Source organism: Pelobates fuscus, chromosome 9, assembly GCF_036172605.1.
Source record: "Pelobates fuscus isolate aPelFus1 chromosome 9, aPelFus1.pri, whole genome shotgun sequence".
In the NCBI taxonomy this organism is placed as follows: domain Eukaryota; kingdom Metazoa; phylum Chordata; class Amphibia; order Anura; family Pelobatidae; genus Pelobates; species Pelobates fuscus.
This window is the reverse complement of record NC_086325.1, coordinates 109,870,145-110,158,502: the sequence shown is the minus strand read 5'-3', so window position 1 is coordinate 110,158,502 and position 288,358 is coordinate 109,870,145. Positions and strand designations below refer to the sequence as shown.

The window sequence follows — 288,358 nt, the reverse complement described above, 5'->3', positions numbered from 1 at the left end:
ATATGCTTGTACATCTGGGAATCCTAGCCCACCTTCGGCTATGTCTCGTTGTATAATCTTTGTGGCAATTTGTATCTTTTTGTTTTGCCATACAAATCTAAGGAACATGTTGTGGATCTCTGATAAAAAGCTTCTAGGTATTGGGATCTGTAGGGTTCTGTACAGATACTGCAGTTTTGTTAGCAGTGACATTTTTAAGGCTGCTATTCGCCCCACCCATGATATGTACTTTCCTTCCCAAGCTTTCAATGTATCTTTATTATTATTATTATTATTATTATTGCCATTTATATAGCGCCAACAGATTCCGTAGCGCTTTACAATATTTTGAGAGGGGGGGATGTAACAATAAATAAGACAATTACAAGAAAACTTACAGGAATAATAGGTTGAAGAGGACCCTGCTCAAATGAGCTTACAGTCTATAGGAGGTGGGGTATTAGAAACATTAGGATAGGAAATATCAAGTAGGAGTGAAGCAGAGCTGGAGGAGAGAGCAAAGCACTATCCCATAGGGACAGGTATGTAAGGGAGAGATTACTCTGGGAGGCCATACGCTTTCCTGAAGAGATGGGATTTAAGGCCCTTCTTAAATGATTGAAGACTAGGGGAGAGTCTGATGGCAGTAGGCAAGTTATTCCATAGGAGAGGAGCCGCCCGTGAGAAGTCCTGCAAGCGTGAGTTGGCCGTACGGGTGCGAGCAGCGGTCAGGAGGTGGTCGCGGGCAGAGCGGAGGGTACGAGGAGGGGCATACCTCTGGATCAGTGAAGAGATATAAGAGGGGCTGGAATTGTTCAGTGCTTTAAATGTATGGGTTAGCACTTTGAATTGACTCCTATAGGATACAGGGAGCCAATGTAAGGACTGGCAGAGGGGCGAGGTGTGAGAGGAACGACTGGATAGGAAAATCAGTCTAGCTGCAGCATTCATTACAGACTGTAGCGGGGCTTTTGGGGAGACCAATCAGGAGAGGGTTACAGTAATCCATGCGGGAAATTACTAGAGCATGGACAAGCTCCTTGGTAGCATCTTGCGTAAGAAAGGGGCGGATGCGGGCTATGTTTTTGAGTTGGAACCTACAGGACTTGGCAACAAACTGGATGTGAGACTCAAAGGTGAGACCAGAGTCAAGTATGACGCCAAGACAGCGCGCTTGTAGGGATGGACTTATGTGGATATCACTGACTTGAAGGGAGAGTGAGAGAGGAGGATCAGTATTAGGAGGAGGAAAGACAAGGAGTTCAGTTTTAGAGAGGTTAAGTTTGAGAAAGCGTGACGACATCCAGTCAGAGATGGAAGAGAGGCAAGCAGTGACACGTTGCAGGACGGCCGGGGAGAGGTCCGGTGAGGAGAGGTATATCTGAGTGTCATCAGCGTACAGGTGGTAGTTGAATCCAAAAGAGGCAATACGTTTTCCAAGAGAGGCAGTATAAAGAGAAAATAGAAGGGGACCAAGGACAGAGCCTTGGGGAACTCCAACCGAGACAGGGCGAGGGGAGGAGGTATCCTTGGAAAAGGAGACACTAAATGAGCGTTGGGAGAGATAGGAGGAAAACCAAGAGAGGACAGAGTCACAGAGACCGAGTGATTGAAGAGTTTGAAGGAGGAGAGAATGATCAACTGTGTCAAAGGCAGCAGAGAGGTCAAGGAGAATTAATATGGAGTAGTGACCTTTAAAGTTCACTAGCATGGTTTTATAGTTGTTTTTAAACAGGTTGGATGGGTTCTTTGTAATTCTGAGGCCTAAGAAGGTTAGGAAGTCAGTGTGCCAGTCCATTGGAAATTTCTCTTGCATGGTCTCCATTTGTTGTCTGGGTATGTTTATTCCCATGGCTCGTGTTTTTGATATATTCAATTTGTAGTATGAATGTTTTCCGTACTGGGCTATGTGTGCCATGAGATTAGGCAGGGAAATGTACGGTTCGGTCATTGTTATGAAGATGTCGTCTGTAAATAGACTCAATTTGTATTCTTCCGTATCCAATGTGACCCCTTTTATAAAAAGTTCTCCTCTAATTTTGGCTGCTAACGGTTCAAGTGCTAAGACATATAAGACAGGCGAAAGTGGGCAGCCTTGTCTCGTCCTGTTAGTTATTCAGAATGTGTCTGAGCAGAATCCAGCTGTTACTACTCTGGCGGTAGGATGGCTGTATAAGGCTTGGACGACGTTGTTAAATTGCGTTGGAAACTTAAATTTTTTTGAGCACCTCCCGTAAGAATGGCCAACCAAGTCGGTCAAAGGCCTTCTCTGCATCTAGTGACACAAGGAGGCCTCCTATTCCCATTCCCCTTATGCTGTGCACCAGGTTTAGGACTTTGCGCGTATTATCTGATCCTTGCCTCCCTGCGACGAATCCCACCTGATCATTGGGGTAGTATTCGGCTTAGTCTCTGTGCATGTATTTTGGCGTATAGTTTTGCGTCTGTATTGAGCAAAAATTGGGGCAGTGCATCGGTTGTTCGCCTGGTTTGGGAAGTGTGATTACATGTGCCATCAGTAGTTCACTAGGCAGTGTACCTGATTGCGTGGCTTGGTTGAATAATTGTGTGAGGTGAGGTGATAGGATGTATAGGAATAAAACAGAGTATATAGGCGCTCGCTATAACGTGGTGAATCAGTGAGGGCTGCTGTATACAATACAAGTATTCCCAAAAACCTTGTATATTAGTGAAACAAAAAATATATAAAATATGGCGTATACTGCGCCCAAGGGTAATACGTACATACACCTCTGAGGGGAGAGTTGGTAAAATACCTCGAAAATCTAAAACAGAGGAAAATAATAGTGTAATACAGTTTATAACAGTGCAAATATTTGTGCTGGGTAACTATAGGAAAATCACTCACATAGGGTAGAGCTATAAAAGAGCTCTACTTTGTTCAGCGTGGACGGTATAATCCCCGTCTAAGGATACAAGCTGGTACAGATGATTTTGATCCTCCAGATGAGAATATAAAAAATAAAAGAGAGAGACACTCTGATAGTGTAGTAAGTACTGTAAATCCAGGATAGTTAAATAAAGGTATTGTACTTACAATTTGTAGAGCAAGACCTGCTCTAGTGATCACAGCATGGGTGGTACTATCCCCACCTAAGGATATGATGGAACCAGGTAGTCTATTTTACCTGCATTTCGATGTCCTGCTGACTACCTGGTTCCATCATATCCTTAGGTGGGGATAGTACCACCCATGCTGTGATCACTAGAGCAGGTCTTGCTCTACAAATTGTAAGTACAATACCTTTATTTAACTATCCTGGATTTACAGTACTTACTACACTATCAGAGTGTCTCTCTCTTTTATTTTTTATATTCTCATCTGGAGGATCAAAATCATCTGTACCAGCTTGTATCCTTAGACGGGGATTATACCGTCCACGCTGAACAAAGTTGAGCTCTTTTATAGCTCTACCCTATGTGAGTGATTTTCCTATAGTTACCCAGCACAAATATTTGCACTGTTATAAACTGTATTACACTATTATTTTCCTCTGTTTTATTATTTCAAGGTATTTTACCAACTCTCCCCTCAGAGGTGTATGTACGTATTACCCTTGGGCGCAGTATACGCCATATTTTATATATTTAGGTGATAGGATGTGGTGGAACTTTTGATAGTAGAGGTTGGAGAATCCGTCTGGACCTGGTGCCTTATTTTGTGGCAGGGTTTTAAATGTTTCTTCTATTTCCTGTGTTGTTATGGGGGCTGACAGTGTTTCGATCTGGGTGTTTGATAAAGTCGGTAGGTGGATGTCTTCTAGGTATTTTTGTATGTCCTCGCTACTCGGTTGGGCTATTTGGGTGGACTGTTCAAGATTATATAGCTCTCTATAGTATGACGCGAATGCGTTGCTTATGTCCACAGGTGATATAACTTTTTTGTTTTCTTGGTCTACTATGTACTGTATCCTACTATTTACAGCTCTGTGTTTAAGCCTGGATGCCAGCAATTTACTTGCTTTATTGCCTTGTGTGTACTGTTGCTGGTTAAGTTTGCGTAAATTTTAGCTTACCCTCTGTAGTGTGTGTTCTTTGATTTTGTCTTGTAGGTCCTTAATTTGTGCTTGCAGTGTGTCACTTTGGAGTGTTTTGTTTTGGTTAGTAATGTCGGTCAGTTGTTTGTTCCAGTCTAACCATTGTGTTTGGGTGCTGTGTTTGATTTGGGCCGCCTTTTGTATCAGTAGGCCTCTTATGACCGCTTTATGTGCTTGCCATATTGTGTGCATCGCTAATTGTTCAGAATTATTCTCGTCAAAACATTGAGTGAGTTCTTCTGTTATGAACTCCACAAATTGCGGGTTGTGTAGTATGGATTCATTTAGCCTCCATGGGCTTTTGTGCTTATAGTCATATTGGTCTTTTATCGTGAGTGTGATGGCGGCATGGTCCGACCAGTGCTTATGGCGCTGTCGGCTAGTTGATCTAAAAATTTTCTATGTATGTGAAATCTGTCAATTCTAGTGTATGTTTTGTGTGGGGCTGAGTAGTAAGTGTAATCTCTTTGATTTGGGTTGAGTAGTCTCCACGTATCATAAAGTTGGTGTTCATCTAGCAGTTTCTTGTAGTTGTTACATGCCTTGCTTTGTTTTGCTTTGTATGTGGAGGTCAATTGTGCTGTGGTGTCTTGTTGGGGATCTATGATATGGTTAAAGTCACCACACAAAATCATCATTCCTTTTTGTATTGACGTCACTTTTGTTAGAAGTTTGTGCAGAAAGTTCCTTTGGTTGTTGTTGGGAGCATAGGCCGTGACTATGGTATACAGTATGTTATTGATAGTGCACACCAGAATTACGTATCTGCCCAGAGGGTCTAAATGAGAGTCATGGTGTGTAAATGCCACTTTGTTACTAATTAGTAGTGATACTCCTTTAGATTTGTGTCCCGTGACTGCATGGTTTTGGTGTGGAAAAAGATCAGGCCTAAGAGTCGGTCCCTTCCTGAAATGTGTTTCTTGGAGGCATATTATCTCTGCTTGGTATCGTTTAAGGTCTGTAAAGAGGCAATGGCGTTTGTATGGGTTGTTCAACCCTTTAACGTTATGGAAGTATATTTTCATGGTGTTCTAATTTTTTTTTTTTGTGCTCTTTGTTTTTTGTCGATTTCCTTTTGCTCTGGCTAGTCCCTGAGTGGTTTGGTAGGGAAGTTTCGGCTGCTCTCTTTGTTGGTACAGGATTTTGTAGGTATCCAGGACATGTGCTTCTATGGTTGGGTTTACCCTGACACTGTGGGGTGTGGGTGAGGGGTAAGGTAGGGGGTGAGTAACTGGGGGATAACTGGCATTTAACATAACTGCAGTTGTCACTACTAATACCCAAAATTGGGCTTGGTCACTGCACGCCGTGACCTTGTGGGGGCGTGTCGTTTGTTTTGCAATTTTACAGGTGTGTTGGTCGGCCCGTGTATGTGTTTGATCTATGGTGCTGTAGCTCTACCCGAGCATTGTGTAGCATTAGGGTGTGATCTAACTGTCAGGTTCTGAGAGTTAGACATTACAGTTCTTCCTTCCAATTGTTGTGTTACTGGTAACATTGGATTCGCGGGGTGTTGTGGTAGATTTTCCGTAGCGGAAAATTCCCCTTGTGGGTGGTGATGCATATATTCGTGTGTTGTGTTTTTATTCATTTTTTTTTTATACATCGTAGTCTTAACTGCTTTCTTCGATAGTCTATGGCTCCCTTGTATTCATTTCTTATTAACCACATTTAAAATTTACATTTGAAGGCCTTGGAGACCATTGAAAACTCTCAAGTCTCTCTCGTATATAACAGGTAGCATGAGCCTTAGTCGCTGATACAAAGCATGAGAGTAAACATTGTAACTTTTGTTTCTTTAAAAAACCTATTAGCTACTGTTTCATCTTCAAGTTTGATCCTAAACTTTGCTCGGCAGGATATTCACCACTGGGGTGTTAAGTGCACTTCCGCACGTTTTCAATCCCTTACTACCTTCTGTGGTAGATCTATATCTCCTACTTAAAGGGACACTATAGTCACCTGAACAACTTTAGCTTAATGAAGCAGTTTTGGTGTATAGAACATGTCCCTGCAGCCTCACTGCTCAATCCTCTGCCATTTAGGAGTTAAACCCCTTTGTTTATGAACCCTAGTCACACCTCCCTGCATGTGACTTGCACAGCCTTCCATAAACACTTCCTGCAAAGAGAGCCCTATTTAGGCTTTCTTTAGTGCAAGTTCTGTTTAATCAAGATTTTCTTATCTCCTGCTATGTTAATAGCTTGCTAGACCCTGCAAGAGCCTCTTGTATGGGATTAAAGTTCAATTTAGAGATTGAGATACAATTATTTAAGGTAAATTACATCTGTTTGAAAGTGAAACCAGTTTTTTTTTTCATGCAGGCTCTGTCAATCATAGCCAGGGGAGGTGTGGCTAGTGCTGCATAAACAGAAACAAAGTGATTTAACTCCTAAATGGCAGTGAATTGAGCAGTGAAATTGCAGGGGAATGATTTATACACTAAAACTGCTTTATTTAACTAAAGTAATTTAGGTGACTATAGTGTTCCTTTAACAGTTATTTAGTTGAACAGTTAAAGGGAAACTCCAGTGCCAGGAAAGCAATCAATTTTCCTGGCACTGGAGGGTCCCTCTCCCTCCCACCCCCCAATCCCCAGTTACTGAAGGGGTGAAAACCCCTTCAGTCACTTACCTAAGGCAGCGGCGATGTCCCTCGTCGCTGTCTCCTCCTCCGCGCCGTTTCTCCCTGTGATTCCGGTGGGCGAGACTGATCCCGCCCACCGGCCGAGGAGACCTAATGCGCATGCGCGGCAATGCCGCGCATGTGCATTAGCGCTCCCCATAGGAAAGCATTGAAAAAAGATTTTCAATGCTTTCCTATGGGGAAATGAGCGACGCTGGAGGTCCTCACACAGCGTGAGGACGTCCAGCGACGCTCTAGCAAGGAAAATCCTTGCTTCAAATCAGGAAGTGACCTCTAGTGGCTGTCTAGTAGACAGCCACTAGAGGTGGAGTTAACCCTGCAATGTAATTATTGCAGTTTATAAAAAACTGCAATAATTATACTTGCAGGGTTAGGAGTAGTGGGAGTTGGCACCCAGACCACTCCAATGAGCAGAAGTGGTCTGGGTGCCTGGAGTGTCCCTTTAAACATTTAGACGATAAACATATATATGCTCTTGCTTTCGCTAAGATTAACGTAAAACCAAGGTGGTTTGTGCATTGGTTATGAGTATAGAAATATAGATATACAATTATAAAATATAAAATTATGTGCTAAACATAGTCTTTATAGCTCTTGTACTTATGTGCTTATCTGTGCAGTCAAACCCTTAGTTGTTCCGTCCTCGATTTCTTGTAGTCTGCGGGTTATCGGATCATTTGCGCTGCTTTTTCCAGTCAGGCGATAGCCTTTGCGCCGTCTGATCTTTCTCCGACCGCTGTGGTAACGATATTCCCCAGTTTCTTTGGGCCTTCCTGCCATCTTCTGGGGAGGTGATGGTCGTTATTATTCTGTTCCTGTGGACTAGCAGGCGCACCAAGTGTCCCCATCTGTATTCTTTGCTCTCTCAGGCAGTCTTTGCTCTCTCAGGGCTTCTGTGACATCCTTATATTCCCTGCGTTTCTGTAGCGTTAAGGCCGACAGGTCTGAGTAAATTTGTACAGACCTGTATTTTTCTGGTAAGTCTCTGCTTGACTTTGAGGCTTGCATAATGGCCTCCTTGATGTGGAAATAGTGGAGCTTTGCCAGTACATCTCTTGGCGTTCCTGCCGGCAGGAATCTTGGTTTGGCCACTCTGTGAGTTCTGTCAATTAGTAACATATCTGCAGGAAAGTCCGGTACCATGGCGTGAAAGAGGCCTGCTAGGTATTCTGGTAATTCGGGCTGTTTCACGTCTTCTGAGATGCCTCTGAGTCGTATGTTTTGACGCCTCGATCGATCTTCTAGGTCCATTATTTTAATTTGGATCTGGTTTTGTTGCTGTTCCAATCTTTGCAGTGGCGTCTCTAGGATTCATTTTTAGGGGGGGCACATGGTGGGCCAGGGACAAAAGTAGGGGGGCACATTTAACCCCGCCCTCGCCACAGTTTGACCCCGCCCCTGCCGCTTTTTAAGCCCCACCCCGACACCATGTTTTTTTTTTTTTTTATAATCCCTGGTGGTGGATTCATTATTTTCCACCAGGGATTATTAAAAAAAAAAAACATGTCCCTTGATATAGTGCCATAGTTGCCAACATTTGAGAAATTGGGACATTCAGCGCTCCCTGTACAGTGCTGCTCTCTGTATAATACATGGCTGTGTGTATAATATCCTGGGACAGTCAGTGCTCCCTGTATAGTGTTGCTCTCTGTATAATACATGGCTGTGTGTATAATATCCTGGGACAGTCAGTGCTCCCTGTATAGTGTTGCTCTCTGTATAATACATGGCTGTGTGTATAATATCCTTGGACAGTCAGTGCTCTCTGTATAGTGCTGCTCTCTGTAAATACAGATCTGTTTGTGTATAATATCCCAAGACAGAGAGCAGCACTATACAGGGAACAATGATTGTCCCAGGATATTATACAGACACAGACCTGTATTATACAGAGAACAGCACTATAGTATTATACAGATAGCTGAGCATATACCCCATGTCCCAATCTCTAGACTACAAGTACCTGTCAACAGCAGCTCCCAGATGCGTGTAACAGGGCTAAAGTGTGCGGCAGCTCACACAGATGATTCAGCGGTAAAGCGCACTTGCTGGCAGAGCCAAACTGGAAAGCAGCCCTGGAAAAAAAATGTATGCCATTCCTACAGGTCAATATATATATATATATTGTGACAGAGTCTATGGGAGGGTAATAGAAGGAAGGTATCTAGGACCCAGAATCCTCCATAGTCTATACTCATTCACCTGCCCAATTAGCAACTGCTGAAGCTTTAATTAGCAGGTCTCGGAGCAGAAAGAGTCAGATACAATCTGACCTGCAGAGAGAGAGTTGGTCTGTGCAGAGCAGCATCTAAACAATGTGCTAAAGGTTGGTGAAACCAATGCTTATTTTTGATTTGTGTAGTTTATTACCCTGGTTAGTAAGGGACATTTCTTTATGTTTAGTTAGTGCTCAAATTTGAGCTAGGATTTATTTTGTAGATTTTCCTTTCTGTTGTGCTGCAGTTTTTGAACAAACTGATTGCTGTATGGATTTTTGTGCACGCTATAAATAAACCACACCATTTTTGCACCAGAGACTGTTGTTCTATGCCTGTTAACCTAGAGGACTGTGTTGCTTTGCCCATAAAGGTCACAAGATGGTGGAGAATGCGGGCATTTAAAGGACATTTATACAGTCTGTGGGTATAGAGGCCTAAGGTACTGTGACTCTGCAAACTGAGACTGGTTGTTTGAAACAGAGGCCTGCAGGTGTGGTGTGTGTGGTATTTACCAGGTGGCTGAAAAAAAAAAAACAACAAGCAAGATGGAAGAGTTAGTAAAAGCCTTGGTACAGGCTACTACTACCCAGCAAGACACAAACCGTGTAACAGCGGCGCAGATCAGTAGCCTTATGGAGACACAGCGACAGGCTGTTGTGGTCCAACAGGAGACAAACCGCTTATTGGCCACACAAATAGACTGCATTATGGAAACTCAGCGGGAAGACAGAGACAGACTAACAAGTGCTTTGCAACAAACCATGCTGTCAAGTGTAACTACCTCTACTACGGATAGGGGGCGCCGGATTAGAGTTACTGACTTTTTACATAAAGTGAGTGAGGTTGATGACATGGAGGCTTACCTGACAACCTTTGAAAGGATTGCTACCCGAGAAGGATGGCCTCCAGGTCAGTGGGCAGGATTATTAGCCCCTTGCCTCAGTGGAGAATCACAAAAAGCGTATGATGATTTGCCTCTCAGCCAAGCACAAGACTATGACCGATTGAAAGCGGAAATACTAACACGGCTTGGAGTTACGCCTGCAGTGCGAGCCCAAAGATATAATGTTTGGGTTTATGATACCGAGAAACCTACTAGGTCACAAATGTATGACCTCTTGAGACTTGCCCAGAAGTGGCTACAGCCAGAAATCAACTCTGCTGCAGTAATCATTGAAAAGGTGGTTATGGATCGCTTCCTCAGGAGTCTGCTGATAGCGCTACGGAAATGGGTCAGTCAAGCGGATCCAAAGGACCCTGAAGAAATGATGAACTTGACAGAGAGATACCGGTTTGCTAATGAAACTCAGAGTAAAGAACCTTACCTCAACTCCAAATTGCAAGGTAACAGGATACCTTCAAAGAAGTCTAGTGGGTTTAAAGAAACCGATGGGAAAAAAGATTCTGTACAGACCCATAGACAGACTGACTACCTGGAAAATTGGGTACCCAGGTTCCAAACCCGGCCACAAGAGATTGGACATATTGCACGTAACTGTCCACAGACTGATGAACCTATGGAATGTAATTTGGGGAGGGGGGAGAAACATGGTGCAATGTTGGTATACCCAAAAATGTCTGCTTTAACAAGTACTGGTGGTATTAATCATGTCAAATCTGTAAATATGGAGGGGAGGAGTGTGGTAAAGAGATCTTTACTTCAGAGTGAGCAAGTTGATAAAATTCACGTGTTGGATATAATATGCATACATGGTGACACCCACACATATCCCACGGCCGTGGTGGAATTTGCTACCACGGTAGGGGCGATAAAACATAGAGTTGGGGTGGTACCATCATTGCCTTATGATGCTGTATTGGGGCGTGATTTTCCCCTCTTTCGGAAAATTTGGGAAGATACTGTAATAAAACAGGATAAACGTACAGAGGTAGAGGCCGAAACAGTGGGGTTAGAGAATGGGTTCCCTTTTTTCTACGATTGATTTGGAGCAATATAGTGAAAATGAACCCACTGTCGTATGTTTGGGTGAGGAAGGGGAACACAATGAAAGTGATTCCTCCCAAGTAGACAATCTAAGGGAATAGGTGGAGTTCCATCATCTAGGTATTAGCTCAGGAATATTTAGGGCTGCCCAATGGGAGGATCAAACATTGGTAGCTGCCCGTAACAATGTTCAGGTAGTGGAAGGTACTCCTGTTAACCCGGAAACCCAATTGTCCCTTCCCTATTTTGCAGAAAAAAAATAATTTACTTTACCGAGTAGAGAGGAGGGGGGTTGAAGAGGTTGAGCAATTACTGGTACCTCAATCCCACAGAAACCTAGTCTTAAAACTAGCTCACAGCCATGTATTGGGGGGTCATCTTGGGATTGAAAAAAACAGGGAGAGAGTACTAAGAAGATTTTACTGGCCAGGAATTTACTCTGCTATAGAGCGATTTTGCAAGTCATGCCCAGAATGCCAAAGAAAGGCTCCATTCCAAACTTTCCGTAATCCCCTCATTCCTCTTCCCATTATAGAAGTCCCATTTGAAAGAATTGCTATGGACCTGTTTGGTTCTTTACTTAAATCCGCTAGGGGGTACCAATATATATTGGTAGTACTAGATTATGCTACCCGGTATCCCGAAGCTATACCTTTAAGAAATACCTCAGCTAAAACCATTTCCAGAGAGTTAATGTTTATGTTCAGCCGGGTTGGACTACCTAGAGAAGTACTTACAGACCAAGGTACTCCTTTCATGTCACGAGTGATGAAAGAGCTATGTAACTTATTGAAGATTAGACAATTGAAAACTTCAGTGTATCACCCACAAACTGATGGGTTAGTGGAAAGATTTAATAAGACATTAAAAGCAATGCTCCGTAAGGTAATTGATAAAGATGGTAAGAATTGGGATCGTTTGCTCCCATATCTAATGTTTGCTATCAGAGAAGTCCCCCAAGCTTCCACAGGGTTCTCACCTTTTGAATTATTATATGGCAGACATCCTAGAGGTCTCCTTGATGTTGCGAAGGAAACATGGGAACAGGAACACACGCCTCATAGGTTATTGAACATGTGGCACAAATGCAGGATCGCATTGAGGCCATAATGCCAATTGTCAGGGAAAATATGGAGAGAGCTCAGGAAGCCCAGAAAGCTAGTTATAACAGGAATGCTAGACTTAGGGTCTTTCAACCTGGAGACAGGGTTATGGTACTAATCCCCACAGTAGAAAGTAAATTCCTGGCAAACTGGCATGGCCCATACGAGATCATTGAACAAGTCAATGAGGTTAATTATAAGGTGAGACAACCTGGTAGAAGAAAGCCTGAACAAATATACCATATAAATTTACTTAAACCCTGGACAGACAGAGAGGCCTTGATGGCCATGACAGATAAAGTTCCTCTGACCAAAGTAGACAAAGTACCAGAGGTTAACATTGCTGACACTCTAGCACCTCATCAGAGAAATGAGGTCCGAGAGTTTGTTCTTAAAAATCGGGATGTGTTTGCTCCAGTACCCGGAAAAACTCATGTTATTAAACATTACATAATTACGGAACCTGGAAAAAGGGTTAACTTAAAACCCTACCGAATCCCAGAGGCCAGAAAAGAAGCCATCAAAGCAGAGGTCCAAAAGATGCTTGAGCTAGGGGTTATCGAGGAATCACAAAGTGAATGGAGTAATCCTATAGTGTTGGTACCCAAGCCAAATGGAGAAATCAGATTCTGTAATGAAAATTAAATGAGATGTCAAAATTTGACGCTTATCCCATGCCTAGGGTTGATGACCTAATAGAGAGATTAGGACGGCCCAGATATCTGACTACATTAGATCTGACTAAAGGTTACTGGCAAGTTCCCTTAACGGAGCGGGCCAAAGAAAAAACAGCTTTTTCCACACCAGATGGTTTATTTCCCTTCAGAGTCTTACCTTTTGGGTTGCATGGTGCACCTGCCACCTTCCAAAGAATGATGGATAGAATCCTTAGGCCCCATAGTGAGTACGCGGCTGCCTACCTTGACGATGTGGTTATACACAGTACAGATTGGGAAACACACCTTCCCCGAGTTCAGGCAGTAATAAAGTCTATACGAGATGCAGGTCTAACTGCCAATCCATCCAAATGTACGATAGGTTTGGAGGAGGCTAAGTATTTGGGCTACACTATTGGGAGGGGTCTCCTGAAACCACAGAAAAGTAAGGTAGATGCTATTGTGGATTGGCCACGTCCTGTGACAAAGAAACAAGTTCGGGCATTTCTGGGCTTAGTGGGCTACTACCGTAGATTCATACCTAACTTTGCTACGATCGCAAACCCGTTGACAGAACTAACTAAGGCAAAAGGCCCAGTTATGATCAAGTGGACTCCCGAGGTAGAGAAGGCATTTAATACCCTGAAGGAGGTTTTGTGTGCTGACCCAATTTTGGTTGCCCCTGACTTTACAAAAGAATTTGTGGTACAGACAGATGCGTCTGATGTGGGCTTAGGAGCAGTTCTTTCTCAGGTACACAGGGGAGAAGAACATCCCATTATGTACCTGAGCAAGAAGCTGAATCCCCATGAACAGAGATACTCAGTGGTTGAGAAAGAATGCTTGGCCATAAAATGGGCACTGGAAACACTTAAGTTTTATCTGTTGGGGAGAAGGTTCAAACTTGTCACAGATCATGCGCCATTGACGTGGATGAGACATAACAAGGAAACAAATGCCAGAGTAACTAGGTGGTTCCTTAGTCTTCAGCCATATAACTTCTCTATGGAGCATAGAGCTGGTAAAGACCAGGGGAATGCAGATGGTTTATCCAGAGTCCATTGTTCGTTGTCAAAGGGCGCTACGACCGATGGGTCTAAGCTGGCGGGGGGGGGGGGCGGATATGTGACAGTCCATACACACATACACAGACACAGACTGCTGAGTCCAAACACACACAGAAACACAGACTGCTGAGTCCATACACACACAGACTGAGGGTATTGGGGAGGGTGGGGAGGCTAAGGTTATTGGGGAGGGTGGGGAGGCTAAGGTTATTGGGGAGGGTGGGGAGGCTAAGGGTGGTGTGGGGTGCTGAGGCTGAGGGTTGTGGGGTGCTGAGGGTGGTGGGGGTGGTGGGGAGGGTGGTGAGGCTGAAGTTGGTAGGGAGGCTGAGGGTGGTGGGGCTGAGGGTGGTAGGGAGGGTGAGGAGGCTGAGGGTGGTAGGGAGGGTGGTGAGGCTGGCTGAGGGCGGTAGGGAGGGTGATGAGGCTGAGGGTGGTAGGGAGGCTGAGTCCATACATACAGACACACAAACGTCCTCACTAGCAGGCAGACACACACCCACCCACCCACCCTACCTGTCACTGGAGCCTGTTGCTGGGGGTCAGGCAGCCATCTTCCATGCTTTCCAGCAGCAGCATGGGCTGCTGCTTAACGGCGGGGGCGGGGCTTGTGTGCGGGAGGTGGGGCTTCATTTGGGGGAGGGCCTGTGCCGGGGAGCCTGTCAGTGCTCCCTCCGGCCCCAGACAGCCCCCAGCACCGTTCCAGCTGCTCTGCCCTGCATTCCCTCGGGCTGTAACAGACTGTTACAGCCCGAGGGAATATAATTTAAACACATAGCCAGTAGGTAGCTGGCATTTGGGGGGGCCCAAGGGGGTGCACAGCATGATGTTTGGGGGGCCATGGCCCCGTCTGCCCCCCCCCCCCCCCAGCGACGCCACTGAATCTTTGTACATGGTCCGCCATGTCGTTGTGGGCCTCAGCATACTCGCCCATTCGGTTTTCTATCCTTGCTGTGCGATCTCCCAGATCATGTACTTCTCTTTTGATCTCTGCTATAGATTTGTTAATGTTAGCCAAGATTTTATTTGACATGTCGTCTAGGTATTTCTGCAATATCTCCTGCGTGACTGGTAGGTTCCCTGTCGGGTCTTTCTGTAGCGGGAGTGTGTCGTCTCCGTCGCCATCTTGATCGCTTTCATGGGAGGCGGCATGCTTTGTTTGAGGCTGCCTGGTTCCGAAGAACGTGTTTTTCTTTCCTTTATCCTGGAGTTTGGGTTTGTTCTTTGCTTGTGACATCTCTTGTGGTGATAATTAGGATGGTTATTCTTCTAGTTTGCTGTTAAAAAACACTTTTACGGGCCGTGGAGGTCGGAGCACTAGCACCTTGCGACCGTCCTCGCAATGCGTCAGGCCACGCCCCGTATTTTTTATTTTAATTCTTTATTTTTGCGTGACAGCAGTTCAGTTGGTAAAACATTCATAGCAAGATGACAGTTACATAAGACATAAAGTAACAAAGTAATAACATAATGCCATCATTGCTGGTTACAGAGCGAGCATGGATACAATAATACATTTTATTAAGCTATCACATATTATGTGGTATTAAATAAGAGGAAATATTAGAAAGTAATAAAAAACATATCCCCCCCCCCCCCCCCCACATTCAGCTCCAATGGGCAGATCCTTTATTTAGAAAAGGAACCATAGTGTCCTAAGCAATGGTCCTTTATGGACTACATGGTGCTAATGGACTGTATTAGCTTTATTATGCTGCTTGGAATTTTATGTCACTGTTTCCAAGCCAGTTTTGGGAATGAGGAGTCACCGACTGGCTGAGAACACTGCCCGGCGGCACCCTGCGCTTCCTGAAACTGAAATTTAAGAAGCCAGATGCCATCAGATCAGCTCTGGAGGTAACTTTGGGTTTAAACCATTCAAAAATGATTTAACCCCTAAAGGTGACGTGGCGCCCCAGGTATCCTGGCACCATAACAAGTTCATTTAGGTTAATTTAGGCTGCCACTCCACATGCGTAGACCGCATTCTCGCCTAGAAATTATGTAGCTGATGCTGACATTACATATTACAACCAATATGTGAGTGAGTAAACTGTAATTAATCTGTATCTCTTGTATAGCTTGGAGGAAAGATGAGACATGGGGGATATGATAGAAACATTTAAATACATAAAGGGAATCAACACAGTAAAGGAGGAGACTATATTTAAAAGAAGAAAAACTACCACAACAAGAGGACATAGTCTTAAATTAGAGGGACAAAGGTTTAAAAATAATATCAGGAGTATTACTTTACTGAGAGGGTAGTGGATGCATGTAATAGCCTTCCAGCTGAAGTGGTAGAGGTTAACACAGTAAAAGAGTTTAAGCATGCGTAGGATAGGCATAAGGCTATCCTAACTATAAGATAAGGCCAGAGACTAATGGAAGTATTTAGAAAATTGGGCAGACTAGATGGGCCGAATGGTTCTTATCTGCCGTCACATTCTATGTTTCTATGTTTCTTCAAATTAATTTGAAACCTCATAACAAAAGAAAGGACTACACTTTTTTTTTTTTTTTTTTGATGGGTCCAATATGCCTCTGGAGTGATGCCCACAAAAGTGTAATTATGTGAGTCCATTGGTCACCAGGGAAACTTTGGGTTGTAGCTTTACATAAATGGCACACAGTAAATGGATAAAGTGCCTATCTGGGACATTTACTTTTTTTAAAACAACTAGTATTTATTCCACTAGTATTTTGCCTGCTACTACTTAAATAGCATTCGTCTGTGTGTTTCACAATGCTTATTACAACTAGATAAATGCCATCAAATACAGATAATTCCCTCTAATTATAAACAGGAGATAGTAAACATATTCTTTCCATGTCCCTTGACCTTTCTGCTAGCCCTAATGAGTCCCTTATTCTTTCTTCTCACTGGAATTTGCACTCAACTAAGAGGGTTTCTACTTATGTGACTAGTAGGGAAACCTAGTATGACAAATCTAGATTCAAATGTAAATTAAAATGTAGATTAAATCCTAGGATATTTTTTTTATTTTTTTATTTTTGTCTTTTTAAGATTCATAAACCATAGCAATGCACATGAAGGTGGAACAGTGTCACGATTCCGGGAACCAAACACGCTAACACACACACAGAAAAGGTGCAGTACCGGACCTTAGAGTGGCCGGGCTAAGCACACAAAGAATAGTCTGGAGACAAGCCGAGTAAGGGGAACCAGAAGACAGAATAACGAGAAACAAGCCGAGGTCAAAGGGTAGGAGAAAGTCACAAAGTCAGATAAACAAGCCAGAGAGTACGTAACCAGAAACACAAGTTCAGTAGCAGTACTAGCAAGCAAAGATCACAACAGGGCAGGGAGGAACAGAAAAGGTAAGTATTTAAATCATAAGGTTAATTCTGATTGGATAATTTCCAATCAGAATTAACAATCACACGTGGGAGATATCTAGACCTCCCACTGTGATTGAGGCACTGTGCCTTTAACGCCGGGTCAGGTGGCTGACCCTGGCGTTTAATAAATTGGGCGGTCTCCCAGTGTGCAGCATCATGCATGCTGCCGCTGGGGGACATAGAGGAAGACACGGGCGGCATCCAAGGCTGGGAGAATGCCGCTCGCCGAGCGCACGAGGAGAAGGGGACCGTGGACGGCTGGAGGGTGAGTGCCGCGAGCGGACTGCAGCCTCCCCTTGCAGCCGCCCGCGGGATCCTGACAAAAAGCACATATAGTATATTTGGTATAGGCTGTAGAACAAGTGTTAACACTAACTCAAGGAAAAATGATTTATTGTTTAATACATTCAGTTTCAAGTAAATGAAATTAGGTTAAGTCAGATCCAGTAGCGTCCTAATAACCAAGATTCTCTGGCCGCCCATGGGGTCACACTTACCTTCGGGCGGTCTGGAACTCTGGACGCTGCGCGCTTAGAATATTTAAAGTGACAGTGGGTCCCAATTGGGAAAATGATGCGTGCATGCATCATCATGTTTACGTCATGCACGCACGTTCCAACGTCAGATGACCCGAACCTGCCTATCACAGCCATCATTAAGGTATTTAAACTTCTTTCACTACTTCTTCAGTGCCCTATCGTGGTTTCCACTTCTGGTCATCAGAGAGTGTGTTCATTTATGTCTTATGTGTTATTTTGACTTTGGCTTGCTCTTGACTATTCCGTATTCTGGTATCCTTGACCTTTTGGCTTGTATTCTTGTTAGTCTCTTTCTGTGTCCCTGATTTTGGGTTGTTCCTGACCATTCTCTTTTACATTAAATCTGGCCATACTACGGCCAGTAATTTTATTTTACTTTATTCTGCGTGTTGGGTCATAACTCATCCTGACATAAATTTGAGTTGGAAAAGTACAAGTTATAAGTAACTACTGAACCATTGTTCTTGTTGATTGGAAGGAGTGAAATGCTGAATATCTTCCATGCAACATTTACAAAAGTAAGTGTAGTAGAATTGATTAGGGGGATGGGAGGGTCTTACATTGCACCATTTTTACTTTTCCTTTGCCTTTATTGCATAAGATCACAAAATGTAGTAGGAGAGATTACAGGAGCAGAAACAGACAGGTTTTTACCAAGGTAAGGAGGTGTCCCCCTCAATCCAGAGGTCCCAAATCTTTTTTTTTTTTTTTTTTTAATTCTTTATTTTGAAAAAAGTTTGTCATGGGGGAGGGATACAGAAAGAAGAATTTGGGGTACAAATTGATAACACATTCTTTGCTTAATGTACTCAATGAAGTTACACTAAGTCGTTTCGGTAAAAAACATCGACATTTGCGTGAAGCATTACATAGTGTAGTTACAATCAGGGCCGGCCTTAGGAGTGTGCGAGCTGTGCGGCCGCACAGGGCGCCATGGAGCAGGGGCGCCCTGCGGCCGACACAGCTCACACATGGCCGGCGGAATTAAAAATAAATAAATTGCGGCGTAGGACGGAGCTAAAAGCACCGGAAACTGCTGCAGGGGAAGCAGGAAGGAGTCCCTGCTTCCCCCAACAACCAGAATCCAGGAGCTGCACTGCCTGTCTGCCTCCTTAATTAACAGAGGTAACTATGTGACTGTCTGATTGTGTGTGTGTTTGTGTGTTTGACTGTCTGCCTGTGTGTGTGTGTGTGAGTGTGTGACTGTCTGTGTGTGTGTGTGTGTGTGACTGTCTCTCTGTGTGTGTGTGTGTGTGTGTGACTGTCTGCCTGTGTGTGTGACTGTCTGTGTGACTGTCTGCCTGTGTGTGTGGCTGTTTGCCTGTGTGTGTGTGTGTGACTGTGTGTTTGACTCTCTGTGTGTTTGACTCTCTGTGTGTGTGACTGTCTGCGTGTGTGTGTGTGTGTGTGTGACTGTCTGTGTGTGTGACTGTCTGCCTGTGTGTGTGTGACTGTGTGTGTGTGTGTATGTCTGCCTCTGTGTGTTTGGCTGTCTGCCTGTGTGTTTGTGTGTGGCTGTTTGCCTCTGTGTGTTTGGCTGTCTGCCTGTGTGTGTGTGTGTGTGTGTGGCTGTCTGCCTGTGTGTGTGTGTGTGTGTGTGTGACTGCCTATGTGTGACTGACTGGGCAGACTAGATGGGCCCAACGGTTCTTATCTGCCGTCACATTCTATGTCTGTGTGTGTTTGTGTGTGGCGGTCTGTGTGTTTGTGTGTGTGCATGTGTATGGCTGCCTGCCTGTGTGTGTGTGTGTGTGTGTGTGGCAGGGTGTGTGGGAAGGGGGATGGAGGGGGGGAAGGGGGGGCGCTGTGAAATTTTTTTGCACAGGGCGTCTAAAGGCCTAAGGCCGGCCCTGGTTACAATTAGCTGTTTGGTATGGCTTCTTGCAGTTGTATGTACCATGTCTCGTGGGGGTGACCCAAATCTCCCCTCCATGTTCTGTCTTACATTACGTGTAGTTCGTGAGGGTGAGGGGTTCAAGGCCTGATTGGCCGGTGTTGGGGAAGAAGGCGTCATGTTATGTGTTGTGCTGTTCATCCTCTGTTTTTGTGCGGTCTATGGGGCGATGTGAGGCAGGGGTCCCATATCTTATAGAATGTTTTTTGATTATCATGGATTTGAGCTGTTAACTTGTCTAAATCCAAGCTATTTTGGATTATTCTTTCTTATCGTTTGGGTGGAGGGAGTTTCTGGAGAAACCTATGGCTTCCTAGGATTGTTTTGAAGTTGATTGTCATTTCACGATAAGGAGGGGGTACAGAAATATTTTTTTTTTTTTTTTTTTAAAAGGGGTGGGGGAGGGTGGGTTAAAGGTACGATGCAAACCAGAGAAGAAAGATGCTACAGGGTCTCAGGCTAGAACAAGTGATGAGACCCCGTGCATCCCCTGGATATCAATATAGCCAACTAGAAAGTAAGGATATAACTGATGATTGGCTCAGTAACCCAATAAAGGGTGATGCTAAAGTAAATACTAAAACTAAACAAAGTATATACAAAAAAACAAATCCCTACTATGTTGAAAAACTGGAATAGGGAACAAATGCACTATAGGAAAAGTGCAGAGGTATATATAGGATACAAGAAATCCAAAAAATAAAAGAATCTTTCATGAAAAATACTAAATGAAAGTATCCATACCCCCAGTAGCCCTAAAACCATACAGTCCTCTACTGCATACAACGGACTGGGACCTAAACATATCCACCAACCTATAAATAGATGGTATAATATAGGTCCCTAACCCCCCTTGTAGTATACATGAGTCCTCTAGAAAGACTCAAAATGTATAAATATATACCAGGGGTCCTAATAGTGCAAGTAGAGATAAAGATAGATAGAGATAAAGATAGATAGAGGGAGATACCATGACATGACAGTCCTTTCTTGAACACAAAGAGTAAACAGAGTAAACTTAAATCAGCGTCTCTGCCTGCCTGAACCCTTTATGGAGGCAGAGGCCCTATGAAACAGGCCCTATTTTAAAACATATAATTGGTCCTTTACATCTCTTATGTAAAATAAAATCCACTCGTGGTTTTACCTGTATGTATACAAGCTTGGTAACGGATGAGCCCTTGCTTAATCACCCTTCTTTTTGTATGTCAGAGAGGGTACAGCGTGCAAATAGGAGTGGTGTTCAGGTTTCGGATTGTATAGGCGTTCCAATTCTGGACAAGTCGTGATGTGTGTAGCGGAGAGCTGATTTCTCACAGCTTAACTCCACCAATATATCCAGAGGATGCAGGAACAAGTAAAAAATCCAAGAGAATATCCAGCACAATCAGCAATAAAGTCCCATAGTATCCCATCACCTTTCCCAATCACTGGATGGGAGTAGAACTGAAGTTTAATGGCAACATCCCTGCTTTTATCAGATTCTCCCATGCAAGGGAGGGATTTACATTAATTACACATTGCCCCAATCATACAGACGTTACCTCCCACACATTTCCTCCCCTTGGCTTAACAGATAATACAATTATACTGCACATATTTCCCCCCCACTTTCTAGATGTAAATATGGTACCTGGTAGCCCTAATCTGGGTGAGAAACATATCCAAAAATCACCCAGATCAGACCAGGGGTTCGGGAGTTAAAGGAAGGTAAAGTTTTGACCGACCGCATGGGTAAAGATGCCCAAAATAGTTCCATGAAATCTGGCCCTGCGGTTGGTCTCTGTTCGTGCCCCAAAACTCCCAAAATGCTATACCACATATAATGGAGTCGGTAACCGGATGAATCCCCTAGTTCGTGGGATTCATCCTACCGAACGAAGGGCCGTTCGTGGGTTTCCTTCGGTAGTTTCCCCCGTCCTGGAGGTCTTAGCGGTGTTCGGCTAGTCGAGTGTCCGTTTTGAGTTCCAGACACTTGACGACCAAACACCGCTGTTCGTGAGTTTAATATGGCCGCCGCCACGTGTTCGTCTAACGAATGGCGGACACCCAGAGGACAAAGAATACACCACATGAAAGGCCAATTACCCATTCGCAACATTGTTGCAAACGGTAATTGGAGGCACACTTACTACTGGGGTGGTCTGACTGTTCGGTAGTTTCACTCTCTTAATAACTGGCGTGATTCTACCGAACAATCAGACGAATGCTGCATACAAGGTGAATACATAACACATGAAAATATATTAAAAGACACAAATCCTGGTACATAGCTTAATGTCCTTTGCTGCATAAAGTAAATGGTCCGAAGTCTCTGTAATAGTACACTATGTCCTTGGCTGGGTCTTAAAGGGCCAGTAGTGCCATTCAAAATCCCATTAATCCCAGCACTTGTACTTAAAGGGCCCCATCTTTCTGGGACCATAATCACTGGGCAGGAGGTGAGCCATCAGCCCCCTCCAGGAAACTGGGGCATACTCTGGTATAGGACCCAGTCCGCTACAATGTGCTTTGTGCTCCAATGTTTCTTGAGGAATTACCAGTACCTGGGGGTTTTGTGGTGAACTTGGAGAGGGAGAGAAATATATTTTTCTACCCATTTTCTTTCTTCTGTGTTGAGCTGCGAACTCCTCGATCGAGGTGTGAAGTGTAGTAAGGTAAAGGGGATGGGGGAGGGATGGTATTAATGTCCGCAGCAGGCACGACCGAAAGAGTCCCATATGGTAGTGAAAGCCTGAGGGCATTGACACTCGTCCCTAGAGTGTATAATATAGTACTATATCACAGTGTCAGAGTGGCCTGCTTGTACACCCTGTTCCTAATTATTATGCAACTTATATTTTTTTCATTTACCTAAATAATTGATGTAAATAACAGTCAGCATAATTCTCATGTTATCAACTATTAAGAGTACAATTCCAAATTTTATTGAACAAACCTCCTAATGATAACAGTTTTTTTTTAAACATAAAAAACTTACAATGCACTGTTGCAAATTATTACGCACAGTAAGTTTCAAAACACTTTATAGGTTGTAAGGAACTGGAAATTGTCATTTGTTGTGTTTGCAGCATATTTACTGAAATCAAAAGCTATTTCAATCAAACTTATAACAACATTTTAACTTTTTAAACATTTTAACAGGTCAGGTTACATTTTAACATAGGACCCCTTATTTGATAGCAGCTTCACAAGTCTTGCATCCATTGAACTTGTGAGTTTTTGGACAGTTTCTGCTTGAATTTGTTTGCAAGATGTCAGAATAGCCTCCCAGAGCTGCTGTTTGGATGTAAACTGCCTCCCACCCTCATAGATCTTTTGCTTGAGGATGCTCCAAAGGTTCTCAATAGGATTGAGGTCAGGGGAGGATGGAGGCCACACCATGACTCTCTCCCTTTATCCCCCTAGCAGCCATTGATGCAGAGGTATTCTTTGCAGCATGAGATGGTGCATTGTCATGCATGAAGATGATTTTATTACAGAAAGCATAGTTCTTCCTAGTCACTATTGTCTTTATTTTTTTAAATTTGAATTTTATTGAAATTTGTTTGCATTAAACATCTGTATTTCAACATGTGTAAAATAGGTAGAATAGGTAAACAATATGTCCAGCACCAATGCAGTTGGCTTGATTAACTTAGGAGTAATATAGTACAAGAGACATTGTAGGATACATTATGGGGTATATACAGAGTACATATAAGATACGATATATGTGGAGTATAGCGTCTTGGAACACGCGGGTGGGATATACATATGGTCTCTGGTGGCAGGAGTATAAGGGTTGCTGTCTCTAGTGTGTTCACGGTTTATCCGATAATCTGCGAATCTGTTTTACATACAGTCCCCTGCTAGGTTGTGTGTGCTCCACTGGATTCTGGTGCGCTGTCGTCGTTGACACTGTATTTTTTATGTTTTCCTGTTTATCCCCTGGCAGCTTCAAGGCTTGTAGCAATGTCTGCGGGTCGTCAGCTGAGGACAGGGTTAGAATGTCTCTCCCACAAGGTACCCCCAATGAGCCTCCCATGTCCCAGCGGTATTTAATGGTGTTGTCTCTCAGCCGTTTGGCCACTGGGCCTAATTTCCTCTTTTCCGCGAGGACCTGAAACGGGAGGTCGCTGTAGATTGAGATTGGGTGTCCCTCCAACTTTACCGTGCCAAATTCTCTGGAGCGTTTCATTATTGCACTACGTGCAGTTATGTCTCTGGTCACGGCAATGACATCCCTAGGTGCCGTTTCTGGGGCCGTCGCTGCCTTCCTGACTCGGAAGGTTGCTGATATAGATGGGGTATCTGGGCTATCTGTAATGCCCATAGAGGCTATAATCTTCCTCACAGTTGGGAATAAGGCTCCATCGCTTACCCCTTCTGGCACTCCTCTTAGACGAACATTTCGCCGGCGGTGTCTGGAGTCTAGGCTGATCACTGTTTTCTGCAGTGAGTGGACCTGCCTTGTGAGTTCTCCCAGTTGTTCTTTAGTCTGGCTGTGTTGCCTGTCTCGTAAGACCTCTCTCTCTTCCACCTCCTGCATTCTTTTGCGGATGCCGCCGACCTCGATCTGAGTCTGTTGTATGTCAGCCTTCCAGATCTTCCTCATGGCCGTGAGTAGCCGTTTGATATCTCCTTTTGTGGAGGGAGAGGAGTCATCCTCCGACTCTGTGGCTGATGATGTGCCGCCCGGGTCCAGTGAGGCAGGGGATTCCCTCTCTGCTTCGGAGTCGTCCGAGATCTCCGGGCTGTAGTGAGGTTCGGGCGCCATCTTAGGCTGGGACGGTGGCGCGGGCCTCTGGAAGGATTGCCTGATATCCGACTGACCTGCCGCCTCCGGATTCTGATTTTTTCTATTTTTTCGCCCCATGGTTGTCTCTTGTGGGGGGTTGTGAGTAGGGTCTCGTCAGACAGCTTTTTTTGGCTCAATTTCGTCTGTTTTGGTGGGGCCTTTACGGAGCTCCACCGATATGCGCCTTGTTAGCTGCTTGGTCGGCCACGCCCCCCCTTGTCTTTATTTTTTGATGCATGCTAGGGTGATGGACTTCCAATTTTTTGCTATTAAAGTGGAGGTTGAAGTGAGTACCAGATATATTCTCTTTTGAATAGGTCTGGGGATGTTCGTGGGAAGCAATTTTAGTTAGAAGATCTCTATAGTGCATTCTATTCTGAGACCAGTTGCTGCTTGTATCAATGTCGCAATGCTTTTCCAGAGGTTCGTTACCTCTTGGCATGTCCTCCACATGTGGAGCATCGTTCCTATTGCTGTGGGCGAGTAGCATCTCCAGCATTGATTGCTGACATGCCAGCACCATGTAACCACTAAAATTTTCGGGAGGCCTCCATGTGTGAAGCACATGTGATAAGGCTTTTCTGCGCTGCGAAGATTTGGTTCCATTCGTCTCGGGCTAACTCAGGAGCTAAGTCTATTTGCCAGTCTCTCATGAACCCCCAGGGCAGCTCTGTTTTGTGTGTAGTTATGTATTTATAGCATATTGACAGGGTCTTCCTAGGTGGGATCATATTCATGCACATTTTTTCAAAGGGGGTAAGTTCCACTTTTTGGTCTTAAGTGTTTTCTATGGTGCGTGTTAGGAGTGTTTTTTAATTGTAAGTATGGGAATGTTAGTGTTCCTGGTAGTGAGTGCGTCTCTTGTAGTTCCGCAAAATGTTTAAGTCCTCTTTCCGAATATAGCTGATGTATGTGAGTTATGCCATGTTGGTGCCATTTACAGTAATTGAAAGTGTCATTGTACATCTGTAGGTGTTGCCAGAGACCATGGTTGTGTGGTAGTGGCTACTACCAGGATTCAAATAGTAAGAGGGTGGTTGCTAGAGTTATATGGGGCAATTTAAAAAGATCTTTAGGTACCCATATTGTTGCTGCGAGATCTTGTTGTTTGCAATAATGTTCCTCTATTGTTACCCATTGGGGGATGTAAGTTTTGGAGTGCATTCCGATAATGTTTGTAAGGTGTGCTGCTTGTAGGTAAGCTTTTAGGTTCAGGAAGTTTAGCCTGTCCTTCTATTTTGATTTCATAAGCAGGGCCCTTGGAATGCGTGTCTGTTTACCTCCCCAACTAAATTTGATTAGTATAGATTGTAGTCTTTTAATGTAAGTGTGGGGTAGGTGTATATGTAGCGATCGGAATAGGTAGAGAATTTTATGCAATATAGTCATTTTTATAGCCGCAAACCTGCCGATCCAGGTTAGTAATGTATTTTGCCAATTATGTAATGTATTCTCTATATCTTTATGTAATTTGTCGTAGTTCTGGTGGTGGAGGTCTTTGTCTTTTTTGGTAATTTTATCCCTAAAAAGGTAAGGTAATCATCTCTCCAGTCATATCGGAATGCTTTTTTAAATCGGGCTTCTAAGTCTATCAATAAGCTTATTCCCATTGCTTTGGTTTTGGCTACATTCAATTGGTAGTACGATTGTTTGCTATATGCAAGTATTTCACGTTGGAGATTCAGGAGTAAAACCATGGCTTGTGTGAGCATCAGCAAGAAATCGTCGGCAGATAAATTCAGTTTGTAATCCCGCCCTTTATAGATACTGCATGGGTTTTTGGGTTTTGTCTGATTGCTTCAGCTAGTGGCTCCAAGGCCAGCACGTGCAGAAGAAGTGGGAACAGGGGGCAACCCTGGCGGGTTCCATTCATTGTAGGAAAGGGGCTGGAGCAAAATCTCAAATAAAGGACTGTGGCTGTTGGGGCACTTAGGAGGGAAGCCAAACTTGGTGTGAACTGTTCCCGAGAATTTCCAATTTAGTCTGTTGAACACTTTTTTCAGCGTCTAGGGAAAGTTATGGATTGGTTGAGAATATGATATATGTCTAGGACTTTGCGTGTGTTGTCAGGGCCTTGTCTACCCACCACGAACCCCACTTGGTCTGTGTTGATAAGTGCTGGGAGTATGGACTTCAGTCTGTCCGGGTATATCTTTGCATATAATTTTGCGTCTACGTTTAGTAGTGAGATAGGGCGGAAGTTTTGGCATATACAGTTGCAAGAAAAAGTATGTGAACCCTTTGGAATGATATGGATTTCTGCACAAATTGGTCATAAAATGTGATCTGATCATCATCTAAGTCACAACAATAGACAATCACAGTCTGCTTAAACTAATAACACACAAAGAATGAAATGTTGCCATGTTTTTATTGAACACACCATGTAAACATTCACAGTGCAGGTGGAAAAAGTATGGGAACCATTGGATGTAATAACTGGTTGAACCTCCTTTTGGCTTCAATAAAATGTTTCCTGTAGTTGCAGATCAGACGCGCACAACGGTCAGGAGTAATTCTTGACCATTCTTTCAGTACAGCAATATTCTTGGGATGTCTGGTGTGAATCGCTTTCTTGAGGTCATACCACAGCATCTCAATCGGGTTGAGGTCAGGACTCTAACTGGGCCACTTCAGAAGGCGTATTTACATCTGTTTAAGCCATTCTGTTGTTGATTTACTTCTATGCTTTGGGTCATTGTCCTGTTGCAACACCCATCTTTTGTTGAGCTTCAGCTGGTAGACAGATGGCCTTAAGTTCTCATGCAAAATGTCTTGATAAACTTGGGAATTCATTTTTCCTTCGATGATAGCAATCCGTCCAGGCCCTGATGCAGCAAAGCAGCCCCAAACCATGATGCCCTCACCACCATACTTCACAGTTGGGATGAGGTTTTGATGTTGGTGTGCTGTGCCTCTTTTTCGCCACACATAGTGTTGTGTGTTTCTTCCAAACAACTCAACTTTGGTTTCATCTGTCCACAGAATATTTTGCCAGTACTGCTGTGGAACATCCAGGTGCTCTTGTGCAAACTGTAAATGTGCAGCAATGTTTTGTTTGGACAGCAGTGGCTTCCTCTGTGGTATCCTCCCATGAAATTCCCAGATTTTACTAATAACATGACGTAAAGTCATGATTTTATTAATGACACGGAGGCGAGTATTATGCTATCTCTTTCTTACTTTATTCCTCAGCAGCAAAGAGAAAATATAACTGAAAGAGAAAAAATGTAAAATATGAACAATATATAACAGATACAACCATATCTGCCTAGTAACAGGGCAGCCAATCAGCTTCTAGGAAAAGTCCATAAATGTCTTGCTATGTACTTCCACTTCCTCTTCTTTGCCTTCTGAACCGAAGACCAAAACCGAAATATCCACTTCAGGAACTAACAATAGCCAGCATGGTAAACGTCCTCACAACGAAATCAAGCTGTAAAAACAGAGAAATAGGTGGTAAACTCCAAACTTAGGATCTGAGTGCAACATATCAAAATCATGCGGCCTGTATACAAAGTACATCATTGTCAGAATATCATAAATATCACCATACAAAGACCACACCGAATACCCAATAACAAGTAAATCATGAGTACTTACCGTGAGAGAAGAAGAAGACTATTTGCCTCCGTGTCATTAATAAAATCATGACTTTACATCATGTTATTAGTAAAATCTGGGAATTTTATTAATGACATGGAGGCTCCTATTATGCTAGTTTAAAGCTGAGCCACAACTAACGAGGAAACAACTAACGAGAAATCGGGCGGAAATAAAAATCGCGGAATGTAGATTCCTTAGACCAACCCGCCGCCTTCCAGATATCATCCAAACGACATCCTATCGTAGAAGCCTTCGATGCCATGGCACCTCTAACTGAATGAGCCGAAAAGATTGAAGTATCAATCCCTGCAGCGGAAAGGAGACTCTTAACCCAACGAGCCAACGTAGTCGAGGAGACCAGGAGAAACGGTGTCCTAAAGGAAATAAACAGTTGAGACAAGTCCGCTGACCTCAACTGTCGAGTGCGATCCAAATAAACTCTGAGACAAATCACAGGAAACCAGGCAGGTCTGACTGAACATCTAGGGTAGTCCACCGACTTAGAAGCCGGCTTAGTCCTCCTCGAGATGTTAAATGACACACCTTCGGGGGTGAATGAGATTGCGTTCCAGTCCAAAGCTCTGACGTCCAAGACTCTCTTGCATGAAAGGAGACATAGAAGCATAACCAATTTCCATGACAACTGTTTGAGCGTTAACTCCTCATTACGGGGCCATGACTCCAAGAAACCAAGAACAACGTTAACATCCCAAAACAATGAATACCTGGATCTCGTAGGTCTAGCGAAACGGATACCCTTCAACAAGCGACACACAAATGGATGTTGTCCAATCGGAGATCCATCGATCCCCAGATGTCCGGCTGATAGGGCCGATCTATAGACATAATTGGTGCGATTGGCAAAACCAGATTCAAAAAGTGTTGTCAAGAAACTGAGCACCTCATTCAGAGGGACAGAAAGTGGATCCAACAATCTTCACATGCGTCACGCAGATTTGTAAGCTGTTCTGGTACCTGGTGCCCAGGCATTCTCCAAGAGTCGAGCAGTAGCTTGCGGAACGTCCGCGACACACCAGGGTCCCCTGAGATCAACCAAGCCGTGAGTTGGAGCAGATTCTGATCCACCAATTCGTGCGAGTTCCCATTCGGATCCAGAAGCAAATCCAATCTCATTTCGATCATCCGTGGGAAATCCACCGCCATCTCCAGGAGATGGGGAAACCACGGTTGAGATTGCCAGAGGGGAGCTATCACCACCAACGTACAATCCTGTCTGGTTGAGTACGCCAGTGTCCGAGAGATCAGGTTGAATGGTGGAAACGCAAAGTGACGCCCCTGCGGCCACGTTTGTAGGAACGCATCCACGGCCGCGGCCGCTGGGTCTGGCCTCCAACTGAAGTATTGGGGCAGTTGGGAGTTCAGTCTGGACGTGAACAAATACAGGTGCAACGGACCCCATAGCCGATCTATCAGCCGAAAGGTCGAAGGTAGCAGATGCCAATCTCCTGAATCTTTCAGGTAACGCAAATTCCAATCCGCCCATTCGTTGTCCAATCCCGGGATGTTTTTGGACGTAACCGATACAGCGCTGTGGAGGCAAAACTGCCAGAAGTCCTTTGCCAAGTTCGCCAGCTGTTTTGATTTTGTTCCACCCAGGTGATTTATATACCTGACCGCGGACACATTGTCCATGCGTAGAAGAACTCAACAATTCCCCTGAGTCGGAGATAGATTCCGAATGGCAAATGATCCCGCTAACAGCTCCAGGCAATTTATGTGCAAACTTGCCTCGACTTCGGGCCATCTTCCATCTGTGGAGACACTGCCACAGCGAGCGCCCCAACCATGTAGGTTGGTGTCCGATTCTATTATCATGTCCAGAGCGGTAACGAAGAGGACCCGGCCGTTCCAAGCCTCCATATGGTCCAACCACCACCGCAGTTCCTATTTGGAATCCCTGTCCAGGTTCAATTCGCTCTCGTATGAACCGCCCGACCGAAGATGGGATCCCTTCAGATGCTGTAGGGCCCGATAATGTAGTGGACCTGGAAAAATCACCTGAATCGATGAGGCCAAAAGGCCGATCACCCTCGCCAGTTGTCGTACGGAGAGAGAGGTGGCTCGTAGCGCACACTGTATCTCCTTCATAGACTGTAGCTTGGCCTCTGGAAGGAATAAGAACTGGGCGACCGAATCGACCTCGAAACCTAGGAATTCTATCCTCTGTACCGGGTTCAAAATGGATTTCTCCCAATTTATGAGGAAACCTAATCCTTCCAGGAAAGCCACCGTCCATTCCAGGTGTCTGAGAAGTTGCTCGGGGGATGAAGACATAATCAGTATGTCGTCCAGGTAGATAATCATGCGGAACGCCACTTCGGGCTTCATCACCTTCGTGAAACACCATGGAGCCGAAGATAGACCAAACGGCAGACAGGTAAACCGCCACCGACGTCCTTGCCATGTAAAGTGCAATAAGTCTCAGTGCTCTTCCGCCATGGGTATGGTCAAATAGGCATCTTTGAGGTCCAGTTTCACCATCCAGTCCCCTTGACGGAGCAGGTCTCTGAGACAATGAACACCTTCCATCTTGAAGTGATGGTAACGGAGGAAACTGTTGAGGTTTATCACCGGTCGGACACCTCCGCCTTTCTTGGCAACGAGGAACAAATTGCTTAGGAACCCTGGGTGATCGTAGGGAATTTCCTGGATAGCTCGTTTGGCAGAAAGTTCCGCGATCTCCGTGGTAATTAACCCATATTTATATCGGCAGACATTTTGTGCTATGATAGAAATTAAAAGTGTATATTGCCAGAGTCACTCAGAACAGAGCAGACTCCATTTTGCTCTCTTCAAGCTAACAAAGACACAAAATGTCTATCCTTTCTGTAACACTAACCACATAGCCTGAGCTAAGGAATGCATTGTATAAACAAACCAAGTGATAAGAAATGAGACAGGGGGATGGATGCTCTGCCTAGATGCAGGGGCGTATTAGCCGCGAGGCAAACAAGGCATTTGCCTTGGGCGGCATTTTCCAGGGGGCGGCAAAAAACGCCGCCCCCAAATGCCCAGGGCAAATGCCTTGTTAGCCTTGCGGCTAACTGGGCTGCCGGGCTGGTTGCTGGGTGGGCGGCTGGCGAGGGAGCTCTTCCTCTCAGCTCTCTGCTCAGCTCCCTCGCGCCGCAGAGTGAGGCTGGGAGCCGGAAGATGACGTCATCTTCCGGCTCCCAGCCTCACTCTGCGGCGCGCGAGGGAGCTGAGCAGACAGCTCAGAGGAAGAGCTCCCTCGCCAGCCGCCCGCCCAGCAACCAGCCCAGCAGCCCGACCGGCAGCCCCACTAGACCCCAGGGAGGTAAAGAAACCCCCCCAGCATTCCCAAAGGTAAGGAGGCTGGGGGGGTAGGTTAAATTAATTATATATTATATATATATTATATATATATATATATATATATATATTATATATATATATATATATATATATATTATTATTATATATATTATATATATATTATTATTATATATATTATATATATATTATTATTATATATATTATATATATATTATTATTATATATATATATTATTATTATATATATTATATATATTATTATTATATATATATTATTATTATATATACATTATATATATTATTATTATATATATATTATATATATTATTATTATATATATATATTATATATATTATTATATATATATATTATATATATTATTATTATATATATATTATATATATTATTTTATATATATATTATTATATATTATATATATATATATATATATTATTATATATTATATATATATATATAATTATATATATTTATTATTATATATTTATATTATATATATTATTATATATATATTATATATATATTATTATATATATATTATATATATTATATTATATATATATATATATATATTATTTATATTATATATATTATTTATATATTATATTATATAATATATATATTATATATTATATTATATATTATATATTATATATCAGAGAGTGTGTGTGTATGCGTATCTGTCAGTGAATTTATGTGTGTGTGTATTTAGAAGGCTGGATGGGGGGGGGCGGCGAAGGGTTGGGTGGGGGTGTCGCGCGCGGGGGGGTGGGCGCCTTAGTTTTGTCCTGCCTAGGGCAGCACAAAACCAGGATACATCACTGCCTAGATGTTAATGGAATAGAAATAATTCTAAGCCCAGACATTAGTGACAGAGAAGATTAAATAATTTAATTTTACTTTCTAAATTTTACAAGGTCCCATTGTAAGTTAGGGGTCAAATTTAGTTTCTAACTGTCATTTTAGAAATTACAACAGAAATTGTCGACGCACTGTCTGGAGAAAACCCAAAGAAACACTTTGAACTGACAAGTAAATTTAAGTTATGGTAGCCATATAGATAAGCCAAATGACGTCAAAATAGCCATCAGGAAAAGTTAACGCTTTCCTGGATAGGAAAGTTTTGTGAGACGAGACTGCCCTCTATGGACCAAATATCTAAATTGCTATACGCAGGGTGACCACACCTTCAGTTTTCCTATTGGCCCTGTAAAAGTTAGGACAAAGGGAAGAGAGAAGGGAAGTCAGGATCACAGGCTAAGTGAGCTTGGCAAGTGAGTCAGAGAAGAGTCAGTCGGAGTTGAAAGAGAAAGTTGGGCTTCCAGATTCGGACATGCAGAAAGATCTATGACAGACAAATACTCCTGGAACTAACACTTAAGCAACACTTGCATATTTCCATGCAATCAATCATACATCCATTCAAGTTCCTGAGACTACCTACTCATCTGATGAGAATATCTACTTAACTGGTAAATATGCTGGTTTTATTTAATTAATCTAAATTAATGAAAAAATTTCTAATAGCATGATATATGACTGGATAAATCACGGTCAGATTTCGATATTTCGAAATCTTAGTTAACTAAAGAATATATAGTTATAAACATTCCATTCTGCAGGTGGAATTAAGGATAATTATATATTAATGTGATTTATCACATGTTGGCATACCGTTATTTTTATCCAGGGGTATTGATTTGCTCTAAAATAAGATAAGATATATTTTTAGGCAAATTAAAATTCGGCTTATAGAATCTGGTAGATTACTCTTATTGGATGGTTCCAGGAAATGATTAATGAGCTGGTTTAAATGTTATTTTAATTAAAATTACATGAGAATAGGTATTATATGCCTAGGACAGGGGTGGGGGACCTTCAGCTCTCCAGATGCTTTGGACTACACCTCCCATGATGCTTTGCCAGCATTATGTGTGTAAGAGCATTATGGGGGATGTAGTCCACAACATCTGGAGAGCCGAAGGTTGCCTATCCCTGGCCTAGGAGGATCTAACCAGCGTTGAAAGGGTTACTCAGTTGATCTAACTGTTAGCCAAAGTTTTATGGCCTTTCGCTGCACTGTGTGTGAAGTTTTCACTGTGTGTGTCTGAAGTCCCTCATAAATCTTGTCTTGACAATTGATGCTGTTAGCCATTGAACGTGTATAGCCATGCCATTGTATTGCATATTCATGTTATACTAAATATTCATTGATGATTATCACGCATGTTACATATTATTATTATTTAATTTGTCACAATAAATTGTATCTATTTTTATAACAAATTGTGATTTTGTGTGTATGGAATACATTTCACTTACATGATAACGATCTTTGGGATCTAGAGAATTGAACTAGAGGGCAATTCTCGACTGTTTACTATTATCATCCCATAAATATCCCCACAATATGCTAATCTGTTTATGGCAGATCCTAGAAATACAGCACACCAAACAATACAAATATTATCGCTATGTTGATGATAACTTCATAATTTGGACTTGTGGCAAACTCCCCTTTTTACCTGAGTTTGCCACGAGCTCCTGGAGGAGCCTGCTTGCCAGCCTCCTGCCCACAGACTATGTGCCCTGCAGGAAAACCTGTAAAAAACTACCGAACTTGACTGACTTTTTGCACTGATTTCCCTGGAACTGTTTTGGGCATGGGGCCATGCTTGCGGTCGGTCAAAACTTTGACTTCCAGGAAATTCCTGAACCGATCTGGGTGATTTATGGATATGTTGTCCACCCAGATCGGGGCTATAAAGGGATGTGACTGGGGTTATGGGGTTTTGTGTGTTTTTAAGGTACTTTGAGGGGTTTCATAAAATTGTATGTTTTTTCTGTGCTTGGAGATAATTAGGTTAGATTAGTACAGTTCCTGATTCAATTATCTCCCAAGCACAGAGGAGGGATTCTATTGTTTGTGTATGGGAGTGTCTCACTGTATGACTCACTATGTTTTTATTGGTTTGTTCACTTTGTATCCCTGTGCCCAACAAAGTCCACCTGGGTGTCGCCCTTGTTGGGGAAACTTGCATAAGAGGCCAGTGTGCCTCCATTAACCCCTTCAGGACCGAGGACGGTTCAGGACCGTCATCGGCATTTTTGCATTGCCCACCGGTGACAGTCCTGAACCGTTCTAACGGTCTTAGTTACTTACCCAATCGCCATCGTTCCCCCGGCGGTGATCGGCATTGCTCCCGGTGTGGGGAGACTGTCTGGGCTGCAGGCAGTCTCCTCATGGCGGATTAGGACCCCTGTGGCCATGTGATCACTCAACAGAGCAATCACATGGTCACAATAGGTGTCCTAGTGTCTGCCTGCAGGGGGACTGTCTGTGCTGACAGGCAGTCTCCCTGCTAGTGTAAAATCATAAAAAAAAAAAAGGTTAATGTTAATAAAAAAAATTATTATATATGTGTATATATGATATATAGACATATATTATACCTATATAATATATGTCTATATATCATATATATAATGTCATGCTAAGTGTATTTTTATATTAATATGTACATATATTAATATAAAAATACACTTATAATTAAATTACACACGTGTATATATATATAGTATATATATATTATTATAAAATACAAATAATAAGTAAATTAAATTAAATTAAAAAAATAATAATAAAAATTAAAAAAAATTACATATCTATATGAAATGTTATTCTAACTGTATTTTGATATTAAAATATATATATTTATATCAAAATACACTTAGAATGAAATTGTATATATATCTATGTATATATAAAAATAATACGAAATATACATATGTCCATATACAAAATTACATAAATAATTATATAAATATACACGTAGACTTCAAATATAAAAATATGCATATATATTTAAATTCTATGTGCGTATTTATGTAATATTTTTACATAATTAACTAATTTTATTAATTGCAATTTGAGGGACCTGCCTGCCAACCCAGGCCGAAATTCCAGATAATTTAATTTGCTAGCACTGTATTTTACCCTGTAACTTTCTATGACACCCTAAAACCTGTACATGGGGGGTACCGTTTTACTCGGGAGACTTCACTGAACACAAATATTAGTTATTCAAAACAGTAAAACCTATCACAGCGATGATATTGTCAGTGAAAGTGACTTTTTGTTGCATTTTTCACACAGCAAACAGCTTTTAATGAAGATATAATTGTTGTGATACGTTTTCCTGTTTTGAAACACTAATATTTGTGTTCAGCAAAGTCTCCCGAGTATAATAGTACCCCCCATGTACAAATTTTATAGCGTTTTTGAAAATGACAGGGTCAAATATATGGGTCAAATATTTTTACATTGAAAATTGCAAGGTTGGTTACGTTGTCTTTGAGAGCGTATGGTAGCCCAGGAATGAGAATTACCCCCATGATGGCATACCATTTGCAAAAGAAAACAACCCAAGGTATTGCAAATGGTGTATGTCCAGTCTTTTTAGTAGCCACTTAGTCACAAACACTGGCCAAAATTAGCATTCAATTTAGTTTTTTACTTTTTTCACACACAAATATGAACGCTAACTTTGGCCAGTGTTTGCAACTAGGTGGCTACTAAAAAATACTGGACATACACTATATTGAATACCATGGGTTGTCTACTTCAAAAAAAAATATGTACATGTGGGGTGTTATTCAGAGATTTTTGACAGATAATAGTGTTACAATTTCACTATTGATAAATTTGAAAAAATTTATGTTTTGAAACCGCAATATCCTACTTGTACCTATAGCCCTATAACTTGCAAAAAAAGCAAAAAAGCATGTAAACATTGGGTATTTTAAAACTCAGGACAACATTTTGAATCTATTTAGCAGTTTTTTTTATTTGCTTTTGTAGATGAGTAAAAGATTTTTCAAGTAAAAGTAAAAAAACATGTATTTTTTTTAATTTTTCATCATATTTTTATTTTTTTAAATTAAATGACATGAGATTATATAAATAATGGTATGTAAAGAAAGACTTTTTTGTCCTGTAAAAAACAATATATAATTTGTATAGGAACAGTAAATGAGAGAGCAGAAAATTACAGCTAAACACAAACACCACAAAAGTGTAAAAAGAGGCCTGGTTGCAAATGTACAACATCGCAAAAACAGTCCAGTCCTTAAGGGGTTAAAATACTATTCCAGCTTACACTCCAAAACTGTGTCGTCCTGTTATTGGAGGGAAAGAAGATTTACTCCTGTGTCTGCGATTCCAGCTTGCAGGGGATTCAACGGGAAAAGTCCTTGTAAGGACTAGAGCTAATTCCCCATTCGGCTCCAGGAAGGAGCGGTTCCAGGGCCCCAGTCAAGCCACGGTGACTGTGGGCAGAAGTGCTGCGGTTTGTCCCCTGTTCCAGCTAGGAAGCGGTCCTTGGCGGAGGTACCCAGTCGGGGTACAGGGATCTCCGTTACAGGACTGAAAGCAAAGAAAAACATTGATAGAGTTCCATGACTCTTTTAACACATTCCATCCATCAATCAAACTAAAAATGGAATATTCCACTAGATCTGTGAATTTTCTGGATACCACTGTGACATGTAACAATGGCACAATCCACACCTCAGTTTACAGAAAACCCACAGACCGGTGCAGTTACCTTCACATCTCCAGCTTCCACCCCTCCCATACTAAACAGGGCATAATCTACAACCAAGTCACTAGGTACCATCGCATATGCTCTGATCCTAATGACCATAATTCCCATCTAAATATACTCTCCCAATCTGAGACAGGCTACAAACCAAAGACTATTACCAAACAAATCAACTCTGCTGTAAAAACTGCACGCATGCGCCTGCTACAGTACAGAGAGAAAAAAATATCTACACGAGTGCCACTTGTGGTCACATACAACCCAGCTCTTGAGGAAATATGGAAAATCATCAAAGACCTACAACCAATGTTAACAGAAGATAAGACTCTGAAAAACATTTTCTCTGAAACACCCATTTTGGACTTCAGACAACCGCCAAACCTCCAACAAAAATGAATCATCAGGAAGCTGCCCACTGATGGGAAGGACCAGTCAATGCAAAAAAACCTCGCTGCAAACTGTGTCAGCACATATGCACAGACAACACAGCCACACACAACAAAAAAACTATTAAATGATCACCTAGAATGCTACATTGGGGAAACCACCCAGCAAATAAATGGCAGAATGAATATGCACAGACACTCCATTAAACACTACAAAGAAGGCTTGTACTGCACTCCTGTGTGAAACCACTTTAACCAGCCTGGTCACTCAATGAAGGACCTAAAAATCAAAGTGCTGAAAAGCAGTTTTAAAAATACCCAAGAAATAAAAACTTTTGGAACCAGAGTGATCAAATTGTTTAACATCAAGAATAGAGGACTAAATATGGATTTGGATTTCCCTTCCCACTACCAACACTTTACATGAACACTCCCCCACATTATCTTACTGTTCTGTCATATGTATCAACACTTTAAAACGCATTCCAATATGCAAAATACTATGTGTAGACCTATGCTTCCCCATACTCTTATGCATGTATGCTTATATATGTGACTGCATTTATATTTGAGTATATGACTTCATGTGCATGTATGTATATGTGTTTATACATAGAAACGCAAAAACACATAAAGTGCACTCTCTGCTTGTTTGTTTTTCTTCTCCCTCTCCCTCCTCACTGTGATCTTCAGAAATATATTTATGACCCTCTACTAGAATGTTGTCTATTTTCTATCAAACCTGTATCTTATCTGCACTCATGTCGCTTTAACCCTTTAAATGCTTCAGACTTGAGAAAGGGACGTTCTCCCGAAAGCTTGTCATTAAAAATTCTATTAGTCCAATAAAAAAGGTATTACAAGATACAAATGTTATGTTTTTTACATATATGTTAAGGCGGAGCCTGTAGTTGTGGGAGGGGTCCACGGGCCTATTTATACCCAGACCTACCTCTAATCAGGGCCGAGATTGACCCAGACTCCACTGCGTGCATTTCCGGTTCCGGTCCAGCAGCAACCTCAAATCTACAAGGAAACTCCTATTGTACGCAGCCAGCACCATCCCGACGAACGGAGTGTCCCCCTTCCCTACGGCATTCAGCCAGCCGCAGTCAGGTCCTGCACTAGGACCACGAGTAATTTTGGGCAGTTGCTGTGCTTCCGCCAGCTCGTTGCCACCAGGCCGCAATTACTACCTTTCACGTGAGTACCCAGCACACGCCTCCTTCCTGGGTCGCTCCGTAACTCTGGACACACAGTCAGGGGAGCGGAGGGGCTGGCAAGCACACACAAGTGCCAAGTGCCAGGCCCCCCCCACCCCACACCTTCCTTCCGGGTTGCTCCTTAAACTCCGGACACACATTCCACCTGTCAGGGGAGCGGAGGGGCTGGCAAGCACACACAAGTGCCAAGTGCCAGGCCCCCCCCACCCCACACCTTCCTTCCGGGTTGCTCCTTAAACACCGGACACACATTCCACCTGTCAGGGGAGCGGAGGGGCTGGCAAGCACACACAAGTGCCAAACCCCTTCCTCCCACCCCCCCCCACACAAGTTCTATACGCATCGGACACACAGTCCACCTGTCAGGGGAGAGGCGAGCGGAGGGGCTTGCAAGCACACCAAGTGCCAAATGCCAAACCTCCCACCCCCCCAACAAGGTCTATACGCATCGGACACACAGTCCACCTTCAGAGGAGCAGAGAGGCCGGCAAGCGCACACTCACAAGTACAAAACGCCGAGCCCCCCCCCCCAGGATTTCCTCCTGTTCTAATAAACCAGCCATCACTCCCATCAGCCACAGCCAATCTCAAAATTATATAATATAATTATATACAACCACAACTATATATTCAAAGTATGAGGGAGGAGAGGGAGGGAGGGAGGGAGGGAAAGAAGTTCGTTATTAAAGGGACCACAAAAAAAAAAAAGTTTAACTCAGTTCCCCATACGTGTATTTTATCTAGGCAATCCCTAACATAGGATACCAAATTATTGTGTACCGCCCTACCACAAATACATAGGTAAGTAAGAGAATCTTGTCAATGCAATATCAATATTACAGTCGCATACTCACTCTAATCATCAATTAGGCTTTCTGGGACAACGCATAGTCTGCAAACTTCAACCCGTATCCACCGGACAAGTTTCGTGCAGGTAATACATTCCCACACGGCCACACTTACGTACGTAAAAAATAAATAAAAAAATGTAACTGTTCCTCTTCATAGGTCTCTAAGCCATCTCGGGCAACCCACGTGCCATAACAGTCTGGAAAACATTAATTCCTTCCCGTAGTTCAAAGCAATTGCGCAAACTCGCTAACCACAAGTAAGTATCCTGTTTCTTTTCCCGTCTATTTCCCCCCATTAAGTAATCACCCTGTCAGACATGCACCTGACAGACCAACAGGTTAAAAGGCCAACACAACGGCCCCATTCAATCACGGTCCCTAACCACGTACACATTCAGTGGATAAATCCATCAAACTCGCCACCAAGGCACGACACCTCCACATCGTTCTATAGTTCACTCTACGTCGCACGTCATCACACTTATTCGGCCAGAGGCAGCTCTCTAATTAGGCGGTTTAGGCGGCCGCCTAAGGCCTCGCGGCCGCCTAAACCGCCCGTGGGCAGAGTGTGTCAGGTCCTCGGTCAGTGACCGAGGACCTGACACCAGGAGGGGGCCCGGCGGCTTGCCCGGTATGCCGCCGGGTGCGAGGCCCCTCCTGGCTGCCCGACCACCATCGCAGACACTGGTCTGCAGCTCCGCAGTGTGCAGAGCTGCAGACCATGTGACTCGCGAGAATTGGCCAATCAGAGCGTTGCCGCGGGTTACCACGGCAACGCTCTGAAATCTCGTGAGATTACACGGTCTGCAGCTCTGCGGAGCTGCAGACCGGGAGCAGTGGCCACCGGACCACCAGGGAGCCCACTGGACCACCAGGGAAATAAAGGTAGGCTCACCATCACCCCCCACAACACTCAGCCTCACCCCCCCCAGTCACCATCACCACACTCAGCCTTACCCCCAGCCTCACCATCCCCCCACCACCCTCAGCCTCACCACCCCTAGCCCCCACCACCCTCAGCATCACCCCCCTCAGTCTCACCCCCAGCCACCATCAGCCTCACCCCCCACCCCCCTCAGCCTCACCTCCCACCACCCTCAGCCTCACTACCCCTAGCCCCCCCACCCTCAGCCTCACCTCCCACCACCCTCAGCCTCACTACCCCTAGCCCCCCCCACCCTCAGCCTCACCCCCCACAACACTCACCTCCCACCACCCTCAGCCTCACTAACCCTAGCCCCCACCACCCTCAGCCTCATCCCCCCACCACCCTCACCACCACCCCCACCACCCCCTCACCCCTCAGCCTCACCCCCCACCACCCTCAGCCTCACCTCCACCACCCTCAGCCTCACCTCCCACCACCCTCAGCCTCACTACCCTTAGCCCCCACCACCCTCAGCCTCACCCCCCCACCACCCACCACCCTCAGCCTCACCACCCCCCTCACCATCACCCCCCACCCCCCTCAGCCTCACCACCCCTAGCCCCCACCACCCTCAGCATCACCCCCCTCAGTCTCACCCCCAGCCCCCTCAGCATCACCCCCCTCAGCCTCACCACCCCCCACCACCTCCACCACCTTCAGCATCACCCCCCTCAGCATCACCCCCCCCCACCACCCTCAGCATCACCCCCCCACCACCCTCAGCCTCACCCCCTCTCACTCTCACATTACCCCCCCTCTCACTCTCACATTACCCCCCCTCTCACTCTCACATTATCCCCCCCCTCTCACTCTCACATTATCCCCCCCTCTCACTCTCACATTATCCCCCCCTCTCACTCTCACATTATCCCCCCCTCTCACTCTCACATTATCCCCCCCTCTCACTCTCACATTATCCCCCCCTCTCACTCTCACATTATCCCCCCCTCTCACTCTCACATTATCCCCCCCTCTCACTCTCACATTATCCCCCCCCTCACTCTCACATTATCCCCCCCCTCTCACTCTCACATTATCCCCCCCTCTCACTCTCACATTATCCCCCCCCTCTCACGCTCACATTATCCCCCCCCTCACTCTCACTTTATCCCCCCCTCTCACTCTCACATTATCCCCCCCTCTCACTCTCACATTATCCCCCCCCTCTCACTCTCACATTATCCCCCCCCTCTCACTCTCACATTATCCCCCCCTCTCACTCTCACATTATCCCCCCCCTCTCACTCTCACATTATCCCCCCTCTCACTCTCACATTATCCCCCCCTCTCACATTATCCCCCCTCTCACATTATCCCCCCCTCTCACTCTCACATTATCCCCCCCCTCTCTCTCACATTATCCCCCCCTCTCTCTCACATTATCCCCCCCCTCTCACTCTCACATTATCCCCCCCTCTCACTCTCACATTATCCCCCCCTCTCACTCTCACATTATCCCCCCCTCTCACTCTCACATTATCCCCCCCTCTCACTCTCACATTATCCCCCCCCTCTCACTCTCACATTATCCCCCCCCCTCTCACTCTCACATTATCCCCCCCCCTCTCACTCTCACATTATCCCCCCCTCTCCCTCTCACATTACCATTACCCCCCCGCTCCCTCTCACCATCAACCCCCCGCTCCCTCTCACCATCAACCCCCCGCTCCCTCTCACCATCAACCCCCCGCTCCCTCTCACCATCAACCCCCCCGCTCCCTCTCACCATCAACCCCCCCGCTCCCTCTCACCATCAACCCCCCTGCTCCCTCTCACCATCAACCCCCCGCTCCCTCTCACCATCAACCCCCCGCTCCCTCTCACCATCAACCCCCCGCTCCCTCTCACCATCAACCCCCCGCTCCCTCTCACCATCAACCCCCGCTCCCTCTCACCATCAACCCCCCCGCTCCCTCTCACCATCAACCCCCCCGCTCCCTCTCACCATCAACCCCCCCGCTCCCTCTCACCATCAACCCCCCCGCTCCCTCTCACCATCAACCCCCCCGCTCCCTCTCACCATCAACCCCCCCGCTCCCTCTCACCATCAACCCCCCGCTCCCTCTCACCATCAACCCCCCGCTCCCTCTCACCATCAATCCCCCCTCTTACCATCACCCCCCCTCTCACCATCACCCCCACACCATCACCCCCCTCTCACCATCACCCGCCTCCCCCCCCCCCATACACACACCACACTTCAAGCAGCTACCCTATACACATAGGGTCTCAGACAAAACCGCAAACATGTTCAGAGACATACATTCACACACACAAGGATACTCTCTGTCAGACACACTCTCAGGCACATACACAGGTAGACAGTGCATCAATGTGTATATGTGACACTTTTTTTTGTTAGTGGGGCCTCATGTTTGCGTTTCGCCTAAGGCCTCATAAAGTCTAGAGCCGCCTCTGTATTCGGCCCTCATAAACAAAGATCGCTTCGCCCAACGGCATCACGGGCAAACTCACCATAGGCACGTACGAGCACCCCAATCACTCCTCCATTAAAAGGAAATTCACTCCCCCTACCCCCCCCAAAAAACGTAAAACAACTTTCATAATAATACTCTTCCCCCAATCGAATCAATGTCCCCTAACGCATGTACTTACTCGTGCTATAGAATGTCACACGCTTCGGACATAGCCGAGGATGTCTCCCTACCCAGCACCCCAGCCAGAATCTCCAGACCAAGTACCCCAGTGGATAATGTAGAGACGGCTGTTCCAGCATCCCTACGCTTCTGGACCATACCCAAGATCGCAGCTGAACTCAGGAGACGAGGCATGCCATACCCGGCCACTGCCCGCAAAGCGGAACTATACCGCCTCCTGAACGCTAACCCTGACACCCCGCGACCAGGCACCAGCACACAGGCAATCGACGGAAGCACGCCTGCACTTCAGTCCACAATGTCCGCTCTTCTTTCTTCAGTTAATCTCATCAAGAGAGACTGGAGAAATTTGAAAATCAAGTGGCCATAATCACCCCAGCAGCTATCCCCTCCATGCTACTACAGACTTTGCGTAACCCGGGTAACAGCACAATTTCCAACCCAGCACCTACACCTACACACATCATCACGCCTGCCCACTTAGTGCCCCAGGCTATTAAGAAAGACATTTTAGAAGGGAAAGATGTCAACCTGGTATCACTCCATATAGCATCCCAAGACTTGGTAGAAAACAAGGCTTACTGCTATGGGGAGGTATCTGGTGTACTCAAGACTAGGGACCCCAGGCTGAACAAGAAGCTGGCCATCCCTGATTTTGTGATAGCTTTTGGCTTATACAGGGACGTCATCTGTTCTGTCTTCCCTTAACGCAGAGAGGAGCTGGACCTTTACCTCCACAAATTGGTGGACCTAGGCAACAAGTACGGAGGCTACTCTTTCTATGATTATCATAGGTAATTCTCGGCAAAGGCGGCGGCAGCGCTGATTCAGTTTAACATACGCTCAGACTGGAGCCAACTAGACACTGAACTGTTCTGCCGCCACTTCGCCGGCCTCAAGCCTCCGTCTTGTGCCATTTGCACATCAACTGCACATTCCACCAATTTGTGCCCCTCTGAACTGAGCCAACCCTCCACTACCCACGCAGAGCCCACCCCCAAATCAGACAGGGTGATCAAGGACAAATTGGGGAGACCCATTGTCTTCCTCGGTAAAGCACAGATATGCAATAACTTCAATGCAGGAGGCTGTAGCTTCAGTGCTTGTCGTTTGTTGCTTGTCTTTTCCCTTTGCTTTAGGGCACACGCAAAGATCATGTGCCCTAATAGGCTTTTCCCTAGACAATGACTCACGGAAATTAATGTTAGCAACCTCAACTATTATCTCTCCAACCACCCCTCCCCTCACTTGGTCGAGTTCCTTATCACAGGGTTCACGGTAGGATTCCACACGGGGCTAGTGGCAACCCCGGGGGGCCCCCTAGAATGCAGGAACTTGCAATCAGCCATACTAGACCCTGTCACCACCGGCGCACTGCTCACAGCAGAGAACAACCATGGGTTCATGATAGGCCCATTTACATCCCCCCCCCCCCATACGCTAGTTTCAGAACTAACCCAATTGGCATTGCAACTGGGAAATTTAGCAATAAAAAACGTATGATCATTGACCTCATTCATCTGTGGTTCCTAGCATTAATTCATTATTAACATCCAGTGAATTTTCACTACAGTATGCCACAGTGGATAACGCAATGGGGGCAATCTTGAAAGCAGGTAAACGCGCCTGGTTAGGTAAAACCGATATCACTAACGCTTTCAAATTGCTACCCATACATCCGTCCCTGTGGCATTTACACAGAGTCAAATGGAAGGGCCAGTACTACTTCACCACGCGTTTGACGTTTGGGGCCCAAACTGTTTGACACATTCACCGAAACACTGTGCTGGCTACTTCTAAATGTGTGTGGTTGCCCAGTAGCAATACACTACCTGGATGACTTCCTCACGGTAGAGGAACCTAATTGTACTCCCCACAGCATAGATAAAACTGCTGCACTTTTCTCCACACTAGGAGTCCCTCTATCAAGGGAAAAGACGATAGGTCCCTCTACAGCCCTAACCTTTTTAGGGATCCATCTCGATTCCACATCTATGGTGGCGAGTCTACCAGACGAGAAGGTTAACCGCAATCACTAACGATATCACATGGTTCATGGTTCATGAGGAAAAACAATTGCTCCCGCAAAGAGCTACAGTCTCTCCTGGGCTCACTAAACTTTGCGATCCGCATTATACCACAGGGTCGGGCATTCATTTCACGCTTGCTACACCTCCTAACGGAGACCCCCCACGACCAGGGGCGTATTAGCCGCGAGGCAAACAAGGCATTTGCCTTGGGCGGCATTTTCCAGGGGGCGGCAAAAAAAGCCGCCCCCCAAATGCCCAAGGCAAATGTCTTGTTAGCCTTGCGGCTAACAGACATGCTGGGCTGCTTCTGGGCGGTCGGGCGGCGCTGCTGGGCGGGCGGCGAGGGAGCACTCCCCCTGAGCTGTCTGCTCAGCTCCCTCACGCGCCGCAGAGTGAGGCTGGGAGCCGGAATATGACGTCATATTCCGGCTCCGCCTCCCAGCCTCGCTGTGCGGCGCGCGAGGGAGCTGAGCAGACAGCTCAGGGGGAGTGCTCCCTCGCCGCCCGCCCAGCAGCGCCGCCCGACCGCCCAGCAGCCACTGGACCACCAGGGAGAAAGATGACCCCCCCCCCAGCATTCCCAAAGGTAAGGAGGCTGGGGGGGTTAAAGTAAAAAAAAAAAAAAGAAAAGTGTTAATGTGAGTGAGTGTGTGTGTGTCTGTTAGTGAGTGTGTGTGTGTCTGTTAGTGAGTGTGTGTGTGTCTGTTAGTGAGTGTGTGTGTGTCTGTTAGTGTGTGTGTGTCTGTTAGTGTGTGTGTGTCTGTTAGTGAGTGTGTGTCTGTTAGTGAGTGTGTGTCTTAGTGAGTGTGTGTCTTAGTGAGTGTGTGTCTTAGTGTGTGTGTGTCTTAGTGAGTGTGTGTGTCTTAGTGAGTGTGTGTGTCTTAGTGAGTGTGTCTGTCTTAGTGAGTGTGTCTGTCTTAGTGAGTGTGTCTGTCTTAGTGAGTGTGTATGTGTGTCTTAGAGTGTGTGTGTGTCTTAGAGTGTGTGTGTGTCTTAGTGTGTCTGTTAGTGTTTGTGTGTGTGTCTGTTAGTGTGTGTGTGTGTGTCTGTTAGTGTGTGTCTGTTAGTGTCTGTTAGTGTGTGTGTGTGTGTGTGTCTGTTAGTGTGTGTGTGTGTCTGTTAGTGTGTGTGTGTGTCTGTTAATGTGGGTGTCTGTGAGTGTGGGTGTCTGTGAGTGTGTTTGCCTGTGAGTGTGTGTGTGTGTTTGCCTGTGAGTGTGTGTGTGTCTGCTAGTTTGTGTCTGTTAGTGTGTCTGCTAGTTTGTGTCTGTTAGTGTGTCTGCTAGTTTGTGTCTGTTAGTGTGTCTGTTAGTGTGTCTGTTAGTGTGTCTGTTAGCGAGTCTGTTAGTGTGTTTCTGTTAGCGAGTGTGTGTTTCTGTTAGCGAGTGTATGCGTATGTGTCAGTGAGTGTGTGTGTGTGTATTTAGAATGTGGGGCGGGGTAAAGGTTGGGTGGGGGTGGCGCATGGGGGGGGGGGGCGCCTGAGTTTTGTGCTGCCTAGGGCAGCACAAAACCAGGATACACCACTGCCCACGACAATACTCACATTCACATCGATGATAACGCCAAAGCAGACTTACTGATGTGGGGCAGATTTATTTCCTCCTGGAATGGGAGGTCAATGTTCATACCCCCACTCGGCGTAGATTCCCTGGTCATATGGACTGATGCAGCAGCCTACACAGGGTTTGCGGCCATAACAACAACCAGTGGTTCCGTGACTCATGGCCATCTGAAACCTCAACATTACAGGCATTTAATACAACATCCTCGCTTTTTGAACTTTACCCAATAGTGGCAGCCGCACACACTTGGGGTTCGTTGTGGGAGGGCAAAGCAGTTAAATGCCTATCCAACAACTAAGCCACATGCGAGATCATAAACAAAGGCATGCCTATTCATCATGAGACTCATGAGGAGACTCACGTGGCTGGCAGCAACTCACAACTTCCACTTGGTTTGCATGCACATACCAGGTCGGGAAAATATTGCAGCTGACGCTCTCTCTCGCTCCAACTTTCAGGCCTTTTTCACCCCACGGCGGCCATCAAACCCGAGCCGACCCCCACATTTCAGGACCTGATAATGGACTGATACGGCTGAAACAACACGCACTAACGTTGCCAAAATCTGCTCTGTCAGACAACACCAAGAAGTCCTACGATAGAGCACTTACTATTTTCTCCAGGTTCACTTCTGAACACCACATCACCAACACCTTTTCCATCGACACGATAGTTGCTTCCACCGCTCACTGCCACCTACACCTTAAGCTGGCACATAACACCATCAAACTTTACCTCATGGGCCTACAGCACCACTTACTCACCTTATTTCCCTGCCAGAAACCTTTTTTGCCACCCCATCTCCTGAAAAACGTCCTGAAAGGTATACTTTGCACAGACGGCCCTCCAACAGCCAAAAGACAACCAATTGACGGGAATAAATTTAAGGATCTATCAGATCTGTTAGATTCCAGCCCATTTGAACCTAGTACTAACTGCGTACTCAAAACAGCAATGTACATAGCGTTCTACGGGTTCTTAAGGTCCAATGAATTCACGGTGCATAGTCTATCCGTCAACACAAGTTACATCAGAATAAGGGATCTACGAAAATTGGGGGACCACTACATACTGCTTCTAAGACAATCAAAAACAAAATCAGTTGGGACCTCCTACAGAGATCCAGTACTTCCCAACACATAATAAATGGTGTCCGGTGACAGTTCTAGATACTATCTGCTTTTCCCTCAAAGACAAACAAAGCTACTCACCCCTACTCACAATTGCCGACAAACCCCTGACCACAGCTAAATTCATATACTACGTAAGGGCCTTGGCGGTCAGACTAGGTCACGATCCCACTCGAAACCTGGAAGTGTCTGCCGGTCGTCACACGATTTCCGTAATGACGTAACCACGTTGGGCGTGCATGATGACGAAAGCGTGGTTACTAGGAAACCAATGTATACAATAAAACAACCGGTTTAATATGGTTCCATGTGAAGTGAATAGTAAAGTATGTGTGACTATCTATTGGGATATTAGTGAATATGATGTATACATCATGAGAATCATATTAGAACACATATTATGTGGTGCATTCCATAGATTCAATTAAGTGAAAAGAAAAACGTGCCATATCCACTATTCACTTCACACGGAACCATATCAAACCGGTTGTTTATTGTATACACTGGTTTCCTAGTAACCACGCTTTCGTCATCACGCATGCCCAGCGTGGTTACGTCATTACGCAAATCACGTGACGACCGGCAGACACTTCCGGGTTTCGAGTAAGGGGAGGAGGGTCATAATCACAATTGGTGAGTACACTTTATTTTTCCTATATGATGTTTTTTTTCTTTATGGTTATGTCGATCACTTTATTATATACCGTTTGATGGAATAAATACTTTTCTAACTTTGGAAGACTGGAGAGTGCATCCTTTCTATGTATATATTGTGTGTGTATATATAATTTTTTTCTGTGTTTTTTTGTTGTGTTTATGCCGTTTGAATGTGTTGGGTAGCAGGGGTTATCCACCAAGGGTCTATGATTGGTACGGGTTATTCCCGGTGCCGCTGCACCATGGGAAGTGATATTGTACTCTATGCCCTATCCAGGGCTGGTGAACTCGTAAGTTAGGGATAAAAGGAGTTAGGGCTATCATGAGCCACTATGTAAAGCTAGCATTTTGCCATATTCATATCTATGTGGATACCGTATAGTGTTATATAGTGAATGTAAGGTCTGCGAGAGTGATTGTGAATGCATTTTTGTGTCCCTCATCTCTCTGAGATGTTCTTCTTTCTTGGGGTCTTCCATTCAGTCCTCAGCCGGGGGCTTCGGTACAGGATGTCAGCAGCTGGTTTCAAAGCGAGGCCCTAAGCTCACAATAAGTCAGTCTCTTCATTGTTTGAGAGGACCAGGATCAATTTTCTTCCTTTCGTGATGAGCAGTTTTGCCGGGTAACCCCATCGTTCTTCAGTAGTTTCTTGGAACAGGCGTCTCCGGTGGAGTGTTTCAGCTGATAGGTCCATAAAGATTTATATCTCCTTGAACTTTGCAGGTATGTTTGCGTTATCTCTGTGTGACCGCAGTATTAGCTCCATCACATGGTAAAAATGTACCCTTGTCAGGACATCTCTTGGTGTGGTAGGTGTTTGGGTTTAGCTGTCCGGTGAATGCGGTCAGGGATGAACATGTCAGTATGTCAGGGACCAGGGAGTGGAAGAATTAAATGGCATAAGTTTGTAGCTCAGTAGGGGCTACCTCTTCCGGCACTCCGTGCAAGTGGAGATTATTGCGTCAGGAGCATTCCTCCATGACCATCAGTTTGGATTCACATGTTAGGAGTCTGTCTTCCAGCCCCTTCATTTTATCTGCCACGGTATTGTGAGTTGTGGTAAACACCTTAATCCTCTCCTCCAACCAGGAAGGGCGATTACCAGTTCTGTAAGGTCTTTTTTGAGGTCTGTGATTACAGAGTATATTGTTACTTGCATTTTGTTGACTAGTGTGTCCAGCATTTCTTGCAGCACCCCCGTGGTTACGAGTTGTGTGTTGGCGAGTTGCTGGCTGCCTGTGGGGTCTCCCTCCATGTCCGAGTCGGCGCCATCTTAGGCCTGTAGCTCTGCCGGCCTTGATTGGGCGGTGCGGGCTGTAAAGAAGGTCACCTGTTCTTTTTCCTCCACGTTTTTTGTGGCGTGGTGTTAAACCATCATGCTGCGTATTTTTGGACCGTGTCGTGCTTTCGAATTGCTGTTTATGCCGCTTTTTAAGAGCCCACCACAGCAGAGCTTTTTCAGACTGAGACCATGCTGTTTGGGTTCCGACCATGCTTCTGGCTTCCTAGGATTTTTAATATCATGATTAAGTATCTCTATATTTAGCAAATATGTATTTTGAAGTGTGAAAAATCTAATGTAGAAAGTCACAATTTCTATTCTGCAACTGGGCATATACATCTTAGCTCCCTGTGAATCATCAGAAGGAGAAAAATGAAACAATGTTCATATTGCTCCTTCTCAACTGCAATTTGTACCCTGGCAGGGTCCTAGAGCCCTGAGAGTAGCACAAGTATATGTAATGATGCTCTCGCACTACACTTTATAGGGACAGATCCCTGTTGTCTCCAAAAGCAGGAACAAAGTCAGGAAGGTGGGACAGGAAACACAAATTGTGACTGTCCTGATTGCAGTAGAATGGTTGGGAGTCATGAAAAAGTATACAATTCCAGAATATATTCCTAATATATTCCATTAATATATATAGGCTATAAGATCAGGTGGCTGTACGCCTGTTATGGAGTTCGAAGAACTAAGCCAACAGATATGCTAGCCATGCTAATACTTGGCCCTTGTTAGTTGAGCATCTTTCCTTATCCTCTCTAAGTTCCTCTAATAGTGTAGCCAAGCTTTCACTCTGTGCCCTGCTGAAATCCCCGTTAAGTCTCCACACTTTATGTGACTGTCCGATGTGTGGAGGGATGTGATGTAATGTTATCCTCACAACACCACCTGTTTCCTAACACAAACACCAGCTGTGTGTGTGTGTAAGTGTGCGGAGGGGTGCATTGTGTGTGGGGTCTCAGCTTGTTGGGGTTCAGTGTGTGTAGCGGTTCCGTGTGTGTGTGGTGCTTTGTGTGTTGAGGGGTTCAGTGTGCGGGGGTGCAGTGTGTGTAGGGGGCTGCAGTGTGTGTGTGTGTGTAGGGTTTCTGTGTGTGGGGGGGATACAGTGTGTGTGTGGGGGTGCAATTTGCTTGGAGGGGTGTAGTATGTGGAGGGGGCTGCAGTGTGTGGAGGGGTTCCATGTGTGTGTGGGGTGCTTTGTGTATGTGTGTGTGTATAGGAGCAGTGGCGTACATACCAGGGTCGCAGGGGTCGCGGCTGCGACCGGGCCCGGCCCACCAGGGGGCCCGGCCGCCCCTGCGACCCGGTATGTATGTCACTGGGCCAGCCTCTTCTCCTGGGGGGCCCAGGAGCCGGCCACCTCCGGGCCCCCCGAGGCTGGCCCTGCTTACACCCGGCTGGCTGTTCTTTCGGGCGCGCGAGGGAGCACTCTCCCCTGAGTGCTTCCTCTTCAGCTCCCTCGCGCACCGCAATGATACCGGAGCCGGAAGATGACGTCATCTTCCGGTGCCGGTATCATTACGCGGCGCGCGAGGGAGCTGAAGAGGAAGCACTCAGGGTAGAGTGCTCCCTCACGCGCCCGCAGGACCAGCCAGCCCGCCGGTGTGACCGGCCCCCCCAGGAGCCCAGCAGCACCACTAGACCCCAGGGAATCCCCTCAGCACTCCAAAAGGTAAGGAGGCGGGGGGGGCTTAAATTAAAAAAAAAATGTGTTAGTGTTACTGTGAGTGTTACTGTGTGTGTTAGTGTTACTGTGTGTGTTAGTGTGTGTGTGTGTGTGTGTGTGTGTCTGTGTGTGTTAGTGTTACTGTGAGTGTTAGTGTGTGTGTTAGTGTTAGTGTGTGTGTTAGTGTTAGTGTGTGTGTTAGTGTTAGTGTGTGTGTTAGTGTTACTGTGAGTGTTAGTGTGTGTGTTACTGTGAGTGTTAGTCTGTGTGTTAGTGTGTGTGTTACTGTGTGTGTTAGTGTTACTGTGAGTGTTAGTGTGTGTGTTACTGTGAGTGTTAGTGTGTGTGTTAGTGTTACTGTGAGTGTTACTGTGAGTGTTAGTGTGTGTGTTAGTGTGTGTGTTAGTGTTACTGTGTGTGTGTTAGTGTGTGTGTTACTGTGAGTGTTAGTGTGTGTGTTACTGTGTGTGTTAGTGTTACTGTGAGTGTTAGTGTGTGTGTTACTGTGAGTGTTAGTGTGTGTGTTAGTGTTACTGTGAGTGTTAGTGTGCGTGTTAGTGTTACTGGGAGTGTTAGTGTGTGTGTTAGTGTTACTGTAAGTGTTAGTGTTAGTGTTACTGTGAGTGTTAGTGTGTGTGTTACTGTGAGTGTTAGTGTTAATGTGTGTGTTAGTGTTACTGTGTGTGTTAGTGTTACTGTGAGTGTTAGTGTGTGTGTTACTGTGTGTGTTAGTGTTAATGTGTGTGTTAGTGTTACTGTGTGTGTTAGTGTTACTGTGTGTGTTAGTGTTACTGTGAGTGTTAGTGTTACTGTGAGTGTTAGTGTTACTGTGAGTGTTAGTGTTACTGTGAGTGTTAGTGAGTGTGTCTGTTGAGTGTGTGTCTGCTAGTGAGTAACAGTGAGTGTGTTACTGTGTGTGTCTGTTACTGAGTGTGTTTGTGTTAGTGAGTCTGTTTGATGTCTGTTAGTGAGTGTGTTTGTCAGTGAGAGTGTATGCTTTGTAAGTGAGTGTGTGTGTATGTATGTCTGTCTGTCGCTGAGTGTGTCTCTGTCAGTAAATGTGTGTGTCTGTTAGCTAGTGTGTATGCGTCTGTTCGTGAGAGTGTGTGTGTGTCTTCAGCACTTACCTTTCTCCAGCGCAGGACTCCCTTGGCGCTGGGGATCCCTCCGCCTCTCAGCTCCGAATGCGCATGCACAGCAAGAACCGTGCGCGCATTCAAACCGCCCATAGGAAAGCATTACTCAATGCTTTTCTATGGACGTTCAGTGTCTTAGAATCGCGGAAGCTCCTCTAGCGGCTGTCAGTGAGATAGCCACTAGAGGCTGGATTAACCCTCAGTGAAACATAGCAGTTTCTCTGAAACTGCTATGCTTTCAGCTGCAGGGTTAAAACTAGAGGGACCTGACACCCAGACCACTTCATTGAGCTGAAGTGATCTGGGTGTCTGTAGTTGTCCTTTAAGTGTGTGTGCATCTGCATGCACTGGTGTACATACCACGGTCGCAGGGGTCGCAGGTGCCCGCCGCCATGTGTTGCGGCCCCGGCCCGCCCAGAGTAACCGTGCGGGGGGGGGGGGCCCATAAGTCATATATAGGAGTTCACTGTATAGGAGTTCAGTGTGTGGAGGGTGGTGTAGGTGTGGAGGGGGTGCTGTGTGTGTGGAGGGTGGGGTGGGGTGGCGGGGAAAGGGATCCGATGTATATATTTAAAAAACACACAGTGCCAGTATATTAAAAAATAAATACAAATCTATATTTTGGTCACCTTGATTGCAGTACAATCAAAGGAATAGCATGATTATATACATACAGTGATCAGCCACAACATTAAAACCTCTTACTAATGCCATGTAGGTTTTTCTGGTGCTGCCATATCAGGTATGATGCGGTAAGGCATGGACTCCACAAGACCTCTGAAAGTGTCATGTGGTATTTGGCACCGATACATTAGCAGCACATCATTTAAGTCCTGAAAGTTGTAAGGTGGGTCCTCCCTGGATTGGATTTGCACATTTCACAAGTGCTCATTTGCACTGAGATCTGGGGAATTTGGAGGCCAGGGCAACACCTTGAACTCTTTGTAATATTCCTCAAACCATTCCTAAACACTTTTTTGTAGTGTGGCAGGGTGCATTATCCTACTGAAAGTGGCTATTGCCATCGGGGAACACTATTGCCATGAAGTGGTGTTCATGGTCTACATCAGGGATAGGCAACCTTCGGCACTCCAGATGTTGTGGACTACATCCCCCATAATGCTCTTATACCAATATTGCTGGCAAAGCATCGTGGGAGGTGTAGTCCAAAACATCTGGAGTGCCGAAGGTTGGCTATGCCTGGTCTACATCAATCTCTAGGTAGGTGGTACATGTCAAAGTAGCATCCACATAATAATTGTGAGGACCCAATTTTTCCCAGCAGAACATTACCCAGAGCATAACACTGCCTCTAGTAGCCTGCCTCCTTCCAAAAGTACATGCTGCTGCCATCTCTTCTCCAGGTAAATGACGCACACACACCCAGCTATCCACCTGATATAAAAGAAAACGTGATTTATCATTCTTCTTCCATTGCTCTATGGTCCACTTGTGTTGCTCACATACCCATTGAAGGCACTTTCATAGACAGTGTTTTCATAGGCACTCTGACTGGTGTGCGACAGCAAACTGCACTGCAATGTGTGTTCTTACACTTTTCTATCATTATATAGGTAGTGGAACTGCACTCTAACCCTCTCAGGAATCCTTGGGTGCTGACCGGACCAGTCCCAGTACCAAAAAGGACCAAAGGTACGGCAAGCTCCGGCAAGCTTGACAAAGACCTGAGGGTTGAAACGTTGTACTTTGGTGCTTGGGTCCAATACAATTGCCTATTTTTGGAAGACTTTTGGAGTGCCTGGATTACTTTCTACATTTAAACTTTTCTATCATTGACAGAATTACGTTTTTCAGCAACTTACAGTACGTCTCATGTGTGATCAGAACAGATGGGCTAGCCTTCACCCTCCATGTGCATCAATGAGCCTTGGGCACCCATGACCCAAATAACCAGTTCACTGGTTGTCCTTCCTTGCACTACTTTTGATAAGTACAAACCACTGCATACACCCACACAACTGAGGCTCTGACCCAGTTGTCTAGCCATCACTATTTGGTCCTTTTTAAAGTCACTCACTAGCCCCTTTTTCCTGCTTATAGACCATGAAATTCAAGAACCGAATGTTCACTTGCTGACTAATATAGCCCACCCCTAGACAGGTGCCCTTGTAATGATATAATCAATGTTTTTCACTTCACCTCAGTGGCGTACATACTGGGGTCGTGGCTGCGACCAGGCCCGGCCCACCAGGGGGCCCAGCCACCCTGCGACCCGGTATGTATGCCAGTGTGGCTAGTGTGGCCCCCGAGGCTGGCCCTGGTGTCAGTGGGCTGGCAGGCGCGCAATGTAGCACTCTCCCTTGAGCGCTCTCTGCCACGCTCCCTCGCGCGCACCACACTGATGCCGGAGCTGGAATATGACGTCATATTCCGGCTCTTGCATCAGTAAGCGGCACTCGAGGAAGCTGAACAGGCGGATCTCAGTGCTCCCTGGTGCAACCACAGGACCGGACGCCCAGCAGCACCACTGGACCCCAGGAAACCCCTCAGCACTCCCAAAGGTAGGGAGGCTGGGGGATCACATTTAGAAAAAAAAACATGTGTTTGTGTATGTGTGTTAGTGTTAGAGTGTGTGTGTGTTAGTGTCAGTGTGTGTGTTACTGTGTGTGCCTGCTAGTGAGTGTGTTAGTTTGTGTGTGTCTGTTATTGAGTGCCAGTGTGTGTGTTAGTTTGTGTGTCAGTGAGTGTGTGCGTGTCAATGAGTGTGTTACTGTGTGTGTGTCTGTTACTGAGTGTGTTAGCTTGTGTGTATCTGTTAGTGAGTCTGTTTGATGTTTGTTAGTGAGTTTGTGTCTGTCAGTGAGAGTGTATGTTTTGTATGTGTCTGTCTGTCAATGAGTGTGTGTGTGTATATATGTATGTCGCTGAGTGTGTCTCTGTCAGTAAATGTGTGTGTCTGTTAGCTAGTGTGTATGCGTCTGTTCGTGAGAGTGTGTGTGTTTAAAACCCCTTCAGCACTTACCTTTCTCCAGCACTGGACTCCCTTGGCGCTGGGGATCCCTCCGCCCCGATCCACTGTTTAAAACAGTGAGCACTATATCTCGTTTTATTCTTTTCATATGCCGTTTACATTGTGAACATCAAAAGAGGACAGTTCCAGATTTATCCTTAAACGGGGATTGTACTGCTCAGAGCCCTATCTAAGAGCTGAATAGAAGCTCTCTCCTTGTGAGTGTATTTTACCTTAATTTTACCTAAAACATTGTATTTACTGGATTACACTATTGGTGGTTTATTTTGTGTTTTATTTCATATGAGACACTGTGGCAAAAGTGACCTCGCCACTGGTTTTTGGAGACGCCTGATTGCCAGCCTCTTGCCCTGTGACTATGGGCCCTGCAAAAAGACATGCTAAAAAGTGACTTCCGTGGGAAAATGTGCCTCTTCCCCTCCACCCTTTTCCTGTCCTATTGTTTCTCCAGCAGGGCGTTGTCCCAGGGACACTGCCAAACCAGTTGAAATTGGCTGCTTTGTCCCTCCTCAATCTCCCATCAGCCCTTGCTATTGTCTGACCACACCCTTCCTTGTACTATAGGGCACTTTTAACCCCTTAAGGACCAAACTTCTGGAATAAAAGGGAATCATGACATGTCACACATGTCATGTGTCCTTAAGGGGTTAACATTGGACATATTGAGCACTCAGATCCAAGCTATCTGGGGATATGTTGGACATATAGGTTAAACATTGTATTATAAGAGTTATGTATTTTTATGTGGTTTTTGTAACAGTTTTTGACTTAGAGATATTTCCTGTACCTGGAGATAATCAAGTTACCACAGCCACTTAAGCCAATTATCTCCAGGATAGAGGAGAAGATAGACCGGCCGCACAGCCTAAATCTGTGGAACTATTTGGTCAGTCAAATGTGACTTCCATAAAACTTTTGAACCCCTGCTCTGATCTGGGTGATTTGGGGATATGTTGTTCACCCAGATCAGGGCTATCCAGGGATGCTTTGTTGCTTTGGGGGTGTTTCTGGACTTTAGGTTAAACTGGATATTTTTTGCCTGTGGTAAATTAGTTAGTCCATTGTCTTTGTTAATTGTATCACAGGCAGAGTGGAGGGTGTGTGTACATTAGCTGGGAGTGTCTAACTGTACAATACGGTTTTGATTGGCTGTTGTGACTTTGTGTCCTGTGCTCCACAAGGTCCACGTGGGTGGTAACCTTGTTGGGAAAACTGTATATAAGAAATGCCTTTGTGCTCATTAAACCAGTGCTACTTCACCTTCAATTTAGAGTCCTGTCTCTTATTGGGGGAATCTGCTACAAGGGATTGCTATGCTCTTGAATAATCACTAAGCTCTTGTAAGAGCTTATTTCTGTTCCTGTCCTGCTTCACTCTCTGGGGAAAGAGAGGTTCACCCACTGGAACTTGGAGCCTTGTCGTAGGTCCAGGGTGGGTAGGAGACGACGAGACCCCAACCAAGCTGCGGAGGTTCGTGGGGTCTGTGGTGGCTATGGTCTGTGGTGGAGTGCTTGGAGCCCTCAGGAAGCGCTAGGAGCATCCTTCAACAGAGGTACCCAGTCGAGGTGCCAGGTGATCCGTTACAGACACCAACAACAGAAGTCCTCATCTGCACTAAATTTTGCCTACTTGAACACTAAGGAGGATAACAAACTGACCTCCACTACCTTCAAAAGGTTCTTATCTCCAAAAAAAGACTTTTTCTGCTGGGACTCTTTATTATTGTGATATCTTATTATTTTTATATAAAACATTGTGTATACATATATCTGTATAAGAGTATCTAGTATTTCTTATTTGGCACAGTCTGTTCTTTTCTGTATTTTATATCTAAAATCAACTTGCAAACCCTGCAGTTCTCTTGTCTGCTACATTTGCAAGCTCTCCCCTTCTAACCCCGATCAGACTTTCTGCGACTGTCCAATCACACACTTCGCAATGCAGCTCAATGAGAAGTTATTGTAAGTCAGGTGCTCTGAGCAATTGCTTTGTCTTGAGGTCACCTGCATTAAGTTAACAAAACCAGGAAGTAACATAACCTGTTGTCTGCTTGAAAGCCAAGGGGGTGTAACCAGGCTAATTTATAAAAGAATCAATTTCTATTGAAATCTGCACTTTTTGCAAAAATAAAAAAATAGGACACTCTTCACACATTAAGCTTTTCAGCGAGCTAAAATTGTTTAGAGGTCTGGAGTAACCCTTTAAGGGTTCATTAAGGGCACCATATCCGTGCAAGCCTATATGGTTTTGTTGATGGTAAGCTGCTCACAAAGCTGAAACGTATATGGAGCCCATAGTGCTTTTCTGATCTATTGATACAGTATGTTGCCGGCAGCTTTGTTTACACAATATTACTATGGAACCATCACATGATCTCTGATCGAATCAGCAGTAGGGACGGGCTAGTTAAATGCCTGACCTTGCTATTGTGTTTTGGCCCTCCGGATTATCCCAGAGTAGTGTGAAACACGTGTCGAGTGCGCAGACTATTCTGTTTATTTTATTACCATTTAACCTTTCCCTTCCTTTGTGCTGTAATACTGGAAAATATGTAGGGATATTTAGATGTTCTCACTATTTATGTAGCAATAATTAGGGAACAGCCTTAAGAGCACATTTGTGTTACATGGTGTTGTGCTATTTGTTCATTCTGATAATGGAGACTTTGTTACTTTTGTAAATATACTTGAGAAATCTTTTTTTTTTCTTTTGTAGATTTGACCCTTTGTTTTTTGTCTTAAGTTCAGATCTTAATTTGAATACTATACGTGGATGATGTGGTGACCGGACCACCAGGCAGCTCACACTGGACCACCAGGGAATAAATAAAGGTATGTAGTCTCCCCCCTCTCCCCATCAGACCTCCCTCTCCCCATCAGACCTCCCTCTCCCCATCAGACCTCCCTCTCTCGCATAACCCCCCTGCCTCTCACCATCACCCCCTCCCTCTCACATCACCCCCTCCCTCTCACCATCCAGCCTCTCCCTCTCACCATCATCCCCCTTCCTCACACCATCACCCTCCTCCCTCACACCATCACCCCCCTACACCATCACCCCCCTACACCATCACCCCCCTACACCATCACCCCCTACACCATCACCCCCCTCTCCCTCTCACCATCACCCCCTCTCCCTCTCACCATCACCCCCTCCCTCCCATCATTACCTCCCTCCCTCCCATCATTACCTCCCTCCCTCCCTCCCATCATTACCCCCCTCCCTCCATTTCATCATCACCCCCTCCCTCCATTTAATCATCACCCCCTTCCCTCACACCATCACCCCCTCACACACAGTATCAGACCCTCACACACACAATATCACCCCCTCACACACACAGTATCACCTCCTCACACACTGTTAGCATCCCCTCACACTGTCACCTCCCCACACATTGTGAACACTCCCTACACTGTCATAACCCTCAACACTGTCAACCTCTTCATGCATACACACTCACATTAACCACTCCTAATCCTGTTAATCTCACTCCCTCCAAACTCACCTGCCCTCACTCTGCCACACTCACCCTGTCACATTAACCCCCCTTAATCCTGTCACACCTACCATGCCACAATTGCCCTGACACACTTACCTCCACTCACCCTGTCACACTCCCTCATCAATCCATGTCATACTCCCTGTCCCTCATTCTCTCACAACCCACCCTGTCCATTTACCCCGTTCGCCCTGTCACACTCTCCCTGCCACTGGTACCCCTTTACTCACCTTGTCACAGTCACCAGCTGAAGACATTCATCATACACACACAGTCAGGAAACATAGCTTTGCCATAAACACAATGCACAAAGGCTACAGTCAGACCCCCATACACACAACACACTTAAAGCAGCTACCCCATACACATAGGGTCCCAGACAAAAACGCAGACTTACTCACAGAGACATAAATTCACACACACAAGAAATGTGTCAGACACACTCTCAGGCACATACACAGGTAAACTGTGCATCAATGTGTATATGTGACAGTGTGCATGTATTACAACTCTATTTTTTCACTTTTTTGTTAGTGGGGCCTCATGTTTGAGTTTCACCTAAGGCCTCATAAAGTCTAGAACCGCCTCTAGTGGCAGGGACTGATTCAGTCTTTCAGCCACTTTCCATTTTTTGGGGGGTGTGCAGGCTGTTAAACAGAATCTACTGGGATTAGATATTAGTGAGACTCAGCGTGAGTTTACAGTTACTCTTGGAAAAGGTGTTGCATGAGAATTATTTTATGTATAAGGACACCTTTTATAAACAATTACAGGGCACGGCGATGGGGTCGAATGTGGCCCCATCGCACACAATCTATTTATGGCTTGTTCTGAGGAGGACTGAATCTTTACTCATCCTGAGTTTCAGTATGTCAAGTTGTGGTTACGCTTCATAGATGACATTTGTTTTCTATGGAGCAGCCCCTTAGAGACCATTTTGGAATTTTGGGGGAGCATCAATCAAATGCTACCCACCATAAAGTTCACCATTGAGTATAGCCCAACGGAGGTTCATTTCCTGGATGTCAATGTCCAGAAAACGCTGGATGGTTTTCATTTTTATATATTCTCCAAACCGACAGATAGGAACTCGTACCTACATTTCTCATCGTTCCATCTGCCTAAGCTGAAAGAGGGGTTACCCTATTCACAGTTATTACGTCTGAGGAGGATTAACTCTGTTGATCAGGTGTTTGAGCAAATGGCGGATAGAATGATGGAGATTTAGGGACAGAGGGTATTCCTTAGAAACATTAAGGACGGCTAAGGAAAGGGTTTTGGCGTCAGGAAAAACAGAGGACTGAAGTTGAGATGAAACCAAAACCGATTCCATTTGTACACACCTATTCCACTAAGTCCCACCATGTTACACAAATTATAAAAAAAAAAACACATTGTCATGTGTTAAGTGAGGATACGGACCTGAGAAATATTTTTTGGGGGGGACAGTCCCAATTATGGCTCTTAAGAACTCTATGAACCTCACGCAGGATTTAATACATGTCAGCAGGGCCGCCATCAGGGGGTGACAACCATGATGGTTGTCACGGGCCCAGCGGCCCGGGCTGCTCTGGCAGTCCTGGGCCCCACTTTCCCTCTCTGCACACATAGATAACGAATATCGCGATCTATGTGTGCAGCCGCGGGCCCCCCGCTCCCTGTTACCGCAGAGGGGGCCCAGGCAGCACACAGCTTCTTCTCTTCTCTGATCTCTTCTAATAACTCTTGCGAGACCCGGTTGCCATGCGAGAGTAATTGGAAGAGAGCGGAGAAGAGAAGAAGCTGTGTGCTGCCTGGGCCCCCTCTGCGGTAACAGGGAGCCAGGGGGCCCCACCATGCCACCGGACCACCAGGGATGGAATCTCCCCCCTCCCTAGACTAAGGTAAGAAGCAGGGAGGGGGGAGAAACATTTAATTGAATTAAAAAAATAAAAATAAAATAATATGTGAAAATGCCCCGCACTCCCCCTCCCCCCCAGATTGCACATTTACACACACACACTGCATACACTAACACAACACACACTGCATACACTAACACAACACACACTGCACACACTAACACAACATACACTGCACACACAGCATACACTAACACAACACACACTGCGCACACAGCATACACTAACACAACACACACTGCACACACAGCATACACTAACACAACACACACTGCACACACAGCATACACTAACACAACACACACTGCATACACTAACACAACACACACTGCATACACTAACACAACACACACTGCATACACTAACACAACACACACTGCATACACTAACACAACACACACTGCACACACAGCAATGCACCAACACAACACACACTAACACAACACACACTCTGCATACACTGACACAACACACACTGCATACACTAACACACACACACTGCATACACTAATACACTAATACAATACACACACTGCATTCACTAATACAACATGCATTTTGCATACACTACAGACTAACACACTCACTGCATCCACTATACTGACACACACTCTGCATTCGCTACACATTAACACACTCTGCATTCACTACACTAACACGCACTCTGCATCCGCTACACACTAACACACTCTCTGCATTCACTACACATTAACACTCTGCATTCACTACACTAACACACACTCTGCATCCGCTACACACTAACACACACTCTGTATTCACTACACTAACACACACTCTGCATTCACTACACTAACACACACTCTGCATCCGCTACACACTAACACACACTCTGCATCCGCTACACATTAACACACTCTCTGCATTCACTACACATTAACACACTCTCTGCATTCACTACACTAACACACACACTCTGCATCCGCTACACATTAACACACTCTCTGCATTCACTACACATTTACACACACTCCTAAATAAAAATAAAATATGTGAAAATGCCCCACACATCCTGTATTCACAGTACACACACTACATACACCACAAATTGAAACACTCTGCATTCACTATACACAGACACTGTGTATAATACACACACTACATCCACTACAGACACTGCATCCACTAAACACATTTCATCTAGTACATACAAACACTACATCCACTACACAAACACACACTACATCACTGTACACACACTACATCCACTACTCAAACACACTCTGCGTTCACTATACACACTGCATCCGCTACACAAAAACACACTCTGCATTCACTGCACAAACCGTATCTAATACACAACACTACATCCATTACACACATTCTAATTCACTTCCACTATACACACCACATTCAGTCCTGCATCATTGTCAGCGGACTAGGTAGGGCATGGGCGGGCCCAGGAGGGCTACAATATTGATACTTATATCAATTGTCAGTCGAATTTCATTGTCTGTTTGATTAAATGTCCCTGTGGCAAACGTTACGTTGGCCAAACTACTAGGCACCTAACTGTGAGAATTGGGGAACACAAAAGTACGATTAGAAATCGAGTGGTTACCTCATCAGTGGCCCGACATTTTAATGAAGCTGGACATCGGGTTTCACAATTAAAATTTGTGGGCATAGAGCATGTTAAAATCTCATCCAGAGGGGGTAACAGGTTCAAACTTTTAAGCCAAAGGGAGATGTATTGGATATATAAGTTGGATACACTGTTCCCAAATGGCATGAATGATGATAGGGATTTTGCCTGCTTTAGATAATAGATTTAGTCCTTTTTAAATTTTTTGCTGGAAATTGCCTATATTCTGATTGCCTATATTCCTGGGATAATCTGGTCTAGATTGCATAGATTTTATGTATAGTTTATATTTGCATATACACAATGCTCATATAATGTGCTGCAAGGGATATGGAATGTACCATCCGTTTGATAAGTTTACAAATAGCCGTAATGTATTAGAATTATTTTCTCCTTTGACCTATAACAAATTTGGCCACTTCATTTACCTGTAGTTGTTCTGCACCACTGGAACACGTGACCTCATACGCAATGATGTCATTTGACGCATGTGCATCATGACGTCATCGATACCTGGAAGTAACCTCCGGTATTCTGCAGAAGATTTCACACAACATTATATTAATAGCAAGTACCTCCCTTTATCCAGCTTATCGTTTTTAGGTTTATTAGTCTAAATCTACAGGGTATATAAGTGGAAATATAGATCAGTCCGTGAGAGGTCCCCCAGAAGAAGGCTTCATAGCCAAAACGTCAGGGTTTTCATTTCTCCTGCTCTTGGTCAGTATACCTTTTTAATGGGAGTCTGCATTTAGCACTTTATTATTATTGTGGAATTGGTACTATAAATTGGATATGCACTACTTTATGCACTTTCTTTCTGTCAAAATATGTTTATGTATTTTCAATGCACGAATAAGTGCTTTTTGATGTGCAAACTTTGGTGTGCCTTGGGAACATTATTATTCCTATTGCACACTCTCAGATACACTGACATACACACACTGATTTGACACAATCTGACCGACACACAATCACTGACTCACTCACAGACACACACAATCACTGACAGACACGAACACACAATGACGCAGACACACACACACACACACTCACAGGCATACACAATCACTCATTTAGACACACACACAGACTCACAGACAAACACATCACTCAGACACACACATTCACTGACAGAAACACACACTGACAGCCAGACACTCACACTGACAGCCAGACACTCTCTCTCTCACACACATTGACAACCACACACTCTCTCTCACACACACACACACACACACACACACTGACAGCCAGCCTTTGGGAGAGCTGGGTGGATTATTTTACCTGGGGTCAGTGGGGCTGCTGGTCGGGCTGTTCGGGCAGGGAGGGAGGCAGGCGTGCTGGCAGTCGGGCGGCCAGATGAGGTCCAGGCGGGTGGCGAGGGAGCGCTGATTTGTTGTATGACGTCATATTACGGCTCCCGGCATCACTCTGCGGCAAGCTGAGGGAGCTGAGCAGAAAGAGCTCACAAATCAGCGCTCTCTTGTCGCCTGCCTGGAGTTCAGCTAGCCGTTTGCCACCAGGCTAACAACGCATTTGCCTGGGCATTTGGGGGTGGCGTTTTTTGCTACCCCCTGGAAAGTGCCCCCCAAGGCAAATGCCTTGTTTGCCTTACGGCAAATACATAGCACTTTCCTGCACTTGATATGCGGCCAGCTGTGGATATATTTTGGCTATCTAGATTTCTCCACCTTTGCCTACATACTGTAGGAGGTTTTTTTCTTGTTTGTTTTTTGCATTTGTGCTTGAAGGTATCCATTATCAGTGCATATGCAAACTATAATACAGATGGAACTGAGAACCTGAATGACCACTTTAAGACAATAATAATATTAATAATAATAACAAAGTATTAGGACAATACGCTAAATAGTGAAGGATCTCAGTCCCTACATTCAATAACCTCTTAAGAGTACTCGACGTTATCACAGAAAGAAATTCAGGTTATTAATATATGGACTCAGTTGTTTGCTTATGTCTCATTGACATTGAGAAAAAAGGAAATTAGACATTTATTCAGACTGCATAACTAGTGGGTGATCTAACTATGTAACTATGAATATGTTCTTACATGAAGTGTTTTTGTTAACATACATTTATTCAAGATGAAATAAAATCTATTTAGTAACTATAGTTCCATGTTTCTTTTTTTCTTTTGTTGAGCTCTTGATATTTGACGCTTTCTGACTCACACTCTGACTCAGTATAGCTCTACTACCATCTAGTGGTTATTTTGTTTAATATTAATTACACTGTAAATCTCTGAAAGAAACTTTATATCCTAATATTATGCACATTAGAGAAGCATCACATTACAGTCGATTTGCTACACTCTTTGAAAACAATCCTGCTGAATATTATTGTTAATCTAACTACCCCCCTCTCCACAAGATTTTGTTTTCTTTAACCCCTTAAGGACCGGACTTTTTTTGCGATGTTGTACATTTGCGACCAGGCATCTTTTTGACACTTTTGTGGTGGTTGTGTTTAGCTGTAATTTTCCGCTCTCTCATTTACTGTTCCCATACAAATTATATATTGTTTTTTTCAGGACAAAAGGGGCTTTCTTTACATACCATTATTTATATAATCTCATGTAATTTAATTTTAAAAAAATGAAAAAATATGATGAAAAATTGAAAAAAATACATGTTTTTTGACTTTTATGTAAAAAATCTTTTACTCATCTACAAAAGCGAATGAAAAAAACTGCTATATAGATTCTAAATTTTGTCCTGAGTTTAAAAATACCCAGTGTTTACATGCTTTTTGCTATTTTTTTGCATGTTATAGGGCTATAGGTACAAGTAGGATATTGCGGTTTCAAAACCTATATTTTTAAAATGTATCAATAGTGACATTGTAACACTATTATCTGTCATAAATCGCTAAATAACACCCCACATGTACATATTTTTTTTAAAGTAGACAACCCAGGGTATTCAATATGGGGTATGTCCAGACTTTTTTAGTAGCCACTTAGTCGCAAACACTGGCCAAAGTTAGCGTTCATATTTGTTTGTGTGTGAAAAAAGTAAAAAACTAAATTGAACGCTAATTTTCGCCAGTGTTTGTGACTAAGTGGTTACTAAAAAAGACTGGACAATACCCCATTTGCAATACCTTGGGTTGTCTACTTTTGCAAATGGTATGCCATCATGGGGGTAATTCTCATTCCTGGGCTACCATACGCTCTCAAAGGCAACGTAACCAACCTGGCCATTTTCAATGTAAAAATATGACCCATATATTTGACCCTGTAACTTTCAAAAACGCTATAAAACCTGTACATGGGGGGGTACTGTTATACTCAGGAGACTTTGCTGAACACAAATATTAGTGTTTCAAAACTGGAAAATGTATCACAACAATTATATCATCAGTAAAAGTGCTGTTTGTGTGTGAAAAATGCAAAAAAAGTCACTTTCACTGACAATATCATCGCTGTGATAGGTTTTACTGTTTTGAATAACTAATATTAGTATGACATTATATATATGATATTTAGACGTATATTATATATATATAATATACGTCTATATATCATATATATATACACATATATAATTATTATTTTTATTTATTAACTTTAAACTTTATTTTTTTTTATGATTTTACACTAAGCAGGGAGACTGCCTGTCAGCACAGACAGTCCCCCTGCAGGCAGAGACTAGGACACCTATTGTGACCATGTGGTCGCCCTGTTGGGCGATCACATGGCCACAGGGGTCCTAATCCGCCATGGGGAGACTGTCTGGGCTGCAGGCAGTCTCCCCACAACGGGAGCACCGCCGATCGCCGCCGGGGGAATGACGGCGATCGGGTAAGTACATTGGACCGTTGGGACGGTTCAGGACCATCCTCGGTCGGCAATGCAAAAATGCCGATGACGGTCCTGAACCGTCCTCGGTCCTTAAGGGGTTAATAATCTCTTTCATGTCTGCATTTTCACTTTTTTTTTTGTGTTGGGGTTTTGAGAATTATTTGGGGATTCTTTAACTGAGCAATACTGAATAATTAATTATAATAAAGGGATATGTTTTTATTAAACCAATTCTCCCTAGTTCAGAACCATTCAGTAATTTGATTGATACTAATTATTTTTGTTTTTGTTCTGTTGATTGGTTTGTAAGCCAACAAATCAGAGTGCCAAGTCTCGAGAGACTTGCAGGGTTATTCACTAAAGTGAGAATTCAGCGAAATTTCTAAGTGAATTTTAAAAATTAAGGCCAAATTGGAGGCATTGCATAGCTTTTTTCAGTGTGTCTATTTTTACCTTTAATTTTAAATTCAATTTGATTTCTCACTTTATTGGATAACTCTGTTTATGTATCTTCTGAATCCTATACTTTGTATAGGAATTAGATGTGAAAACATCTGTAATTTGTAAATGTGCAATTGCTGCAGATTCACTCGTGCCAATCAGAATTTGGTCATTTTCACTGGATTTTGTCCATCTACACAAAATACTGTGTTTAGTGAAACATAGAAACATAGAAACATAGTGTGACGGCAGATAAGAACCATTCGGCCCATCTAGTCTGCCCAGTTTTCTAAATACTTTCATTAGTCTCTGGCCTTATCTTATAGTTAGGATAGCCTTATGCCTATCCCACGCATGCTTAAACTCCTTTACTGTGTTAACCTCTACCACCCTGTGTTAACCTCTACCACCCTGAATAACCCTGCATTTGTGTTAAAGACGATAAAGTACCAGTTTAGTATAGTAAAACCCAAATTTAGATATTGAACAGCAGATGGCAGCAAACTACCATCACATTATTTCCCTTGCATATAGGCAAAGCACATTAAGGCAACTTGCATGCAAGATTAAGATTTCAACAAATGACTACTGATTCTCTGTTATTGTGTATTTTGCAGGTAAATCCTAAATACACAATAACTCAGTGGATACCATTGGAATTTGCAATGACATTTCCATTATGCCTTTTTTTCTTTTTTATGACATTTCCCTGTTTCATTGAGGAGAATTAAAAATTCAATTATAAATTTTAGATCAAAATAGCTAAAACTGGAAAATATTTTCAACTCAAGCCACGCCACGTTCTGTTTTTTCCCATCAATCATGTGGGAAATTCAGAATCATGAATCAAAGCAAATATTTTTTACATTTTATTTTATCCCTGAGTTTATTATTATTCTATCAGTATTATACGTTTTCTATTGGTCACTATGACATTAACACTTTTTACTTAATAACTTCTGTTTCATTATCTCAGCCACTGTATTCTAGTTATGTATATACATTTGTTTGTGACCATTACCTCTTATATTACTAGATCATTACCATTTTGGTTTATTAATTAACATGATATTTTTCAAAATAAAAAAAACATTTGAAAGAAAAAAACCAAAACTGATATGTTTGGCCATTGAACTACATGCTATGTTAGTGATCGGCTCAGAAATGTGACCAATAACTCTATCTGACCAAATACACACATATTGCAATTTGGACTGAAACAAATCTTCAAGTCTACTCCCCACAGTGAGGCAGTACTGGATACTGTCCCAACACAAAAACACAAAAACTCACATGTGGTAAGGCATATCTCCCGGGTAGGTGTATGGATATCAACACATTTCATCCTAAACAGAACTTTTACAAGGAAAAACATTAATTTACAGAGGATATAATCAACATCCAACTCAAAATCCATAAAATATAGCTCCCAAAAGACCACACTAAAGAAAAATCTAAATATAGAATATATATATATTTGTGTTCAGGGCATAGGAATGCCCTGTCGTATGATTTTTTGGTATTATCAGACAGAGCCAACTGCGAGAGGAGCCTGCTATGAGTTAACAGATTCCCAAGTCCAGTGTCATGTCATGAGCTTTGTGGTAATCCTAAAATTGAAAGCGAGATAAATGATCAGCCGCTACGTTATGAATAGGAATATGGACACACACCAAGAAGAAATTATAGTTCGCAGCCATCCAAGTCAATTTCCTTTAGAAAGCTCATTATGGTCAGAGATTTTGAACGACCTTTGTTAATTATGTGGCAGGTGGCTAAGTTGTCCGAAAAACATCTCACTGCTTGACCTGACCATACTGCTCCCCAAGCCACTGCTGTTGCTAAAATGGGGTAAAGCTTGAATAAGGCCAAAGTGGTAGAGAAACCTTGATCATCTTTTACTTCAATAGGCCAACCCCCCCTCATAACCAATTATCGCTAAAAATTGCAACAAAGCCAGAGGTGGCAGCCGCCAGAGATGATATGTGAGAAAAAGTAGTAAGAACCTTGCCACTTAACACCGTGTAGATGCCACAAAGAGGGATGGTTTGGGAGGAACTTGAAGTCGTCAATGGTATCAGTCTTACTGAGCTATACCCCCGAAAATAGAGAGTTCAGGTTAGGAGTTGTGAAAGAGTTGGGAATAGAGAGGTTGATAATCAACCTTTGGTTGGCTGAATTTTTCCCAGAGGCCACCCCAATGTGATTAGTTCTCCATACTGAAAAAGGTGGGGAACTAAAAGGCCCTTGTAGGAAACCTCAATCCAATTCTATCTGCAACAGATCATTAACAGCTTCTGGATTGACTAGGGCGGATTGTAGGTGTTTGCATTTGACAATGCCAGATGGCATGTAAATAATGCCCATATGGAACCTTTCTGTGAACCCAGCAACCAAAAATTCCACCAAGTGGGATGAGGGGTGGCTATGCAATAATTTGGCGAAACAGATCACATTGATTGAAGCCATGTATGATTTGGGGAACAATTTATTGGGACACATCATCTTGGCATGTGCCCTAAAACAAAGTGAACACACGTGCAACAACCTGCAGGCACTAAAGCCACATGAACTTGCATTAAAGTTTTTGCAAATCAGGGATTTACCCAGGAAAAACAATGCTATGCCCCAGCTTGTCCTTGATCACTTTCTCAAGTTTAGCCGAGGAGGCCGGAATAGGGAAGTTAGTTCCAAGCTCAGGGGTATTAGGACATAGGTTTGTTGCATGTGAGGTCGAAGAGCAAATAGCACAAGCTGGAGATCTGAGGCCCTTAAGTGACTGCAAAATAGCTCCATGTCCAACTAACTCCAGTCTATCTGGACATTGAACTGAGCCAGAGCTGCAGATGCAGGTGTTGGACCGAGGGGATTTCGGAAGATAAAAAACATAATATAGCATGGGAGTGACAGGTGAGGCCCTCTCTATGCCACCATGCGAGGCGACTAACTATGAGTTGGCTGCTGGACGTGAGTACCTCAGAGTATTAGGACTGGTGTTGGCCTTGCGGGACCACAAAGTTAAGGCATGAAGGCCTGAAAATCTACATAAGTGGACTCTGAAACCTATGAGCCAGTAGACAAAATCTCACCCTATCATCAGTTGCAGGTCAGTTGCAGGTGAGGGAGGGGAGGGAGGTGTAACAACCTCTGGATTCACCTACATGTCGTATCCGATGGATATAGAGTAGGACAGAGTAGTAGAACCCGAGCAATATCTGTGAGAGTAATAGCAATGTTGTAGTACCCAAATCATGACTGATCAAAGCAGGAAAAGCAAAATAATGTAGGGTACCTACCAGGCTATGACTTGGCCTAAAACAAATAAGCGTAAGTGGTCGTTGCACTAGCACGACCTAGCACCTAATAACATAGTAATTAAGCATATTAGGTTATTTTGGCTGGGAGGGTCAGATCGTGGACCCCAAGACAAATCTAAAACCATTAACCAATGTGTAGAGAATCTAAAAATGAGGTGATGATTGTTCAAAAGCTGAGCGCCACTAATCTGTAATATAATACTGTCAGGGCTTACCTTAGTTGGGAGATTTGTGCTCACCCTTGCAGATATATGGTTAGAAACCACCAGGACTGTGAATCTGTGCATGAAAGGTGTTCCATTTCGAGGCAATGCTTATATACCCAGCTAATTCTTGATCTGCTTTAGGTGGGCTTAGATAGATAGGAGCAGCCACATGAAAAGTCCAGCCCCCAGTGCTGGAGACAAGGTGAGGATAAACATTAGGCAGAAACAAAAACTGAAGTGTGGCCCAGTGGCAAGACAGCAGGACTAAGGCAGAAAGAGTCCAGAATTCAGATCCCCTGTTGGGCACTTCCGGGGCGACCATGTCTGTCTGTCTGGATGTCACAGTGAGAACCTCTAATAAAGCCAAAATTGCTACCAAATATCAGAAGTAAAAAGACCCACCTAAGGTGAGTGGATCAATTGAACTGAGCCAAACTGAATCTATGAGACTTGGAAAATCCTCAAAGACAAAGCCAGATTAAAAAGTCAAACCCGACAACCTATAACAAATATCTAAAAAAATATTTACATATCTAAAAATGCAGAAAGTAAAACCAGCAAACAATGCGCTTACTTAACCTAAATTTAAACAGAATAAAGCATCTTAATCAAAAAATACATGTAACATGCAGTACTCTCAGATTATGACACACTAAGCCTACACATCAATCATCAATCATTTGTGTGTTTTCACCTAGACTCTGGAAAATGTCATATTTCTATAATAGGGCATTTGGTTGTAATTATATGAACGGCCCCATTGAGGAGCAAAGACTTGCATAACAACCGAACGTTCCCGTGTTTACCTAATAATAACATTAGACTTGCTGTACGAACAGTAATTACTGTTCGTGCGAATTTAGAAAGGGCTGAACGGGTGTGCGCATACTCCTGAAAGCCAATTCATACGAGCCAAAAATGCATTGAAATAATTAGACTGAACTGTACGTTCGTATGAATATGGACGTACTACATCACAAAATGCATACGAATTAGATGTAAGTATAAAATCGGTCCGTGATGTCGCTATGCGCCTGCGACAGGGTCGCAAAGGTCGACATAACTCACAGTTATAGAAGTTTCAGGATAGTTAGCAGTGGAGACCGGAGGAGTGGGGATGAGTATCCCGGAGTCCTGGGATGGCTGGAAGGTCTCGGAACAGGAACAGGCAGACTCTGTTGGAGCAGGTAAGAGTATCCACGCGGTAAGTTAAGCAAATCGTGATCTGCTGTGGCCAGAAGTCCAGGTATGCAAATCACCAGACCAATAACGGTAATGGGGAGAGGTCTGGAGATCCTTAAGTAGGGAAATCAAGCCCCTCCCACAACAACAGGCCCAGCCATTCCATATATAGTGTGTTTGTGTAAATACAAAAAGAGAAGTCCTGCGCTCACTACCATCACTGGGCTGGCAGCAATGACTACAGTACACATCAGTCCCAATATATAGTAAAACCAAAGAAAATAAAAAGTTACCTGCGCTCTCTCCTTAATCCCTATGTATATTTAGACAAATGGAGGTCATTTAGTTGCTCCAATGGCCATTGGAGGGAATGCCCGCCTGCCAACGTCAAGGCAGACCCCCCTAAGCGGGTCCTAACATTGACCCTTCAGCCTGCTTCCTTGAGGTTCTGGCAAATATATCTCTAATGAGACAGAGAGGGATATTTTTTATATACACCCCTATATACTTATTAACCCTTAATAGGGAACACATGGGATGGGCGGCAGCATTGTAACAAGGCTATGTGATACAAAGTAAATACAAATACAAAAAGAGAAGTCCTGCGCTCACTCCCATCACTACTGGGCCGGCAGCAATGACTACAGTACACATCAGCCCCAATATATAGTAAAAAACAAAGAAAAGAAAAAGTTACCTGCGCTCTCTCCTTAATCCCTATGTATATTTAGACAAATGGAGGTTACCTACTACTATGTCACTTGAATTTCAAGGCTACATCCCTGCTTACATGGTTGAAGACACTGTTTTTCTGTTTACATGGCTGACTACTATTGGTGCAGCTGCATCATGAAAAAGGAAGTGGGTGGGACTTCATTACCCTTTATTACTGATATCTGTACTGTGCTTGGTTCATTTTTTATCTACTCTGTTAACCAAGAATAATCCCTAACTATTGACATACTATTAGTATTTTCAATCCACTTGATTGGCTGTAACCTTCAACCTGCAGTGTACTCAAAAAGTCAGCAAAAGGGACATTTTGTTCCCTCAAGTTAATCTTGCAATATCAGCCAATATAAAGCTTTATATTGCCAAATTAACAAATAAATCATGAATAAGGCCTACAAGCGACAGTGGTGATTTAAATATATCTATTGAATTGTGTCACAATTGACCCCTTCCCGACCTCGGATGTAAAAAAATGTCCATTAACGACCGCAGACGTACCTGGTATGTCCTATAGTAAATCCTCACTTACCTGATCGCTGGCGATCCCCCACCGGTGATCGCGATTCTGGCGTCTGCCTGGGAGCTCAGAAAAAAAAACTAATCTGGCTAACTGAATTGGGCAAACCCTATATTGACCCTGTAACTTTCCAAAACATCATAAACCCATACATGGGGGGTATTGTTATACTCGGGAGACTTCTCTCAACACAAATATGAGTGTTTAAAACAGTAAAACTTATCACGACTGTGGCAAAAGCAGCCACTTTAAACTGTATATGTAAGTGTAAGTGTATGTATGTATAATGTAGTTCATGCGAACAATAGAGTTCTTATGCTGGCGGCATGAAAGCCGCCAGCATTCATACAATAGTTTCTCGAACAGTGAATTTCAACACTGTTCGTGAAACTAACAAACTACCGAAGGTAGACCACACACAGGAGGTCATGTGGCTCCCATTAAGGATTGCAACATTGTTGCAATCGGTAATTAGAAGGATTCAGGGTGGCCGCCGTTCGACTACTGACCAAGCGGCGGTCAGCCATTTTGGATCCTTTGTTAGCCCAGCGGTATTTGGTCGTCGAGCGCCTGGAACTAAAATCGGCTACTCGGTGGCACGAATACCGCTGGACTTCCAAGCCGTTCGGGAGCCCCGGTCCTTCGGTAATGTGATTCCCTAAAGTCAATCGGTAGTTTGAAGGTAACTTAAACGTAATCTGTGTTTCGTGCGGCGTTTGGTTATTTATGCTGGGATCTGAGCGGTACTTTCACGAAATGTGCGCTCAGACCCCAGCTTTCTACCGAACGTCCATTCGTTTAAATATAACGAATATTGTACAAGTTATGTGTTTTAATGTAAAATGTCAGTTCTGCTGCACAGAGGGATAATCCACTTAACTGCATATTCTAGTGGGAGTATCCCTCTCGTACAGCAGTGCATGATGGGAGAAATGTCCAGGTTGTTAAGTTCCCCATGTAGTCCCCTACTGTACAACCTCTGTAATGTCAGTAGGGAAACCCCTTGCATGGGGAATCCCATAAATACTGTGACCTGTGATTAAAAGCTCAGTTGACTCCCAGCCTATGTGTCGTCTAGTTCTTGGGAGGGAAGGATTCTTGCAACGCTACCAGGATTATTGTATGCTGTATTTGTTTGCCTGGATAATTTTATGCTGTTCCTGTTACCCAGCGGAGATAACGTGGGTTATACTACCTCTCCGCTACAACGACGATGAAATCACCAGTAAAAGTGCATTTTTTTTTAATTTTTTTTTTTTTTTTTTTTGCTGTGCATATCATCATTACATATACGCTTGTCATGCCCCAACGGCAATTGATGAGCTAGAGATCATGCCATGCATTGGAACACATTTAGGACATTCAGATAATACGTGCACATTTTTAGGTAGTTAATAAAACGTGAGTTAACAATTGCTAGAGTAAAGTTAAGTAGGTACTAGCTAGAGAGATAATACATATTAAGCATTGGTATGGCATTAGCTATTATCAGATTAGGCTCAAAATGTAGATTTAGGTTAGGCTCAAAATGTGTAACAGGCTATGCATCCTTAGTTAGTTGTGCTAGAGATTCCAGGCTACACAATATATACGGTATTCAACGTTGCACTCTCGTTTAAACAGTATAAAAGGGCCCCAGTGAACTAGCCATGGCTTGCAGTACTATATTATGTGGTAAGGTAGTCTAAAAAAAAAAAGCGTGTTGAGCGCCTATATTAAGCGTGAGGTGGCAGGCATAGATTGGAACTTACTTATTTGTAGGCAACATGATAAACTAATGCAATACTATAATGTCCTCTGGGGTCCCCCAGGTTTGAATCCTTCTCTGGACAGATCGGCAGGTTGTTGATCGTGGTTCCGGTGTCGTGTTGTGGTGTACGTCTCCCGGTCATGGGACCAGATGTGCCAAGCGCTTTTGGCGGTTCATCCGATGCCTCGTTGGGGCCTTACAGGGACCTGCCATGGATGCCCGTGCAGTCTCGTTTCAGTGCGGTGGGTATGCGTGCGTGGTAGGAGTCGTTGGGTAAGGTAGTTTGGCTGGAGTGGAGCTACCTCTAGGTTGGAGGGTGCCTCAGGCATATCAGAGCTTGGTGTCAGCGGTGTTCTCCGTTTCACCACTCTGTGCAGGTGAGGTGCCTGTCTGACTCTCCGCTGCCTCCCTGCGATTCTGGTCCTCACCGAGGTTGCTGTGGGTCGGGCAGCGAACGGCAAGGTGGGCAGCTTGAGGTGGGTGTCTGCCGGGCTCCCTGTCGCAACCTGTGCTCTAGTTTGAGCCAGAAGTCTGCGAATATATGTTCCAGGCTGGCAGTGGGCCTTGTTGTACATCGTGGCAGCCTGCAGGCAGCGTGGTCTCTGCCATCTTTGGTGGGTCTATCGGCCCTCCGCTCAGTTTCTCCTTTGTTTCTGCCTTGTCTGGGAGGACTCCCAGGGGTGGAACGGGATCACCCCCACCGGTCCTGGGGGGGTTGTGGGATACCCGCTTGTAGTCGCTATCGGGGCCGCTCCAACTGGGATCTCGGCCGCCGCTCCCATCCAGTGCGCCCCAGGCCGCATGCCCTCACGGGTATAGCCTGTTATCTGCTGTTCACTCACCGGCCACATCACAGGTTCACCGTGAGGACAGAGAGACAGTCAGTCGCTTCGGGTCACTTTTTCGTCATTTATTGTGGTTTGAGGGTGCCTTTTCAGCCGTTTTAGCATAAATCTGTAGGGAGCTTCAGTTAGGCCAGGGATAGGCAACCTTCAGCTCTCCAGATGTTGTGGACTACATCCCCCATAATGCTCTTACACACATAATGCTGGCAAAGCATCATGGGAGGTGTAGTCCAAAACATCTAAAGAGCCGAAGGTTCCCCACCCCTGAGTTAGGCACATCTACCCTCCATGACAGTCAGGCCCCGCCCCCCGTAAAAGTGCAGTTTTTGTGTAAAAAAATGCAAAAAACAAATCTGAACGCTAACTTTGGTCAGGGTTTGTGACTAAGGGCTACTACAAAAGACTGGACATACCCCATTTTGAATACCCTAGGTTTTCTCCTTTTTAAATGGTATGTCATGGTGGGGTTAATTTTCATTTCTAAGCTGCCATACCGTCTCAAAGGCAACATAGCCAATCTGGCAAACAGCAATTTACAAAAACAGAAATTGTCATATCTTATATTTGACCCTGTAACTTTTCAAATCACAATAAAACCTGTACTTGAGGGGTACTGATGTACTTGCAAGACATTACTCTACACAAATACGAGTTTTAGAGCAGCAACATTTTTATACTGATATTATCATTGGTGATATGTCAGTTTATGTGTAAAAAATGCAAAAAAACTAATATAAATGCTAATTTTGGCCAGTGTTTGTGACTAAGCGCTACTAAAAAAGACTGGACATGCCCCATTCTGAATACCATGGATTGTCTACTTTTACAAATGGTATGCCATGATGGGGTTAATTTTCCCTCCTGTGCTGCTATACGGTCTCAAAGACAACATAGACCCAGCAAACTAATCTGGCAAATTTCAATGTGCAAACATGGAAAAGGGGAAAGCCCTACATTTCACCCCTGTAAGTTTGCAAAACCCAATAAAACCTGTACATTGGGGGTACTGTTGTACTCAAGAGATGTTGCTGAACACATATTGGCATGTTCTTTGTCAGTAACACATAACAGGAACTGAGAATCCATGCCTAAAGTACAATGTGAGTGAAAAATAACACACAAAAAATGACTACCCAAAGGTTTGACAAAGACTGGTGGTAGAATTAGTGCATGGAAAGTGTTAAAATAGCACCATTTGAAATACCTTAGGGTGTCTACTTTTCAGAAATATATATTTTGATGAGGGTAAATTACACTGACTGGCTTCAAAAATGTCCCAAATAGGCATGATGACCAGCTGTGAAAATTCCAAGTTTGAAAACTGGAATGCACACCCTCCAAATAAGGTATTTTAGCCCCCAGAGAACCCGACACACCTATACATGGGTGGTATCACTGTACTCAGGAGATGTTACTGAACACATATTGGGGTGTTCTGTGGCAGTAACCCTTAAAGTTCTCAGTACATGTATTCTTAAATTGTGTAAAAAAAAAAATCACCAATTATTGTATTTTTTTTTTTTACATTTGGCACAGATTGGTGGTAAAATGGTTGCATGAAAAGAGCATGAAGAGAGTCAAAATACCCCAAGTTTAATACCTTAGGTTGTCTTCTTTTAAAAAATATATACATGTGAAGGGTTATACAGGGATTCCTGACAGATAGCAGTGTTACAATGTAACTTGCGTTAATTTTGAAAAAAAAATTGGTTTGAAAATAGCAAAATGCTATTGCCCTATGACTTGCAAAAAGGCTAAGAACATGTTAACATTGGGTATTTCTAAATTCAGGACAAAATTTAGAAAGTATTCATCATGGGTGTTGTTTGGCAGTTGTAGATGCGTAACAGATTTTGGGGGTCAAAGTTAGAAAAAGTGTGTTTTTTTTTTAAATTCTTTCATCATATTTAATATTTTTTTTATAATATTTTATAATTTATTTATAATAGTTTTTATAGTAAATTATGTGATATGATGAAAATAATGGTATCTTTAGGAAGACCATTTAATGGCAAGAAAAATGGTATATAATATTTGTGGATACAGTAAATGAGTAAGAGGAAAATTATAGCTTAAAGGACCACTATAGTGCCAGGAAAACATACCCGCTGGGCTCTGGAGAGAGGACGGGGTTAAACACATACCTTTCTCCAGCGCCGGACGGGGAGCTTTCCTCCTCCTCTCCTCCTTCCTCGCGACGTCATCGGCTGAATGCGCAGGAGCCACGCGCGCATTCAGCCTGTCGCATAGGAAAGCATTTACAATGCTTTCCTATGCATGCTGGCGTCTTCTCACTGTGATTTTCACAGTGAGAAGCACGCAAGCGCCTCTAGCGGCTGTCAATGAGACAGCCACTAGAGGTTTTGGAGGCTGGATTAACCATCAGTATAAACATAGTAGTTTCTCTGAAACTGCTATGTTTATATAAAAAAAAGGGTTAATCCTAGAGGGACCTGGCACCCAGACCATCTCATTAAGCTGAAGTGGTCTGGGTGCCTAGAGTGCTCCTTTAACACAAACACCACAGAAATGTAAAAACAGCCCTGGTCCTTAACAGTAAGAAAATTGAAAAGTGGTCTGGTCACTAAGGGGTTAAAATTTAAAAAATTTAAAATGTCAAAATTAAAAGAAATACATTTTCATGTACCATTACCATAAACCCAAGCTGTTAGCATCTGTCATTGGTTAATAACATTGGGTGGTACTGTGCACCTCTGCAGTGTGAGTATTTGTGTGGAGAAAGTTTATTTAGAGTTTTTTCCTTCTCTTTCTGCTCTCTTTCCAGAGTGAAACGATGCTCATGACTGAGTCAAATTAGAAATGTTTAAAAAAGAAGTTAACATTTTAAAAAACATGTCAGTAAAATCTAAAACCATATGTAAATACCATTCACACCGTGTAATGTGAAGGATCCTGAGAAAGATAAATATGATGAAAGAAAATAGCTGTTTGCACAGTCCTTTGCATACCTTATTATTTCCTTGGCAATATTTTCACAAGTGTTTCTTTGTATTAAGGAAAACTCCAATCACCATAACCACTACAGCTCACTGTGTATACAGAGATAGAGTGTTTGTGTGTGAATTTCGCAGTCACTATCAGTGTGTGTAAAATAAAAGATAAAAGAGGGTTCTAGCGCTTCAATGTGCAAATGTGAAAGGCAGCTGTTACCCCCAAACCAGAGTTGATCTTGTCTGGTGGTTGATATGTAGTAGAGGAGATGGAAAATTGGGAGAAGCGCCTTGGAGGGGTCCTTAAATTCCAAGTGACATGTAGTGGGAAAAGAGATGAGAATTATATGGTGCAGTATGTCAAATTTCCAAATTAAAAACAGAAGGAAATACACTTACAGTGTAGGGAGCTATCTCTTTGCTCTAGATGTAGCACCTGGGCAGTACAATCCCGGCCTATGGATATAATGATGAGACCTTGGTCCGACCAAATCAGGTATGCATATGTAACATAAACACAAGAGCAAAAAGTAGTGCAATATGTCAGAAAACCAAAACTTAATAAATCGTATAAAAATGCACACTCACATTTCTAAGAGCCCTCTAATGGCTCCTTGCATATGGCCTGGAGTGGGATAATCCCCACTCTTGGGATATAGGTGCAGACATGTTTCTTTCTATGGGTAGGTAAAACATTTTTTGAGAGCTCAATCCAAAACGCTTGGGTTGTATTTTCCCCACCAAGGAAAATTATGTATTATCGTCAGGAAATTCAGGAAGGACCAGGAGTATAATATAGATTTAACTTTATTTTCACTCACAGTGGTGTATTTTGGATTTGTGCTGCCCTGGGCACTACTAAATTCGGGCTTAATTCAGCATACCTTTGGTACTCAACAGACAAAACTTGCAGCCTGTGACGTTATCTAACAAAATATGCACACCTAGAGAAGTTCAAATATACATGTTGACATTAATTTGCCTATTTCTACTTTTATAGCGCTAATAAAGTTTATAGCAGACAGAAGGCTATATTTTGAATGGATTAGTCATTAAACTAAACAGTGAATTGTAGTTGGATGACAATCTATTGGTTACATTTAGGTCTAAATTTAAACTGGTTTATATTTTGCCCGTTGTCAAGTCACTGTTTAGTTCAGTTTGGGTATACCGCTTTTAAATTTGATATTCACTTTAAAATTTGTTAATTAACCCTGTATGTCTTTTAGACAAAACAATATATATTTTAGGAAAGAAACTAAAGTGTTATTAGAATGACAATTGATTTTGATCTCTTTACAAAATGTTTGGGAAGCATTACCTTTTTTATTTAATTTCACAGCAGAAGCATTTAAATATGTAGCATTCAGTATACAGTACACATGTAGGATACAGTATCACAATGCAGCTACAACACAGGCGTAAGTACACTTATCACAGGTACATGCAAAACAAAAAAAGGTGAACTAAGTGGTATAAAGCCACTACTGTAAACCCAGTGGAGCGCTGATTGGGTATACACTTACCCATTCTATAACAAAGGAAAATATACACTAGATGAAGTATACTAGGGATAAATAAAATAGATAAAATAGTTGTAGCAGAGCTCCAATACCCCGTCTAGGTATCTCTGCTGATTCTTCCTCAAAGCTGTAAGAAGCGCTGCTGTGATCATAACCCGCCCCAGTAACTAGACGACACATAGTACTGGGAGTCAACTGAGGTTTATTATGCTATACTCTGCTTTTTATGCACAGACCCTCCAGCATGGGGTCTCCATAGGAAAAAGTACAAATCCCTCCCAGGCGTCTCTGTGTCTGGGAGATAATTGAGTCAAAAGAAGGACAACTCAATTATCTCTCAGTTACAGGAAACAATACACAAATATACAAAATACCACATATACATATCCAAAATATACAAGAACCCCACAAATGTTATATCCCCGAATAGCCCGGATTTGAGCGCCAAAGTTGTCGAAATATCGCTCAGATCCCTTTGGTAGAACGGAATCGCCATTCAGGTTATGACCAGCCGGCTATGAGGTGATAGCCCAAAATAGTTCCACAGAAAACAAGGCAATGGCAGGTCTATTTTCGGGAGTTCTTGTGCAAACACAGACGAATGCTCTCCCTGGCTTTTAGAGAGCGAATGCTCACCCCAGTCGGTTCCTTTCTCCCAAATGCCGTTTTCCTAACATGTCTAAAAGCTGAACAAGCAGCGGTACAATTGTCCCACTGTTCGTGGGATCGCATAGCTGGAAAGAGTTCCATACATTCGACAACCATATATTCGGGACACAAAATGGCCACCCAGGGAAAGCACTTGAGCTAATTACTCCTTTGCATTTAACAGCCAGGGGTGGTCAGTACTCACGGATCGCCTTTCTAGTTCAGTTTGTCATGATAATACGTTGGCATTGCCATTCTTTTTCCTGGGGCGGTAATGAATGGTGAAATCGTAGGGTTGTAAACCAGCTCCAGTGCAACAACCAGGCATTATCCCCGCCACTCGGTTTAACCATACCAATGGGTTGTGATCGGTGAGTAAGGTGAACTGTTGTCTGCACAAATATGGCTGAAGTTTCTTCAAGGCTCTCCTTGTCGATGGCGGCGTAGCTCACCTTCTGGGCTAGAAGTTTCCTGCCTAAGTAAGCTACTGGGTGTTCTCCGCCATCCTCTCCGACCTGGCTCAGTACTGGTCCCAACCCAAACATTGAAGCGTCTGCGTGGACAAGAAATCATTTAGACGGATTGGGAGCAGCCAAGACAGGGGCATTTACAAGAGCCTGTTTGAGAATCACTGCTCACACTCCACGGCCCATATTACTTGTCGGGGCAAATTATTTCAGGTAAAATCAGTGAGGGGTTTGGCCATGGTGCTGTAATTCGGTAAAAACTTCAGATTGTAGTCTGCAGTCCCTTAGGAAAGCTAGAACCTGGGTTTTAGTTCATGTGGTTGGCCACTGAGCTATGGCTTCAACCTTTGCGGGTTCAGGCCTATCATGGAGCTCATCGATCTGGGGCAGGGGTTAGGCATCTGATACCATCTTGTTGTTGAGCCTCTGGTAGTCCACACAGAAGCGGGTTGTTCCATCCTGCTTTGTCACTAGCAACGCCGGGGAAGCCCAAGGACTGTTGGATGCTTCTATAACCCCGAGATGGAGCATCTCCTGTCTCAGATTTTCCCGAACAGCCTCAGGGATTCGGTGGCTTTTTGGGAGTTTCTACCCGGTGGGAGGCAAGATGAGTGTAACCAGGTACATTCTAAAATGTTGCTTCTTTCGTGGCTAGTAATTGTCGTACCTGCATACGTTCTTGAGCACCCAGCTTTTCTCCTAGCTGGACCTCTTCTAGGGACCCTGTCTTATTGTCTTCCTCCAGGAGTATGGGTAATGGAAGATTTTCACAGTCGTCGAAACCCGGTGCGCATATGGCTGCCACATCCTCCTCTCAAAATAGAACTTGACAGATAAATAACTGGTTTGTTAATTCAATTTCTTTGTTGCAGATACATATTATAACTGAGTCTTGGGAGATTCATCATGGGTAATATTACAAAGGAACAACAAGTAAAAATAGTGGAATTTTATTTTCAAAATCGTAGGTTCAATTTTTTGACTTAAAGAGAATATCGTCCCATACAGCCAGGGCCACAATGCATCTCCTGAGACAGCTGTTTGGATAATTTCAAGAAATTCCTAGAATAATTGGCCACAACGTTTGCCTGATTACTTCATGTGGGGATATCTGAAGGAGCCGGTGTACATGAACTAACCGCTGCTCCTTGAGCCTCAAACATTAACTAATGTTATGAACAATGTAATCAAAAGATTTATATCCTCAAATTTATAATGTGACAACATGTTATAGAGACAATAATAAGATGTAACAACATAGTTTAGCAGAGCTATTTACTAAAGTGATAATTAGTTGAGAATTCAAAGCAATTAAAAGAGAATTTCAAACTTAGGGCCAAAATAGTAAAACTGGACTATTTTGATCTTACAATAGCACTCCAATCACCATAACCACTACTGCACACTTTCAGATGTAGGTTTGTTTATATAATGTAAGCAGGCTCATTAAGTTGCTTACTAAGGTTAAACAGGGTTTGGTTAAACTGTTTCTTCATATTTAATTGAAATCTGTTATACTGGATGACCACATAATTATTTAGTAAAGAATTGGTTAAGGTAGTATAACGCATTGGTGATACACTCATACAAGTGGGAACATGTTTATATTTTCCTGGCTACATGCAAAAAAGTGCACTCACATTTAAAGTGCACAAACATGTGCACTCATATGGACACAAGAATGCATCTATGTGCTTTGATTTACACTGCACACAAATCCAGTCAAGGTCTTACATGATACAGACATGTATTAAAGACACTTAAATAGACACTATAGGCACCAAAACAACTTTTGTGTCATTAAGCGATTTGGTGTATATATCATATACATATATAGCTTAAAAAAGTAGTACCTTTTAGTACATAACAATGATTCCATAGTACTTTGAGCAGGTACCCCTCACGGTATTTAGCCTAAGATGGTTCAAGCGGATGGTTCAAGCGGAATCCAATCCTATGACCCCCTATTTTTAGACCATAACATTACTTTAGAGATCTTCTGGAGGAACTCATGCATGCTTATTTACTCCATTGTTCCAACTTCCAACTTCCAGTCCCTATATCCCCTTCTACCAAAAATAGCAGCTAAAGTAAATGGAAATGAATAATACAATACAGTCTTCTTCCCCCTCCTCTCTATTTTAAGAAATCGCAGTTTCACAAGATTTGTGACAGATAAATTATTACTGGCGAATGTGTTACTGCCGCACATGTCCACTCCTCCATCCCCTTTAGTACAATACAAGGGGATGTATGGGAGATAGACACCAGATATTATCATGAATGACAGTCTGCTAAAGAATCTGATGAGACAAAAGCTACAGTAAAAATTGCTCTGCCCCGCTAAACAAACACTGCCCTTCTATCTCTGGTGCTGGCTGTGGGTCGGCAACAGAGATCGAAGTTATCTATTTCCCAAGCCACCCTTCATTTACCCAGTTTGCTTGATGAGCAGTCTGGACCCGGGCATCCCCAGTGGCCTCTTCTGGTGGGTACTAACCTACAAATTTCCTGTAAAATCATCCACAATAATCGTGTTCTTGAAAAGTCTTCATGTCTAGGTGACTGCCATTTCATGTGATTGTAGGTTATCCAGAAAGATGCTATTGCAGTAACTCGTCTAGCTGCCATCACATAGGGAATTGTTCCATTTGTGTTCTGTGTATGTGTGTACCAGTAGAATTACATACAACATTTTGGAAGATAATAGTGTTGTACATTATTGATTATTACATTCCTCTTGAGCTGCATGGTGCAACAATTGTATTTTCATTTGGCACATGCTTTTTAAACTGTACAAAACGTCAATGCATAAACTAACTTTTTTTCATAATAATAAATGGCAGTCAGGTCTCTCTTTGGATCAAGAAGCTATTGCCCTACTAATTAAAAATCATATCCCTGAATATTATGTTTTTGCAAGTATTCATCCAATCGCTGTTTAAATATATGTATAGACTCTGATAACACTACCTCTTCAGGCAGTGAATTCCACATCCTTATTGTTCTTACTGTAAAAAAAACCTTTAATTTTACGTAGACTAAATTTCCTTTCTTCTAGTCTAAATGCATGACCTCATGTCCTTTATATAGTCCGGTTTATGAACAGATTTGTAGGCAATGTTTTTTTTTTCCAGAATATATTTGTATAATGCTATATTTGTATAATTATCCCTCTGAGGTGCCATTTTTTCCAAACTCAAGAGATTTAAATTTGCTAATCTTTCTTCATAACTAAAATGTTCCATTACGTTTATTAATTTTGTAGCCTGCCTCTGCACTTTATCTAATTTCAGAGCATATAAAAAGGCTCTTACCAGTGATTTATAAAAAAGGCAAAATTACATTTTCATCTAGATAATCAATGGCCTTTTTATACATGACAAGACCTTACTGGCCTTAGCAATTGCCGTTTGGCATTGCACATTGTTGCCTAGTTTATTGTCTATATAAATTCCTAAATCCTTCTTGTGTTGTTATCTCTAATTCACTACCATTTAGGGTGCAAGTTGCTCGAGCATTCTTTGCCCCAAAATGCATAACTTTGCATTCTACATAAAATTGAATCTGCCATTTGAGTCAGTCTCATAATTTATCTAAATATTTTCTGCAGCAGAGCAATCCATCCAGCTCACATTGTATTACTTTACAGAGTTTTGTGTCATCTGCAAACACTGAAACATGACTTTCAATGCTTATTTCAAGATCATTTCTAAAAATGTTACATAGAAATGGTCCCACAGCAGAACTTTTAGGGACACTACATACCACTTTTGTATAGCTTGAAAATTTACCATTAATCACAACTCTCTCTACTCTGTTTTAAGTCCTTCTTCTATCTAAGAGCAAGACTTTTAATCCAGGCCAATTTTAATCTAGATAACTAACCTATTGTGAGAACTGTATCAAACACCTTGGCAAAATTCAAGTAGATCACATCCACTGCAACACCTGATCTATACTTCTACTTATTTCTTCATAGAATGCAAATAGGGTAGTTTGATATGACCTGTTTCATTAAACTATGCTATTTTACTGCTAATAACAATATTCTTCCCAGTGAATTCCTGAATATTATCCCTTAGTAACCCTTCAAATACTTTCCCAGCCACAGAAGTTAAGCTCACATGTTTATAATTATGCAGCAAATATTTTGAACCCTTTTTGAATATAAGAACCAAATCCTCTGGTATAATTCTGGAAAGAAAAGAATCCTGAAAGATTAATGCAGAGGTTCATCTATTTCCACGCTTAGCTCCTTTAGTACTTGTAGGTGAATACCATCTGGCTCCAGAGCTTTGTTTACATTAACTTCCTTTAGTTGCTACAGCACCTTGTCTTGAGTCATCCAATTAAAATTTCTGCAAAAGTTTTTTGCATTAATCATTTGCATATTTCTTGCCATATGAACCTCCTTCATTTATACTGAGGAAAAAGTTATTTAAAATGTCTGTATTTTTCTGGTCTTCATTAACTAAGTTTTGTTTTCAGGATACCTACACTTTAAAATTTTTTTAAATTTATGTACTTAAAATTTTTTGGGGTCAGTTTTGCTCTCCTTGGCTATCACTTTCTCATTTTTATAGTTTAGCTACTCTAATTGCCTTTTTGTATGCATTATTGGTTTCCTTATAGTGTATATAGGATTTGGATTTGTCCAATTTAAATGGTTTAAATTTCATATCTTATTGAAATTGGCTTTTTAAAAATAATATGCTTTAGTATACCCCATGTGCTTTTGCTTTTTTGAGTTTATTTCAAAATATATTACATTCTGATCACTTGCTCCGCTACTTGAATGTTGGTCAAAAGATCAACATTGTTTGTTATAACGACATCCAGACAAGCATTCTTTCTAGTTTGGTGCTTGCACCAGTTGTGACATGAAGGTGTCATTTAACACATTCAAAAACCTGATTCCCCTTGATGAACTACTAGTCCCTCTATCTTAATTTATGTCCGGTAATTAAAATCTCTAAAAATGTACGTATTACCCAGATGTGCAGCTTTCTCAATTTGCTCAAACAGCTGTTCTTCCTTATCAATATTATCATGAGGTGGTTTATAACATATTTGCCCCAAACAGATATCTTAAAGCTTCCACATTTTCCTTGTCACATTCCGTGTGCTTGAGATTTGGCTTTAACTCATGGTTTATAGTAGTGTTTCTTCCAATGTAATTAATTATTGCAAAGCAAGCTAGTTAACAATATTAGTATGGCACATATATTGTATACAGTGCACCACAAGAGGACACTGTTGAGGAGATAGAGAATGCTCTGGGAAAATAATTATTCTCCCTTGTTACATCGCTGAAAAAAAGTGACACTTCACAGTGGGACTGCACTAGTTCAGTGAATATCAAAACAGAGGAGATATAAGAATAACTATATTCAAAGGGAACTTTAGATCAATGGGAGAGAGGAAGAAAGGTCTAAAATATAGCCTATGAACACATTTGGCACTTTGAAAACAAACTTGAATCTGGAAATGAGGTTAATGTCCCATGATATCTAAACTATAATATCATACCATTAGCTACTGAACATCTGACTCAGAGGATTTACACACCTATGTGCTAATGGCCGTTTCCTTACCTTGATCTCTATCCATTCTCTAACGTAAAAATTCAAAATAAATTTCAGCTGTGCTTCCAATTCAGCTAATTTGGTCTAAAATTGTAAATTCACTTTGAAGCCCAGACAAGTCTCACTTTAGTTAATAACCTTGTAAGATTATATTGTCACTATACAGGCCTTATCAACCCGGGTAATTTTCCTGTTCGTTAACATTCTTAAATCGTATTATTGTAAAACAGAAAATGCATCAAACATATCATTTATGTTACCTACATTTGTGGTGTATATATACATACATACATTAATCAGTCACAATTTGCCTCACTCCCCCCCCCCTCCCCTAAACAAATCTGCACCTTGTGACTTTTGAATGTCTTACCCCTTTTAGGATATCTCATCCCCCTTTTGTGTCTTACACCCCCTTTAGTATAAATTATCGCTAATTTTTCCCTTTGCTTACTTCCTCCCAATTTTGTGTGTCCTTCCCTCAAACCCTCTTATGTGTCTCTCCCCCCAGCCCCCTCTGTCTCTTTTTCTTCCCCCAGAACCTATGTTTGTTTCTTTCTCCCCTTCCCCTTTCCTTTTTGTGTGTCTCTTACACCCAATCCCTCTCATGTGTCTCTTTTCCCCCTCAAGTCCCTATTGTCTTTCCCCCAACTCCTTTTGTGTGTCTCTTTCTTCTCCTACACACCTTTGTGTTTCTATTCCTCCCCTTACAGACCCTTTGAGTGTATCTTTCTCCACACACTTATTTGTGTGTGTCCCTCCCCCACCACCCCGGTTTCTCTATGTTTCTCGTCCTCCCCTTTCCCCTCTGTGTTTCTCTTTCACTGCTCCCTTTGTGGTGTCTTCATCTCCCCCTGTCCCTTTTGGTCTCACCCCTCCTGTGCCTGATTATCTCCCTCCATGTAGCATCCCCCACAGACCCTTTGTGTCTCTTGACCCCCACAGTGCCTTTATGTGTCTCTTTTCCCTCCCACAGTCCCTTTGTATGCCTTTTTCTCCCCATCTCTTCTGTGCGTCTTTTTCTCCCCCCCACAGCCCCTATGTGTTTCTCTTTCCCCAGCCCCTCTTTGCATCTCTTACCCATAGCCCCTCTGTATGTCTCATTCTCCCTCAGCCCCTCTTTGTGTATCTATCTCCCCAGCCCCATCTCCCACAGCCCCTTTGTGTGTGTCCTCCCCCAGCCCCACTGTGTGCCTCTTCCTCTCACCCCCTTTGTGTTGTCTTCCACTTCCTCCCATCCCTTTGTGGTCTTTAGAAGCCAAAGCAACATCTTGAACTCTTTGTCACATTCCTTAAATCATTCATTAAAAATGTATGCAGCATGGCAGGGTTCATGGTATGTGTCAACGTAACATCCACCTAAATGCCAGGACTCCAGCAGAACATTGCCAAGAGCATAACACTGCCCCCATCGCCTGGCTTCTTCCCATCCTGCTGTAATCTCTTCCCCAGGTAAATGGCTCACATGCATGTTACCATCTGTCTGATCTCAAAGAAAATGTGACTCATCTGACCAGGCAACCTTCTTCCATTGTTTTATGCTCCAGTTCTGATGCTTAAGTACCTACTGTAGGTGCTTTATTTGGTGGATAGGGGTCATCATAGCCACTCTACGCAGCAAACTACCATGCACTGTGTGTTCTGACACTTTTCTATCATGGCCAGCATTACGTTTTTCAGCAATTTGAGCTACAGTAGCTCTTCTGTGTGACCGGGCTAGACCCTTATGGCAATTCACTGGTTGTCCTTCCTTGCATCACTTTTGTTAGGTACTATCCACTGCATACCGGGAACACCCCAGAAGACTTGCCAATGTAGAGATGCTCTGACCCTGCCATCTAACCATCACTATTTGGCCCTTGTCAATGTCACTCAGATCTTTTCACTTGCCCATTTTTCCTCCTTCCAACACATGAAATTCATGAACTAACTGTTCACTTGCTGCTTAAGATATCCCATCTCTTGACAGGTGCCATTGTAGCCATGTAATCAATGTTATTCACTTCACCTGTCAGTGGTTTTAAGGTTGTGACTGATCAGTGTGTGTGTATATATATATATATTTATATATATATATATATATATATATATACAGTGAAGCAAAAAAAAAAGTATTTGATCCCCTCCGTATTTTGAACGTTTGCCCATGACAAAGAAATGATCAGTCTATAATTTTAATGGTAGGTGTATTTTAGCAGTGAGAGACAGAATAACAAAAAACAAAAACAAAAATCCAGAAAAAAGCATGTCAAAAAAGTTATAAAGTGATTTGCATGTAATCTCTTAATACATGTATGTTTTTTTGTTGTTTTTTTAAATCTATTCCACTTGGTAATACAGTATCATCTTTGCATTCTGTAGTGCCTAAGGACATTGAATATGAAACAGAGTCTCTCAGCTTTGTTGATGGCTGTATACATGTGATTTATTCACTTAGCCGTGTGAAATCAATTTTAGCACAGCCCTGTCTAGCAACATAAGCTTATAAATGGTATAAAAGTGAAGGAATGCCTACAGCCCCACCCAGTTACTGTGTCATAAAATGAGAGAGATAGAGATAGAGAGAGAGAGAGAGAGAGAGAGTGAGAGAGTGTGTGTGTGTGTGTGTATATATATATATATATATATATATTATTATTATTATTATTATTATTGCCATTTATATAGCGCCAACAGATTCCGTAGCGCTTTACAATATTTTGAGAGGGGGGGATGTAACAATAAATAAGACAATTACAAGAAAACTTACAGGAATAATAGGTTGAAGAGGACCCTGCTCGAATGAGCTTACAGTCTATAGGAGGTGGGGTATTAGAAACATTAGGATAGGAAATATCAAGTAGGAGTGAAGCAGAGCTGGAGGAGAGAGCAAAACACTATCCCATAGGAGAGCAAGAGACAGGTATGTAAGGGAGAGATTACTCTGGGAGGCCATTCGCTTTCCTGAAGAGATGGGATTTAAGGCCCTTCTTAAATGATTGAAGACTAGGGGAGAGTCTGATGGCAGTAGGCAAGTTATATATATATATATATATGTGTTTTTTTATTTTTTTAATGGTCTTGGTAGGTGTCCACACCATGCACAATTTTCAGAAGAAGAAATGCCCTGAAGCAATAGGTTGTGCTATCAAGAATGACCTGTTGTCTGATAGTAAGAGTGACCTAATCCCTCACCCAAAAAAACTAATTTGAAGCACCTATTGTGTGAGGGATTCAGCGGAGGCTCTCCAGCATTTCAGGGTCAGATCTTGCCATCTTTCCATTAAGCTCCAGGTAGTCTCATACATGTGGGGTATCTGTTTATACTGTCCCATCCAAGCATTGTATATAGCAAATTAATTTGCACTGGCTGATCTACCACGAAAATTTGGCACATAAAACATAATAATTTATAATAATAATAATAATAATAATAATAAAAAAATAGCATGACTCACTAACATTTGCTCTCTTTGCAACCTATTATGATATCTCTAACTTTGTATGTAAATGAAAGAACATTTTAGAAGATACACTACCACATACATTCAGAGTAGTATTTCACAATAGTATCTGTCATACGTTTGTAAGCAGTTGTGTTTCTTGTGAGATAGGCTGCTACTGTCTGGTGCTACTTTAGAAAAAAAATGAATAAACAAATAAAAATATTGGCCATCACTCCCATAGCATAGCTTTCCAGCAAAACAAGTATCCATTAAATGTCCACACACACCTGTTGAGACACACCGGAACAGGTTGTAAATTTCAGCTTCTAACACTTTGGTAAATTGTAGATAAACTAATAGCAACAATAATTATTAATCTGTATTCGGATACTCGTTTGCTAGTAGGTGTTTCTCTATGCCCCTCCTATCCTGCTGTACTGACTGGGAGACAGAGGGTCTGAATCAGTTCACAAGCAGAGCCGAGAGGCAGAGCAGCAGGATTCTGTCCAAACCAAGCCCCCTATCTATATCTACAGAGCTTCTCCTGCTTCAGCACATGAGCCTATTTATCAACAGAGACTGAGAAACACCACCAGCAGCAGCCATGTGCGGATTTAAACTTGTTCTGTACTTCTCTCTGGTGTTCAGCACAGTTACAGCAAACAGCAAGGTAGGAGGTTTTCACATACTTCAATATTATCTGTAGGGTGCTGCCAGCCCAGGGTTGTGTCAAAAACTCTGGAAAGTGTTAGAGCTTAAAAAAAACCCTGTAGAAATGTTTCGATCAGACATCTTTCTGTGTCAGTTTTTATCAACATGTGTATACTAACTACCTTTTGTTATGATCAAACTTGTCTGCTGCCGGATATTAAACAGAAACTCTAGAACCAGTATCAGGTTTCTTTAAAGTAATTAATAATTCTTTGTGTATATGTATGTGAACACACCACATTCACAGCAAACAGCCTTCTGTTATTTACAGAGCAGGGTATGGTTGGCACTGCCAAGTGTGGATGGCATGTAAGAGACATGGGTGATAAACTCTTGTGTCCTTTGATGTTTCCAGCCATTTAGTGATTTAAAACTATCACTTAGCAGTAATATTATATAATAACTATTATTATAGTTGTTTTAGTTAAAGGATATAAAAAAAAATTCCAGAACAAGAACTGCAAATGGTTTAGTATATGTTATAATATAAATGACTGGAAGTGGTTTAATATATGTTATAATATAAATGACTGGAAATGGTTTAGTATATGTTATAATTCAAATATAATGCTATGTCTAAATATTTGTTCATAGGACATCTTCCCCATTACAGCAAAGGTTAGGCAAATGAGTGCTAATAGGGTTTAAGTCTTTGTATTGAATTTGTGGATGTGTTTTTGTAAGAGTAATGAAAGCTGTCCAGGGCACTTTTAAGGGACACATTTTGCACATTTTGCCAACTAGTTATGGGAAAAGAAGGAATTGTGTCTTATTCGAGGAAAACAGGCTACATACTCTTTAGGCAAGGTTAACAGTTCAAAAATTGAACCTGTAGATTTTTTTTAAGTGTGTTTTTTAAATGAGCCTTAGATCACAATAACCACTGTAGCATATTGCAGTTGTCAAGGTGCATGGGGTCTTTTACATTTTCAAGTGGTTTGTAAAACAAATCCCGGACTCTCAACTGCCAAAGTAATAGTAAAGATATTTTACTTTCCACTATCTTTACAAATCTATCCAAATGTATATGACAATGGGACATTAGGTTGCAAGTAATTATTAACTGTTAGCCCAACAGTTTGAAAACAGTGGTCTGTAAAACCTTTAGGTTAATCCATACATCAATGCCTGTCTTAAAAAAAAAGGTTAATTATGTTTAAGAAAACAATTAGAATTTTTTTTTTTTCTATTAAGTGTTAATTTCTTGGAATCCTTGTCTGGAAAAATGCATATAAAAAAAACCTATCAACAAGACATTATTCAATGACCATTTTTAGCAGGTTATTTGACAAAACCTCACGGCCATCCCCAATTGTCATTGAACCTGTTTGAAACATGACGGAATAGGTTCAGGAATGCTTGTTCTTGAAAATATCACCATTTTTGAGGGTGGAATAAAAACTTTTTACGGTCAAGCCCTGAGATTTACCAGGTATGGAAATGGATCAAAGAAGTCACCGGCCTTCTGCTAAATGTCTTTCTCTTTCTTCTTTGTCATTGTTCGTTTCTGGTTATTAAGATGTGGTGCTGGCTCTGTGCTGATTTATTTCACAATTTGCTGTGAAAGCGGTGTATCGGCCATGTGAGAGGAAATTCTGATCCTTTATTGTTTGCGTCTGCTTCACAATCCTGCTGGTAGCATAAGACGGTTATCTACATAGACTCCTGGTTCTCAACCTCCCCCACACACCCTCATCTTGAATCTAGATATAAGATTTCATATTTCCCATTACATCTTATACAATTTTACCATGAAGCCAACATTGCCTTTATGTTTTTGGGTTTTCAACTGGAAGAACAATATCTAACATAAAGAGAGAGCGAGAGAGAAAAAGACAGACAGATTGATAGATAGATGAATAGACAGACAGGGATATATGTTACTTCATTACGGTGTACATCACACATACATTACATATACATTCATGATGAATTTGATGTATTCCTGTTGTTCCTGATGAGTTTCCTATAGATTGTGGTGAGACGTATCTTAATAAAAAATCTTACATTCTGGTGCCACTTGCTCATGTATCCTCTACCCCAATGAATCTCTTCTGATAGTTAATCCCAACTCCTTCCAGCAATATATACATTTAATGTACCTCAATTTATTCATCATAATGTAGAAAACATAAACAAACTAACAAACCATGCCAAATTAAGCCTCAGCAAGTAGAACGGACACAAAAAGAGCCTTTCATAATAAAACTCTGTAATGCAATCTATGAATAACTAGTACAGGATTTCGTACCTCTTGCACAGTGCTGCGGAATATTTTGTCTTGTTCTACATAATAATAGTAAAACTATGCAAAATCCCCAATATGAAATCAAGAATATAAGTCTTCTTGCATTCTTCAAGCATTTGTAAGCTCAGAACATGGCATTAGAGTTTGCTCCCAGAGAAAATGACCATTCAAATTTTACTTTAAAAATACTATTTAAAAACAAACAGATGCAAACCACATTTTTCTAGTGATAGTAGTTAGACATGTGGAGATACTTGATGATACAAACTTTTTACTTCAAAAATAAAATAAACTAACCCAAACACAAAATTACCAATATAGACCTAAACAGGGGCTAATCTGCTAAACTTTATAAAAATAAAAGTGTATCCCAAATATATACTTAATAATATGCATTCACGAGGGAAGATTCAATGACACCAAGTAGCCCCAAGAAATAGAATTAAATAGCAACATTCTGGTTGCCTCCTATCCAATGAAGAAGGCACACAGAGCCTGGACATCTAAAGCCTGGTCTTAAAGGATGTGACTAGCTCTTTGTATGGTAATTGAGCGTGACAGATGTTAAGAACAGAATAAGAACTACTAACCAGACAACACATGACAAAGGCTACATTTCTTTTCTGAAATCTAGATGACTTTTGGTCTCGCTGAATCTTCTTTCCTAAAATAATTTGTACTGATTCACGGTAACTTGCTTTATGGTATGAAACCTTGTATTGAATTTACCATTCATGTTATATTATTTATTTATTTATATTTTATTTATTTATGAAATATTTTACCAGGAAAGGTACATTGAGATTTCTCTTGTTTTCAAGTATGTCCTGGGTCTACATGCAATGCTGTTTTTGCATTATACTCTGTATGATAACATTTCCTATTAAAGGGACCATGTACACAACATGATCATTTCAACAGATCAAAGTGATTATGGTCCCTGGAGCCTTTGGGCACTGGATCCTGCACTAAATGGCTTACTCACCTTTTAGCATAGATTCTCAGTACCCAGCAGTATGAAGCATCCAATGATGATATGATGGAGTCAGAGCTATGCTCCACTTCACCCCATACCAAAAGCAGAGGACAATGGTTGAATGAGAGTGTCAGCTGAGTGCTCTTAGCCAATTACCGCCCCTTATCTCTGGTATGGATTGGTATGGTGCAAGATGGAAACATAGCTCCGCCTCCACCATATTGTTATAAGGTTGCTGGGGACTGAGAATTTCTGCTAAATATTTCCAGGCGACATTTCAATCTGTTGAAGTTGTTTTTCTGCCTACATTGTCCCCTTAAATGTTTTTGTCTATATTTAATAAATAAAGACTCTGCACCAACTTCTTCATAAGATGAAGTCTTCACTTTAGTGAGTTTACATTTGCACATTGCCAAGGTCTGTTTTGCAATTTCATGCTGTTTTTGTTTATCTTTCTTTGGTTAAATTGACTAAACTGTATTCACTGGTGAAATGACACATGAGATGCAAAATGCAGGCCAAAATATTAGCAACATTTAGAAACCAGTTTTCTTGGCCATAATGTTGTTCCATTTTTAACAAATATCTTTTTAGCATTGGTGCAAAAAGAGAAACACTACCTAGTTTATCAGTTGTTTTGTATAGCAGGATATTTTATTGTTTTTCAGATTAATGTTTCTATACATGCCCATAACAATACAGTTTATTTGAATACTGTTAAACCCTGCTCCACTTTGATTAGAGTTCCCAGATCTCTGTCTGAAATAGTGAAGGTGGGGAAGGTTGCTGAAAGACCACAAGTACGAAGTCAGTCCGTTCTAAAATAGATTGACTAGTTATAATGGTGGGGAGGGCAATGGGGCACTCCTAGCACGATAGCCTCTACAGCACTCTGTAGTGGTTACGGTTCTTGAAAGAGTAATTTAATTTATTATTACACCATTAATAGTCACTGTTGTAATGGAGATCCTTTGGCACAGGTAATCCATTGAACATATACAGGGAGTGCAGAATTATTAGGCAAGTTGTATTTTTGAGGATTAATTTTATTATTGAACAACAACCATGTTCTCAATGAACCCAAAAAACTCATTAATATCAAAGCTGAATATTTTTGGAAGTAGTTTTTAGTTTGTTTTTAGTTTTAGCTATTTTAGGGGGATATCTGTGTGTGCAGGTGACTATTACTGTGCATAATTATTAGGCAACTTAACAAAAAACAAATATATACCCATTTCAATATTTATTTTTACCAGTAAAACCAATATAACATCTCAACATTCACAAATATACATTTCTGACATTCAAAAACATAACAAAAACAAATCAGTGACCAATATAGCCACCTTTCTTTGCAAGGACACTCAAAAGCCTGCCATCCATGGATTCTGTCAGTGTTTTGATCTGTTCACCATCAACATTGCGTGCAGCAGCAACCACAGCCTCCCAGACACTGTTCAGAGAGGTGTACTGTTTTCCCTCCTTGTAAATCTCACATTTGATGATGGACCACAGGTTCTCAATGGGGTTCAGATCAGGTGAACAAGGAGGCCATGTCATTAGATTTTCTTCTTTTATACCCTTTCTTGCCAGCCACGCTGTGGAGTACTTGGACGCGTGTGATGGAGCATTGTCCTGCATGGAAATCATGTTTCCTGAAGGATGCAGACTTCTTCCTGTACCACTGCTTGAAGAAGGTGTCTTCCAGAAAAGGGCAGTAGGACTGGGAGTTGAGCTTGACTCCATCCTCAACCCGAAAAGGCCCCACAAGCTCATCTTTGATGATACCAGCCCAAACCAGTACTCCACCTCCACCTTGCTGGCGTCTGAGTCGGACTGGAGCTCTCTGCCCTTTACCAATCCATCCATCTGGCCCATCAAGACTCACTCTCATTTCATCAGTCCATAAAACCTTAGAAAAATCAGTCTTGAGATATTTCTTGGCCCAGTCTTGACGTTTCAGCTTGTGTCTTGTTCAGTGGTGGTCGTCTTTCAGCCTTTCTTACCTTGGCCATGTCTCTGAGTATTGCACACCTTGTGCTTTTGGGCACTCCAGTGATGTTGCAGCTCTGAAATATGGCCAAACTGGTGGCAAGTGGCATCTTGGCAGCTGCACGCTTGACTTTTCTCAGTTCATGGGCAGTTATTTTGCGCCTTGGTTTCTCCACACACTTCTTGCGACCCTGTTGACTATTTTGAATGAAACATTTGATTGTTCGATGATCACGCTTCAGAAGCTTTGCAATTTTAAGAGTGCTGCATCCCTCTGCAAGATATCTCACTATTTTTGACTTTTCTGAGCCTGTAAAGTCCTTCTTTTGACCCATTTTGCCAAAGGAAAGGAAGTTGCCTAATAATTATGCACACCTGATATAGGGTGTTGATGTCATTAGACCACACCCTTTCTCATTACAGAGATGCACATCACCTAATATGCTTAATTGGTAGTAGGCTTTCGAGCCTATACAGCTTGGAGTAAGACAACATGCATAAAGAGGATGATGTGGTCAAAATACTCATTTGCCTAATAATTCTGCACTGCCTGTATTTCTGACAGGTGAAGCATGGGTCATTGATGACAATTTTACAATTTAAGAATGGGTCACCAAGCTGAAGCCACTGTCACTGCAAAAAAAAAAGTTAATTGTACTAATCTTTTCTTGAAATTGTCTTGAAGGGTTCTTCATGAATAGACTAGTGCTAGCGCCCACTTGGTTTCCTTTTTTCATTATATTTAGCTCTGTTAAATACTTGGAGAAGGGTCTTGTTACAAAGATGCAACTGCACTTGTGGATTCAGACAACAGGCATACATTCTTTGTGTGAACATTTGTTCATAATTTCTGACTTGATTTGTTTGTAAATGTTATTATCACTCATGTGTCTGTGTCCATGGTTGACAGACTGGTATACTAAAAAAAAAGAGATAAAATAAATGTTAATTGCTCCAACATACTGATAAAGTGGGATGTATTTTCCCATATAAGTATCATTTCTCAAACGATGTTAAAGTTAACCCTCATGCATTTTTGTCCCAATTAAATATCAATACGCAAATTTTATCTGTGATTGGTTCTGATCTAAAGCATGTCTTGTATTCCTGTCTTTAATTATATAAAAAAATAAAAAATAAAACAAGAAATCAGTATGTACACACACCTGGATATATTGCAATGTCCTTCAACAGTACCCATCTAGCGGTAGGTAGGCAACCTTTGACACTCCATATGTTATGGCCTACATCTTCCAGAATGTTCTTACATCCATAATGCTTGCAAAGAATTATGGAGTGCCGAATGTTGCTTACCCCTAGGCTGTAGGATTGGCATTTGCATACACCACTTTCCAACTACAATTTAAGATAATGCCTAGGGAGCAAGCATCATGCTGTCATAATCAGAAACAAGTCCAGTATGTACATACATTATGAAATTTGGATAAAATGTATTGAACATGATTTTTTTTTTTTGGTCAATCTTTCTTTTATTAAGGCATTTGCGATGAGGTACAGAATGAAGAAAGGGAAACATGTTGAACATGATTTTTATGCTTATTCTCTAGTTAACCTGTGTAGAGCAGTGGTTCCCAAACATTTTAGGTTCAAGGCGCCCTTAATATTTCAATATTTTTCCAAGGCGCCCCAAGTCAAAAATTTTTCTAGGTTTCTAGGTTGTGTATATATATATATATATATATATATATATATATATATATATACATCGCTGCAGCATATACTGGGCCCCTGTTCGGCAGAAATCCTTGCCATTGAGGCGCAGATCCAGAACCTTATCTTGGGAGGGGCAATGGTAGATTATTTAAAGATATAATCCAGGCTCAATAATCACTACAGCACTCTGGTGCCAGGAGTGCTGTGGTGGCCTCCCAGGGTAAGTAGTCAAACTGTTTAAGAACAGTTTGAAAACTTACCTGGAATCTGCCGGGATAGCTGGAGTAGGGGATAGGGGCAGTAGTGTATGTGTGTGTGTGAGTGGTGCAGCGTTCGTGTGTGAGGGGTGCAGTGTGCGTGTGTGTGTGAGAGTTGCAGTGCGTGAGGGTTGCAGTGTGTGCGTGTAAGGGATGCAATGTGTGTACGGGGGAGCATTGTGTTTGTGAATGATGTAGCATGTGTGTGTGTGCGTTAGGGTGCAGTGTGTGTGAAGGATGTAGTGTGTGTATGTGAGTGAGGGGTGCAGTTTGTGTGTGAGGGGTACAGTTTGTGCATTGGGTACAGTGTGTGGGGGTACAGTCGTGCGGGTACAGTGTGCGGGGGGGCAGTGTGTGTGTGTATGGGGGGATTGTGTGTGTGTATGGGAGAGCAGTGTGTATTGGGTCAGGGTGTGTGTATGGGGGGGCAGTGTGTGTGTATGGGGGTCAGTGTGTGTGTATGAGGAGAGTTATTGTGGGTCTGTGATAAATAAATATTTGAGGGGTTTTTTTATTTAAAAAACAAACAATTTTCATATCCTCTTTCCTTTCTTACCTTTGCCTTGGAGGGGGACAGTACTAATCCCTGGTTGTCGGTGGGGAAGCCCTGGCGGTCCTAGTGGTGACAGTAAACTCTAGCCTGCATCTCAGGCTAGAGTTCACTCTCACAAGATTTGGAGCGTTGCCGTGGTAACCGCAGCAACGCTCCGAGCTTGTGAGAGGAGAACCCGGAGAGCCAGCAGGGGAGAGGAAGGCACAGTTCCCGGTGCTATGATCATTTGATCATAGCACCTGTGAACTATGTTCGCGGCACACAGTTTGGGAACCACTTATGTAGAGCATTAAAATTAATTACCGTATATACTCGAGTATAAGCCGAGTTTTTCAGCACATTTTTTGTGCTAAAAAAACCCAACTCGGCTTATACTCGAGTCAATAGTCTGTATTATGGCAATTTGCATTGCCATAATACAGACAGGGGCTGTGGGGGCTGGCAGAGCTGTAACTTACCTGTCCTGCAGCTCCTGTCAGCTCTCTCCACCTCCGCGCCGTCCGTTCAGCACCTCGGTCAGCTCCCAGTGTAAGTCTCGCGAGAGCCGCGGCTCTCGCGAGACTTACACTGGGAGCTGACAGAGGGAGCTGCAAGGACGGCGTGGAGGTGGAGAGAGCTGACAGGAGCCCCCCTCCCTGCCATGTATCAAGCAGGGAGGGGGGACGAAAAAAAAAAATTAATAATAAAAAAATAATAAATAATAATACAAAAATAATAATAATTAAATTAAATAAAAAAATAATAATAAATAATAATAATAAAAAATTTAAATAATAAAAATAAAATTGCCCACCCCCCACCAAGGCTCTGCAACACACACACACACACACACTGCACTCATACACACACACTGCACTCATACACACACACTGCATTCATACACACACACTGCACTCATACACACACACTGCACTCATACACACACACTGCATTCATACACACACACATTGCATTCATACACACACACTGCATTCATACACTCACACTGCATTCATACACACACACTGCATTCATTATACACACACTGTAAATAAATATTCAATTAATATATATTTTTTAGGATCTCATTTTATTTAGAAATTTACCAGTAGCTGCTGCATTTCTTACCCTAGTCTTATACTCGAGTCAATAAGTTTTCCCAGTTTTTTTGGGTAAAATTAGGGGCCTCGGCTTATATTCGGGTCGGCTTATACTCGAGTATATACGGTAGGTGGAAAATGCTCAAGGTTTTACTGGACATGGACACCTCACTTACACTGTCTTGGACATCCATCCTATTATTTAATTGATCTATTTATCTATTGACTGTTTACTGATACTATCACAGCTTCCTGCTATCTTCTCTGTTTCATTGTATCTATTGCTTTTTCTTTTTTGATTCTTGTATTTTTAATTTCATCATTCACTTTTCTAATTTCCAATTCTCATTTGCATGTGCTGTTTCACAACTCTATGGAAAACTCTGAAAAACTGTGGGTAAAGTGGGTAAAAAAATGCTGAAAAGCCACATTGAAACTTGTATGGGAGAGCTGTACCTTCTCAGCTGGGATTTACCCAATGAAGAGCAAATCAAACTCACTTACACATGCATGTCATTGCATGCTTCACCATACCTTGCATGCATGATCAACTAAAGTACATCGCAATGACTGGCAGGATATTTAACAACAAAATATTTATTTTAACTCAATGGAATCTAACCACTACGCATCAAGTGTTGATTAGTTAAAGGAATACTCTAACAAAAAAAAATAAAATATAGTAATACTAAGATGCATTCCTTTATTTTTAGATTATTCAGCCCCCCCCTTCTTTTTAAAAAAAATTAAAAACATTAAAAAATCACTTTTATCCTGGGACAGTTTTCTCTTGGCATCCCTTCTTTCTCCACTGAGAATATCAGTTATGATAATTTCTGGTCCAAACTTATGTTTCTCATAGAAAAGTATTAGGGAACTAAGGCACACACTGAGCCGATCCAGTGAATTGTTGTTGTCAAATGTGAAGACATTCAGAAATTGAAAGTCCTAAAGAGGAAGTACATCAAGTAGCTGCCAGCCGGAAAGCATGTTGTCTCGCTCTCATGCTCTCAGCCTATCAATGCAGGCAAAGGCAAACTTTCCTGCTAGGGCACACAATTATTAAAAAGATAAAGATCAGAAATTGCAATGATTACTCATTACTATACATTCGCTCAGTGTGTTTCATTCACACACATAAAACTATCAACAGTCATGTGTGACACAACATTGTTGTCAGTTTTATAACATTGACATGCCTTGTTTTCTTTGCTTTGAAGGGACACTATAGTGTCAGGAACACAAGCCTGTAAAAACCCTTTCTTTCACATATCTGAATGAAGCGCAAAGGTCCTTCAGTACTAGATTGGTTTCCTCCTCCTGCAACATCCTGGTGATGGGGAACTTAAAGGATCACTATAGAGTCAGGAACACAAACATGTATAACTGACCCTGTAGTGTTAAAAATCTAGCCCCCCTGTGCCCCTCATGCCTCCATAAATATAGCAAAATCTTACTGTGTTCAAGTCAGAAGCTGTAGATCTGCATGCTGTTTGCCTAAAAAAACCAAGCAGTCTGCTGACACCAGAAGTGGTGGCCTGATCCAATCACAATGCTTCCCCATAGGATTGGCTGAGACTGACAAAGAGACAGATCAGGGGCAGAGCCAGCATGATTCAAACCCAGCCCTGGCCAATCAACATCTCCTCATATAGATGAATTGAATGAGGAAAGTTCAGTGTCTGCATGCAGAGGGAGGAGACACTGAATGTTTGGATGCATTTTAGGCATCCATGACCCAGGAAGGATCTATAATAGCTATATGAGGAGTGGGCAGTGAAGTTATCACTAGGCTGTAATGTAAACACTGCATTTTCTCTGAAAAGACAGTGTTTACAGCTAAAAGCCTGAAGGTAATGATTCTACTCACAAGAACAAATTCAATAAGCTGTAGTTGTTCTGGTGACTATGGTGTCCCTTTAATATGCAGTTGCATGCTTTAGGCCTTCCCCATAGGAAAGTATTAAATCAATGCTTTCCTATGGGGGTTTTGAAGATGCTGGGCAAAGTGTGAGGACGTCCAGTGTCGTTTAACAAAGTTCAACTCTATTAACCACTAGGAAGCACCTCTAGTGGCTGTCTAGGTATAGTTAACCCTGCAATGTGATAATGTTTTACATTGCAGGGTTATACAGACAGGTGCCCTGCAGCCAGGCCACTTCAATGAGAGTGTTCCATTAGTGTTCCTTAAAGCAGGTGTGCACAACCTGTGTTAAACTACAATGCCCATGATTCTTTAAATGAAACAGCCAACTCCCACGTTTCTTTGAATGAAACAGACAGCCAGGGAATCATGACTGATAGCAAGGGAATCACAGGATGTAGTTCAAACATCTGGGGGACGCAGGTTGTGCAGGCCTACTTTAAAGAGACGTAATAGGCGTCAGGTGAGTTTTTATGTATTAAAGCTGAAGGCTTTGATGTAACTTTTCTGCTTTTCATAAAGATACAATCTTTGTGGATACTCAAAAAGAATGCAGTGGCATTTAAGTGAAATTTCAATGTAGTCAGAAGATGTGATAAGATATCATTTTGTGTTATGCAAGTACCAAATGCTGGCAAAAAAATGGAAAACAGCTGGTTGTGCCATTGTGTACATTGTGCCATTTCCATAAGTTGTAACAATCAAAATGAAATATTAATTGATTAATTTCCATTTCCATATGTTAACCCTTTCAAGCCCCTTAAAGATATATTTCTTAAGTTGATCTATAGCGTATGTAGCACAATATGTTTAAAGAATGATCAGAATTCAGTTTTCTAACATCACATCATAATGAGTGCTTAGAATGATATATGCAGTATTGCTGGAAAACATATAATGGAAAGTATCTAAAGTACAAATAGCCATCAGGTTCGAATAGATTTTATTTAATTTTCTAACAAGCTTCTAGATTTTATTTAATTTTCTAACAAGCTTGCTTCCTCTAAATGACTGACTACACAATCAGAAGAAGAACAAAATTTACGGTTACACATTCATTTAAAGAATATTTCTATATGCTGGCAAACATTGCAATGTATCGTTTTTATTTGGGAACATTATTGTCTTTCTAAGGTTGATTATATTAGCATGCTTCCATGTCTCCAGAAACACATGAATCCATGAATTATAGCATTCCTTTCCTACCGCCATATTCTGCAATCTGTTTCTCTTGCTGTACTCTCTGCATGATCTTATCTGTCCAGTAGAAATCCATTAGCTTTGGACAGCTGCTTCGCACAATTCTTGCTTTCACCAAACTATTAACACTTTCTGAACTGGAGTACGATGAAATGTTTTCTTTAAGGGAGTGGTTAATATTGGTAAAACATCCTTCAGAATAATGTTAAAGTATTGTTAGACCATGGGCAGAGCATTTAATAGTTCTTCATCCTGTCCTTAGCTAAATCAATTATCAAAGCCTGATACAATGTAGTTATTCATTTAAAAACACCAGTTCAACATCATTGAATAAATAAACATTTCTAAGCTTTTTTCCCACATGTTTACCACCTCAGCCTATTAAATCTCTGCTCCTCTCTATGGGAATCGGACAGCAGGGATCCTTTTGATGTCGTACACTTGGAACCTAGCCAGATTCCTAAGGGATAAGGTGGCACTCAGTGATATAGTTTGTAGAATTCTGCATTAATAAAGTATGTAGTCTGAATCTGGTACCATAGCTATTAATAACTGCAAACGGATATTGGATGCAAGCACGGTTCATTTGTATTGCATATATTGTAGCAGTAAAGTAGCAACACAAGAGACACATGGTAGCTTCAGGATGTAGAAACACTACTGGTGTTTGGTGCAAGACTTGCCCAAACTCCTGCAGTCAAGGAGTAAAGGGTTGTTTTCCTCTGATCAATATGTTTAGGAGTATTTTGTAAAGAATTCTATTTAAAGAACACTCTGGGGGGTGGAGCCTGACTGTGGAGCTGTGCAGACACACTATCTGTGAGCACCAGAGCATGAGCCCGATGATCAGCTTTAATCACGGGCAACTTGCCTCATCTACAGCTGGCTTCGCAGTCATTGATGAATCGGGGGATACCTTGCACGTCCACTGGATTGCCCGAGCAGAGGCTTGCGGCCAACACCATGCAGAGCAGGGGAGAGACGGTCGCTCTCCCAGCCCTTCAACGCATGAAGCATCTAGCTATCCTCCCCCCCTCTGGACTGGCGGGGTTATTCCGTTCCCCATCGCCCCGTTTCACATACCTCTGTGGACTCCAAACACTGGCAACAGCCCCAATTATGCACCAACCCTGCCTGCCGCGAACCACTCCAAAATGGCGGACGTGCAGTCCGATGGTGTCTATGTGCCTCTGGAGTTCCACTACAGCGCAACAGAGCATCTACTTACCCGCTTGAATAATCTGTTTGACAGCTTCTGGGCATGGATTAAAGCTCGAAATGCTGCAGCACAGATTGGGGGAAGCCACAGAGGAGGTAGCCGGCATGGCAAGATTGCTTGTTACATGAACTCATGCATGGAAAAATAAAGATTGACAAAAAAAAAGAACACTCCCAGCAAAATAACCTTCAGAGTGCACATTAATGGTTATGGTGTCAATGGCTTACCCCCATTGTATGTAATCAAATAATTTTAGATTGGTTTGACGTCTTACTGGGAGTCTACTAGAAGCTGCTCTCCACCTTGTCTCAGGCTCCAGGATAGCCACAAACAGCTTGGCCCTTAGGGCCAAATCATTCACTGAGAGCATCAGCTGATTCTGCATTGCCAGGGTTACTGGAGAACTTTTGGCTGCAGTGGAAGTGGGCAGCAGCCTGTAACGAAAATATACCCCAACTCGCAGGATTCAACTCGACAAAAGACAACACAGAGGAGAGATACGTCTACGGGACCTTAGAATGGCTGGACTCAACGTATATGAGTGGAGATAGAGTCAGAAACGATCAGGTCAAGGGCACAGAGAGACAGCATAAACTAGGACTAGCCGGGGTCTGGTACACAGTAAACAGCAAGCCGGCAAACAGAACAGATAAGGATAAAGAGATAACGAGTCAGAAACAAAGCCAAGGTCAATACGAAGGAACACAACTGAACACAACAAGCGCGCGGCTCGAAGAGAGGACAGCAGGACCGCGCGCGTCTCGAAGAGAGGACCGCGGCCGGCCCCTGGATAAGGTAAGTAACGCTACACAGCCCCAGACAGACCCAGGTAAGAAATCAAACCATTCTAAAACAGTTCACTACTTACACTGGAGGGAGGCGCACCAAGGCACCCTCTGTCATTTCTCTCATTTTCAAGTATGTCCTGGACCGACTAACACTGCATCATAGTAGGGTACAATATAATTTTAAAAATATATAAAAAAAAAAAAATACACAACATATAGAAATTTAACACAGAACAGGTAAAACCTATAATTAACCATGATTATAGGTTCCAGGGGAGGGATGGCAGCCTTAGGCCTGGGGTATAAATCCAGTCAAGTGGCCCATTGCACCAAGAGGAGAGTAAAAACACCTTCCCATTTGAAAGGGGAGGGGGAGCAGTCACCTAAACAGACACACTCACTGACAGGCACACACACACACCTGTTGATTTGACACACTAACAAACACACACTCACTGACAGGCACACGCACACACTCCCTGACAGACAGACAGACAGACACACACACACACACACACACAGACAGACTGTTACAGGCATACTGACTCACACAGACATACATATTGACACACACACACAGGCATACTGGCTGACACACACACACACACATACACAAAAACTGGCACACATACAGAGAGTATACTTGCACACACATAGACAGACAAACTGATACACACACAGACAGTCATACATACTGGCACACACACAGACAGACATACTTGTACACACATAGACAGACATACTTGTACACACAAACACACACACACACAGACAGACATACTGGAATACACACACAGACATACTGACACACACACATACAGACACACAAACTTTACACTTTGAAAAAACCAGTAGTCGGGCTGAGTAAGGGGACAGGGCTGTAGTAGGGGATTATGGGCTGTAGTGGGGGGACGGGGCTGTAGTGGAAGGTATGAGCTGTAATTGGGCAGTTAGGAAATGTAGTGGGGGGACAGGGGCTGTAGTGGAGGGTATGAGCAGTCAGGGTTATTTTAGCAGTAAGAAATTACTCTGCTTACTGAATAGCAATTTTCACATAGACTTCAATTGGTCAATTGCCATTCAGGAAGCAGAGTGAACCTATCTAAGACAATAAGCCATATGATATTGGATAGCCCATTTTTGCTTCGGTATATCCCATCACTTTTGCTTAAAATGTCTGGAACTGAAATGTAAGTGTTGCTAAAAGTGTTGCTAAATTTTAACCTCACTTATTTTTATTCAACATAAAGGAGATACTCGGCCCATGTTTTGTTGTTTACCATCAGCCACGGATATTTACTTGAATTCTTGACTTAAACTGCCAAATACCTCATTTTGTTTCTTCACGTTGTCCATCCTAACTAGCATTTGAATACTTTTCCTTGTTATTTTCACATGCTGGTCTCGGTTTTATATATATAACGACTCAATTAAGATTCCTTTCATTTTCTAGTGAAAAAAAGATAATTAGCAGAGAGACCACAGTTTAAGACAGCAGTTGCCAGATTTTAGTCTCGTTCACTAAATAAAGATAGCCAGCGTCAACTTTTTTATGAGGGGAATTCACACCAAGAGAGACTTTGCTTTGCTGAAAGTGGGTCATTAAAACCATTTGCATTGCATTGCATTTGCATTGCATTGCAGGCGTCGACCCACGACAGGGCAGGTAACGAACCTCGCAGACCCGGGCATACACACCCACCTTGGGGGCTGGGTGCCCCCAAGGCCACGGCAACGTGCCAAAGCACAACACCACAGACCAGCAGGCTCCCACGCGGCTACCCAAGGCTGAAACCGAGCAGTGCACTGCGGCAAGGGTATCAGACGCAACACACAGAGACACTGCAGAAGCCGTACGGACACTTCAGACGCCAGGCACCTCCCTGCCCAGTATGGGTATCGGCTGACCACCGACTCACCAGACAATAAGGCCAGCGCACAGACGCCTCCGGCAGTGGGCCTCAACACTCACCTGGAACTCTGATCGGACTGCCCATGGAACTACCCACGAGTTAGACCGCAATTGATCATATTATTTTTCCTTTTGTTAATATTTCTTACTAGTGGTCTCACATTCTGTTAAATCTTGTTATAGCATAATCACCTAGATATGTCTAGATGTTACTGCGATGACACACTTTAGCAACAGGGTCTAGATATACTCCCTAAAGAAGCTAACTTCAATAGTTGCAGGATTAGCCAGTTATTACACTACTAGAAGCTGAATCCAGGGGCGGGCTGGGCCGGGGGGCAGGGTGGCAATTGCCCCCCAGGCCGCCCTAAATCGTTTGCAAAACGGCCGCTGCAGTGCTGTCCTGGGCGCCAGGAGGAGGGGGGTGCAGCGCGGAGCAAGCTGATGGCCTGTTACAGGGAGCCCAGCAGGTGGTCAGCTGGCCACCTAGGGCGCCCCCGGTAGCAAGGCAGAGTAGGCACCTGCTTGTCCCAGACAGCAGGTGCCTACTCTGCAGGAATATACCGGCCGCGTGAGGAAGGAGGCAGGCGGCGAGGGAGCACTGCCTCTGCTGATGATCTTCCTGCTCCCTCGCGCGCCCTCTCTGGTGATGCTGGGAGCCGGAATATGACGTCATTCTGGCCCTGCATCACTAAACTGCGCGAGGGAGCAGAGAAGAGCAGGAAGTCACTGGACCCCGGGGAAAGGACCCAGAAGACTCCTAAAGGTAAGAGCAACAAGGAATTTGTGTGTGTGTGTCTGGAAGTGTGTGTGTGTGTTTGTGTGTCTGGAAGTGTGAGTGTGTGTCTGGAAGTGTGTGTGTGTGTCTGGAAGTGTGTGTGTGTGTGTCTGGAAGTGTGAGTGTGTGTCTGGAAGTGTGTGTGTGTGTCTGGAAGTGAGTGTGTGTCTGGAAGTGTGAGTGTGTGTCTGGAAGTGTGTGTGTGTGTGTCTGGAAGTGTGTGTGTGTGTGTCTGGAAGTGTGAGTGTGTGTGTGGAAGTGTGTGTGTGTGTCTGGAAGTGTGAGTGTGTGTCTGGAAGTGTGTGTGTCTGGAAGTGTGAGTGTGTGTCTGGAAGTGTGTGTGTGTGTGTGTGTCTGGAAGTGAGTGTGTGTCTGTAAGTGAGTGTGTGTATGTCTGGAAATGAGTGTGTATGTGTATGGAAGTGAGTGTGTCTGCCTGTCAGTGAGTGTTTGTCTGTCAGGGTTTGTGTTTGTGTGTGTGTGTTATTCAGAGTGAGTGCCAGTGTGCCTGTCAGCAGGGCCAGCCTTTGAGGTGTGCAAGCTGAGTGTGTGTGTGTGTGGAAGCGTGAGTGTGTGTGTCTGGAAGTGTGAGTGTGTGTGTGTGTGTGTGTATCTGGAAGTGTGTGTGTGTGTGTGTCTGGAAGTGTGTGTGTATCTGGAAGTGTGAGTGTGTGTCTGGAAGTGTGAGTGTGTTTCTGGAAGTGTGTGTGTCTGGAAGTGTGAGTGTGTGTCTGGAAGTGTGTGTGTGTGTGTCTGGAAGTGTGAGTGTGTGTCTGGAAGTGTGTGTGTCTGGAAGTGTGAGTGTGTGTCTGGAAGTGTGTGTGTGTGTGTGTGTGTGTCTGGAAGTGAGTGTGTGTCTGGAAGTGAGTGTGTGTATGTCTGGAAGTGAGTGTGTATGTGTATGGAAGTGAGTGTGTCTGCCTGTCAGTGAGTGTTTGTATGTCAGGGTTTGTGTTTGTGTGTGTGTTATTGAGAGTAAGTGCCAGTGTGCCTGTCAGCAGGGCCAGCCTTTGAGGTGTGCAAGCTGAGTGTGTGTGTCTGGAAGTGTGAGTGTGTGTGTCTGGAAGTGTGAGTGTGTGTGTGTGTGTGTGTGTATCTGGAAGTGTGAGTGTGTGTCTGGAAGTCTGTGTGTCTGGAAGTGTGTGTGTGTGTGTGTCTGGAAGTGTGAGTGTGTGTCTGGAAGTGTGAGTGTGTGTCTGGAAGTGTGAGTGTGTGTCTGGAAGTGTGTGTTTGTGTCTGGAAGTGAGTGTGTGTCTGGAAGTGAGTGTGTGTATGTCTGGAAGTGAGTGTGTATGTGTATGGAAGTGAGTGTGTCTGCCTGTCAGTGAGTGTTTGTCTGTCAGGGTTTGTGTTTGTGTGTGTGTGTTATTGAGAGTGAGTGCCAGTGTGCCTGTCAGCAGGGTCAGCCTTTGAGGTGTGCAAGCTGAGTGTGTGTGTGTGGAAGTGTGAGTGTGTGTGTCTGGAAGTGTGAGTGTGTGTGTGTGTGTGTGTATCTGGAAGTGTGTGTGTGTGTGTCTGGAAGTGTGTGTGTGTATCTGGAAGTGTGAGTGTGTGTCTGGAAGTGTGAGTGTGTGTCTGGAAGTGTGTGTGTCTGGAAGTGTGAGTGTGTGTCTGGAAGTGTGTGTGTGTGTGTGTCTGGAAGTGTGTGTGTCTGGAAGTGTGATTGTGTGTCTGGAAGTGTGTGTGTGTGTCTGGAAGTGTGTGTGTGTGTCTGGAAGTGAGTGTGTGTCTGGAAGTGAGTGTGTGTATGTCTGGAAGTGAGTGTGTATGTGTATGGAAGTGAGTGTGTCTGCCTGTCAGTGAGTGTTTGTCTGTCAGGGTTTGTGTTTGTGTGTGTGTGTGTGTGTGTTATTGAGAGTGAGTGCCAGTGTGCCTGTCAGCAGGGCCAGCCTTTGAGGTGTGCAAGCTGAGTGTGTGTGTCTGGAAGTGTGAGTGGGTGTGTCTGGAAGTGTGAGTGTGTGTGTGTGTGTGTGTGTATCTGGAAGTGTGTGTGTGTGTGTGTGTCTGGAAGTGTGTGTGTGTGTGTGTGTCTGGAAGTGAGTGTGTGTGTCTGAAAGTAAGTGTGTCTGTCAGTAAGTGTGTGTTTATGTGTGTGTGTCTGGAAGTGAGTGTGTGTCTGCCTGTCAGTGTTTGTGTGTGTGTGTGTATGTGTCTGCCTGTCAGTGAGTGTTTGTCTTTCAGGGTTTGTGTGTGTGTTATTGAGAGTGAGTGTCAGTGTGTCTGTCAGCAGACCAGCCTTTGAGGTGTGCAAGCTGTGGGGTCACGTAGGGTGCCATGACAACAGAGGCGCCCGGTGGCCAACACAGCTCACAAGTTTAGGACACCAGCACATTGAAGGGACACTCCAGGCACCCAGACCCATTCTGCCCATTGGAGTGGTCTGGGTGCCAACTCCCACTACCCTTAACCCTGCAACTGTAAATATTGCAGTTTTCATAAACTGCAATAAGTACATTGCAGGGTTAACTCCTCCTCTAGTGGCTGTCTACTAGAGGAGGAGTTCTACGTCCTGGTTTATAGCACATGTTTTCTGTGCTATAGCGTCGCCGGACGTCATCACGCTATGTGAGGACCTCCAGCGTCGCTAAAATCCCCATAGGAAAGCAATGAAAGTATTGCGCAAAGCATGCGCAACCGGTCTCCCCTGCCGGATGACGTCACAGGGGGAGGAGCATGGGCGGACCCTAAACCAGCACAGAGGGACATCGGCGCTGGTCTCAGGTATGTCACTGAAGGGGTTCTAACCCCTTCAGCAACATGGGATGGGGGTGGGAGGGAGAGGGGACCTGCAGTGCCAGGAAGCCGATTTGTTTTCCTGGCACTGGAGTGTCCCTTTAATTTAAATGATTCCCTAGTGGTCCACTGGTGCACACCAGCAGTAGGTGCCTTAGATCATATCCTCTCCCTCGTGGTTCCGGTGCTCAGTTAGTGAGTCAGAGCACAGGCTCAGAGATTCTCAGCCTGCGCTCTAACAACATTGAAAGTCGGAGCCGCAAACGGTCACTAGAGGCGCTTCCAGCCCAATAGTCAGGTAAACTCTGTTACTAATTAAGATGAGACCATCATGAGTCCATAGTATGGAAAAGAGCTACTGATTAGCATAACATCAATATCCGTTATGAAACCAGGAAAAGGTGGGCATGGATGGTGAGCTGATTCGGGGGTGCAATGGGCCACTTGACTGGATTTGCCCCCCAGGCCTGAGGCTGCCAGCCCTCCCCTGGCTGAATCATATAAGCTTTTCGTGCAAATCTGTTTTTTTTCTCTAATAATGTAAACTGTGCACTGACTCTCATGTCACACTATTGTTACACAATTACCATGTACTTCATTGAACAGCCTTGTTTATATTATGACTGTACAGGTCAGGTTTTTCCTTCTTTGTCACTCCTCTGAAAACTCTTCCCTGACATATGCATCTTGCTAACTCACTTAAACTAAACGAGAACATAAACTGTTAAAATATTGATCTCATTAACTTAAAAATGTGCCTGAATAACGACTGCCACACCCTGTATTGCAAATGTTTACCAACTTACCCTGATGTCGCTGTTGTGGCGCACCAAGGCTAGTTGTTACTCTTGTGCACAACAAAAATTAAGAATTTTTTAAAAAATAAATAAATGCATACTTTCAGAGAACAGTGGGATATTCAGTTTATTTATTTTCTCCTCCCTGTTTGATAATAGGGTATGACTGTTTTCATTCAACATTGATAATAGGGTATGACTGTTTTCATTCAACAGTGTCTGCAATTTCATGGCTTGTTCCAGTCTGGTGTCTGCAAGTTATGGTTTTGACAAAGTTCTTATTTGAAGTGCTGTCCATTGAGTATTTTCTCTGTATTAGAGAAGGGAATTTACTTCTCTTGTTATTGCCCAATATGTTTGTAATTTCTAGACCATGTATTTATGTTTTAAGGAGGTTCTCCTCTAAACTATTTTATTATATCTAAATAGCAAGCCATAGTTACATAGGCTAAAAAAAAGACTTGCATCCTTCAAGTTTCAATCTTTCGCATATCTTTTTTTCTGTTGATTCAAAAGAAGGGAAAAATACAACAGTTTGAAGTGCTTACCATATTTTCAACAACCTAGGAAAAAAAAATCTTCTCCATCCCATTAATATGGTCTCTCCAGTAAAAAAGCTTAATTCAGACATGGAACGCGTGCTCACTGTGCCAAGAGGGCTATGGTACACCTTACTGATGAGGCCCAAAAATTGGCCAAAATTACCATCTGGGGTTGCTGTATAGATCGTCTGGGGTTGGTGTGTAGAGAACATGCATTTCGGTTCTGGATTGTCATTATGGGTGAGATCAGTCTGATATGCAAATGGTATAGCTTCAATCTTTAATGGCAAGAGTGAGCAAAACTATTTTGAGACCTGAGTTGAGATTTACCAAAATGCAAGCTGCTGAGTTTCTCTAAGCTTTTATCTGTTCTCATATTCTCTGTTTTTGTCGACCCCGAATAGCAGTCTAGGAATAAATGTCTTCTCAATCCCAGAATGGCAGCCAAATCTCTCCTTGGATCAAGAAGATGTAACCCCACATACTAAATATTATATCCCTAAATATTATATTTTGGAAGAATTCATCCAGTTTCTGTTTAAACATACAGTATGTACAGATTGATAAAACCACATCTTCAGGTAGAGAATTCCTCATCCTTATTGTTCTCACTGTATATAACCTTTGATTTAGACTAAATCTCCTTTCCTTTTATTAGTTTTGTAGCCACCCTCTGCACTTTTTCTAGTGCCATGATAGCTTTCTTTGGACAAGGTGCCGAAAATTGCACAGCATATTCAAAGTGTGGTCTTACCATTGATTTGTAAAGAGGCAAAATGATATTTTCATCCCGAGAATGAAAGGACCACTATAGCGTTAGGAATACAGATCTGAATTCCTAATGCCATAGTGTCCCTGTCTCTATTTCTGCTGGCCCCCTTATCCCTGGTAAGTAAAGGGTTAAAAACGTAATTTCACAGAGTTAAAGTAGCAGGAAGGGCTTCTAGTGGCTTGTGAGAACTCCTTTGATGAGATTCTGGATAAAGGCCCACAATATTAGTTAAATAAAGCAATCCTGATTTGGAGAAGGAAACTTTTTATTTTTAGAGAGATCACAAAACTATAATATTTTGGTTCATGAACTTTTATTTTTAATATTTATCTTATGGTTTGTTTCTAGCCATTCTGAGTGATTTTATTAAACAAACTCATGGAGTATGAGTAGTTGCAAATTGGACCAGAAGATAGAAGTTGATGAGTGAGAGAGAATGAAGATTTTAGAAATTAAGCACACATTCCTGGCTAAGTCGAAGCTCTGCTGAGAGAATACAGTGCTTGTAAACTCGATTACACTTGGCTTGTCAGCTGTGTTTTTTAGGAAATTATTGTAATGGGAAATAAACTGCTTTGCTGTTTTCACCCACCCTTAAAAGAAGCAGGACAGTGATTCAATGTTCCAGCTAAATTCTCCTGGGTGTAGGTGTTTCTCTGCTGCCTACGTAAGGGGGATTTCATTATTAAACTTAATTGTAAGGAGGGTTGCTGGTTTACATTAACGGTTATGTTTTTAGAAAGACATAATGCAGGGCTCTTTAGCTACAAATCGATTAGTAAGGAAAAACAAAACACACAGTAAGATGCTAATACAGAAAGCTAAAGTAACTTGCAGGACTCGCGCATAGACACAATGTGCCGCCCCAAAATCAGTCCTTGCTTGTTTAGGCCTGTGTGTCTCTTAACCCCTTTATGCCCATTTTGTGTATCTTACCCACCTTTAAGTCTTCTCTTCCCCTTTTGAGTATTGAATAAATTTTTGTCATTTTTATTTCCGATTTTGCATATTAATCCTGTTGTGGTCTTTTGTCACCTATTGGATGCTTTGGCCGTTTTTAGCGTATCTCATCCTCTTTAGTGTACAATACCACCATTTGTGTCCCTCTTGTTTCTTTTACCCTCCTTTTGTGGCTCTTATCCCCACTTGAGTCTCTTAAAGCGGCACTATTAGCATTAGCATTGAGTATTTCATCTTTATAAAATATTCATTTAGACTCTGATGGAAATTAACTGAAATTGATACATTGCTGTGTTTATTTCCTAAACTGAGAAATGTGGAGTGTTGACAAGAGATTGTAAATTGTAGAAAAAAATCTCAAATTTGCCTAGTTTGGTCTGAAAGGTGCCTTTCCCTTGTCAGTTCTCCACAATTCCCAGTTTAGTGAACAATCCTGTGAGTGCTCTGAGAATTAACGTTATTATATTTTTTAATTCACTATGTAAAATATGTGGAATTAGTTATGTTAAGTCAGCTTCAATTGAACCTTTACAGTAAGGATTTCTGGAATATAATTAGCAGACAGTCAAATTTTTTTTTATTTTTTTTATAGATACCCATCACTAACTGTTTACAATAAGGAAGTATCTATACAAAAAGTGTCCTGCAGGGTAGCAATGAAAAATGCATCCCTGACATTTAAAGTTATCATAACTGTGCCTTTAAACAGGGAGTCTGGTCATCCAAATGTAACACAGTCTGCATATTTGTTTAAGGGAAGGGCAGTGTAATTTATACCCCTAGGTTTGTGTGGTCCTGTTAGGACAACATGACCTATGCTGGCCTGTTTTGTTACACTGTGTTATTCCATTCAAGAATAAGAATTATTTACCAGACAAAGAAAAGATGATTATTGGCCATGAATTGCCAAATACATGGGATCCAATGTTCATAATACAACAATGAAATTGTGACATTTAAAAAATGAATAAAAATCTGTAATCTATCATTTGTGCTTGACAAAATCAAATGTATAAATTACAATGTTATTTAAAAAGCGTTATTAGGTTAATGTTTGCGGTATTTACTGTATTTTTTACTATATGTATAATAGACTGTACTCTACACTGCATGAGGATCTAATGAACAGCGGGACTCAATGCAAAGAATCTTTTTACTCCGTCAGGGTAGATAGATCTCCCTATCCTTGTGTCTCTTTTCATGCCCCCTATCACTGTTTCTTACTATATGATGCCCCTACTACTTCTTTGCCTATGACTTTATCTATGTATCTATGTATCTTCTCTGATCTATGTTTTCCAGTGGATTTCTCAAAAACTATTTTTTGTATATCTCTTCATATTCACTACCACTTTGTTCCCATGACCTCTAACACTTGGATCTCTCCCCATCCCTTGTGTTTTTCTCCAGGCCACCCTAAACATCTGCCTCTTCATTCTTTGCTTCCTAGCGTCTGTTACCATTCAGGGCCAGATTAAGAGCCCAGTGTGCCTGGTGCTGACAATTATGAGGGGCCTAAGTACATAATCTTATCGACCTAAAACAGTCATCCCTCTCAAGTGTTATGTATCTGGTGCAGATGTTGTCGGAGGGAAATTCATAATATGCAGCTATAAGAAAACTCAGATTCTCTTAAAATTTGCTAATCTCTCTCTAATTCATGCTTTCATCTTTCAAGTAAATCCATACCCCTTAACAACAGTGTCCAGTGAAGCAGGAAGTCAACGGGCAGTGTAAAAGGGTGGGCCACTGACGCGGATCATGTAACCAGAACTTCCGAAAGGCGTGTCTGCCCAAAGAACTGGAAGGCAAGCCTGGCATGAATGCATGTCAAGCTACCTGCCAATCATGCATGCTGGCCAACAGCATCCTGAGCTTGGCATAAATGCGTCTAATGGTGCGCTCGCTCCATGCTTTCTAAGGACTGTCCGCTAGCACTCACATGTCCACTTGTCTCCTTACCTTCTTACTACCAGGCAGAAGCTCCTGTTATACAGTCTAGGACAGAGAAAAGGTGGATGTAGTGAGTGTAGAAGAAAGAGAACATGCCACAGTGTTAGAAAGACCAAAGTCAGCATTACCTTTACTAATTTCATTTCAGCTGTTTCCATATATCCCTCTTAAGTTTCCATACTTAAGCAAGAGTATGTGAAGAGTAGTTAGGATTGCCACCTTTCTTGGAAAAAATACAGGCCTTACTAATTTGCATAACCAATTATGTATGTGTGACATCACATGATGTAAATCACAAAGAGTGACATAAGAGAAAATTCTGTGAAATCACCCAAAAACTACAGTTTGATTCTGCTGTATAGATGGATTGCTCCCAGTATCCCCATGTCGTTCAGTGTCCCCTAGTGTCTGTGTCCCCATGTCTCCCAGTGTCCCCATGTCTCCCAGTGTCCCCATCTCACATGGGGACACAGACACTTGGGGACACTGATCCTATGTATCACAGTGTCCCTATGTATCACAGTGTCTCAGTGCCTCATGTCTCTGTGTCCCCATGTTGCACGTTGTCCCCTAGTGTCTGTGTTCCCATGTCACTAGGGAACACTGGGATACTTGGGGACACTGGGAGACATGGGGACACAGATACTGGGAGACGTGGACACTGGGAGACATGGGGACACAGACACTAGAAGACATGGGCACACAGACTCATAAACACTGAGACACTAGGGACACTGAGAGACATGGGGATACTGAGACACCAGGGACACAAAAGGGGATATATATATATATTTTTCAATCAATGGTCCTATTCCATGGGCCTGGAGCTCCATCAGCCCCTATGTTAATCTGGCCCTGTTCCCATCCACACTATTTTGTGCTATTTGCTAGACACCTTGTAGGCTGAGGACATATTTTTTCCTGACATGAATGCTAAGTTAGCCCAACATTGGTAAAAATTATTATAATTACAGCTGCACACAGTGAAACATAGCTGCTGTTGGTGACCACACTGTCACCAAACCGCAAACATAATGCTGTAATTTAAATTTAAAAAAATACTTTAAAAAAAAAAAACCAGCATTTAACCTGAGAGTCTAAACATTGAAGTGGGTGCCCTCTGATCCCCAAGGGAAGTCTGACAAATGGTCCTCAACAAAGAGTGGAGGAAAAGGGCTGGATAACTGCTGAGCACCCCCTGGTGTATCCTAGGAACCCCCATTTGTTTGCTTTTTTTGTATGTTTGTATTTTGTTTCCTGCTAAAAAAAAGAGACATAAAATGAATAGCGGATCGCCCGGTCCCTACTTTTCTTTTAATTTTGATTTAATTGTGTCAAGATGGCACCTACTCTCAGCAAGCTGTAATTGTTTCAAACTACTTTTTCCTTTTTTGTTGCTGTGCCATGCCCTACACAGTTATTGGCAGAAACAAGCACAAATACCTTTCAGATTTTACTGCAAATATGTGTTAAAGTGATAGCGATATAAAATTAAATGTTCATTTTAGTGGTATCCATACAATCTCTAAGTTACAATGGGGAAATTAATTAAAATAGATTATGCATGCAAACTGTGCATGCATTTATATACACAAAATGCGCAGAGGACTTATAAATGTATTTCTTTAATTACCAAGCAACTTACTATTCTGTGATAAAGGAATACTGTGATTTTTGAAGTTCTGATATCCATTTAAGTATAAAAAAACAAAGCTGCAGCTCTTTAGAGAAATAAAAACAATAAAGTAGTACTGGAAGGGCTTTGCAGATAATTGTCGTATACCAGATTTCCTGTCTTTCGCACTTTGGTATTTGAAGAGTTTGGTAGGAAAATCTCAGAAGCGAAGAGAAGCCTTGTGTTTGTTGCAGGAGTTGCTCCTTCCCCACCCACCTGCGAAATATCAAACTGACAAAAAAAAAAAAAAATTCAAAGTGAGTTGGAGAAATGAAGGGATGAGTAATATTTGAAATCAAAGCCCACATAAAAAATACAGATAGTTATAATAAACATTTATTAAATATATGTTGCAATGGGACAATTTTAGAGACCTCTGATATTTTATTTGAAATTTGGCATGTACATAAGATACTGAGGACGTATAAATGGTAGCTTATTCCTATTATAAAGAATATACCAATATGGATTATTATAATCACATATTCAAAAAAGTGTCATAGAGATTGGCAGCGCCTGTGACCGGCACGTCTGTGTGTTGGTCTATTGATGAAAACCATCATGAGCTATCCTGCACTTTAATGGGAGCCACCAAATATAAGAGAATGCAAACTACTACACAAATAAGTTGACTTCAGTGGGATCTTTGACACATGTTCATTTATGCAGGAGTTGCCCAATTGTGCGGTATAATATTTATGCATAAGGCAAAGTAGTCCTTTCAGCAGGAGAGAAAGGTGAGCAGAGAGACATTCGTCCTAGTTGTACAAAATTGACACAGCGAAACAAGAACTAAGAATGGTTATGGTGCTTAGATTAACTCTTAAAATAAAAGATAGTAATAAAATGTAATTAACTTGTAAATACATTGGAAAACTTGCATTTTTACTATTAAACAGACTAAACCAAATAAAAAAAAAATCTATTTAGTTTGTGGCATAAAGCAAGTATTTTTATACATGTCTGCTTAAGCATTTTTACTTTATCACTGTTCCTGAAATTCTCTTGCTGCCGGAGTTAAAAAACTGAATACGTCAGACATTAATAGAAATTTAGACATTGAGAGGTTTGATGCTGTGCATAGTTTAACACAGGGTCACACCTAATTTAGAGTATACGTACGAAGAATGCTATGCCAATAATGTAATTCAACATTACTGGATGACCTTTGAATGTAAAATGCACTGCTTGAATGAAAGATGTCATGATGATTATGTCAGAGACATGGGTGTATGCAACACAGGGCAAGAGGAGGCAAGGGCCTCCCTTGGAATTTGCCTTTCCTTTGACTCAACTAATGCTTAAGAGGGACATTATCTCCCCAAACCGCAATAACTTTTTTCTACAAACACCTCTGGTCATCATACCACTCTGTCCTAGGAATGGCCGATTGTAATGTTATGGTTAGGTAATGTAATGTTAAGGTAGCAGGTAGCATAGTAACGTAGTAAACTAGGTTGAAAAAAAAAAATCCAACCATTTACAAATGTGCTATAAGATGGCAAACATGCCTTCTTGTGATTCCAAAAAGGCAATCAGATTTTTCCATGGATTAATTGCTAGTTAATTATGGCATTTTGTAATATTCTGTTTTTCCAAGAGACATCAGCTGGACTTTTTCTAAAACATTGAAGGTACCACTGAAGTCCACATGCATTTGGAATGTTGACTATATACAAAGTAACAATTGTTTTAGACAGGTTTCAGTAGTTTCATTGGAGTACCTGTAGGGCTTGTAGTTTTGTCCAGAAAGGAATCTTGTATGCAGTTGGCATGTGTTGCTGAATGGTATCTTTTAAATGAATAGGTAGGAAACTATGTGGGTATAGTATGTAATATGAAGACACCTTTCAGATCGTACTAATATATATATAGATATTACTACTTGCTATTACTTGCAATTTCTCTGATGTCTCCGATATCCCAGAAGAATAACCTGGGATGGCACAACATGGATCTCCAATCAGGTCTGCCCTTCACATCTGTGCAGGTGCAGTGAATGCTGTTTATTCTCTAGTACAAGCCAGTTGCATCTTGGCAGCCTGTGTTTCTACTACAGTGTATATGTAAGAGTAAACATGGATAGTTATGTACCCTGTTGTTATTCTAGGTTTCATGCAGTGTTCATCCAGAGCTCATTATGTATTACAACTACAAAGCAGACTTAAATGAACATTCTGGGCATCATCGTAATGTAAGTGCATTTGGCTTTGGCCCATTAATCATGCTGTGTTTTTCTCCTTGTTTATATCTTTTGTTTTGCACTCGCTGTACTTTAAGCCATGCTCCCTCTTTTCACAAAACAACTTCCTTGTTATGTGTATTCTGAGTACATACTCAGCTGAGCGAGTATGAACTGAGCTGCTGACTTAACCCCACCTTCATAGCCAATCAATGTCCTCTTATTATCTGGATAGTATGTCAAAGCCATGCTAAGGGGAAATGGTACAAATAATAAGAGGACAGTTATTAGATATGGGGCCTAGTGATGTTACCAGCTCAACTCATACTGATCTGTCCCTGGCTCAGCAGAGTATGTACTCAGAATACAAGTATAAGGAAGTTGCTTTGTGAACATAGGGAGTATAGCCAAAGTTATGGAGTTTAGAGGCATAAAGCTGCAAAACCTTTTTCTTTTTTAATAAAACAAACAGGATTTGGATTTCAAGAAAAACACAGCAGTAATATAAAGCCATAAGCGGGTCCTAACACTGACCCTTCAGCCTGCTTCCTTGAGCTTCTGGCAAAGATATCTCTAATGAGACAGAAAGGGGTATTTTTTATATACACCCCAATACTTATTAACCCTTAATAGGGAACACATGGGATGGGCAGCAGCATTGTAACCAGGCTGTGTGATACAAAGTAAATACAAATACAAAAAGAGAAGTCCTGCGCTTAGTCCCATTACTGCTGGACCAGCAGCAATGACTACAATACACATCAGCCCCAATATATAGTAAAAAACAAAGAAAAGAAAATGTTACTTGCGCTTTCTCCTTAATCCCTATGTATATTTAGACAAATGGAGGTCATTTAGTTGCTCCAATGGCCATTGGAGGGAATGCCCGCCTGCCAACGTCAAGGCAGACCCCCCTAAGCGGGTCCTAACACTGACCTTTCAGCCTGCTTCCTTGAGCTTCTGGCAAAGATATCTCTAATGAGACAGAAAGGGGTATTTTTTATATACACTGAGTGCAGTAAGTGACAATGTAAATAGGGTGTTGATAGTTTGAAGACTCCCCTGTTGGTCAAATACAGAAACAATTAAATGTAAATGCCAACTACACTCCTAAGGCTTTAAAAATATATATATATATCAGTTATAAGATATCGCATTTAAAAACATATATGATGTATATACACGCATTTTCCCCAAACAAATAAACTTCCAACACAACATAGAACCACTATCCAAATTAATGGTTACATAAGGTAAAGCGGCATGAGTGTAAATAAATAGTTCACACAATTCACAAAATAAAGAAAAATAACAAAGAAAAAAAATATATAGCAAAATATATCATTAAGCAATAGCAAAAGACACTTCGCAAAAAAAGAAGAGGTATAACACATTGTGCAGTGTTACTTACCAACCATGCATGAGCCTTCCTAATCTCTAATGTAGTGAGTGGCACAAGTAATATTTCTGAAAATACTACATTGGAGGCCCTTTTCTTCAGTTTATTTCCCAATTTCATAAACTCATTCTTTAGGACTCTGCATCTTCCTCTGACATTTGGACCGTGACAGCTGGCTCATCTCCAGCCCCTCCCATCCACTCAGTCAGCAACATGCCGAACCCAAGCACCCAGGAGATTGTTAGTGAGTTGTTATCATAATTACAGCCAAAATGTTATTATAAATACAGCTACAGACAAAATATAACATTTGCGCAGACAATGATTTTGTTTTGATTTTCTTGTTTTTACAATGAAAGGAAGCATTAGCTGGTTTAGTGTAGCATTCTGAAAGCTATTAAAGCTCTCTTGGCAAAAATAAACATTATCTAATTTGTTTCACTATAGTTCCCTGTGTCTGAATGCATTTCCATTATTTGCTTTTCATTATTATTAAGTGTTCTTGCATAGCAAGACCACTTACTGTTATCTCACATATATATTATTATTCTTATTATAGCCAAATTTACCACCCTAACTCCTCCCACAGTTTTTACACTACATAGACAGTATTATACCGAAACGTGCGGATTGTTCCTGATTGGTGTGCTATTACTTTGTGGAACGTTTCGCCGAATGGTTCTCGAAATATCGTCGTTCTTGTGGCGAAATTGGTCCCATAGGAATGAATGGCAAAATGTTCAAAGCAAGAGTGGGAGCTGGCAAAAGCTGAAAAATCAGGATTTCTAAACTGCCACCACTCCCTCATTTTCAGGCCCACCTATACAAATCTTATATCAAAACGTTCAGCTATCCCTGCTGCCACAGCTAAGCCATAGTCCTGATAGTTTTCACAATATGACCATTTGTTTGCAACTCACGTCGTCCATTGACATTCATTGAAACTGCACTCTACAAAGCTCACATTTGAAGGGCAATTTCTAAAATAAAAGTTTTTTATTCGTTTTCAAATAAGCATATACAAGTAGAATTCAGTGTACATCGAGATAACATTTCTTCAGAAATTACACAGTGTGGAAGCGGCAAGCAACTCAATACATTTATAGACTTTCATGGTTACATAGAAACTGATGGTAATTGCATATTACAGAAGGGCAATAATCAGTAGACTAATTTGTCCGTCAGTGGCATTACAGCGCCTATGTCTGGTTTATGGCCAAAGTACCGGTATGGTATCTAATAGTCGCGGTCGGGAAATAGACTAGACATATTCTGGATCGAGTCTGGGAGAGGGGTCTTAGAACATTGTCAAATATATATATAGATATATTTACGATTTTGTGAGTCTCTATCCTATCTTGGGGTACCTTCCTTGTTTAGAAAGTCATTCCACGGAAGCCATATGAGGCGGAACGTCTGGTATTTCTTGGATATAGCATATGTGAGTTCTTCCATTTGTTTTATTCCTTTCACCTTATGTATCCATTCCCTAAGGGATTGAGGGTGCGGGTTTTTCCACTTGGCCGGGATCAATAGATTTGCCGCTGTGAGAAGGTGTATTATGAGGGATAGTCCCTTTTTCGTAATGCCAGGGGGTGGAAGGAGGAGGATCAGGTATTCCGGGGAGGGCGGTATCGAGGTTCCTGTGATTATTTTAATTAGCTTAAATATACGAAGCCAAAAGGCTCGTATGTAAGAGCATTCCCACCAAATATGTGTGGTGTTGGCATTCGGTCGATGACACCGCCAACATGTGTGTTGAGTAGAGTTGTATATTTTGTGTAGTTTAAAGGGTGTGTAGTGCCACCTAGCTAGTCTTTTATAGTTGTGCCTTAATTTTTAATACTTCAGAGACATACTATACATCAAAATGTAGGTCTGGGTCTTGTGATTCTCACAATATAAAGCTCTTCGATGTAGGATGTATAGTTTCTAAAATACAACCGTTTGAAGATGGCAACCGCCAAAATACTCTGACCTGTGCCAGGCTGCAGCAGCAAGTGATGTCATAGACATGGCCTTTTGTACACCTGCTAATGTTTTTATAAATGTATGTTTTAATGTAACTGTGAAGCACTTTGGGCAACAACGTTGCAATTAAATGTGCTATATAAATAATAACAGTTACTCCGCCCACTCCAGTTGTAGACTACTGGTGGAGGCAAGAACACTTCACACAATTTCCCCAGAAATTTTAGCTTTTCTAGTTATTGTTATTATGCTTATAAAGCGCCACAAGTACTTGCAACAGGACAAGTTGGCCGTACTCAAAAGAGTTTGTATTATAAGGAGAGTGGGGTAAAATTACACAAGAGGTAAGGGTAAAATAAGGAAAAGAAAGGACAATGTTTCTTTATCTGTGGCAGCCAAGTTGACAAAACTTGGTAAGTGGAGTTTAAGCGAGGTTTTGTTTCATTTTCCAATCAAATTTATCTACAAACAATTAGTCAAAAGAATCCCACAGAAGGGCAAACCGCAGACGTCATGGGCAGAGGAGAAGAAAATGTCTGCACCCAAATGTTAACGTCCAGCACAAGGAAGAAAAGCTAATATATATAATATAAATAATGGCATGTGACAAGAGGGTTGATGAGTTTTGTAGAATTGTTTAGGTACAGTGTGCAAAAGGAATGGAAAACTAAAAAAAAAAAAAAAAAGATTAAACATGGCTTCATTAGACTGAGCATGCAATTGTATTTCTACATTGTGCTAGCAGTTTAGGTTAGGAGAAAAATATATATTTAGAAATAGATTTTTCTCCCAACTGTCAGTCAATGCCTCGGTGTGCTATGCAGAGTATGGCCAGGAGGTTGGTACCCATGAAGCGGCACTAGAATAGAGTAAAAGTGATTAAATCTTTATATTTTACTTGAATACACCATATATTTTAATGATGTATGGTATACTCAATGTATATGGGAGCAATTTCAGGTAAGTTGTTTTTTTTCACAACAGGTTCACTTTAAGGGACTGCAATTTAGATACCCTAACACCAATTTGATGGCTACTGCATATTTTCTCACAAATATATGTGACACGGAAAGATAGAAAGCCTTCTCTTTTCTTACACATGTTCTTAATAGAATGTTTTAAACATTTTTAAATACAGATTCTAATGATAGTATTCTGTTTAGTTAGTAGACTGAGCAAAATAATGAACCAGATTACAAACTAATTGCACAGCAGTACAATAGATCTCTGATGAACAACTGTTTCACACCGTTAAAAATGCAATACTCCTATACATTTTCAATAAAAAATTTAGGTTTCTATATACGCAAACTATTACAAATATTTTTTTTATAGTGCCTTGCACTTTAAAGGGTTATTCCAAACACCTAGGCCCCTTGCAGTGGTCATTGTGGTAAAAGTTTGCAAGTGCAACATTTCAGCTTGAAAAACTGCTCATCCAAAGATATAATCACTTTTGTGCCACGGGCTAGTTACAACCCCAATACACGAGTTCTGAGCTTCAGTTGTGTGCAAAAAATTACATATATCCACAGCACATTGGAGACAGATTTAGAGATCTTCTCCCTTGCAGGTAGCGTGCCTTTCCTTGCTCTCCCCTCCCTCTGTGTGATCATCCTGCCTCCCGTCATTGTTGAAATACCCTTCTTCCTTGAGACATGAATTGGTCCAGTCAGAAGTTTCTCTGAGAAGAATTGTATTGGACAATGGAGAGGGAGGCTATGATGTTTGAGGGGGCATGGAAAGAAGCATAAGGAACATGACTTGGAAATGAGACAGCAAGTTGTGGATGTCCTGTTTGGTGACTGGCATCTCGGCCCGCGTCATAGTAGATGCTTCTACCATAGGAGGCTCCTTTGCAGGCGGGTCATGTGTCAAGTTTGGCCATGATTTATCTCCTGAGCTCTGTAAGTAGATGCTAACATTTGACTCATGGTTATGACCCATTGATGTTTGAGACGGTTTCTACGACTTGCGGTCCATGGTAGTAGCTATTGGGGCTGGAGACGTTCACTGAAACGGGAAGGCAAATGCAGAGCTGTCCTCTCTCCAGAGATCATAGTTGGTCTGCGGGCGGTAGGCCCAAAGTCCTCGGCGCCAGATTTTAGTACTTGCGGTATACAGGAAAGGTATCCATCGGATAAAACCAGCTAAATTACAGGAAAAAAAAAAACTCTTTGGTTCCTTGTTGCAGCAACTCCAGTTCCACAGAGAAATTAAACGTGTAAGACAATGTCGACACTTACAATATTAAATTATCCCAGATCCTAATATTGGTGATGGATTAATCCCCTACGTAGAAATCACCAAAACCAGCATCAGAACAGGTATGAAATGCATGCATATCTTTGCTTTTCCCCTCTTCTGGCAGGTGCAGGTTTTTCCTTTTTGTATTTTTGTACTATTGCATATTTTGTGTACCTTGGACTCCCCTGAGGGAGAAAAAGTTTGCTTCAATTGACATGTGCTCGAAGATTTTGGATTGCCTGTCACTTATGAGATCTGCACATATTTTTATCACATGTTTATCACATGTTAAAACTACATATATAAAATAAAGTATGCACTTTCTATGATCTACCTGGTGGATTATTCTGAGCTCCTGATGAGTGTGGACAGTTTGGCTGGTTTCAGTATTTCTATGCCTGTAACGTGTATTTCTCGCAGGATTAAGGCTATTTTGCCGGTCCGGTACTCAGAGCTTGGAGATATGGTGTCTGCTCCTGACAGCTGCTAGTTCTGCAAAATGACATTTTTCTTTAATGCCATCATAATTTGTTTGTGTCTGTATGGAAAAAAAACTGCCAATTACAATTTAGAACTCTTTAGAACTATTAGACAACATTAATTCTTGCTAAAAAAAAAAAAAACCCAACAAAGTAGGATTTCCCCTTCATGGCTTTTAAAATAGCATCCATATCTGACGTCTGCTTGCTATATTTTAAATATCCAATGCATGTCAAGTGGTAGTGATAAAAATGGTCCCCAGCTGAACTGGTTTAATGCCACAGGCACTTGAAAATAATCAGATTGGTATAAACAAATCCTAAACAGCAGAACAAAGGCAATAACATATAAATGCTGTTCCTCCACAATCTAGCTATAATGTTGATATTTTGTACTACTTGCATCCCTTTCCATACCACTCTTTAGAATATATGCTAAATAACTTTGATGGCTAGACACATGTTTACAGCCAGAGTTGCTTTGGTGGACTGCATAATTAACCATGTGTTCCACACTGACTTCAAAGGTTGGAAATCATCAACTTGATCATCATCAGTTTGATTCCATGCAGTGACGGAGTTATATGTCCTTTGGCATCTCACATGTTCAGAACTATATTTGATGTAGTTTGATGTTCAAAGAGTCCAAAGGAAAATCCTGTTCAAAAACACATGGGGTGCCAAGTTTAGCCTTACTGACAAATAACCATGACATATGTGCACCTGAATATAATTAATGGATAAAAGAATCTGGAGCTCATAACCCAACTTCCAAAGCAATGAATTCTTAGACTTCTCTCATGCTACATTGCTGTAACTACAATGTGATGTATGATATATGCTTATTACATATAACAGAGAATATGCTATACTTAGGCAATACCAACGTGAATTTAAACAGCCATTTAACAGACTGTATAGTACAAGCATCTCAGATTATACAGAAATCTTTGAACTCTGGGACTCCCATACCAGTTGAATCCCATTCTCAAGTAAAATATATCTAGAAGGCCTTCAAAAAAAGGTCATAGTTACCTTGTATATTATACTAATTTGTCATTTTGTATACATTAAAGGAACACTATAGGGTGAGGAACACAAACAGGTATTTAATCCACCACAATTTTACAAACCACTATCGACCCAGTAAGCAGAATGGCAATGCCAACGGGTTTTCTCGACAAACAGAACCACGTTAGCATAGTTCCGGACATTCCCAAGTTGACCCGAAAAGGATCAAACTGGGTCTGCTGGAGTGTCCCACAAGGAGGGATTCACTTCAGGGTGGAAAGGGATTATCTACTGTTAGCCAGGTATGGTTAAAGCATTCTTAGCACACCACATTGTAATGATTCAAACCAGTTTTGAACAGTTTGACTTCATACCTGGGATCATCTGCGCTCCAGTACCATCACAAGAGAGCCTGTAGTTCCTAAGAAGGAACTTCTATTACGTCCCATGATCTAAGCCCTTCAGTGCAGGTCAGTCAGTGGTTAGTATTGACAGAGACGGGGTGAAAAGAGCTCAAGCAAGCTTACAATCTAAGAGTTTAGAAGACTTAATAAAAGTTAGCTTTCAACAATGGTAGTGGAGATGGGGAGCGATACCTGGCAGACCCCAGGTAATACGTTAAATCATTAAAAAGTTGTTTGGTTCCTTACAATGAGGGGTTTAAGGCCACTCCTGGAACCATACTCACTACAGTGAGCTGCAATGACTCTGGTACTTGGCGTGTTTCTTTAACAGAAGGACAAATGTGCTGATATCCCATCACCCCATTTTTGCAGGAGACTGCAATATGAGATGGACTACCTCAAAATACAAGCAGGCAGTTGCAACCTAAATGAGTTCTGTTAAGGTGGAGGCAGGCATTTCCCCTGAAAATAGAAGGATCTTTTAACATTTTGACAAATTGAAAGTGGGCTAGGTATGTAAGGTAGAGGTTACTCTGCGAGGCCATAAGCTTTCCTGAAGAGATGGGTTTTAAGGCCCTTCTTAAATGATTGAAAACTAGGGGAGAGTCTGATGGCGGTAGGCAGGCTATTCCACAGGAAAGGAGCCGCCCACGAGAGGTCCTGCAAGTGTGAGCTGGCCGTATGGGTGCAAGCAGCGGTCAGGAGGTGGTCACAGGCAGAGCGGAGGGAACGAGGAGGGGCATACCTATGGATCAGTGAAGAGAAATAAGAGGGGCTAGAATTGTTCAGTGCTTTAAATGTATGGGTTAGCACTTTGAATTGACTCCTATAGCATACAGGGAGCCAATGTAAGGACTGGCAGAGGGGTGAGGTGTGAGGACCGACTAGAGAGGAAAATCAGTCTAGCTGCAGCATTCATTACAGACTGTAGCGGGGCAATACGGCTTTTGGGGAGACCGATCAGGAGAGGGTTACAGTAATCCATGCGGGAAATTACTAGAGCATGGACAAGCTCCTTGGTAGCATCTTGCGTAAGAAAGGGGCGGATGCGGGCTATGTTTTTGAGTTGGAACCTACAGGACATGGCAACAAACTGGATGTGAGACTCAAAGGTGAGACCAGAGTCAAGTATGACGCCAAGACAGCGTGCTTGCAAGGATGGACTTATGTGGATATCACTGACTTGAAGGGAGAGTGAGAGAGGAGGATCGGTATTAGGAGGAGGAAAGACAAGGAGTTCAGTTTTAGAGAGATTGAGTTTCAGGAAGCGTGAGGACATCCAGTCGGAGATGGAAAAAAGGCAAGCAGTGTCACGTTGCAAGACGGCAGGGGAGAGGTCCGGGGAGGAGAGTTATATCTGAGTGTCATCAGCGTACAGGTGGTAGTGGAATCCAAAAGAGGCAGTAAGTTTGCCAAGAGAGCTTTCTTTGCAAGAGGCGCACTACTGGAAAGGAAAGGAAGGCACAGTTATTTAAAAGACTCGAGTCTAAGGTTATGGTTAACATGCCATGACATCTGTTTTGTTGCATTTTCCCTTTGTTTTGTAATATTGTGCTAATTTATAAAGAATACATCTGTTATCATTTGTAATGTATTTCTTGGCATTTAAATTTTTAGGAAATATATTTCTGCTGTACCTTTAATATGTAACAAATATATAATTATATGTAATATCGTTAAAGGAGCGCTATAGGGTTAGGAATACAAACGTGTATTCCCCATAGGAAAGCAATGGGAGGCTATCATGCATATCCTCAGAGATGAATTAAATCAATGCATCTTTATGGGGAAAGTTTAGCATCTCCATGCAGAGCATGGAGACACTGATCCATGAGGCACCTCTAGTAGCAGTCTGAATACCAGTGTTTACATTGAAATGTTTGTAGGGACATACTATACTCACCAGAACAACTACATTAAGCTCTAGTTGTTTTGGTGACTATAGTATCCCTTTAACCCCTTCCCGCCGTTACGACGTACCATGCCGTCACGCATTAAATGGGCTTTAAAGCCGTTGCGACGGCATGGTACGCCGTAACGGCTTGCAGCCCCAGGAGGTATGATTTACTTACCTCCGCCACGATCCTCTTCTGGGGGACTGCCTGACAGCCCAGGCAGCCCCCTTCCGGCAAATGAGGCCCCCGGGGGCCATGTGATCGCTCTCAAAGAGCGATCACATGGCCCCCTATAGCTGGCTATGGATCTGCCAGCAGGGGGACTGTTTGAAATATCAGACAGTCCCCCTGCTGGTAGGAGGTGTAAAAAAAAAAAATTAGACATGTGTAAAAATAAAATAAATATAATTTTATATATATATAATATGTATATATATTATATATATAATATATATACATATTATATATGTAACGTCATGCAAAGTGTATTTTAATATTAATATAAGTATATATATTAATATTAAAATACACTTAGAATGACGTTACATATATATAATATGTATATATATTATATATATAATAGATGTACATATATATATTATATATAAATACGTATAATTAAAATAATAAATAAATAAAATAATAAAATAAATAAATAAAATATTGAAACAAAATTTAATATAAATTATATATGCATATGTAATTTCATTCTAACTGTATTTTGTTATTAATATATATATATCGGTAACAAAATACACTTAGAATGACATTCTATATATATCTATCTATATATAAAATACAAATAACCGCAAATATATATATATATATAGATAAATACATATAATTACATAAAAAATTACATTAGTATACACGTAGAATTTAAATACCTTTAAATGCATATATATTAAAATTCTACGTGTATATTTAAATAATCTTTTAACGTAATTATGTGATTTGATTAATTAAAATTTGATTGACATGCCTGACAACACAGGGAGAAAGTGCAGAGAATTTAATTCGCAAGCACTATATTTGACCCTGTAACTCTCCAAGACAACATAAAACCTGTACATAGGGGGTACTGTTTTACTCGGGAGACTTCGCTGAACTCAAATATTAGTGTTTCAAACTGGTAAATTGTATTACAACGATGATATTTTAAGTAAAAGTGACTTTTTTCACATTTTTTACAAGCGAACTGCACTTTTATGGTCTATATTATTGTTGTAATATGTTTTACTGTTTTAAAACACTAATATTTGTGTTTAGTGAAGTCTCCCGAGAATAACAGTACCCCCCATGTACAGGTTTTATGGTGTTTTGGAAAGTTAGAGAGTCACATATAAGGCTTGCATTTCATTTTTTTCACATTGAAATTTGCTAGATTGGTTATGTTGCCTTTGAGAGCGTATGGTAGCCCAGGAATGAGAATTACCCCCATGATGGCATACCATTTGCAAAAGTAGACAACCCGAGGTATTGCAAGTGGGGTATGTCCAGTCTTTCTTAGTAGCCACTTAGTCACAAACACTGGCCAAATATTAGTTTTTTGCTTTTTTCACACAAAAACAAATATGAACGCTAACTTTGGCCAGTGTTTGTGACTAAGTGGCTACTAAAAAAGACTAAACATACCCCACTTTCAATACCTTGGCTTGTCTACTTTTTCAAATGCTATGCCATTATGGAGGTAATTCTCATTCCTGGCTACCACACCGTCTCAAAGGTAACATTACTAATCTGGAAAATTTCAATTTAAAAATGGAATGTTCTATATTTGACCCTGTAACTTTCCAAAACAACATAAAACCTGTTAATGGGGGATACTGTTGTACTCGTGAGACATCGCTGATTACAAATATGTGCATTTATTTGCAGTAAAACCTAACAGTATTATGACATTCACAGTTAAAATGTCAGACGGAAATGCTAATTTAAAAAAAAATCTTATTTTCTCACATTTTTTTCAATTTTGTTCATAATAAATTATGTTCCATATATGAATAGTGAATGATAGATTAAAGCCCTGTTTCTCCTGAACAAAATGATATATAATAAGTGTGGGTGCATATAATTTGAAAGAGGGGAACTACGGTTGAAGAGACATATAGCGCAAATTCCAGTTTTTGTTTACGTTTTGTTTTGATCAGAACGTGCACTATTGACTCCGTCCTGAAGGGGTTAAAGCTTAATAGTGTAGAAACACTTTTGTACTAGCATACAAACTATCACTATGGCTAAGACATAGGAATTAAATATGGTGTTGGAACAACTCAACTAGTGCTTTCAATTTTAGTAAAGACATGCGATTATATTTTTAATCAGTACAGCAGAGCATTGCAGGCCACAGTATTCAAAAACAAATGTTGAACCTATTACTGTTCCCCACTTCAATAAGTTCCAGCAGCATCTGAATTGCACCATTGCATCGAGGCCCAAGTCAGAATTGTCAGGCTGTGGCTCTGTTGCTAATACACAAGTCACAAGAAACTCAACTCACAAGTATCTAGACCTATACAATTATAAAATATATACAATTAATAACAGGAAGGGAAAAACATTTGTTGACTTGTTAAAGGTGTTTAGAAGGGTATATAGAATATATATGGAAAGAGCACAACAGTTCTCTGGTAACCTTTCCAGTGCAGCTGTATGAGAATTCTTTGCAAGGCAGGAGCAATTGCCTGCCTCTTGAGTTTAGCTCTACTGAACTAATCAAACCAGGAAGTAACTGGACCTGCTGTCTGTATGAAGGTCAGGGGTGGAACAAGGCTAATAAAATGCTAATTTCTATTGAAAACAACACTTTTGTAAAAAAAAAAAAAAAAAAAAAATGGAGGGCACCTTTCAACATTTCAGCAAGCCAAATTGCTTTATGGGACCTCGTGTTATATATATTCTTTCTAGCAGAGCCAGAACTAGTTCCAAAGAGTTGTGTTTATCCTACACCTCCATATCTACTTACTTATTTGGGACTCTATTTAAATCAGAAGGACACCATTGCTAAATGATGCATATATCAAGAGGAATGTGGTCATGGCTAGACATGCTCTGGTGCATCTGAGTTTGCACTTACCTATCTTGTGAATTCAGGGATATAGTAAGAATACAACCTTATAAAATAGTTTGTACATTGTGTTTTGCAGTATTGGTTTTCATTGTGTATTAGAATGCATTCCATCTACAGAAAAAAAAACTTTCTATTACAAACTAATATTTGTCTACCCCTGGAGCATGTAATAACCTGTTTTTTTAGGCTCTGTAAGATAAAGGAATATTGAAAGCGATTTTACCATTGAGACAGTTTTCTATGTTAGCTGTTAAAACAAAATTTAAAGAAAAAATATCACATTTTTGTTTCGGATGATTTATTTTGTATAGCGTATAAGTAAACTCTGTTAAGATTATTCACCAATTCACTTGTTTGGCAAATTGAAAACTGACTTGTAAAACTTGGGCAAAAATAGTCAAATTGCTATTAATTGACCATGTTGCAAATTGATTTATTTGTCTTTCAAATAACAAGCAGATCTGTATATAAATTTGAAACATTGACAATGTTGTTATTATTTAAGAAGCAAGCACCAATATATTCAAAAGCACTGCACAATTTGATGGTACAATACATACAAGTAAATTCAACAAGATATGTTTGGCATATGTGAACAAGAAGTAGTGAAAATCTTTGCTCACGTGTTCAAATTTTATTTAAACTTTCTTCACAATTGCTCTTGTTCCTGAAAGTCTTAGGGACGATGAGTCAATATTAACTTAAGTGGGAACCGATGAGGCAAGGATGAAATTGGAATGAGTGGGGATGGGACCTGTGTGGGGACATGCCAATACCTAGCCACATAACCCTAACCCTAACCCACATATGTCATCGGGGTACTTGCATAGAAAGATAGCATGATACCCTGCAAAGAAGCCAAGAGGGATGCCAATTTGCAGAGCAATGCTGATTCACTAGTGTATGGGCTGAAGTGACCTTGAATACTTGCCTAATTGTGAAGCAGGTCATAGTGAAAAGCCTTAATGAAAGTTTCAAGCACAAACGCATCATCACTATTGGTGGGAGTTAGGAAACAGTATTTCAGAAGCCCTGTAGTGGAAAAAGCTGCATTGAAATTGATATGGAGTTATTCTTTGTCTTCTAGATTGTTATGTGTGAGTCACAAACCAGAGGTGCAGGAGAATACCTTTAGGAATGGTTGGGTATAAGGTCTAGGTAAAGAGGTTGCAGCAATATTTGGGAGTGCATTGGGATAGTCAGTCTCACCTCTGTGGATATCTAGTTCGGCAAGTAGATGTCAGTAGGTGAGGGAGTCCTCTGGTGCCACATGATGTAAGTGCTTACTTATGTATAAGGCAGCAGGTTGAATCACCTTGGTATTTAAAAGAACCGTTTCAGAGGGTTGAGGACAGTGCATTCTGCAAGCATCTCTGGGTAAAAGTAATAGGGTGAAAATTGTGCTAAAGGATCTCACATTTACTTTGATCTACTCTTGGGTGTAGGAATGCAAAAATAAAATTACATAAAAATGGGACACCTAGACTGGGCCTTGGAGGCAGATTGCCTGTTTGCTCTGTCAAGTGATATTCAGGAAGTTTGCCTCAGATAAGGTTAAACACACGTTTAACAGATGTGTAAACCTGTGTTTTAGAGCTACGTGGTCTGTAGACCCTAGAAGCCATTTCTCTGGGTTTAGATAATAAATACTGGGAATGCAGGGGGAAAAGTTTTATATTCTCTTGATGGAGGTGACTGTGTTTTTATAGCATACGAAATATGCTAAATGTCAAATATTAGACTACATAGGGACCGCCCCCCTTTTGTGTCATTGTCTACCAAATTTTGTCCAGGGCCTCTTATTTCCTAGCCCCATATGGCAGAATGGTTAGATCTCTTGAAGACAAGATGCAATTTCCCATACATGGCTGTAAGGTGGTAAAGATATAGGGGTCATAAGAGGTCAGGGCCATCTCTAATAATGACTGGACCCTGGGCAAGCATTTCTTTGGCCCGCTGGACTATACCTGCCCCCCCCCACATTTCTTGGCATGCAATCGCGGCATCCATCCCAACACAGTGGGGGAACTAAAGTAGAAATACATCTTATTGGGCCCCCCAATTGCAAGGTTGGACAAAAGGTAGAACACTCTCTGTCGTGCAACTCCAACAATGCTTTGACAGCTGGGGCTCTACCAATTTACCAGGTTTGCATGGTTGTATTTAGCACTGTATATAAGCATGTGTTTGTATGGAGTATGTTTGTGTGAATTTGTATGTGGTGTTGAAGTTTAAATGCAAGTGTGCATTTATGTGTAGTGTTGGTTTTTTAATGCAGGTTTTTTTTTTATATATAATTTTGGTGTTTAACTGAGAGGTGTGTTTGTATGTAGTATTGACGTTTCAATGCAGGAGTGTGTTTGTAAGTCATGTTGAAGTTTGAATGGATTGGTGTATTTGTATTTAATGTTGGTGCTCAGACGCACAGGTACACACATTGATTATATACACACACTGACAACATACAAGTACACAGACACATACAGATACACAGACACATACACTGACACATACTGACACACGCTAACAGATATACTGACACACATACACACAGGCATATATACAGACATACTGACACACACACTGACAAACGGAAACACATACACAGGCACATACACTGACAGACATACTGACACACACAGAGACACACATACAGGGCCGGCCTTAGGTCTTTAGGCGCCCTGTGCGAAAAATCGTCACTGAAAGTTCACAGTTTATATGTATCGGTATCGGCTCTAAAAAAATCAATATCAGTCGATCCCTAGTATTAACAGTGTGTGATATGCGTGTATTGGTTGTATGTGATATTTGTGCTGGGTTTATTGGCTGTGTGTGATGGTTATTTAATTCAGTTAAAAATATGCATTTAGGCCTGTGTGTGAATGCAGGTGTATATTTTTGCAGAGTTATGTGCACACATTCCCACAGTCAGATGCACACAGTTATACATATACACTATCAAATCCACCACATGCACATAGTCGCAGGCAGATAGTCACATACACAGGATCAGGCAGAAACACACAGGTAAAGTCAGTAACACAGATTTACAGGTAGATAAACACTCACACACAATTACAGGCAGACAGCCACACACACATACAGTTTTACACACACACACACACACACACACACAGTCTTACACACACATACTTACATGCAGACCACACACACACACACAAAGGCAGACAGAAACCCACACACACGCAGAAACCCACACACACACATGCAGACAGTCACACACACAGGCAGACAGTCACACACACAGGCAGACAGTCACACACACACACACACACACAGGCAGACAGTCATACACGCAGACAGTCACACACAGGCAGACAGTCACACACACACAGGCAGACAGTCACGCGCACACACACACACAGGCAGTCACGCACACACACACAGGCAGACAGTCATACACACGGACAGTCACACACACACAGGCAGAGTCATAAAATAAACACACACACGCAGACAGTCATACACACACACAGTCACAGACACACACAGGCAGATAGTCAGACACACACACACAGGCAGACAGTCACAATCACATAGTTACCTCTGTTCATTGTGGAGGCAGTGCAGCTCCTGGAGACTGTTTGTTGAGGGAAGCAGGGACTCCTTCCTGCTTCCCCTGCAGCACTTATCCGGCACTTTTAGCTCCGCCCCCGCCGCACAGGAAGCTCCGCCCTGCCACACGGGAAGCTCCGCCCCACCACCATTTTTTTTTTATTCCGCTTGGCTGTGCGGCCGCACAGCGCACCCTGCTCCATGGCGCCCTGTGCGGCCGCACAGCTCGCACACCCTTGAGGCCGGCCCTGCACACATACACTGACAGAAATACTGACACATACAGATATTCTGACACATACAGGCATTCTTACACACAGATACATACTGTCAGACACACAGATACAAGGGGCAATGGGTGCAGTTCATTTAATAACCTGTTGTTGACATTAAGAGATTTAACAATTAGAAGCTCATCTGAGCAGGGCCCTCATCAATCTATTGTACCTGCACAAAGTTGTAATTGTCTTATTTATTGTTAAATCTTCACTCTTTATAATATTGTAGAGCGCTACGGAATAAAGTTGGCGTTATATAAATTCCAAACAGCTTTTTCACTCGACCAGCAGGTGTGGTGAAAAAGAATCAGAGAGGATAGTACCAGTCTATTCTGGGCACGAACCCTGTAGATTAGACAACTACAAAATGGTGGAACACTAGGTTCCAAAAACGTAAATGTTGTATATAGCATAAAATAAAGTATCAAATAGTGTACAGGGGTAGCTAAGGGAGGGCTAAGACTAAAATCAGTAAATGTTTATCTAATCAGTCTTTATTGAGTTGTTCCCTCAGATACACTAACTGAAATAGACAAAATAAGAGATAGCAGATAAGGGGGAAGGAATCTCAGAGAACAGTGGTAATGGTGGAAACTGGTTCTCATATTGCAGGTATAATCATATGGCCAGAGGCAACAAGGTACTAGTGCTGTATGGATCTCTACGTGTACATCTTTGTTACAAGGTAAATAAAAGACTACTATGACCCAAAGGAAAGTATGAATAGTGACAGGTAAACGCTGTTCTAAGGAAAACAACAGCCTACTACCAGCACAGGACAGAAAATGAATACCTGCAATAGAACATAATACCTTAGTTGCTGTGCTAAATCAGCAACTTACCAATACCAAAGACCCCCTCCCCCCCCCCCCCCCGCAGAACAGCGATGATGGTCGTTACTGGTTATTTTATTGCAGGAAATAATCATATAGCCAAGGTAACAAGGTATTAGTGCAGTATCTATCTCCACTTGTACACCCTTACCAAAAAGGTAGACAAAAGGTTACTATGACCGAAAGGAGACTATAAATAGTGATAGCAGGCTAATAGCTTGGCTGTTCCAAGGCAAGCAACAGCCTACTACCAGCACAGGACAGGAAGTGAATACCTGCAATGGAGCATAACACCTCTGTTGCTGTGCTAAGTCAATACCAATACCAAAGAACCGTCACCCTTACAGAGCAGCAACCCAACTGACACTAATACTATATTATATACAGTAATCTACAAACTCAAATGTGCATAGTGCAAAGTGAAAATGAGAAAAAGGAAAGAAAAGCTAGTGAGCCCGTTTCGGTGCTAGATGCACCTTTGTCGAGGGCCAAACGTTTATTTTAAATGGCAATAAATATATTTTAAATCATACTATATATTATCTTCTTCCAAGCAGAGGGGAAAGCCTTAGCATGCTTGGTGTGCACCAGCTTTAATCATACCTCATGAAAATTATTTGATAAAGAACCGAGGATCTGCACTCATAGCTTTCTTGTGCCATAAACACTACAATAACTTTAATGGTTATGGTGCTTTAAGTGTCCCTTTAGCTCTTTTATTACAACAATTTCAGAATCACAAATATGAGTAATATTTACATGACCATGTAGCTCATCTTAAAAGTATGCATTTCACTCCATTGGTAGTTCTCATAGAAGACCTCAAGGAATCGCTCATAATGTCAGAGCATATAAATGAGTTATCAATTATGTAAAGCACTCTGAAAAACTAATTACACAGCTGCATACCTCTGGACAAAGATAAGTATGGATGGTAAGATAGGCAGGTGGGTGGACCAGACGGGTATGGTACAGTAGATGGGACTTCTAGTTAAAAGGGCAGGCCCATCCATAAAATTGACTGCTATGCTTAAATGGCATGCATGCCAGGCTGGAATAACAGCCACTCTGGCCTGCCCTATTGCTCAGGGCAGCAGTGCTTATGAAGTGTTCGGAGCATGAGCTTAGTGTCCTGCGGTTACTCCGGTCCCCATGATACACTTGTGGTATGTTTATTTGAGGATTTTCTCTGTTGTTCCGGTATGCGAGACAACAAGGAACAAACATGGAAAAGACACTGAATTCAGGATGGTCCCACTTAACCCATGGTATTTGGAAGATCTGCAACAGTATGTTGAGACCCACCACCATGTTTTGACTAAATAGAGACCTTCATGACAATACAAAGGTTGTAACTGTTATCAAGAATGTTGACAGAACTGACAAACATTTCCTGTCTGATCTTCCTGTATGCATCTCTATTTTTCCTGCTAGGAAAAATAAATATGGTGTAGATTTTTTTTAAACATCTACCAGGTTATCATATGAGTCTGTCAAAAATTCTTTATTTGTATTCATAGAGCGTATCAGAAAATAATGTTGGGATTATTCACTAATTCACTTGTTTGGCAAATAAAAACCTGATTTGTAAAACTTTGGCCAAAATAGCCACGTTGCTATAAATTGGACACGTTGCAGATTTATTTATTTGTTTTCCAAATAGCATGTTTGAGCAAGTTAGAGGGGAATGATCATTTAAATATACTTATGCACTTGCTTCACAATTGCTCTTGTTCCTGAAAGTCCCAGGGATGATAAGTCAATATTAACTTACGTGGGAGCTAAGGAGGCAAATATGAAATTGGAATTAATAGAGAGTGATCTTGTGGTGACATACCATTTCCTAGCCATTTTGGACTATTTCATCTGGGTATTTGCATTATAGGATAGCTTGCTACCCTGCAAAGTAGCCAAGAGAGATGCCCATTTGCAGAGCACTTCTGATTCCGATGCCTATTTGCAGAGCACTTCTGGGCTGAAAAATCCTTTGACTCTAGTTTACTTTTAGCTTTCTTTCTTTCTGTATTATGAAAAGCATATTGTCGTTCTTAATACTGCTTTCATATTTTAGTTATTTAGAAACCATGTCATAACTTGTTTTCTTGTTTGATGTACTAAACCATTTACCAAATAATACATGGTTTATGTGCTTGATTGAGGTAAATGGCACAGAATGTAAATGTTTTATAATCCTTTTACATCCTTCTTCCTTCCTTACAGTAACACAGTGCCGGTTATTATAATTAAAATATCGCTCACACTGGTGGCGATGAACTTTGTGAATGGGTTTGACAAGGATCTTATTTTCTATTATTTTACAGGTGTTTGGTGACACAGACCATGTGCGAATGACCTCCGAGGGGTCTGATTGCCGCTGTAAATGCATCATGAGGCCCTTAAACAAAGAAGCCTGTTCTCGAATGAAAGAAGGCAACACACGCGTAGAGGATTATTATACGGTAGAAACGGTCAGCTCGGGTTCTGATTGTAAGTGCTCCTGCACTGCACCACCATCTTCTCTAAACCCATGTGAAAACGAGTGGAAGATGGAAAAGATGAGAAAACAAGCTCCTGAGTTGTTTAAGGTAACATTTTAAATAATTCCTTGATTAACTTTTAGGCCTGTAGATGGTTGATGTTAAAGCTATAAACGATTTACATTTCAGCTAACCATTACAAGTTTTGCTAATTTGATCATTGACGAAGGGATGAGAAGAACTATATAACATCAATGACAAATTCCCTATATTTAGTTACTTGTGAAGAAGTGCTCTATCAAAGCATTTAAGTCTATGGTGATAAACTGCAGCTCACAGGTTGTTGGAATTCTCTGTTTTTTTGTTGGCTACATTATGTCTGAGGAATATGTTAACTGTAGTCCAACAATTTCCACTAATTATATTTAATTTAAATTCCTAAAGTGCAGAATTGCTAATTAAGGAGTATATAACAATATACCATTTTGATAATTACTGACATTCTAACTGCTGTCAATTATAGTAATGACAAAATAATCACAATCTCACGGTTCAGATACCTTTTAACAGTATTGTTTCAATTAGTGGTTTGGTGAAAAATGGCATGCTTATAGCCAATATTAAACAATCAAGATTCTTTTGTTTCACATTTCTGAAGAGTTATTGGTTATTGACTTGCAGTTCAATGCTACAAGTCACACCAGCAAGCCCTGAGAGTCTAGAGGTGAATTGATACTTGGTAAGATTGGTAAGATTTTCACTCGCCAATAAGTGGTGGTGTGTTGAAATATTTTTTTTTGTCAATCTGTATTTTATTGAGGCATATTAGATGGGGTACAGAATAGAGAAAGGGAAATTTGCAATTCGAATACAGTATAGGGTTCAATAACAATGGCATCTAACATTTCCTTAGTATTAATACCTCTTTTTTATATATTATGGTTTAATGTCGCATTTGTAAACAGGTTTAGTCTATATGCAATTGAAGTCGCTTAACATTAACAAGTTGTGAGGAATTAGGTGCGCAATCTTTGTACAAAATAAATGTGCAGGTTCAGTATTTCCTTTTTGCGTAATTGAACTAAAATAGGAGGAACACGCTTGCACAATAAATGATTAGCTGCTTGCAAAAGTGGTTATAACATGCTAGGAACAGGAACAGGCTAGTGTGGTTGCATGGGCTAGAAATGGCGTACATGTGATGTGGACTGACCGTTTAGCCACAACGTGCTAGCTTCGCTTATTAGAGCTACTGTGTATAATCCGGAGGCTTTTCATGTGGTTATGCGGACTATTGACATCAGGCTAAGAGGACGTGTGTATTAGTGGCTGTGTGTGTGGGCAGGCTAGCTAAACATGAATGCATGCATGCAGTGGAAACAGTGTGCCACTGGGTACAGGCCCCGGTACATCAAACTGCGGGACCTATATGGTCAAAAATCACAAACTGAACAAGGCTGAGCTAATATGACCTCAACATAAAATGGGGAGTCTCCAGCATGCTGTGCACACAGTAGTAACTGTGGACCTCACCTCAAAATTCGCACTGTTGCTATGTAGTAAATGAAGGCATGTTCAGCTTAGTGTACTAGCGGTAGTATCTGCGAGTTTTAAAGTATGTATTAACTAAATAAACATTAGCATGATAAGAGCAGGAGAGACAACATATACATATCGGTCAGATGTAAGGACGTCGTGTTGGTTCTTGCAGGTAGCAGACCTGGAAGGTTGCAGAGAGGGCTGGAGTGCGTCCATAGTGACTCATTAAAGGTGAGTAGGGCATTGTCGGGTCTCGGGTGCCGTAATTCCTGCCAGGGTATTTAAAGTCCCAGTGGGCTACTCAGCCGATGCCCCTCTGTGTTAGGCCGTCGAAGATGTACAGCTGGTGTCAGACCTTCCGGCATCCGTACTCCGGGGACTTCCGGGTAGACGGAGCGCGGCCACTCCCCCTCCTCTGACGCGGTCACTCCCAGGATACAAAGGGAAACCGCGGCAACACCTCAGTGCTGGATCAATTTGAAAGCCTCCCGCGAAAACTTCAAAGCTAAGTGTATCTGTGTTTACCTCTCCTGTGTATCGGACCCGGACTGTTTATCGTATACCTGCCTTCTCCTCTCCTCGACCACGGACTTGCCTCTTTTGTCTGCAGCCAACTTAATCCTCTCTGAGAAACATCTCTCATCAAACCGGATTACCACCCCTACAAAGCTAAGTAGAACTCTTCTGCCTAAACAGGAGTATTGTTATCCTGCATCTCTGCTTACCTTCTTTTGCTTCAACCTAACTAATTGTTCTGCTGCCAATTAACAATTCTACATTGGAATCTCATCTCTGTTCAGACTAAAACATTGCCTCACCCTAATCTTCTCTGCAAATCCTGCTGCTGCTTAATTTTCTGACAAGGAATTAAAGAGACAGTTCAACTTGAATTTTACTTTATTTCAATTATAACAATTTAATAAACAATTTCAGTTATCTACAGTTGTGATCCATATTGTCAATAAGTGACCATTACAGATTGATCCAGCCCTCTTAATGGATCCAGTAGATCTCACTTCTGAAATCACAAGATTGAACCAAAGAGTGGATACGCTTACTCAAGGCATGCAAGACCTACAGGTCACCAATGAACGAATCCTTACTTATGTAAGGGACTTACAAACACACACTCCTCATACCGTTACACACTCGGCTAGTGATCCTGCTGTTTCCAACCCCGAAAAGTTTTCTGGAGACAGGTCCCAATACCGAGAATTTATCAATTCTTGCAAATTGTTGATTGCCTTGAAACCTAGATCATATCCCACCGAAAGATCTAAGGTTTGTTCTGTTATTTCATTTTTAAGAGGCGAACCCATGGCCTGGGCTCATTCCTTCCTGGAGAATGATGACCCCATATTGGATTCCCTGGATGAATTCTTCGAAGCCATGTCTCTCCTTTACAAGGACCCTAATAAACAAGCAACTGCAGACTTAACCATTAGAACACTGCAGCAAAGAAACAGGCCTGTCGAGGATTATATTGCTGAATTCAAACGATGGGCACCAGAAACCCAGTGGAATGACATAACACTACGTAACCAGTTCCGTATTGGGTTATCTGAAGCTGTCAAGGATGAGCTCTCCAGGACAGAACTACCTACTACACTGAATACTCTTATCCAATTGTCAATCAGCATTGACAGACGACTTAGGGAAAGAAAAGCTGAGAAGTCACTCACTAGCTCCCTATGGAAAAAACCCTTCACTTCTTCACGAGCACCAGAGAAACCTGTAACTCCCACAGAACCTATGGAAATAGGGGTTTTGAGAAGTCCTCTTACTCCAGAAGAGAGAACCAGAAGAAGACAAATGAACCTCTGCATGTACTGTGCTTCACAAGAACATGTGGTCCCAGAATGTCCTCTATTGAAACGTCCTAGAGGCGGTAAGCATGGTTCTACTACGAATGTAATGAGTGTACTTCCTCCTAAAACTACCTCTCATCTCTCCTCTGTTTCTCTCATATTACAGTGGGACAAAGAAAGGATTACCACTGATGCCATTATCGATTCCGGTGCTAATGGGGTTTTCCTGGACTCATCCTTTGTTTCAAAAAATAAAATTCCTTGTGTTCAAAAACGTAATTCCGTCTCTGTCAGAGTTATTGATGGCTCCTTAATATCCTCGGGGCCCATTCGGTCTGAAACTATCCCTTTAAGAACTACTACCAATCATATCCATTCTGAATTTCTTGTTTTTGATGTTATAAATTCTCCTCTTTATCCAATTATATTAGGAATCGACTGGTTGCGGACTCACAACCCATATATTACATGGGCTCCTTTCTCTCTCACCTTTAACTCTGCATATTGTAAGGGAACATGTCTACAACACATCCCCATTCTACAAGTTACTGAAGAAACCCCCATACCTTCCATCTATTCTGAGTTCGCCGATGTATTCAGTAAAAAGGAAGCGGAGACACTTCCTCCTCATCGACCTTATGATTGTCCTATTGACCTTGTTCCTGGTGCTCCTATCCCTTTTGGACACATTTACCCTCTCTCTGAATCAGAGTTAAAAACCCTCAAAGAATACCTGGATGAGAACCTCCGTAAAGGGTTCATTAGACCTTCCTGTTCACCAGCCGCTTCCAGCATGTTTTTCGTAAGGAACAAGGATCAGACTATACGCCCAATCATCGACTACAGGTCATTAAATAAAATAACTATCAAGAATCGTTACCCTCTTCCCCTGATCAATGAGTTGATCGAAAGATTAAGAACAGCTACCATCTACACTAAACTTGACCTTCGTGGGGCATATAACCTTGTTAGAATCAAGGCCAATGATGAATGGAAAACGGCGTTCAGGACCCGATATGGCCTTTACGAATATCTTGTCATGCCCTTCGGGCTCTGTAACGCCCCTGCAACCTTTCAGCATTTCATAAACGATATCTTCAGAGATCTCCTAGATGTTTGTGTCATCATCTACTTAGATGATATTCTCATCTACTCCAACAACCTTGAGGAACACAGAAAACATGTGAGATGGGTATTATCCAGATTAAGAACACACAAATTATATGCTAAACCTGAAAAATGTATTTTTGAAGTCAATGAAATCACTTTTTTGGGATACGTTATCTCCCCTCATTCCATAAGTATGGATACCTCAAAAATAGATTGTATTGTCAATTGGTCTACTCCTGCTAATATTAAGGACTTACAACGTTTTTTGGGATTTGCCAACTTCTACAGGAAGTTCATTAAAAATTACTCCAATGTAGCTCATCCGCTTAACCTGCTCAATAGCAGTAAACGTTCCTTTGCTTGGAACGAAGAGGCTCAAGCAGCCTTTGATGAATTAAAACGGAGATTTACAAGTGCTCCCATTCTCCAACTCCCTAATCCTGATTTTCTCTACGTCATGGAAACAGATGCTTCTGACGCAGCTATCGGGGCTGTCCTTTCTCAGCAACGATCGCCTCAAGATCCTCTCCATCCAGTGGCTTTTTTCTCACGATCTATGTCTCCTGCTGAACGAAATTATCCTATAGGAGAAAAAGAATTGTTAAGTATTAAAGCAGCATTCGAAAACTGGCGACACATACTTGAAGACTCACGCACTCCTGTAATTGTATACACTGACCACAGGAACCTTGAATATCTTCATTCGAACAAAACTCTCTCTGCCAGACAAGTAAGATGGAATCTTTTCTTTGCCCGATTCAATTTTCAAATTATTTACAGACCTGGATCCAGAAACAAAAAAGCAGATGCTCTGTCCAGAATCCAACAAGATCTTCCTGTGATTGGAACTCCCCCACCTAAAATCATAGGTATCATTTCGTCATTAATAGATGATATTAAACATCTTAAAGAAGAAGATCTTGAGCTTCCCAAACAAAAGAAACTATCAAAAAAGGACGGTCTCTACTACTTCAAAAACAGGTTATACATTCCTCCCTTGTTTAGGAATAAAATTCTCACCTTAATACATGATTCCCCTCTGGCTGGTCATCCGGGTACAAGGAAAACACTGGAACTGTCTAAAAGATATTACTGGTGGCCTCGCCAGGACAGAACCATAGAATCTTATGTCAAAACCTGTCCAACCTGTCTGAGATCAAAATCTGACCATCATCCACCATTCGGTCAACTATTAAGCCTACCGATCCCAGAAAGACCTTGGCAGTCCATTTCAATGGATTTCTTGGTGGAACTCCCTCCTTCGCAACATCATAACACCATTCTAGTAGTGGTAGACCGTTTCACCAAAATGTCTCATTTTATTCCTTTAAGGAAATTACCCTCTTCATCTGAGCTTGCAAAAATATTCATCGACAACATAGTGAAACTCCATGGACTTCCTGAAGAAATCATTTCAGACAGGGGAACACAGTTCACCTCCAAGTTCTGGAATGAGATGTGTTCCTCTCTCAGTATTCAACGTAAATTGTCTTCAGCCTATCATCCCCAAACCAACGGACAAACAGAGAGAGTTAACCAGTGTGTTGAACAATACTTGAGGTGTTATTGCTCTCACTTACAAGACGATTGGATCACATGGTTACCTATGGCAGAATTCTCATATAACAACTCTGTACACGCTAGCAGTAAAATGACTCCATTCTTTTCAAATTACGGATTCCATCCCTCTTCGATTCCTGATCAGGGACTCCCTTCTTCTAATCCATACGTCTCCAACCACAACGCTTTCATGTCTGCCCTCTTCCTCAAGTTGCGTGATAACCTCAAAAATGCATCATCTGCTCAGAAAAAGTTTTTCGATACTGGCAGACGACCTTCCCCTGCTTACAACGTTGGTGATCTCGTATGGCTCTCTTCAAAGAACATTGTCACAAACCGTCCCTCAAAGAAACTGAGTTCTCTCTTCCTTGGCCCTTTTCGTATATTGTCTCTTATCAACGAAAACGTGGTCAGATTGAAACTTCCACCTACCATGAAACTTCATCCTGTCTTCCATGTGTCTCTGCTTAAACCACACCGCTCCGACCCTTTTCTAAGGGATGCTCTTACCACTCCTGATCCCCTTCTGGTACAAGGTGAGGAAGAATACGAGGTCCAGAGGATCCTGGATTCGCGAATCCATCGTGGTTCCTTACAGTATCTTATCCGGTGGAAAGGCTACGGAGTTGACGAGGATTCCTGGGTGTCGTCCTCCGCGGTGCATGCTCGTCGACTCATCAACGCGTTCCATGCTCGCTACCCTTCCAGACCTCGTTGACAGCATCCGGTGGCTGCTTCTTATGGGGGGGGTTCTGTCAGACCTTCCGGCATCCGTACTCCGGGGACTTCCGGGTAGACGGAGCGCGGCCACTCCCCCTCCTCTGACGCGGTCACTCCCAGGATACAAAGGGAAACCGCGGCAACACCTCAGTGCTGGATCAATTTGAAAGCCTCCCGCGAAAACTTCAAAGCTAAGTGTATCTGTGTTTACCTCTCCTGTGTATCGGACCCGGACTGTTTATCGTATACCTGCCTTCTCCTCTCCTCGACCACGGACTTGCCTTTGGATACTCTTTTGTCTGCAGCCAACTTAATCCTCTCTGAGAAACATCTCTCATCAAACCGGATTACCACCCCTACAAAGCTAAGTAGAACTCTTCTGCCTAAACAGGAGTATTGTTATCCTGCATCTCTGCTTACCTTCTTTTGCTTCAACCTAACTAATTGTTCTGCTGCCAATTAACAATTCTACATTGGAATCTCATCTCTGTTCAGACTAAAACATTGCCTCACCCTAATCTTCTCTGCAAATCCTGCTGCTGCTTAATTTTCTGACAAGGAATTAAAGAGACAGTTCAACTTGAATTTTACTTTATTTCAATTATAACAATTTAATAAACAATTTCAGTTATCTACAGTTGTGATCCATATTGTCAATAAGTGACCATTACAGCTGGTAGGTTGAACAGTCCCATGTGCAGCGTAAATCTGACACTCCGCTTCGATGCTCAGAAGCCGGTGATTATATGTCAATAGGAGCTGGAGGCAGGTTTTTAATCAAGTGTTCTATGTGGTGCGGGTGTGTGCTCGCTATCGCCTCCCGAGCTGCCCCCAGGGTGCAGGGGAAGTTTCATCATCACCCGATTCCCGTGGTTGCCAGCTGTGAAGCAGTCGCTTGGTCTTCCTGTAGGTCGTGCAGGCGTAAAGAATGTGGTGGCTGTGTGCTCCGGTTGGAGGGGAGCCCAGAGGCCCCTGCGGCTCTGCTGATGGTAGCGGTACTGCGTGTGCCGTGGCGGACCCCGCTCCAGCCCCAGGCCTTTTGGAAGGTCCGCATCTGTGTGCCACAGACTCGGGTATGCAGTGCAGCCGGGTCTTCCCCTTTATGGGCGCTGCGGAGGGCTCTGGTGGTGAAACGCCGCCAGCGGCGCGTGGTCCTCCGGCGTTGTGGGCGATGCTGTGGGGGTATATCTCATTTGGCCTTCGGCCCAGGTGGACAGAGAGCCTGGGTGGTGTGTGCTCCAGGGCGGAATCTGCCCGAACGGGGCTCGCTCGGCCCCTGCTTCTTGGCCTCCTTCGTCTCCTGCACGTACTCTGGCAATTGCGGTGCCATGCGCTGCTCCAGTCTTTCCCAGAAGCGCTGGAAGGCCTCATCTATCCGTCGGAGGGAGCGCGCAGTCGGGTCTTCGCTAGGGTCTGCCTGTGTAGGTGCCATTCGTGGTGTGGCCTGTATGCGAGGCCCGTCTCGCATCGAGCCCGATTCTTCACTTGAGGTAAAAGTGTAGGCGAGAACTTGTTGCTGAGCCGCTTGGTCACCGGTGCAGGCTAGGGTGGACCGGGATAACCCCCACCGGTCCTGGGGGGGGGGAACAGGGCTCCATTCAGGCTTTGGAGGGCTCTAGGTCACGCAGAGCGTGGGCTGCAGACCCGGGGCACCTCGGTCGGGTCCTGAGGAGAGTACAATCAGGCTTTGGTCGTTTTTACAGTTCCTGGCTGGCTGGAGTGCAATTATGTCGGCTAGAAGGGAGGATTGAGCTCGGAGCTCTCACGAAGCACGTCCAGCCGCCATGAAGCTCAGGCCCCGCCCCCTCGGTGTGTTGAAATATTGATCCCTGAATGGAACCGGTTGCAAACAAGGACCTGACCCTTATTTTTTACACTTATATAATGTTGCAAAGTCACTCTGGGTGAAGCAATTATATATATATATATATATATATATTTAAGAAAACATGAGTGATTTACTTGGGTAAAAAGTAGCGTATATCAGAGTTTAGGCCTTGAAAATGGCTTGGTATTGGAACTTGTTCCTAAATCTAATGATATAATAAAATACTGTAGAATATGTTGGTGATAGATAAATACTACAACTAATAAGTAAATAATATACACTAAGATGTTGTAGAACCGTTATGTGGAAAAGGGCAAACTGAGAGCACGAGGTTTTACTGAATCTCAGAGTGATCAACTTAGTGGTTAGGCATAACTGGGGAAAAAAAAAATTACCTTCAATTTGGCATAAATACGAGCAAATCAATGGTGTCAAAATGGAGAATAGTAAATAACCAAGCCAGAAAAATCAAGGAATCTGAACACAAACTAGTCAAACAAAGCCTACAGTCAAGCTCAGTTAGTATAGATTTTACTAGGAATCTGAAAACCTCTTAAGATACGTTCTACCCTGGTACCAATTTCAATAGAAAAAGTTACACCTTTGTCTCTGTCTGCCATACTCCCTTATTGACAACAACAAAAAAAAAAACCTGTTAGACATTTCTTAGGTCTAGTTAATGGAATCTATTGGTGTATCTAAAATAAATATAGTTATTTGGGTCATCCAGGCCCTAAACTGTATTGGACAGACAACATTATGTACATAGAGGAAACCATTACTTCTAAATGTGGTAAAACCTACAAAACATAAAAAGCTTAGCCAGTGTTAGACATGAAATCATCATGTAACCTGGATACCTTTTCAAGTGTTCAGTGTGTTTTGGAATAGAGGCAGTCTTATTGACACTATGGTCAGAAAACTTTCAGATTCCATATTTCGTTTGGCAGTGTCAAAATGTATTATACAAACAGTGTAACATAAATCATTGTAAAAAAAAAAAAAGATAATGTGTGAAATTGTAGTTTGCAGAATATTTTGCTAGAAGAAGTACTGTTGGTATGGATACATTTACCAAATAATTATTGTTAATTAAAGCTGCGTGTGAAATATATAAGCATCTAAACAATACAGGATGGTGGAGATCATTTATAGCCACTCTCCATGTTCCTAAAGGATTGAGTCTGGCAGATAAAATATTTTGTGTGCTTGGTGAAGACCAGTGCTGAGGTGGGCGTGGAGATAAATAAGACTAAGTTTTGTATTGCTTTCCAATGCCTCAAACCTCTGTATTCATGGGGTAAATAAGTTCTCAGGCGTTGTCTGTGGAAATAGAATCTGCATACACATTTTCTTCACAGCTAATTTTATCTCTATCGTAGGAAGTCATGGGAAAACCTCTGTGTTGTCGGATGATGGTTTATTTATCCCTTAAATCTAAAATCTATTTTCTGCAGAAACTCCCTAAGGCTTCCCTCATCTTGTAAAGAACAAATCCAGTCTTCCAAACACCACACTCACTTGTTTAAATGAAGACATCTTTTGAATTATTACATAGTAGAAATGTGTAACTCATAGCTTGTAACATTCCCATCAGTCAATTAATTGTTCCTTTTCATTTATTAAAGATCTGCCACACAGTTTTTATTTTTCTCTCTGAAATACCCTTGAGGCTACTTGTTTCTACGAGTCGTAAACTTGTTTACGAGTATAAATGTAGGAATTTTATTTGGCCAGAGGCTATTTACCCCTTGTGAATTTGTCTGTAGTGTGGATCAAGTGTGGGTGCAGATATTAACCATATCGTTCTCTTATTCTCTCTGGGTATGCTCTATCACAGATTAGTGTCGCTGGAATGTGTCAAGGTTTGGTCGGAAAGGGGTGCTGACCATAAGCAGCAACCACTATTACTAGGAATCCATAAGGCAAGAAAACCAGAATACAAGAAGTGAATCATATACAAATACACAAATGAATAACAAATGCAAAACAGATAACTCTAAATAAGGAAAGGAGCGGGCGCTCTGGATACAGGGAGCCGGGCCTCTGGAACGCTGAGGGTTTGCATAGGAAAGCAGCTTGCTCTTGAACATGGAGAGGAATAAAGGGACCAGACCTCAAGCCAAATGAAAAAACTAGCCAACAAGAAGGGGCAAGTCTAAACCAAATGGGGAGGAGATAATTACAAGGTAGGGCCAGCTGGGAACAGAGTCAGATCTCTTCAATCTGGGTGCAGAAGCCTACAACAGCACCACAGAAAGGTAGTGGCACTGTGAGGTGCTGCACCAGATTGAAGAAACAAAAATATAGAATCATGACAATGTGTGATATATACCCCAGCACCCTCTGTCTTTAAAAGATAAATAAATTAGTCAAGAGATGTATTCTGCTCCCATCACAAGATAACCAATGCTGCAATTTTGAATATATCGTGTCAAAAAAACTAAATGGACAAAAGTCATTTTAAATATTCAGTTGTCCTTGTTCTTCTGTTCTCTGCATTTTAAGGCCAATATGATCTAGCTTGAAGTATAATTGTGTTGGATAATTTTCCCGATTTGGCTATTTTGGCCTACAATGTGCTAGTGTCTGGTTAACTCCTGACAAGTTTTAATATTAAAGCTCATAAACGATATCTGACAGATTATGCATGCTGTGCGAGATCTCAACTGCTCTGGATTGTGGTTTGCGTCTGCTTGCCATTAGTGGCTAACTCCAGGGAAACATTAGTCACTGACCAAATAGCATCCGGCACACACCACCTCCTGGCCACAATAGCCTTTAAGACTACTCTACCCATAACAACAATTCTTTTTGTTACTGTAAAAAAAAAAAAAAATACATGTAATGTGCTGTATTACCGAAAAAATGCACAGAAAACGAACTTGTCTTCATTCTGTGGAACAATTTACATCAGTGCTTTGCCTTATGACAGAAAGTCTCTTGTAAAATACAGTTCTCCTTATTATATGATAAATCATCTGCTTGACAAAGATCCTATAATACTATCTGACTCGAGCAGCCACAGCTGACCTCAGCTGCTTGAAGTTTCAGAACAGGGTTTGTGATATCTCCCCACACCATATAACTAACTGGGAATGGATGGGATGATGGTAAACTAATAATAACAAAGTATTTAACCATGAACTGATAGCATTCTTCCTTTCTACACGTTATGCTGGAGCCTGTTGAAATAGATCACATTTTTATGCCCCATTTACATGCTTGTTAAATTGTTACACATAATTTACATTTGCGATGATATACTGGTCTGTAGCCATGTGCATATTATTAAACAAAAGTGAATAAAAAAGACACTCCTCTAAATGATATATACTGTGTTTGACTTCGCAAAAACATTCCTACATTGGCCCCTCACTCTGCCATCAAAAATACAGAGTGAAAACCGAACATAATAGAAGGTGCGTTCTAAAATCAATAAAAAAAAATATTATACTTACCATAAATATTATGAGGGTTTTCAATATGAAATGTCATATTTTAGTGTGCCTCCTATTATGTTTGGGTTTTATTGTATGTAACCTTGCTGTTTTCTTTTTTTATTATTCTCTATTTTAGTATGAGTTTTGACAATTGTGTATAATAATGACAGTACATCACAAATTCTGAGAATCACAGAAAAAGAGCATTTTGATATATTTTAGTTTATCTATACATCAGTCTTGGTTTGACAATTTATTGTTAATATACACTGGGATTACATCAAACTCCCCTCTATCTGGTGGGAGAGCAGTTAGGTCTACATGTTTCCTTGGTCTTCGAAGAGAGACAGATCACCAATGTTGGTAAGGGTGTGCTTCCTCCATGTGCCATTCTTTCTTCTACTTAATAAAATAAATGAAAAATGTATTTGAAATAAACTTAGAAAACACCATAAAACAGTTACTGGAGTTACTGATAGCACCCATATTTAATTGATCTCTTTTTTTTGCTGTCACTGTTGAGCAATACAAATATTAGTTATTTAGGAAGTTCCACCCGCCCCCCTCGTTTAGCTCATGTCCCCCCATCTCCTTGCATAACTTAGTAGAATCTAATGTTTTAAATGGACAAAGGGTATGGGGATGTAATGAAAATTGTTCTTAGAAGTCAGGATAAATTCAGAAGTGTTTAGGTGACATCATGGCCTGCAGATATATATTTATGCCTACTGATAATTATTTATGGATTTGAGAGTTACATTTAGAATACAAAACAAAGTGGTTTATATACATTCATTATGATACACTAATTTGTTGTGGTAAAAAAAAAACAAAAAAAAACACAACTGCTTACACATATTTTGAATTGAACACTAGGTCAAGAGCAATAGGTTATGCATGGAACCTGTCACAGATGCTTTTGTTTGTGAAAGGCGTCTTATCTATGCAGAATAATTATATGGTAGTCATACTCTCTAAATATCAGAGCCAATTAGCTATAAGGTTAGCATTGATTAATTGAGTTGCGTAACAATTTTAATGAATTAAAAATATCTATCCTCTAACTTACATAAACAGATAAAAAAAAATGAGCAAGAAGTCTATTGACAAATAGATTTAGCTTGAATGTAAGTTCCCCTGGCATGGTGATAAGTTTCTAATGTTTGGCCTCTACAAAGAAGCCTTTGAAAACCGAGTGTGGCAAATGTCACAAGTCCTCACTAAACGTTGGGCTCTGGAAAAATACATGTGAAAAATTCTTGTTCCTTTTCTGACTTGTTCCACATTAAATCAATAGAAAATCCAGATCTACTGGATGTTAAAACAAACCAATAATAAAACAAAAAAACTTGTTAAATTAAAGTCTAAAACATAATAATTTACATTAGCACAAAGAAGAAAATGAGAATTACAGGTAGAAACTTGATTTAAACAATATCTCCCTAATTATTACCATGAACAAAAACCATTACTAAAGTGAACCCGACAAGTGAAAATACTTTTACACTTTGAGTGTTTGGAGCTTGCTCTAAACAAATCCAGGGCCGTCTTTAATATTGATTGGACCATGGGCAAAGCATTTGCTTGGGCCCCCTGGTACCCTCTCCCCAGGTGTGCAATCCCGTCCTCCACCCCAACGCAGTGGCAGTCCTAATGTAGAGAGGTGCAAGAATTTTTTTGAGCCTCCCTATCGCACGGGTGATTAAAAGGTAGTTCCCCATCTGTCGTGCAACTCCAGCAATGCATTGACAGCTGGGGCTCTACCATTTACCCATGTTTGAAGGTTTGTATTTAGCACTAAGCTGTTTTTATGTGTTTGAATGTAAACAGGTTTTTGTATGGAATGTATGTGGTGTTGGCGTACTTGCATGCATGTATTTATGTGTAGTGTTGGTTTTTGAATGCAGGGGTGTGTTTACATATAATTTTGGTGTGTGTTTGTACGTAGTGTTGGAGTTTGAATGCAGGGGTGTATTTGTATGTAGTTTTTGTATATGTGCATACATCTCCGCATTCACACACTCACACACATAGATATTTATACACACACACACACACACACACTGAAAAACATGCAGACACACCGATATACACACTGGCACACATGTAGATATACAGACACATATACACACATGCAGATACACAGACACACACACAGATACACCAAAACACACAAAGACAGCATACAGATACACACTGATACACATACAGACACACAGATATACAGACACATATAGACAGACAAACTGACACATACATACTGACATATGGATACCGACACATACACTGACAGACATGCTGACACACACACAGACACATACTGAGACATACTGACATACATTCACAGACACACACACAGACCTACTGACAGACACACAGACAGACATAGTGGCACACACACACAGACATACTAATACCCAGGCAGACATACTGGCACACTGACACACACACAGACAGACCTACTGACAGACACACACACACAGACCTACTGACAGGCACACAGACAAACTGACACACATACACATACCTACTGACACACACACATACCTATTGACAGACACAAACACAGACCTAGTGACAGACAGAAACACAGACCTAGTGACAGACAAGACACACACACACAGACTGACACACACACACCTATTGACAGACACAAACACATACCTAGTGACAGACAGACTGACACACACACACACGGACACACACAGTCCTACTGACAGACATAAACACACACATACTGATGGGCAAACTGTAAATACACATGGGCAAACTGTAAAGCCCCCCTCCAGTTTCCTACCTTCCATGGGGTTCAGTGTGCTGCCTTGGGTGGTTGGGAGTTGGGGACTGGCTCTCTTTGCTCAGTCCCCCTCCTCGCTGCCTCCTGGCTCAGCCTCCCTCCCGCGCGGGTCATCATCTCTGAGGGAGGAAGTGACTCCCGGACGTCCCTTCCTCCCAGGCTGCCGTAAAGCAGGAGGCCCAGTCGTGCTGATAAAGGGCCACAGCATCTGACTGGGCCCGTGCTGAAAAGTGCTCACCGGGTGGCCCTAAGTGTATTGGCCACCCGGTGAGCACCCTTAGAGTATGGGCCCCGGTGCAGCCGCAATACAAGCACCGCGGGCCCATGGGTAGGGAGGGAATTTTTCTTATGCAGGCTATGGGCGGCGGGGCCATGGGGCAACTGCTTTGGGCCCCCCAGGAGTAACTGGGCCCGGGGCAGCTGCCCCGTTTGCCCCGCGTTAAAGACGGCCCTGAACAAATCCAATGGATAGACAGATAGATTGCACTTCTCCCAGTTTATTTTAGTTGCTGAAACAGTAAAGGACAGATAGAGCTTTGTTTTAATGCCACGGCCCTGTTCTCTAATTTTTTTCTCTTACTATATATTGTTATTAGGATAAAGGCTGTTCCCCTACCCTCAGGACTGCTGCCCCTATAGATATTTCAGATGCACTACATATCCTCTTAAAACCTCTTCATCTCTAATTTCCTCACACTTCTTGCACTCCCTTGACTTGGCTGTCCCACTCTGATACCGCTTCTCCGGCTTCTTTATGTTTTGGTGGACTACAATTCTCCCACAAACCCAGACTCAACTGTAAAGGTGGCGGTGTACTTTTCAACCTATCCTCCCTGCACTTTCCTTTACTTCCTCTGAAGTTCACCATGTCGGCATATTTAAGCCCACTCCTTTATGAATTGTCATCATCTATCGCCCTCCCCTCCTCCCCCAGGTCATCCTAGGCTATTCTCTCCTCTAGCACTCCTTCCCTCATACTCCTTCCCGCAACTGCCCTGATGCCTCCCATCTGCTCTCTGTAACCTCCTCCTTCGGCCTCACACAGTGATCTACTTGAGCAACTCATACAGCAGAAAATACTCTAGACCTCATCTTCACCAATCTCTGTGCCACCTCCAATCTCTCCACTATTCAATTTCCTTTATCGGACCACCATCTGCTAACCTTTGACATCAGCATATCCCATACCCAAATTTCACCACCATCAACTCTCCAATCTCGCAGAAACCCCAAGCAAACTCGAAACTGTCCTTTTACCCTTCTCAAATCTCACTTGCCCTAACTCTGCAACCTCACTCTACAACTCCACTTTCTCCTCTCAACTAGACATCATGGCATCTCCTACATTGAAACGCAGCAAGCGGTCCCAATTACAACCCTGGCACACCAAGCTAACCCGATATCTCCAAAAATGTTCACGAACTGCTGAATGCTGTTGGAGAAAGTCTTACTCTGCACCTGACTTTCTCCACTATAAATGTATGCTGCGCTCCTACACTTTGTCTTTTTCCTCTGTAAAAGTAAATTACTTCAATACCCTCATAACCACACTCTCCCGTGAACCCAAATGACAATTTCACACTTTTAATTCTCTCCTTCGCCCTGTTGCGCCCCCTCCTCCTACCAACCTGTCCGTCTCAAACATTGCAACTCACTTCACTGAGAAGATTTCTACAATCAGGGAAGATTTTCAACCCCTCTCCTGTTCTATGCTCATTCGCACCTGCTACAACGAAAGAGGATTCTGCTCCACCACCTGTTCCCTTGATCCTATTCCCTCATATCTCATCCGCACTCTGTCTCCCTCTCTTGCTCAACCTCTCACTAAAATTTCCAATCTCTCCCTTTCCTCTGGCACAGTTCCTTCACCCTTCAAGCATGCAACCATAATGCTGATTCTGAAAAAGCCCAACCTTGACCCCCAACTCCCCATCCAACTACCGCCCTACATCACTACTGCCATTTCCCTCCAAGATCCTTGAGAGAGTTGTCTCTGCTTGACCCGCTTCAGTCTGGATTCCGCGCTCGTCACTCTGTTGAAACAGGTGTGACCAAAGTATCCAATGATTTAATCGCTGCTAAATCTCGCGGCCATTACTCTATCCTAATTCTCCTTGATCTTTCTGCTGCCTTTGACACTTGATCATCAACAGCTTCTTCTCATTCTCCGTAATCTCGGTCTTCAGGATACAAACAAGAAAAGTTAAAAACAATTGGATATGGGTGGATTGGCGCTATTAAATTGTTAGAGATGCAGCAACCCTAGTGTCAATAATCACTCAGAAGACACTACATAAAGTGCAAAAACAAGTACAAAATACAGGGTGCGCAATTAAAACCACCACCACCACACAATGTGATATACTTATATCAAGGAGGACCTTACAATTTGTCTCTGGTTATCTGTAACATATAAAACTGTACATGTAATACTGTATATATACAGATATTTAAGTACACAAAGGTAATGGGTCATTTACTCTTCCCAGAGCCACATAGGGCAGGCTCTTGCTGTGATGGCTTATCAGCAGATAAAGTTGCTTGAATGAATCCTGGAATTCTGTTACTCCCAAATATTCAGGAAACTTGAAGGTTTTTCTCAAATGGATTTACTTCAATAAAGTCCAGAAAACAAGATATAGCAGCAGACAAATAATTAAAAATGTCCAAAGTAAAAGCACAACGTGTTTCAACCATGTCGATCTTCCACAGGTGCATAGTTCCTCATTCCCTATGTTTGATTAAATAGTAGTCTGGGGGTGTTGAATTTTGGCGCCATTTTCGCAGTATTTGATCACTGGATGGCTGCTCACTTCCTTAAACTCAACCTGTCCAAAACAGAACTTCTGGTCTTTCCTCCCTCAAGTGTTGCTACTCCCGTGTCTGTCTCCCTCCAAGTCAACGGCGCCATCATCACCTTTAAGGCTCGCTGCCTAGGTGTTCTCTTTGAGTCCGACCTCTCCTTCACCCCTCATGTCCAGTCGATCGCCAAATCCTGCCGCATATTTAACACTAGACGCAGCTAAGGTACTGGTCCATGCCATTGTTCTTTCTCGCCTTGACTACTGCAATTCCCTTCTCAGTGGTCTTACGTGTTCCCAGATTGAACCGCTTCAATCTATAATTAATGTGGCGGCGAGGCTCATTTTCCTGTCCGCCCGCACCTCTCACGCCTCCCCCCTCTGTCAATCCCTACATTGGCTTCCAGTTAGATATAGGGCTCAATTTCAGATTTTGGTGCTTGCTTACAAGTCCCTACATAATGCTGCTCCAACCTACCTATTCTTCCTAATACACAAATGTGTCCCGTCGAGGCACACACTCCCGAAAACCTACGCCTATCCTCCGTCCGTATTCCCACATCTGATGCTCGCCTCCTAAGACTTCTCCAGGGCTGCACATTCTCTGTGGAAGTCCTTTCCCTTCTCCGTTGGACTTTCACCCAGTCTCCACTCCTTTTTTAAAAACACTTCTTCAGGAAAGCATATCATTTAAACTGTTAGCAGGTTTTCATCCCCCCCACCATGACTCCTCTCCTGCAACTGTCAAAAATAACCTACTAAGTTCTCAGTGATTACTTTTCTAGCAACCCATTTCATTACCCCTACTTATACCCATTGTGTCACTATACCCCACTCCATCTAGCATCGGTTTAGTATTGGGGCACACAAGTTGTTAAGTTTATAAGTGGAGATAAACATAGGACTAAGGTAAAGGGTTTATTTTCAAGTTTAAATTTGAGTGCTGGAGTTTGAAGGGTTATTTACAAAGTCAGGGCCGGTGCAAGGATTTTTGCCGCCCTAGGCAAAAGTAAAGTTTGCCGCTCCCCTCCCCCCCTGTGACAATGCCCCACCCATATGACCTGCCATGTTAACTAACGCTAGTGCTGCAGTGCCGCCGTGTTTACATTAAAAGGCCTGCAGGGACAGGCTATATACACCAGAACCACTACATTAAGCTGCAGTGGTTCTGGGGACTATAGTGTTTCTATAATGTGAGGTAAATTAGAGATTAGTGCCACAAATGATATACTAGATTGCCTACGTACAACCAGATGAGGATGATGATGGGCTCTAGCTGCAGTCTGGCTCCACTGGTCTGATGTAGAACAGGATCTATGGAGGCTCTTTGTAACTGTAGTCACAAAAATCAATGTTCTGGGAGAACGGGAAGCAGTTCCATTTTTTGGGGGCCCTTTACATAGCTCAAGGTCTGGGTCCCAGGGTCCACCTTCATGTTCCACCAATGAGTTTGTTCACAGGGGGTGGAGTGTGTAGGGGATGTCCTGATTTGTGTGTAAGGAATGCATTGTGTGAATTTGTGTTTGTATGTGTAAGGGCTGCAAGGTGTGTTTCTGTGTATGTAAGGGATGAATTGTGTGAGTCTGTAAGTGGTGCTTTGAGTGTGTGTAAGGAATGCATTGTGTGTTTCTGTGTGTGTAAGGGATGCATTGTGTGTAAGGGTTGCATTGTATGTGTGTGTGTGTAATGCATTGTGTGTGTAATGCATTGTGTGTTTTTCTGTGTGCAAGGGGTGCATTGTCTTTGTGTGTAAGGGGTGCATTGTGTGTGATTGTGTGTGTGTGATGAATGTCAATCTCTCCCCCTCCCTTGTCACTCTCTTCTCCCCCCTCCCTTGTTACTCTCATTCCCCCTCCCTCCCCTGTCACTCCCCCCTCCCTGTCAGTTTCTCTCTCCCCGTCAATGTCTCCCCCCCGCCCTGTCAGTTTCTTCCCCCCGTCAATTCCCCTCCCTGTAAATGTCTCCCCCCCTCCCTGTCAGTTTCTTTCTCCTCCCGTCAGTTTCTTTCTTCCCCCCCCTCCCTGTCAGTTTCTTTCTTTCCCCCCTCCCTGTCAGTTTCTTTCTTTCCCCCCTCCCTGTCAGTTTCTTTCTCCCCCCCTCCCTGTCAGTTTCTTTCTCCCCCCTCCCTGTCAGTTTCTTTCTCCCCCCTCCCTGTCAGTTTCTTTCTCCCCCCCTCCCTGTCAGTTTCTTTCTCCCCCCCCTCCCTGTCAGTTTCTTTCTCCCCCCTCCCTGTCAGTTTCTTTCTCCCCCTCCCTGTCAGTTTCTTTCTCCCCCCTCCCTGTCAGTTTCTTTCTCCCCCCGTCAGTTTCTTTCTCCCCCCTTCCCTGTCAGTTTCTTTCTCCCCCCCTCCCTGTCAGTTTCTTTCTCCCCCCTGTCAGTTTCTTCCCCCCCCTCCCTGTCAGTTTCTTTCTCCCCCCTGTCAGTTTCTTTCTCCCCCCCTCCCTGTCAGTTTCTTTCTCCCCCCCTGTCAGTTTCTTTCTCCCCCCCTCCCTGTCAGTTTCTTTCTCCCCCTGTCAGTTTCTTTCTCCCCCCCCCTTCCCTGTCAGTTTCTTTCTCCCCCCCGTCAGTTTCTTTCTCCCCCCATCAGTTTCTTTCCCCCGTCAGTTTCTTTCCCCCCCTGTCAGTTTCTTTCTCCCCCGTCAGTTTCTTTCTCCCCCCTGTCAGTTTCTTTCTCCCCCCCTCCCTGTCAGTTTCTTTCTCCCCCCCTCCCTGTCAGTTTCTTTCTCCCCCCTCCCTGTCAGTTTCTTTCTCCCCCCTCCCTGTCAGTTTCTTTCTCCCCCCCCTCCCTGTCAGTTTCTTTCTCCCCCCCTCCCTCCCTCCCTCCCCGTTTCTTTCTCCCCCCCTCCCTCCCTCCCTGTTTCTTTCTCCCCCTCCCTCCCTGTTTCTTTCTCCCCCCCTCCCTCCCTGTTTCTTTCTCCCCCTCCCTCCCTGTTTCTTTCTCCCCCTCCCTCCCTGTTTCTTTCTCCCCCTCCCTCCCTCCCTCCCTGTTTCTTTCTCCCCCTCCCTCCCTGTTTCTTTCTCCCCCTCCCTCCCTCCCTGTTTCTTTCTCCCCCTCCCTCCCTGTTTCTTTCTCCCCCTCCCTCCCTCCCTGTTTCTTTCTCCCCCTCCCTCCCTGTTTCTTTCTCCCCTCCCTCCCTCCCTGTTTCTTTCTTCCCCCCCTCCCCTACCTATGATGTAGCGTGGCCGAGCTCTGTATGGTCCGGCCGGGTACAGGGAGCTTTTGTTTCCTGTACCTGGCGGGACTAAAAGGAAGTGAATGTGGCGAAACCAACCTCGCTACTGAGAACTGGAGAAGCCTGGTTGCTAGCCTCCTGCCCAGTGATTATGGTCCCTGGGAGATATTGCCCTTTAAGGGACTGAATTGGGGCTTATGGACTGCTACCATAATGTACTGACCCTTTAAGAACTACTTGTGGGCATGTGGATTGTATAATACTGTCCATAGCCCTTTAAATACTTTGGGGACAGATTGGTACTTTTGTATATGGCACTTCGGACACAGTCGAAGCTGTCGAAGCCGTCGAAGCTGTCGAAGTTACCGAAGTTGTCGAAGTTGTCGAAGTCGTCGAAGTGGCCGGTATCGGACAAAGGACCACGTGGCGGCGGCCATTTTAACTTCGAACACTGCCGACCCTTAACATCAACTCCACTTCGACACTTCGACTAAAGTCGAAGTACAGGCACACTTCGAATGGGACTTAGCCGTTTTTATGCCAGGAATTGACCGACCGCACAGCCCAAATCTATGGAACTGTTTTGGGCAAGAAAATGTGCTTGCGGTCGGTCATAAAAGGACTTCCGTGTAACTTTTGATCCACTGGAGGGATTTGCCTGAATTTTGGAAGTGTTTATGTTTAAAGTATGCTGAGTCTGACTATGTGATGCAAATGTGATTTGTATGTGAATGTGATGTATGGTTTTGAAGTTACAGATATTGTGTAAAAGTTATGTTTTAAACTGTATAATAAGTGGATTATCTCTCAGGCTAAGGGGAGGGGATGTGTGGGTTGTACCATATCTCGGATTGGTTATTTTATGCCTCCCCCTGGGTGTGGCCTGTATGTGTGAGATGGAAATAAAAGCCAGGCTGGATGAGCCTGTCCATAGTTCCTGTTTAACCCTCAAAGTGAAGTGTCGTCTCATTATTGGGGGAGGATTTATTGCATGCTGTTCCAGTTTGACTGCTAGGAGTGCAAACCTATTCGTATGGTTCCTATTCAACTGTCTACAGCATTCAGAGGCTTGAGAGGATTCATATGCTTCTCTGATTCGGTGATTGTGGTGTCGGCTAGAGTGCTTGGAATCCTCAGGAAGCGCTAGGAGCATCCATTAACGGAGGTACCCAGTCGGGGTGCCAGGCGATCCGTTACAGTGAACACTCAGTATTCACTTCCTGTTAGTCCAGCCGGGTACAGGAGACAGATGCTCTCTGTACCGGCGGACCATACAGGGCTCGGCCACGCTACAGTGAGGGAGTGACAGTAGGGAGCGTTGATCGCTTCCCTCCTGTCAGCCCCTCTCCTCTGGCTGCGCCCAGGCAGTGCGTCCTCATGGACGCACCAGCCCGGGCAAAGCTGCAGCCGCCTGAGGCTCTATGCAGAGTGCTCGGGCGGCTGCAGCATTAGGGGGGCCGGCGCTCCTGGCGGCGCCCCTTCCCAAGAGGCACCCTAGGCGGCTGCCTAGTCCGCCTAACAGGTAGCGCCGGCCCTGTACAAAGTACTCACCCCCCTATGTCTTCGGTAACCCAGTCAGATTGATGATATTAGAGCTGCTCCTTCTGCAGTGTTCTTCCTGTGTGTGAGGTTACTAGGGGGCAGGTGGGATCACTGGTTAGTGATCCTTTCCTCTTCCTGTCCAGCCTCACACACAGACACTGGAAGAGCTGGGATGGCAATACTCAAAGATACACATTATTTAGTGCTATAAATAGGCAACCCCTATTCTGCCTAATTGAAAATATGGCCCTGGAGATTCATCATTTTCAGTTGCAAATAATAAACATAAAATTAAACATTTCAGTTTTCAAACCTAAACAGAGTATAACATGAGAAAACAGTGGTCTCATTCTGGTTATATTTTGTTTCATGTGTTTTCACATGCACACATACCATTGTACTTTCCAGGACACGAGAGAAATCTCAATGTATATTTTATAAATAAATAAATAATAAATAATGTTGTAAACCTGATGTGGAGCAATGCAGAAAAATCGAGTTTATCACGGCATTCTTTAAAACACATTACATATTGAGCATGTGGGCACTTATCTTCTCCTAGTTTATGTTTTATGCACCAGTTGTAAATATGAAACAGAGATTTAAAAAGGTAATAAGATGAGCCAGTTAGGGAATGGAACTCATGTACATGCAGATAGAAATAAAATTCAAAGACAAATGTGGTTTTTAAAGAGATCATCATGCTTTTCAAACGAAAAAGACACTTTAATATAACTGAAGTCATAATGCCCATCTTTTTTTTTATTGTCAAAACATTTACAGGAATTCCATTGATATAAAATAAGGTGCACAAAAGTAAAGCATAAATCCTCATAATCGTATGCATATCAGTTTAAAGGGAAACTGGGTAAGAAAACAATAACTTGCATTGCCTCTGTGGGGGGCCAAAATAGTAAAGAGTATACGTCACCCAAATCCTGAGAGGTTTTAGTCTAGTCCACATGCGGTGGGAAAACTGGAATATTGGCTTGAATTGCATAAGAACACAGAATCAGATCTGAATGGAAGTAGATATATAATTTTGTTGTGGTGTCTGAATGGGGACCACAGTAATGAGATACCAATGACACATCAATCTGTGAATGCATGTAATGCTTGTGACTTGGGCTGTGGGTTGGTTGTGCAATCTCTGTGCCCCCTACATCTTCTTGAGTGGGAAAAAGGAGGGGGGCAAAAGTAGCAATGAGGATTAGTGAATTGTACCAAAATACATCTGTAAAGGCAGAAATGATAAAAAGGAGGGAATAGAAAAATATAGAATATAATAATGAAAAGAACAAAAGCAATGGTGATTTGTTATTTACTTTCCATGTTTTGTACACTTTTTAATTACAGCTACAGTCAATGGTTGACCTGTTGGAAGGAACTTTGTATAGCATGGATCTGATGAAGGTTCATTCATACATCAACAAAGTGATGTCACAGATGAACACACTAGAAGAAGTAAGTTTCTATCTTTTGTATCTATTCACAGACATTTCAACATGCAAAAGCTCATTTCAGGGAGGTCGCTTCGCCAGCTACTGCACACCCCAGGCACACACACACACGTGTGCCCCAAAATGCGCTCAGACATCCCAACATGTATGAAAAATGTACATGATATATTATTATGAGAGAACACAACTATTTACACATACTATTAACACACAGACACGTACACTGACACACATGAGAGACTCATGTTAAATTATTAAATATATCACTTGCAATAACCTTTAATACTAGAACTTGTTAGTTGAGTGACTAGACCATTTAATAACAAAATTATTTCAACACTAAATAGTAGTTAGCTACAGTACAAAATACAGTCCTACCACTTTACCAATTTTACTAAGTGATGTGACATACTCCAACTTACTATACTCACATCATGAAAAGTATGACTGAAAAAGGTTGATTTAGCAATGAAAAACTACTTCATATGGAATTGCTTCTGTGGGACTACTATGTTCCCTCAATGTATTCTTTAAACATATAAGCAACCCCAGTTATTGAAGATCTCAAATGAAAATTCAGTACCCATGTTGTGATTGAACCATAGTATTGGACTGGGGTGTAAAGTAGTTTTGCACTGAAAGCTCAGCTTTGATTAACTAATTATCCTAAGTGTTTTGACATCTTCCATTGTATGTCTTTAACAGCGTGTTAAGACATTGAAAGCTGTTTTACCCAGTTCGGAATTCACAAACTGTGGCTATATGTTGACATATGTGTTTAAACGTAAAATTCCACTATGCGTGGAATTCTATTAACCATTTGATTGTAAGAATTAAATTGCAAAACATCAGTTCTGGAGACAATTACTGCAAGTTGCTTTGTAGGCTTTTGCAACATGTTTTCTAAGCATTAAAGAAGAAAGGAATTTAACAAGTACAGGTGGGGAACATATTTCAGGGGAAGAAATGAGAGAAAAGGGGTATGCTTTAATGGTGTGTTGTGGTGTGGCATTTTGAAGGAAATTTTAAGGTATTATTGGTTGAACTGTGAAAAAAGTATGAAATAACAACTCTGCTAGAATTTATATCTTGGTAATTGTGCAGTTACATATTTGAGAATGAAATAAGCTTGTATAAGTTAGGGACTGATTTACACTACAGTACACTGAAAATACTGCATTGGTACTTTGCATTTTGCTTATCTGTATTTGGGAGCAGTTCATTTCTGCTGTGGTAAGCATGAAGATCAGTTAATCAAGTTAAGAATGTGAGGCATGCTTGTACCAGGGCATTAACAGGAGAAATGTACACTTTCTTCTTCTTTCCAATGGGTCAGTTGAGTTGTTGCTTTTACATCAGTGCAGGCTTTCGGGATTTCTTCATATCTCCACAGGTAGAACATTTACTGTCACAATCAAACTGAATTCGCTACTTCTCATAGTAAATGAGTCCTCTGCTATAACTGAATTACATCACATCAAGTGGCTGAAAGTATGTTAACATATGCTATGGCTCGGCATTTCTATGTCACAATCCATTCTCACAAATGGTCTTAGGGAAAATTTGCAAAGGAAGGTAACAAAACTAAAGGAATGTAAGCCAACTTATGAAAACAACAAAATATTGTTGTGGCGGTTTTCAGGAGGTTATAGAAGATGAAGTGCCATGCAATGCAATAGGCCAAAGCGGCTTACTTTAATTTGGTGATCTGTTGATGCCCTTAAATAGTGGGTGTCATGCTCATAGCCTACCTTGTAACTCTGAGGCCCTATCAAGTTGGACACTGGTGGGAGGGGCAAAATTGGGGTGGACCAGTGATCTGATTTTCATCTTTTTTTTCTGCGTAACTCCTTGTTCTATCCTCCCTAGCCGCTCTGCTTCTCCATCCAGACTCTCTATGTGTCTCCCCAACCATGCCCATTGTCTGTCTTTTTCAAATGTATGTGCACCATTTCTTATCCTTTTCTTTCTCTGTAAATCAGTAAAATGTTTTATGCTTGAAATTTACATTTAATAAATGCATGCATGGATGATTTTATATATGGCTGCAAAGTACAGTTGCAAGTAGAGGTCAGATGAGATCATGAATACAAGTTCCATTTTTTAATTTATCTTTGTATTTAGGTCCAGGCCCTTGAAGTCCCTAGTCTAGCACTGGTAGCCTGACGTTTTCATTAAACAAACTGTACAAAAGGCGTACTATTATATAAAAGGAGTTAAGGAAAGGATAGTTTACTTTCAGCAGCAGACATTCTTGTGAACCAGAATGACTTGGGTGTTACTGCCTAGAGAAATTGTGCTCTGCTGCCACCAGCAACAAAAGGAATGGGTCAAACCAAAGTTTCCAACTTTCTTTCTGGTTAATTACTTTTACTGTTTTTTTTTTTTTCCAGACCATCAAGACAAACTTAAGTCGAGAAAATGACTTCATGAAGGAAAGTGTCATTAATCTTTCAAACCAGATGAAAAAATATGACAATTACTCAGACATCATGATGAGTATAAAGAAGGAGATTGCCAACCTTGGATACCAGCTACTTCAGAAAGATGCACCAGAAAATAAAGTACAGGTAATGAACAACTCTATTACAGAGCCTTTTCTTAACCCCTTAAGGACACATTACATGTGTGACATGTCATGATTCCTTTTTATTCCAGAGGTTTGGTCCTTAAGGGGTTAAGCACGACATTGACCACTACGAACACATCTTTTTGACAATTCATTTTAGAAGTATTCATTTACAGCCAAAGATTTGAACATCTCAAGTAGAGCAGGTATTAAAGTTCTGTAAGAGGCACTTGAGTATAAATAAGATTTTAAATTGCTGTGGTGTGCCTGTGATCTTGTTGTATACGTCGTGGTCTGTAACTTTCTGCATTGTGTGACTGTAAATGCAGTGGTGGTATAGTCAACACTGAAGAACATTACAAAGATAGTGGAAGAAGACGGCAAATTCCAAAATCACAGTCAGTTGCAAAGATTAGGAGAGTTTACCAACAATCAACAAATAGTATATTAACATATCAAGGACTCCAGTAGACTAAATAAGCTGTGTGACTTGGGTGTGTTCCATATAACCAAAACGTGTTTCCTTTGTTGGATTTACTGACACAAGAGTGACAGTGGGTTATTTCAGATGGACAGTGAAAGACACTGGACAGATGGGTGGGCCACGACAGGCCAGTCTTAATTTTAGCTGGACATTTCAATTTAGTTTTTAGGCATAGTCTTTTGACTAAAAAGCCACTTTAGTTGTATTTTAGTCATCTGAATTGTTTTAGTCGACTAAATCTCCAGTAGATTCTAGTCGAATGGGTTTAGTTAAAGAAAAAGAACAGCACTGGAAGGAAATGGATCGGATCCATCCGCCAGTGTTGTGGTGGTTATAGGATACAGTGGGGCATAACCCCTAGAAATATAGAGAAAAAATAGGGCTACTGGATGGCAACTCGAGAACGAAGTACCTTCCAAATAGACCTTATATCCTTATGTTATACAAAAGGCTTATACTGCAGGTACCCACTAGGGGGATTCTTACATACAGGTAGCCAAAAAACAAAAAACTCTTTAATAATCCCTCTTGAGGAAAAAAATGTGAATATACAAGTGTAATTTAAAATAAGGACCTAGTGGGGTAGAGTCATAGCTACACCAGCAGGCTATGCCAAGGAGAACAACTAAACTGTGGAAATATTGATGTGACTTTAAAAATGTGTCAAATATTCCACTAGTATAGTTGTATCGAAAAAAAACGAAGATATAAAGTATGCAGCAAAAGTTGCTATAACAGCAGGCTATATTTTGTATCAAATAGTAAAGGATATAATATATGCATCCAGAAATGTAAAATACAGACCCAATAATACCTAGAAATGCCTTCAATAATACCAAGGATAAATATCACTTATTAGACAGAAGACAGGTACAAGTATAAAGGGTATTAGCCTAGAGGTAGCTGAAGGCTACAGGTAACAGTACACTTCAAATTTAAAAGTAAAGTAGAAAGATTCCCATAAATGCCATCAAAATTATATCCCATGCAAAAAGCACATATTGATTCCTGAGGCAAACAGTATAGGGAAACCAATTCTAAATTACACAGAGAAGCGTAGTAGGAAATATGTAGCAATATGTAACAAGATGCCTAAACAGCTAAATGTGATTTGGGGGTAGGAGTCCCTAGCATCTTGTACATATCTTATACATATCGGTAAGCAGTCCTTAGCAGTGCCCAGGATCGTAGGAATGTCAAACCCCAGAATTGTCCAAACAAGAAAAAAAAATTAAAATGAAATCATCCGCTCTATGTGAGCTGCTCAACGCGCGTTTCGGCGATACAAATCGCCTTTGTCAAGAGCAAAGCCTCTGTCTCTTTTGCCCCTTCCCCAGCCCCTCTGTGTCTCTTTGTGTTCTCCCAGCCCCTATGGGTGTCTTACTTCCAAGCCCTGGTCTGTCTCTTTTGCCGCTTCCATAGTGTTAATTTTAGCGGCCAATTTTAAATTTAGTTTTAGCCATAGTCTTTTGACTAAAATATAATTTCAGTTTTATTCGTATTTTAGTCGTCTGAATTGTTTTAGTTGACTAGATCTCAATTTGATTAAAAGTGTTAGTCGATAAAATTAACACTGCTACAAGGATGTGGTTGTTTAAAAATAAATTGAAAACACAAATATGGAATTAAAGAGGAAATATGCTGGACCAAAAAAAGTAAAAAAAAAAAATGAAAAAAATGGAATATGGTTGTAGTAAGAGGAAATTGATGGATAACACTGCTTTCCCCAAAGAATAGTTAAATGGCTTATTGTAACAGAAACAGTGCTTATACATGTGATAAGCTGATGTAATTGAGGCCATGGTTGGAAATGTTGGAAGATAAGGGATACTTTTAATCTCCACAATATTTCTGTGAAGAATGAACCCTTAAATTAAACATTAAAATTGCATTTGCAAAACTCTTTAGGTTTACTTTAAAACCAGGGCTCCGGACTTCCCATTTGCCATTAGCAAATAATAATTCAACCCAGGAGAGTGTCAGGATCTTACCTGGTATGGAGTCCGACATGCAGAGTTATATACTCACCCTTGCAAATAAACATAGACCAAGGTGACCAGGTAAGAAACCACCTGGGCTGTGAGTCTGTGCACAGGGCTGTGCAGGAAGTAGTGATCCAAGTCGCAGTACAGGCAAGGACAAGCACAAGGGTAGTCAAGGTATATCTGAAGTCAGGAGAAGCCAGAGGTCAGAGTAAACGATGAGATAAGATCAAACTGAAGAACACACGATCAGGATACACAATAACAGGAACCAAAAATGAGAACCAGAGTCAATGAACTGACACTGCCCTCAGGGAGACTAATTAGGCATCTGCTTCAGGTGGACTGAGATTGACAGGAGCAGCAACAGGAAAAGTCCAACCCCCTAGTGCTGGAGACAAGACAAGGTTAACATCAAGCTGAAACAAGAGCTGAAGTGTGGCTCAGAGGCAAGACAGCGGGATTAAGGACAGAGAAAGACCACAGTTCACATCACCTGCCTGGCACCTGTGGGGTGGCCACGCCTGGCAGTCTGGATGGCATGGTGTGAGCTGTGTGGACTTGACCCGCACTATCTCTGAGAAGCTTTCCAAGTTTTCACTTAAAGCTGTGTGTCTTTCCACTATCTACTCCTTATAAGTGACTTCTTCTAAGTAATAACTGGAAATGGAGAAACAGGCTAATGATATTGGAAAGGGAGAAGGGGAAGGGACTTTTGGGAGGACAAGGACTTGTGTTAAAACAAAATTAGAAAAAAAAAATTAACTTTAAATCCTGACTAATAGTTTGGGGCTTAACATTTTGAGCCCTTCTGAAACAAATTCATATTATATTGGTTTTTAGTTTGTTCTTCTTGCATATGTTTAATACAAATATTTTACTTAAAGACCTAATGAAATATCTTTATTATCAGTTCACCCACTGACAGTGCCAGGATCTACATACACAACAACAGATACTTGTCACCCTTTCCCCTCCATAAAATGAAAATTACTGGAGAAAATAGTATAATATTCAGAAGGTAGCTACATCCGCGACAAACGTATGATGCACCACTGATTTAGTTTAATGCATTTGTAGGCCATCATGAAACCTTAAAAATAAAAGTAAAAATGTACCTTAAATGTAACTTAAGAAGAATACTGGTGTGATAAAATCTAACATAATGACTACATAAAGTCTATAGAGAGTATATTATTACTGGCATTGCTAAATGAAAGAACAGATTTTAAAAGACGTTTGACTACAACGTCAAACTTGCAGTCCAAACTGTAGTTATAAAGCTTTAAATATACTTAATATGTATGCTTAAGTATGTGCATCATTCGTTTAGCCTCATTTAATCCTACATAATTTATGGAGCCATCTAATGTTTCGCTTGCTTTCAGCTTGCAGATCTTCTGAGTCTTCAGAATCAAGATTTCTAAACCATCTATCAGCTGAAACAATTTCCTTCTATAATTCACTACCACTAATAGCCACCAAGCACCTGCCCTTCAAACATTCTAATAGCTCATCATTGACCTAATGCACTCAGAATTCCATCAAGCACTTATTGTGAAAGTATTTACTGGATTCAGTTTCCATCTTTTTACCGTACATCACAATTTACATAGTCTACATCTGTTTCACATTTTATTGAAAAACAAAAAGGTAAAACATACCTATTACATCATACTATATGTGTATTTGGTACACAGAACTTTAGGATGGTTCTTGTTTCAGGATGATATTCTTTAAGCTTAAAGGAACACTATAGTCACCTAAATTACTTTAGCTAAATAAAGCAGTTTTAGTGTATAGATCATTCCCCTGCAATGCACTGCTCAATTCGCTGTCATTTAGGAGTTAAATCACTTTTTTTCTGTTTATGCAGCCTAGCCACACCTCCCCTGGCTATGATTGACAGAATATATATAAAAAAATACAGAAAAGGTAAAGGAGTCGAGAGCAAATGCTCAAATCACCACAGATGTGAATCACTCCAAAGCACACCAAATAAATATAATGCAAATAACGTGAGAGTAATGGTGAGAGCAAATAAAATACTAGATAACAATAAATGAGAGGCAATATTACCATATATATCTGTCTGTTGTGCTTGTCCTAAAACAATAGAATAGAGGACATAGTATAGCCTGTAAAACAGAATATATAAATAATAGATAAAAAATGCCCACTCACATGGTGCTGAGCCGTTTAAAAGTGGCTCAGACTATCAGCGCCTTGTAAAGTATATTGGAGACTGAAATGCCGGAAACAGGTTTTTCAATGCATAAAATCCATCTTGTAAAATCATCAGACTGGAAAAGCAAGTAAATGTAAAAACCCTTTATTACTAAAAACACAGCATAAAAATTCGTCCCCCAATTGCACTAACGCGTTTCGACCAATAATGGTCTTTTTCAAAGTGCTACATGCTTCATCAAACTTTACATTTAAATATGTTACATGATTGACAGAGCCTGCATGAAAAAAAAAAACTGGTTTCACTTTCAAACAGATGTAATTTACCTTAAATAATTGTATCTCAATCTCTAAATTGAACTTTAATCCCATACAAGAGGCTCTTGCAGGGTCTAGCAAGCTATTAACATAGCAGGAGATAAGAAAATCTTGATTAAACAGAACTTGCACTAAAGAAAGCCTAAATAGGGCTCTCTTTACAGGAAGTGTTTATGGAAGGCTGTGCAAGTCACATGCAAGGAGGTGTGACTAGGGTTCATAAACAAAGGGATTTAACTCCTAAATCGCAGAGGATTGAGCAGTGAGGCTGCAGGGGCATGTTATATACACCAAAACTGCTTCATTAAGCTAAAGTTGTTCAGGTGACTATAGTGTCCCTTTAACCAGTCAAAGAGCAGAAGTCTGTTGTGAGTGGACTATAATGCTAAATATAGTTTCTATTTCAAAGTATAAATACTTTGTTTAGCAAATAATAGTTTATATATATATATATATATATATATATATATATTTTAAATCAGCACAGAACTAAGATAATTTCATTGAAAGGGTACAAACAGCAATGCTATTTGAAAAATAGTCCAGCACTTCTGGAATCAGGTTCCCTTCATAGTAACTGCAATACCCTTTGCAATGTTTCACTTTCAGCCTCTGCAAAACTGCAACTTCTGCAGCCTCTAGTTTGGTCCTCTTTCTCCGGGTGGGGTTTCCACCACTTTCATATTGTGCAGCAAAGCACGTGAAAAAAATCAGCTTGACAGACTGGAACATCAGATGCCCATAAAAATACTGATTTTTAACAGGTTGATGATGTGTGTAAAAAGATGATCTTTTGAGATAGTAATCTCTTTGAAACCTCAATGGCAGCCTAGTATCTAAGTGATACAAAACAAAAGTAACAAAAGAACAATGACATAGATTTATAAAGCATGAATGGGTTCACTACGCCACACAAACTAGAATACTGCAGGCAATCACACATAAAAGCAGGCTAAAGCTGTATTTCATTTGGCCTTCATTTAGACATTGATCTTATTTGACTCGTCTTATTGTCCCAATCTGATTTTTGTTCCTCTTTTGAATTAAGACAAAAGGTCCGAGTAACAGACTGCGAGATGACAATCACAAAGTATTTCTCTTAAATTGTAGAAATACTCACAAAATAAGGCATGGATTCCCTGATAAAGGTGTAGTACTTTTAGCAATGAGACTATTTTCAATGCGTGGTATTAAAAAAATCCTACCAAACATGTCCCAGTGGCTCTGTTTTCCTCATCATCTCTATCTCTGAAGCCAAGTGGTTGTCTCAGCTTTCCTCCCTCACACATAAAACACAATTTAGGAAAATATATTGTACTATATTAAATACCCAGTTGCTTTCTCTGGTCGCTTGACATATAACTGATGAAGGAGAGGATTCACCTGAAGCATGGCGAAGTAAAGCCATCTTTTCATGAAGACAGTGCAAGAAAAATCAGTGTGTCAGCATCTGATGTCCTGATTGCCGCACTGTGATTTTTTCACTTTGTCTTCAATAAAATATTGTTTTACTTATCCATAAGACCTGTGAGGGCTCTTCTTCATTTGTTAGATATAAATGTGTATATAAATATATATAGATACATGTGTGCGTATTCAATATACGCAGTACCTACTAGAATTGTTTTACATGTTAGATGTTGCTTGTTTCCTAGGACACATCTGGAGGTAAAAACAAAGATGCCACCAAGTTCTCAAACAATAAAAGCACAGGGGACAAGTCAAGCACTAAAACAACAAGGGAAAGAACACCCAAATCAGAGAAACCAAAAAAGGAGACCAGCAAAACAAAACAAGCATCTCCACCAACACCAAGAGCTAGAGTTCCATTGCAACAGCCAGTGGTCATAAGAGGGGTCACCTACTACAAAGCTGGAAGGAATGAGGAGGCAGACAACAGTGGCAGTAACAAAGGTATGTAGAATAAATATATACAATTTCTGAGGGACGTGTTCAGTTAAGCCATATGCAAGCTGATACAAAGCTGAAAATATTTAAATATATTAAGAACATTTAATTAAATTAGCATATTAATAGCAAGAATCCTAGCATACCTCAGGACTATTTCCCTAAACTCAGAGTTTGGTAGGCCACCAGAACATTAATCTAATTCCAGATATGGGCAGAGACTCCTAGTTTTACCTCCTTGTCTATATGGACCACTCTCCACATTTCCACTACTGAACCCCAATCTCTGTATAATTTATCTCCTCCATCACTCCATTCTTTCAGTCTCCCAATACTTATCTTGTATCAAGAGGAAAGAACTTGCAGGAAAAAATACATTTACTACAAGTTTAGATTTTTTTGTTTTTTGGACATACAGATGACCCTAAACAGCACAGACCAATGTAGGATCTGCAATTTTTTTATATAAGTAAGTTGAAAATAATCTTGTATACAATTAAGACATTTCTACTGCTCCTCCTTTTTACTGCTCTTTCTACTTCCCTCGTTACTCACTTCTCACTTGATCTGTGAATAAAATCAACATTTAGTGGCTGTCTCCTAGTCATTAACATTTTTTTTGCCATCATCTCTTTTTTTGGCGCCACAGGCAGCATTTAGAATCTCAATTCAAAATGGACATGCTTGACCACTGTGCAAGTCATTTCATGATTAGTCTATATAGCGGTTCGAAAATCATGAATTTATATATCACCGGAAAAGCCCAAATTTAGACAAATTGCGGTTTGTAACTTAAAAAATCTCCATTGCAGTGTACAGTGAAGCCATAATGAAGAGTTCACTGAAAATGACTATAGAAGATTAACTTCTGACATAGGAAATATGATACTAGATATGGATCAGCAGTTAGTCAGCAAAAAACAAACAAAAACTGTAATAAATTGTAAAATGCTGCAAAACACATATGCATAGTTAGGAGATATACCAACCAAGAAGGTTTCATTAACCATGCTGTCAGTCACTTTAGCGTTTACACCATCAGTCAGCTGATTCCTAGCCTTATGTGAAATGGCTAGTCCCAAAGAGTCCCAGGTTTGCCCTCCCATGAGTTAGGCTTCGGCCTTCATATTGACAATCTAGGTTCTCCACGAAAGACCTGACATTTTAACTCCACTGTGGTGCTCCATTGGAAGCTAGAAGCTGCCCATAGTGTACACCTAAGACTGTGGCTTGTAATCTTGAACTACTTCTTGTCACTCCAGGTTTAATTTAAGAGGGGGGCCTCTTAAAACAAGCTTAAGCCTGAGGAAACTTTTCCATATTTAGAAGAAGACCTTTACAACATCTCACTGATATTTTTCTCATGAATACTAGAGGGGCACTCAACAGTAAAGGCTGTTGGCTTAGTAGGCTCTTCTCATGAGACATAATTGTAGCAGACACCTGTCTATGATGGAAATTATGCCTAAAGTTCTCAAAGAAGGGCAAAATTGTGCTGTTTACAGGTCATAAACTATTGACCCACTTTCCCTTTTAAGAGCTACAGCCATTTTGGGAGCTTGCCTTGTCCATATTGACAGTTGTAACATGCAGTTAATGCCTAAGACCAAGGTAAGACCAAGTAACTCTTGGTAAGACCAAGTAACTCTAAAGCCACCTCATTGTTACCAAAACCTGTCATAAGAATTAATAATAATTACAGGCTAAAACAAGTTTGGGGTAACCCTTTATGATGGTTTTCTAATGTGTGTTCAATTGGCATGGCAGTAAGACTGTCTCCAGGTTTTCACTTTTTCCAAACAGCATAAAATGTTAACAAGATTATCAGTTTATGACACTGATAGAACAGACCACATTAGTGGGGTGTAGAAGTGCTTTAAATGTTTAATACCATATAATGAAGTGTTTTAGTGTAACTGTTAAACAGTTTTAAATATTATTAGTATTATTATTTTTGGCAAATATCAATGAACAATCACTGTTGTACAACTAAACTACATTTAGGATTATAGTACTATTAATAATGCAGTGAATATTAATAGTTTTAGTTATCTTATATTTTCCATTGCTATTGTTATACTTTTTCTGTAAACTAACATTTTTCTGTAGTGTACTGTATCATCAGCAAAAAGACCAGTCTTATTGGTGAATGATTATATAAAGTGGTAGAATTGGATTGCTTAGAATATATATATATATATATTTTTTTTAAATGACAATTGAATGACTCTTCAAGCCAGATTACATGCTGTTAGATTAAGTTGCTACCTCATTTATAAATCATAGAAACCACAAACTGTCTCACATATCAAGCATTTTTGTCAACTTATATTATATACAAAGCATGGAAAATTAAGAAGAAAATCAGCTAAGACGAAAAAGGGAAGTAAAATTGGCATAATCTCAAGAAATCAGCTGTAGACAATGTGGTCCTTGTAATCCCACAATTCACCCTGAAACCATGAAATTTCTCCAAAAAGACCAAGACTCAAAATCCAACTGTGCTTTTTCCTTGCATTTATCTCAAGGATTCCCCCACAATTATATATCTGTATGATAAAGCTGCATATGTTACATGCATCTAGATGTCAGAAGGCGAAACGCCTGTTAAAAAAGGATTCCTAATTCTGGGTCTACATGCCTATTGCCAAGGCTGCAAAATAAGTAAAGGGTCTACATTTAAAGTTGCATTTCAATCTGGATAATGACCCCCTTTATAAAATGAAATAATATATGGAAATTTTACATTTACAAAAAAAAAAATAGGATACTCAATACAGTACTGGTATTGCCCCTCTTGCAAAAAGTTCCAGTTGTATAACAGAGCTCAAAAATCTATGTGAAGTTCTTATAGTTCATAATAACAAAAAAATATAAAACACGAGTGATTACTATGTTGTATCCTTTGAGTGTAAACCTGAAATCTGAAAATGATCCATAGATTCGTAATTTGGTCACTGCTAGAACAGAATATAGCCATCTCATTATCACTTTTTGATTCTCTTGATCCATGACCTTTAACATCTTTACTTGCTTCAGGAATTTAGCCTTTGCATGGTTGGTTAGAGAACGCCAGCCAAAGGAAACAGGTTTGTAAAAACTAGACTTGTGCATCTGACTCTTGGGGTCCCAAAAACCAAGTCTAAGAAAACATCAATGACAATAGAAACAGCCAAAACTAACAAAACTGTAGAGGTTTCACAATAAAAAGCAGTATGCCATCAGAAACCGTATTCCGGAATCCAAGTGTTTTTATCGCATCATTTAAAATTATTATTTGCTGTTAAATATGTAAAAGAAACAGCAGATATTGTCCAAACCTGCTTTGAATTTCACAAGATTTTGCATTCCATCACATATGTCTTTTTTAAGATAAAAGCCTGGCAAAGAAATAAAAACAATAATTTAAAAAAACAACAACGTGTTCTATTCAGAGCTAGATCTGTAAGTCATAATTTAACTAATCAGTACCATATAAAATGAAATAATTGCTTAACATATGCATACAGTTGCAAGAAAAAGTATGTGAACCCTGTGGAATGATATGGATTTCTGCACAAATTGGTCATAAAATGTGATCTGATCATCATCTAAGTCACAACAATAGACAATCACAGTCTGCTTAAACTAATAACACACAAAGAATGAAATGTTTCCATGTTTTTATTGAACACACCATGTAAACATTCACAGTGCAGGTGGAAAAAGTATGTGAACCCCATAGACTAATGACATCTCCAAGAGCTAATTGGAGTGAGATGTCAGCCAACTGGAGTCCAATCAATGGGATGAGATTGGAGGTGTTGGTTACAGCTGCCCTGCCCTATAAAAACACACACCGGTTCTGGGTTTGCTTTTCACAAGAAGCATTGCCTGATGTGAATGATGCCTGGCACAAAAGAGCTCTCAGAAGACCTACGATTAAAGGGAAACTCCAGTGGCACTGGAGGGTCCCTCTCCTTCCCACCCCCCAATCCCCGGTTACTGAAGGAGTGAAAACCCCTTCAGTCACTTACCTGAGGCAGCGGCGATGTCCCTCGCCACGGTCTCCTCCTCCGCGATGTTCCTCCCTCTGATTCCGTTTAGAAAAAACTGCAATAATTACACTTGCAGGGTTAAGAGTAGTGGGAGTTGGCACCCAGACCACTCCAATGGGCAGAAGTGGTCTGGGTGCCTGGAGTGTCCCTTTAAGAATTGTTGACTTGCATAAAGCTGGAAAGGGTTATAAAAGTATCTCCAAAAGCCTTGCTGTTCATCAGTCCACGGTAAGACAAATTGTCTATAAATGGAGAAAGTTCAGCACTGCTGCTACTCTCCCTAGGAGTGGCCGTCCTGTAAAGATGACTGCAAGAGCACAGCGCAGACTGCTCAATGAGGTGAAGAAGAATCCTAGAGTGTCAGCTAAAGACTTACAAAAGTTACTGGCAAATGCTAACATCCCTGTTAGCGAATCTACAATACGTAAAACACTAAACAAGAATGGATTTCATGGGAGGATACCACAGAGGAAGCCACTGCTGTCCAAACAAAACATTGCTGCACGTTTACAGTTTTACAGTACACCTGGATGTTCCACAGCAGTACTGGCAAAATATTCTGTGGACATATTCTGTGGACAGATGAAACCAGAGTTGAGTTGTTTGGAAGAAACACACAACACTATGTGTGGCGAAAAAGAGGCACAGCACACCAACATCAAAACCTCATCCCAACTGTGAAGTATGGTGGTGGGGGCATCATGGCTTGGGGCTGCTTTGCTGCATCAGGGCCTGGACGGATTGCTATCATCGAAGGAAAAATGAATTCTCAAGTTTATCAAGACATTTTGCGGGAGAACTTAAGGCCATCTGTCTATCAGCTGAAGCTCAACAGAAGATGGGTGTTGCAACAGGACAATGACCCAAAGCATAGAAGTAAATCAACAACAGAATGGCTTAAACAGAAGAAAATACGCCTTCTGAAGTGGCCCAGTCAGAGTCCTGACCTCAACCTGATTGAGATGCTGTGGCATGACCTCAAGAAAGCGATTCACACCAGACATCAAAAGAATATTGCTGAACTGAAACAGTTCTGTAAAGAGGAATGGTCAAGAATTACTCCTGACCATTGTGCACTGATCTGTCTGATCAGTGTGTCTGATCTGCAACTACAGGAAACGTTTGGTTGAAGTTATTGCTGCCAAAGGAGGTTCAACCAGTTATTAAATCCAAGGGTTCACATACTTTTTCCACCTGCACTGTGAATGTTTACATGGTGTGTTCAATAAAAACATGGTAACATTTAATCATGGTAATCATTTTTTGTGTGTTATTAGTTTAAGCAGACTGTGATTGTCTATTGTTGTGACTTAGATGATGATCAGATCACATTTTATGACCAATTTGTGCAGAAATCCATATCATTCCAAAGGGTTCACAAAGGGTTCACATACTTTTTCTTGCAACTGTGTGCATTCACATTCTTGTTATTTCCAAATCATCATCTATACTGTATCTATTGTTTGAAGTTTTTTTTTTCCAAAAACATTCATTATGTTCCCACCAGAAATTCATCAGACCACAATGTTTATATGAATTGCTAAATTCTCTGATCAAATGCATGAAATAATATGGGATGGATTGTCTTATCAGAGTAGGGGTTTAATCTGCATACCGAATATTAATTTTCCCATAGTCATCAATGGAGTAATTGCTTGAAAAGAGAGAACCAGGAAAACGGGTTTGTTTTCCTGACACTGGAGAATCCCTTATAATAGGCAGAGATAAACTTATACATAGGGCTGGATTCTCTTAGAATAAGTGTTTACTCTGCTTACTGAATAGTAAGTTGTCATTACACATTTATTTTGCGTTGTACGAACAAAGAGAACCACGTGACACAAAATCTTGTAATAATAAGAATGTATATCCACTTATGATATGTTTACAGCAATAATATGAAGGCATAGTGCTAACAAAATTAAAAGATAACTATTTACAACAAATACAAAATACAGATCATAAAAAAAGGCTTGAAAAGAGAGAACCAGGATAGTATACAGAGTAGATGGTCAAACTGGTCACATTCAATATAACTATCTGGGAGATTCCATATGGAATTGTTTCAGTATACCATGGAAGTCAACAGTTTGAGAAATTTGCTATAGATAGAGTAATAATAATGCAGGTTTAATTGAGTTTAAAAAAACACATTCGTTGTTTTAGATTTGTTATTTAGGCATGGACTACAGGTTTTCCAGCATAATATGGTAACACACAGGGCAACCACGTATGCAGACATTCTTTATCAATTAACTTATCTTCTTATCTAAACCTGTCTTCCTGGCCATCGCCAGGGGACCAGTCCACCTTCTAACATAGAATATGAGACCTTACTTTTGCATCAGAACCAGCGGCAATGGCTAAAAAAAAAGATATTTACACATTATAGTGCAGATTTTCTCAGTGCTCAATACCAGAGCAAAAATAAAATCCATTGTAGTTTTTTTTTTTTAATATATCAGAAAGTTTAAATGACAGCCCAATGTTATCTGTTCATTCTACCTGCCTGTATAGCAAATAATTTGTTTATTCTGTCTGTTTTCAGTCTGTAGTTTAGACAATGCGACAGATAGCCTGTTTCTTTTATACAAATGGAATGTACATCAGAATACCAAATTTGAAAAATTTACTTTTTTTGAATCATCCCAACATTCATCTGTTTTCTATCAAAGTGTTTCTTGTTGTACCTGCCGCGGCCCAAATAGGAATGTTTTTTTTAATAAGAAAGTTCCTGTAGGGCTTTTAAAATCATAAACAGCATGATAATATATCTTACAGCAAATTCTGTCCTTGTTGAAAGCATAATTGTAATACACTACAGAATCAAAAACCAAGGCTTCCACGGTGTATCAATGTAAGCCAGACATCTGAATCTCATCCAAATCTTATCCTAAAGGAAACCATTACAAGTAAATATATTTATTTTTTAACTTCAGAGTGCTCATTTTATTTGTTAGATGAATGGCCGGCCCCTCATTGTTTGAAAAAATAAAAGCTTGAACTCACCTTTCTTACATTGCTTAGAAAGCTTACTCTCTGAAGCCTGATCTTCTCACATTGAAATAATCAATACTGATTATCTCTGGTTCAATACAAATAAGCATTGGAAACCTACAGTGTATGAGTGTCAATGGTCGCTCTCCACATGTCGATGCGTGTGTATATGCAAATATTAATTTCTGTGAGCAGGAGAACTTGTACGCTGTCTTCTTCACATCTAAGAGGGATTAGGGAGGTGTTTTATAAAAGTTCTGATTTCTCTTGAAATCTGCATTTTAATGAAATAACAATGAGGGGCTATACTGTTAACCTCTGAAGCACTTTAGCAAGCTAAGAAGTATCCCTTTCTTGCTATCCCCGAATAATTTTCAAGAATACACAATTAATAAATAAGAAAGAGATGGTATTTGAAAAACACGAATGGCTTGCCAAAGGCATATATGTTGTGTTCATTAGTTTTAGTGGTACTTTTTGGCAAGTGAGCAGGATGCTCCTACTAGCAGATGTTAGACTAATTAAAATCAATTGACTCTATATCGTATCACCAGATGCTCCCTTGAGGGATATCTGACTGGCGTCTGAATACATGTGCAGAATATCAAACCCACACATAAACGCGAACAAATCCATCAATATAGCAAAAAAAAATATATATATACCCGCATCTCTCCCCATCTGTACACCTTTTGTACATCTCTCCTCATCTGTACAAATATTCTAGGTATTTATAACAGGGTTGTTTAAATGTCTTCAAAAAATAAGTTTTCAGTTTTTTTCCGTGTTTATTTGTAACTTCAAAGCCATTCAAAGTGTGAAGCACGCCAACTTGCACACACACACGTGTATGCATATTGATCATTTTGAGTTTTACCAACAAAATAGTTGTTACAATATGCTCCAATAGCTCACACATTACATTTCCATAGTTATTTCATAAGAAATATACATCAAACTGTACATTATAGTTACGCTCAGCATATGCTGCTAATTAGCAAGGAGGTAATAAGCCCCATACAATTGAATTACTCCCTATATAGTGAATTATCCTACTACATTATAGTATACAGTATAGATATCGGCATCATGCATTAAAAATAATTCCTGTGAATATACAGTTAGCAACCTTTCGCATCCCACTTTATTTCCATTTCACTTCTTCCGTTTTTTTTTTTTATTAGTTTTCCAGAAAATAAAAACACAGCTGGTAAAATCACATGTTGGCATAATGCTCCTTGTCAGGCAACATTAAATAAAACATGAAATAAATGTCAACATATCCTGCTGCAAATAATACCGTATATGATTCCTTTGAGCTCAAAGGAAGAAGAGGGAAATGGTAAACTATAAGTAGGGTAAACTTGTTCATAAAAAAATAATTGTTTTTCTGTCATAAGCCCATCCTTCTTGGCCTATTGACCTACCTGCAACCTGTCTATCTTAGTGACTTGATAGCATTTCAAGAAATTCAAGCATTTCAGTGAGGTAATATGGATGCTGGATTGATTGGTGGCGAGAAATCAGAACATTCCAATATAGTTTTGCGTATGTATTTCAAAATGGATTGATTTGTTGGCTGTGCTGCTTGTCGGGTACCTATTCAGTATATCTATTCTCCATACGCCCTCACACATGGACTCGAGGAAGAGGGAGGGCAATATGCCCTGGTTACAGTCCGATCAAATGTATCTTTTTTTGTAACTGTAATTATTTATATGATTTTGAAAGAGATTATTACATCTCTGAAGGAGCAAATCACAGACACAACATGTATGATTGTTAAATGTTACTTTCTCTCTCAAAGCCACAGGTAAGAGCTCTCTTTTGGGGCACTGAATAAGTTACTTTGTGTGGCTCTGCTCATGCAGTAAGACCACTAGGCATTGCAGTTATGCAGAGAAATGGGCTTTTGCACGTCTTTGAAACCACAACACATTTAGTAAACAGTAATTTGCATTTCTGTCACATTTTCTCATGTTAGGCTTTAGTTAATCTAGCTGTTAGTAAGTGCATTTCAGATTGTAATAAAAATGACTATGTCTTTATGCCTTTCACTTTGTCCTTAACCCATTTGCTCTTCTTCTTGTCAGTTACCGCATGCCCTCTGTGTCAGGATCCCGCGGGCGGCTGCGAGGGGAGGCTGCAGTCCGCTTGCGGCACTCACCCTCCAGCCGTCCGCGGTCCCCTTCTTGGTATGTGCTCGGCGGGCGGCATCCTCCCAGCCACGGATGCCGCCCGCGTCTTCCTCTCCGTCCCCCAGCGGCAGCATGCATGACGCTGCACGCTGGGAGACCGCCCAGTTTTATAAACGCCAGGGTCAGCCACCTGACCCGGCGTTAAAGGCACAGTGCCTCAATCACAGTGGGAGGTATAAATATCTCCCACGTGTGATTGTTAATTCTGATTGGAAATTATCCAATCAGAATTAATCAATAGGTTTAAATACTTTCCTTTCCTGTCTCTCCCTGCCCTGTTGTGGTCTTTGCTTGCTAGTATTGCTACTGAACTTGTGTTTCTGGTTACGTACTCTCTGGCTTGTTTATCTGACTTTGTGACTTTCTCCTACCCTTTGACCTCGGCTTGTTTCTCGTTATTCTGTCTTCTGGTTCCCCTTACTCGGCTTGTCTCCTGACTATTCTTTGTGTGCTTAGCCCGGCCACTCTAAGGTCCGGTACAGCACCTTTTCTGTGTGTGTGTTAGCGTGTTTGGTTCCCGGAATCATGACACTCTGTCCATCACCTTCATGTTTTCATATGAGTTCTACACTCCTTCATGCCAGTCCCCCTTCCTCTACTTCAACATTTTGTGCCAGCTTCTACTTCTTTTTGCCATTATACCTTTGAGTCAGCACCACCTAATGCCAGTCTTCATGAGTGCTCCCCAACTTACCAACTTACTGCTAAACCCTCTCTCTCACCCCTCTCATGTCATCATCACTCCTACCAACATGTATCATAGATTTCCCCTGCCCCTCCATGTCTTCTACCTTTCCCTCTACTTCCACATGTCAGCTCTTTCTTTCTTGCAACCTTAATGTCAGTAATGAGGTATGTTTATACCTCTATTAGCTTACCTTCAAACTTTCTCTCCTTTCTAACACAAAAGCATAAGGTGGAGCTAATAATACTGCCCTCTCTTCAGCCAACAATGCTGAAACAGAAAAAGTGGAATATACAATAGGGCAGATTATCTTTATTACAGCATACACATATGGGGATCTCATTAAAGCACACTCACAAGAATAGAGCCATATTCAGAACCTGGCTCTGGTGTGTATTTCCTTAGGAACCTTTTTGAGAGATCCAAGCCCCACTTCAGATGGTAAAAGGGTGATCCAATATCTTTCTAAGAATGATAAGTAGCAGGAATTATGAAAAGGTGAACACATTTATTGATATAAATAAAACAATAAAAATTAGCATAAAATATGAGTCCAATAATCACCAAGACGCGTTTCGCCACGTGTGGATTCTTCAGTTGGTGCATACGATATTGCTGGATCCTTGTGGTTTTTTTTTCATATGTCCCTTATTCCATTTTCGTGGTCTTTCTACGTGGTGGAACACATCATGCATTCCACCCATTTGTCGTCATCTTCTTCCTGTTTCCGTGCGTCACACGAGCGGATCCGGCAGCCGTGGAACGCAATTTTTCTCCCCGTTCTGATTATTATCTATTTAGGTCAGTTATGCTCTACCCTCTCTTCCTTTCCCTTTCTATCCATATCTACTCTTCTTTTAATGTCTTTTAATGTCTTTCCCCCATATCTACTCTCCATTATATGTCCATTATAACTCTTTCTTTTCATAACTACTAAACCTTCATTATTTTCTTCCCACGTCTAATGTTGTTCCCTGTGTCATGTGTCTCTCCTCTTACTAGACATTCAGGTTTTCAATAATTGTTTGTGGAGGATCTATTATCTCTGATGTGTATAGCCTTGGCAAGATTAGCATAGGGGTTAATGAAGCTGCAGCTCAAGGCCCATGCAGTATGCCAATTGTTTCTAAAAAAATATATATGCATGCTCTTGCTCTATTATATTGTGCGGAGGGAATGGAGAATGAACACGTAGGAGGGATGTAGGAGAACAAAACTTGTGTGCAAACTGGCTATAAAATAATTAACTTGAAGCTTACTTTGTGCACTGCGCAAATGCTCTTGCTGCTTCTATTTCTCTTCCCAAAATCCTCTTGTTTTGCCTCCTTTCTGATACACTAACTACACCCACCTCTTTTTCTGTCCCTGGATGCATACTAGGAGCACACTTCTTCCTACTAGTAAAGGTAAGGAGTGTACAAGTAAGTCCTGAGAAGAGAGGATTCAAAGTTTGTGATTAATGAGAGGAGTTGAAAGCTGGGGGACTTGTACAATAGACAGACTGGATTGAAGGATAGCGAGATATTTAATACGCGTGGGCTTAAAATACACCCTGCAAGTGTCCATCCACTACCACTTCCACCAGATATGAGGTATGGCCGTATTAGTAGTTTCAGTCTATAAGATTCTGTATTTACGGCCATCATGCTTGTCAGCACAAGTCCATCTCTACTTGTCAGAACTCAGCCCAACAGGCTCTTAATTCAGCACTGCTTTGTAGCAGTAGCGCAAAGCATGACACAACCAGAAATCATGTAACATTCATCTCCTAATGAAGCCGCAAAGTTCCTGTTATACATGCAAGCAGTCATTTCCAGGATCAATATATTAGCACGCCTTAGTGTAGTAATTGGTGATAAATTCATCAAGGGTTTCACTCCCTAAATTATAACAAGCAGAACTCATTTGCACCAGGATCATGCGTATGTATATGTATTAGGGTGAGTATATCGTTTTGTATGTTGAAAGGTATGTTTTGCCTGAACTTAGTATCATACTAATCATCTCTGTATTCTAAAAAAAATAAAGTTTAAACACTAGAAGAATGGATTCTTACGTAGAACACATGTTGAACCTTGAAAAATACAATTTCTTTTCAAATATTTTTTTCAAACATTTCTCAAACCTAGAGAAAATGTTACAATCTCTTAAAATATACCAGCTGGTTTTATCTATGTATTCTCCCACAGACTTGGTCAACGATTAAAAAAAAAAAAAAAAAGAAGAAGAAAGAATCATGCATACACCTACAGGAAATGGAATCCAGCACTATGCTGGGAGTTGATGTTGAAAAAACAATCTTCCTAAGATTATTAAGCATTTATGAGAAAAATAGTATTTTTGTAGCTGGATATTGCCATCCTGCTTTTCTTTCCTTTGTTATGCTGCCAGGGTGTGTATAATATCTTTAAACACTGCTAACGTTCAGGATGTTGAAGACAATCAACATCACTGGTACTGGAGGATAACAACAGAAAACATCAAATTTAAAAGACGTCAAGCTTGTGCAAATTGGTAGATACACACAAATAGGAAACCATGTAAACACCACGGGGAAAAAAACAAATAAATGTAAAAATAAAATATAGATAGATAGTAAAAGGAACGGGGTATAGTTACATACTTGAAAAGAGACACGCGTCCACTAAGTTCAGCCTTTCTCACATTTATTTTTAAACGGTAGACTGGTCCTCAGCTAGGGATCCAGATCTGTCCCACTACGTTGTCTGCCCTAGTTTAGTTAGGGGAAGGTCTTGTCCACTACCCAATAACCAGGCAGATATTACCCTACTGATTGCTTCTTCTTACAGATACAAACTCCGTTACTCTGAGTGCTCCAGACACAATTTTTACAAATACACTTTTGGCTCACCGGTCCAAATGACCTGTTTAGGGGGTTAACAATACCCAAACATATTTAATCACCACAAGACCTAGACTTTAACAAGTTTGCATTACACTTGTAATGACACAGTTAAAATAATATACAAACTATAAAAACAGGAGAAAATTAAATATAGTAATAACTCACCTTATTTCCAGTGTTGCGCTGGTCCATCGGGTAAGTAAGTTAGGAACACACTTACATCAAAATGAAAACAAATGTGCCTGCAACAATCATAATACTTAGATGTATACAAGTTAGATAATTTAAAAATTCAATTCCCTTACTGAAATGCGAAAAGAAACCACTTCAACGGCAGGGACACTTAGAATGACATCCCATAGATTTAATCTGAAAGAGTTCTTATTCATTTTAACTGTTATTTTAACATGTTACATTTTCTATAACATTTTATATGTATTTTATGATACTGATACTTTATGAAAAGGTAAATAAATATATATATTTGGTGTTCTTCAACATTTCCAGCTCTAGAATTATAGAACACAAAATGTTACGCACCTACAATTACTTATCAAGAAGAAAACTATTTATTACTCAGAAACTTAAAACATATGCAAATAAACACAACATCACAGCATAAAAGTGACACAGGCAGATGGGAAGGTGAGTGATATGCTATTCCTTGAGAAAGGCACTGTTTAGGTGTGTGTCCAGCTCTAGTAGGCTCATTGTAAGGTGTTGGTGACTACTTGTCTTTTTGAAGCTTCTGTCACTTATTACTGTGTTAGTTGTGACCATCTGCATATGTACCGGGTCTCTGAGTAATAAGTATCAGTTTCAAAATAACCCCTTTTTAACTTCTAATTTTATTTTTAGAGAATGCAGCCAGGGGAATATCACGTACAGAAAAACATGACGTAAAAGCGGAAGAGGCTATTTCAGAAACATATCTCATCCAAGAAGAAAGAATTGCAGAATCCAAGAGAATAATCCCAACCACTACTATCCTTACCACCACTGAAAACATTACTACTACTACTACTACTACTACAACAACAACAACCACACCAACCACTATTCCTACCACCACTACAGAACAACCCCTGACTACGTTGTCTTTTCCTGGACTTGGATCTGATTCAGAGTCAATCAATAAAGGTAGGTTATGCATTGGTTATATATATGATATAACTCAGAATTTGTCGTAAAACTAGAAGCAACCACAACTTAGTAATGTTACCTGAATTAAACAGTACTACTTTGAAGTGTGGAACTGTGCAATATAGCACTCTGTGTGGATGATGGAATTATATTTATCTTTTTTTTAACATTTTGGTATTTTAATAATTTTGGTATGTTTTACATGGTTTTGGAATCCAAGAAACCAATATATCATTTTCAGCCACATAGCAATGCACCATTTTTTTTTTTTCAAGGAACAAAAATTGAGTATAAGATAATCTTGCTCGACAAACATGTCTAAACGTTACATACAGGCTGACATACATCAGTGAGGCTAGCTAGGGATGAGGGGGACTCATTAAGTGTTGTCGTTGTCAGACTTGTGGGTCATCATGAGAAGGTGAGAGGGGTAAAAACCGCTGGAACTGGATTAGCTGCATAGCTACTTAACTTGTGTAGGTTTAATAAGTGCCCGTTCTTTTGCCTGGGTTCCTGTGGGAGTCAGAGAGTCCTGCGGTAGGTTCAGGGTTGGCAGCAGAGCTTTGGCTTCATCTAGGTCATGTATGATCAACTTTTCTTCATCCTGGAGCACCATGAGGGTGTGTGCCGTGCGCCACCGGTATTGGAGGTGGTGTTTTCTGAGCAGGGACGTGAAGAGCAGTAAGCATCTCCTCCATGCCAGGGTGCTTCCAGAGAGGTCTGAGTATACTGTAAGTAGCATATTCTCAAACTGGTAGGGTGTGTGATCTTTGATGGCGCCAAGGACTGCCCTCCTGTCCCCTTCGCTCCAAAAGCAGACTATTAGATCTCGTGGTGCTCCGGCTGGGGCCTTGGGTGGCTTAGGAATGCAGAATATGCCCTCTAGCTCCACCATCTTGCTCTGTCTTGGGGTCAGGAGTGCTGCCATTAGGCACCTTATAAAGTTCGATAGTTCCATTACTGGCATGTCTTCGCTTATTCCACATATTTTCACGTTCTTCTTGCACCTTAGATCCTCCAGTTCTGCAAAGCGATGGTTGTGGGATTTGTTTTGCTTATGCAAGCCCAGTATTGCCTGCTGCAGGGAGGTGATTTGTGTTGTGTGTTCTCCCATAGTGGATTCCTGCACTCCCAGCCTGCTTGACAGGCCTTTGATGTCAGTGCGGATCGCTGCCAGGTCTGACAATATGTTTGTCTGAAGGTCCGTTAGGAGGGATTTAAGCACCTCTGTGGTGACAGGTGCTTTGTCTGGACTCCGTGTTGCCAGGTCCGGAGGCTTTATAATCGGCAGAGCTTCCATCTCATCCTCGAGGGAGAATTCGTCGGAGTACTCTGAGTAGGCCTCGGAGTCCCACCGCGTTGTTTGCTTGGCGCAGGAGGTCTCTGATATGCAGGCTTGGACGCGGCTTGTCCTGTTTTAATTTTTTGGTTTTGCGACCCATTGCGGTGTTAATTAAAGTAGGTAAATTTCCTGGGGTCCCCAATTTGGCGTTTTGGGCTCTCCAGTGGGTAAAGTTATCGGTAAATGCCTGGAGCTCTGTCTCAGTGCGGCCACTCTGCTCGGTTGCTTGGCTCTGCCCCCCGCATTTGCCCCATTTTTAAAGGTGGTTTTAGGTAATCTAATGCAAATAGATTTGTCTTCAGTAATTGTATGCAAGTCAATGCTGTAACTGTACTTCCAAACATCAAATAGGAATTACACACATATCAGACTCCCAAATTAATTATTCCTGGTGCTCCAGACTCTGAAGATGGCAAGTCCCCAAAGTCACTTTGATCAAACAATAGAGAGTCTGGGCACACAGGTTATTCTTCGCAAGTGCAGATTGTAAAATGGATGTTGGCTGCTTGCAACTTGAAAAATGGCTAGCTGATTCATATTGAAGTTTGTAATTGTGAAGAAAACATGCATGCCCAGACTCTCTATTGTTTGTTCAAAGTACTGTAACAGTAGACCAAAAAACGATTCCATAGTATTCTTTATCTCTCTCTCTCCTTTCTGTATATCCAACTGTGTCTCTAAATTGTATTCTCAGTTATCTGATGCCTCATCCCTGACCCATAAGTTATGATTACTAGAAAAAAAACAAAAAACTTTTTTTTAGATCTGAAAGGGAGCCTCCCTTATTTCACCACAACACTTCCAGTTTACGTGCAGACATCAGAGCAGAGATATATGACACTCGTTAAACAGAATCGCCATGGGTTCCAAAAAAGAGCAGGTTTACTTAGTGCAGCTCAGTCAGAATTAAAATGCAATATATTTCTACATAGCACACTGAGATGAAGTAAAACTAAAGTACAACCATAAAGCTTGATTGTTAGCTTCATACATTACAGCTTAGTGAACTCAATCAGAGCATTTAAGGTGGCTGCAATAGGTAAGTTCGCAAGCTCACTACAAGTCAGTTAAAGGAAATGTTGCAAGCAAATTACTAGAACCAGCAAGCAAAACAAAACATGGCATTGTTTGGAGATATATTGATAAGAGTTTCCCTGGTTTTAAATGTAATAGAATAATTATCGCAGACAAACCAAATATGGGAAAAATATATTGCCTTATTCACATTTATATTAATTCATAAAAAGAGATATTATAGAGAATGGAAACATATGTCATACACAGGTTCTTTCAATGTATTCTATCTTTGTTTACATTGCAAGCTATATATCTGTGGTTATATGTATATTGTAACATAAAATTTTTCATTTCATTTTTCTAAAACAGGGATAGGCAACATTTGGCACTCCAGATGTTGTGGAGTACATCTCCAGAGTACGCTGGTGTCAAAGTATCAGGCTAGATGTAGTCCAAAACAGATGTCGTCCACAAAATTTGAAGTGAAGTGAAGTGCCATTTATTTTAGAACATGCCTCAGCTATAGTAAAATGTTTTATTCTTTATGTATGTGGTGTGTTATAGTTCTTTATTCCGTAGATGTTATTGGGATGTCCAGACTCCATGCAATTAAACTTCTGTGCAGATGATCAGACCACTGTATTTGCATATCGTTCTAGTACTTATATTTTGTAAAATGACCCGTTTATTATTTATATTCTAGGTTCCTACATGCATTTTGACTGTTACTGATATACAGTGTAGCATATTGTACTGTAGAGTAATGAGTTTATTTATTGAATCATTTACTCAGACGACAGTCATTATTTAGGGAAAATCCGAAGAAGACCGACTTGAATGTGTGGCTTGGGAAAAATAACATATTAAAAACTATCAGTGTCAGATAGTCAAAGTGAATTCAAAGATACTTTCAAATTTAAGGCCAGAGTAGCTTAACGTTAAGCACAGCTGACTTAGAGAATTCTTCCAGCTCAGCTATTTTTAGCTTACATTTAAAATTCACGTTGAATTCTCACTTTATTGAATAACCCGGTAAATAAAGCATGTTGAATTTAATCATTTTGTTTAACTTTTTGTATAACCCCGTATCACAAGGATTTAGATAGACTGGAGGACTGGGCACTCAAATGGCAGATGAAATTTAATGTTGAAAAATGCAAAGTTATGCACTTCGGCGTTAAGAATACACAAGCAACGTATACCCTTAATGGAAGCGAATTAGGGATAACAACACACGAAAAGGACTTGGGAATTGTTATAGACAACAAACTATGCAACAATGTGCAATGTCAATCAGCAGTGGCCAAGGCCAGTAAGGTATTGTCATGCATGAAAAAGGGCATTCATTCTCGGGACGAGAATATCATTTTGCCTCTCTATAAATCACTGGTAAGACCACATATTGAATATGCTGTGCAATTTTGGGCACCTGTTCTAAAGAAGGATATCATGGCACTAGAAAAAGTGCAGAGGCGGGCTACAAAATTAATAAAAGGAATGGAACATATCAGCTATGAAGAAAGGTTAACAAATTTAAACCTATTTAGTTTAGAAAAACGTCGCCTGAGAGGGGATATGATAACATTATACAAATATATTCGGGGCCAATACAAACCATTGTGTGGAAATCTATTCACAAACCGGACTTTACATAGGACACGAGGCCATGCGTTTAGACTGGAAGAAAGAAGATTTCGTCTAAGGCAAAGGAAAGGTTTTTTTACTGTAAGAACAATCAGGATGTGGAATTCTCTGCCTGAAGAAGTGGTTTTATCAGAGTCCATACAGATGTTCAAACAGCTACTAGATGCATACTTGCAAAGACAGAATATTCAAGGATATAATCTTTCAATGTAGGGTAATAACTGCTTGATTCAAGGATAAATCTGACTGCCATTCTGGGGTCAAGAAGGAATTTTTTGTCCTAGCTTGTTGCAAAATTGTGCTTCAAACTGGGGTTTTTGGTTTTTTTTTGTTTGTTTTTTTTTTCTTTTGGATCAACAGCAAAAAACAGGTGTGAGGAAGGCTGAACTTGATGGACGCAAGTCTCTTTTCAGCTATCTAACTATGTAACAAGCCTTAACATGATTTCTCGTGCAAGACCAGATGTAGAGGAGGGGAGGTTTGGCAAGATAAGATAGTGTGTTTGATTAAGAATAAGTGACATATCAGTTATATTCATTGCTTACAGGTATGCACAGAAAGTTCTTTTCTCATCATATCATCAGTGAAATCATATTATTAAACATGGAAAAGTATGATGTTAGAGAATGTATTTTTGTTGAAAAATGTTATGTTATCATTTTTTCTGTATACATATAAACTTGTTCACACCAGAGGTATGCGTCTGTATAAACCACATGTTTTTGAAGCACCTTTTTTATTATCTGTGGAATGAAATCCATTAACATGTATTTTGTAATGTTTGCAATTTGATAAGCACATGCACAGTCTATTACACAGCAACAGTTCCTCACTCTCTTTTCTAGCTGACGATATTGCGCTACCTGCAGACTTTCATTAGTCTAATCTTTTAGAATGTCATTAATTCTAAGGCTTCTTTTTCATTTTACTAAATCTTAAAGGGAACGGTAACTTCTCTAGAATTGAATTCATTGAGTAAGTCATTTAAAAAAAACCTCTAACTTGTGTTAACCATTGTCATGAGACTCTCTATTTATTTTACATTTATATTAAAGATTTAGCGAATGCAGCAATAATTTAGTTCAGTCAAGGTAAAACCAAGGCAGACACTGCAAAGAAAAAGCCCAGTTCAGGAAAAATTTAGGTTTTCATCATACTTTTAAGAAAATCTACTTTATAAAAAGAATAAGCTGTTGGCTTAAAAAATATGCTTCTAAACTTCAATGGTAATTTGGTTTTGCCTGTAAACTAATTTGAATTATCATAACCCTTTAAGCATCTTATAAAGTATTGATTGATACCATCAAAGTGACTTCTGTTAGGTACTTATTCCGTAATTTATCATAAAATATACTATATTATTATGAAATATACATTACATTTTTTTTTATCATTGTATATTTAGTTTTATCGGTTATATACTTGTCAAATATTTGGATTTGTCCTAATTATGTCAGCAATAAGTTTAACTTATTTGTCAACTTAATATCAAATTATAGAATTTAAAGCTTTCGTATCAATACATTATGTTTTTTTCTTATTTAAAAATGTTGCTTCTTTATTTCGCTTCTACTCCATCTGCCCTTTTGGTTTACCACCATTTTAAAACAAACTATGTTGTGATCACAGTGCTTTGATTATGTTATCTTAGATCAGGTATACATTCTACAGAAATATTCGTAATCAAACCCAATATCCAATTAATTTTGATTATCTCTGTTTTTTTTCAGTCAGAGAAGGTGAATGTGAAGGTACTATAGCATCTGTGGAGACACCAAAGAAACATCACAGCTATGGGCGTAATGAGGGTGCATGGATGAAAGATCCTGCGGCCAAGGATGACAGAATATATGTCACCAATTATTACTACGGGAATAATCTTGTAGAATTCAGAAATCTTGACAATTTCAAGCAAGGTAAGACATTTCTAGAGACAATATTGTATTAAAAAATAATCCTTCCATTATATTCAACTCAAGAAAACAAGAAAAGAGATAGTTAGGTAATCACATGGTAGGAGAAATCAAAATTGCAATATTTCTTTATGCCCCACGAAAACTGGATTTGTATTATTAAATAAACTTCTTTCACAACCTTTTCACATAGAACAGAGATCTGTACATTGATAGTGGCACTGTCACCCCCAGCTTACATTTATCCTTTCGTTTTCACTTCTCTTCCTTGCTTCAGGATCTGTTCTTCTCTTCTTCATTTCTGATCTATTCCTCTTTAAAAGTATGGACTACTTTGTCTTGTGTATTTTCCTATGCTTGACAATTGTGACAAAAGGGTGGAGCTTAAGGCAAGCTTCACTTCCTTTGTCAAACCATCAAAGGGTGAAGCCTTTGTCAAGTTTGCTAAGTGTAGGAGAAATGCATAAGACAAAGTTGTCTATGTTGTCTTATGTTTCAAAGAAAACTAGATCAGAAAGGAGGAAAAGAAGAACAGATTCTGAGAGAAGAAGAGAAAATAAAATAATAGGCGAAAGGTAAGTTTGAGGTGACAGAGCCGCTTTGAGGCAAGGATTGCCCACCTTCTCCAGATTTCCAGAGGTTATTGAGACTAGACAGCCATCAACTCCCTGGAGGCTCAGGGTCTGACAGCAACTGCACACACTCCAATTAGATCAATAAAAACAGGGGTTCAATTTAACAATATCACTCCCATGAATTGAAAGCACATTAAAGGGACACTATAGTCACCAGAACAACTACTGCTTATTGAATTTGTTCTGGTGTGTAGAATCATCAGAGAAAATGCAGTGTTTACATTACAGCCTAGTGATATATTCACTGGCCACTCCTCAGATAGCTGTTAGAGATCCTTCCTGGGTCATGGCTGCCTAAAATGCATCCAAACATTTAGTGTCTCCACCCTCTGCATGCAGAAATTTCCTCATAGAGATTCATTGATTCAATTCATCTCTATGAGGAGATGCTGATTGGCCAGCGTTGTGTTTGAATTGTGCTGGCTCTGTCCCTGACCTACCTCTTTGTCAGTCTCAGCCAATCCTATGGGGAAGCATTGTGATTGGATCAGGCTACCACTTATGCTGATGTCAGCAGGCAGTGGGCATGTATAATTGAAACAGGCACAAAGCATGCAGCTGCAGACCTGAATACAGGTAAGATTTACTATATTTAGGGAATCATGAGGGGACCAGGGTGGCTAGATGGTGGTTTTAACCCTATAGGGTCAGGAATACATGATTGTGTTCCTGACCCTATAGTGCTCCTTTAACCCCTTAAGGACACATGACATGTCTGACACGTCATGATTCCCTTTTATTCCCGAAGTTTGGTCCCATGGCTTAACGCTATAAACACAAAGATGCATATACAGGAATTACCTTACACTAAATTTGTCTTGGGTCAGCTATTATACAATCAGTTTTACTAGATAACTTACATACTTACATATGTTCTGGTGTTGTCATAAGGATCACTATTATAGAAACCCACATGTTAAGAAATGTATCAGTGTAAGACAATCCATTATCCAGTTAGTCAACATGGGACCAAAGCATGTGACGTTTCCAGTGAAAAACTACGGTTGAAGTTCCTTCAGTTTTTGTCAAACTGTTTTCAAGCAGTTTTGTATAAATAGTGTGTTCTAAGACTGCCTGTTTTTACTATGACATCATGATGACAATGTTTACTTCTTCATCATCCATTAAAAAATCCATGCATTCATTCTGTAATAAGATGCAGAGAGTACTGGGCTGTAGAATGAGTCACCGGAATCACAGAGTAGGTACCTTATAATGTGCTTAAAGGGACACCCTAGGCACCAATACTAGTTTAATGCATTACATTATAGGTTTTGGTCCCATTCATATGTTGTATTTTTTGCATGCTCAAATATTTACATTTTTTGCATAAAATAAATGTTTTGTAGAATGCTGCAGCAGAAGCCTACCTCTTAGCCACACCCCTTTACTCTATAAAAATACTTCCTTATCAAAAAGGTATGCATATAGCTCAACCACAGAAAGTACCGATCGATCTAAACAACAAACCCACTAGAAAGGTCAACCAGGGAGACATATTTGATATCACTGTTTGCAGTTTCTCTGGCTGTCTGCAGCCAGGTTGTGAATTAAAAACCACTCACTCAGTGCTGTTGTAGTTGAGACGGAAGTGTTCCTGACATGAGGGGGCGTGGCTAAGGCAGGTTTATGGTGCAGCATTCTGAAAAAACATTGATTTATTTTATGTAAAAACTATAAAGATTTAAGCATGCAAAAAATACAGCATATTAATGAGGCCAAAATCTATCAAACGCATTAAAGTTGAATTAATGCCCGGAGTGACTCTTTAAGTGGGCAATAGGAGAGATATGAGCGCCAGGAACCTTGACCAGTGTCCACCATAATTTAGTCAGCCTCATATGCACTATAGCAGAGCTACAGGAACAGTTATGGAGAGTGTAAAACTGTCCTTTCTCAGCTCTTTAAGTGTCTGTGTTTGAAGCTGAACAAGAGGGTGAATACATTGCATGTAGCTCTTCAAACTCCACATGCCCTAAACACCCTTTTCTGTAATCCTAAATTTAATCTCTCCCAAAATCTAAACAAAAATTTCTAAATTTAAGCACTAAACTAGAATCTAAACCTGAAAAAATAATTTATTTTAATTCCAGTTTTTTTTTTTTTATTCTAAAAATTTCATGTAACCCGATACTAACTCAACTCTAACTTTAAACCCAATAAGCCTAAATTCTACTTATGCCAACACTTTAACCCTTCTCAGGTTTTTAATCCTCTCAACACTATACACCCCATGTTATCTAACTCTGACGTTAATCCCTTACTAACCTTAAACCCCCCCTTTACCATAACCACTTTTAACACTATCTGTATACCGTGTGCATGAACTCAGTGTACTCACATGTTCAAACACAATATGTTAGAAGCAGAAATATGCACATTCATACTATGCAAATATACATATGCAGTTGTAAAATAGAAATCTATGTTTTAGATGTTTTATGCCTGCAATGTCCAGTTAATACTATGTATCTGCGGTTTCTCTTATTTTTTTGGTGGGGGGGAGGGGGCGAGAGAGAATAATTTTCTGGCACCTGCATTGTAACATGTCGTTATGATGCTAGGAACGTCCATTTTGGATATTCACAACACCAAATTAACAATAAATTAAGGATTTAGATAAATCTGTATGAACATTTTTATTTTTTCTAATAATAAAACTAACTCTGTGTTGCAGGTCGGTGGAGCAATCTCTACAAGGTCCCTTATAACTGGATTGGGACAGGACATGTGGTGTATCAGGGATCTTTTTACTACAACAGAGCATTTACCAAGAATATTATCAAATATGACCTAAAGCAGCGCTTCGTAGCTGCATGGACTCTTCTGCATGATGTTGTTTATGAAGACACCACCCCTTGGAAGTGGAGAGGACATTCTGATATTGATTTTGCAGTAGATGAAAGCGGACTTTGGGTCATCTACCCATCTGTGGATTATGACTATTCCCAGCAAGAAGTCATAGTTATTAGTAAACTTGATCCTAATGATTTATCAGTCAAGAAGGAGACCTCGTGGAAAACAGGGTTGAGACGTAACTCCTATGGAAATTGTTTTATAATATGTGGAATACTGTATGCCGTGGATGTTTATAATCAAAAGGAAGGACAGATTTCGTATGCATATGACACTCATACAGACTCCGAGGCTAATCCAAAATTGCCTTTTATTAATGAACATGCTTTCACAACACAAATAGACTATAACCCAAAAGAGAAGGTGCTTTATGCCTGGGACAATGGTCACCAGTTGACATACAAAGTAAACTTTGTTGTCTGATTTAGTTACTGGCTTGTTAATATATAGGCAAGCCTTACACAAAGAACGCACTTTTAAACATCAGTTAAAACATGTTGCTTGGGGAGCAACACAAGTATTGTCCTCTGGCTGTTAGGAGGTGAAAATGCTCTTGCCATGGGAAGTGTAATGACTTAGCAATGTGGTATGTGAATAATTCATTGTTCAGCAACAAAACACAATTGTAAAATAGTGAATGGACACAGTGCTGAATGCCTGAAAGGTATATAAAAAAAAAAAAAAACTCAACTTATTGTCAGACTTCTGACATCCAATTTTATTTAGTCTAACCCAGGCCTTTTCATCAATAAAGGAGGTCTAACAAGGACCACCAAAAAGATGACCAATGACCTCTAAAGCGACTTTGAAATGCTATATATATTTTCTACCTTAACTTTTTCTTTTATAATTCTTTATGTTGTGACTTTAAAGATTATTTACTTTCAAGAAATCCTCAAACTGGGTTTTATCTGCTTTTCTTGAAAGGACGTCTTTTAATGTGTATGTTTATATTTGTGTGTGTGTGTATATATATATATATAAATATGTATATAATTTTTTTTTATTCCAAGTGGGTTGAGCAATGCATAACACAATTCATTAGCATTATTTTTTCAGAGTAGGTTGCCAACTGATGCAAAATTCCTCGTTTTTAACTAGTGCATTGGCCATTTTTGTCACTCTACAGCATACACCCCAATATCAGCATCCCATGAAGCAGGTCATTGGTGAATCTTGTCACTAGCAACACTCAAAGGGGCTTGACCCATCTGGAAAGCGGGCATGTCTGCTCAGAGAATGGGCTGGTTATCATGTTGTGGATGCACACCCGGCTGCCTACTAGTAAAACAGACCAGCCACCAGTGCAAACCATGCAGGGAGCACAGTTTCAGATCCTGAAATCGTGACTTTCCCACTGAAATTGTGAATGTTGGCAGGCATGCTACAGTGAATAGTAAAATGGATAGTGAGCCTAATTATTATTCAAGCCAGTGTTTGAATTCAATAAATCCAATTTTGTGATATTTTAATGGGACCCCCTAAAACACTGCAATATAACCTATAAGATAGTGTTTTGTTTTTTATAAAAGTGGTAAAGCTATAGCTATGGGGAGCCGCAAACTCTCATTCAGTGCTAATCAGTGTCAACCTGCACTAAAATGGTATAACCCTGATTGGAAGGACACTGCCATTGGACTCTGGGCACTATATTCCATTCAACGAGATTAAATGGTTTTACTGCCTACAGTGCCCCTTTAAGCATTAGGACAAACACATACAAATACATTGTGATAAGAAATAGACATGTAGTTACAACTTTTTTGCATTTAGCACTAGTCATAATTTAATCAAATTGCTAGTTTTTACATGTCATGTCTGTGCAAGTATATTTGCAAAGGAATAACTATATTAGGTCAGTTTTTTTGTTTTATTCCCCTGCTAGTATTTTTCATTCAAATATTATCTCTTATTTTGACATCCTATCAGATATTTTTAGTAGTATATTTATGTAAGTTCTAAAACACTCATTCATCTATAACCACTTCAAAAAAGAATCCATTTATAAATTTATATTCGTTATGATAAATTAGTTTAAAATTTTCATTTTTCATGTAAAGAAATGTTATACATATTGGCTGACTGCATGGCAAAAATACGTACTGACGTGGCTGTTTTAATTACTATTTCTTCCAAGTGATATTTTTTACATGCATTTGTATTTACTATTTTCATGGTGTTAGTATAATATTTGTTATACTTCAACAATATTTAACCAGGAGGTTAGACGTGTTGGATACTCTGTACTGACCTTGTCAGATTTAATGTAAACCCTGTTTGCAGTTGCCCGAGGTAACTTTAAATTTAAGGGGCATGCATTAATTCACGAATGCATTAAATACAGTTACAGTTGTATCAGGATGGAGTTATGCTCCAAGTCTGCAGCTGCCAGCATTAGTTCTATCCCTCTTCCATTACAGATATCCCAGGAGATCTGCTGGAGAGACAGATGCAGTGTGAAAAAAATATTTTAGGGGTAACAATGTCTATTCTAGCACTTGTTGCTAATTACATTCTACTTGCTTAATTTTTGTTGGTCTTGGAGATTTGTTTCCCTATGAACTGAAATTTGTCTGAATGTGGACCAATTGGATGATCGGACTACTTCCCATATGCTAAGACAAAATGTAGCTGAATCACAAACCACATGAATTACACAATTCAACCCATGGCACCAAGACAATAGATGATTGATGGGAGAATGAGATTGATGGCTAAGGGACATTCACTAAGTGTTGATTTTATTTTCAGATCATTACCAACAGAAGGAAAAAAAGAGGAGCGGTAAAAAAATACATATGTATATATTATATATATATATATTTAGTAAATATATAATATATAACTATAGATTTCTTTTTTTACTGCTGCTTCTCTTTTTCCCTTTGTTGGCTACTTTTCTCACTAGGTTAAGTTGGAAATGCACCTATTGGTGTTAATGCAAATATATGCATAATTTATATTATATATTACATCATATAATATTAGTGTATTGCAATACACCGATTGGCCCATTTGCACACCTTTTGATGCATCTGATTCATTTTTCTTAATTTTTTTCCACCGGACTAAATTCTGATGAGTCGAAACACCACATGCAAGAAATTGTTCTGTCTCGAATTTTTATTTATTTATTTTGTCCAAACTAATTTTTTTCGCTGTGCACAGGTCATGTTTTTATATATTGGGACTGAATAGTTCACACAGGGATATAATATGACAAAGGGATCACCCGTTCTCAATATTGTTATATTACTAGTTTTACCATTGTGTTTTCTAAAAATATTTTAAAATAAAGAAAAAAAAGCAGGATATATTTTTCATATATAATATAAGACAAATCTGTAAAATATGTTTACTGTATGAAAATCAAATCTGAAAACAAAATATGTTGCAGGAAAATATCTTTTTGTATATTTGTCAAATGCGCAAACTCAAAAAGGTTTATTCACTAACCCCTTCATTACATAAATAATATTAGCATTAAACTTTATAACACTTCACTTACAAAGCCACCTTTTTAACAGTCAAAGAGGGAGTGTGGGAGAAGTAGGGCTATTGTAATTTAGATTGCATTTATATTATTATTATTTTTTTATTATTTATATAGCACAAAGCGTGATATTTCAGAGCCCTGGATTTCTAAAAACAAAATCTACTTGTCCAAGGAGCTAAAGTGGTAGTCCAATCTACTTGTCCACCATGGCAATCTATTTGTTCTGACACAAAATATTTTAAATTAAAAAGATTAGGACACCTACCAAGAGCCTAAGCATTGACAGGGCTATTTGCTGAACTCTGAATTCTCTCAAAATTATTCTGAAAGGAAAAATGGAGGCAAAAGTAGCTGAGTGCAAAAATTTGTAGTCTCGTTAATTACCCTGAGTGTCTCACCCTCTGCCCTCCCATAGTCTCCCCCTTTTTCATAATGTGTGTGTGTGCTGTGTGCGATGTGTACTTACTGTGCATCAACTGTGTGCAGTGTGTGCTTGCAGTGTGTTATGTATGTGCAGTGAGTGCTGGTTGTGTGATGTGTGTGCTGTGTGCTTGCTGGGTGTAGTGTGTGTGATGAGTACTGACTGTGCTTGGTGCAAGCATGGTGTATGCTGACTGTATGTGTATGTGTGGTGTGTGCTGGCTGGATGTGATGTGTTTGTGGTGTGCTGACTTTATGTGAAGTGTGTGTTGGCTGTATGTGACTGTGATGCATTGAAGCACACATACCGTGACTCACTGACCCCTACACAAACACACTGCACACTGACACACACATCCACTCACACTCACAGACCGACCCGAACACACATAAACTAAATATTCTCTGACGCTCATACACAGCACAGATTACCTGAAGCTGATGTTTAATAGAATTTTACTTTTACACAAGTGTTTTTTTTATGCACTGAAACACTGTGTTATAGAGTATACACTTTGAGTGTTGTACTATTTCACAATAATTTGGAGTTTGCGCACCATGTAGTAGATTATATTTATGATGTAAGAGATGTATGACCCTTATACCATGTATTGTTCATGACCATTGTAAAGAAATAAATTAATGAAAAGCAAAACATGTTTTTATTCATTTATATAAGTCGATGGGACCTGATGGAAAACACCCAAAGTAATTAAAAGAGCTTAGTGGTGTACTAGTAAAACCATTAACGGATTTAACCAGATATTGTTAATGGGAGTAGTTTCAGAAGATTGGAAATTAGCTAATTTTGTGCCCATTCACAAGAAAGGTAGTAGGGAGGAGTCGCGTAACCATAGGCCAGTAAGCCTTACTTCAGTAGTGGGGAAAGTGATGGAAACCTTGTTAAAGGATAGGATTGTTTAACCTAAATACCTGAATCTAAAATCGCATGGATTTCAAGCTCAGATACAACATGGGTTTACTACAGGGAGATCATGCCAAACTAATCTTTTTTGATTGGGTAACTAAAATAATAGATCAGGGTGGTGCAGTAGACATTGCTTACCTCGATTTCAGTAAGGCTTTTGACACTGTTGCACAGAGGGTTCATCAATAAACTGCAATCTTTAAGTTTGGATTCCAATATTGTTGAATGGGTTAGGCAGTGGCTGATTGACAGGCAATAGAGGGTTGTAGTCAATGGAGTATATTTGAAGCAAGGTCTAGTTACCAGTGGGATACCTCAGGGATCTGTACTTGGACCCTTTCTCTCTAATATATTATTAGTGATCTTGCAGAAGGTCTTGATGGTAAGAAATGTCTGTGTGCTGATGATACAAAGATTTGCCAGGAGGGATAAGCCAACTGATTTAGGTAAACTGGAAAAATGGTCAGAGTTTTGACAACGGGCATTTAATATGGTTAAGTGCAAGATAATGCATCTTGGGCGTAAAAACCCAAGGGCAGAGTACTGCAGGATAAAACTTACCAGGAAAGATGAAAGGATCTCAACATGTATGGCTTGGAGGAAAGACAAGACAGGGGGGATGTGATAGAAACATTTAAATACATAAAGGGAATCAACACAGAAAAGGAGAAGACTCAAGTGGGAGGGTGATATGGGTGTGGAGTTTTCTGTATCTGAGTGGCCTAGTTTAATATTGTCCTTGAGGGGAATCACTAGTAACATCACTCATTTATGTTGACAAGTCCATAAAATTTACTCCTTTAAAAAATTAAAACTCCCTTTCTGCCTTTGATTTTCTTTCTGGCACAATTAATTTTCTCCCCAACTCGCATTAATATTAAAAGCCAGAAACATTGCTCGATTGGATTCTCTCCAGTTGTCCTGACAGGATCCAGGAGGCGGGCATTCTCCCATACAGTTTCAGTGACCGCTGTCAAGTGTACTGCATATGCAAAATAAAGGCCACTAAATCCCCTCCCAAGATTATAATCACTAGGTTGTTCCAAAAATTAAATCTTGAATCCTTTTAAAACAATCGGAAGAACATACCATGCCACAGATTAAGTCTAATACTAGATCTAGACTCTGTAATTGTATTCTTTCAGTATTCTTTCAGGGCACTTGCGTGTTTGGAATTTACATGCCCCTCTGTGTAAAGTGCGAATACAAGGGACACACCTGCCCTGGGTTACAGCTGACCTAATTCAAATGTACCAGTTTAGAGATTCACTGTGGCCAAAGTTCAAGCGTACTGGCTCCATGAACGATCACTGTACCTACAGACAATGGCGAAATGCATGCACAAAACAAACAAAAACAAACTTTTGGGAAATCATAAATAACATACAAACCCCCACAATCTACTCCCAACCCTCCACTGTTAAAATGGACAACCAAACACTGCAACACCCCCTGGATGTAGCAAATGTGTTTAATAATTATTTTGTTGGATGTGCTACCCCCCTGGTTGCTAAGATAACAAATGACACCCATTTTCAGACCGCAAATAAAGATCAGACCCTGCCAAATCTTCAAAATCCTCATATAGAGAAATGAAATTTTAGACATGTGCCTGTTAGTTTTGTTAATAAACATCTTAATAATTTAAAAATGAAAAACCAGTGTGGACCAGATCAAATCCCAACAATGTTGCTGAAGCTCAGTGCGCCAGCAATTGCTAAACCTGTCACTACCCTTATCAATGAACCCATGGTGTCAGGATACATACCCAAACTTTGAGAGACTGCAAAAGTTGTATCTATTCATAAAAGTGGTGACAATATCTTTGGTATCTATTTAGTCTGCCAAATTTTCTAAATACTTTTATTAGTCTCTGGTCTTATCTTATAGTTAGGATAGCCTTATGCCTATCCTACGCATGCTTAAACTCCTTTACTGTGTTAACCTCTACCACTTCAGCTGGAAGGCTATTCCATGCATCCACTACCCTCTCAGTAAAGTAATACCTCCAGATATTTTTAAACCTTTGCTCCTCTAATTATCAACAATATTATCAACAATCAAATTATCTGACCCCTGATCAATCAGGCTTTTGTTCAAATCACTCAACTTCGACTGCCCTCTTAAAAGTTTGCAATGACATCCAAATTGGCATGGAACAAGGAGACTCAACTGGAGCTATTTTCCTTGATTTTGCCAACGCCTTTGATACAGTAGACTATGGCATTCTTTTGCAAAAACTTAAAAACTCAGGCATTGGTGATCGTCTGCTACCCTGGTTTCGATCATATGTTTCTGTCACATCACACCCATGTTCTGCGGAGATGTCTGGCCTTGGCTTCTGGTATCCAGTACTCTTTTTACAATTCTTGTTTTGTTTTGGGGGGGTTTCTGGTTTTATATTCCATGTCTGGATTTCTTTATGCTGGGTTTTCTGGGTTCATTCCTGTATTGCGTTCCTGGTATTCCCAGTCTCCTGGATTCATTTAAATGTTTGTTTTACGTTGCCTCACCCGTTCCTTTTCCATGATTCCTTTTGTTTCATTCTAGTTCCTGCAGGCAGTTGCTGAAGTTCTCTGCCTTTTCTTGCAGGTACGTGCTGTATGTGCTTTATTATGGTTAATTTAGCAGGCATTAAGCAGTTAGAGTAGGACCTGCCAGTTATGGGGTACATTGACGTTGTGGCAGCCTTATGCAATTTAACATCATATAATGTAACTAAATCCCCATAGTTTTCATATATAGTACTTAGTTTTTTCTCCTCTTGTTTTGCCTATTATATCTTGTCTTGTTTTATTTTGTATTCCCAGTCCATGTACAGTCCTGTACTGCCCATGTTTTGTTTATGTTTCCCTTATGCATTGTGTACATGTTCTGGGTTTTGCTTTCTGTCCTTCTCTGGTTCTGGGTTCTACTAGTTTTGTCTTGTTTTCTTGTTTGGTGCCTCTCGTAGTCTTGCCTTGTTTTTTGTACTGGATACATTCCTGCTGCAGAGCCTCCCTATTCAGCTCCTGGGAGGTCTGCTTATTTCCATGCTCCTAGTTCCTGGGATACGCTGAAGCCGCAGGGTCCTGGTATGTGGCCGCACAAACGCTGGTGCTCAACACCAGGGGGCGTGCAGTCACCCTGCACCAGACCCTGCTAATCCACTTCCACACTGAAGACTCCCAACTTCTCATCAGGCACTCAGGGTTCCTGGTTTCCGTACCACCACCCGTGACAGTTTCAGACCGATTGCAATATGTGGCCATTTCTGATAGTGCCCCCTCCCTCTTCCAGTCATGTGTGGCGTCCCCCAAGACTCTATAGTCAACCCCCTGCTATTCACATTATTTATAAATGATCTGCCTAACGTCTGCAAATCCTCAAATGTACACATGTATGCAGACGACATTGTAATCTACGCAAGTAAACCCAAGCTACTGCAGCTTGAGGCTGTGCTACAAAACCAATTCACAGAGGTAGAAACGTGGATAGCGTATAACAAACTCTTCCTAAACACTGACAAAAAAGTTACAATGATCTTTGGAACTGTACCTAAATTACGTAAGCTACAAAATCAACAACTGTGTATCAGAACAAATTCAAATAGCACACTGACAGCAGTCTGTTCTTTTAAATATATAGGTATGTTGCTAGACCTCAATCTATCTTTTGGCCTTCACATTGAAAAAAATAAAAAATAATATATATATATATATATATATATATATATATATATATACATATATATATTGTTTGTATATTATTATTTTTTTAATATTGTATCCTATTGTAACAATGCAATCTTTTGTGGACCCAGGACATACTTGAAAACTAGAGAAATCTCAATGTATCAATCCTGGTAAAATATTTATAACAGAAAATTGTTTCATACTTACCGTAATTTTATTTTCCTGATAATTATTCATGGCAGCATTTACTCATGGGTTAGCTCCTCCCCTCACAGCAGAAAGGACAGGAAATAGAACTCTGAAACTGGTATAAATAGATCCTCCCCCTTCCCATCAGGCAGTCTTTGTAACTAGCTTCACAACTCCTATAGTATATGGGTGGGAACGTAATGCTGCCATGAATAATTATCAGGAAAAGAAAATTACGGTAAGTATGAAACAATTTTCTGTTTTCCTGACCATTATTCATGGCAGCATTTACTCATGGGTAATACCCAAGCAATATATATATATATATATATATATATATATATATATATATATATATATAGGGAGGGACAGAGTTCAAAAAACAGCTAATAGCTATAAAACCATTATTGAGCTGTATAATATAAATCTAAAAAAGCCAAACAAGAATCAATAGGAAATTGTCATAAAATCTGCTCAAACAAGATAATTTTTCCTAGAGGCTGCAAGGTCAGCAACCTCCTGGCATGCAATATCTGAAATATTCTGAATAAATATAGATTGTCATATAGGAATTAAAGCCATGATAGCATAGGCTAGAGAAGGATAATGTCATTCTGATATAATTTTTAAAACCAAATTGATATCAACAAATCAGAACCTTGACAAAGGCATAAACTTCCAGAGATCATACTGGAACAAACAGATGATGTTGAATGAGAACGGACACACCATGCTGGTTAAACACGGGGAGAATTACACTGAGAATCCTACTACTTTCTGGATGTATTTATTAAATACAATTCACACTGCTTCCTCTTGCCTTGTGAACTACTTACCTGAAGATACAGGAACAAAATCAATATCTGCCTGTCAGAAAGAGGCAGAGCCTAGTAGAGAAATAAGAGCCTGTTATTAAAACACTGCAACAATGACCCGATGTTGCAAAATTCAGATTCACAATACCTCACACAGAGGATGAATTGATACAGCAATGATCAGTCACAGGAGAGGAATAAACCAATAACATTACTAGGCAAAGGCAAGAAGAATAATATACAGATTAGTTGAGCAAAAAAAAAAAAAAAAAAAGAAATATTGGTATGAACCATAGAATTTGTGGCAACTACTAAATTATAAAGAGGCCAACCATGTCAGTACCTACATTCAAATATAAACTTATTGTAAATAGTACAGATTATGCTAAGCAGTATAATCAAATTTATTAGAGACTGTTGTGCAACATAAAGAAGAGAGATATATATAATAGGTAAGATACTGATGGGAAGGTGGTAACCAGAGGCACATTATACATTGTGGCAACAGACACATAATAAGCAGGATGGTAGAAGATGTTCAGTTATCCTTATGAGAACAACAACCACATACAACAACCACATACCTTATCTTCAGATAGTGATGTTGATGTGTGGACTCAGAGTTAGGTTTTTAAAAACTGTTATATACATGTGTGTACTTCAATCAGACACCCGAGAAGGTTCTCTTACCTTGGATATTTCTCTTTCTTCAGGCTGTGGAATACCAGCACACTTCATACAGCCAGGATATCCATTATTCAGCACTCCTTTGCACAATGCCTCCTTGCATTATCAGCACTCTTTTGCACCAAACATCCTTGTATAAACTTACCTAAATGCTCACCACACAAAATCTCCTAAATGTGAGCCTAAATGTGAGCCTAATGTAAGCAGCTGGGAGGGACTGAAAGAACAGAGACCCAGGTGCCTTACTAACTTTAATCTAAATTACTAATGCACTTACCTGAACCGTTGCAGGCCTGTGTTTCAGCGGCAAAATGGGGATTTGAACAACTGACAGCCTAAACTGTTTAAACTATAGGCTTCCATCTGTACCCCATATGCCGTCCATCATCACCATACAAGGTGGAATACATAGAATAGGTATACCCCGGTAGTCACAACTCTGTTGGGCATCATGTATGCAGTGTACCGCTGTCATCCCCTCAGGGAGAGAGAAAGGTTAGACTCCTGATTGCTGAAGCAGGTACCCAGGCTGGCAACTCTTACACATGTGTTGTTTGCTGGGTCTTCAGGAATAAGGGCTTAGACTCAACTGGGCCTCATGTATGCAGTGGACTACTGTCATCACTTCCGAGAGAGATAGGACAGACCCCTGGTTGCTGAAGTAGGTACCCAGGCTGGCAACTCTTACCGGTATGCTGTTTGCAGGGTCTTCAGGGGTAAAAGGCTGAACCCTGGCCTGGCTTCATGTAGGAAGTATATCACATCCATCCCCTGAGGGGGTACCCAAGCTGGCCTGTTGCTGGGTCTTCAGGGATAAGAGGCTGAACCCTGGCATGCGGTGGATCATTGTCATCCCTTTCAGGGAGAGGTTGGGTCCGACCCCTGGTCACTAAAGGGGGTACCCAGGCTAGCCACTTCATCTTAGTGCGTTTTGCTGGGTCTTCAGGGCTTAGAGGCCAAACCCCGGCAGGGCTCCAAAAATACTGCCTGGTGAGCATAAAAGAAAAAATCTAGGTCTGCATAAGCAGACTCCTTCCAAACTGCTGTGAAGGACGGGAAAAAAGACTGCCTGATGGGAAGGGGGAGGATCTATTTATACCAGTTTCAAAGTTCTATTTCCTGTCCTTTCTGCTGTAAGGGGGGGGGGGGGGGAGCTAACCCATGAGTAAATGCTGCCATGAATAATGGTCAGGAAAAATAAATAAATACATTTGGAATCTCACTTGAAATGATTATATAGATTTTTTCCCTTTTAAATTACATTGTCTAAATCTTTCCCAATCTAAATTATGCTTGAGGGGATGTGGTCAAAAAAGTACTCTATTTCATATTTTCTGGTCGTGTCCAAAAATCCAAACTTATTGGCAAAACATATTACATTTAATTATTTAAATTACAGAATTGATTTGACACCTTGTTTGTGTGTCCTTAACCCCTTAAGGACCAAACTTCTGGAATAAAAGGGGATCATGACGTGTCACACATGTCATGTGTCCTTAAGGGGTTAAGTAATTTCCAGATGGCTTAGCATATCCTAAACACGTTATGCTGGGCCATCTCCTTATTTCGGCCACCACAGCTATTCCCCGCTTTTGGAAATTGGTTGCTATTACATCTATCACAGATGTTCCTATTCTTCTATTTGAAAGTAAGAGATGCAAGCTTGTTCTCCGCATACCATCAGCAAGAGGTGTCCTCTTGTAATGAGGAATACATTTAAATTGGTCTGATTATCCATCTGATCGAATCTAATTTTTAAAATTTCTCACCTTTTTTTAATCTTTTTATTTCTTTCTCATTTCAATTTTATCTGCATAAATTATTGAAGACATGACAACCTTTTTTTTCTTGTATATGCTTATTTTTTATTTTTTTTTACTTTTTTATTGATGATGGTTGTTGGGCTGCATTGCGGACGCAATATTGTTCCCTTCCCCCCTCCCATTTCTCCCCCCTTTTTATTTTTGTTTTTATTTTATCCCTGAGTTTATTATTATTCCATCAGTATTATAAGTTTTCTATTGGTCACTATGACATTTACACTTTTAACTTAATAACTTCTAGTTCATTATCTCAGCCACTGTATTCTAGTTATGTATATTTCTGTTTGTGACCATAACCTGTTATATTATCTTTTGTAGCTCATTACCACTTTTGTTTATTAATTAACATTATATTTTTCAAAATAAAAAAAAACGTTTGGAAGAAAAGAAGGAGACTATATTTAAAAGAAGAAAAACTACCACAACAAGAGGACATAGTCCTAAATTAGAGAAGCAAACGTTTGAAAATAATTTCAGGAAGTATTACTTTACTGAGAGGGTAGTGGATGCATGGAATAGCATTCCAGCTGAAGTTGTCGAGGTTAACACAGTGAGGGAGTTTAACCCCTTAGTGGCCAGACCATTTTTCTATTTTCTTACCGTTAAGGACCAGGGCTGTTTTTACATTTCTGCTGTGTTTGTGTTTAGCTGTAATTTTCCTCTTACTCATTTACTGTAGCCAGACATTATGTACAGTGTTTCTCGTCATTAAATGGTCTTTCAAAAGATACCATTATTTACATCATATCATATAATTTACTATAATTTGTTTTGATAAAATATGACTTTGACTCCCAAAATCTGTTACGCATCTGCAACCGCCAAGAAACACCGGTGCTAAATAGTTTCTAGATTTTGTTGTGAGTTTAGAAATACCCAATGTTAACGTGTTCTTAGCTCTTTTTTGCAAGCTACAGGGCTATAAGTACAAGTAGGACATTGCTGTTTCAAAATATATATTTTTAAAAATGTATCAATAGTGACATTGTAACACTGTTATCTGTCATAAATCTCTGAATCACACCTCACATGTACATATTTTTTTAAAGGAGACAACCCAGCGTATTAAATATGGGGTATGTCCAGTCTTTTTTTAGTAGGCACTTAGTCACAAACACTGGCCAAAGTTAGCATTTATATTTGTTTGCGTGTTAAAAATGCAGAAAACAATTACGAACGCTAACTTTGGCCAGTGTTTGTGACTAAGTGGCTACTAAAAAAGACTGAACATACCCAATTTACAATACCTTGGGTTGTCTTCTTTTGCAAATAGCATTCCATCATGGGGGTAATTCTCGTTCCTGGGCTACCATACACTCTCAAAGGCAACATAACCAATTTGGCAAATTTCAATGTGAAAAAACATAAAATCAATCCTTATATTTGACCCTGTAACTTTCAAAAACACTATAAAACCTGTACATGGGGTTACTTTTATACTTGGAAGACTTCGCTGAACACAAATATTAGTGTTTTGAAAACAGTAAAACATCACAACAATCATTACTGAAAGTGCCGTTTGCGTGTGAAAAGTGCAAAAAAACTTTACTTTTACTGACAATATCATCGCGATGATATGTTTTACTGTTTTATATATATATATATATATATATATATATATGCACACACTTTTATTTCCTATGTATGTATAATATATTGTAAAATAATGAAAGCTTTTTATAATATATTATACATATATAATGCATATGTATGATTACATTATAAGTGTATTTTGAGATATATGTGTATATATCTCAAAGTACACTTATAATGAAACCATATATATGCATTATATATGTATAATATGTTATAAAATGCTTTCATTATTTTATAATATATTATACATATATAATATATGTACAATATATTTATTTGTATATTTTATTACATTTTAACTTTTAAATTAACTTTTTAAATTAACTTTTAGATGTCATGGGGACTGCCTGACAGCTCAGACAGTCCCCCTGCAGGCAGCTCCATAGGCTTCTATTGCGGCCATGTGATCATTGTGATCACATGGCCCTGGAGGGCCGGGGTGGCCAGAGCTGCTGCAGGGGGACTGCTGAGGTCTTGGACAGTCCCCCCGACCGAGATCACCACGGATCACTGGTCCAGGTAAGGTTAGCGCTCATATTTGCTCTGGACGTACTAGATACGTCCGCTGTCCTTATGTTGTTAAGGGGTTAAGCATGAGTGGGATAGGCATAAAGCTATCCTAGACTTAAGATAAGGCCAGGGACTAAGGAAAGTATTTAGACAATTTGGCAGACTAGATGGGCCAAACGGTTATCTGCCGTCACATTCTATTTTTCTATGTTTTTATGAATATGGCATTTTGGCTTGCAACCGCTGCAGATCTGATATTTGCTGCAACTACTAGCTCTCCTCTTCTTCTTCGGCACAGTCTTTCTGTGGCTGTTCATTCACATACTTCTCATTGAGTTGTATTACTGATCATTCTGATGTCCTTGGAAGGTAAATGATCTGGGCAATTCCCTGCCTCTAAATTTAGGTACACCAACCTCATCTGCTAGGAAGCAACAGGACTTGCTGTCTAAAAGCAAGTGAGATGTAACATGGTTCACTTTTAAAAGTGCCTGTTTCTATTGAATTCAGCACTTTTATACAATTACACACTATTCATGCCCAGTAGGCATGATTCATTGCCTATTGTAAAAATGTGGTTAATTAATGTGATGTGTGTAGTGGATGCATGGAAAGGTTACCCAAAAAAGGAGGTATGACTGATCACAGCATGGTAAGGGTTATTTTTTGCTGCATTTAAGTAAGACCTGTGAGGTGAACTTTCTCTGGAAACCAATGGTTTGTGTCTGGAAAATACCCTCAACAGTACAGCAATTTAAGGCATATTTTATTTAAAAAAACAGTGTAGAGGGATTTTATTACTGATCTCTGAATTCTAGTGAACATTATTACTACCATTGGTGTCTTATCAGATAAACTGTCATAAAAGACAATATTTACAATGTATATTGTAATTTAAATAAATGGTCACTCACCTAAAGGTTTTGAAGTGATTTTATGTTATTTTGGTTTGTGGGCATTATTATAATAAATATATCTTCTTTGGTCTCAAATTAATTTGAAATATTAAGTGGATTTACTGATATGATCTAGTCACAAATACATCAGAAACACTTATATATATATATATATATATATATATATATATATATATATATATATATATATATATATATATATATATATATATATATATAACACATTACATATTTTGGAATATATTAATTGGCACTCATTAAACTGGAATTCCTGCAACTCCTGGTCCTTCCTCAGAGGGCTAACCTAACCAAAAAGCACTTCTGGGACAGTAAGACTTGTACTTTGCGAGTACTACAAATGTTACAGTTTTCTGTTAATTTGCGACCTTTTTTTAAATTTTATCTGTTTATTGGTGCATCTGGTGTTTAATGGATGCCATCAGAATATTACATCAAATATCTCAATCACTGGTTAATGTGACATAAACTCATTATATAAAGTTCAGCCCCGGCAAGAGAACTTCAATAGCCCAGTCCTGAGTAGGGCTGTTCAACACAGCTGCATGTCAACATGGGTTACATCAATGCTATAGTTTACAACCCCCTTTTTGTAAGCCTGATCGTGTAGAACCGGACATGCCCTTGTGGTCTTCACCACCTAATTTTCCACCTATTTACTCTCAATGTTGAGTGGTATATTATAGGTGTAATAGTAGCTACTCTCTTGTTAATTTTTTTAATCTAATTTCTGTTTCTGTGAATAAACCCCAATGTGTTAAGCAGCACTGTCTCATCATATTTATGGCATCATTCCAATAATAATTGAACGTTACCCAAGGTTACTATCTCGTATCATGCTATACATATCTTACTTGTATTTTTGTCTGTTGTAATCTAGGTATTTTTTCCTGTGACCCAGTTCCTTCCTCATGACTTTTCACTCAACAAAATTAATTTGTGATTTTTTCTTTCATTTTGTTTCAGTTAAACATTGTGTATCCATTTCACATGTAATACAATGTGGAGCTCTCACAGTTTTGATAGTGTTAAATAGATATCTTATTTTATAAAACATGATTATACATTTGAAACACTCAGTGATTCAGAGATCAAACTGCAGGAGAAGCATTATTAGTTTTTATTGAGACACATTATAATGTGAGACTATCATTATATGGGGATTTAATGGTAAATTGAAAATAAATGTGTCTGTCAGCGTGTTAATCCCTGTATAGAGGTTGTCTGATTTGCTTCGCCTGTTCATCAATCTTCAGGAAATCACAACATTTAGCTTAGTCCTATTTTTCAGCAGTTTTAAACAAAATATTTTTACCTTGACATGTTATTTTTTTAAGGTGTCATTGATGAACCAGATATTTATACTTTTTACCAGGTGCATTTCCTATTAAATTTATCGTGCATTTTTCTCTTATCTATGGTTCCAGAAATGTATGGGACTCCATGTACATTTAAAATGAATGCTCTATTAAAAAAGCAAGTTTAAAATGTTCCCAGTCAACAGGACAATGTAATAATGAGAATGGGCTCATACGACATGCTAGTTTCAGAGAACATATATGATTGTCCAATATGAGTGTCTTGTTTATGAATAGAAATGATTCTGGCTCTCAAGAGTGGTTGGTAGTTCTTTAGGACACTGGTATGCACATCTGTACATCTACTTTAATAGACCCAAATGTCTGCCAGTTTGAGCTATCCAGAGTGTACAATAAAACGGAGAGAGGAGGGACTAGGAGCATTTGGTTCACAGATCAGTTGAAAAGAAGTAACCAAAAGAAGGAAATAAAGGTGGAGCAAGAAAAAAAAAAAACAACCACATTTATATATAAACTATTTATTAAAAAATATAATATTTCTTATTGCTCCTCTATTGGTCACTTTTCAGTTGATCTGTGAATAAAATCACATTTAATGTCTTCCCTTAGATACAATAATTGAAAAGTAAAAGAAGATATCACTATATGCTAACATTAAAGGATGTTTACCAGAAACTCCAAAAACTTGAAATATAATGCCAAAAACAAAGAAAAATGCAGACTGAAAAATTGCCCTTACAGTAGGGAGCATAGTCTCAGGGTGACAGACTCCAGCAACCACCTAATCCTGATGTTTTGCCTTCGGGATCTGTTATTGAGGTCTTCCAGACCATCTTCTAGGAACAGCAGTTTTTCTTTTAGTATATCAATGTCCCGGTCGTGGGAGTTTGTTTCGGTGTGGCTGGTACGTGAGGCCAAGGCTTCCATGTCCTCCTTCAGGCCAGCGGTTTGCTTCTCCAATTCAGCCTTGATGTCATTGGATGTTTCCCAAAGCATTTTCCTGAGGTCCTCCCTGGTAAGAGGGGCTCCCGAGCTTTCCCCAGCATTGCTCTCTTTAGAGTCGGAGCCCAAATCAGTGAGTCCTTGGGGCAAAAATGGCGCCCTGTTTCTTTGGCGTGGACCATCGTGGCCACTGATGGTGTTTTTTTTGCTCTTTTTTGTTGCCCCCCATTTCGGAAAAGTATAAAGAGGGTGTACTGCTCAGAGGGTGTATTGTTGTGAGGTGAGATGCGCCGTTATATTCGCTGATGGAAACGGATGTTGAGCCCGGGGTAGGAGAGATCAAACAGAGTTCAATGAGGTAAATCTGTAAGGGGTATTCAATGAAACTGAATGAATGTTCCAGCAGATTTAGTGGGAGGAGGGTAGTCATGTAGGATAAGAATGAAGCCATAGTGTATGAAAGAGTCTTCAGGAGTCGTAATAAGGATTTCCTGTAGTGCCTGGCCTAGGTGAGTGGGCTAGTTGTTTTGCCTTTTCTTGTAGGATGTTTGCCATTTCTGGCTTTGTGGCAGTTTTGAAGGCATGTGAGACTGGTGAGGTGCATACCAGTCTTGTACCTGGGTATCTGTTAAGTCCAAGGCCTATAGGAAAGGTGTCACATCAAAATAGGATAAAATTAAGTGTGTGGAGCCTGTATGGGTAACACGAATGGGATGCCCCAATGGCATTTGATGTTACAATTCCTCAAGTGATCTGTAATAGTTTAAGGACTCTTTAGGCTTGGAGAGTGAGCCAGGACAGGTCTCGATAGATTTAGATTTGGTTACCATGGAAAAAAGTGGCAGAGAGGTTGTGTGCAGCATGAGCACTATATTATTCTAATAGAGTAGTAGAGGATTCAACAGATGATGTTGCATGGGGACTCTGAAAAGGAGCCTGTGGGATGAAGGCAATCGTGTGCTCTGTCCAGAACAATATATGTGCAGGTTGTGTTCCCTAGATTCAGGTTAAACAACTCTGGATGGTCTTGAACATCCTTGTCTGTGTTTTCAGGGAGGCCCCTTATTCTAAGGTTGTTACAGTGTTCCCATGTTATCTAAGTCCTTTAGTCAGCGCTGTAGTGATGTCAGGTAAGTTGATTAGTTGTCTAATACCATGGTGAGTTGTTGTACCTGTGCATGGAGGAGGTCTCTGTCATCTTCAAGTTCAGTAACTCTGTGGCCAATATGGCAGATGCCTGTACCGAGGCTGTCCAGCTTCATATGACAGGAGATCTCCAGCTTACCCAACATGTTAAATCACTTCTGGAGGGAAGGTTCAGAGGACATCACTTATATCAGGGACATCCCTTATATCAGAGGCAGATGAGCATAAAGGAGCCACCAGGTAGAGCGGAAGAGGAGCTGATGGCACCATGCTGCAGTCCGTCTTGAAAGAACTTTAACAGAGAGGCAGATTTGCTTATTGGCTTCTTTCCCGAAGTGTGGTGATTGTGCTGGGGTTTTTTGAAGTTCCCCTTTATAATAGATGGCCTAAACAGATCATCAACCTGCTGTACCCAGAACTAGGCTATCTTGCGCCCATACAGCTCCGTGGTTAACTACACACCCTCGCTTTTTTTTTATCTACACTGCTTGGAATATCATTTGTGGAGAGTGGATTCTGCTTCTTTCTTTGGAAACCACTATGATGTGGAGATATGCAGTTATACCTTCTAAAGTGCAATATTGTATTAATAAATGTTTAACATTTTTAACATCTAAAAATACCATCAGCATTTTCTGAGTATTTACCTCCTTTTTTGTTTGTTTTTCTCCTAAATGCTAATCAGATATCCCCCCATCAATCAACTATTTTTTTTCCACCAGGGACAGAAGTCAGAATCTTGAAACAAACGGTTTGATCATTGTGCATTTCGGTTATATGTTAATATGACACTTCAAAGATACTGAATTCAGATCACCCCCAATCTCCCAAATTTAGATGAATTGCAATTCATTTAAAGCTGAATACACAAGTCTAGAAATAAGTGAAATAAGTCAATCCCCTGTCTGTGGGTTGCCTCTTCAGCAAGCTGTATGAGTGTTGTATGTGAAATAGGTACCATGAGGCTAATGCAAACTATTGATGGGTTATATACAAAATGGCTGTGTGCTCATGGCTGCATGGCTGGAGTTAAATTTGAGAGGGGGCTTCATTGCCAGTGTGGAAATCAAATATCTCCCTCACGGGCCAGGCCGTTTTTACCAAGGTGCTGACCGGAAGGAGTTGGAAGGAGCAGCTACTAGAGGCAAGGTAAAATCTGTCCCTGTGTGTGCTATTACTATTTGTAGAAATCCTACATTTTCTAAAGTGTTTTACAGTATTATAGTGGATATGTAAAATAGCAAATTAATGACATTATCAACCAATTAGAGCACTGCCTTGTAACTGGGAAACCTAGATTTGAATCCCAGTTAGACCATCTTACCAGTAAATGTCTATGGTCATGACACCTAATGATATATATCTGTCTACTCCAAATCCTCATGTAATGTAAGTTTGTTTGAGCAGGCCTTCTTAACCTCTAAATATGCTCATTCTATTGTAATTGTAAGGTGCTGCATAATATTTTGGTGCTATACAAATGCTGACAATAATGATAATTCATGTGATCAGAAAGAGTGCTATGCTTAGACAAATTTGCAATCTTGCGATGTGTATGTCCACAAGAAGAGGGAGAACAGCAGCCAGGAATGAAAGATTGAGAGGTATGATACCTACAGTATATCTAGTTATTTACATGGTGGTGGGAACATAGAAGTTTGAAGCACTACCACATTGTGTCTGGCCCCTCATTTTACATTTCAAAATTATGGTTGATGTCTGGTGGTCATACTGTAAAGGATGTAAGTTTTTGGGAAATGCTATTCTTTCATTTTCCAATTCCCATATCTAATTAAACAACTAAATATAAAATAAGTGCATGGGAAGTCTGTAGAGTTTACTTTGAAACCTCATGTTATGGAAATAAGAATGGGAAAGAACAGTGTAGAGATAAAAATTCCCAGTAAATTAAAATAATAATACAATTAAAATATTTCCAAAAGCTTAGAATCCTACATAAATAGTATGATTTTGGGTCACACATTTTACCCAATGAATGCTTAACAAATACCTATCTCGTGTCTAGATATAGTTCAAATCATAAGCAAGGTGCATACTGAACCATAATCTAGGCATTGAACATGAGGGGTGAAGGTATTTAGAGTGTTCCTTTGAATATCAGCATTATTGATACATGGTAAGTGCATTTGTAAAGTTGTAACATTTCAAAATTTTACAAGGCTTCATAAAAATGTAAGTAGCATAAATGTGTTATAGGTCTAGGCAACTTATATATTTCTTATTATCTCAAAAAAGTGCTTTTACAGAAAGCTCCTCAATACATAACTGTATATGTAAGAGAAATGATCACAGAAAATTTTGCATCTTTTGACTACCTGACAAGACTATCATCATCATTGGGAAATTGCCACCAGATGGTATGCAATTAGTGTTTAATGAGACACCATCTACAATCCCAACCGACACCATCACAGAGACCAACAAGCTCATATATGACACAACATTAGTGGTCCTCCAAATGTTTGATTACAAGGTAAGACTGAACCAGAAACAATGCCTACCATGAAGACTAAGAATGTAAGCCAACATGTAAGGAAGTTAGGATCAACTTCACAGAGGATCAACTTCACAGAGGTGGAAAGATCAAGGATATATGCTGACTACTAAGAAAATATACGGGGATGCCAAAACCAGAGACACTGGAGACAGCCAAGTTAAGACTGGCAGCACTGACAACCAGACAGTGCAGATACACCAGAGAAGCAAAGGATAAGAGAAAAAATGCCATATTTAACAAAGAACTATGAAGGGTGTACTCACAGCATATCCATCTTAGAGCAACCTAGAGCTGAGACTGAACAGTCCTAGAAGAACATCTGGGAGAAAGAAGCATCACATAACGCCAAGGCCCAGTGGCTGTTAGACCTGAAAGCAGACCACTGCATGCTCACAGAACAGGAATCAGTCACAGTAGAAGATAATCAAAGAGTAGCCCACATGCAAATTGGTCAGCTTCAGGACCTGCCATAATCTACACCTACTGGATAAAGAAACTGATAACAATCAGGGCCGGCGCGTCCATAAGGCGCACCGGCTCCGGGGGCGCAAAATTTCAGTGACCGGCAGGAGGGAAGCTCTCCCACCTGCCAGGCCACCTTCTGGACCCCCAGCGTGGCAGTGATGTGATCAGACGCGCTGTCTGCTGATGCCGCGGGAGCCAGAATATGACGTCATATTCCGGCTCCCGCGGCATCAGCAGACAGTCCGCGAGGGAGCAGAGCGGGGAGATTAGAGCTCCCTCGCCGCGTCTGATCACATCACTGCCGCACGCCACCCAGCAGCCCCACTGGACCCCAGGGAATGATTCTTCATCCACACCAGCTCTCCAGGTAGGGAGGCTGGGTGGAAAATGTTTATTTATTAAAATAATTAGTGAGTGTATGTGTGAGTGTGTGTCTGTGTGTGAGTGTCTGTGTGTCTGTGTGTATGTGTGTCTGTGTGTGAGTGTGTGTGTGTCTTTTTGTATGTGTGTCTGTGTGTGAGTGTGTGTGTGTGTCTGTGTGTGTGTCTGTGAGTGAGTGTCTGTGTGTGTGTCTGTGAGTGAGTGCATGTGTGTCTGTGTGTGAGTGTATGTGTGTGAGTGTGTGTTTGTCTGTGAGTGACTGTGTGTCTGTGAGTGACTGTCCGTGTGTCTGTTAGTGACTTTCTGAGTGTGTGTGTGTGTGAGTGAGTGTATGTGTGTCTGTGAGTGACTGTCTGTGTGAGTGAGTGTGTGTGTGTCTGAGTGTATGTGTGTCTGTGTGTGAGTGAGTGTGTCTCTGTGTGAGTGTGTGTGTCTGTGAGTGATTGTATGAGTGTGTGTGTCTGTGAGTGATTGTATGAGTGTTGCATGTGAGTGTATCAGTGTATGTGTGGGTCTGTCAGTGTGTGTTTGTGAGTGTCTGTCAAATCAGTGAGAGTATCTTTGTCATTGAGTCTGTGTGTGACTATCAGTGTGTCTGTCAATGAGTGTCAATCAGTGTGTGTGTGTCAATGAATGAGTGTGTGTCAGATCAGTGAGTCTGTGTGTTTGGCATTGAGTGTGTGTGACTGTCAGTGTGTATACACCACTGAGTGTAGCATTGCGGAGCGCAGTACAGGAGCTTCTGTTTCCTGTACCCGGCCAGACTGACCGGAGGTGCTCACTGAGAGAGCACTCCCTGTCAGTCTGGCCAGGTACAGAAAATGTAAGCTCCTGTAGGGGATATCCTCCTCTCGGCAACGCTACAAGAAAGGTAGGAGGCACACCAGGAAGGGGAGAGCGCCTGCTAAGGGGGTTGGGGGTGCACCAAGGGACAGGGAGGGGAGAGAAATACCAAGGGACAGGGAAAAGAGGGGGGAGGTTAGAAGAACACTAAGGGACAGGGAAGGAAGGGGACCACTAATGGACGGGGAGAGGGGCTGGTTAATAGGCACATAGGTGAAGATGTTATTAATCCTTGCACCGGCCCTGATAACAATACTGGTCATGAAGGACCCTCACAAGAGAACAACACCATCTAACTACCGACCAATCACCTACCTCCCGACAACATGGAAAGTCCTGACAGGTATCATAGCCTCCAAGACTGATGGACCAATCTGTGAACATCCTGTATTGGCTACAAGGAAACCTTTGACAGAATAACACACACCTAGATACTGGAAAACTTGGCTCTATACAAGGTCAAATAGAAACAAATAGCTCTTTATAAAAGAAAAAAGTTACCTGCGCTCTTTCCACATCCCTATGTATTTTTAAACAAATGGAGGTTTTTAGTTACCTCCAATGGCCATGAGAGGGTATGCCCACCTGCCACGTCAAGGCAGACCTCATAGGTAGAGAGCAGGTAAAAATTTTCTTTGGTTTTTACTATGGATATTTTGGCAGATGTGTATTATAGTCATTGCTGCTGCCCAGGAGTAATGGGAGTTTGAGCGCAGGACTAGTTTCTTTGTATTTGTATTCACTTTTGTATCACATAGCTAGGTTGCAATGTTGCTGCCCATCCCATGTGTTCCCTATTAAGGGTTAATAAGCATGTAGGGATGTATATAAAAAATACCCCTTTCTGTCTCATTAGAGATATTTTTACCAGAAGCTCAAGGAAGCAAGGTGAATGGTTAGTGTTAGGACCCACCTAAGACATGGCAGGTGGGCATACCCTCTCATGGCCATTGGAGGGAACTAAAAACCTCTATTTGGTTAAAAATACATAGGGATGTGGAAAGAGCACAGGTAACTTTTTTCTTTGGTTTTTATCAATAATCAGGTACCTAGCCGGAACATCGACAAGGCTAAGAGTAGAGATGGACATCATGGACATCAAGACCCAGAAACTACTCTCAATGAATTGAGGATTTCTCCCAAAATCTCAAGCCAGAAGTAAGGAGGTCAGGATCTAATAAATGTCAAGGCCTCAATAATGGATGAGACATAGAGCATACACAAGCACATGATAAAAATGGCTTCCAAAGATGAACTGTTAAGGGAATGCCTGCGACAACAAGAAGACGGATGATGCACAAAGGATATTTGAGAATGACAGGGATAAGACCCTGTGGGATTTTCAGATACAGACAGCAAGCAAGTACTGGCCAACCAACCTGACATTGTGGTGGTTGGCAAGGAGTGGTGGATATGGCAATACCCAATGATCCTAATATCAAAAATAAGGAACATAAAAAAGTAAATAAACACCAAGGACTGAAAAGGGAGCTAGAAACGATTTAAAAAGTGAAGGTGGGGGGCGGAGCCAACTGAGGACCGGAGCGGACGCAACGCTCTGAGCCCTACTTTGCTGAAACCGTGTTAAAATATGCATTTTCAGCCAAAACTGACCCCTTACGCACGCAACGCAAAGGCTGACAATGGGCAGAAAAACTAAAAAGCCCCGAGCCGACAAGTGCCCGATCAGCAAAGATATAGGGGAACTGCTAAGGAACTCACAGCAGGCCGCATGGGCCAAGATGGCGCGCAGGGATGAGTTATCGTGCTCATCCGATGAGGCCTCCATAGATCTCGAGGAGGGAGCCTCCTATGACCCACCGCAGAAAAGGGCAGTCAAGCCCCTGCAAACCAGGGAACCAGTGACGGCGGACCTGCTTAAAGCCATGTTTGCGGACCTGCGAAAAGACCTGGCCGCAGACAGGGCCTACTTCAAAACCGCCATAGAAAGCGTAATGACCAAAGCCACACAACTTGAAGCCACCTCCAGTGTCCATGACACCCGAATCACGATGGTGGAGAATCATTGGCAGACCTCCAAAACAAGCAACTAGCCATGGAAAACCGTGTAAACTCACTTGAAGACCAAAGATGAAGATACAATTTAAAAGTCAGAGGAATACCGGAGACCGTAGGCCCCACTTCATCAGACGCCTGTTTGAAGCTATGATGATGCCCAAACAGGCCAAAGCCATAAAGCTAGACGGGATGTTCCGTCTCCCCAAGCCTGCACAGGTACCACAATCAACACCAGCAGATCTCATCCTCTGCTTCCAAAACCTCCAGGACAAGAACACCTTCTCAGCCGCAATAAGAGGGAAAACCCCCCTAACCTTTGAAGGAGCCACGCTCCTAGTCTTTCCAGACGTGACGAAAAGTACCCTATCCTGGAGGAAATCACTGCAGCCTCAGCTTCAACACCTGCGCACCAAGAACATACCATACCGATGGGGCACTCCACGAGCACTACTCTTCACACATGAAGGGAATACCTACAAGGCACGTAGCCTACAAGAACTAGAAACACACCTGCATTCACTCAGTTTTACAAACCCCCAGAACGGGGCAGCGCGGGACTCTGCTCCACATAAACCCTGCAAACATTGCGAACTTTACTCCGAGAACGACCCTGAACGCGATGCCGACCTGAACGCCAACAAGACGACCGAGCCAGAAATGGTCTGTCTGCATAGATACCTAACCGCTGTGCTGGACTGATTGTTGCTTGCCAGGTTTCTCTGACGTCTTTCTCTCGTTCCTCAGCATCAATGTTTTCTTGTTTTATTTTACTATTTTGTGTTTACTAAGTGCATTACCGTCACTGTTTAGCATTATTTTAACAGTAACTGCCTCCATGGTATGACCGACTAGTTATCACACCACCTTGACTGTACCCGAGTACTAGTCCGCTCATGATCCTCAGACCTAGTATCTCTCAACTGGCCCACACACACCTTCCCCGAACCCCCCCAAGAGAACCACTCTGCAAACCTTTACTTCAGGGCTCGGTAGGGAACAAAGTTACCTACAGACAGGTGACTCCTTAACATTTTGTCTCCACTCATAGCTCCAGGTCCACACTAAGGAACCACCAAATACCCTACGGGGAAAGTAAACTACAGGGATGAGTCACATAGGGCCCCAATAAAATACCCCAATTAAAACAACAAGGAGCAGATGAAGCCTAGGACCCACTGTCTCACTATAGTGGATTCTTAACATGACATCCAAAATTAGACCTGTTTTGTCTTCTACTTACACTATAGTAGTGTCCTGCCCAAAGCACTAAAACACCTCAGGCAACCAATGCCACCGCCTAATTTGATGCCCATGTGTGCTCAGCTGCCTAGCTATGTTTATATAAAAAAAAAATAAAAAAATGTGCAATGTTTCTCACCTGCTATGTGCTTGTTTTCAAATGCATGCCAGTTATGGGCTCACAAATGCTGTTGTAGCAGTGCAAGCCAATTTGTGATCTTTTTCGCACAATAAAATAAAGAATAAAAAAAAAAAGTGAAGGTGGTAGTAGTCCCAGTTGTGATAGGGGCACTCAGTGCTGTAACCCTCAGGTTGGGAGAGTGACTTCATCAGTTTCCAGGTGGAACATATGAGACCTCTGTCCAGACACAAGAGTGCATTAGGTTACTGCACAGAATCCTCAGACTGGTAGAGGACCTGAGAATGAGGAATGCAGAACATTCTACCCAGATGAGTGATAAAATCCATTTTGTATTATAACTAAACAAAATGTAAAAACAGAAAAGTTCAACTAAACATGACTATACACCATATTATTAGATTGTAATCTCTTTTGAACAGTTATTATAATTTAGAAAGCGCCCACACATTTTGCAGAGCTGTACAATGTGTGCATCAACCTATTGTTCCAGTAACTATTTGTAAGTGTCTTATTCATTATTAAACTCCCCCCCATTTTTATTATTTTAAAGCGCTGTGCAATAAGCAGGCAACATATAAATGCCCATTATAATGATATTATTAGCTGGTTGCAAACTTCATATAACAAAGAATGTCTAACGCCATTATTTCTACTGACAGCAGCAGAGATAGGAAGCAAGTTGTCAAAGAATAGACAGTATAATCATGGTGAACCAAAATGTATAAGGAGAAATTAATTAAATAAATCAATTTGCAGGATGTATTTTCCAATATATTTTTTGTGATTATAAATTGTAGTGAATCCACAATTATAGTTGTCATATTTTTGGATTTCCATATCACAACTACTATTTTTCTGAATTTTAAATGCCTAAAAATAACAAAAAACATGCCACTTAAGCCTGTTTTCAAACATCCTCCGATCAGAGAGGATCAGAGAGGGTCAGGACCCTTTCAATGCATTAATGAAAGACGTCTTGGAGGCAGGATATGACACAGCTGGAAAGCAACCAAGGATTAAGGCTGTAAACCAGTGATTTACATTTCGAAGGGGTCAATTGCAATTTAACTAATTTGGCAGCTCTATTAATTTCTTCAAATTATATTTCTCCACAGGGTATTTAACGAAAATTATAATAGGCAACCTTGTCAAAATCTCTGTGTTACTATACAGCTGTGACATATTCAGACTTTGACAGTTCCTCTATATTGTAAAAGCTGAAATGTGCAAATAGCTGATGGAATTCTTTTAAAAAAAAAATATCAATTACTCTGAGATATATTTACATTACGAAAGCTACAAAAAATGTTTAGTTTGCAAATTGCAAATATTTACTCTCTTGTAATATCAGTTTATTTTCTGTTATGTACATTGCACATTATTGATTACAGAAACATGTGTACAGTGGATTCTCTAGCTTTATATGGACCATTGAGCTTTCTATGCCTCTAGCACAAGCAATGGACTTAATTATGTATAAAATAAGGTATGCAATATCTGTGGTTGCATTTTTAAAAGCCACTTAGGTTATATCACATTACAAATAGTTTGTGTCATAACTTCTTAATCAATCCTTTTTACATGAAAAGAATTTACATTCACAATCAGGGTCATCATATACAGTCATAGGTAAAAGAAACTACACTCTCTTTGAATTCTATAGTTTTGCATGTCAAGTCATAATAACAATCATCTGTTTCTCAGCAAGTCTTAAACTTAGGTAAATACAACCTCAAATGAAAAACAACACATGACATATTACACTGTGTCATGATTTGTAAAATCATATAATTAAAAAAGGGTGTACTTTATTTTACCCATGGCTGTACTCATTTATAAGTGTATGCTTGGCTAAGCTAAGTTATTGTTGCTGTCCAAATTCAGATGGATACCGAGGAAGTGAAATTCCTCATTCATTTAGTAGTAGCACTCATATGGTTTGACATAAACTGCAGGAACATCACCCATAGAGTCGAAACACTAAAGTCCACACAGCAAACTGTACTGGTTATGGTGGTTAGAATGACCATTTAAATACTCTTTACTCAAATTATTTTGTCTACATTTGCACATAAAGAAAATATGGTACTATATACAAAATCTCCCAAGTTTGTGTAAGTCTTTCTTCTTCAATTTCTGAAATGGGTCTAATGCATCAACATGGATTGTATAGTGTATTCAAGGGCGGACTGGGCCGGGGCAAAGTGGAAAATTCCCCATGGACCTCTCAGGATGCTCCTTAAAATGGCAGCTCCTATCAAATCACACATATGGTACCACCCAATAAAACAGTACAATGTGTATGTGATTTGAGGTTGGCAATGTGATGCAGCTGAGTTGCTGAGTAAGTGAGGTGGTGGAATTGGGCTGTGGGATCGGCAGATCATGTGGGAGCATTTTGTGGGCAGAGTGCAGCCAGGGTTTTGCTTGTTACCACACACTTCACCCTTTTCATTTCTGTGCATTATTTCCTGCTGCTGTCCAAGTATGTGCAGTGTGTGACTGGCTGCTGGGTGTATCAGAGTTGTAGCAGGTGGTCACTGAGTCTAGTCGGGTGAAAGAGTTCAGGAGAGACCCAAGTCAAGTTTCGGTGACTGGGGCTGATGCGTTCCATGCTCCCTCCCTTAAGGCTAGGAAGAGGATTGAGAGGAGGTACTCGGTTAGAGTACAGGAGCTCGGTCACTGCCTACGATGCCGGCCCATGAATACACTCACAGGGAGTGGAGTATATGTGTGTAGGAAATGTGTTGTGTCATTGTAAAGGATGTAATGTGTGTGTGCTTATGGAATGTAGTGTATAGGAATTCCAGTTTGTGCAGGGGATGTAGTATTGTGTAAGTGATGCAGTGTGTATATGTAAGGTATGCATTGTGTGTGTGAAAGAGATGCATTGTTTTTCTGTGTGTGTCTTTGTGTGTGTAAGGCAAGCAGGGTGTATCTCTGTGTGTGTGTGCGGGTGCATTGTGTGTTTCTGTTTGTGTGTAAGGGGTGCATTGAGTTTCTCTGTATATCTGTAAAGGATGCACTGTCTGTTTTTTTTGTGTGTGAGTAATGAATTGTTTGTTTCTGTGTTTAAGGTATGCATTGTATGTTTCTGTGTGTGTTTAGGGATGCGTTGTGCTTTTCTATGTGTGTAGGGGTGTATTGTGTGTTTCTGTGTGTGTCTAGGGATGCATTGTATGTTTCTGTGTGTCTGTAGGAATGCATTGTGTGTTTCTGTGTGTGTCTAGGGATGCATTGTATGTTTCTGTGTGAGTGGTGTGAGAGATAGAGTTTGTGGTGAGTGTGAGTGTTGGAGGGGTTGAGAGTGGAGCAGCTTTACCTACTGTCCCCCCCCGGCCCCCACCCCTGAGCGGTGGGTGGGGGCCCTAAAATTAACAATAAGGGGGGACCTACTGCCCCCCCCCCCTGGCCCCCACCCCTGAGCGGTGGGTGGGGGCCCTAAAATTAACAATAAGGGGGGACCTTCTGTCCCCCCTGGCCCCCACCCCTGAGCGGTGGGTGGGGGCCCTAAAATTAACAATAAGGGGGGACCTACTGTCCCCCCGGCCCCCACCCCTGAGTGGTGGGTGGGGGCCCTAAAACTAACAATAAGGGGGGGACCTATTGTCCCCTCCGGCCCCCACCCCTGAGCGGTAGGTGGGGGCCCTAAAAACAAAGGGGGGACCCTAGTTAACCCTCCCCCCCAAAAAAAAAATATATCTCCCTCCCTACCCCCCTCACCCTAAAAATAATGAGGGGGGGGGGACATTTAACTAAAAACCTGTAAAAAAAAAATGAGATAAAAACAACTTACCATTCAATGTTTTCTTTCTTCTAAAATCTTCTTTCTTCAGCCCCAAAAAAGGCCAAATAAAAAGCCATAATAACCGACGCAATTAAAAAAAAAAACACAAAAAAACGAGCGCCCCCAAAAAAATCCATGTTCACCCATGGAGGGCTCCGCGCAGACTCAGATTTGCAGGGCGGGGGAAGGCTTCTAAAGCCTTGGTACGCCCTGCAATTAGGCTAAGAAAACTCTGATTGGCTGGTTTAAGCCAATCAGAGTGCTCTTTGTCATTTTACACAGCGTGGGAAAATTCCAAATAATTTTCCCACGCTGTGTTAAATGACACAGAGCACTGTGATTGGATGGATTTCAAGCCATCCAATCACAGTGCTCTGTGTAATTTTACAAGCGTGGGAAAGTTCTTTGGAATTGTCCCACGCTTGTAAAATGACACAGAGCACTGTGATTGGATGGATTTCAAGCCATCCAATCACAGTGCTCTGTGTCATTTTACACAGCGTGGGAAAGTTCAATTTTCCCACGCTGTGCAAAATGACACAGAGCACTGTGATTGGATGGATTTCACGCCATCCAATCACAGTGCTCTGTGTCATTTTACACAGCGTGGGAAAATTCTTTGGCATTTTTCCACGCTGTGTAAAATGACAAAGAGCACTCTGATTGGCTTAAACCAGCCAATCAGAGTGTTCTTAGCCTAATTGCAGGGCGTGGCAAGGCTTTAGAAGCCTTCCCCCGCCCTGCAGAGCTCAGTCTGCGCGGAGCCCTCCATGGGTGAACATGGATTTTTTTTTTTGCGCTCGCTTTTTTTTTTTTTTTTTTAAATTGCATCGGTTATTATGGCTTTTTATTTGCCCTTTTTTGGGGCTGAAGAAAGAAGATTTTAGAAGAAAGAAAACATCGAATGGTAAGTTGTTTTTATCTCATTTTTTTTGTTTACAGGTTTTTAGTTAAAGGTCCCCCCCTCATTATTTTTAGGGTGAGGGGGGTAGGTAGGGAGATACTTCTTTTTTTGGGGGAGGAGAAGGGTTAACTAGGGTCCCCCCCTTTGTATTTAGGTCCCCCACCCACCGGCTCAGGGGTGGGGGCCGGGGAGGGGACAGTAGGTCCCCCCCTTATTGTTTAACAATATGTGTGTTTGTATGCAAACACTATATATAGAGAAATCTCTATATATAGTGTTTGCATGCAAAGTTTGGAGTAGAAGGGGGGCGGGTATAGAAAGCGAGCTGAGCTTTCAGTCAGACAGCTCAGCTCGCGAACGCGCATTCCGCGCACATGCGCGGTAAAGCGCTGAGTTTCTTCATAGGGCGGCTGTCAATACAGCTCTATGAAGAACGCGATTGGTGCAGCGCGAAGCCGCGCATGCACACCACATCGCGATGAGAGAAGCGTCCTATTGGGCCCCGCGATTTCGTCATTTTGACGAAAAAGGGGGCGCGGCATGGCTGGGAGCTCGGCGCTGGAACGGAGGTAAGTTTTTAATATAAAAAACCTCGAAAATATTTTTAAATACATGAAAGTTCATATTAAAGCAAGAAGGAAGGCTGGGGGACCTGTCTTTCTTGCTTTTATATGTTGACTATAGAGTCCCTTTAATTATCTAGGAAGGGCACAGGGTTATGGCTTCATATCTATTCAGGGCCGCCATCAGAAATTGTGGGGCCCCTAACAAAGCTCAAGGTCTGGGCCCCGGTGCCTGCCTCCAAGCCCCGCCTCCAAATCCCGCCCACAGGAATACACACACACAGACACAAATGGACACAGACACACACACAGAAAGATACACAAATACTGAAACAGACATACACACGTTTAGACACATACACAGATACACACACATACTGACATAGACATACATACATACATACTGAAAAACAGATATACATACAAACTGACATACAAACATACATATATACATACAAAAACTTACATATATATTGACATACATACATATTGACATACATACATACTGATATACATACATACTGATATACATACATACTGATATACATACATACACACACAGATAGATATATACATACACAGATACATACAGACATACTGACATACACACACACAGACATGCATGCGTACTGACATTCATGCTAATAGATAGATATATACATAGATACTGACATACACACACACATACATACATACAGACATATATACATAGATACTGACATACACACACACATACATACATACAGACATATATACATACTGACATACACACACACATACAGACATACTGACATACACACACACAGACATATATACATACTTACATACACGCACACATACAGATACACACACACACAGACATACACACAGACATACATACACATACATCACACAGACATACATACAGACATGCATCACACAGACACACATACAGACATACATCACACACATATATACATACTGACATACACACACAGACATACATGCATACTGACATACACACACAGACATACATGCATACTGACATACACACACAGACAAACATACATACTGACAAACAGACATACATTTAGACATATATATATACATACTGGATATATAATCCTGATATTTACAGAGTGAGTGTAGCAGGAAGTGGAAAAGAGGGAATAAGACAGAGGGACAGTATTTAAGCTCTAAAACTGGAAGAATAAGAGTTCACCAAATCCTATAAAAACTTGCAAACAGTACACAGTAAATGTGGGTATCCGGGAGCTTAAAAAGTTAAATAACAATGAATAAAAATAAATATAAATATAAAGTGCCGATATGAATTATACTTTTCCTATACCCAAGTATGCAAATCGTTAAAGACATATAGGGAACAGCAGATACATTGCTTCTCAGTCTCTCAAACCATATAAATATAAAAGTCCATAAGATGATCACTTGAGTAAATATTTCAGTCCCAACAGTGTTAAGAGTCTCTTATTATGTATCATGAACAACCTATGTCCTGCTTGCATAAACAATACAGGATTAGTTAGGTCCTTATATACAGACTGACATATACACACACAGACATACATACTGGCATACATACATACATGCAGACACATACATATACATATACACACACAGACATACATACATACTGACATACATACATACATGCAGACACATACATATACATACACACATACATACATGCAGACACATACATATACATACACACTGACATACATACATACATACATGCAGACACATACATATACATACACACAGACATACATACATGCAGACACATACATATACATACACACAGACATACATACATGCAGACACATACATATACATATACACACACAGACATACATACTGACATACATACATACATGCAGACACATACATATACACACACACAGACATACATACTGACATACATACATACATGCAGACACATACACATACATATACACACACAGACATACATACTGACATACATACATACATGCAGACACATACATATACATACACACAGACATACATACATGCAGACACATACATATACATACACACAGACATACATACATGCAGACACATACATATACATATACACACACAGACATACATACTGACATACATACATACATGCAGACACATACATATACACACACACAGACATACATACTGACATACATACATACATGCAGACACATACATATACATACACACAGACATACATACATGCAGACACATACATATACATACACAGACATACATGCAGACACATACATATACATATACACACACCTCATTTACCAGCCACCCTCATCTTACCTTTAAGTTGCAGGAGGGTGGCTGGGGATGATGGGAGTGGATGCCTCTGGTGTCCTCTCATCTCAACTCATCTCAACTCCTCTCCTCTCCTCTCTTCTCCTCTCCCCCCGCGCGGAGTTAGCTGGGAGGAAGTGACCGGCCGTCACTTCCTCCCAGCAGCACTTGCGGTGTAGCCGCAATTTTTTTTAAAGGGGCCCGGTCGCGCAATTACCCGGCCGCAGCGCTGACCGGGCCCCTGAAGATATAGGGCCCAACGGGTGGCCCTAAATGCTTGGGCCACCTGATGGGCCCCAGTGCAAATGCACCTGCGGCAGTTTCGCCGCTCCACGTGGGGCCCGGGCGGCCGGGCCCCCCAGGGCCGCCGGGCCCGTGACAACTGTCACGGTTGTCACCCCCTGATGGCGGCCCTGTATCTATTCACCTGATATCAAGCACCATATACCAAGCAGAGATCCCCTGTGAACTTCCATATCCCAGGCAAAGTGAACTTAGAATATTTTATATATTATTTATATATAATCATATGAGGGAGAAGACTGCTTTACGGCTTTGAAGTACTTTCTCTGCTATAGCTTGTGTGATATATATATTTTTTTTGTTTGCTTACTTGATTCTCCAAAGTTTAAAAATGCTTCTGTTTTTTTGTTTGTTAATTACTGTTTATGTATATGAGATTAATAAATTCTTCAGTATTAAAATGTGATTTATTATTTAATTTCCATCCCCTGAATTTTGTTTGTTTTATTTGAATGAGTATGTGTGTTTGTGTGGAGGGCTAAGTGGGCCTTTGGGTTATGCTTTCTGGCTCAGTTAGCCCCTGAGTGAATCAATTATGATTTAGTTTTAAAAAGAATGAAGCCAATTAATTTTAAATAAACGATAAAACATTCTGTGAGTCCATTAATACTTTATCAACACTTGAGTTTGGATTGGTATTTTGGCTCCAATTACACTTAACTTGTTTTATGATGCTATAGAAAATATGCATTTTCTGTAATTGTTTCCAAATGAAACACAGCACATTCATTGCAAAGTCACAAGTATCAAACAGCCATTTTCTGTTTGTGTCTTCAACACAGCCTTCCATTGAGGATACTGTCTTTCATTTCTACTGTCAGAAATGCTGAGTGTGTTTGTTTAGTTCTGAGGTTTTAAGACACTGCCAGATGTGTTATAGATCTGGAATCACTTAATGCAGATAAGGATTTAGCTGACAAAATATACCACATCTAGCACAGATTAGCTTTTTTGGCACTGAAGTGGTGGGTGTTGGATTTCAAGCTGGGCATATATATTAGTGAAAACATTTAAGTAGAAACAAATTTTGTCAAAATACTTCAAAGCACAGTTATCATGGTGTTCAACGCATGGCTGTCGTATTTCTACTGCATTTATGATGACTTTGTAACATTTGGTGCTTACTTCTATACAGTTATTCAGCCCAGGGCCGGATTTACATGTTGGGTGCCTCTAGGCACAGACGTCCTAGGTGCCATTTGCTCAGCCCCATTCCCCCATCAAAATAAACAACAGAGAAAGTGAGTTTAGATAAATTAATTAACTGGACATTGCAGGCATAAAAACCTCTAAAAAACAAAAACTTATACTCTTACTTATACTGTTATTTGACAACTGCCTGTGTATATATGTATTTCTATATATATATTTCTGCTTGTAATGTATTGAGCTTGAATATGTGATTATAGTAAGTGTATGCAACTCTGTAAATGCACGCAGGGTTAAAGATATGATGTTACAAGTGGTTAGGATAAAGGGGGTTTGAAGGTTTGAGATGACTTAACATCAGAGTTAGTTTAACTAGGGTATTTCGTTTCAAGAAGACTTAAAGCATGAGAGCTGTTACAGGTGTGGTTGTGGTATAAGGGGTATTTAAGAATATTTGGTGTTGAAATTGAGTGGAGTTGAATTTAGTATTTGGGTACAGAGGGTGTTTAACATTATTTAGTTTGCAGTTAGAGTTGGGTTAAGTTTAGTACTGAGGTACAGTTAAACCTAGGATTAAGGCATAGGACTTTTTTTAGGACTTTAAGAGCTTACGTTTGGACCCAAGGAAAGGTTTTCTTTAGGTTTTGGAAAAGGGCAAAAGTATAAACCATCCTATGTATTTTGTAGTAAAGTCACCATTCTATGATTGATTGCTAAGCCGCAGGAAGAGTGTGCATCACTCAATGCTGTCCCTGCTGCTGTAAGAAATTTCCTGTATGAGAGGTTGTCGGTGAACAGATTGAAAGTGATCTCTTCATCTTCCTGTCCAGCTTCCTGTCCAGCCACTGAGGATGCTGAGAGAGCACTTGGAGAGGTTCTTATCCTCTGTAACTCTTTCTGCAAGTCAAGCAAAAGAGGCTTACCAGACTACAGAGGAAACTGGTCAAAGCTCCTGGCACCAATCTTTACCTACCAGCCTACCTAAGCCCCAAAGAGCATATTTGAAGTGCTTTACACAGGAACCCCTACATGATAGGTACCTGTAGGTAATTGTCTACTTTGCCTAGTGAGAAAGCTTGCCATTACTCATACTCAGGCATGGTAAAATTTATTCCTTTGTGGAATTTGTGCAGAATCAAGTGTAGCATCAGTAACTAAAATAATTAATCTATAATATTGCCTTCTTCAATTCATGATCTATTATAGATGCATACGACATACATGACTGAACTGACACTGAAGTATTGCATTCTCTTTAATTTACATTATTCATCCAAGTATTAATCTCTAGTTGTAATATTCTCACCAGCTCAGCTGATAGATTAATGTGACATTCCAGGCAACATTTGTTAGTTATGGTGCAGGTAACCTATGGCTGGTTCCCCTCTATTTTTTTTTGGTGAACCATTTTCAAAGGGTATAACAGAAACCTAATGTATCCACCTAATGTGCCCTAAACCATACAATTATGACTTCCTTGATCTCCCTATAAGTTATTAAATGTTGTGTAGACATTCAGTGCCTTTTAAAAGTATTCACCCCCTTGACTTTTTACCTATTTTGTTACATTACAGCCTTAAGTTCAATGTTTTATTAATCTGAATTTTATGTGATGGATCAGAACAATATAGTCTAAGCTGGTGAAGTGAAATGAGAAAAATACATACATAAAACTATATTTTAGAAATAGAAAACAGAAAATTGACATGTGCATATGTATTCACCCCCTTTGTTATGAAGCCCATATAAAAGTTCTGGTGCAACCAATTACCTTCAGAAGTCACATAACTAGTGAAATGATGTCCACCTGTGTGCAATCTAAGTGTCACATGATCTGCCATTACATATACACACCTTTTTTGAAAGGCCCCAGCGGCTGCAACACCTAAGCAAGAGGCACCACTAACCAAACACTGCCATGAAGACCAAGGAACTCTCCAAACAAGTAAGGGACAATGTTGTTGAGAAGTACAAGTCAGGGTTAGGTTATAAAAAATATCCAAATCTTTGATGATCCCTAGGAGCACCATCAAATCTATCATAACCAAATGGAAAGAACATGGCACAACAGCAAACCTGCCAGGAGATGGCTACTCACGGACCGGGCAAGGAGGGCAAGGAGGACATTAATCAGAGAGGCAGCACAGACACCTATAGTAACCCTGGAGGAGCTGCAGATTTCCACAGCAGAGACTGGAGTATCTGTACATAGGACGACAATAAGCCGTACGCTCCATAGAGTTGGGCTTTATGGCAGAGTGGCCAGAAGAAAGCCATTACTTTCAGCAAAAAACAAAGTCGCAAAATGGAAGGTGCTCTGGTCTGATGAGACTAAAATTTTACTTTTTGGCCATCAAAGAAAACGCTACATCTGGCGCAAACCCAATACATCACATCACCCAAAGAACACCATCCCCACAGTGAAACATGGTGGTGGCAGCATCATGCTGCAAGGTTGTTTTTCAGCAGCCGGTCCTGGGAAACTGGTCAGAGTTGAGGGAAAGATGGATGGTGCTAAATACAGGGATATTCTTGAGCAAAACCTGTACCACTCTGTGCGTGATTTGAGGCTAGGACGGAGGTTCACCTTCCAGCAGGACAATGACCCCAAACACACTGCTAAAGCAACTCTTGAGTGGTTTAAGGGGAAACATGTAAATGTGTTGGAATGGCCTGTGGTCAGACTTAAAGATTGCTGTTCACAAGCGCAAACCATCCAACTTGAAGGAGCTGGAGCAGTTTTGCAAGGAGGAATGGGCAAAAATCCCAGTGGTAACATGTGGCAAGCTCATAGAGACTTATCCAAAGCGACTTGGAGCTGTGATTGCCGCAAAAGGTGGCTCTACAAAGTATTGACTTTAGGGGGGTGAATAGTTATGCACATTGACTTTTTCTGTTATTTTGTCCTATTTGTTGTTTGCTTCACAATAAAAAAAAAAACATCTTCAAAGTTGTGGGCATGTTCTGTAAATTAAATGATGCAAATCCTCAAACAATCCATGTTAATTCCAGGTTGTGAGGCAACAAAACACGAAAAATGCCAAGGAGGGTGAATACTTTTGCACTGTAGTTTGTGCTCAATCCACTGGGCTTAGTGGCTGAGAGCTCTCAGTTATAAGAGGCTTGCATTGATTCTATGAGAACTCTGTACGTTTCAGCAGAATCCGGTAGATAAATGTTGTTTGTTTTGTATTATAATTTTATAATTTCAACCCCAAGTATTCATTTTATGTATCTGAAATTACAAGGTTGATTGAGATGGGATCCTTAACCCCTTAACGACGAGTGACGGACGAGGTCCGTCACTCAGGGGAATGCGTTAACGCCGAGTGACGGACCTCGTCCGTCACCCGTTAAAATTAACCCCAGATCGCCGCAATCGCGGCGATCGTGGGGTTAATGGTGCTCCGGTCTGCCTCTGCATTAGAGGCAGACCGGGAGCACCGGATCCGGCTGCCCCAGTACATGTGCCCGCTCTGACAGCATGCCAGAGCGGGCACATGTGCTGTGTATACTCACCTCCACCTCCCTGCACTTCCGGGTTCAGTTTGAAGTGCAGGGAGACGGATCAGTGTTGATCCTGCCCCCTGGTGTTAAAAAAATAAAGTTGATTTAAAATCCCACCCCCCTTTACCCCCCCTTTACCCATTTTAATAAAAAATTAACCCCTTCCCTGCCAATTGATGACTGACTACAGTGATCAATTGGCAGGGATTACATTTTACTATGATCTGATTTTTTTTAACCCCTGAGGGTTAATTCTTTTTTTTTTTTAACCCTCAGGGGTTCAATTTATCTTATTAATTAATTTAAATATTTAAAAATTATAAATTTAGCTAGCTGGGGAGGGTGGAAGTTAGTGGGGAATTGGGGGATTTAGTATTAGGCTAACTAGGGGTTAACATTAAAAAAAGTTTAAAAATAAGCTTTAAAAAGTTAAAAAATTAAGTTAAAAAAAGTTTTAATAACGTTTAAGTAAAAAATGTAAAAAAATAAACCCTTTACCCAGTCCAAATAAAAATTAACCCCTTCCCTGCCAGTCGATCACTGCCTACAGTGATCAAAATACAGATCACAGTATTATACTGTGATCTATTTTATTTTTTTTAACCCCTGACGATTAACTTTTATTTATTTTTTAACCCTCAGGGGTTAAATTTATTTAATTAACTAATTTAAATATTGTATAATTAAATATTTTGCTAGCTGGGGTGGGTGGGAGTTATGTGAAAATGGGGAATTTACTGTTAGTGCTGCTCACTGCTAGTTAGGGGTTAACGTAAAAAAAAAGCTTAGAAAAATGTTAAATCTGTAAAAAAAAGTTTTATGAAAGTTTAGGAAACTTTAAAAAAATGAATAATCAAAACAAAAGTTTAAAAAATAGTTTTAAAAAGTAAAAAAAGTTTTAAAAATTAAAAAAATACATTTAATAACGCTCATTACCACTACACCTGGTACAAGCTAGCGGAAAAATAATCCCACGCTAAGGTTCAAAATATGCCTTTTGGAATACCCTGGGATGTCTTCTTTAAGAAATGGTATGGCTTTATGGGGTATTTGGTTTATATAGCCTGGTAAAATACTCTAAAATGGGACATGGGCACAGCGTAAAAATGTAAAGTTTGAAAAAAATGGAATGGCTGTGTCCCAAATGTGCCCCTCCGATGTCCACATATACCTGGCAAAGGTACATACAGGGGTATTTTTGTACTCAGCAGACATAGCTGAGCAACATATGAAGTATTATACAGTGGTAGTACACATAAGGTTTGCAAAATATACTGTGCAAACTCACTTTGTGTGTCAAAAAGGCAGAAAAAACGCTTATTACCACTACACCTGGTACAAGCTAGCGGAAAAATGATCCCACGCTAAGGTTCAAAATATGCCTTTTGAAATACCCTGGGATGTCTTCTTTAAGAAATGGTATGGCTTTATGGGGTATTTGGATTATATAGCCTGGTAAAATACTCTAAAATGGGACATGGGCACAGCATAAAAATTCAAAATTTGAAAAAAAAATGGAATGGCTGTGTCCCAAATGTGCCCCTCCGATGTCCACATATACCTGGCAAAGGTACATACGGGGGTATTTTTGTACTCAGCAGACATAGCTGAGCAAAATATGAAGTATTATACAGTGGTAGTACACATATGGTTTGCAAAATATACTGTGCAAACTCACTTTGTGTGTCAAAAAGGCAGAAAAAAACGCTTATAACCACTACACCTGGTACACGCTAGCGGAAAAATGATCCCACGCTAAGGTTCAAAATATGCCTTTTGAAATACCCTGGGGTGTCTACTTTAAGAAATGGTAGGCCTTTGTGGGGTAGTTTGAATTTAAAACCTGCAAAGATGCTTGGAAATTGCACATAGGCCCGGCGTCAAAATTCAAAGTTCGGTCAAAACTGATATGGCTTGGTCTCCTATATGGCACTGTAGCTTCACAAAATAGTGCCATAGACATACAATGGGGGTGTCCTTTTACTCAGAAGACTTAGCTGAGCATAATTTGGGGGGTTTGAACTTAGTGGCACACATGAAATATACAAAATGCCCAACAAAAATGCAATCCGTATGTAAAAAATGCACAAAATTATTTTTTACCACATACTTTGGCATGTAATGGTAAAAAAATGGGGGCATGTTAAGGCACAATATGCACCTTATGAGATACCCTGGAGTGTCTTCTTTTACAAATGGTAGGCCTTTGTGGGGTGTTTTTGAACAGTCAAACTGTTATAATACCCCAAATGGAAGCATAGGCTCATTAAATCCGTCTCTCAAAATTCTACTGTGAATACTGAAAAGGACAGGTCTCCTGTATGGCACTGTAGCGTCACGAAATAGTGCCATAGACATACAATGGGGCTGTCCTTTTACTCAGAAGACTTAGCTGAGCATAATTTGGGGGGTTTGAACTTAGTGGCACATATGAAATATACAAAATGCCCAGCAAAAATGCAATCCGTATGTAAAAAATGCACAAAATTATTTTTTACCACATACTTTGGCATGTAATGGTAAAAAAATGGGGGCATGTTAAGGCACAATACGCACCTTATGAGATACCCTAGAGCAGTGATGGCGAACCTATGGCACGCGTGCCACAGGTGGCACGCCGGGCCCTCTCTGTGGGCACGCGGCCATAGGGTTGCCATCACTGCAGAGTAGGCGCCTGCCTGCCCGAAACTGCAGGCGCCTACTCTGCTTCCGTGTCGGCAGGACCGGAAGCAGGGGGGGAGGGATCGAGGAAGCAGCTCTCCTGTCCTCCCTCGAGCTGTGTGGAGCGTTGCCGCGCGTTACCATGGCAACGCTCCACACAGCATCGCGCGGGAGGACAGGAGAGCTGCAGGACCTGTCCTGTCCTGCATAACACCACCGGACCACCAGGGATGGCTGTGTTCCCCCCCTCCCCTTCACCAAAGGTAACAAGAAGGGAAGGGGGGATACTGATTTAATTACCTACCCCCCTTACCTACAGCACCCCCTACTCCCCTTACCAACAGACCCCTACCATAGCACCCCTACCCCCAGCACCCCTACTCCCACTACCCCCAGCACCCCTACTTCCACTACCCACAGCACCCATACCCCCCTTACCCACAGCATCCCTACTCCCAGCACCCCTACTCCCAGCACCCCTACTCCCAGCACCCCTACTCCCAGCACCCCTACTCCCAGCACCCCTACTCCCACTACCCACAGCACCCCTACCCCAGCACCCCTACTCCCACTACCCACAGCACCCATACCCCCCTTACCCAGAGCATCCCTACCCCCAGCACCCCTACTCCCACTACCCCCAGCACCCCTACCCCCTTACCCCCAGCACCCCTACTTCCACTACCCACAGCACCCATACCCCCCTTACCCACAGCATCCCTACCCCCAGCACCCCTACTTCCACTACCCACAGCACCCCTACTCTCAGCACCCCTACTCCCAGCACCCCTACCCCAGCACCCCTACTCCCAGCACCCCTACTCCCACTACCCACAGCACCCATACCCCCCTTACCCACAGCATTCCTACCCCCAGCACCCCTACTCCCACTACCCACAGCACCCCTACTCCCCCTACACACAGCACCCCTACCCCCTTACCCACAGCACCCCTACCCCCTTACCCACAGCACCCCTACCCCCTTACCCCCAGCACCCCTACTTCCACTACCCACAGCACCCATACCCCCCTTACCCACAGCATCCCTACCCCCAGCACCCCTACTTCCCCTACTCTCAGCACCCCTACTCTCAGCACCCCTACCCCAGCACCCCTACTCCCACTACCCCCAGCACCCCTACTCCCACTACCCCCAGCACCCCTACTCCCACTACCCACAGCACCCATACCCCCCTTACCCACAGCATCCCTACCCCCAGCACCCCTACTCCCACTACCCACAGCACCCCTACTCCCACTACCCACAGCACCCCTACCTCCCTTACCCCCAGCACCCCTACTCCCCCTACACACAGCACCCCTACCCCCCTTACCCCCAGCACCCCTACCCCCTTACCCCCAGCACCCCTACCCCCTTACCCACAGCACCACTACCCCCAGCACCCCTACCCCACTTACCCCCAGCACCCCTACCCCACTTACCCACAGCACCCCTACCCCCCCTACCCCCCCACCCCTACACACAGCACCCCTACCCCCCCACCCCTACACACAGCACCCCCACCCCCTACACACAGCACCCCTACCCACAGCAGCCCCACAAACACAGCACCCTTTCCTCCCCCCACACACAGCACCCTTTCCTCCCCCCACACACAGCACCCTTTCCTCCCCCCACACACAGCACCCTTTCCTCCCCCCACACACAGCACCCTTTCCTCCCCCCACACACAGCACCCTTTCCTCCCCCCACACACAGCACCCTTTCCTCCCCCCACACACAGCACCCTTTCCTCCCCCCACACACAGCACCCTTTCCTCCCCCCACACACAGCACCCTTTCCTCCCCCCACACACAGCACCCTTTCCTCCCCCCACACACAGCACCCTTTCCTCCCCCCACACACAGCACCCTTTCCTCCCCCCACACACAGCACCCTTTCCTCCCCCCACACACAGCACCCTTTCCTCCCCCCACACACAGCACCCTTTCCTCCCCCCACACACAGCACCCCTCCCCCCACACACACACAGCACCCCACCCCCCCCCCCACACACAGCACCCCCACCCCCCCCACACACACACAGCACCCCACCCCCCCCCCCCCCACACACAGCACCCCACCCCCCCCCACACACAACATTACACACAGACACATATACTGCATTGAGGGGTGCAGTGTATGTGTGTGTTCAGCAGTCTTTATGTATTCAGCAGTGTGTGTGTGTGTGTGTGTGTATTCAGCAGACTGCGTGCGTGTATTCAGCAGACTGCGTACTCAGCAGTGTGCGTGTATTTAGCGGACTGTGTGTGTATTTAGCAGTCTGTCTATGTCTCGGTGTGTGAATGTGTTCAGCAGTCTGTGTGTATGTATTGCATTTGTTGGAGATACTAATATAAGCTTAATTTATATCATTATTTAAAATTTGTATAATTTAACTCTATGTTGTGTTCTTCTTTTAAAACAAAAGTTGTTAACTGTACGAGTAGTTTTTTCTAAACGTAAACCTCAGTATTCAGGTTTAATTGTCGTGTTGGCACTTTGAGGGAAAAAAAGTTGGCATGTATTGCAGTTTGGGCACTCGGGCTCAAAAAGGTTCGCCATCACTGCCCTAGAGTGTCTAATTTTACAAATGGTAGGCCTTTGTGGTTTTTTTTTGAACAGTCAAACTACTATAATACCCCAAATGGAAGCATAGGCTCATTAAATCCGTCTCTCAAAATTCTACTGTGAATACTGAAAAGGACAGGTCTCCTATATGGCACTGTAGCTTCACGAAATAGTGCCAAAGACATACAATGGGGGTACCGTTGTACTCAGCAGAAGTAACTGAACACATAATAAAACTTTGTACAGGAATCGCACACACCAACTTTACAAAATACACATGAGAAGTTCTTTGTTATAAGTTTGTGTGCGAAAACCCCCAAAAAACACAATTTTACTCCAATATTTAGCAGAGGTTGGCGGTAAAATGGCTACGTAGAAAGTGTCAAAACAACCTTAGGTAAATAGCCTGTGGTGTCTACTTTATATAAATATATACTTTTGTGTGGCAATGTTGTTTTCTTTTATGGCTATTAGGCTTACAAGACAAACATACCAAATTCTAAAATCGCTCCACATAAAACGTTTATTTTACTCCTTGTGCTTTGTGACCTGTAACTACCAAAAAAAACGTAAAATCCCAGACACATTATATATTCTGTAATTCAGAACAACTAAATGAATTTATGTTTAATTACTTTCCTTAACCTGCACTAATTATGTACACATTATTATTGCAAAAACTGTAAAAAAAAAACACACAAAAATTCATTTTTTTGCATATTTCTGTATTTTTTTTATAATAAATAAGCATTTATATATATATGTGTTACATCAAATTAAAGCCCTTTCTGTCCTTTAAAAAACGGTATATAATATGTGTCGGTGCAATAAATTAGTAAAATGCAAATTGCAGTTGAACGCAAATAGCAAAAAATGCAAAAAATGCCGTTGTCATTAAGTGAAAGACAAGCTTCTGAAGCTCTGTCCTTAAGGGGTTAAAAAACAATTGTTTACAGGAAGGAGATAACTGGTAACACTCTGTTTCAAGCCAAGAGTTGTCACCTAAAACCTAATTAAAATGTATTACTTATTGCCACTTCATCAGTAATAAAACTCTATAATAAAAGATAAAAGAGCAGGGCCTCTAATCCATTTAATGGGATTCAGTTTTACAATAAACTTGTGCATGGTGGAAAAATGTGTGTCAGCTGAACCACGTCGTATAAAAAAATATATATTATTTTGCAGGAAGGATGGAGTTCATGCATGTGGTGTTTAAGCCTGGACCTCAAGGTGGCAGGTGAGCTTATATTCAAATGGCCATTAGAATGAAACTTAAAAGCCTCCATTTTGTTTAAATGTACATAAGGATTTGGGCCAGAGCGCAGGTAACTTTCTCTTTGTTTTTACTATGTATTTTGAGCTGTTAGATACTAAGCCACTGCTGCTGTATGCGCGGTGCTTTATTTTGTGTTCGTATATGATTTTTGTATCACACAGCTACGTTATATTGCTGCCAGCCACCCCATGTTTGCTTTATTAAGAATTTATAAGTATGTAGGGGCAACACCCCTTCCTCTCTCAACAGAGAAATTTGCCTTTTAGCTGATACCGGCAAGGTGATTTGCATGTGTTATAGCCCTACTTATTAAGTATGTAGGGGTTTATAAAACACCCCATTCATGTCTCATTAGAGACGTTTACCTTTGTATGTGTAGAAGCCCTATAATGTGTTAAATGTGAAAGGGTTTATACAATACTCCTTTCTGTCTTATTGGAGATATCAGCAAATTGAATTGGCTAGTGTAGGACTCACCTTTTGGGGCTTGCCTTGATGTGGCAGGTTAGCTTATATTCAAATGGCCATTGAAATTAAACTAAAGAGCCTCCATTTTGTTTAAATGTACATAGGGGCCAGAGCGCAGTTAACTTTCTCTTTGTTTTTTAGATGTAATCCTAAGTAGTAGAGCTTCATGGTTTTTGGTCACTGAAATCCCACAGGGCTTATTATGTCAGTTTTTTTATTTTTATTTTAGTTTTGCGTAAGGTTGTTGATTTTCTAACATCCACGATTGCTTAGCAAGAAAGCTTTTCTAAATTCTCCTTTGTGTTCTTCAGGGAGTGCAAGGCTGGATATTTCTCAGGTCTCTCACACTGCCATGGACTTGTCACCAAATTTCTGCTTTCCGCTTATTCTCTCAGATCTGGGAAAAGGCCCGTTAGAAATAACACACACAGGACAGAGCAATGTTTTGGAATGCTTTCATTTTTTCCTTCACAGCAAAGGGGGTATATAGATTTTTAGTCTAACAATTCTAACACATCACGTACAGTTCTGTATGTTAGGGGTAGATAAGCAAGCCTGTTCAGCATAACTCAGGGTGTGGTATAATACGTGCTTTGCAGGCAAGGAAGAAGCCCCTACAAAGCATTTTAACACATTTCACTGAGACAGCTAAAAAGTATTTAATCAATAAATCAAAGCAATACAATTGACCCTAGCAGGGAGATAGTCACGTCTCTTGGCTTATGTTTAGGTAATACAGCATCGGCAAATAAAGAATTTATTCAATAAACACCAAATTGGACTGAATTGAAAACAACATTGCAAAATATAGCCTAAAAGAGCCAAGATGTCGTTAGAGGTGAATTGGAGAATTTTTCTAAATCGACTTTTTTTTCCCCTAAATTTCCAGTCCACCTTTAAATTCACAATTCAGTCAATGCAGTCTCAAATAATACAGGTTTAATTTTCCCGTCTCACTTTATTAAAAATATAGCCTATTCTTGAAATTTTAAGGATTATAAATTGGAAGACTGGACTTGTTTTGTTTACACGTTCTGTGATTTAACCATGTAAGCTTTCATACTTGTTTAGGTAAAGTTGCAAATTCCTCGTGCCATGGAATAAAGATATTATAAATATAATGCAATCTTGTTTATGTAGTGGAAAATGATTTGTTTTTCTAAATGAACTCCTCCTCAGTCTGCTGCATACAAAGAGTTACTTCTGTCTGAAACCCAGCACCTCCCATTGTTTTCCCGTGACTGCCATTTAAACCCACTCAGATGCTCCACATGTCCTCACACTGGCATTAGAACAGAACCAGCTTTGTAAAATTAACATGTCTTTCATTTATATGTCTGTAATTTATGAAAGATTGTAATGGAAAGAAATGCAGTGCTGTGGAATCGACCCCTTTATCATTTGATACAAGAAGGCATTGTAAGATTGAAGAGCTAGGTAGCAATTAACTGAAAATATTAAAATTCACATATTTGAAATACACAGCTTCCCACCATCCATATATCTTGATGAATCCCTGGCCGATGGATAGAGAACTATTATTTCACCATTTTCCAGTTTGCGGAGACATGTTAATACACAAATGTTGGTACGCAGTATTTTTGCTTTAACCCCTTAAAGACCAAACTTCTGGAATAAAAGGGAATCATGACATGTCACACATGTCATGTGTCCTTAAGGGGTTAACGCTCTATTCTTTGCTAATTGTTAATAATAATAATCAATAATATATGGAATATACATCGCCAATTTATTAATATCGACAAACTTATTCTAACACACAATTTTCTTATTGTGATGTTTCTATACCGGTCTCTACAGAGTACTTAACATTATTTTTAGCTCTTTAATATTTAGTATAAGTTTGTGAATATTAATAAACCGGAGACATATTATACAAAATAATTTATTATTATTTATCTTCTGCATGTATTAATTATTTGATTGAAACACTTGTGCAACCTTTTATTTTTATGCTTACCATTTAGAATCCACCAATTTATAATGAAAAGTCATCTGTCTTTATGATTTCAACAGCTCAATTTGTTTTTGTTATTCTGACTGAATTTTTGGTGTGTAGGGATTTCTTCTTTTCTTGTTTTGTTTTTGTATTGAGTACAGTTACATCCAATATGTATGTATGTTAACTCTCAGTACAATACTAACTTATAGATTCTGCTGTATCATAGCGGTGTGTATCCCTTATCTCTTAAAATAAACAGAACATTGACGCAATCAGCTTGTCATACTTTTTTATCTTGGAATTTTGTTTGAGATATATAATAGGGTACTAAAAATATAACTGATATGTTGTTAAATCCTTCCAAGATAACTTGTTCGAGTGTAGACTTGTTTAGTTGTTCTTCTGTATATACTATGATGGAATAACAGAACATTAACACCCATGATGCTGGAAATGAGATGAGAGTGCAAAAATAGTACAGTAACAAAATATTTCTTATAAAAATGTATGCCTTATAAAGATAACTCCAAGGATGGCACTATGAGGGTATAAGGTAGCAGAGTGATAAATAGTCAGGGGTTGGTGGTTTTTCATGTTCACGTTCATGTTCAGACTAGTGCAGTCTGCTTCATAGAGTCACATTAAGGAACAGCACACACACAAGTAATACAGTTTTACAATGCTACTAAAAGCCCCCCATCTTAGCAATGGTTCTGAAACTTAATGTAAGAATGTGTAATAAACTAAAAATTAGATTTGTTTATTTTCACCAAGATAAACAGTTTATCCATATGAGCTGGTACAGTGGCACCTTCCAGGTTATGTTGCAATAAAAAAAAATGTACCGTATATACTCGAGTATAAGCCGAGTTTTTCAGCACATTTTTTCTGCTTAAAAACCCCAACTCGGCTTATACGCGAGTCAATAGTCTGTATTATGGCAATTTGCATTGCCATAATACAGACAGGGGCTGTGGGGGCTGGCAGAGCTGTTACTTACCTTTCCTGCAGCTCCTGTCAGCTCTCTCCTCCTCCGCGGCAGTCTGTTCAGCACCTTGGTCAGCTCCCAGTGTAAGTCTCGCGAGAGCCGCGGGGTCATAGTGCGGCCGCGAGACTTACACTGTGAGCTGACAGAGATGCTGACCGGACCGCCGCGGAGGAGAAGGGAGCTGACAGGAGCTGCAGGAAAGGTAAGTAACAGCTCTGCCAGCCCCCCTCTCCCCCCCACTGAACCAATGCCACTGGACCACCAGGGAAGGAGAGCCCCCCTCCCTGCCATGTATCAAGCAGGGAGGGGGGACGAAAAAAAATAAAATAAAATACAAAATAATACAAAATAATAATTAAATTAAAAATAATAATAATAAAAAATAATAATAATAACAAATTATTAAAAGAATTTAAAAAAATAATAATAAAATTGCCCACCAAGACTCAGCTACACACACACACACACACACTGCACTCATACACACACACGCTGCACTCATACACACCAACTGCATTCATACGCACCCACTGCATTCATACACACCCACTGCATTCACACACACACGCTGCACTCATACACACACGCTGCACTCATACACACCCACTGCATTCATACACACCCACTGCATTCATACACACACACTGCATTCATACACACACACTGCACTCATACACACACACACACTGAACTCATACACACACACACTGAACTCATACACACACGCTGCACTCATCCACACACGCTGCACTCATCCACACACGCTGCACTCATCCACACACACACTGAACTCATACACACCCACTGCATTCATACACACCCACTGCATTCATACACACACACTGCATTCATACACACACACTGCACTCATACACACACTGCACTCATACACACACGCTGCACTCATACACACACGCTGCACTCATACACATACTGCACTCATACACACCCACTGCATTCATACACACCCACTGCATTCATACACACACTGCATTCATACACACACACACTGCATTCATACACACACACTGCATTCATTATATACACACACTGTAAATAAATATTCAATTAATATAAATTTTTTAGGATCTAATTTTATTTAGAAATTTACCAGTAGCTACTGCATTTCCCACCCTAGTCTTATACTCGAGTCAATAAGTTTTCCCAGTTTTTTGGGGTAAAATTAGGGGCCTCGGCTTATATTCGGGTCGGCTTATACTCGAGTATATACGGTAATAACATTTGCAGGGTAGACTACAGATATGTGTTTTAGGAAAAAAAACAAAAACATTGTGCCCTCCATATATTGATGGCTGGTGAGAGGTTGAGCAACTGATAATGTTGCTCATAATGTCACACTTTTTGGCTATGGATCCCTTTTTATGTCACTCAATAAATTTGCATTGGGTCATCAGCTCTCCACCATCTTGAAACTCCACCAGCTGCTACTGTTCCCTTCCTCCTACAACCTGTATGTCCATTAAACCTTTTATGGCATGAGGACCTTTACATTTTCATTGTCTCTAGTGCTGATTTTTCCACTGCAGAGAAACACCGTTCTTTTCCAAGATTCAGAAATCTCTCATTCTGTCTGCAGAGGGACTTAAAAGTAAAATTATCTCTCCTCCTGCTCTCGTTTTTAGTAATTTGATGGCTGGATTCAATCACCAAGTAGATGGCTCTGACAACACGCAGATTTTAGAGATTCATTGTAGGTTGCATTATATGCAAATGTTTGGTGAAACATTTAGACATTCTAGTGACATTTTCAGGAAGATGCATTGCCAGAAATGGCACACGTATTGAATGTGACAAAATGGTATCTATTCTTTTGTGAAAATTATACACCTTGTTTAAAATATTGCTGAATAAGAGATAGCATATCATCTCTCAATTCTATGGTAACAGGGGGTGAACCAAAACAGAAGCAGGATCAACCAAGAAAAAAAAAAAAAAGTGGTCTTGTAGTAAACTTATAGAGGTTTAATTATGTGTAATAATGTCAGACATCAGCATTCTTAAATAAGGTTATCAAGACTGTAGTGAAGATAGTGTTGGGCAAAGAACAGTTACAGTAGTTACAAGCATTATCAAAGCAGGAGGTAAATTTGGAAACAGCATAATAAGAAATAGCCAAGGCAGACAGATAACATTTCAAAGTTAAGTTCATGACCTAATTCAAAGAACAGACATTTAATCCATGTTTTGGGTTTGGATACAGGAAACACTTGCAAAGTACAAGCATATAATCTTAAAACGGATAAAACAGGATAACAACAGATAGCTGCAAAGCCTTGTGCTCTGAAGGAAGAAGATGATTAATAAAAGTATATTACATATAGAGACATAGAGGAGGAAATATGATCCAATTAGATTATGCACATAACACAGAATATAACACTATAGCACAAAACCAGGGAATTATTTGAAAGGTCTATTAAAATGATATAATTGGCATCAAAACAACTAGCTTAATGAAGCAGTTTTGATGTATACATCATGCCCCTCTAGTCTAACTGCTCTATTCTCTGTCATGTAGAAGTTAAATCTCTTTTGTTTTTGTTTATGCAGCCCTAGCCACACTTCTCCTTGATATGGCTCACACAGCCTGCATGCAAAAATGGTTCAATTTTTAATCAGATGTTAACTTACTCTAAACTCTATGAAATAAACTTTAATCACATTTAGGAGGCTGCTGCAGGGTCTGGCAATTCACAGAGCAGTAAATTCTAAATTAAACAGATTGTGCAATAAAGAAATGTTATACAAAGAAATGTTACACAAAGTGTTTATGAAGGCTGTACAAGTCTCATGCAGGGAGGTGTGACTAAGGCTGGATAAGCAAAATTATTTAACTCATTTAACAGAAATGTTAGAGAATCGGGCAGTGAGACTACAGGAGCATGGTCTATACACCAAAACTGCTTCATTAAGCTAAAGTTGTTTTCGTGCCTAATGGATTCCTCTAATACCTGCCTTGTTCGTTCTATAACAAAAAATTGGCATGTTTTGCAATTTTATTTGCATTATGTTTCTATGATTGTTTGAAAGATATCCCATATACTAGTTGTGGATCCTAAACAATAGCATAGAACTATGCTAGAATGTGTGCTGATACCCTCTAACAGTTCCTCCCCATGGCTGCTATTCAGCAGCACTTTACACAATAAGCCATGCATGCTCCTGTACAGTTTAGCAGGGGCAATTGTCATTCACAATCTATGTAAAAAATATTTTGATGTCATATTTCATGATCAACACACAAACAGCATATGTACCACTCCAAAGATGATGAGCTCCACCACGATGGCTAGCAGAGGATATTATACAGGCATGCCATTCTATACAGCCAGCTACTTAACCCTTCATTCTTCAGATAATTGCTCAAAAACCCCGTAAAATTGTGAAACAACATTGAATTTTTTTTCTGAAAATTCATCCCATATAGAGGTAATGCTACAGTAATGACAATAGGCACATAGCTCTAACTGTGTACCAAATAGGCATAGAGATTAGTTTCAGTCCAAAGTGCCGTTCATCAGAATTTGAGCTGATTGTGTAATTAGTCATATCTGAACTCTGAGTTGAAATGCACCTGAACCTCCAATGCACCACAAACCAACCAAAACACTCAATATCCATTTCAGTTTGTGACTCTGAAGTCCATCTGGGGTGCCAAGATAGAGATGAGTGATGGGGAAGAAGACAATTGATGGCTAGGGGACAGTCACTAAACATTTCTTTTATTAACAGGTCAAGTGAGATGTTAACAATAGAGGAGGGGGGGGTGGAGAGGGTCAGTAAAATAAGTTATAGTTTTTAAATAAATATATAATACTTTATCTCACTTTATCTTTAAACCAAATGTCGAGAATATGTTCCCATTAGTGTACTGCTAAATATATACACATTATAATATTATGTGCATATTTTGCAGTACACTGATTGGTCCATTTTTGTGCCCTTGTGGTTCTGTTTCCATATGAGGTTTTGGAACCAAAAGTCTGCCGGAAAAAATGTGAGCATCCAGAAAAAAAATTCTGTTTTAAGGAAAGTGGTTCAGCTCAATGAAATTTTGGTCAAGTCTAGTACCAAACACTGTTCTTACAAATGTGGTGATTTGGTGGATATATTCCTATTCAGAGTTAGTGATTCGTATTTCAGTTTAAGTCACATCTTAAAATATTTACATAAAATGTTTTAACATTCCTCTATAATGTAAATGTTCTTGACTTATAGAAGATTTTGTCTTACGTATGCTTGGATCTACTTGAATAAAGAAGATTTACTTACAAAATCCTAGAGTGTCGGTATCTCTTTGAATATTATACTCTGCATGGGGACGCTGACTTTTCCTCATAGACATGCATTGATTCAAAGCACCACTATGAGGAGGTGCTGATTGGCCAAAACTGCATTTGCCCCCCCATGGGAAAACATTACATTGGCAAAAAATTTGGCAAATTCTGATAATGTCACCGATGGAGGCGGGGCCAGTGCCGGCGGACCTGCACAGCGCTGGAAATAAGGTGAATTTTTCACACTTTTAAGGGAGGTAAGAGCGTGGCAAGCCACCTTAACCCCTTAAGGACACATGACATGTGTGACATGTCATGATTCCCTTTTATTACAGAAGTTTGGTCCTTAAGGGGTTAATGGTGGGTTTTGCACTTTAGGATCAGGAATACATGTTTGTGTTCCTGACTCTATGGTGTTCCTTTAAGGTCAAAATTGCTGAATTGGAAATATTCTCTAAGTCAGGTACCCTTTCAGTTCAGCTACTCTAAACTACTCAAATTCACTTTAAAACATATAGTGTCGTTAACATGGAGCTGTATATTTTCTTTTACATTTTTATACAAAATGCACAGATTAGAAATTTGATGAAACAAAACTGAAACATGACATTTGATTTCAGTTATTTAATGTCCTACTCCCTACTAGTTTTGCTGGTGAAAGTGTTTGCCAGGAGTTACACCACAATCTTCTTACTGCATTATTTTCACATATGCACAAGATAACAAAATGGACTTTTGTGGAAAAAAGGTCTGACATGACATGGAGGCCTTCCCCAAGACCGTATTGCACATGCATATCAAATTCATATTCTTCAACTATGCATTGAACAGGAACTACCTGTGGAGTCAGTTATTCTTGATTTACAGTTGGTATAAGTAGGAGGGGCTAAAGACTCCAAATAATTTGAAAAATCTAAAAAAAAAAAAACATAACCCGTGATAACCGGGCTGAAGTGGACTGGAAGATCAGACTAGCAAAATCAGATATAAGCAAGCCAGTAAAACGAGATCTGCTAATTCAAATGAGAAATAAACTTTCAGCAAAATGTATGTTTCCATTCTCACTACAGAAAATATACAATTGCTCAACTTTAAATAATAAACTGTATACCATTTGAAAACTGTATAAGATAAGGTTGGACGTCCAAGATATGCATGAATATGTGATTTCCTTAGATATTTAGATATTAAGAACGATGGAGTACACGTGAGCCAACCCGATTGCACCAAATTCACAGAACCCAGCCACCTTATTTCCCCATATATGTATGGTGGTCAAAATTCAGCTCTATGGAGGTGAATTATAGATTAGAAAAATCAAAATCTCTGACTAGTGCAAAACAAAGTATGTTATAATAGCTGATAACTATTTTTTTTTAAAATAATTTCATTTTATTAACTATTTTGGAAGCTGGGTTGTCATCCCTCGTCATTGGGCAGAAAGATCAGGGATCATGTATAAGGAGTATATATGGCAGAGCTACAAGAAGCTAAAACTTTATTTATTGCTTTTCACAGTTTGTATTCAGTAGAAGGGGGTACAGCTTGCTTCTGTTTCTATGACCCTGAGTCTGTTGTAGTTTGTTGTTAAGTTATAGTCTAACACCTGTCTTTACCAGTAACATTTTATGCCCTACATTCTTTGGAATCCTGCTAAAGATCTTTCGGAAGCATAATGAACAACTGCCATAGTTCTCACATGCCACCAGTTATCAATGAATTAAAAGCCAGCAATAGGTACAAGGGAAGGAAAATAGAATGTTTGATGCATAAAGCATATTATAACATAATCGTATATACAACCATTAAATGGCTACGTGAAAATTCCAAACTGGTAAACGCACTCTCCTGGGACTCTGCAGTGCTGGTGTACAGACAATTTTATTACATGACAGGAGGCTTCCTATTTTGCATAACTTTCTTTACTTATGCCTCCAGCAGCACAAGTCAATCAATCAAAAAACTTTAACCAATCCTAGGCCAACATAGCCTGCATATAAGTCTTTAGTGGGCGTGTCTATTCCTCTTTCTTTGCTGCTTCCAGAAGACACAGGTCAGAGTACTACCTTCAGAGCTTATTTATTTTATATTCATTTCATATTGCTAGGATAATATTCATTGTTTTCCATTATCTAATGTTTATTTGTATATGTTTATTTTACTAGTCCTTTATTTTTTCTCCCCCTCTGCCCTACCTCTCCTCTCACCCTTTACTGTCTCCTACCCGCGGCGTTTTTTCCGCGACCGCGCTTTTTTCTGGGGTATGGAGCTCGCTTAGGGACCCTTTGGGAGGTGGGTGTGGGGTTGGAGGGGCATTCCGCTTATTTGTGCGGCATTTAGAGGCTTGACAGCGGACCGCGATCACGATCGCGGACCGCACTGTCATTTTGGCGCGAACGGCGGCCATCTTGGATCTCGCTTCCGCGAGACCCACGACGGCCATTAGCGCTCCTAACGGTCGTGATTCAAACGACCCGTCCTTCTTTCTCCTCACAGGTTTATGTCAATATGTCATTTTGGTTTACCTACACTGTGTATATTTGGTGATATCAGTACCCTAAGACTTCCCCTTGCTAAGACATATTAAAGGCTCAGTGCATACAGGCTCATCCCCTGCTGCATATCTTACAGACACAGCTTAAGCAGGCTCATCCCCTGCTATACTTTTAAAGGCACAGTACAGACAAAAGGCACAGTACAGACAGGCTCATCCCCTGCTGTACATCTTAAAGGCACAGTTTTAGCAGGCTCATCCCCTGCTATACTTTTAAAGGCACAGTACAGACAGGCTCATCCCCTGCTGTATTTCTCAAAGTCACAGCTCAAGCAGGCTCATTCCCTGCATTACATCTAGAGTCACTAGTGCAACAGGCTCATACCCTGTTATACACAGAAGAGTCAAAGAGTCACTATATAAACAGACCCATCATCTGTTTTAAATAAGTGCCAGTGCCAGCAGGCTCATCCCCTGCTATAATCAAGTGACATAGTGCCAGCAGGCTCATCCCCTGCTATAATCAAGTGACATAGTGCCAGCAGGCTCATCCCCTGCTATAATCAAGTGACATAGTGCCTGCAGGCTCATCCCCTGCTACATATATATATATATATATAAGTGCCTAGCTGCAAACAGCCTCAAACAAGTGACAGCAGGCTCATCCCCTGCTATATGTATATATTAACTGAACCGATACAATCAGAATTACCCCTGCTATTAAATCTAGTGACTCAATAACAGCAGGCTCGTTCCCTGCCATACTATCATATATATGTGACTCTATACATGAACTGTATCATACGGCACTCCACGCATTTCAGTTCCTAACACTTTCCTGTCTTCCACAGACAGACCCAACACACAACACAAGATGAGTGATTCACCACAGTTACCACCATCAGATTGGCAGGCACTCATTAACTCGGCGGTAGCCGCCTCCGTGGAGAAAGCTATCGACAAACTGCTTATGCAGAACCCAAAACCGGACACGGCTATTGAACAACCCACGGTTTTTACTGACGATGCCCTTCTCGGAGATTACCACGCTACAAAACGGCAACGGAAGGGCACCATATCGAACACCCAAGGAAAGAAAGGAAAAACACCGCTGAAGAAGAGCCGCCAGACAATGAAGAGAGGAACTTCCCCTCCATATTCTCCGTCCTCGGAGGACGATGATCACAACCCCCCACCATCACTTGACATCATGGATGAATGGAAGGCGGGAGATTCACACTCGGAAGACGAGGAATGGCTAGACCTCCAGGGAAACGACAGAGACTATGATCAAGACTCATACCTTGAACAGGAATTCCCTCAGGAAGAGGGCACCTTCATAGACCCCCAAGGAGCAACCATGTTCGATCCCCGCACGATCCGACATCCAAGATCAACGGAATGGGGATTGCCAGAACACCTGACTCAGTTCGTCCATTTCTGGCTGAGAAAGCCAATGGACAAAGAAGTAAGGGCGAGACTACGGGCAGAATGCCCAAGACCCACACTACCAGATAAAATCGCACTAACCCCGGAATTTGATACTACCGTATCCCTGTTCATGTCCCGTGCAGGTCGGGACCCGCGAAAAGGGATAGAGAAGGGCCTTAGGGAATCCCAAGACAAACTCTTAGACATCCTGGGCCCTCTAGCAAAAATGCTATACTTGGCCGACTTAGCCCTATCCCAGGGCACCACACTGGATGCCCACACTATACGTGAATGGGCGCAACGGGCCATCTGTATGCTGGGTAACACCAACGCGGCAATGTGCACAGAACGCCGCAGAACTGCATTACTCAAGATGGACCCAAAACTGATGGAGCTGGGTAAAAAAGAAATGGGACCGCTGGCGAACGGTCAACTTTTCGGTGACTCTTTCATAACTGAACTCAAGAAACATGTAAGCATCTTCACCACTCTGAATAAGGCTCAGACCTCCATCAGGCAAGTTTTTCGCACCACCACACCACGCCGTGGAGTTTTTGGCAGGGCTGGTCGCCAAAGGGGCCGAGCCACCAGCCGCTTCTGGCCTTCAGGCCCCAGATACCAGTCATCTCAAGCCTTCTTCCCAACCTCAAGAACCAACTTCCAGAGAGGATCTTTCCGTTCCAGAGGCACCCGCACCCGCGGACGCGGACGTTTCAATACAGGTGAGCATCCCCGACACACCTTGTCTCTTTTCCCACATAACTGCAGGCAGACTGTCTCTCTTTTCACAGGAATGGGAGAAGATATCTTCGGACAGCTGGATCCTCAATACGGTAACCGGCTACGAGATCGAGTTCTCAGACACCCCGGTACAAGACCGACGCCCACCTCCAATAAGAGCGTCGGCAACACTCACAGGAATCATAGACAAGGAGATTCAAACCCTCTTCGACAAAGGGGCGGTGGAGGTCGCCCCGGACGATACGGGTTTCTTCAGCAACATCTTCGTAGTCCAAAAGAAAACAGGAGACTACAGACCAGTCATCAACCTACGGCAACTGAACGTTTTCGTCACATACAGGCATTTCAAAATGGAAGGAATCCACCTTCTAAGAGACCTACTATTGCAACACGACTGGTTCACTCGACTAGACTTAAAGGACGCCTACCTATCGGTACCGATAGCCTGCGTCAGCCGTCCTTTCCTCCGCTTCACATGGAACCACCTTTCCTACCAATTCACCTGTCTCCCATTCGGCCTCAGCTCAGCACCATGGTGCTTTACGAAACTCATGAAGCCGGTAATGGCTTACCTAAGGGAGAAAGGCATCCGCTGCCTAATATACCTGGACGATATTTTGATTTTCTGCGAATCAGCGCCCAGGCTTCACTCTCAAACGAGATTCATAGTGCTCTTGCTGGAATCTTTGGGCTTCATCATAAACAGAGAAAAATCTTCTCTACAACCTGCCAAGGTGGTTCAGTTCCTGGGATTCGAAATAGACTCGGGGACATGTACCCTCCGTTTACCCACTGCGAAGATTGCGGCAATACGGAAAGAGATACGCCGGGTACTTCGAAAAGACTCAATACCGCTTCGCCTCCTAGCCCGAATGGTAGGCCTTTTATCGTCCTCCATACAAGCGATCTTCCCGGGACCGCTACACTACCGGGCCATGCAACGGGCGAAGGCATGTCACTTGAGACAAGGTCAGACATACGACCACTGGATCCCAGTGTCAGCAGAAATACGGACGGAACTCAGATGGTGGCTCCTGCACATGGAAGCCTGGAACGGCAGAGCCATATTTGGTCCGAATCCGGACTTTGTCTTGGAGTCAGACGCCAGCCTATGGGGCTGGGGAGCCCACTGCACACAGGCGTCCACCGGAGGGCCATGGTCGGAGGAAGAAAAACTCCTACACATCAACTGCCTGGAGTTGATAGCGGGCTCCTTCGCGATCCGGAGTTTGGCCAAGAACATGTCCAATTGCTGCATACTCCTGCGCATGGACAACATTTCGGCAGTCCAGTACATAAACCACCTGGGCGGAGCCAGATCACGGGCCCTGACGGAAGCGACGAGGGACATCTATCGATTCTGCCTACCCCGCAACATCACGATCAAGGCAGAATATCTACCGGGTGTCAACAACCTCACTGCAGACTGGTTCTCTCGACACTGGAGAGACAGCAGCGACTGGCGCCTGGACACCACCATCTTCCGCAGGATAAGGCAGATACGAGGTCCGCTACACATAGACCTCTTCGCATCACGGACGAACACTCAACTACCGAGATATTACAGTTGGCTCCCGGACCCTCAAAGCGAAGCAGTGGATGCGTTCCTGCAACAATGGCCACAGTCAGGAGCTTACGCATTCCCACCTTTCTCGATGCTGGCGAGAGTCCTCCACCACCTACGCAGAGCGGGGACCTCTCTGATTCTGATCACACCGTTATGGAAGAGCCAAGCATGGTTCCCGGACCTACTAGCTCTATCACAGGACCATCCGCTACTATTACCAGTGTTCCCATTCCTCCTGGTGAACCCAGACGGGGAACCTCATCCGTTGATTACACAAGACCGGCTGGAACTGGTAGCCTGGAGTCTTTCCGGGGATCCTGGAACGTCTCAGGCCTATCGCAGACGACTAGAGACCTGTTATGGGACTCCTGGGCACCGGGCACTAGACGTAGCTACCTATCCGCATGGAACACATGGAACCGCTGGTGCATGGAAAGGGACCTTGATCCCTTTACAGCACCTATTCCCTGCATTCTAAATTTCCTGTCAAACCTGTTCTCAGAAGGCAGAGCATTCCGCTCAATTAATATCACCAGATCCGCCATCTCGGCGGCCCACACCCCGATAGACGGTACACCAGTGGGTCAGAACACTCTGGTATGCCGGCTACTGCGGGGCATCAGACTAGCCAGACCTCCAGTACCGAAGTATAACACTCTTTGGGACGTTGATATAGTTATCCGATTCCTTAGGAACTGGCCTGACAACGAGACCTTGTCACTGAGACAACTATCAGCCAAACTAACTCTCCTCCTATGTTTAGTTTCGTTTCGTAGGGTCGCAGACGTTAGAGCTTTTGACATAGATGGTTTCACTATTACACCAGTAGGGGTTACCTTCTCGGTATCTCGCAGGACTAAGACGGACTCCACATCCGTGTCTTATCCATTTTTTCCGACGGTTCCGCGGCTATGCGTCGTGACCACTTTGCTTCGGTACGTAGAAGTTACCGAACCACTCCGTTTTTACCGATCAGGTCAACTTCTGGTATCTTACACCAAACCATACAAACCAGTAACTACCACTACGTTGGCCAGATGGGTACGATGGCTCTTATCCCTTGCAGGGGTAGAACCGAATTTCGGGGCCCACTCGGTACGCGGGGCGGCGGCTTCGCGTGCATACTCGGCGGGAGCTTCACTCACGGACATCCTGCGCTCGGCAGATTGGACTAGAGAAAACACCTTCCGAGTTTTCTACTTTCGACAGACATCTCACGCATCTTTTTCGTTGTTACCGCAGCGTTAAAAATGCAAAATAGGAAGCCTCCTGTCATGTAATAAAATTGCAGATTATGTTAACGTAGTGTACGTATAATCTTAATTTTAATAATGACAGGAGGCGAGTATTTTCCCCCCCATAGATCTTGAGATTGTTCCCCCCCTTGATACTCGCTGTTTATAGCATTTTACAGACAATTGTGACATCATGACAGACTGTTACATTCCTAGCATAAACCTCACGTAAACAGTATAGAATTTACTAGTTAACTTCTCATAGTTACTGTCAATACTATAACCTAATACTTAGTCATGTTTAGTAACTGAATCAGGTCTAGGTTGCATGCGGACAATAGTTCACTTCCACACCTTTCACCTATTTCCGTTTTTTTCCAGCATAAGATGACTTGGGAGCCGGACAACAATATCCATCAAGCTCCAATCCAAGCTACGTTCGTTCAAGTTACAGAGTTCCAGTTTAAAAGATACCTCACAACCTGACGTTACAGGACTTCTCACATCAAAGAAAGAGGAATAGACACGCCCACTAAAGACTTATATGCAGGCTATGTTGGCCTAGGATTGGTTAAAGTTTTTTGATTGATTGACTTGTGCTGCTGGAGGCATAAGTAAAGAAAGTTATGCAAAATACTCGCCTCCTGTCATTATTAAAATTAAGATTATACGTACACTACGTTAACATAATCTGCAATTATACCATCATGATTAGGTAGATGGTGTTCACACATTATTATTATTATTATTATTATTATTATTTTATTATTTATATAGCGCCAACAAATTCCGTAGCGCTGTACAATGGGACATGACTTCATGACAAAAATATTTCTGATATGCCTTACTAAGTTAGGAAAATATATTTCTATAAATAGTTTGACACGGTATTATATCTTTGATTTAAACTGCATCTGACTACATTTTATTTTTGGAAAATAATGTATAATTGTCCTCTGTTACATTGAAATCGTTTCACAAATTGTTATAAGATTTTAAAAAAGTTTGGAGTTTTATGTTGTTATTTATTTACTTAAAAGTTACATATGCCACCCCTAATGAAGTTGTGCTTTAAATCCCAGCATTGCTACCACTATGTATTTGTCGTTTTTCAGTAGTAGATGCAACATATTTGACATAAGGGTTCGTCCTTGGTTACTTGGTTAGTAACAGTTAGTCTACTTCTAGTTTCCAGTTTGTTTTGATAATATACAAATACAAATATAAAGCACCGCGCTTACAGCAGCAGTAGCTTAGTATCACACAGCTCAAAATACATAGTAAAAACAAAGAGAACGTTACCTGCGCTCTGGCCTAAATCCCTATGTACATTTAAACAAAATGGAGGCTCTTTAGTTTTATTCCAATGGCCATTTGAATATAAGCTCACCTGCCACGTCAAGGCAAGCCTCAAAAGGTGAGTCCTACACTAGCCATTAGATGTGCTGATATCAGCCAAGAATCTCCAGTGAGACAGGAAGGGGTATTTTATAAACCCTTTCCATTTTGTTTAAATGTACATAGGGATGTAGGCCAGAGCGCAGGTAACATTCTCTTTGTTTTTATAATAGTTAGCATGATCCAATATGAAGGTATAATCCAAGTCTTCAGCCAACCATTTTTTTGTTAAATTCTTTATTTTTGTTGTGCAGGATGGTACAAAGACGCTTGAAATACTTCGACCGCATAGACAAGCACATTTATGTAAAATACATCAAAATATAGACGTGGTATTTGAGCTAACAGCACATTTTTAGAAAAATAACAAAATAAAATAGAGTAGAGTTAACACTAGTGAGTCGGAGCAGGAATAATAGAAGATGGTCAGCTAGATAAACTAACTACACAATATAGTATACTTGAGAGTAGAACGACTAAGCAATGTAAATACTGGGCTCAAATATTGAACCTTGACACTGATTTTCGAGTGAAAGAGCTTAAGAAATGCGAACTGAAGTGAAGCTGCAGTAAGTAGCTAGGTAAAAACAGAAACAATGATAATAAGTCCAAGTTAATAGCCTGGTTATGCTCTCTGACTGGATAAAAGTAGTCCTCTCAGCCTACACCTGTAATGGCCGAGTCCAGACAGATACAATAGGGAATTCTCACCTCCCATGGTGCTGCAACGTGCTGCAACACAACAGTCACAGGTGTTATAGTATTAATCCCCTATAACAGTCCTCCAGCTCTGGACTTTAGCAGGAACCTGCATCTGCTGCCTTCATTATTATTATTGTTATTTTATTATTTATATAGCGCCAGCAAATTCTGTAGTGTTGTACAATGGGTGGACTAACAGACACGTAATTGTAACCAGCCAAATGGACGCACAGGAACAGAGGGGTTGAGGGCCCTGCTCTATGAGCTTACATGCTAGAGGGAGTGGGGTATAGTGACACAAATGGTATAAGTAGGGGTAATGAAATAGGTTGCTAGAAAAATATTCACTGCAAAGTCATATGGGGGGGAATGAAAAACTGCTAACAGTTTAAGTGATATGCTTTCCTGAAGAAGTGTGTTTTCAAAGATTTTTTAAAGGAGTGGAGACTTGGTGAAAATCTAATGGAGAAGGGAAGGGCGTTCCACAGAAAAGGTGCAGCTTTGTGGAAGTCTTAAAGGCGAGCATCAGATGTGGGACCTTGATGGGACATACTTCTGTATTAGGGAGGATAGGTAGGTTGGAGCAGCATTATGTAGAGACTTGTAAGCAAGCTCCAGAATCTTAAATTGAGCCCTATATCTAACTGGAAGCCAATGTAGGGATTGACAGAGGGGGAAGGCGTGGGAGGTGCGGGCGGACAAGAAAATGAGCCCCGCCGCTGCAATCATTATAGATTGCAGCAGTGCAATCTGGGAGCATGTAAGACCACTAAGAAGGGGATTACAGTAGTCAAGGCAAGAAAGAACAACGGCATGGACCAGCACCTTAGCTGCGTCTGGTGTTAATCAGGGGCGGATGCAAGCTATGTTTTTGAGATGGAAGCGGCAGGATTTGGCAATCGACTGGACTAGAGAGGTGAAGGAGAGGTCGGAGCCAAGGAGAACACGTAGCGAGCTTGTGAGGAAGAGGTGATGGTGGCACCGTTGACTTGGAGGGAGACAGACATGGAAGCAGCAACACTTGAGGGAGGAAAGACCAGAAGTTCTGTTTTGGACATGTTAAGTTTAAGGAAATCGTGAAGTGGCAGTCAGACACATGAGTCAAGATGGGCGGAGAGAGATCAGGAGAGGACAAGTAGATTTGCGTGTCATCTGCATATAGATGATAATGGAAGCCAAAGGAGCTGTTGAGTTTACCAATGGAGGCAGTATAGATGGAGAACAGTAGGGGACCAAGGACAGACCACTGGGGAATGCCAACAGAGAGGGGTTGGGGAGAAGAGGCAGAACCAGAGAAAGAAACACTGAAAAGTGCTGGGAGAGGTAGGAGGAGCACCAGGAGAGAGCAGTATCTCGTAGACCAAGATTATGAAGGATGAGAAGAAGCTGTTGATGATCAACAGTGTCAAAGGCAGCAGAAAGATCAAGGAGAATTAGGATAGAGTAATGGACGCAAGATTTATCAGTGATTAAATCGTTGAATACTTTGGTCACAGCTGTTTCAACAGAGTGACGAGAGCGGAATCCAGACTGAAGCGGGTCAAGCAGAGAGTTGGATTCAAGGAAGCCTGTCAATCTTGCATACACAACTTTCTCAGAGGCAAATGGCAGTAGTGATATAGGGCGGTAGTTGGATGGGGAGTTGGGGTCAAGGTTGGGCTTTTTCAGACTCGGCGTTATGGTTGCATGATTGAAGGGTTAAGGAAATGTGCCGGAGGAAAGGGAGAGATTGAAAATTTTAGTGAGAGGAAGAGGTGCTTAACCCTCCACAGTCACGATGAAGCCTTGGAGTCTTGGGAAGTGGAGTTTTGCCCAGGTTTGAAGCCTAGGCTTGGCTACTGGAGTCATCTCTGCCATGTAGGGAGTCTTTGGGCCACAGCCCTGCCCAGAGTTGGTGTCACAAGAGTAGGCAGGCTAGATTGACTCTTTCTTTCCTGCAAAGTCCTCCAGAGCCTCTGGCAGATAGAGTCAAACGCCTTCTGAAAGCTACCTTTACAGCTTTTGTTTGATGCCTGTGCATCTTTCTGTATGGCAACATTGCTGCCATTTTGTGTAGACCGCGTGGGAGTCACCTTTACAACATCGCCTAGGGGCGATGCAGACGGGAGTGCAAGCTAGGTAGGTTCTCTGACGAAAGCAACTTAACCAATAGTTTTTGGAGGGGCCTGTTTGCCAGCTTCCTACACTGTGACTATGGCCCCTGTGATAAACCTGGCTAAAATACTTTAAACAGGCTCTGTTCATGTGAGTTATGTACTTTTGTACTCCAGACAGAGAGACAGACCGTTAGCCCTGATTCTATGGAACTGTTTTGGGCATGGGGCAATGCTTGCGGTCGGTCAAACTATGACTTCCAGGAAATTCCTGAACCCCTGAACCGAGCTGGGTGATGTTATTCACCTAGATCAGGGCTATCAGGACTATATGGGGATATGTGATGTTTTGGGGTGTTTTCCAGACTTTGTAAAAATGTATGTTTTTTCTGCTTAGAGTTAATTGAGTTAGTCCATTGTCTTCGTTAATGGTATCACAGGAAGAGGGGAGGGATTGTGTACACTGTATGGGAGTGTCTGAATGTAAACCTCTGTTTTTATTGGCTTGTATGTTTTGTATTCGGTGCCCAACTAGGTCCACCTGGGCGTCACCTTTGCTGTAAAACTTGTATAAAAGACCAGTGTGTGCCACTAAACTTTCTGTTCATGATTTACCCTCAATTTAGAGTCTTGTCTCTTATTGGGGGGGAAACTGCGACAAGGGATTGCTATGCTCTTCATACTCCCTTGAATAATCACTAGCTCTTGTAAGAGCTGTTCCTGCTTCGCTCTCTGGAGGAAGAGAGGTTCGCCCACTGGAACCTGGAGCCTTGTCATAGGTCCAGGGTGGGTAGGAGATGGCGAGACCCCAACTAAGCTGCGGCGGTTCGTGGGGTCTTCAGTACTTATGGTGTCCGGAGTAGTGCTGGGAGCCCTAGGTAAGCACTAGGAGCATCCATCGGTGGAGGTACCCAACCGGGGTACAGGAAGCTCCGTTACAGGGTCCATATGGGGGATGGGGCTCTGGTCTTGTGCAAGATTGGCCACAACAGAAGATCGACTGCCTCCTCCACCGTGGCCACAGACTAGGCTGCAAATGTCATCCCCTGGCCAACATGAGCTGTCGGTAAGTGTCAAGTTGACTCTCATACAGAGAGTTGCCCAGGAGTCTCTGGGTGCCAACTAGTAGCCTTGAAAGGCCCAGTATTAGTGATTTTAAGGGATTATTTAGTTCCCGATGCAACCAGAGTCAGCTTGGCTTAATGGTCAGGCCACCCTCCCCTATGCCAACCATTTTAAGGTGTATAATGCATCAGCATTTTAGTTATTCTTGCTCTTCTCAGTCAATAGCAGGGACTGTTGTGCCATGGAAATGTATTCTCAGAATATAGAGCTCTTTAAGGGATGTTCATAGAACAAGACCTGAGAAGAGTTTCAAGGATAAAAAATATTTTTTTAAATTCTCTCCTCAGCAAATTTGTGGTTTTGTTTCTCAATAAAAAAATTACTGCTTAGAGGGACACCATAGTCACCAGAACAACTACAGCTTAATGTAGTTGTTCTGGTGAGTATAATAGCTCCCTTCAAGCATTTTCATGTGAAAAGGCAGTGTTTACATTGCCCCTAGGTACACCTCCAAGTGGCCACTCCTTAGATTGATCCAATGCATCTCTATGAGGAGGTGCTGATAGGCCAAAACAGCATTTTCCATAGGAAAGCATTGGATTGGCTAAAAAATGGCAATTTTGATGATGTCACCAAGGGGTGGGGCCAACACCGGTGGACCCATGGAGAGCTGAAAATAAGGTAAGTTTTAACCCATTCTGAGGGGCTAAGGAAGGGGCAAGCCACCAAAATGTTTGTGTTCCTGACCCTATAGTGATCCTTTAATCAGGTTAACTAAAGCTAACTAAACATACTTCCAGGGTCACTGGAATTCTAGCACCCAGCCTCTATCAATAGGGCCAAAGCAAAGTTACAATTTTTGCTGCTGTCCCAAGGCCAGTTACAAAACTTTGCCCTCTTTTGCCTATGTAAAATGATTAGCCACAAGATGAAAACCACTGACAGGTGACAATGATTATATTGTTACAATGGTACCTGTCAAGGGGTAGGATATATTAGGCAGCAAGTAAACAGTCAGATATTGAATTCCATGTGTTGCAAGAAGAAAAAAAAAAGATCTGCTTGCGTTACCTGGGGAAGAGATGGCAAAAGGATGCACTATGAGAAGAAGGCAGGCTGGCGGGGGCAGTGTTATGCTCTAGGCAATGTTCTGCTGGGAAACCTTGGGTTCATGTGGATTCTACTTTGGCACGTACAATCTATCTACTTATTATTGCAAACCACGTACACCTCTTCAAAGCAATGGCCTCTGTCAGCATGCTAATGCACCCTGCAACACTGCAAACATTGTTTAGAAATTGTTTGAGGAACATGACAAACAGTTTTACGGTGTCGCTAAATTCCCCATCCGATTGAGCATCTGTTGGATGTGCTGGAAAAACAAATCCAATCCACGGAGGCCCCACTTTGCAACTTGCAGGACTTAAAGGATCTGATGCTAATGTCTTGGTGCTAGAAGCCACAGGACACATGCAGAGTTCTTGTGGAGTCCACCAGAGTTGTTTTGGCAGAATGAGCGGGACCTACACAGTATTAGGAAGGTGGTTTTAATGTTGTGACTAATACATATATGTTTATATATGAATGTATCACAGAATTCCTCTGAATGAGTGTGATGTGTTTGGGGTTAAAGAATATGTTCCCTTTTGGTCCAGTGGTGGTAAGTTCCTTGGTGGTTTTAGCAGTGCTTCTGGTGGTCTGGGGGAAAGTGCTTGGCCTGCACCACTAGCATCTGCACCACTAGCGTGTGCAGACCATAATGTAAGATACTTATAGATTATGCTCATTGCCAGAGTTAGAACGTTACAGTAGTAACCCAGGCAGCATTCTGACTCATTCGCCGGAGGTGCAGACCACAAACATTGGCTGCAGTGGTCATTTTTCATTGGTAGCTTGTTGCTCAGTATCTATGTTACATGTCTTTATACAGCATGCATATAACATTTTGCAAATAAAAAGATAGGGTTAGCGCTAAATAACAGAAAAGGCAGCAACTTTAAAAGGGAATCCCTCAAAACCCTTAAAACACAATAAAGCAAGAAAATAGTAAAAGCTTTTACTATTTTCTTGCTTTATATAACATTTTGCGCAATGAGAGCGCACACTTACTTTTCTTGTGGAACAGTCTTATATTGTGGAGCTCATTGTAATATCACAAGAAAATAAAAATGTGCACTGTGGGCAGCTCACGTGCTTTTGGGATATAATTATCAAATTTCCTAGAGGCAATATGCATAACAAACATAACAAATAAATAAATCTTGATATTATTAGCAATCCAACGAACTTGACTAGATATTAATTTACTATATAACATTTGGTACTGTAAACATTGAAATAGTAACAATCTGTTTAGAGAACTTGAAATGTAAGTATTTGTGCAATTTAAAAGATCTAGCAATTTGTGGTCGTGACCTTGATTAATTTTTAAATAAGTGATATTGCTTTAAGACTTTGCTACCATGAATACTGTATAAGAGAGGTTAGATTATATCCTGACTTTGATGTAATCTTTAGTTTACAATTTGCATTTACTTAATTTCATAAATATTTTTTTTAAATATGATTGTCACATACGGTAATTAATTATGGGATGACTTTGAACTATATTTTAAAAGTTAAATGTTTTAAAAATTTTAATATTTGGTTCATAGCTGATTCTTCTACTGTAAGATGTGTATTATTGCTTTTTTACCTCCATAGGTGGTGATCCAAATAATGATTAGAATGGTATTCTTTGGGCTAATGGCATAAATATAAAGAAAATTACAGAGGTTCCTTTTCTCTTCGTGTCTGTAATTTTTTCCAGTTATGATGAACAATTGTAAAGGTTGAACTTGATGGCCCTTAATCTAATTTCAACCTAAATGTTACTCTATTCCTCTTTGAATATGTATCTTGTCTACTGGAAATGTTAGGTTTGAGGTATATATTTCCTTATAAATAGTGAGTATGGTTGTCAGGGGTGTTTTATTTGTGTTTTATGGTCTTAAATAGCTTTTGCTCATTTCCCTTCAGCTTAATGAAATCCTTTCAGGGTGTCTTACTTTATAAAATTGTAGATTTCAACAGAAAACAACTTTTTTATGAAGCTCCTAGGTTACATCCTCTCTGCAGTCGATCAGACAAGGGAGCTCTTCCACATCCCTTTAGAACATTGAAAGCAGATGTGAGGCATCTCACAGAAGAATGTACTCTGCCTTTAAATACTTCACAGTATGAAGCTTTGGTTTGGCCTTGAAATCTTTAACAGTGATGATCTCTATGAGGAAAGAGTGGAGCTGAGGTGATAAGATCATCTCATGTCTGGATTAGAGGCTGGGCAGGTAACGATTCCCCGTATGGTGAATAAACAAACCCCTGAATTTCTAAATGTATGTCAAAATATTGGATTAGGCAACCTAATGGTATGCATAACTTTATTAACGGAGGTTTTTAATATTTAATTTTGAGATTAACTCTTTGAAAATACTTGTTCAACCATACGTACAGACTCCCTTAATTTTTTACACATGTTTATTGCTTAGATGTCATCTGCTCAAGATAGGATTCAGTCACATGCGCTACCATTTATTTTTTCCCATATGCATATTAAGGGATGGCATACGAAGAGTGCTGCTAGACATGATTTAAATATCTTTTATCCAGCAGTTTATGAAATCTACATACCGCAGTGCATCACTGCCCATATGCCCAGCAACATGAAGAATTGATACTTGTCCATGGAAATACTGGGGATCTAGCAACCTAAACTAGATCCATTGATCTGTAAAACAATCTATGTGAAACTTTTCGACATTCCTTGTACAATGCTTCTCATTTATCGTGGCTCCCATTTTTTATTTTTTTTATATGGAAGATCGGATAAAAATAATAATTATCGGATACATTTTTGCAAAAAAGTGATGACTGAATAGGAACACAGCAGATATTTTATGGATTCACCTGCTTTATCACAAAAGGCGTAATATAATTGTGGCATCGCAAAGAACAAGTAGATGCATCCAAGAGCCCTTTATTGAAGCAACAGAAATGGTTTAAACTACACAATCATTTCCAGACTATCTGGTCTCCTTGATTAATTTAACAAGACATGTGGATAACAGAGAGTTCAACTCTCTTTTCACATGTAAATTTTCATTATTTTTCTATAAGAGATTCTGTTTAATTGGGGAAAACAGAAAACCATTTAAAGTCATGCCAACATATGTTTATGTAATGAATTTAGAAAGAAATATGCACAATAAAAGGATTCTATCCTATGTGGCTAAATGTGCATTGTATTAATCCAAGAATATAATTTAAGAAACACTTTTAAAAATGACTTAAACTTTAGTATAGGCTTTTGACCTGACATGAAAGCAGTTGTTCCTATATATTCTTTGTTTAGAAGTGAAACATTACAAATATTCACTAAAACATAAAAACAATATTACCCCTATAGCACACATCACCAGTGGTAAATAAGGGAAACAAACAATAATTAGTTACCCCTTGGTCTAGTAGGTAGTGAGAAGATTCCTTTGGGTCTTCCAAAATACAAATATAAATAAAAATACACAGCCTACGAGATAAAAATATAGAGAGACCACAAATGGTGAAATATAAAACCTCAGATGCACTCACAAGAGTAGAATAAAACTATGCAAAGCATATAAACCAGGTTAGGACTTCTTGTCTTCTCTTTTCCCAATTTTCGTGTGCTTATTAGGGAAAAAGAGAGACACAAAACATAGTGCAAGACTGTATGACACAAAAGAACACTTTATTTAAGTTGCACTCACAAAAGAGTATGTAGTTAAAAGTCCATCTTAATTGCAGGATATCTTCTGAAACCCAGGGAGAAAACACTTGCATCCACCAGGAACTAGAAGTGTGTGAGTAAGAATAAAACAATAAAATATAATAACAAATAAAAGTTGTCCAGGCACCCTACGCGTTTCGTCTTTACATCGACTTCATCAGGGCCTCCAGCTTGTGTGATACAGTTCCGTCTTGCTCAAGAGACGAAGACAAAGTCGATGTAAAGACAAAAGGGCGCGTAGGGCGGCTGGACAACTTTGTACAAACAAAATAGTGGCAAGCGCAATAAGTGATATCAACCTTACTCTGTGTAAATATATATTAATACATAGATGAATAAGAGTAAGATAAAATATACTTAAAAACAGATAGGATTCTCATGAATCTGAAAAATAAAGCGCTCACAATAGGACAATATAGTCTGTACTGGTAGGTGGATGACGTAAAATACATATGATATCCCACTTAAATTTTCATTATCCTGTGAATCACTTTCTCAGGTATAATGGCTCAGAGTGGGATGTAAATCTCCTCAAATTCCTCCATAGATGGAATGCTTTAATTTCTCACAAAGGGACAAAGGAATGATAGGTACCAAGTTAGAATAAAAAAACAACAATTTATGCAATAAAAACACATAGTAATCTTACATATAGATTCTCTTGGTACTGCAAACAGGAACAATTTCCATAGACAACACTGCACAACGCTTTTCGGCTTAGATTCGCTTTCCTCAGATGCATATCTCCATCTTGCATAGGAGCCCTTTTTAAATGTGTTAAAATGGCGTTAAACACCCCCCCCCCCCCCCCGACATGTCTACTTGTTTCCGGACTTTCTTCCTAGTCCTAGTTTTTATCTTTCATAGTGTTATTTTTATCTGCACCATTACCGATCTTTCTCTATTTTTCATCTCGTAGGCTGTGTATTTTTATTTATATTAAAAATGTTCACCCCGCAAGTCAAAGAAGCACCTTTTTGGAAAATGGAGATGAGTTCTTGTGTTTTACTTGTTACATTTGTACTTTCAACTTATTCTGGCTTCCAGAATTAACTTTTTTATAATGAATAGCTTGTGGTTGGTAAACATAAATACCTTATACAAAGGGATGCATTCCATAAATAATGAATTGTGGTAAATGGAAATCAAATTGCAATATTCAGCATGTTTTGGTATTTCCAGCAAAGTTCTCTTTTGCTCACAGCTTATTTTCTACACTTAAACTAAAGGAGAAAGAAAATGAATAAAACATTACATTGCAAAAACATTTAATAACTTGTGGATTAGGAAATATCTTCTTACTTAGCTGCAGGGCCAGATTGAGTGCCCAGTGGGCCTGGTGCTGACAATCATGAGGGGCCTAAGTACAGAATCTTATCGACCAAAAACACTAAAACAGTCATACCTCTCAAGCGTTATATATCTGGTGGAGATGTTGCTGGAGGGAAACTCATAGGATGCATCTATAAGAAAACTCAGATTCTCTTAAAATATGCTAATTTCTCTCAAATTCATGCTTTCATCTTTCAAGTTAATCCATACCCCTAACAGCAGTGTCCAGTGAAGCAGGAAGTCAATGGGCGGTGTAAAAGGGTGGGCCACTGACGCGCGTCATGTAACCAGAACTCCTGAAAGGGACAAACATGCCCAAAAAGGAGGCGTCTGCCCAAAGAAGTGGAAGGCTAGTCTGGCATGAATGCATGTCAGGCTGTCTGCCAATAATGCATGCTGGCCAACAGCATCCTGAACTTGGCATAAATGCGTCTAATGATGCACTCGCTCCATGCTTTCTAAGGACTGTCCCCTAGCACTCACATGTCCACTTGTCTCCTTACCTTCTTACTAGCAGGCAGAAGCTCCTGGTATACAGTTTGAGACAGCGGAAAGCTGGATGTAGTGATTACCTTAACTCATTTCATTTCAGCTAGTCCACACAAGTTTTGTTTCCATGTATCCCTCCATATGTAAGCAAGAGTGTGTCCCTAGTGTCTCAGTGTCCCCAAGTGTCTCAGTCTCCATATGTGTGTCTGTTTCCACATGTCTCAGTGTCCACAAGTGTCCCATGTGTGTCTGTGCCCCCAAGTGTCTGTATCCCCATGTCTCCAAGCCAGTGTCCCTGGTGTCTCAGTATCCCTATGTCTCCCGGTGACTCGGTGTTCCCCGGTCTCAGTGTCCCCAAGTATCTGTGTCCCTATGTCTCAGTGTCGCCATGTGTGTCTGTGACCCCATGTCTCCAAGTGTCCCCAAGTGTCTCAGCATCCCCATGTCTCCCTGCAGCCTTCACCCCATCCCTTACTTCCCTGAGCTGTAGGCTGTCTCTGCAGGCTGGGAGCTGCTGTCTAAACTCTTTGTGCTGTGTAGCTTCTCCCCCGCGGATCAGTGAGTAGAGAGTTGCAGGTATATGCTGTAACTTGCTATCCCTGCTTCTCTCCACACACAGTGACCCTTACTGGCCGGTGCTGGTATTGCAGAGTAATCTCTGTTTATACTGAGAAAAATACCTGCATTTGTATTGCCGGTAATACTGCAATATTGGCACCGGCCAGGCAGCCTCAAATAAATAAAGTAGTGTGTTAAAAAAAAAAAAAAAAGTAAAACAATTTTTTTTTAAATCAATGGGCCTATTCCATGGGCCTGTACCTGGAGCTACAGCTCCATCAGCCCCTATGTTAATCTGGCCCTGCTTAGCTGTAGTCATAATTTTGCTATTTCAGCTAAAATTTTTGAATTTAATACAATTCACTGTGTAGTAAATAAATCCAAATTTGTTCCTACCCCTTTGACACCCTAACCATCACTTACTGTGCATACCAAAAGAAAAGGGACTAGTGGTTATAAAAATCTGTTTAAAGAAAACAGATGCAATCAAACTGGTAACCTGCTAGGTTTTCCCTAGTTGCATAGTTACATAGGCTGAAAAGAGACATGTGTTCAGCCTTTCTAATATCTATTTTTGCCATTTCCTAACGAAAAGAAGGCAAAAAAAACAGTTTAAAGTGCTTCCAATTTTGCAACAAATTAGAAAAATAAATCCTTCTTGACCCTGGAATGGCGGTTAGATATCTCCTTGGATGAAGAAGCTATTACCCCACTAATTAAAAATTATATCCCTGAGTATTATGTTTTAACAAGTATTTATCCAATTGATATTTAAACATTTGTATAGACTCTTCAGGCATAGAATTCCACATCCTTCTTGTTCTTACTGTAAAAACCCTTTCCATTGCCTTATACTGAAACTCCTTTCTTCCAGTCTAAATGCATGATCTATGTATGAATGAATCATGTTTATGAATAAAAAGGTTTTGTCTTTTGCATGTATTTGCATGTATTTGCTTTTTGTATTTTTTAAATTTTCTGTTATTCTTTTGTATTTTGTGCTCATATTTTGTTGTGCATTCACTATTTGACTTATTATTCTGAGCAAAGAATTCTGAGTTTTCAACTATGTTGCATTATGTCGAAATAAACTGGTACTTCTAAGGATTTGCATTACTGAAACTGTCTGTTTAATGAAAGTGCGGTCGACTTTGTTTTTCGCTTTTTTCAAAACCTGGCAAAGAAACTTTAATCTTTAACAATATTTTAGTCTCATCCAATCCTAAATAGCAATCAGTGCATATAAGTACATGCTCTAAATGTGTAATTGCATGCTGGAACAAAGTCAATAATGTCTGTAAATGTGACAATGAGTGCCTTGGGTGCATTTATTTTTGCATTGAAAGCAGGTACACTGCTGAGGCAGTTCCAATATCATATGTACAAAAAAGTGTGTAAAATAACACAATATTCAAAGAAAAATATTATAAATAGAGAGTGATTGAGCAGCTATTGTATAGAGGAGAGACCACCTAAGAAGACCACTCAGAAAGCGGTGAAGCCCTGAATGCGTTTTGCACCCCACCTGGTGCTTTCTCATTGTAAATCCAACCTCCTCTCGCGGGTGTGGGTGACTGTATGTTATGTGACTCCATGTATGTGACGGTGTGTGACCACATGTGACTGTGAGTAACTATGTATATGACTGTGTGTGTTACTGCGTGTAACTGTATGATTCAGCAAAAAAAAAAAAAAAAAAATTCAATCTGATCTGTCCAGGCAGATTTATGAAACAATAAGAGGCAAACAAACTAAAAGAGTATATAGTGCAAACAAATGTGCAAGAGTATTTACAATTGTAGCATTGTGTGCAAAGACAATCAAAACCATGCGCATATAAAAAAGTGTTCAGTCAATAAGAACGCATTGTAATGACAATACATTAAGTAACCAATCAGAGAGTTATGGTTGCCGAATATTATCAAATAATAATACATTCAATGCATATAGTAATTTGTGGACACCACAATTACAAAATGTAGAATTATACACATATTAAATAAGCAAAAATACATGAGACAGGCTATTTATGAGACAAAACATTGCGTTTTACTGTTTAATAAATCTGCAAAGACACTCCACATGTATCCAGTCCCATATGATGTTTTTGCTGGATCTGTGAATTAAGTCTACTCTGTGCTGGAGGCACTAAGGTGGTCTCTGTCTTATGTATTACATAGTTACATAGCTGAAAAGAGACATGCATCCATCAAATTCAGCCTTGATGTTGTATGTTGTCCTACACTTCTGTACATGTAACTTTATTTGACTGTGTGCATGTGAGCATGTGTATGTGACTTTATGTTACTGTGTATCTTGGTATGTGTGTTACTATGTGTGTAATTGTTTGAGTATGTGTGTTGTGACAGTGTGTGGTTGTGTGTTTATTTATGTGAATGTTCATGTTCTTGCATGTCTATGTATGTGACTATGTGCATCCTTATTTGTATATGAATGCATGCATCATTGTAGGTCTATAATTAGGGAGGGTACCAACATATACATTAACTCAGGGTGCCAACGGCCAAGTAATCATGGTATACCTCTGACTGGCATGCAAAATTCATACTTGCACTTTAACGATAGAGGGGAAGAATTAATAAGGGAAAAAGGGGTACTGCTTTGATGCAAAGAGCTAATTAAGGAGTAATCATTGTGCAACCTAGACAATACATCTCTCCCATCTCTGATAACATTTTCCCCATTCATGTAAATTTCCTAGGGTTAGCATTGAGGGTACATTGACACCACGAGTTGCCATTACGATCCGTGGTTGCGCAATGTGCCCAAAAGCCAATTCAACCGTATTTTTAAAAATTGCAGTGACACTAAGGAATATGAGGAACAGGCAGGACGATTAAAAAACTTTTTTTGTTGAAAATAAATATCATCCAACCATTCTAGACTATCAGATCCAGGAAACCAAACAACTAAATAGAGAGTCCTTATTAGAATATAAAGACAGACAAGTAATTAAACAGACAGAGGAACCTCTTTTAATTTTGGACTATAGTGGTGATGCTAGGCATATAAAATCCATCATTCACAAATACTGGCACATTCTGAGAACTGATGAAGGTCTTAATGACATCATCAGTGAAAAACCCAAAATTGTGTATAGAGGTACAAAATATCTTCAAACTCTATTAGTTAAAAACCACATAAAAACCCATACCGCTAATACTAATGCCTTTAATCAAAAACATGGTTTTTACCCATGTAAAATGTGCACAGCCTGCTAAAGAACTAATTTTAAAAAAGATACACATACTAAATTTATCTCTAACACATCAAAAAAGTAATATAAAATAAATTATATCCTTACATGCCATTCTAGTAATGTGATATACCTCCTCTGGTGCCCTTGTGGATTACAGTATGTGGGAATGACCACGAGGACTCTAAAAAAAGGATTGGAGGGGCGAAGACAATTTTAAAGAACTTTGTAAATTCGAAAGAAGGTGGATATTTGAATTAAATACTCTATCCCCCAATGGCTTAAATTTAGATTTTAAGCTGGCTCACTTTTTATAATATATTGTTTATATATTTTTTTATATGATCATTTGTTTCTACTTTATACATTAGTTCTTTTTTATAGTTTTTACATATATTTTTATATATATTTTTATATGTTTTGGTCTTTTTAATCAATCAATCCTATTTTATATGGGCTGCATTCACACAGTTTAGATGTGATGTATACCTTTAGGACATTATACATTATGCGCCTATATGTAGCTTTTTTTATTAATATATTTTTCCCTTCTGCATGCACTATTGCATTATTGTTGCTATTTGCACAAACAATTATGTCATTTTCTATACTACAAGTTACTGTTTATATGTATGCACCTTGTAAGCTATGAAAGATGCCCATCTTCAACATGGAGCCTTTTGCTTCATTTGGGCAAATGTACTAACAGAATTAAACCGAACTGACATTATGCATTATGTGCTTACAAGTTGTTTATTAATGAATTTTCCCCTTTATATGCATTATTACATTACTGCCGCTATTTGTATAAATAACTACCGTATGTCATTTTCTACATTCTAAGTTACTGTCCATATGTATGCATCTTACAAGCTATGTAAGATGCCCATCTACAATATTGAGCCTCTTGCTTCAATTGGGCAAATGTATTGAACAGAAAAAATGAGCGCCGAAATACCGGAAGTGATGTCAGATGCCGGTCAGCCGAACTTCCGCCCACGTGACCGGCAATCAGAAAAGCGGCGAATTTAAAAAGGAACAGCAGCTGGATGTTTTATGCACTGATGAAAACTCGGACTGAGTTGAAACGTGTCTGCATTACTGTGATTTCGTGTGTCACCATATGGGACCTGCACAGTCATTTTTTAACCTTTATTTACAATAAATTTGTTTACTTTTATATCATCATTTGCTGCTTTTCCTGCTTTTGGGGGACATCACTGAAGATTCTGCATATAGCCTTTTGAGGCACCCTTGGGCATTATATACAGAGCCTGGCACGGCTCTGGAATCCGTGAGTGTATTCAATCACTTCTACATCTTTATTTCTGTATATACAGTCTATACTATGTACTATTTTTTGTCATTATAGAAATTTACCACATGGAATATTTCCTACATATACCTGTACATGTATAAGTATTACCATTTCTTATTGATACATCGGGAGTGGTGTGTGTATTTGGCACTTGTTGCTCTCAAGTACCTTGTTTATTAAGTGTTAGCATTGAAAATACATTTTTTTTATTAGAAATAAATCAAATTATTTTCATTAAACAGATTATAATATGTATTTCTAACAAGTGAATGAAAAGGAAACAGACCTTGGACGTCAGTACTGTGTAATATAATTGATATCACATTTTATCACATTATATATCTACCAAAAGACAATTAATGATGATGTGTCAATCCAAGAAATATTTAGCTATTGAAGAAACAATATCCTTGTGTACTTCAAAAAAATCACTCTATTACAGGAAGTGTCTAATAAGTGTTTCATCTAAATGCGAAACAGATATGCAAGGCTTGCCAAACAGATTTTGCAATCCATCTAAACAGTACACAGAAAAAGGAAATTAAAAGAAAGCCACAATATTATCTCAAACCATTATAGTCATTTACAAACTTAGAGGTCTGTTGTGAGACTATTGGCATATTTTGCAATAACACCATGCTTCTGTTTTAGAAAAAAAAAAAGTGCATAAATGAATGATGCAACATGTTTATAATCCAGGATTCTGAGCTATTTAATCCTCATGCCTCCATGATAATTCTTGCTTTGGAAATTCTTTTCATGCAGCTATTCTTTTGAAGAGCTGTTTGTATGTTTAGGATCATTGTCTTGCTGCATGACCCAATTTTTATTGCATATCAGCCCATGCATGGATGGATGGCTTGGCATTCTCATCTGATCCAATGTAGAATTAACAATTGTGTCACTGATGGCAAACTTCAGAGATCCTGAAGCAGAAATGCTGTCAAAGACCATCAAATACCAGCTACCATATCTGATTTGTAGCAATAAGAATTTCTTTCAGAATCCCATGTTCTTTTAGATGTAAAGTTCTCACTGATAGCATAATAACGAATTACAGGCACATGGTTCAGATACAAGAATTGTATAACCTCTAGAAAAACTATAACCGAAATTGGTCTTAGAATAGCAGAAGTGGAGGAAGGTTCTTTTTTCCTTTGATAGCGAATATTATTAGTGAAGGTAAGAAGCTGGAAGATCTATTCCATTATCCTTTCTTTGTAGGATACTAGAATAGCTGATGTGTATAAGAGTATTCCAGTATTCCATAGCAATAAAACATTTACACGTCTCTAACTTCAATTACAATTAAAAGGATAACAAACATGTAAACAACAAGTATGGTTTAATTTCGAATCACATTTTACACTGTTCACACTACTGCATATGACCACCTCTAGTGGCTCTCATTACGACAATCACTAGAAAGACTTTCTGATATGGTCCTACAAAGCATGAGAGGTGGGCCCACAGAAAGGACTAAATGCATATATCCCATCTTCGGGGTCCCAATACACAGGATGCCAGTGGGAATGGCAAAAGGGGGCAGACCTGTGAGAAGATTTGGGGGGGGGGGGCATTCAGGCAGCTCTGTTTCAGTGCTCTCTGCTGGGTCCAATTATCCTGAGCATAGTGAAAACACATCTAGCGATGCTATCATGCTATGCTTGTTGGGGACAGTCCTTTGGTGTCCTCTAAAGACACCAGAGGACAAAGTCTGGGCAGGGAGATAGGACCTGGGAATCTGATATTTGAAATTTTGGGAAATATAGTTGCTCTAGGTATCACCTTAGTGAGATTTAATATACATAAAGGCACAATTATGTACTCGGGGAACACCCCCTGCAACCTATGCCTTAAAGTTATATTGGATAAAACAATAAAAATTATTTGAGAGTAACTAGCCAATAAACAGTGTGCATGTCACATTAGAGGCTCAAACATCATCCTTCCGCTCTCTCTGTGACACCCGTCATCTTTAGTGTTATTGTAGACAGCAGTCTTCCATTCTGGTTCAGACATGAGCCGTTTTGTGAAGTGGAGAAAAACTACTAAGACTACTAAGAAACTACTAAGACTAATCCCTGTTTTTCTCCTTGGTTTGGCTGTTTTATTTGACTGTGGCAATTGCTCCACCTTTGGACATGTTCTTTAAACCTAATATCTGTTGAGTTGGTATGGTAGCCAGTGGAGATGTCGCGAACATAACATTTTCCGTTCGCGAATGGCGAACGCGAATTTCCGCAAATGTTCGCGAACGGGTGAACCGGGCGAACCGCCATAGACTTCAATAGGCAGGCGAATTTTAAAACCCACAGGGACTCTTTCTGGCCACAATAGTGATGGAAAAGTTGTTTCAAGTGGACTAACACCTGGACTGTGGCATGCCGGAGGGGGATCCATGGCAAAACTCCCATGGAAAATTACATAGTTGATGCAGAGTCTGGTTTTAATCCATAAAGGGCATAAATCACCTAACATTCCTAAATTGTTTGGAATAATGTGCTTTAAAACATCAGGTATGATGTTGTATCGATCAGGTAGTGTAAGGGTTACGCCCGCTTCACAGTGACAGACCAAACTCCCCGTTTAACGCACCGCAAACAACCGCAAACAGTCCATTTGCACAACCGCAAACTCCCCATTTGCACAAGGTTGGATACCAAGCTAGCCATGTCCCGTTCCTTGTCCTCACTGATGTCATTGAAGGTCTATTCCTCCACCCAGCCACGTACAACACCAAGGGTCCCCGAAAGGTGACAACAAGCCCCCTGGGATGCCTGCTGTGTTTGGTCTTCTACCTCCTCAAAGCTACCTTCCTCCTCTGACTCCTCTTCTTCAGACTCCTCTCTCTGCATTGCCTCTCTCTGCGTAATTATAAGGTGTGTTAAGTAGTACTATTCCTATCAGTTTAATCCCTGTTACGTCCCCTATCAGGGGACGTGTATATGGCATCGATTTTAGGAACCGGGAGATGGAAAAAGATGCTTGGTCGGTCCTCCTACTTCAAATTTGGGGCACTGCGCGTGCAATCTAATGTGCCACCAGACGCAAGACGCAAGACGCAGCAGCAGAAGAGGACTCAGCCGAGGAGGTTATGGAAGAGGATGGAGTAGGAGTAGTAGAGGAGGTGGCAGCAGGCCTGCCTGCAAGTCGTGGCGGTGTCACCAACTCCTCTGCAGAGCCACGCATTCCATGCTTGGCAGCCGTCAGCAGGTTTACCCAATGCACAGTGTAGGTGATATACCTGCCCTGACCATGCTTTGCAGACCAGGTATCAGTGGTCAGATGGACCCTTGCCCCAACACTGTGTGCCAGAAATGCCATTACTTCCTTTTGCACAATCGAGTACAGGTTGGGGATTGCCTTTTGTGCAAAGAAATTTCATCCGGGTACCTTCCACTGCGGTGTCCCAATAGCTAAAAATTTTTGGAACGCCTCAGACACCACCAGCTTGTATGGTAAAAGCTGGAGGGCTAAGAGTTCAGACAAGCCAGCTGTCAGATGCCGGGCAAGGGGGTGACTTTGTGACATTGGCTTCTTACGCTCAAACATTTCCTTGACAGACACCTGACTGTGGGCAGATGAGCAGGAACTGCTCAAGGCGAGAGACGGAGTGGCGGTTGGTTGAGAGGGAGCAAGGAGGACAGCATTGGTTGACATGGCTGAAGATGCTGGACCAGGAGGAGGATGGCGGCTTTGAGTTTGTGTGCTGCTTGTACTCATGTGTTGATCCCATAGGTGTTTGTGATGACGGATCATGTGCCTTCGCAAAGCAGTTGTACCTAGGTGGGTGTTGGACTTCCCACGACTCAGTTTCTTTTGGCACAGGTTGCAAATGGCATCACAGTTGTCAGAGGCAGACACACAAAACAAAAATGCCACACTGCTGAGCTCTGCAATGACGGCATTCTGGTGGTGGCAACAGCATGCGTTGATTGGCGTGCTGTCTTGCTGACCCCGGGTGCCGATGCATGCTGTCTGACTGTGCCCCCAGCTCCTTGCAACGACCTCCCCCTGCTTCCAACTCGTCTCCTCCTCCTCTCTGTCTCCCCATCTGAACTTTCCCCCGGTTCTTCTTCTCTTCTAGCGGGCACCCACGTGACATCCACGGCCGCATCGTCATCATCAACCGCTTCACTTGTATCTGACATCTCAGCAAAGGAAGCAGCAGCGGGTACAACATCATCATCATCACACCGTACGTCCATGTGTGTAATGCTGCCTGACTGAGACATATCCCTGTTATCTACATCCTCTGGCAATAATGGTTGCGCATCCCTCATTTCTTCTAACTAATGTGTAAATAACTCCTCTGACAGATCAAGTGAAGCGGCTGTGGTGCTAGTGTTGGTGGTGGCGGCAGGCGGGCGAGTGGTAACTTGAGAGGTGCCCGAAGCTAAGCTGGAGGAGGATGATGCGTCATGGTTCTGAGCGGAAGCTGTAGAAGATTGGGTGTCCTGTGTTAACCAGTCAACTATGTCCTCAGAACTTTTCGAGTTCAGGGTACGTGGCCTCTGAACACTGGGCATTATTCTAGGGCCAAAGGGCATCACATCACCACGACCACGACGGCCCCTGCGGGGTGGCCTGCCTCTGCCTGTCATTTTTTTTTCGATTAGTGGTACTATGCGTGCAAGCTACTGTGACAACAGATATGAGTGGCACTGTGCACTGGGAGAAGTTGGCAGAGTAGATGCTGTAGGCCTGAAACACAAGCTTGCAGACAACTAACTGCTATTCAATCTATTACAGTCAAAACATTTTTTTTTTTTTAAATGTACACTACTGTTACACCAGATATGAGTTGCACTGGTGTGACCCTGTGCCCTGGCAGGCCCTGAAAGGCACACGCGTGAAGGAAACTGACTGCTATTATTTCACAGTCAAAAAATGTTGTTGTTTTTTAAATGTACACTACTGTTAAACCAGATATGAGTTGCACTGGTGTGACACTGTGCCCTGGCAGGCCCTGAAACGCACACATGTGAAGGAAACTGACTGCTATTATCAAATTTCTAGTTTTTTTTTTAATGTACACTACTGTTACACCAGATATGAGTTGCACTGGTGTGACACTGTGCCCTGGGAGGCCCTGAAACGCACACGTGTGTAGGAAACTGACTGCTATTATTTCACAGTCAAATTTCTAGTTTTTTTTTTTTTTAAATGTACACTACTGTTACACCAGATATGAGTTGAACTGGTGTGACACTGTGCCCTGGCAGGCCCTGAAACGCACACGTGTGAAGGAAACTGACTGCTATTATATTACAGTCAAAAAAGTTGTTTTTTTTTAAATGTACACTACTGTTACACCAGATATGAGTTGCACTGGTGTGACAATGTGCCCTGGCAGGCCCTGAAACGCACACGTGTGAAGGAAACTGACTGCTATTATATTACAGTCAAAAAAGTTTTTTTTTTTTTTAAATGCAAGCTATTGTGACACCAGATATGAGTGGTGGCACTGGGCAAGTGGGCACAGTATACACTGTGAGCCTGACACACACGCTGGCAGGCAGGCAACTGCAATTAGATTACACAGGAAAAGGAAAAAAAAAGCAGACTGATGTTCTAGCCCTAAAAATGGCTTTTTGGGGTGCTGTCCTTACAGCAGAGATTAGATGAGTCCTTCAGGACTGTAGTGGACACTGAATACACTAGCCTAGCTATCGATTTCCCTATTAAATCAGCAGCAGCTACACTGTCCCTCCTCTCACTAAGAATGCAGCTTCCGAATGAATCTAAAATGGATGCTGTCCAGGAGGTGGGAGGGTCTGGGAGGGAGGGTCTGCTGCTGATTGGCTGGAATGTGTCTGCTGACTGTGAGGTACAGGGTCAAAGTTTACTCAATGATGACGAATAGGGGGCGGACCGAACATCGCATATGTTCGCCCGCCACGGCGAATGCGAACAAGCTATGTTCGCCGGGAACTAATCGCCGGCGAACTATTTGGGACATCTCTATTAGCCAGCACACATTAATTTGGTTACCTTGCACTTTCTCTTTGTTAAAAAATACAAGGTTATTATCTCTGTTCCAAAAATGCTGTCAGCATTTTTCCAAATTAAATTCTCCAGGCAGAGCTTGTTGACCTCCCTGCTGCTTAGAAAAGAAAAGATGCAGCAGGACAGTGAACTTGTAACATGCTTGTTTTTTGTTCCAGATGTGAAAACATATTTCCCTTAATCTGTACATAGCTATGAAATAGGAAGCTCCAGGATATTCTCACTTGTGTGGGACACATTGGCAACTTATCCAACAGCATCATGAACTCTAAATAAACAAAGGAGTGTGATTTCAAGAGCTTCCTATCCAATATTAATGTCTAGGTTTGTTTCTTTTTACATGTGAAAATGTTAACTCTACAGATTCAATCCTCCAATATGTTATATAAACTTTTCAAAATATTTTTTTGGATTAACTTTTTAAATGACTAATTTTTTTAAATATTAAAATATCAAAAAAATATAGCATATGCTAATATATATTAATCTGTCATAAAACATAAAAATATTAAAATAGCAAAATGTTTTTAAAAAAAACATTAAATCATTTAAAAAGATTATCCAAAAGCATAAAATCATTTGAAATGTTTATCCAAAAATATTAAATCCTATTATATCGAATGTGACAAGTAAAATGTAAGAGATTACTACACAAATCTAGCTATTGCCATTACAGTTTGTTTTATAAACTATTATTTAATTGCCAGATACAATTTATCATATCCCAATTTTCTTATTGGAAACCAGTGTAACAAATTGAGCATGACTGCTGACCCATCCAACCAGGGCCGGACTGGCCCACCGGGATACCGGGAAATTTCCCAGTGGGCCGCAGCACCTGGGGGCTGCAGAGGTATGTGCCACCGGGTGGCCGGTCCGGTGGCACACTCAGAGGGGGCCGTCCGCTTTCCACGCTGGTGCCGTCGGGCTGGGTGGCAGCCTCGCCGGTCCGGCGGCACTTCTAATGCTGAGGAGGGAGGAGCATGAAGGAGGAGGGAGGAGCATGTCTCTCTACCATGCTCCCTTGCGGTTCCCACAATTCCCAGCACAGGAACCACGAGGGAGCATGGTAGAGAGACATGCTCCTCCCTCCTCCTTCATGCTCCTCCCTCCTCAGCATTAGAAGTGCCGCCGGACCGGCGAGGCTGCCACCCGGCCTGACGGCACCAGCGTGGAAAGCGGCCGGCCCCCTCTGACTCCTCTCAGGTAAATGGAGGGGATGGGGGGGGGGGGGGTTAAGATAGAGACACAAGGGGAGGGGGGGGGAATTATACAGAGATAGGGAAGAAAGAGACAGTGGGAGAATAGAGAGAGACAGAGGGGGAGGGAGAGTGAGACACAAGGGAAGAAAGAGGGGGATAGAGAGATGGTAGAGAGGGAGAGAGAGACAGGGAAAAGAGGGGCTTCTCTTACATTAATACATTTAATTTCAATATTTTTATTAATTTAATAAGCTCATGTTCCATTGGCTTCTATAATTAACTTCTTTCTTCTAACTCATTTTCCAGATTGTTATTCTTAGAAAGGTATAATCACATTACAAGTAATACTATTACTTATTAATTAGCATTTCATATTGAAATTTTGACGATTTCCCATTTCTTAATCCTGAACAGCGTCATTAGGCTAATGATAACCTAACAGTCACTCAAAGGCAGGGCCGGACTGGCCCACCGGGCCAGGTAAATGGAGGGGATGGGGGGGTTAAGATAGAGACACAAGGGGAGGGGGGGAAATAAAACAGAGATAGGGAAGAAAGAGACAGTGGGAGAATAGAGAGAGACAGAGGGGGAGGGAGAGTGAGACACAAGGGGAGAAAGAGGGGGGTAGAGAGATGGTAGAGAGGGAGAGAGAGACAGGGAAAAGGGGGGATTCTCTTACATTAATACATTTAATTTAAATATTTTTTTATTAATTTAATAAGATCATGTTCCATTGGCTTCTATAATTAACTTTTTTCTTCTAACTCATTTTCCAGATTGTTATTCTTAGAAAGGTTTAATCACATTATAAGTAATAATATTACTTATTCATTTGCATTTCATATTGAAATTTTGAAGATTTCCCATTTCTTAATCCTGAACAGCGACATTAGGCTAATGATAACCTAACAGTCACTCAAAGAGCAGCCCTTTAATCTAAATGACCACTTAGTTCTTTGTTACACATGTTCCTGACTGCTACTTACCTACATTTAAATGTAAATAACTCATCTTCCTGGGACTTTCTAAATGTGCTAATTCCCTTGACACAAATCAGGAAAAGATGCATAGAAAACATTATATTGCAAGTTGTGGCAGAGCCGCTGCCTGTTCGTGGATTTCCCTCTTTCTTTTAACGTGTTTCCCTTGTATTTTCGTGTTTTGTACCCGCTCCCTGTTTGGGAGGGCTGCTGCAAAGGAAATCCATTCGCCTCCCGAACAGGGACCACACCAATACCCCATTTAGAACGCTTCTTGCGCAAGTACAGAGCATTGCCGCGGTTACAGTGGCAACGCTCCAGCTCTCGCGAGAGTGAACTCTAGCGCTGGAGCTACGGGCTAGAGTTCACTCTCACCACTGCGACCTCTAGCCCCATACACACACACAGACCCCCCATACACACATTGCCCCACACACACAGCCACCCAAACACATATTGCCCCACACACCCTACAATCTGAACCTTTCACACAAACTGCACCCCTCACACATTGCACCACTGCTCCTATACCCTACTACAGCCCCATATCCCAGCAGACCCCAGGTAAGTTGTCAAACTGTTCTTAAACGGTTTGACTACTTACTCTGGGAGCGGGTCATGGCACTCCTGGCACCATAACCACTACACAGAGCAGTAGTGGTTATTGTGCATGGATTATTTCTTTAAATCTATAAGTGCCCCTCCCGAGATCAGGCTCTGGATCCGCCACTGGTGTGTGTGTATATATATATATATATATATATATATATCATGTATATTAATGTGTGTATTAGTTATATATATATAATTATGCCTGTTATATTTACACATATATTAATGTACATATATATATATATACGTACTACACAGAGAAATGTAATTGATATGTACCACATGTAATGATCATATATTGGCCCAGTCTTGTTGCTAGGTGCATACTGCAGCACAATAACATATTTAAAGTGAAGAGCGCACCCACAGGACTTCAAAATAAACAAGATACCGTCATTTTTTACAGTTGTGCCCTACATACATTCACCATTTCAGTCCCATTACCAAGCTTTTCTTAATATGTCGTGGTAGTTGGACTGAAACATTGGTTATATGCAAAGGCACGTCTGCTTAAAATAAATCTGCACTTTTTTTTTAAGCCTATATGTGCTTTTTTCACGTTGGAGTAATAATTTTTAATTAATAATTCTTAAATTATCTTTTCTAACGCTGTGTTTGCACACTATGCTGGCGCGACGCATTATGGGGCTGGGAAATATTTTTTTTCCAGGGCTGCTTTTAATTCCCAGTCCGGCCCTGCATCCAACCTCTCTACCGTTGCCCCCAAGGTCACATTCTATCATGGATAAGGGCAATAACACACATCTTTATTACACACAACCAAGTTTTAACCATATTCATAACTCTGTCAGCTGTTGCACGGTTGCCCTACAGACAGTTCTCCACCTTTTCTTCCATGAACCTCAACAGCCAGCTACTTGCCATAAGCCCCGTGCAGGTTGTCGTCTCCCCAAAGCAAAACCACATCTCGCTTCCTTTTCCAGCTGCACTGTCCAGGAATACCGCTGTCACGATTCGGGCAACCCAACACGCTAACACACACACACAGAAAAGGTGCAGTACCGGACCTTAGAGTGGCCTTGCTAAGCACACACAGAATAGTCAGGAGACAAGCAGAGTAAGGGAAACCAGAAGACAGGATAACGTGAAACAAGCCGAGGTCAAAGGGTAGGAGGAATTCACAAAGTCAGATTAACAAGCCAGAGAGTATGTAACCAGAAAACACAAGTTCGGTATCAATACTAGCAAGCAAAGACCACAACAGGGCAGGGAAGAACAGGAAAGGTAAGTATTTAAACCATCAGGTTAATTCTGATTGGATAATTTCCAATCAGAATTAACAATCACACGTGGGAGGTATCTAAACCTCCCACTGTGATTGAGGCACTGTGCCTTTAACGCCGGGTCAGGTGACTGACCCCGGCGTGTCATATCTTGGGCGGTCTCCCAGCGTGCAGCGTCATGCATGCTGCCGCTGGGGGACGTGGAGGAAGATGCGGGCGGCATCCGAGGCTGGTGGGGTGCCGCTCGCCGAGCCCACGTGGAGGAGGGGACCGCGGACGGCTGGAGGGTGAGTACTGCGAGTGGAGTGCAGCCTCCCCTCACAGCCGCCCGCGGGATCCCGACAACCGCCAAGTTATGACAACGCAAGAAAACACAAGAGAAACCAAATAACAAGCCTCCCAGAACTAGGGTAGGAGGGAGGGAAAAGCAGCCCATCAACTTGTTCTGCAGACCGGTAAATCTCCTCCCTCAGACTCTCGTCAAACATTCCAAATTGCCATATTAGTAGATCTTTAAATCCAGCCCACTATCCATTGGCAACAGCCATGATTCCCCTTCCCAAGTTGTTCAGTGGGAAACTGTTCAATGACCATTGTGTCATTGATTAAACATTTTTGCATAAGCTTTTCAAATTATTTAATATTTTTGAATAACATTTTAAAATGACTTTTCAAAATATTAAAATATCAAAACTATATCCTATATAATCAATGCATATCAATGTATTCAAATATGTTTTCAAAATATTAAAGTTTATCCAAAAATATTAAATTATTCAAAAAGCAAGTCCAAAAATATTAAATACTAACAGACAACACAGAACTACTGGGTATAAACTAAATACACTAGTTGTTTATTAATGTCCAAAATATGTATGAAAAACATAGTGGGAGATATCTAGTCTGGAGTCATAGCATAATCAAAAACTAGTAACCAGAATTCAGACCAGATATCCAACCAGTTAATATGAGACATATCAAAACATGGAGCATGGGGTGATATCAATGAGACTGTTCCTAATAGCTGATGGAGTTTTTGGTAAAACCTACAGGACCTTAACACCAGTCAACTGTGATCTCAAAAAACATACAATTAAAACCAGATACTCTGTTCTCGAAAATGGAGAGAAATGTGTTGAAAGAAAAGAAACATCACAACTACCAAAGAGATTAACCGGATTTTCAAAATGAGAACATTTAGAAAACCTAGACATTTCAGACACATACATATCTAATCCATAGACTCCATTACATCCAGTAACAATAGTAAACCTGAAACAGATACCACTTCATAACCATAACAGAAGGAAATGTTGAGACCTACAAGGAACGCATATTTTTTTAGACAATACCTATTCAATTCAATACTTCTTCCGGCTAGAACTTAAGCAGAGACAAATGGAGTTACAAGTCCAAGAAATCAAAACAATTCAGGTGACAATGATACAAATCAAATTTTTAATTTCTTATTTTTAATTTCACACTAGACATATTTTGTACTTTTGGTCTTTATTTTTTTAATTTTTTTATTTTTTTTACCAACTCCAAAATCTCAAGTGTTTGGTTGAGTAAAAGGAATATATCTGTTTGGAAGAAAATGATCCATGCATGCAAATTACTATAAGTAAGATGGAACCACAGCCTGATGATGCAGGATCATCTACAGACTTTCGTGTCACTAGTGGAGTACAAAGTAACAGCTGTATCATCTTGCATGTATCTAAAAATAGGCAGTGCATTTATCTCCCCACTCTCAGTTTATTCTAGATTTCTTTCTAATAATAACATGTTTTAAAGTGGTGTGACTACGACAATATATGTGATATGCAATGGACAGTCTAATGAGAACGTATACATAAAATGCAAAAAGATAAAGAAATTAAAGGAACACTAAAGGCACCCAGGCCGTTTCACCTCAATAAAGTAGTCAGGGTGCATTGGCCCTGTTGTTTTAGTCCTGCAATGAAAAACATTGCTGTTTTGTAGAAATTATATTTTGATTGCAAGGTTAAACACACATTTAGCAGCTGTCTTCCTGACAGTCACTAGAAGCACTTCTGCTGCAAAGATCGAGTTTCACTCGATCATGTGCCATTCAGAATCCTTACGCATTGCATGAGGATGTTGAATGTAATTAAATGCAGCTCTTAGGGAAGCATTAGTTTACTGAGACTTGGTAGGATAAAACATGTGATTGGCCTATTCATTTAGGTGGCTATACATTTTTTAGGAGGGATAGAAAAAAAGAGAAAAGGGACAGGGTATGTCTACTGATTTGAAGTCAAGTATTAAAGAAATGTTATGTGATGATACTGGTGAACATATTGAAGACTTATAGACAATTCGAACGGCACTTTAACATTGGCTATGTGCATGAACGGTTCCTGTTCGACTTTTTGAACTGAGCTTAGACATTGAAGCTCAGTTCAGCTTAATTCACTGGAACTGTTTTGGGCATGAAATAATGCGTGTGGTCGGTCAAAAGAGACTTCTAGGAATTTCCTGAACACCTGCTCTGATCTGGGTGAGTTTTGCATATGTTGTTCACCCAGATCATGGCTATCTGAGGATTGTATGTTTGTTCTTATTGGTCTGTACAGTTGGGAATGCAGTGTTTCATCAGGTTCAAGGGGGTGGGCCTCTGGCCAGAGGAATTGTATATAAGCCAGCTTGTACCAATAAATCCTCCGACTTGTTCTACCCTTCATGAAGTCTTGGCTCATGTTTGGGGGATTGGAGAACTACCTACACTCTGGGGATTGCTATAATCACTATACTCCCCAGGGTATAATCACTAAGCTCAGTGGTGTATCCTGGTTTTGTGCTGCCCTAGGCAGGACAAAACTCACTCTGCGGGCGGCGCGCGAGGGAGCTGAGCAGACAGCTCAGGGGAAAGTGCTGCCTCGCCAGCGCCGCCTGCCCAGCAGCCAGCCCAGCATGTCAGTTAGCCTCAAGGCTAACAAGACATTTGCCCTGGGCATTTGGGGGTGGCTTTTTTGGCCACCCCCTGGAAAATGCTGCTCAAGGCAAATGCCTTGTTTGCCTCATGGCTAAAACATCCCTGACTAAGCTCTTGTAAGAGCTGTATTACAAGAGAGGTCTACCTACGGGAAGCAGGATCCTGGTCTTGGGTCAAGAGTGGGTGGAAGACGGCGAGACCCCAACCAAGCTGCAGTGGTTCGTGCACTCTGCGGTGGTTATTGTGTATTGTGGTTATAGTGGAGTGCTTGGAGCCCTCGGAAAGCGCTAGGAGCATCCGTCAATGGAGGTACCCAGTCGGGATGCCAGGCGGTCCGTTACAGTAGTGGCAGCGGTGGGATGGTGTCCTAGTGCGAGGAGAAGCCGCTTGGAGACACCGGTATTGGATGGATTCTATTTGAGGGCAACGCTAGTATTCGTACAGTGACCCTGTCTACAAAAAAAACTCAGAAGATGGAGCGTGCTAGTCCCCAGGCAGCACTCACATACGAGGAGGAGTTCCTTCGGGTGATGCGATGGCGATTGTCCTTTTTTGGCCCTGGAGGTTCCGGTATAGATTGTCAGGGAACTCGAGGCCCAAGTGTAGCGTTACTTACCTTATCAGGGGGCCGGCCGCGGTCCTCTCTTCAAGCCGCGCGCGGTCCTGCAGCTGCACGAGCCGCGCGCGGCTCATCCGAATCTCCGAGCAGGAAGACGGGCAGTGACCGCGAGTCTCGGGCGCGCTCTTAAAGAGACAGTGGGAGCCTAAATTGCAAAAAGGCTCCCATTGGCTCCTGTCATGCCAATCACCCCATACACTTACCTTTTGGGGGTGTGGAAGTGACAGGAGCCAATCACATTAGTTTGAAGGCTACTTATACTTACCCTTTCCCTTAGTTCCTTGCCCTATCGTGGTTTCTGCTACAGTTCCCTTTAGTGCTTGTTGCGTTCAGTTGTGTTTCTCCGTATTTGACCTTGGCTTTGTATTCTGACTTCGTTTTCGCTTTATCCTTGTCTGTACTGTTTGCCGGCTTGCTGATTCCTGTGTACCAGACCCCGGCTAGTTCTAGTTTACGCTGTCTCTTTGTGCCCTTGACCTCGGATCGTTCCTGACTCTGTACTTATCCTATTACGTCGAGTCCGGCCACTCTAAGGTCCGGTAGACGTATCTCTCCTCTGTGCTGTCTTCTGTTTGGCTGGATCCTGCGTGTAGGGGTAGATACTCGTTACATTACGAGATTACATTACGAGATCAACAGATGGCGTCCCATGAGGCTAGATTTGTAGAGCAGGATCACCGTATGGATCAGATAGCTCAGGCTCTCCAGACGCTCTTAGCTAGAACCATTCCAGCAACCGCACCTAACCCTCCTACACCCCTGCTTCCTGAAGTATCCACTTTGCCTACTACTTCGGCCCATTTAACGCCTCCTCCTAGGTATGGAGGGGATTCTAAGACATGCAGAGGGTTCATTAACCAAATAGAGTTTCATTTTGAGATGTATCCACGTTCATTTCCCACAGAGAGGTCTAAAGTTGGGTTCTTTATGCACCAACTTACCGACAAAGCACTTGAATGGGCAAACCCTATTTGGGAGGCTAATGGACCTATGGTGCATGACTTTCACAGTTTTCTCACAGCTTTTCGCAGAACTTTTGACACTATGAAAAGGTCTAAGAATGCCGCAAGAGCATTAATGAGGGTTAAACAGGGTTCTAGGTCGGTGGCTGATTATGCTATTCAGTTTCGTACCCTTGCCTCACAGGTAGATTGGACCAACAATGGGTTAACTACTGCCTTCATGGAAGGCTTATCAGACTCTATATTGGATGAGGTAGCAGCTAAGGAGCTTCCTGTTGCCTTAGAGGACCTTATTGACTACCTCATTGATATAGACAATAGGATTCGTGACAGGCTCTATACCAAGAATAGAAATAGACGTTTTGTTACACCTATTCACCCCAGAGTTAATACACCGGAGAGTGTAAAAGTATCTGAAGAGGAACCTATGCAATTAGGGGTTGCCAAACTCTCTGAGAATGAAAAATTACATAGGAGAAGGGAGGGACTCTGCCTATATTGTGGTAAGAGAGACCATATGGTAAAGGAGTGTCCTTTGCTCCCGGAAAACTCTCGCACCTAAGACCTTATAGGGGACTGGCCTTGGGTGTGATTTCTAAGTCTCCTACATTGCCTCCTAACCGACTGCTTCTCCCTGTTTCGTTACATATGGGAGAGAGTTGTATTGTTGAAAATATTTCTGATATTACTGAAGTTCGTTGCTGAATTTCTATTCTGAATACTGAAATAGTAAGGAGATCGATCGCTGTCTAACCTCCAGTCACTTAAGCAAAAACGAAACTGCGTGTCCCTGCGGCTAGAATACCTCTCGGCTGCAAACTAAACCTCACAGTTTAAACTAGGCTCGAGCTATCTTGGAGAAATATATATCAGAAGACATTCTGTCTATCCCTCGTCTAGCTCCACAGCTCGCTATTGTCAAAGCGTCCCGACGCGCGTTTCGCCGTAAACCGGCTCGTCCAGGGGAACCGGGTCAGAAGAAAGTATTCAGAATAGAAATTCAGCAACGAACTTCAGTTGATAGCTGTTAGTGGTCCCTTAGCGACTGGGACGTGGTTTTTGCAACAGGGAGGAGGTTTTTTATTTCATTATCTCTGGGGTGGTGTTTCTATTTAGAACGGAGGATTCTTATTACAAGATTGTAATCTGTACATGGTGTGGAAACTTTTTCTATAATTTAGTTTCCTTTTTCCTCTACTAAATCCACTTTTGTTGCTAATATATTTAAGGCAATTTAGCCTGCATGCCACCAAACCAAACGGTCTACCATACAGCCTCATATTGTTTTTTATCTTTCAATATTTTGACACTTGTTTTAATGTTTTCCATTAAAAGGTATATTTTAATATAATTTGCACTACTTATGTAGTCTCATGGGTTGCCACAATGGTACCAGTTCCAGACAGGGGGTTGAGAATGAGATATTTCCTTTGGCATTCCTTCTCCTCCTTTCTGGTTAACTAGTACATCTTTTTATTATTTCTACTTCTCATAGGGGTTACCCCCCAATAAGTTTATGGCAACCTGACAATCTCTCTCTACTCAAAGTTTTCGTCGATTTCTCTACATGCAGCAGGTTTCAATACCAATATTTTGAGTTAGTGAGATATTTGACACTTTATTACATTTAATAAATTAGACTCTTTACAGATTAAACGGACGATTGGTCTGTTTCTACAC

The 288,358-nt window shown here is 41.3% G+C and overlaps 1 protein-coding gene across 1 annotated transcript; it reads left to right on the top strand.

Annotated features, from left to right (window-relative positions):
- Nucleotides 1–90,140: 90,140 nt before the first annotated feature.
- Nucleotides 90,141–196,255, top strand: OLFML2A (olfactomedin like 2A). The gene is made up of 8 exons (XM_063432305.1): nucleotides 90,141–90,344; nucleotides 138,084–138,347; nucleotides 161,917–162,024; nucleotides 164,414–164,590; nucleotides 171,216–171,474; nucleotides 185,110–185,391; nucleotides 191,128–191,313; nucleotides 194,623–196,255. Exons 1-8 carry the CDS (start codon nucleotides 90,279–90,281, stop codon nucleotides 195,222–195,224), a joined length of 1,944 nt encoding a protein of 647 aa, XP_063288375.1. The 5' UTR covers nucleotides 90,141–90,278; the 3' UTR covers nucleotides 195,225–196,255.
- The last annotated feature ends 92,103 nt before the right edge of the window (nucleotides 196,256–288,358 follow it).

What these genes read in the sequence shown, in the direction of transcription:
- OLFML2A (XM_063432305.1), top strand. Translation starts at nt 90,279, where the DNA reads ATGTGCGGATTTAAACTTGTTCTGTACTTCTCTCTGGTGTTCAGCACA. An exon ending in AAGCTCCTGAGTTGTTTAAG is followed by an intron (nt 138,348 to 161,916) that starts GTAACATTTTAA and finishes TTTTAATTACAG; the next exon opens with CTACAGTCAATGGTTGACCT. An exon ending in TCTTGACAATTTCAAGCAAG is followed by an intron (nt 191,314 to 194,622) that starts GTAAGACATTTC and finishes TCTGTGTTGCAG; the next exon opens with GTCGGTGGAGCAATCTCTAC.